Source organism: Gymnoscopelus microlampas (genome assembly GCF_963454915.1).
Source record: "Gymnoscopelus microlampas genome assembly, chromosome: 1".
Taxonomy (NCBI): Eukaryota; Metazoa; Chordata; class Actinopteri; order Myctophiformes; family Myctophidae; genus Gymnoscopelus; species Gymnoscopelus microlampas.
Window position 1 is genome coordinate 23,286,649 of NC_139962.1, and position 265,000 is coordinate 23,551,648.

General features: G+C 42.0%; 7 protein-coding genes across 7 annotated transcripts in view; 3 read left to right on the forward strand and 4 right to left on the reverse strand.

Moving 5' to 3' along the window:
• LOC311043229 (receptor-interacting serine/threonine-protein kinase 3-like) overlaps positions 1 to 8,127 on the forward strand; it is a gene marked incomplete at its 3' end in the record, with an annotated part of 12,639 nt that extends 4,512 nt beyond the window's left edge. Inside the window, exons 3-13 of the mRNA XM_084054405.1 lie at positions 26 to 191; positions 554 to 709; positions 2,340 to 2,482; positions 2,812 to 2,861; positions 3,282 to 3,437; positions 3,745 to 3,830; positions 3,988 to 4,021; positions 4,196 to 4,260; positions 6,560 to 6,596; positions 7,180 to 7,366; positions 7,935 to 8,127. Of these exons, the coding sequence (XP_083910531.1) occupies positions 26 to 191; positions 554 to 709; positions 2,340 to 2,482; positions 2,812 to 2,861; positions 3,282 to 3,437; positions 3,745 to 3,830; positions 3,988 to 4,021; positions 4,196 to 4,260; positions 6,560 to 6,596; positions 7,180 to 7,366; positions 7,935 to 8,127 (1,273 nt within the window). The remainder of the gene's footprint in view (positions 1 to 25; positions 192 to 553; positions 710 to 2,339; positions 2,483 to 2,811; positions 2,862 to 3,281; positions 3,438 to 3,744; positions 3,831 to 3,987; positions 4,022 to 4,195; positions 4,261 to 6,559; positions 6,597 to 7,179; positions 7,367 to 7,934) is intronic.
• Positions 8,128 to 12,630: 4,503 nt separating this feature from the next.
• On the reverse strand, positions 12,631 to 21,646 carry LOC311043240 (mixed lineage kinase domain-like protein). The gene is made up of 11 exons (XM_084054416.1): positions 20,775 to 21,646; positions 19,258 to 19,311; positions 18,536 to 18,701; positions 18,213 to 18,313; positions 17,929 to 18,021; positions 17,511 to 17,583; positions 17,016 to 17,100; positions 16,619 to 16,767; positions 16,132 to 16,181; positions 15,884 to 16,027; positions 12,631 to 14,057 (listed from the first exon to the last, which is right to left on the reverse strand). The coding sequence occupies exons 1-11, from the start codon at positions 21,061 to 21,063 to the stop codon at positions 13,972 to 13,974; spliced, it is 1,290 nt and encodes a 429-aa protein (XP_083910542.1). The 5' UTR covers positions 21,064 to 21,646; the 3' UTR covers positions 12,631 to 13,971.
• Positions 21,647 to 67,587: 45,941 nt separating this feature from the next.
• Positions 67,588 to 78,928, forward strand: ctsh (cathepsin H). The gene is made up of 12 exons (XM_084052773.1): positions 67,588 to 67,716; positions 69,321 to 69,352; positions 73,024 to 73,132; positions 73,474 to 73,544; positions 73,643 to 73,747; positions 75,734 to 75,820; positions 75,950 to 76,005; positions 76,178 to 76,259; positions 76,344 to 76,412; positions 76,916 to 77,022; positions 77,628 to 77,756; positions 78,426 to 78,928. The coding sequence occupies exons 1-12, from the start codon at positions 67,644 to 67,646 to the stop codon at positions 78,499 to 78,501; spliced, it is 996 nt and encodes a 331-aa protein (XP_083908899.1). The 5' UTR covers positions 67,588 to 67,643; the 3' UTR covers positions 78,502 to 78,928.
• A 12,935-nt stretch (positions 78,929 to 91,863) lies between these two features.
• On the reverse strand, positions 91,864 to 222,653 carry LOC311047362 (FERM domain-containing protein 5-like; the record flags this gene model as incomplete). The annotated part of the gene is made up of 14 exons (XM_084060053.1): positions 91,864 to 92,441; positions 98,013 to 98,119; positions 99,292 to 99,360; positions 100,800 to 100,874; positions 101,490 to 101,581; positions 102,417 to 102,480; positions 104,523 to 104,611; positions 105,396 to 105,483; positions 110,205 to 110,328; positions 114,647 to 114,744; positions 118,924 to 119,002; positions 119,673 to 119,715; positions 137,271 to 137,375; positions 222,552 to 222,653. 14 exons carry the CDS (start codon positions 222,651 to 222,653, stop codon positions 91,864 to 91,866), a joined length of 1,713 nt encoding a protein of 570 aa, XP_083916179.1.
• On the forward strand, positions 124,961 to 132,538 carry LOC311052582 (uncharacterized protein). Its single transcript, XM_084067591.1, has 13 exons — positions 124,961 to 125,154; positions 126,769 to 126,925; positions 127,031 to 127,166; positions 127,783 to 127,896; positions 128,004 to 128,096; positions 128,613 to 128,691; positions 129,012 to 129,086; positions 129,279 to 129,326; positions 129,466 to 129,562; positions 129,702 to 129,830; positions 130,137 to 130,228; positions 130,455 to 130,655; positions 131,816 to 132,538. Exons 6-11 carry the CDS (start codon positions 128,617 to 128,619, stop codon positions 130,184 to 130,186), a joined length of 474 nt encoding a protein of 157 aa, XP_083923717.1. The 5' UTR covers positions 124,961 to 125,154; positions 126,769 to 126,925; positions 127,031 to 127,166; positions 127,783 to 127,896; positions 128,004 to 128,096; positions 128,613 to 128,616; the 3' UTR covers positions 130,187 to 130,228; positions 130,455 to 130,655; positions 131,816 to 132,538.
• A 5,901-nt stretch (positions 222,654 to 228,554) lies between the features above and the next one.
• Positions 228,555 to 240,524, reverse strand: wdr76 (WD repeat domain 76). The gene is made up of 14 exons (XM_084056287.1): positions 240,431 to 240,524; positions 240,211 to 240,288; positions 239,991 to 240,083; positions 239,547 to 239,608; positions 239,233 to 239,353; positions 238,972 to 239,079; positions 238,226 to 238,266; positions 237,867 to 238,020; positions 235,303 to 235,464; positions 234,012 to 234,127; positions 232,942 to 233,040; positions 232,321 to 232,473; positions 231,898 to 231,951; positions 228,555 to 228,873 (listed from the first exon to the last, which is right to left on the reverse strand). Exons 1-14 carry the CDS (start codon positions 240,437 to 240,439, stop codon positions 228,618 to 228,620), a joined length of 1,506 nt encoding a protein of 501 aa, XP_083912413.1. The 5' UTR covers positions 240,440 to 240,524; the 3' UTR covers positions 228,555 to 228,617.
• Positions 240,525 to 250,140: 9,616 nt separating this feature from the next.
• LOC311059507 (ras-specific guanine nucleotide-releasing factor 1-like) overlaps positions 250,141 to 265,000 on the reverse strand; it is a gene marked incomplete at both ends in the record, with an annotated part of 41,757 nt that continues 26,897 nt past the window's right edge. Inside the window, 14 exons of the mRNA XM_084077513.1 lie at positions 250,141 to 250,233; positions 250,967 to 251,035; positions 251,232 to 251,349; positions 252,084 to 252,163; positions 252,556 to 252,753; positions 253,074 to 253,158; positions 253,277 to 253,383; positions 255,269 to 255,329; positions 256,775 to 256,887; positions 257,308 to 257,414; positions 258,300 to 258,509; positions 262,396 to 262,512; positions 263,862 to 264,008; positions 264,186 to 264,412. Coding sequence (XP_083933639.1) covers positions 250,141 to 250,233; positions 250,967 to 251,035; positions 251,232 to 251,349; positions 252,084 to 252,163; positions 252,556 to 252,753; positions 253,074 to 253,158; positions 253,277 to 253,383; positions 255,269 to 255,329; positions 256,775 to 256,887; positions 257,308 to 257,414; positions 258,300 to 258,509; positions 262,396 to 262,512; positions 263,862 to 264,008; positions 264,186 to 264,412 — 1,732 coding nt within the window. The remainder of the gene's footprint in view (positions 250,234 to 250,966; positions 251,036 to 251,231; positions 251,350 to 252,083; positions 252,164 to 252,555; positions 252,754 to 253,073; positions 253,159 to 253,276; positions 253,384 to 255,268; positions 255,330 to 256,774; positions 256,888 to 257,307; positions 257,415 to 258,299; positions 258,510 to 262,395; positions 262,513 to 263,861; positions 264,009 to 264,185; positions 264,413 to 265,000) is intronic.

Here is a 265,000-nt window from a genome sequence, read left to right on the forward strand (position 1 = left end):
TAGATATTTTCTCTATGAACTTCAGATCTAGCAAGCTTTTGCTTCATGAGGCTGAACTAATGAGAAAAGGAGGGAGCAACTTTGTCATCCGGGTCCAGGGGGTGTTCAGCGGCCTTGTACCCAAGGTCTCTTCCATACAGGATGGCCTGGTCATGGAGTTTATGGAGAGAGGATCACTTGCCTCCTTGCAGGTCATTTAACTGATTTCACTGATTTACTGATTTATTCAATGATGTGTCCTTGTCTGTCCTCATACATGTAATTATTTGACAGCTTTAGTTACTGATGAAGTTATGCTGTATTATTATATGTTAATTTACCCAGTAGCACATAAAGTAATTAAAATCAGCCCTACCTTTACCTGCGACAACATTAAAATGATGAACACATTAATGCATCACTAATTCTGCATAATGAGTACTTTCACGTTTGCCACCCTCCACAAGTACAGTAGGGATAAGGCTAAAGGGGGAGAATTGGAATTAGCCCTTTATTTGTATTTGTGTCTCTTATTCTGAATTAAACATTTCCATTTTACCCCAACCTTCACCAGGAAGCTCTAGACGTTCCGCCCCAAAAGCCCCTGGTCTTTCGGATGGCTCACCAAGTGGCTCTGGGCATGAACTACCTTCACAGTCTCACCCCTCCCCTCCTGCATCTGGACCTGAAGCCAGGCAACGTACTGCTGGACAAAGACCTAAATGTCAAGGTGAGTTGCCAGGCAAATGTTTGGATGATTACCATCAGTGATGGACAGTGGTGGACAGTAACTATAAGTACATTTGTCTGGGTTTACAGGTGTAAAGAAGTGAGTGAAATTTGTGCAAGCTCCTTCATTTTTGTTGTTTCAGAAAGGAATAAGAAAACAAGTAAGAGTAAATAAGAAAAAAGGGAGCAGCAACAGGTTGTTGTGATCTTGTAGATCTGCAACACTGATGCCTAGGATTAATGGTGCACCTTAGCGTCTATAAGTATATCATGCACAGTATACATACATTGCTGCTATGCTCAGGCACCTTAGTTTGTTTCTTATCTCAGGTACTTTGTAAATATGTAGATAACTTGTTTTTGGCCTTCTATTGTTCTCTTGTTCAATCTCCTTCCCACTTGCCCCCTACCCCTCTTCTTCTTCTCTCTCCCCACTCTTCTTTCTACGGAATTTAACGTTGCGATGGGAATGATGTACAAAAACGAATTTCACCCACTTTTTTACCTTGTAAACCTGTGATGTGACAATAAACCTGATTCTGATTCTGATTCTGAATGGTGCTTGTTGCGTGTCTGGGAGGTGGGTTAATAATGATGAGAATAAAAGTATAGCCTATATTTTCAGCTCCTGGTCAGTCCATAAATGTACTATTCAGAATAATGTTAAGGGGAAAAACATATTATTATCATGCTATTATTATTATTATTATTATTATTATGCTATTATTATTATTACATTAATGTTAATGTTCCGTCACAGCTCACTGTTGTGCGCACGTTGATTTTAAGGGGCAGTGATCACGTAGCCTACTCCGAGACGCTCACAGTCTTGTTGTCCGTGTGACACGTTGTTAGCTTGTAGATCAGCTATTCTCAAATTGCCAAAGTTTAAATAGGGCTGAAGTGGTTTTGAAATGATAATCAGAATCTACAAAGTAACTAGTAACTAAAGTTTTCAAATAGCTGTTGTGGAGTAAAAGTACAATATTTGCCTCTGAGATGTAGTGAAGTAGAAGTAAAAGTATTGCAAGTTGGAAATACTCCAGCAAAGTAGATGTACAGTACCTCAAAATTGTACTTAAGTACAGTACTTGAGTACATGTACTTGGTTACTTTCCACCACTGGTTGGCATTTGTGTTGAAAATATATCCACTGTGCGATTAAATAGGCCTGATCTAAAATCACAAAGGATTCCCTTCAATAGTGACAACAGCAAACCTCAAGACTGAGGCTTATTAAATGTATATTTGAAACTTAGTGTTGATATGTAAACATCCTCTGAGATGACATGCATTAGTGTAACTGCTTCGAGACTTAAGTACAATCATTTTTACCTTAATAGTGGTAAAGTGATCAGTGATCAAGTGAAAGAGAGGAGGCGGGGGCGTTGGTGCTGCTGTCCGTGGTGCTGAAATGCTCTCTGGATTGTTTCCATGTTTATCGTTTATTTAAAAGGAGATATATACGTACTGACAATTGTTTTACTGTGATATAAATACTGCAATATATATTTCAACATCATTCATTCTCTGCTTCTCCTCTCTCTATTCCTTCTTCCACTTCTCTGCGTCTCTCCTTCCTCTCTGTGTTTACTTTATTTTATCTTCATTCCCTTCTCTTATTCATCCAGATCACTGACTTTGGCCTCTCCAAGATTTACAGCAGCATGACGTCCGTGAGAAGTGGTGGCCAGCCGGGGACCATTAAATACATGCCACCAGAGGCCTTAACCAACATATCATACAAAGCCAAGGATGCCTATGATGTCTATAGGTATTCATAATTCAGTTGTTTTGTTCTGTGTACCTGTCTGAATATGCCCACTTCTTCTCCCCATGATCAACCAAGCTGTCTGTCACTGTGAACTCCTGTGTATGTCCTATAAATGTGTGAAATCTCTGCATGCATGCCTGTGAGTTAAACTGTCCTTTGTGTATCTCGAGAACCGTCCACCGATCAACTTCAAACTTGTGTCGCCGACGACCCGAAGGAGTACGTACGGTGCCCAGCATAAAGTCAATCGGATAGGACGTTGACATCGGTTGATATCTGTATATGTACCGCAGGTTATTTATTGATGGTTGTCTCTCTTTTTATTTCAGTTATGGGATACTTTTGTGGTCCATTGTGAGGTGGAAAGAACCATATGAAAGTGAGTGATTGATTGATTGATTGAAAACTTTATTTACAGTTTGCAAAGACAAGCACAGGGAAGTATAATTCTGTTAAGAGGATTTTAAACCCCAAAAGCACTACGGCTTGTTTCTATTGTGGTCCTTTGTACTCAATTCATCCCTCTCTCCTTTCTTTTTTCTTGCTTTTCCCTTTGTTGTCTTCAGTTATCTCGCCACCCTTCTCTCCCTCCTCAAATCAGCCTCACAGATGGCACTCTTTGACTTCATTTTACTCATTTTACAACAATAAGAATAGTGATTAAAAAATACATTATTTGGCAAGAATCAATTCATGCTAGATATCTCTTCTCTTCTCTTCTCTTCTCTTCTCTTCTCTTCTCTCCCCTTCCCTTCCTTTCTTCCACTCCCATCATCTATATTCCTCTCCGGTCTCTCAGATGTCATCCCCGCCCGCATAGAGTTACTGATCCCCATGAACCAAAGGCCATCCCTGGAAGAGATGAACCCGGAGCAGGACCCAGGACTGGAGAAACTGAAAGAACTCATGCAGAAGTGCTGGGACCAAGAACCCAAACAAAGACCCCCATTCCGAGGTGAGAAGGCTGCCATGCAACACCCATCACTTGGATGGAAAATGTAATAGTTTTAGACTTCTGTCCTGTAGTAGAGGTAGACTTGCTGACACTGGTGAGATGATCACCAATGGGGGGAAATGAAATTGCACTGAACATACTGTAACACAACAGAATAGATTAGAATAGAGCAGGGAGAGTACTTCAAATGTATAGCAGAACAGATCATAACTAAAAATAAAATGAAAAAAAAGAACAGTGTTCCAGCCATGGGTCTAAACATCAACTGCAGTCTCTCCGATGAACTCAACTTTCTGTCCGTTCCCAGAATGCATTGCTGTGACCGAAGGCCTGTGTAAGGACTGCAAGGAGCATAAGATTACCGATGCCGTCCACCAAGTACAAAAGGAGCTGGTAATGAATGAATGAATACATGTACCAACACTTAAAAATGTCACTGTTACCCTTTTCTACATTTTTAAACAGTTTAATGACGAGAAGCCTGCCTGTCTGTCTGTCTGTCTGTCTGTCTGTCTGTCTGTCTGTCTGTCAATCTATTCATTCTTTCCAGGCCCAACAGGAAGATGAAATAACTCAGCCATCAGGTCTGTGCTTATTCCTATGATGTCCCTTCTAATTACTGTTTTGGTCTCCCTCAAAAGCATGAATCACAAACGGTTATGTTGCATGAATATCTATGACTATTGTATGTATAGTCACTGTCATTTATTTTTCTTCTATTTCTCATTTAGTTATTAAGTTATATTTCATAATTTCAGCGAGTTCCAATGGCAAATCCTTGAGAGCATCCAGCCGCATGTTGGCAGGACCTCCAGTCATCCAGGTAAGAGTTTATTGTCACAGTGAAGCTGTCCAGCATTGTGTGGTCAGAGAGACACACAGGATGTTTGTGCATCAAAGACCCAGGGGTCCTTGAGGGATTTCCAGGAGGTCCATCATTAGTGTGGTTGCCCTAACAGGGCACAGTGCCCTAACAGGGCAACCAGACTATAGTACTCTTCCCACTTTATTCCACTTAAAGTGGGAAGAGTACTATAGATAAGATAAACTTTATTTCAAACCGCTACTCCTCAGTTTCTCAGAAACTGTAAGGGCTAGAGTTACAAGACTTGGAGGGGAGATTCATAATTTAGTGCAAAATGATTTTAAAAAAGAATTACACCAGTCGGCCTCATGGTGGCGCTATAAAAGCCCCCTTTACGTTGTGGCCTATAACTCTTGAACCGTAGGTCGTAAAATAAAAATATTTTTTCCCTAGATTCCTTAGCCTGGTAAACCCTCCCTCCAGAAATCTCATTTCCATTTGATTTCTGGAGTGAGTCTGGCCTGATCCGCCTTTCTGCAATATTGGCTGTGGGCTGGAGTTGGGCGGGAGTAATACCGTTGACTGACAACCCCTTCAACCAATGATCGTTTTTCCCCTTCAGCCAATCAGCAGTTCATTTTTACCACCTCCAGACTATGTGACGCAACGGGACTTGCCCAAAATAGGTTGCCTTATTGGGATACATGCGTGTCACTCCCCGCCCCTGCCGGTTCTCTAAATTTATATTTTTAAATAGGCTCTGTCATGATTAATTGACCACATATATGAAGTTAAACAACTAAATTCTATCCAAACGATATCTTAATAGTAAATTCCGTGCCTCAAAAAAGAAGTTTGAGACCGTTTTAAAAACGAAAGTAAACAGTGAAGGCACTCGGACAACAACAATGGCTGCCGTTCGTCTTTTGTCGGAGGCACTCAGGCTGCACTCGGCTTCATTCGGGCTCACTAGAACTCGCCACCTGATTGGCCAACTGTCGCTGTCAATCACAGAACGATGAGCGACGACGCTGATAGGCTCGTCCCTTTGGCGTACAGAGCCAATATTGCAGAAAGGCGGATCAGGCCAGACTCACTCCAGAAATCAAATGGAAATGAGATTTCTGGAGGGAGGGTTTACCAGGCTATAGATTCCTTGGGTCAAGACGCAAATGCACAAAACGTAACCGTTGCAAAAACATGATTTTTGGGGGGAACAATCCTCTCAAAGTGTAATAAAAGCGATATCAAGAGTGACGTGACAATATGATTGGCCCGTTACATTTGTGGGAGGGGCCTGTTTATTTAGTGGGAGGGGCCTATTTCCTAAAATCAAAACGGCACGTATCACGAAGGCAGGATCCGATCGGCACCCGATTTGAATGGCACGTCGCACGGCCTCTGACGGTATTCCTCCCGGCGTATCCCTCGAGTCCCGGCGGCCGAGACCCGCGACCGGCGTCGGCGCAACCACACTTTGCAATTTCCCAGAATTGCGACGCGTCTAGTTGGTATTCAAAGTGTGTGTTCAGGGACCCCCAGGGGTCACACACACACACACACACACACACAAAAATTGCCGATCTACAAGCTCACAACGAGTTGCTCTGTGAAACCTTGTGAGCTTGGAGATCGGCTATTCCATCTCTCCTCTCATAGGCCAGACGTCCCACTGGTTATCAAAGAGGGGTCCCCCCTCTGTCTTCCTATTGGCTGCATGGGCTTTAAACAGCTATAACTCCAGTTGGCAACATGGTACCAAGTCCAAATTTGGTATGTGGACTTAGACCACCAATAGGGTCGAGCTGTAATTGCTGAAGCCCTGCCCTCTCTGTCTTCCTATTGGCTGGGCTTTAAACAGCCATAACTCTAGTTCGCAGCCTGCTACCAAGTACAACTTTGGTATGTGGACTTAGACCACCAATAGGGACGAGCTGTAATTGCTTACGCCCCGCCCCCTCTGTCTTCCTATTGGCTGGGCTTTAAGCAGCCATAACTCCAGTTAACAGCATGCTACCAAGTCCAAGTTCAAATAGTTCAAATATGATTATTTTGGGAGGTCCCAAGTTCAAATATGATTATTTTGGGGGTCCCCAGTTCAAATATGATTGTGCGACCTGAACATTTTGGGAACCTTTGCTCTACAGCACAAGGTGACCTGAAACACAGGTGACAAGACACATTGATTCAACGCCATATGATTGACATTAGGAGTGTTTCCTGTGTTTATGAACTGACTGAGCAACACGGATTGTTGTGAACAGTTGTGATCATTGTACTAATGTATTGATCTCTACTGGTCTATTTCTCTCTCCAGAGCTCCCAGTCTCCCTCCAGTTCCACTGGATCTGCAGGTGAGATGAATATTTTAATGTTTTATTGTTCAGTCATCATGGTAAACAATGGGTTGGGAAAGGCATAGAACACTTGCTTTGCCAAAGGAATATTTGAAATAGAATAGGCTGGCTGGTGGCAGGTACACAGGTCGACTGCGAGAGTGGTAAAACAGAAGAATTGAATACACTGTTTAATTTATTCACAGGACTAAAAAAGTATCATTGTCATTATTAACTGATAATTGGAATTAATCTGGTCTCATGCAGATGAATAAGAAAACAAGTAAATAATGTCAACAGCATTGATCCTGCAGTTAGCAGATTAACAGCTAGTGTGTAGTTCAGGGTGGGAGTATAACAGTTCAAAATAACATTTGTACTTAGAGCCCCCTAGGGGTCCCAGACCCCCTGTTGAAGACCCCTGCTCTAGACTCATAATAAGGAATAAGGAAAGGAAAACAAAACAACACATCGGTAACATTGATGTACCCATACTTTACCAGTGTTTAAATATGCTTCAATATTGAACCTAATCTATTCTACATTGTAAATGAGTTGAAGTCATTTTTCAGTATTGTGTCGTGATGTTTCTGATTTCCAGTGTCTGCAGTTGGTCTTTCAAGAGAGCCTCAGACCAGAGAGGAGTTTTTGCAGTGTGAGTACATGTTGATCATGCTTGGCGCGCACGCACGCACGCACGCACGCACGCACGCACACACACACACACACACACACACACACACACACACACACACACACACACACACACACACACACACACACACACACACACACACACACACACACACACACACACACACACACACACACACACACACACACACACACACACGTAAGTGGAAAGTACTTCTACTTTACTGGAGTATGCCCAAATTGCAATACTTTTACTTCTACTCCACTCCAATATTGTACTTTTTATTTGAAAACTTTAGTTACTAGTTACTTTGTAAATTTTGATTATCATTACAAAATATACATTTACCACCAACACAGCCTTATTTAAACTTTGGCTATTTGAAAATAGCCAAAATAGCGACACGTTGTGAGCTTATAGATCGGCTATTTTCAAAATATTTTAATGAATTTTAGACATTTGATAACTTATATGGAGTACTTTTACTTTTGGTCCTTTAAGAATATTTTGATGGCAATACTTTTTGTACTTTTGCTCAAGAACATTTTGATTGCCGGACTTTTACTTAAAACAGTGTTTCTGCATGGCAGTATTGATACTTTATAAAGTATGAAGTTCTGGGGTTTAATTTGCTCCGATGGAGGCTTTGCATTGAAACACAAGAAAGTTGAGAGTACAGTGTGCGGGCCTCGCTCCTCTAGAGTAGTGGGGGTGTACCTGGATCACAGTGCAGGTACTCTGTCCTTCTACAGTGTTTCTGACATCATGATGAGCCTCATCCATAGGGTTCAGACCTTGTTCACACAAGCTCTCCATCCAGGGATAGGGCCTTATAGTGTTGGATCTACAGGAGAGCTGTGTGACATGTCGCTGTCCAGCGGGCACAAGAAGTAGGCCTATGCAGCTTTTTTTAATCAACAACTCTTAAATCAACGCTATTGAACACCCAATTTTCTACACAGACGTAAAGTCTGTGTAAAAAATATATATATTTGAACCAATGAAAAGTATTAAAAAAGCGCTTCTGACAAAACCTCCCAACTCCATTGGATCCTCAAACTCCTCAAAATCAACGCTATTGAACACCCAATTTTTTACACAGACGTAAAGTCTGAACCAATGAAAAGTATTAAAAAGCGCTTCTGACAAAAAAAATGACGCAGGGTTTCCCCCCCTTAGTCTGTTAAAACTATGCAGTGTACCTGTTTATCAAACTTAGCACTGACGCTAATGTTATAAAAACAAGGGCCTGTTCCTCAAAAGGTGAATAAACTAAGCCTGGACTTAAGCCAAATCCAGACTTGACAAAGTCGGGTCCATATAAGCCTCGTTTATTCCGTTCCTCGAAGCAAAGCCAAAAGGAGCGACTTTGTCGAGCTAGGCCTTGTCAAGCCAGGCTATGTCCAGCCAGGATAATGAAGCCAGGCTTCACGTATTTCTATAAAAGACCATGAAAGTCGATAGCAGAATCCTTGAACTTGACCAATCATGGAGTCCAAAACCAGAGCGGCGTTCCTCTCTGTGGCTGAACAGCAGCATTGCAGCAGCTCATGAAATCATACAAGTAAGTAAAATGTATTATAAGCGAGAAAGGAAACGCGACCGCAATAAATAGATCCAGGGAGAAAGCGTGGCAAAGTATTGCAAGCACACACAGAGTGTGTGTGTGTGTGTGTGTGTGTGTGTGTGTGTGTGTGTGTGTGTGTGCGCGCGCGCGCGCGCGCGACGGGACGGCAACGGGACGCACGGGACGGGACGGTTTCCTGTCCTTTCCTGTCCTCCTCTGACAGGGAGACCCAGTTGTGCACTGTGTTCAGGTCCAGTGAGAGTCGCCGGGCATCTGTGAGAAGAACACGTGACAAAAAAAAAATTATGATCAGAACAAATGAAAACCTTATAAACCTTAGAGTGTGTGTGGTGCGTTAGGGCTGTCACGATTATGACATTTTACATGACAAATAACTGTGAAATCATACAAGTAAGTAAAATGTATTATAAGCGAGAAAGGAAACGCGACCGCAATAAATAGATCCAGGGAGAAAGCGTGGCAAAGTATTGCAAGCACACACAGAGTGTGTGTGTGTGTGTGTGTGTGTGTGTGTGTGTGTGTGTGTGTGTGTGTGTGTGCGCGCGCGCGCGCGCGCGACGGGACGGCAACGGGACGCACGGGACGGGACGGAGGGGTTGACCGCGACTGGGGGCCGCGACGGATAAGCGGGGGACGGGGGGGACGGGGCGGGACACGCAATAACCCCACATTTGCAAGACCACTTTGGTAGAGGTTTGGGTTGTGTATTACCTTGCCATCATGATGTAACTCCAAAGGTGGACAAGAAATAAAAAATAATTTCTCCATTGACTAGAAATTGATCATTTAAAATATGCTCCTCATTGATTTACATTCAGTGAAGAAGCTCTTTTAAACCCGTAACTAATCATTTATATAAATATATACATATATATATATATATATATACATATATATATATATATATATATATATATACATATATATATATACATATATATATATACACATTTATATATATATATATAGACATTTTTTATAATATTAAAAAAAAATCTGTTATATATTATCAAACATCTAACAACAATATGAACTATAGTGTTAACAGAGTGACAATGACATCACATGAGTCATTGTGAAACAATTATGATTCATGGTCACACACTATTTCAGTAATATAATTAATTTGATTATATCTGATTGTATTTATTTCATTTTATTTGAATGCAAGGTCATTAAAATGAGTCCATATTCAAACACATTTGTTGAATTAACTGTGGAAAAACTTGAAGAACAAGGCACTGGATTAAGTAAGCTTGGCTGTTATCCTGCTCCTGACCAGGCTAACTTCACAGCTAAATTGCCATGGTAACTAAGGTAGGCTTGCTTCAATTCTCTTTTGAGGAATCGGGTCATGGCTAAACTTAGCCAGGGTGAACTGGCTTAACTAATCTTCAAGCTAATTCAGCTTTTGAGGAACCGATTCAGCCCTAATCCTGGCTAAATTAAGCCAGGATAGGTGTTAAAGCCAGGCTTAAGCTCTAATTCCCTTTTGAGGAACAGGCCCCTGGTCATTCTATTTCTAAAATCTATGAAGTGTTTTCTGAGGAGATCAACGTGACAAGAAATTAGTTCATAGCATTTCTCTCGCTAGTTGTACTGAAACTCCGTGAAACCCTCTTTGCAGAAGTTATTGTATTATTTAAAGTCCTCTTTATTATTGTAGGCCAATATAATAAGTGTCATGAAGCATCAGGGCATTAATTCACATGATGTGATGCATTGTGAGTTTGGAGATCCATTTGGAATTTATCCCCATTTGGAATCTCTCCCTCCGCGCGATTGGAGCTATTGTCAGATGTTCTGACCGACACAACTCCTAACTCCACTTGAGCTGGATTTCTGTTCGGACAAAACTCCTAACTCCACTTGAGCTGGATTTGGGTAAAGTGGTGATAATATAATGACACATGCAAGTATCTGATAATATACAAAGTCACTATACCAACTGCGATGAGGCAGTATTGCTTTGTTTTAAAAATATACGGTTTTCTTCATTTCCTGAAAAACGTATATTTTGTTTTTTCATTTCCTGAAAAATTTGCATTTTGGAGTTAGCTGGTTGTTGCTGGACAGCAGAGATATGATAGTTATGGCTAAATTCAGCTTATGCTGGTGTTTACCACTAGGCGCCAGTGGCCGAGTGGTTAAGGCGCATACAGCACTCTAATGCAACCTGACAACAAGTCGTGGGTTCGGTTCCCAAACCCAATGGCCTTTGCTCTGTGTGCTCATGTGGCCTATAATAGCCACTTATTTTGGGATTGACAAAGTTTATATATTTGTATGCCAAATTGAACATGTGTGTGCTGTTTTGTATGTTCAAGGTTTCTTTATTATTACATCAAAGCAAAACAAATTGTAAGTTACCAAAAATAAATCGGTGAAACTGAGGTACCGTCTCTGTCCTTTTTTTTTCTTTTTAAAGTTATTTGGTGAGCGCTGTCATAAATGTTTGGATATTGTGTTTTTAGAAGTATATTGGGTTTAGCACCAAAGTTTTACTCTGGGAAGGTGAAATCAGACTCCTCCATTCATTGCACGGACCCAAGTTTATATATTTGTAGGCCAAAGATGTTTTGTAATGTTCAGTTTCTTTATTACATCTTGTGTACATGAGTAAATATTTTGTTCTGGTTCCTCATACTGTACAGTGTAGCAGCAATACAAATATAGCGCACACACACACACTAACCCGTGGGGCAGAAAACCCCCTTAGAGGTCTGAAATTGTGAGAGCACAGATCATGTAAACGCAGTTTAGAGAAAATGCCCGCCGATCAGATTAAAATGCTTTTTATTGAACTATACGGAATATACACTTGGACCACCTGATTCGGATGCTATCAATGCATAGAATGGGAGATTATCACGTTCTATCAGACCATTGAATGGGCGAAGTAGGCGACCTACCGTCTACCCCGCGATTTATCAGACCATTCAGTGGGCGTAATCAGGAGCTACTGACCTACCGACGGAGATGACTTAAATACTTTAGTTTCGGTTTTGGTTTTGGTTGTTTCGGTTTCGGACCATGACGGAGGCGCGCAGTCTCAGGCGAGGTGGAGCCCCGCGACGGGCCACCGAAGGAGCTAAGGCGACTGAGTTGCCGTCCGGAGCGGTGCGACCCTCGCCTGTGCCTACTCAGCGCCGTTCGAGTTATGTACCGATATGGACAGAATCGTAAATATTGTTGTGGGGACTGCTCCGCCTCCGTCGGTAGGTCAGTAGCTCCTGATTACGCCCAATGAATGGTCTGACAAATCGCGGGGTAGACGGTAGCTCGCCTACTTCGCCCATTCAATGGTCTGATAAAACGTGATAATCTCCCATTCAATGCATTGATAGCATTCGAAGCCGGTGCTTGGACCCACCCATTTCAAATTGTAACATCCGTGGCCATGGGGTAAGCACTTTATATTTGAAATCTGAACATTTATGTATATGTACGGGTTGTAAATGGAGAAAGTGCCAAAACCAGGTTGAAGTTCTGCTATCGACGATTGTGACAGACGAGCGTCATATGAACCGTGGCTATATTCTACTAGTGTTGTGAAAACGGGTTGTTTGTAACTGAGGCTTATTGGACCCTTTTAGTTTTAATGTGTGCGTGTGTCATTGACCGTCTAGCTGCTGTGATTTGCATAATACACAGGCTCTTTTATTTCCAATACAAGTAACTGTAAAATCCAACACACTGTTGGTGAAATAGAACAATGTCTTTGTAGTATGTGTGTGTGTGTGTGGGGGGCAGTCTTACCATTAGGCAAGGTTAAGGTTAGGCGGCCGCTTGGGGCCTCAACAGGGCCTCATGAGATGTCCTCAAATTATAATTTCTTGAGTAAACAGCTTTTCATTTCATTTGAGGCCCCTCAAAAAACATACATCCAGGCTGCAGTGGACTATTCCATTATGCCACTGGCCAATTGTAAGCCAAGGTGCCGAGAACGTCACGTCACATTCCAGGAACTAAAGACTAAAAACATTTTTGACACTTACCGACGGCACTCACGACACAGAGATGCCGGTCTGATCGATTTTGAAAAAGAAAAGACACTTTGAAGGCGGCGCACATGGAAGGAGGAAAAATAATGAGTTCATAAATAAACTTCAAAACTAACTAACTTCCCTTTCAATTACGCTGCCGCACCTGATGTTATGGTTGTTGTTACAGCATTGCAACAACAACAACAACCAGCGTTGTGCTGCCTGCTACAGACATTAGTGCTTGTAGTACTAGTGATGTTAACATTAACCTAGGACTAGTAGCTGACGATGATGACGATGATGACAGAAATGGTGATGATCAGCAATTCCTGTCACAGAACCAAGCATCCAAGATGGCAGTGCCACAGCCACAATCTATATTTATTTATTCATTGACTTAAATCAGTGGTTCCCATAACTTCCTATATATTTTTCATATCAAGGACCCCCAAATTGAAAAATGTTTCGGCACACAGCAAGGCATTACGACGCCATCAAGACCTGCCAAAATACATTTTAGTCTATGACTAAAATCATATGATATTTAGTCAACTAAAACTAGACTAAAACTAAAACATTTCAGATGACTAAAATGTGACTAAAACTAAATAGAATGTTATTCAAAAGACCATGACTAAACACTGGTGCCATGTCTCTCTTCCTGTGGATAGAATCTCACACTGGAGGAGCCAGTCCATGCAGACACTTGTAAACAAAGCAGAGACTTTTAAAGGCCTTAAAATAATCAAAACTTTTTTTTTAAAAGTGATGCTTTTAAAAAAATGCTAGTGATGGTATGAGCTTGGTTTCTTGTTCAAGACCTTGATAGATCTCTTGAAAAGTTGTTCAATTGCAGGACTGTGGCACCAGCAAACGACCAGTTTGTGAAAGAATATTCAATGTGGGATAAAATCAAACAGTGTAGATATGACATTATGCCTTAAGGATGTTTAAACTAAAATAGTATACACTGTATACTATTTTAGTTTCAAAAATACTTAGGGACAATTAGCCTGTATACTAAATACAAGCTAACTGTTGGACATGGCATCCTCATTGGTCTCTCAGCAATGAGACTTCTAAATCCTGAACCAGGAGACGCATACTGTACATGTATATCCATGCATGGTGATCCTTCTTCTGAGAACATCAGTGTGCCACTTGCTAGTCCATCTGATCCACCTCCATCTGTTCCACCATCAGCTCCATCTCCATCACCTCCACCACCATGAGTAGCTTATCCACCAGCTCTGTCGAATAGAGACAAATATCACTTTGTGGAATATTTATAGCTACACAGAAAGGGGTGCACTGCAATGGTGACCAAAGGGGTAAGGTGCTAGCCTGATTATCAGACTGAAGCTGGGTGGAGCTTCAGTCTGACATTGGCTCCCTAAACCAATTAGAATTGGTTTAGAATTTCCCTAATTACAAGGGACCCCCACCTCCGACTCTCATTGGACGGTCCTATACCTGCCACATGATTTTGAGAAACAAAACCAAAAGTGACCATTTATTTATATAGCTGCTCTGACGCCACCCTCTCTGTTCCTGTATCTGTCTCCTCCTTGCCATGGAGCTTGTTGTGTAAACAGCATATAAATGGCAATTCTCTAGCCGCTCTTGCTTTGCATAAATTATGTCAGTCAGGTTAATAGGTAAGGTAATAAAACTTTAGTCCAAAATTCTCCTTTAAGAGGAGAGCCAAACTGAGCTTTCCTTTAAGCACCACAACTGCTGCAGCTGCACCCATCATGTTTAGAATATGCATCAAAGCCCTAATGATAAAAACTGAGACTTTATTTTGTAGATAGATGTTTTTAATAACAGAGAACACTCCATAGGCTACAGCAGCCGATAACTAACAAGGCCTACGTTTGACAAAATTAGGAAGAATGATGTCAGACTCAGCTCTCCTTCCCGATGCCAAATAATAATAGTAACAACACAACACGTTCAACAATATGTAGCTATATGGTCTGGATATAAACTTTTATAACATGTTACGGAGCGCTCCGGACCGGTTACCTCAGCGAATACACGAATGCTCTCCCAAAAACACGGTCGCCCCGGATCAAATCCGGCGACCTGGGAACGGTCGCCACCAGGTACTACTAAATGTAACCTCAGTAAAAAATGGGGGTGAGTGTGTTTTGGGGCGATCGTTCCGGTTACCGGGACGTTCTCGCTCTCGTCGTGCTGTCATTGTTTGATGACAGGGCACGGTGTATTCTGGAAATGCCATCAGCTCACGGAAGGCTTTCCCCTCAACAACGCTAATTGTAGGCATAATATCTTCGGCTATCATCTTGGCTGTCAAATCAGTGATCTTTTCTGGCCGCCAGTTATCATGGCGAGGTTTCACTGTGAAGTCTGCCATTGTACTTTCTTGGGTGAGGGGCAGGCTTTGGGACGGGGTGTCTCATTTGATGTGATTTGACATCACTGATGTTGACGACGAGTGATACGCATACTTTGCGCTGCACAATTTGCAATGCACTGTTTTATCGTCAATCTTGACTAAATCATCCCACACCGCACTCTTATGTGAAGCTGCCATTTCCAAGCGGGCTTTCAAGAAGGACGTACACATAACTAGTCAGCGCGCACACGACCAGATATAATGTTTTACATTTTGAACTGGCTATTTTGGAACACGCCATTTAAAAGAAAATATATATATATGTATTAAAAATAATTTGAGACGAAAAGTTGACATAAAGGTTGCTTTTTCTTCCGTATGTTCAACGGCAAACCTGTCTCATATGCTCCTAAGAAGTGACTGTTGTAAAGAAATTCAACATCACATGACACAATAGGATGTCGCACAGATGGGGGACGCAGGAGTATGCAGAACGCAGATGTTAAAAGAGCTTGAAGCAATGCTGAAAATACAACAATCCGTGTGCACCAGAAGTCGGGAGACTCATGATCATCGGCAAGATCAGCCTCAAACAAGCATAGACCCAATATGAATTGATTCTTATCACACCCAGGTTCAATCCTTCCTTTCACATTTTCTTATCTGCCTTCTCTGGGGTCACACTCAACACCAGAACAAGCCAAACAGAATTACCTCCAGCTGTTGGCCTGCGGAAACCGTCATATGCACGACAGGCATTGATCAGTTCTCTCAGCTGTTCAGGGCAGTCCTCAGTAAGTGGCTCAACTTGTTTGTCCTCACACACTCTCTTATGGATCTCTTTATATGTGGAACAATCTGTTATGAGAGAAGTGGTTATAATACATGAAACAATGCGGTTCAGGCAATTGTGTAAATTGTTAAGTGTGCAAAAACATTACAGTCTGAATCAGGTCACGCACCATCAAAGGGTTTCTTACGGGTGGCAATTTCCCACAGGACAATTCCGAGACTGGAAGAAATTAAAGAAATACACTTTGGGATGGTTCATTCACTCACTCATTACAGTTATTGCTATTACAGTTATTACTACAGTGCCAATTATAGACAATTTGGTATTTAGCAGACGCTCTTAACCAGAGCGACTTACAATAAGCAAGGTAAACACATACAGAACATTAAAGGCAGAGCGACAGTGTACTGTAGTGCCTCAGTAAACTATCACAGATAAACGAAGAACCTAGCATCAGTTTAAACAATGTAGTGTCAAAATAATAAGCTGTACATTGAACTATAGGATACCAAGTAAACAATGAACCTAGCATCTGTCTAAATAACATATTATTAAAATAGCAGTTGATTATCCCATTATTCTTATGCATTTTTTTTAGTACAGACTTTGTTATGAAGGTGCTATGTAAAACATATTTTGTTATTAACTGTTGTTACCTATACATCTCATGTGCCTTGCAGTATGGCTCATTGACATTCCCCAGCTGCTCAGGTGATTGGTATTTCAAGGAGATATTTCTTTGGTCCTCACGATTTTCTGTCCTTCCCAAGGATGTCGCTGTTTTTGACAACTCAAAGCCACCCAGCTATAGTCACAAAACATACAATCAATGAAGGATATCATTACAAAATATAATATAATATCTACCAAATACAATTTGTACCTGTAGGTAAGCAATGATTGCTGAATAGAAAACAAACGTATTATCCCAAAATGTGACATTTAAAACATCAATTTCAAAAGTACCACAAACTAAATATTAATGTAAGAAAATACAACAAATATCTTCACATCAACATATATGAAATATGCTTTATATTTGACCCCTCATACCTTAACTCTGTACCCTCCATCTACCAGGAACTTGTAGCTGTTGAGATTCCCATGAACTTTAGATTTGTCTTCTGTTTGATGTAATCTAGGAGGAAATAATAGGCGTCATTGTAAGTTATCAGAACCAAAGTGAGAGTTAAAAGGTGTGGATTAAACCTGTCTGGACACTTAAGCCTAATTTATGCTCTGTTGCACCAAAAATACCAGACCTACAAGCTCACAACGCGTTATGACCTTGTAGGTCAGTTATTTTGACACTGTCATGCGACAAAGTATAAATTGGGACACCCTCATAGAGACAGTGTGCAGTGTACAGTATCACTACCAAATTGGTTATTAGGTCCCTTTTTGGTATCTCTGATCTCTGAATTATTATTATTATTATTATTATCTTGGCTGTATTTATTTCTGAACATAACATGCAACCTACCCTGTCAACCCACCAAGTGAGATTCTTATTCATACAACTTATTCTGAAACAACTTGTTTTGTTACCTGTAGAGGCCTTGTGCAGCATCCAAACACATGCGAGCTTTCCTGCCCCAAGGTAGCCTGGTTCCAGACGAATCTGCCTTTGCAAAATTGCATGCACTTTAGCCCTCGGCAGATTAGGTCTGGCCCCCCTCCATAGAGATTTAAATTCTCTCCCTCCGCAGTTGTGCGGAGCCAACCAGGGCCCAGTATCCAAATGTGGGCGGGCTTATCACCTTATTTGGAGCAATGACGTACAAGGAAGCACTGCTCTGATTGGTTCGTTCAAGGAAGCACTGCTCTGATTGGTTTAGGTCTAACCAATAGAGTCCGTTTGGATCTTTTTGTAACCGCCCCTTGGAAGAAAATCTACCGTTGATAGGGACCAGACTAATATCCACGCAGTGTGTCGTGTGATATTGTCTGGCTACGCGAGGCTAGCCCCAAGGTAGCTCTTCACGCGGTGTGTCCAACACTTGTCTGAGACTTCCCTTCTCACAGTACTCCATAACTATGAGGTAGTCTGAGTTGGGTCCTACAGGTAGGCAGAAGGACATGACATTGGGGACAAGATACTGTGATCCTGGGCTAGGTTTGACTAAAGCAATTAGAACACCAACCCGTTTTGTTCTAGTGCAAAGTACAAAAATGAAGCAGCAGTGACATGGTTTCAATAATTATGGAGCCTAGTACTTCTTAACAAATACAATGATAACGCTTACTCACCGTTCTCACTCGGGACACAGATGCCAAACATTCGCAGTATGGTTGGTGCTTCAAAGCGCTCCATGGTTTGAATCTCCCTGTTGAATGTTTTCCTCACCTGACTTTTAAGGAGATGATAGAGATGCCTGGCTGTTAACACTAATGCATTCCTTGTTGTTCAGCTCACAGGCTAATAAGAACTCAAAAATGTAATTTGGGTGATGTATATATATATTTTATTGTTGCCTTTGGTATCCAACCTCGGGAAATGATGAATGCTGGGTGATATATCATACTGTATATTATAGTATAAGCATCTTATCAATTAAAAGTGTGCCACAAACCTTGGATCAGTGGTCATTGAAGATTTGTATCTTTTGATGGCCACAGTCGTTTTATTGTATTTTCCCCTGTAGATTTCTGAGGTGGGAGTGTCCTTGAAGAGCTTTCTATCACTCAACTCCTCAGGTTTAATCTCTCGGATTTGAGGAAAGGCGCTGGGCTTTTGTACTGTCGATGGCAACCGAAGGAGCACAGGAAGTATTACATAACTTTGTGTGGCAGGTGTCATCAAAAACACAGTGGTGTATTCCGAAAATACTCTCACACATATAAATCTATAAATCCTCTTGCAAAAACTCATTTATCTACTTTGATATTTTGGGGGGGTTCAAAAACCTATATACAGCTAAAGCATTTTGACCTCAATGTCTACCAAAATAATTGTAGTACTAACTGGTCCACTGAAGGCAATGTGACTCGCTTGTAAATCAGGTATTTTTGCTACTTTTTTTGCGAGAGTTTCACGGGACCACGCCCGCTTGCCTCTCCGCCCTCAACTTCTCCGCGCGTCCAAAATAATCGCCCGTCTCTCATTGAAAATGAATTACTAAGGCGCGTCACTCGCTCCCTGTCTGAAGCGGCCTCTACACTTTCCACCTGACAGCGACGATATTTAAAGTGTTACAGTTGTATAGTTTAATTTGTTATAGTGTATATTAGACAAACCATAACATGCATTATATTGAATGAGATGTGGCAACTGACATTAAAGTTGTTTACTTACTATTTTCAATCATTTGTTTGATGACATCCTGGTTCTCCAATATATGTTGAAGCACTGTGAAACATCCGATATTAAAGCCAATCACACAATACTAACTTCATAAAGTCTATACAGCCTCAATTTTATCATTAGACAATGGACCTGATGTATACTCTTACATATTACATTACATTACATTACATTACAGTCATTTAGCAGACGCTTTTATCCAAAGCGACTTACAATAAGTGTATTCAACATAGGTAGGGAACGAAACTACTAATCACCAGAGGTCTTAAGTGTATTTCCTGTAAAAACAAGCAACCAAGAGTATACCTAGCGCTAAGGTAAAAGTGCAATATATCAGCTATCTACTTTCAAGCACATGAGATAAAATAGCCAAATCAAATGAGCACGAGCTAATCAATCCAATACAACAATAGTTCCTAAACTAGTTAACAACAAGTAGGCCAGGCAAAGAGGAAGGGTAGTGTTTCCTGAAGAGGTGGGTTTTCAGCCTGCGGCGAAAGATGGGCAGTGACTCTGCTGTCCTGACATCAGTGGGAAGTTCATTCCACCACTGTGGGGCCAGAACAGAAAAAAGTCGTGACCGTGTCGATCGACCAGAAGGACCGTTGAGTGGCGGGGGAGTCAGTCGCCCCTTGGTGGCCGACCGGAGTGGTCGGGAAGGGTTGTGGGCATTGACCAATACCCGGAGGTAAGAGGGAGCTGTTCCTTTCACTGCCCTATAGGCTAGCACCAGGGTTTTAAACTGAATGCGAGCCGCTACGGGGAGCCAGTGCAGGGAACGGAGAAGGATAGTTGTGTGAGAGAACTTGGGGCGGTTGAACACCAGACGAGCCGCAGCTTTCTGAACAAGCTCCAGGGGTCTGATGGCAGATGCCGGAGCGCCAGCCAGGAGGGAGTTGCAGTAGTCCAGGCGGGAGATGACAAGAGCCTGGATGAGCACCTGGGCTGCCTTCTCCGTGAGGAAGGGCCGAATTCTCCTGATGTTGTAGAGGAGGAATCTGCAGGACCGTGTCACTGATGCGATGTTAGCCGAGAACGACAGTTGATCGTCCAGGGTCACACCCAGATTCTTCGCAGTCCGAGTTGACGTCACCACAGCGTTCTCAATGGTGATGGCCATGTCTCGGTGAGGACAGCCCTTCCCCGGGATGAACATCAGCTCGGTCTTGTCCAGGTTGAGCTTCAGGTGGTTCGTCGACATCCACTCCGAGATCCACTCCGAGATGTTACATAGGAGATCAAATCTGTACACTCTGTAGAATAATCCAACCACTTCCTACCAGTGAACCCTGCTGATTTAGTCATGCTCTACGAGGTCTATAATGCATGCAAAATCAGGAATGTTATATAAAAATGGTGGATTTCAGGCATGGAGTTTGACATGACACGCTCTCTCATTCAATGTGAAAAAGAAAGGCCTGTAAACATTGGGCTTAAGGTACGATTATAGAGTTCTTGCTAAACATTTGATACGTAAAAGATCACAAGGACCCCCACTCTCTTCTCACTTTTCTGCAGCTCTTCATGATCCTTCTTCCTGTCTTCTTCATCCTGTTCCCGCCGAGAAGCTGCTTCGAACAGCTTGGCCACTTTATGATTGTGGTCCACCTGCAGAGCCACCTTCAGCACCTTGAATGCGTCGTTGAGACGCTCGTTCATAATCCCAAACTCATCCCCCTTCATGACCTGCAGCAATGAACTAAATAGAGATACTATCATTGACATTGTATGTATAATTGACATTGTATATTTGACATTGTGTCTTCTTGTTATCTGACTTAGTTCTCCTTGTTTCATTCTTTATTCTCTACCCTTACGACCTCTTCTTTTTTTAACTGCAAAATGCAAAATGAGCTGGGAGACAAATGTTTCACTCACGCTTTTATACGTGTAAACGTGCGACGTGTTTTTTTCCAAAAGCTTTGCAGCATTCTCCAGTATGGTTTTGAGGTTCTTGAGGACCTTCTTCACAGTCTTATCATCTCCCATTTGCTCGGTTTCCAGCACCAGTTCGTTGAGCCCATCCACGCGGTCGACCAGACGCTTGCACTGTCTCTTGTTGGATTGGACCTCCTTATAAAGAGTGTGGAGTGCTGATACCAGTAATCCTATGGGCTTGATGAGGCCTATGTATTCCATGACTGAAGACTGAAGACACATGAGAGAATGGAGAAAGGAGGACAGATAGGTTGAAATGTGACACACAGAATCAAAATTAAGTAATTCCAGCTGAAATGCACCTTGTTGAACTGAACTGAATTGCATTTTACTGGACTGGGCTTGCCTTGAATGGAACGGAAGGAATTTGATTGGATTTAGTTGGAGCGGTGCAAACTAGGGAAGTGTAAAAATGTAAAGAATCAGCTGATCGTACACTCAGGTTTCTCCACTGTTGTGTATGTTACGTTTACCACCATTTCAGCAAGAGCTGTCTAGAAAGCTAAAAAGGTTAATTAATATAAATAAATAAAAACAACAGAGGAAAAAGCATGAGTGTGTTACTTTATGATTATTTTTGATAAGCCAGTGGAAAATACTTCTCATGAAACAACCTACAATATGAGAATGTCTCTGTTATTGAAGCTTTATCATGTAAAAACACCACAACAAGAACCCCCCTGTATAATTCATGTAGAGATCACATACTAGATTACTAGCAACACCTATTGGTTACATTCTACATACACAGAGTTTTCTTCACCACATAATGCATGAGTATGAAAGGAAATGGGCTCCTATTGTCTCCCTGATCCCTATATCAAACTGTTAGCAGAAGATTTCGAAATTGACTGAGAATTTAGGTTTATTTAGAAGTCTTCAATGTTTTTAAGATCAAGTACACATATAGCTGATCTACAAGCTCACAACGTGGCACAGCGACAGCGTGAGGAGTTGTGACTTGTGTAAGCTTGTAAATATGCTATTTTTGACGAATGTTCCACCCAGAATATAGGGATGATAGGGTTCAAGTGGTTAATCTTGAGCTAAATCCTGAGCCAAGCGTCTGATAGACGCTTGACTCAGGTGTCCCTATACTTATTGTCTTTGATGTATTTGGCCATTAGTGTGTTAATTCAATAGGTAAAAAAATAAACGTTACATTGTCAATATCAATATCAACATATCATTTAAAACAGCTCAGCAACAGATTTAACAAACTGGCAAAACATGCTTGGTTTTGGTGTAGGCTATCACATGAGTACAACTTCATAGAAAAACACAGTTAATATCTCTAAATTAAATCTATGCTAGTTTAACATAGAGGATTTTGCTGTGATTATTTGCATAGCCCTGGAAAAAAGTTGAACAGTGGACATAATTTACTACACGTTTCCTGACACAGCTTAGATATGAAACTATATGACAAGAGTCATATTGGGTGAGTACACTACAAGTTAAGAATGCAGCATGACGACTCCCACCCCAGCCAGGGCCTACCCAGCAGGGCATGGGTGTGATCTATGGCTGTGTAAACAGTGGTTGACAACAGCCTGGTAAACCTCTCCCTCCGGAAGGGAGGGGGGGGGGTTACCAGGCTAGGTCTCCACTAGCCCTGAAACATGACTGTCATACCATGACAGTAATGGTGCCGAGTCCCCCTGGTTTATAGCGGTGTTCGATTTTTTTACATTGCCAACTCTCACATGTACATAAACGTTCAGATTTCAAATATTAAGTGCTTACCCCCAAGCCACAGATGTTACAAGGCGACCCGGACCGCGATAAGTACCCGTATCTCCCGTATTGTTCAATAAAAAGCATTTTAATCCCATCGCCGGCCATTTTCTTTTTTGTTTGTTTGCAATGTATCAGAGTGCAATACACCTCCCAACCATTAGTGTCGCATAGTTGAAAGTATCGGAGAAAATTTTGAGAAATTGGCCGGCGATCGGATTAAAATGCTTTTTATTGAACAATACGGGAGATACGGATACTTATCGCGAACCGGGTCGCCTTGTAACATCCGTGGCTCGCGGGTAAGCACTTTATATTTGAAATTTGAACGTTTATGTACATTTGAGTTTGAGAGTTGGTAATGTAAAAATCGAACACCACTAATAAACCAGGGGGACTCGGCGCGTCATGTGAACCATGGCTAGGTCTCCACTATAAAGCGTAAAAACATAGACGCCGCTTTATGCTCGTGCTCACGGGGTACTAAAACCCAATCCAGCGGTTTCCTGCTGAAATAATTTTAACGCCGAATAAATATTGCAGAATGTTTTAAAAGACATACACAAACAGCACAATCAGAACGGTAAAATACCGTTGTGGGGAGATGGGGGAGAAGTATAAAGCTGCTGCTTCTCTCCGACCCTGCCCACACATGAGGTAGCACCGTCTCTCTCAAGACAAGTAGGAAGAAAGGTACTACTAACTTTGTAACCTTGTTAATGTTGTCATCTTGAATTAACCAAACTAGAATCCAGAATCCACACATGTTAGAGGATGTTAGTTCATGGACCAGAGCTAAGAGGGTGTAACATTAGTACTGTACGTTAACCAGCGCTAGTTAAGAGCCTTTATGCGCAGCACAAAATAATTAACACCAGCTGTAAACGCTTCTGTCTTTGATGAGATAAGAGGAAATGAATGTGTAACTTTCAATGCAAACACGTGACATCAGAGGACGTAAAGGAGATCATTTACCTTGTAGTGAATGCTGTTGCAGACTCCTAGTTTTTCAAGTCACGCTGTGTTACTACAATGAATCTAGAGCCTGCCTGTTGTGACTTGTGTGTGTGTGTGTGTGTGTCTCGCGTCTCTCTAGCTAAAATGGAACTGAAAGTGACTTCTCCCAAAAGGAATCAATGGCAGGCCTAGTATAATAAATGCATTTGGCTATGTGCAACAACTGCAGACATATTGCTTTTTGTTTGGCTATTCAATAGTTGTTTACATTTTTTTTAATTCATATTTATTTAATTTACAATAATTCAACTATATGGCATGCTAATGTTTTGAGACATATTGTCTTCTATCACTACACAATAGTAAATAAATAATTCTTCACAATAAATCAAATGTATTATATGTTTTAAATAACTGATATATGGACCCATATTGATTATAAGTTTTGCCATAATCATGTAGCTCTACAACAGAGCTGCAATGACAGCAATCTACAACATGACAGCATATACACACACACACACACACACACACACACACACACACACACACACACACACACACACACACACACACACACACACATATATACGGCCATTCTGTATTTGGTTTTCGGCCAAGTGACCAAAACACCTGTAAAATGCAACCAAATCAACAAAAAAAGAAAGTCATGTATCTTTTTCTTTTTTCTTTTAAACATTAACGTTTATGTAAGCTGCAGTTCCTGACTTAGTAAGGAAATTCACTCCAAATGTGTAGTTTGCGTACATATATCAAGTTAAGAGTTTAAAAACTGTCCACCATTGTGTAAATCTAATACATGCATGTAATCACAGTCATTTTAGGCAATGCAGGGCAAGTTTACTTCAACAACAAGGCACTTCAATGTGCTTTACATTAAGGGCCAATATGCAGACAGTACATATTACTGTTCTGCAGTCAGTAACTGACAACTATGTGGACAGAATGAACAGGCAGTGGTGGAAAGTAACTAATTACATATACTCAAGTACTGTACTTAAGTTAATTTACTGGATTATTTTAAAGTAATCAGGACTTTTACTTCTACTCCACTACATCTCAGGCAAATATTGTACTTTTTACTCTACTACAATTATTTGAAAACTTTAGTTAGGCTACTTGTTACTTTGTAGATTTTTATTATTATTACAAAACATGCATTAACCACTTTATCCCTATATACTTCGGCTATTTGAAAATAGCAGATCTACAAGCTTGCGACGCGTTGTGAACTTGTAGATCTGCTATTTTCAAAAGATTTGTATACATTTTTAACACTTGAAATAGGACATTCTGTGCTTAGTACTTTTACTCAAGTAAATTTTGAATTCCGAAGTTTTACTTGTAACAGAATATTTCTATATTGCAGTATTGATACTTTTACTTAAGTAAGAAATGTGAGTACTTTTTCCACCACTGTGAACAGGAAATAGGAAGAGGACATTAGCATATAACTTTCAATGAAAACACATCAGAGGACGTAAGGAGATAATTACCTTGTAGTGAATGCTGTTACCAGACTCCTATTTCACGCTGTGTTACTACAATGAATGTAGAGCCTGACTGTGCGTGTGCGTGTGCGTGTGTGTGTGTGCTGCTCCTCCTACAGAAGTGGAGGAGGAGTCATCTTTCATTCTAGATGTCCACCTCCTTCTTGATGTCTTGGCTGCCTTTGCTCTCCTGAACAAGATGAGGTACAAGATAAATAAATAGGGATAGGCCTAACTAAAGAGTGAGGTCTCAAAAGCACTTGTAGATGTGGGTAAGGAGGACAGGACAGGTCATAATGTCACAAGTCACCAACCTTGTTTATGTTGCATCATGTGTTTTTTCCTCCCTGAGCTCGGATTTCCCTGCAGAAACATGCCATGTCTCTCTATCAGTCCCACACACACACACACACACACACACACCCCCCCCCTCTCCCTCTGTTGTGTTGTATTGCATTTTCAAATGTAATTTACCTACGTGCAGACTACATATACAGTATGTGTACCCCAACCTGAAAATGTAGTTATTTTCTGTTTAATATAGAGAGCTGCAGAGACCTTTGTTACTGAACAAACACTATAACAGGGCGTTGCCCCATTGCACATTATTGTGTGTGTGTGTGTGTGTGTGTGTGTGTGTGCGTGTGCGTGAGTCATCAGCAAAGAATGTGCACACAAAAAGCACAGTACAGTTAAAATATAGTACCATACTATTAAAAGGTGTGTGTGCTAAAGTTGGGTGCAAATGCAAAAGCTGTGTAAGTCATACTGTGTATTCATACTGTCCATGCAGGAAGGTGGGTGCATATTATAGAGGTTAGTTAGAAGATTATGAAGTAAAGCAAATGTGTTGCCTTAGCAAGGTCTTCGTCCGTGCTTGTCTCTCCCTCAGCCACTCTTCCAAAACCTCCCCCCCATGTTACAGAGTCAACCTTACCTGATACAGGAAGAAGGGTGTAACAAGTAGATACAGCTACAGATGATAAATCGGTTACAGATGGAATAGAATAATCCAACAACATATTAATGCATATTAATAATTCAATATTTGCCATTGTTGCGGTATAGCGTATGCAAATGTGTTCTCATAGTAACATAGTAAGGCATATTAGCTGCGTACTTTCACTTTCAGTTATGGAGGATCATTTCTGGGAAATGGCCTGATTTGCTGTAAACATGTTTGTACCCCTGGTAGACGCTCCTCACCAGGTTATAAATACTAAATACTTTCACTTTCAAGTTGTTTTTTTGGAGATCCATTTCTGGGAAATGGGTTGAGTGACTGAAGCTTTTCAAAAGAGAATGTGTATCCTGTCTAAAATGGAAGCAGGTATAACTGCTCCTAAACTGTCTTTTTCTGAGGCAGAGTAAACCACGCTCCAACTGATGTTCACAAGGGCTTTTTATTTTCACCCAATGTAGACAACGTGAAAAACTGTGAATGAAATGACATAAAACAAATAATATTTTTTAACCACAATGAATTAAACATTAATTATGAATGTCCTTGTTGACAGCCATGCTGTCTTCTTCTTAAATGTCCACAATATCAATGAAATGTCCATCTTTAGTTGCATAAACACACACAACAAAACAACAATAACAATGACTGAACAGACCAACAAAATAAACAAGTGACATACCGTGTGCGCCTTCTGCCCAGATATGCTCAGGAGTGTTAGTACTTTTTATCATTTTATATATTTTCTTCTTGACACAGAGCTCCTCACAGCTCTGAAACCCTGTTTGTTCTGATTACCAGCACCCAAGCTCACACGGGTGAACCCAATGCTGCTATGATTGGTGTCACGTGATATCTGCTACAGCAGGCCACAATGCAGAGGAAAGTGAGAGACAGCGAGATCCAAATGTGGCGTTGGCGGGTGCCGCGGCGGTTGTGGCGCTCGCCGCGGCGGTTGTGGCGTTCGCCGCGAGCGCCGCGGCGGTTGTGGCGGACGCCGCGAGCGCCGCGGCGGTTGTGGCGCTTCTCACAGCTCTGAAACCCTGTTTGTTCTGATTACCAGCACCCAAGCTCACACGGGTGAACCCAATGCTGCCATGATTGGTGTCACGTGATATCTGCTACAGCAGGCCACAATTCTCGGAAAGTGAGAGACAGCGAGATCCAAATGTGGCGTTGGCGGGCGCCGCGGCGGTTGTGGCGCTCGCCGCGAGCGCCACAACCGCCACGAGCGCCGCGGCGGTTGTGGCGAACGCCACGACCGCCGTGAAAACCGCCCCAAGCGCCGCGAGCGCCACGTAGGGTCCGCCATCCGATCCATCGACCATATCTGCGCTCTTCTGGCGCAGCCCCCCCCCCCCCCCACATGTCCCCGCCCCGGGACCCCCCCCCGGGACGCCCCCCCGCCCAAGGGGTGGATAGTAATAATTGTATATTTTGCGCATTTGATCCAGAGCAGTTGAGATTTGATTTTCATGTGGTATCAGGCATGAATTTATTTTAATTTATTTTATTATTTTATTTCATTTATTTACATGCGCGCAATTGCACGCATCTAACTATTGGACTCAGCTCTGGGGACACGGTGCGGCTGCAGAGTTCACCTTGAAATTTGTCATTACAATTTTACTGTAGCCTAATCCACAAAAGTGTGACTGACTGTTAATTCCTTGAGTCAATACATTGTGTTTTTATCACCGGTGCCAGTATTATTATTATTATTGTTAATAGACCTTGCAACATAGAGCAACTTAAGTGCTTGCAGAACTTAATAATATAAGCACACTTATTCTCCAGGCAGACAGACAGAAACAGTCTGTCTGTCTGTCTGTCTGTCTGTCTGTCTGTCTGTCTGTCTGTCTGTCGGTATATATACGTGCATAAATTAAGCTTGGGTCATTGGTCAATGAACCTGGTGTGTCGGTCAGAAAATAACTGATCTATAAACTCACAACTCATCGCATCCTCATTCATTTCACTGGTCAAATGCAACAGACAGACAGCCAGCCAGACAGACAGACAGACAGACAGACAGACAGACAGACAGACAGACAGACAGACCGATCCAGGCCGTGACACCAAAAATAGCCGATCAACAAGCTGCAGCGCGATAGATAGATAGATAGATAGATAGATAGATAGATAGATAGATAGATAATATAAATATATTATACTGTAGGCTACACGGTTATAACCAAAGATAATTATGATAGGCTATATTATTATATTAGGCTATTAACATTATGCAAGCTAATTATATTTACCATGGTTACGTCAATAAGAAGACAGACAGATCTGTCTGTCTGTCTGTCTGTCTGTCTGTCTGTCTGTCTGTCTGTCTGTCTGTCTGGACGGACGGACGGACTTACGGACAGATTGATAAGTAGACTTGATTATAGCCAATATATTATTTTATTTTCATTTACACATGCGCCTTTTCATCCAAATTGTGTGTTATATTATTTACTTGTAGCATGGTTAATTAATAGTCCCTGTTTGCATAGCCCCCAAATCGGGCTCCCCAAGTTTTGCTCGCTGTGTGAACTGTTCAAAGACGCAACAACAAGCTCCATACTAGCACTCGGTGGTACTGGTGCGTCTCTGACCGTGTCTGTCTGTCTGTCTGTCTGTCTGTCTGTCTGTCTGTCTGTCTGTCTGTCTGGCTGTCTGTCTGTTGCATTTGACCAGTGAAATGAATGAGGATGCGATGAGTTGTGAGTTTATAGATCAGTTATTTTCTGACCGACACACCAGGTTCATTGACCAATGACCCAAGCTTAATTTATGCACGTATATATACCGACAGACAGACAGACAGACAGACAGACAGACAGACAGACAGACAGACAGACAGACAGACTGTTTCTGTCTGTCTGCCTGGAGAATAAGTGTGCTTAAGTTCTGCAAGCACTTAAGTTGCTCTATGTTGCAAGGTCTATTAACAATAATAATAATAATAATACTGGCACCGGTGATAAAAACACAATGTATTGACTCAAGGAATTAACAGTCAGTCACACTTTTGTGGATTAGGCTACAGTAAAATTGTAATGACAAATTTCAAGGTGAACTCTGCAGCCGCACCGTGTCCCCAGAGCTGAGTCCAATAGTTAGATGCGTGTGTAATTGCGCGCATGTAAATAAATGAAATAAAATAATAAAATAAATTAAAATAAATTCATGCCTGATACCACATGAAAATATAAAATTTACGGATCATATGAACATTAAAATTATAATAATTCAAGTAAAATTCAGAAAGATCTGGGCGGATGAAATCTCAAATGCTTTGTTTATTAGGTGGGGGGGGGGAAATGTGGGGGGGGGGGCTGCGCCAGAAGAGTGCAGATATGGTCGATGGATCGGATGGCGGACCCTACGTGGCGCTCGCGGCGCTTGGGGCGGTTTTCACGGCGGTCGTGGCGTTCGCCACAACCGCCGCGGCGCTCGCGGCGAGCGCCACAACCGCCGCGGCGCCCGCCAACGCCACATTTTGGAAGATCTGGCGGACGCGGCGGTTATGGCTGAAAATCTGACGGACGCGGCGCCGGCGGCGGAGGCGGCGGTTATGGCGGAAGATCTGGCGGACGCGGCGGTTATGGCGGAGGATCTGGCGGACGCGGCGGTTGCCACGGCGGTTGTGGCGGCCGCCACGACGGCCGCCACACGCCGTGGCGGTCGTGACGGCGGTTGTGGCGGCCGCCACGACGGCCGCCACCCGCCACCCGCCGTGGCGGTCGTGGCGGACGCGGCGGCCGCCGCGGCGCACGCCACTGCCACATTTGGATCTCGCCCCTCCTGGAGAAAGTAGAAGGCACTATATGTCTATATCACCATACTCCATACACATACAATACAGTATATTACCCCAAATAAACAATATTCACTTTTCATATTTTCAGGAAAATAATAAAATCAAATACCACAAAATTCAACCACTCTCTGGAACAGCTACAGCAGGACTCACAGGGAATGTCTTACAGTTCATGGATAACTGTAACAATATTAAACTGATCAGACATTAGGTTATTGATTATAGTTATTACAAGACCCATTTTAATTGCAGCTTTAATACTGATTAAATAGTTTCATTATACAAAAAACACATGAGCTACCCAAACAAACAGACTGTTCATAGTGTCAGAGCTCTTTTAGAGGCGCAGCAAGGAATGTCACTGTATGAATGAAGCACACACAGCAATAAGACGACTTACAAGAGTTGAAAAAGATTACTTTTACAATTACATAATTGATTTGCAGAATATGAAATTATAAAAATCTGTCATTACAAAGATATCCCAAGAAATATAACCTACTGGGTTATTATGACAAAAATCTAAGGATTAAGAATTTCCTTTTGCAATTTCTGGTGGATTGGAGTACTGAACCCTTTATGTGCACATGCAGACTTTGCACCACTTGGTTAGAACAATTTGAAATTGTGTTGAAAATACATGCCCTGTAAACTATACTTACAACTAACGTAATAACTTCTGAATATAGTGATTACGAAAGGTGGTGGAATGAGAAGAGTGGGATTAATGTGTGTTGGTCGGAGCCCTTTTTTGCACAGCCCTGAACAATTTAATGCTGGGGCCCTTTAATTTGTATGTATTTAATAGACTGACTGATCAGCTGGTTGATGTGCTTTCACTTCAAATTTGTATATATATAACAATAACAAATAGGGGGGCCGCTGTAATTTAATTTCCCAGGCTGATTTGTTTCTAGTCCTCCCCTGCACTCAATAATACGTTTTTCCTCTCTGTAGTGTATAATCCCTTTGCTCAGCCATAATTCAAGATAATGATACAAAAGGGCATTTCTGTACAGTAGGGTACTGATAAAGTCCAGAGTACAAGTTCAGAGTTCCAGGGGAAATTGTGTGTGTGTCAATATGTCATACTCACTACTGGTCAGGCAGTGTGTGAGTGATTCAAGAGAAGGGATAAGATATGGAGACAAGAAGAAAATGTGAAGGTAAAAGCAAAAAGCAAAAGGTGTACTCTTAAATCTGCAACTGTCTCCTGTTCAGCGTCAGCTTGTCTTTAGATGTGCAGCAAGGAATATCACTGTTGTGTGAGCACACACAACAATAAGACTCAAGTCTCAAGACTTAAAGTTTCCATGAATATGGCCAGACTTTTGAATACTTAAGTAGTTTAAAAGTTAGTATTTGAAATTTGACAAAGCAACTTTCAGTTGTAGTGCAGTTGAGTAGCTAATATTTGACCAGGAGTAGGCTATCAATAGACCAGATCAGAATTAGTAAACAAACAAAGGTATTTTTTAATAGAAAGTCTGTGGATGTTTTCACAATATAAAATAAAGTGTCGAGAACATTATCTGTCTAGTTTGTCAACCTGTGGATATTTAGAACAAAGTCATATACTTCTATACTCAATGACAATATCAAACATGTCCTGTTCTTACAGAAATAAGGTTAATGAATAATACTTCTCCAATGTTACCTTTTTTATCTACCCAGAAAATCATTTTTGGCTGTGGGTGATGTCATGATTATTCAGTCTATACTGTGACTTAAGTACTGGGGTTGAGTACTTTGTCCACCACTGGTTGCATGCCTCGATGCATTCCATGCCAATTATCTGCAGCTGCGGGAAGCCCCTTCATACAACTACATGAGAGGATCTTTCTGCAAGTCAGCATAGATTTCAGCGTGATATATTCCTATATCAGAAGCAGTCAAATACTAACTCCTTTTTTATTTATAAAGTGCTTTACGTGATATAACCGTGTGTGTATATTCACTCTTCTTCAGACAAACACAAACACAAAGAAAACAGAGGTCATAACCTATAATATCCACCAAGAACATGAGCTGGCGGCTCAACAGGCACAGAACACTCCCTCAAACATACAATCATCCTGCCTGGTGCACAACAAGAGACACGTCAATAAATATTGAGTGTACAGATTTATTTGGTGTAATTAAGAGATTCGATAGGGAATATATGTTTTATACACAGATTAAATAGTAAAAGAGAAAATCATGAAAAGCTTATTTTCTGGTTTTGGTTTGGTGTGCTGGGGAATGACAGGCACACACACACACACACACACACACACACACACACACACACACACACACACACACACACACTATGAGTGTCCGTCTCAGTTTTCACTTCTCCATGTGTTCCTAGCAGATACAGAGATCTGGGTTGCACAATAGTGTACTGCTCAAATATGGGACACACCATCCCCCAATGCCGGGAGTGGTAAAAGTGGAAAAAGTGAACTCAACAGAAACAGCCCATTGCGACTTTTTTGAATGAAAGTGTAAAGTCAAAACTTTAACATGTAGTTCAGAAAGTTGAACACTACTCTGTGAAGGAGGAGTTTGTGGTAGTAGGCTGAACTCCCTGTTGCAGAGGGAAATGTACTAGGAAGTTGTATTTCCAGTGCGTGTTTGTAGAGGCGAGAAGCAAGTACAAAAAGCGGACCAGTCTCTATTTCACTTTTGCTTTTGACTACTGGTACTTTGTTGGAAACTATAACAAAATAAAATAATCAAAAAGGTGAGCTGACAGAATTATTGTTTTTTTTACATCGACAATTGCTTTTGAGGAAGACCGTTTTTGGATCAAACTTTTATATTATGTCCGCAGTCCAGTGCTGGATGTGGATATGTCTGTTATCCTTATTGTGTCTGATGGTTTATGATTGTACTTTTTTTGTACATTTTCACATTCTGTTGTATTCATAATCAGTGTTATAATTACTTATTTGGGTCCAATAGCTGTAGCTACGTAGGCTATGTATGGAATTATGCAATTGAAACACTGCAGACCTGACTCAATGTACAGTAGATTTGAATGCTGGGATTGAATCTGTCAAATGTACACAAATGACAATATAGTATACAAACAAACGAGGGGGAAAGCCACTGTGTAATGCAAAATTACAAGCAATCATTTAATGTCTTCAAATTTTCTAGGCTTTTGAATGGGTTGACAAACATGCAGGCTACTTTGGCATTTTGAGTGTCAAACTCCTTAACATGGAGATCAGAATCAGAAGACTTTATTGCCATGACATGTAGACATGTTAGGAATTTGGTTTGATGCAGTGGACCGCAGTTTACAACAGGACTGGTGCAAGACAGGACAAGACAGTGCAAACCACATCATAGTGCAACAACAAGTAATAAATAAAAATAAATATGATAAGTGCCAAAGTGCCAAAAAGTTCAAGTGTGCAGTAGGACAGTCCATATAGCTCTCTGAGGTTAGGTCAGGTCAGGGGGAAGGGGGGGGGGGGCCAGCGGTATTCAGTAGCCGGATGGCCGTGGGGAAAAAGCTGTTTGAGTGTCTTGCCTTTACAGTCTTTAGTGACCGCAACCTCCTGCCTGAGGGGAGCGGGGCAAAGAACAGATACCCTACGTTCCTTCATGAACTTTTTCCCCCCTCACACATGAGATGGTGAAACAGTTCTTATTATTACCAGTTTCTTTCTTAACTATGTGTAACCGGGCCGTGGCCCCGGTTTGGTTTAAAAGTTTTAACTTATACAGACACTTTAAATACTCAAAACTGAACAGATTCTTAATACACATGTGACAATAAATGGGACTGCGACAAGGATTTTCCCCCAAGATTACAATAGTTTTTATTCAACAATTCATCGATAATTAATTAAGTACTTTATTGTATAGAATGGTTTAAAGATCATATAAAAATAGACGCTATATACTCTTGATACACTACTAAAAACTGCAATAAGAAAAGGGAAAGGGAGTACCACAGGATGGTAGGCTGTAGCCACAAGGAAGGGAGGGGAATTATGGCCTAGCACGACTAGGTGTCCTACACATACCCTAAGAGGAAAAGCTAAGGCATTCAATACATTAAAGCAAAAGCATGCAAAGAAGGTTGAGTGCAAAATACCAATGAGTAAGGGGTGGGGGGGGGGGGGGGGGGGGGGCACCGCTGTGAGCCTAGCCACCCAACCCGTCCAGAGGGCCACTTGCGCCACCAATCCTGTAGCACTCGGAAACAAGGAGAGAAGAAAAGGTTATTATTCACCGTAATTGAGTATAAAACAGTATAAGAGGAGCTTCAATAGTTCTTGGGGGAAATAGTAAAATAACTGAAATAAATATAAAACAAAACCCAAACATAACAAAACAGCAGTGGCAGTCATAGTCTCTGTCTGACTATTGAACACAACCCATGTGGAAGGCACAACACAGGAGAGCAGAGTCACTATGGAGCAGGGCCCGGGGCATTGCACCAAGCAGAGGCAACCTGCTACAACAGGGATCGAAGAGAGAGAAGCCCCTGCTCAGTGTGGCTTTTATAGTGAACCAAACAATTTGGAAAACAGGAAGTGGGAGGGGCTGTGGCATGTCTATCCCCACAGTAGCTTAGGAGGGACATTTCCTGACTGGCCACATATGTTACAATCCTATAGTCTAGGCTAGGGGAATAAAGGATTTTCACATGCAGGTTGGAAAGTGAAGTCTGGTTTTAAACATGATTTTAAACATTAAGTAGAAAATAGCACCTGGCACAAACCAATAAACAAATAAACTAACTTAAACCTAACCTTGCATTTAAACCAGCCGGGGTGGGCAGCATTTATTTCCAGGGGGCCATACTGACTTCGATAAAGTGAGTGAAGGGACAAACATAGTATAATTGAATTGACTTGAAAAACAGTGCTGAATTATGTTCAAACTGCATTAATTTAGTAAACATGCCAGACTAATTTACAATAAGGTCCTTGCTTTCAAGATTTTTATTTTTATTTGTTTTACAACTGTACTGTATCACTCTGGTGTACTCTGGCATTACAATAAAAAGAATATTGAGCCTATAAATGTATACAGGATCTTATCTGATATGCACCACTCTATAGGTCACTGATAAAACACATTGCATTATGTTATAAATATGGACTCAAGGTTGACTGTTTCACTGTTACATTATAAACATAAAACATTTGACTCACATAGGTCAATGCTTTGCTTTAATCCTTAATGTATTGTATTATTACTCTATTTTGTTATTATACCCTGTTTGTAACTTGTTTTAAATCTTGTATATATTGTGTTCCAATGTACAGCACTTTGTAAATGTGTTTCGAAAGGTGCTTTATAAATAAAATGTACTTACTTATGTTATTGCTGTCCTTTTCCCCTTTCTTTAGTGAAGAATGGCACTCCCCAGCAATTCAGAATGGATTGATGGGTCCAGTCTGAAGGACTGGCAGTGGAAAGCCAAAGGTGGATTTGGTCACATCTATAAGGCCAGACATATTAAGTGGGGATGGGATGTGGCTATTAAAGTATTACAACAATATGAAGGCCAAGGGTAAGTGCAAAACACACTTCAGTCGGGATAACTCATGAATGGAATTGAATATAAAATGAGCAATACATTGATTTTGGTTTGGCAATGAACAGGGGTGCAATGCTCACTGGATGGCCTTGCACGCCGTGCTAGAACTTATTTGACCAGGAGCACACGCAGGCACACGCATAGATTTAAAACTACTTTAAATTCGCACCTCAACAAAGTTTTCAAAGGCTCCCGACTCACACCTAGCGAATTAACATAGGAATAAGCCTAGATGCATATCAATTGTCCATTGTGTGACTTGCAGTGTAGGTGTTAAGCGACGTGTGCGTCACGTCATTGAAATAGAGTGCAAGAACATATCAAATGAGCATTGCATGCCTGGCAATGAATAAATATGCTTTTAGGTACTCTGAGGGAGCACACTATGTCCCCTATCAATAGGTTCCTTCCAAATCCCCCCATAGTACACAAAATAAAATCCAAAACAGGTGGTAACTGGGGTGGTGGAGAGTGAGCAGCAGCAGCACAGACAGTAGACAGCAGTAAGCAGCAAAAAAAAACAAGCAAGGAATGAGCTTTTAAATAAGGTGCTCTATCAATGAAGTGACTCAGTGAGTAAGTGATTGGTTGAGAAGAAGAGCGTGGAGCTGAGACCGACCAATGGTCGGCCACCAGCAACTGCATTGAGTTAACTGACTGAACGCAACGTGCACGCACGCACACACTCTCTCTCTCTCTCTCTCTCTCTCTCTCTCTCTCTCTCTCTCTCTATGTAAAAAAAAACGTAATACATATTTTCTCTATGAACTTCAGATCTAGCAAGCTTTTGCTTCGTGAGGCTGAACTAATGAGAAAAGGAGGGAGCAACTTTGTCATCCGGGTCCAGGGGGTGTTCAGGGGCCTTGTACCCGGTGTCTCTTCCATACAGGATGGCCTGGTCATGGAGTTTATGGAGAGAGGATCCCTTGCCTCCTTGCAGGTCTTTTCACTGATTTCATTGATTCACTGATTTATTCAATGATGTGTCCTTATCTGTCCTCATACATGTAATTATTTGACAGCTTTAGTTACTGATGAAGTTATGATGTATTATTATATGTTAATTTACCCAGTAGCAATAAATAGCAGTAGCAGTAAATATAGCAGTAAAATTAGCCGTACTTTACCTACCTATTACCTACCTATTAAAATGATGAACACATTAATGCATCACTAATTCTGCATAATGAGTATACTTTCACGTTTGCCACCCTCCACAAGTACAGTAGGGATAAGGCTAAAGGGGGAGAATTGGAATTAGCCCTTTATTTGTATTTGTGTCTCTTAATCTGAATTAAACATTTCCATTTTACCCCAACCTTCACCAGGAAGCTCTAGACGTTCCGCCCCAAAAGCCCCTGGTCTTTCGGATGGCTCACCAAGTGGCTCTGGGCATGAACTACCTTCACAGTCTCACCCCTCCCCTCCTGCATCTGGACCTGAAGCCAGGCAACGTACTGCTGGACAAAGACCTAAATGTCAAGGTGAGTTGCCAGGCAAATGTTTGGATTATTACCATCAGTGATGGGCAGTGGTGGACAGTAACTATAAATTCAATAGCCTTGGAAACCCATGCCTTTTTTTTTGTTACAAAAGAAAAAAGTCTAGGGGAACCATGCAGGAACGGTGGTTTCGGAGTGGGAGTGAACCTTGTTATCTCCTAACCAATCAGAGTGCAGAGGGGCGTCGCTCTAAATTTGGTGACCTCAGCGTGTTCCGTGCACAGGCAGGGGGAGGGGAGGGGAGGCAGGGACATAGATTGGTGAAGCAATAGGAAGCGGCGCTGGAATCCAACCGCCTGTGTTTTGGATCCGCCCTTCAAGACCATCGATAGGGCTCGCTCTTGCTGGCTATAAGTACAATGGTCTGGGCTTACAGGTGTAAAGAAGTGAGTGATTTTTTTGCGCATGCTCCTTCATTTTCGTTGTTTCAGAAAGGAATAAGAAAACATTTGGTCACAAAGAAATTAAGGAATAAGAACAAAGGGAGAACAAGAAAAATCAAAAGATGTACGTACATGAGGTGAAACATAATGTGCAAAAGTGGTAACACATTGGATGGTCCACATATCAGCAGGTACATGAGATTAGAAGGTGCAAAAAAACAAAACAACACACATTGGCAGGGCCACATACATAGAATGGTAGTGCACATAGGGCAGAAACCTCACTGGTAAACATCCACATAGCAGGTCCACAGGGAAAGACCAGGAAGAAGAGACTGACCTTCATGAGATGAATTGATTGCAATAGCCCCAGAAAGGCTAAATAACAACGCAAGGCTTCAGTTTCAAAATTAAAGAACACATTTATTAATCAGACAACTTGAATAAATCAATATGTGACGGTGGCCAGGTTGTCACATGTAACTTGCCACTTCTTTTTAGAATGCTGACACTCTTTACTTTGTCTCAATAATAAATAAATAACAATACACATTAAACTCACAACAATAAAATATCAGTTGCACGGTAAAGTGCGGGGTGCGTAATTACTGTGAGAATAATACTGTTTGTTAGGTACTGCAAGACTACGCCACCTTTTTATTTAAGAGGTAGGGTCCTCTGTAACACTCTTTCTTAGGCTATTCACAGGTTCGAGTTTACCCAGGTAAGTACAATACTTTTAAATGAGAACAACACTTCAACACATATCCCTTGGAGAAAGCTGGACGGAAACAGGTTTGTATAAAAAGGTAATCTATTTTATTAAGCTAATACAGTGGCGTCTATAAGCCATAAAATATTGAAAAGCATAAACAAAATATAACACTAATTCTAAAACCTCAACCTCCTAATGCGCCCACTAACTAACTAAAATACAGGAATACAGACAATCACCAAACACTAAAAACAGCATCACGGTTCAATGCAAAAGGTGGGAATGTCCTTATATGGGGTTTAACTGGAGCGGGGGTTTAGGCCAGGAATCACTGTCTCTTCTTGTCTTCGTGCGTATTGCCTGCAATCATAGAAACTAGAACCAGTTCATCTGTTCAGGTATATTTCACATATGAGGTTTAGGACCGTGGGTTTATAAAGGTAACGTTGCATAGAAGGACACTTACTCGCCCGCCAGACTGTACGTCTGGCTTTGAGGGTGTGAAGCGCGCAACGTTATCGCCACTGGACCTCTCCTCCGTTCCTTGGTTCGTCTGTCTGTCCTCCCCGTCTCTGCTGCTACTGCGCCGTCTGCTCACCGTCCGCTGCTGGTGGCTTGGTACGTGCCGCGATCACTGTATTCCCCACCTCTGCTCCGTGGTATGTCTGCTCCTCCTGTGCACAACCGTCCCTTCTGGCTGTCACTTCCACACTGCCCTGTATGCCTGTCTCTCTGCTGTCCAAGTGGCTCGCGCTCACTTTTGAATAAGGTGGGCCACACCCTACTCCGCCCTCATTCGCTCTGCCACCAGCGTGACCTGGGGACATTGGCCGTCCGCTGTCACAAGGCCAATGTCACACAGCCTATAGGGGAGTCCAATGTCAAGTGGCTCGGGGACCGGGGGGAAATACATTGTCAACCATAAAACATGCAGTGCAGAAATATAGTTAAGAGAATGATGTTTTTAAGTGCGTAATACAGGTTTTTCATCATCAATAAAAAATGTTACAATTTGGTTTCACCCCCCTGCTTTGACCCTGTCACATCCCCCCCCACTTTTCCGTTGCCAGTCCCTGCAACTGTCCCTAATCATGTCCATACCTCTGGGGTGGCTGGCCTATATTTGCTCTTCCCGAGCGCCGTGGCTCATCTGGTGCTCTCGGGACGGAGAGAAACCCATAATACTGCGGCGTTGTTGCTTCTACCTGCTCGGGCTGCACTACAGCTGGGGGGTCCTCGTGGGGCGACCTGGGGGCTACACACACTTTCAACGCATTTCTATGTATGGTCTTTTCTCGCCCCCCCTTCTCGGGTCTGACTCGGTACACCAACCCCGTAGCTCCCACCTGTTCCATCACTGCGTAAGGCTCGGGGTCCCACCACGTACTCAATTTCCCCTGGCCATCTCTCTTCCTATTTCGAATCCACACTCTCTCTCCTGGTAATAGGGGTGTAATACCGGCCCTACGGTCATAAACCTGCTTTCTCCTCTTGGCCGTTTCTCCCATCCTCTCCCCTGCGGTCCTATAAGCTGTCGCCATTCTCTGTTGGTGGTCCTGTACCCAGCCACCCACTCCCATGCGCTCTTGCGCTGACTGCACTCCTAACTGGACATCTATAGGGCGCCTCAAATGTCGGCCAAACATTAAGTAGGCGGGGGCATAACCCGTAGCACTATGGATCGTGTTGTTATAAGCATGAACTAACTCGGGTAAGTGCTCATTCCATCTTCCTTGTTTATCAGTGTCTAGTGATCGCAACATGTTCAGTAATGTCTGATTAAATCGTTCCACTCCACCGTTCCCAGCCGGGTGGTACGGAGTGGTGCGACTTTTTGCAATACCATAAGTCTGACATAAATGGTGCATTAACTCGGACTCGAAGTTGGGGCCTCGATCTGAGTGGAACCGGGCCGGACAGCCGAACGGCTGGATAATATGCGTCCATAACGCACGGACAGTGGTGTGCGCAGTCTGGTCTCGGGTGGCAATAGCCCAACTATAACGGGTGAATAAGTCAGTAGCTACCAGAATGTTTTGCCACGCATCAGCAGGCCTACCTAATGTGAGGAAATCAATGGCTATTACTTCTAGTGGATATGAGACTTCAAAGGGTTGTAAGGGGGCCCGAGGCTCTGACCTGTTCCTCTGCAGGCTGCAGGCGACACAACCCTGTTGTAACTGACGCACCGCTCCCTCCATGCCTGGCCAATAGAACCGACGTCGCAGCTGGGCCAAGGTCCTCTCCAACCCAGCATGCGCCGCGGCCGTGTGGATTCCTCTCCATACCTCCTCTCTGCGTGAACCTGGACAAATGATCTGTGAGTATTGTTCTTTGGTATAAGGATCGGTCACCTTCCTATATAACACATGATTTCGTATAATCAGTTTGTTCCACTGGCGTAACAGTTGCCGCGCTCCCCGAGTCCAATTCTTCCTCTCCACCATATTAGGGGCTCTCCCCCGTTCCACGCACCTCTTCACCACCTGCACATCTGGATCCCGATCCTGCGTCTCTCTCCACTCATCCTCCCGGGCTGCTGGCGTCGATTGTACAGCCGCCACATCTACAGGCTGCACTGGGAACCGCGATAGGGCATCAGCGTTGGCGTTGTTTTTGCCCGGTCGATACTTGATGTCGAAAGTAAACGACGCAAGTTGAGCAGCCCACCGTTGTTCCACAGCTCCCAATCTAGCCGTTTGGAGATGCGCAACAGGGTTATTGTCCGTGAATATTGTGAATCGAGCGCCAGTGAGATAATCTTTAAACTTCTCGGTCACGGCCCATTTAAGGGCCAAAAGCTCCAATTTGAACGAGCTATAATTTGCGTCATTCTGCTCGGTCGGGTGGAGACTGCGGCTTGCATAAGCTATTACACGTTCGTGACCGTCTTGGACCTGGGCTAGAACCGCTCCCAACCCACGGCCACTCGCATCAGTGTAAACCACAAAAGGCTGTGTATAATCCGCATACGCTAACACCGGGGCTTGTGTGAGGGCACTCTTTAACGCATCAAACGCCCGCTGGCACTCCGAAGTCCACTCGACTTTACACTGGTGGGATTTTACGTCATTTGGGATTCCTATCAATAAGTTGTTTAAGGGTCGTGCTATAGCAGCAAAAGAGGACACGAAACGCCTATAGTAACCCGCTAGACCTAGAAACGCGCGGACCTCGCGGACCGTTGAGGGTGGTGTCCAGTCCCGCACTGCCAACACTTTCTCCGGATCGGGCCGCACTCCCTCTTTGTCCACGACATGGCCCAGAAATTGCACTTCCCTCCGCAGAAGTTTGCATTTGTCTAACCGCAGCTTCAGTCCATGTCTCCACAGGCGTTGGAAGACGAGCTCGAGGTGCTGTAGATGAGAGGAGAAGTCAGGTGAATATACTATAATGTCATCAAGATATACCAGCAAGGATTCTGTCACCTGACCACTCAGACACTGCTGCATCAGCCTCTGGAACGTCGCGGGCGCATTACAAAGCCCGAACGGCATGCGTTGAAACTCGAACAGGCCCAGCGGGGTCGTAAAGGCGGTCTTCTCCCGGTCCCGGGGATCCATTCCTACTTGCCAATACCCGCTGGCCAGGTCTAACGTGGAGAACCATTGCGCCTTCGTCAGGCTGGTGAGCGTCTCTTCTATCCTGGGTAGGGGGAAGGCGTCCTTGTGCGTCACGGCGTTAAGTTTCCTGTAGTCGACGCAGAACCTCCAGCTGCCATCTTTCTTCTTGACCAGTACGATAGGTGCCGCCCACGGACTGCAACTCTCCTTGATGACTCCCTTCTCCAGCATCTCATTCAGGAGGGTCTTCATCTCCCGGTACATGGAGGGCGGCAACGGCCGGTGTCGCTCTCGTATGGGTGCCGCGTCTCCGGTCGGTATCTGGTGTTGCACGACGTCCGTCCGTCCGAAATCCTCGTCATGGATGGCGAACACCTTCTTCCACCGACACAACATCTCGTGTAACTCTCTCTTCTGCGCCTCCGGCAGGTCATCACGCTCCGTCAACACTTCCATCTCTTCGGGCAGGGTCTTCAGTGGTCCATCATCTTCCACACTGATTACGGCCACTTCCACCTCTCCGTCGGTCCCCAGGGACAGGCTCAGGTCCCTGCCGCCTCGGACATCCGCTTCTTCCACCGGGTACAGCCTCCCCAGCTTCTGGTGGCGGTCCAGGACCAGACTATATGCGTGTGGGTTGCACACTCGTATGGGAACACGTCCGTGGCGCACCGTGACGAGGGCACGGGCCACTCCCAAATCTTTTCCATCCGGCAAGGCTTCCATCAAGGCCTCGTAGTCCGCTCCATTTGGTCCTCTCCAAGCGCGGCCCCAGATCATCACTTCACTCTGCGCGGGGATTCGAATCTTCCGCCGGCCGACCGGCCACACATAACCGATGGACCCATCTTCGTTCGTCACTGCCTCCACCCTCCTACAGGTGGCGAATGCGTCCTTCCACAGCGTCCTTCCCTGCTGACATGGAAACACAGGCCTCCCAGGCCATTTAAAGAGGGCATGCCATACAGCGTTCACGACATTCATCCCAATAATCAGCGGTTGAGTACAATGTTCATCTTTCACGATTACAACTCCTCTCCCTGGGATCTTCATTCCCTCCAGCTCTAGGTCCAATATGGCATAGCCAGTGTACGGTAAGTCAAGACCATTAGCGGCGCGTAATTTAAAAACAAGGGGCCCATTTCCCAACGTTAGGTGTGAGAATTTTTCCTCAAATAAGCTTTGCTGCATTAATGTGACTTGTGACCCAGTATCCAGTAACCCCCTTAAGTGGACTCCTCCCATAGTGATCCCAATAGTCGGACAGTCCCCAATAAACACTTCATTAGCCCTTGATCTGGCGAGTGCGCGCTGCACCCCTGTCTCCCGGACCTCGGCGACAGGGCGTACTAGTTTAAATGATTGGGGTCAGATTTACAAAAGCGAGCAATGTGCCCAGACTGCCTACAGCTCCTACAGATCGGCCTACCTCCCTCATCCCACTCGTTGCGTTGGTACGGCTCCCGGCGTCGTTCAGATGGAGGCGAACCGCGAGGTCGTGTATCGGTGGTGTTGGGTCGAAGGAGCGGTCTGATCTCTTTCATGAGCTCCTGCGTAAACCCCTGCATTTGCGATTTGACGTCTTCCATAATCTCCTGTTTCAGTTTCTCTCTCCATTCAGATTCCTGTGAGGGTGTTGGGATAGAGACAGGTTTAACAGCATGGCACAAGATTTCGGCAGTCCCTTCTCTTCTATGTTCAGTGTCTAGTAGGAAGGCCTCATTTTTTAGGGCGGCGAAGTCTTCTGTGGGGTTTCGACGGGCATATATTCTTAAGGCTTGACCCAGAGGGCCTTCAGACAGTCCTACAAGTAACTGCTCTCGCAGAATGGCATCGGAGGGAGCGGTGTCTGGGTCGAGCCGCCGCAGCCCGCAGAACAACTCTCTAAGCCTCAAAATATAAGCCTGCACACTTTCGCCTGCGCGTTGCGCACAGCCATAGAACAAGGCACGAGCTTGGGAAGCAGAAACAGATGTTTTATACAACGTGTCTAAACATTTAAAGACTTTGGCCACTGTATTGCGATCTTCCTTGTCAATTACACTAATTTGTCGCTTAGCTTCCTCAGTAAGGGTCTGTACTACAAAAGCAACTTTTTTCTCCTCTGTTAAATCCTGAGTGCCCAATAATCCTTTAATCTGTTCTCTCCGTTCCCTGTATTTCTCCTCACCTTCTATGCCCGAAAACTTAGGTAGCCACGGTGCCCCTGGATACACTGGCATCATCATCATTACTTTCTTGATTCAACCAAACAAAACAAAACAAAAAGCAGCAAAACAGCAAAATTTCAATACAGTTTCTCTTAGGGATTTTGTGTTGTTCTCTACCCAGTCCTGCCGCGCTACGCCAAATATGTGACGGTGGCCAGGTTGTCACATGTAACTTGCCACTTCTTTTTAGAATGCTGACACTCTTTACTTTGTCTCAATAATAAATAAATAACAATACACATTAAACTCACAACAATAAAATATCAGTTGCACGGTAAAGTGCGGGGTGCGTAATTACTGTGAGAATAATACTGTTTGTTAGGTACTGCAAGACTACGCCACCTTTTTATTTAAGAGGTAGGGTCCTCTGTAACACTCTTTCTTAGGCTATTCACAGGTTCGAGTTTACCCAGGTAAGTACAATACTTTTAAATGAGAACAACACTTCAACACATATCCCTTGGAGAAAGCTGGACGGAAACAGGTTTGTATAAAAAGGTAATCTATTTTATTAAGCTAATACAGTGGCGTCTATAAGCCATAAAATATTGAAAAGCATAAACAAAATATAACACTAATTCTAAAACCTCAACCTCCTAATGCGCCCACTAACTAACTAAAATACAGGAATACAGACAATCACCAAACACTAAAAACAGACAGGGCTTGTGCAAACTATAGCAAATAAATAATGAATTTAGCGTTAAAGTGCCAACTATTACTGAAGCAGTAAAGTGCCAAGTGCCAATTCAATTGCTATATGTCATATACTCATCACGGTTCAATGCAAAAGGTGGGAATGTCCTTATATGGGGTTTAACTGGAGCGGGGGTTTAGGCCAGGAATCACTGTCTCTTCTTGTCTTCGTGCGTATTGCCTGCAATCATAGAAACTAGAACCAGTTCATCTGTTCAGGTATATTTCACATATGAGGTTTAGGACCGTGGGTTTATAAAGGTAACGTTGCATAGAAGGACACTTACTCGCCCGCCAGACTGTACGTCTGGCTTTGAGGGTGTGAAGCGCGCAACGTTATCGCCACTGGACCTCTCCTCCGTTCCTTGGTTCGTCTGTCTGTCCTCCCCGTCTCTGCTGCTACTGCGCCGTCTGCTCACCGTCCGCTGCTGGTGGCTTGGTACGTGCCGCGATCACTGTATTCCCCACCTCTGCTCCGTGGTATGTCTGCTCCTCCTGTGCACAACCGTCCCTTCTGGCTGTCACTTCCACACTGCCCTGTATGCCTGTCTCTCTGCTGTCCAAGTGGCTCGCGCTCACTTTTGAATAAGGTGGGCCACACCCTACTCCGCCCTCATTCGCTCTGCCACCAGCGTGACCTGGGGACATTGGCCGTCCGCTGTCACAAGGCCAATGTCACACAGCCTATAGGGGAGTCCAATGTCAAGTGGCTCGGGGACCGGGGGGAAATACATTGTCAACCATAAAACATGCAGTGCAGAAATATAGTTAAGAGAATGATGTTTTTAAGTGCGTAATACAGGTTTTTCATCATCAATAAAAAATGTTACAATTTGGTTTCACCCCCCTGCTTTGACCCTGTCACATATACATTTTTACTATATGTCCAAATCATCTCTCTCTCTCTCTCTCTATCTATCTCTCTCTCTCTCTCTGCTCTCTGTTTCTGTGCATTTCTTTATAATGCACATAGCCGTTTAACATGACAAACAGCTACCCAAGATAGGCTACTGTGTGCATATACTGTAGTCCTCTGTAACTTTACCAAAAAAGTTCAAATCCTGTACACCAATACAAGAGAGGCATCTCTATATAGGACTGCTGCACTGAAAGTGCCTGCAAGGAAACAGCACCTTCTTGAAATTGAAGGCTTTGAAGTAGTCGGATGAAAAGGAATGTCTGTTTACTGAAAATGGTTTGGGATACATACACTGGCAAATGTCCTTTAATTAGAGTTTTATTTATTTATTTTTTCATTTCATCCTTTTCCCTACATTACCCGCCACCTCTGCATTTGTGCATGCAAAGACGTGTTTTTTATGTTGGTACTATAAATAGATAGATCATATTCCGCCGTCTTCCACCCCATGTTAGAGCGTCTCAAACCCTGCCTGTGTTTAAATCACTTTTGAAAACTCACTTGTACTCCTTGATGTTCGAAAAGTCAGACTGAGAGTTGCTGTTTCCACTAGGCATTGTGTCTATATGTTTATTGTGGATTGTTTTGCTCTTGTATATTTTAGTATGTTTTTGTTACTGAGTGTACAGCACTTTGGTTCAACACTGTTGTTTTAAATGTGCTCTATAAATAAAGTGGATTGGATTGGATTGGAAATGTAAATCTACACATTATGAGAAATTATGAGAAAGGGACATCTACGTACTGACAATTGTTTTCCTGAGATATAAATACTGCAATATATTTCAACATTCATTCTTGCTCTCTCTGCTTCTCCTCTCTCTATTCCTTCTTCCACTTCTCTGCATCTCTCCTCCCTCTCTGTGTTTACTTTATTTTATCTTCATTCCCTTCTCTTATTCATCCAGATCACTGACTTTGGCCTCTCCAAGATTTGCAGCAGCATGACGTCCATGAGAAGTGGTGTCCAGCCGGGGACCATTAAATACATGCCACCAGAGGCCTTAACCAACATATCATACAAAGCCAAGGATGCCTATGATGTCTATAGGTATTCATAATTCAGTTGTTTTGTTCTGTGTACCTGTCTGAATATGCCCACTTCTCCTCGCCATGATCAACCAAGCTGTCTGTCACTGTGAACTCCTGTGTATGTCCTACTATAATCTGAGTTCCCAGAAGTTTTCGCCAGCTCTGGCGAGGAACTTCTGGGCCAAAACCCCTATATTTGTGGGCGGGATGTAAATTACGCTCAGAATCTGAGCGGACACGCCTCTTACTGGTCTAGAGCTGTGCAACTCGTCTAAAAGGTCCGACGAGAGGCAAACAGCAGTACACAACAATGGCGGGGGCAATTTCTCAAGGGGAAATTGCTTCCCGTCGATTCTACTTAGATGCAACACCCACTGCATGTGGATCCCGCCCCCTTTTCTTCATTGGCTGTTGATTTGAATCACAACACAGTGGCCGCGCCCCTGCTGACCAAGCTCCGACGCAATGCCTCCCAGACTAGTCCTACTATAAATGTGTGAAATCTCTGCATGCATGTGTCAGTCGGCAGAACTATTATTATTATGATTTTGCTGTGTTTTGATTATGATTTACTTTGCTGTGATATCATTTATTTTGGTTTGTTGTGATTTCGATTATACTTACTTTGCTGTGATTTTGTTTATTACTTCTTGCTGCATGTTGAGTTATTTGAGTTGATTTATTTGTGTTGTGTGTATTAATGATTTTGTTCTGCCACTGACTGAACTGAGCCTGTCAATCACTGGAATTAGCGAAACGCCTACAGCTGGGCACAGACGCACAGACACGGTCCGCCAACCAGAGCACGCGCTGGAAACCCACGGAGCCAGTTGGCACACAGGGGGTGTGTACAACAGAGAACGGGGAAATGTTTGAAAGGGAAAGGGAAAAGAGACAGAGGGGAGAGACACACGAGAGAGACACACGAGAGCGACAACACCGTGGAGGGAGAGGAACAGTTACGGACAGTGGAGAGTGGGGAGAGCGACGGCCAGCACAACATAAGAGCAGAGAGACGAGCAGACGGCGTGGATCACCTCAGAGACGGAGAGAGAATACTGAACAGTGCGACACGCAACTACCGCAGCGGCAGAGCAATAGCTCTGCCTTGTCGGTGAGTACTGGAATCGGCCCGCACTGTCGAAGATTAACCACATTTGGCTACGCCATTACCTGAGAAACTGAGTTGTGTAAACTGTTGAAATTCGAGTGATCTGCCGCTGCGCTCTCTGTCCCTCTAGGAGCTGTGGACGGCGCCGCGTCAGAAGACTCCCACACTTCCTCAAACAGAACTGTCCCCACTCCAATCCATTCCCAGTCACGGTCACTTTAATTTACAATTTTAGCTTAGTGTGTTTTCATTTAGTTTTAGTGGTCTCATAGTTTTATTTGTGGTATCTGAATATTTTAAAGTGTTTAATTAAAGTTGTATGTTTTATTCTTTAGAATATTGTAAAGGGCTTTTTATAATAAAAAAGGTATTTACCTTTTTAAACCAGTTAACCTTGCCTGCTTCAAATATTTCTTTGCCAAAGCTTTTTAAATTATTGGTCGAACCTGTGTTGCCTATGTCACTTGTTAAGTGACTGATATTTCAGAGGACCAAATACCTCTTCTAAAAAAGGTGGCGTAGTCGGTATTATTCTTTTAAGGTTCAGACACAGCACATTTTGCACTTTATAACTTAGCAGACCTGTGTCTGGCCGGGTAGCCACATTTGGCGTATGTCGGCAGGACCAATATAAAGTGAAGGCAAAGAAATTTGAAGCAAGGTGTTTTTGTTTAAAATTAAGTTCTTTTTCATTTCAATTTAAACATGATGATGCCAATTTTTCCCGGTGCCCCGTGGCTGCCGAAGTTTAATGGAACAGCAAATGATATTAAATACATAGAGTGGAAAGAACAAATTAGAGGGATATTGGGAGCACAAGCATTAGAGGAAGCTACAGGGGTGGCTATCATTATTGGGGCCTTAGCTGGAGAAGCTAAACGACAGGTGAATGTACTAGAAGCTGCGGAAAAGAATACTGTGGCAAAAGTCTTCACATATTTAGACTCCCTTTATCATGAGACGACCCCCCATGCAGTACTACGCTCACAGTTTTTTAGTTGTGTTCAACGCCCCAGTGAGTCAATGCCATCTTTCTTGCTAAGGTTGCGTGAACTTCATAGTAGGCTGCGGCAACATGACCCTGACGGCCCTCCCTCCGCAGCTAACCTGCGGGATCAATTGCTACTGGGCCTACGAGAGAGCCCTCTGTCTCAGGCTATCAAGGTCTATGCACGCCGCAACCCCGACAAGGATTTCACTGCATTACGCCAGGAGGCGCTGTTGCTAGAAGGAGAGTATGGACGGCCACAAGCTGAGGTAACTTGCTCTGCAGTTGACAATTCATATGTCCGCCCTCGTGTTCCCACTCCACAGGAAGCCGACTGGAAAGAGGCCATGAAACGGGAGATAATGGAGGATGTAAAATCCCAGATGAAGGGACTCGCCCAGGACTTGATGAAGGAGATCCGACCGCTCCTCCAATCTACAACGCCACCGCCCCTCCACTCACCCAGAGACAGGCCACCTCCTGTACAGACCAGAAGAGACTCCCCACAGCCCTCTTACGCCAACGACTGGGACGAACAGGGTAGGCCCATTTGTCGCCATTGTGGAAGAGCAGGCCATATTGCTAGGAATTGTAGGAGCAGGCCACAGTTAAACTAGAGTTCCCTGCTGCTGAGGCCCGAGGGGCAGGGGTTGATAACCGGTTGGGAGAGTTGAGGGCCACTGAAGCATTTGTTGGACGATGTCCAAACCTAGAAGTAACTATTGAAGGGGTAAAACTCCAAGGCATTTTAGATTCCGGCTCACAAGTCACTTTAATGAGCCAGAGTTTATTTGAGGAACATTTTACACAAGCAAAGCTTGGTAGAGCCCCCTTAATTCTAAAATTGAGAGCCGCCAATAATCTTGCGATCCCTTACACCAGCTATGCTGTATTAGGCTTTGAGATAGACGGGATTAAGATATCGGGGCGGGGGGTTCTAATTGTAAAAGATGAGGACACCACTAAACCCCTGCTTATTGGCATGAACGTGGTTGAAGCGTGCTGGGATGCACTCTTTAAGTGGCCCGGAAGGTCTGACCTCTCTCCCCGCCAGCTCAAGAACCCAAAGATCTGGAGAGAAGCCTTTGCAACCTGCCGTCGTGTGGAAGCCACCGTGGAGGAGGATGGATCCCTAGGATATGTGCGGCCGGCTGGCCGTGGCACCATAAAGGTACCCCCCAGGAGTGAAATGCTAGTGTGGGGACGAACTCGAATGGGCCCCAATAGAGAAGACTACTATGCCATGGTAGAAGCACTACAGGAGACCAGCAATGTTGGTGTTGCCAGAACATTGGCGGTAGTAAGACGAGGGAGAGTCCCCATCCGTGTATGTAACCCCCACCCTTACAGTATGTCTATAGGCCGCTTCCAGAGACTAGGGAAATTGTACCGTGTGGATGAAGCTAATGTACATGGTTCCCATGATTTAGATCTGTCCCTGGGTGAAGACTGTGTTGTTGATGTGGGACTGGTGGATGTTACCTGTGACCAGGAGAGCCGAGGCCTACCAAAAGAGGTGATCGAAATGACTAACAAATCTAATCTGTCTGCAGAGCAGAAGGAGGAATTGCATGCCCTGTTCCTTAAATGGGAGCGAGTAGTTGCCAGAGACGAAGAGGACTTTGGACGGACCGACCTGGTGCAACACCGCATCCATACCGGCGACGCAGCACCCATCAAAGAGAGGTACCGCCCCCTTCCTCCTCTCATGTATAAGGAAGTCAAAACTATGCTTGCAGAAATGTTGACAAAAGGAGTGATCAAGGAAAGTTGCAGCCCATGGGCAGCACCTATAGTGCTAGTTAAAAAGAAAGACAACAGTTGGAGATTTTGTGTGGATTATAGAAAATTAAATGCTGTAACCCATAAAGACGCTTTCCCCCTGCCTCGAATCGAGGAGACCCTGACCAACTTGACCCGAGCTGAGTGGTTCTCTACTCTTGACTTGGCCAGCGGTTACTGGCAGGTTGAGATGGACCCCCAAGACAGAGAAAAGACAGCTTTCACCACTCCCCTGGGCCTGTTTGAGTTTGAGCGCATGCCCTTCGGACTCTGCAACGCCCCGGCCACATTTCAGCGCTTGATGCAACAGTGCCTAAGCGGACAGGTGACAGATTCCTTATTAGTATATTTAGATGACATCATAATTTATTCCCCTGACTTTGCTTCCCACTTACAACACCTAGACAAAGTGTTTGAGCGCCTCCAGCAGCACGGGCTGAAGGTGAGGATGGACAAATGCAGGCTCCTCCAAAAAGAAGTTAAATTCTTGGGCCATGTAGTAGATCGTGATGGGGTAAGACCAGACCCAGGCAAAATCTCAGCAGTCTCAAATTGGCCAGTCCCTGGTACTGTAGGTCAGGTTCGAGCATACCTAGGCCTAGCTGGTTATTATAGACGTTTTGTGTCTGGGTTTGCTAAGGTCGCCCGCCCCCTCAATGCGTTACTGACAGGAATTCCAGTCGATCGGGCCACCAAGTCCTGGAAAGTAAAGTGGTCCCCAGAATGTCAGAAAGCCTTTGAAGCATTGAAAACTGCACTGACAACTGCCCCTGTCTTAGCCTATGCTGACTATAACCTTCCCTTCATTGTGTATACAGATGCCAGCAACCTGGGCCTTGGCGCGGTCCTGGCCCAAGTCCAAGAAGGGCAAGAGAGAGTAGTAGCTTATGCAAGCCGGAGCCTGCATCCAACCGAGCGGAACGACGCCAATTATAGTTCATTCAAATTGGAACTTCTAGGTCTAAAGTGGGCGGTAACCGAAAAATTTAAAGATTACCTGACCGGGGCGCACTTCACCATCTATACGGACAACAACCCAGTCGCCCACCTACAAACAGCCCGCCTAGGTGCGGTAGAACAGCGTTGGGTAGCCCAGCTGGCCTCCTTCGATTACGACATAAAGTATCGCTCCGGTAAGAGTAATGTCAATGCAGATGCACTGTCTAGGTGCCCAGCCCCTGCTGAGCCCCCCGAGCCCCCTGGACCAATTGCCAGCGTGGCTGCTGTTGAGCTGACCCCTAGTGGAGGAGAGGAATGGGTCAGCAGTGAATGGGAAGACGCACAGCTGGGTGACCCGGACATTCAAACCATCAGGAGGTATGTGGAGAAGCAAACATGTCCCAGCAACCCAGAACGTTTGGCAATGTCTCGTAGAGCCCAGAGTCTGCTCCAACAGTGGAAAAAGTTGCAAGTCAGAAATAACATCTTGTGTCGAAAAGTAATTGACTCTCATACACTCGAAGAACACTTCCAGGTTGTGTGCCCAAGTTCCAGGTGTCAAGAGGTCTGGAGAGAGTCCCACGAGGCTGCCGCACATGCTGGTGTGGACCGTACCTTAGGCTGGATCCGCCAGCGGTTCTACTGGCCGGGCATGGAGGGAGAGGTACGCCAGTTCCACCAGGGTTGTGTTGCCTGCAGCCTACAGAGGGAGAGAGTTGAGCCTAGAGCCCCGCTAAACCCTATCACTGTTTCCTACCCTCTAGAAGTCATAGGGTTAGACTTTTTATCATTAGGCAGACCTGCAGATACTTACCAGAACATCCTTGTTGCTACTGATTTGTTTACACGTTACTCCTGGGCAATCCATACCCGTGATCAGACAGCGCAGACTACAGTAAGGGCTTTATGGACTCATGTAATCCAACCTTTTGGCTGCCCGGCCCGTTTTCATTCGGACCGTGGTGCTAATTTTGAGTCCACGTTAATGAAGCAGCTCTGTGACACATATGGTATAGCTAAGAGTCGAACCACGCCCTACCACCCGCAAGGGAATGGCAGTGCTGAACGTTTTAATCAAACCCTGTTGAATATGCTCCGCTCCCTAGAGACAGATAAGCAGCATCATTGGCCCGAATATATGCAAGAGCTAGTACATGCTTATAACAATATCCCACATACTGTAACTAACTATGCCCCCTCCTTCCTCATGTTTGGGCGTCATCTGCGACTCCCTGTAGACGTTGGGTTAGGTGTGGGCCCCCAACAGCCAAGGTTCGACTTGGATAGCTGGGTGACAGGGCACCAACACAGATTGTCCACAGCCTATGATCTGACTAGACAGAGAACGGGTCATGCAGCCTCCCAAAACAAGCAGCGTTATGACAAGAGAGCCAAAGCTTTACCTTTGTTGCCTGGGGAACGTGTGTGGGTCAGAGATAGGAACAGGCAAGGAAGAGGAAAGTTGTGCCCTTGGTGGAATCCTGAACCCTATGTGGTCCTACGCTCAGTGGGTGATACTAGGTTGGTGTACCAAGTGCAACCAGAGAAGGGCGGGCGAGAACAGACTATTCACAGAAATAATTTGAAGGTGTGTATAGCTCCCCCACTGGAAGCCCCTCTGCCAGTAACAGAAACCCAGGAGCCCCCAGTACCTGTATTTTATTGTTTCCCACCAGTAGTGGCAGCTAGACTTCCCCCAGTAGAACCAGATGGACATCTCCGGCGTTCCACCAGAACAAACTTTGGCCAGCCGCCCAATCGATACAGAGACTGAGTTGTGGCAGGGGACTGCCAACAGAAAAGTGTGGGGGGATGTCAGTCGGCAGAACTATTATTATTATGATTTTGCTGTGTTTTGATTATGATTTACTTTGCTGTGATATCATTTATTTTGGTTTGTTGTGATTTCGATTATACTTACTTTGCTGTGATTTTGTTTATTACTTCTTGCTGCATGTTGAGTTATTTGAGTTGATTTATTTGTGTTGTGTGTATTAATGATTTTGTTCTGCCACTGACTGAACTGAGCCTGTCAATCACTGGAATTAGCGAAACGCCTACAGCTGGGCACAGACGCACAGACACGGTCCGCCAACCAGAGCACGCGCTGGAAACCCACGGAGCCAGTTGGCACACAGGGGGTGTGTACAACAGAGAACGGGGAAATGTTTGAAAGGGAAAGGGAAAAGAGACAGAGGGGAGAGACACACGAGAGAGACACACGAGAGCGACAACACCGTGGAGGGAGAGGAACAGTTACGGACAGTGGAGAGTGGGGAGAGCGACGGCCAGCACAACATAAGAGCAGAGAGACGAGCAGACGGCGTGGATCACCTCAGAGACGGAGAGAGAATACTGAACAGTGCGACACGCAACTACCGCAGCGGCAGAGCAATAGCTCTGCCTTGTCGGTGAGTACTGGAATCGGCCCGCACTGTCGAAGATTAACCACATTTGGCTACGCCATTACCTGAGAAACTGAGTTGTGTAAACTGTTGAAATTCGAGTGATCTGCCGCTGCGCTCTCTGTCCCTCTAGGAGCTGTGGACGGCGCCGCGTCAGAAGACTCCCACACTTCCTCAAACAGAACTGTCCCCACTCCAATCCATTCCCAGTCACGGTCACTTTAATTTACAATTTTAGCTTAGTGTGTTTTCATTTAGTTTTAGTGGTCTCATAGTTTTATTTGTGGTATCTGAATATTTTAAAGTGTTTAATTAAAGTTGTATGTTTTATTCTTTAGAATATTGTAAAGGGCTTTTTATAATAAAAAAGGTATTTACCTTTTTAAACCAGTTAACCTTGCCTGCTTCAAATATTTCTTTGCCAAAGCTTTTTAAATTATTGGTCGAACCTGTGTTGCCTATGTCACTTGTTAAGTGACTGATATTTCAGAGGACCAAATACCTCTTCTAAAAAAGGTGGCGTAGTCGGTATTATTCTTTTAAGGTTCAGACACAGCACATTTTGCACTTTATAACTTAGCAGACCTGTGTCTGGCCGGGTAGCCACACATGCATGCCTGTGAGTTAAACTGTCCTTTGTGTATCTTGAGAACCGTCGACCGATCAACTACAAACTTGTGTCGCCGATGACCCGAAGGAGTACGTACGGTACCCAGCGTGAAGTCAATCAGATAGGCGGTTGACATTGGTTGATATCTGGATATGTTCCACAAGTTATTGATTGATGGATGTCTCTCTTTTTATTTCAGTTATGGGATACTGTTGTGGTCCATTGTGATGTGGAAAGAACCATATGAAAGTGAGTGATTGATTGAATACTTTATTAACAGTTTGCAAAGACAAGCACAGGGAAGTACAGTTCAATACAAGGTCTGTTAAGAGGATTTTAAAGAAAGCACTATGGCTTGTTTCCATTGGGGTCCTTTGTATTCAATTCATCTCCCTCTCCTTTCTTTTTTCTTGCTTTTTCCTTTTTTTGTCTCAGTTATCTCTCCACCGTTCTCTCCCTCCTCAAATCACTCATTGTGTCAGCCTCACAGATGGCACTCTTTGACTTCATTTTACTTCAACAATAAGAATAATGATTAAAAAATACATTATTTGGCAAGAACCAATTAATGCTAGATATCTCTTCTCTTCTCTTCTCTTCTCTTCTCTTCTCTTCTCTCCCATTCCCGTTCCTTCCCAACCCTAACCAACCCTCCCCTTCACTCCCCTTCCCTTCCCTTCCTTTCTTCCACTCCCATCATCTATATTCCTCTCCGGTCTCTCAGATGCCATCCCCGCCCGCATAGAGTTACTGATCCCCATGAACCAAAGGCCATCCCTGGAAGAGATGAACCCGGAGAAGGACCCAGGACTGGACAAACTGAAAGAACTCATGCAGAAGTGCTGGGACCAAGAACCCAAACAAAGACCCCCATTCCGAGGTGAGAAGGCTGCCATGCAACATCCATCATCAAAATGTAATAGTTTTAGACTTCTGTCCTGTAGTAGAGGTAGACTTGCTGACACTGGTGAGATGATCACCAAATGGGGGGAAATTAAATTGCACTGAACATACTGTAACACAACAGAATAGAATAGAATAGAGCAGGGAGAGTAGGCTAATACAAGTAAGACGCGCGAACGCTGGAAGCGAACGCACCTCGAAAATATTGTGTATTTACGGACTTTGTGTGTGTGTGTTTGTGTGTGTTTGTGTGTTTGTGTTTTGACTGTAGCTGCACTCTGGCGCACTCTGTCGGCCGCACCCAGGCAGTGCACTGCACACAGACAGACAGACACACACACAAGCCGAGCAGACTTTTATATAAAAGTGTAGCAGAACAGATCAGATCAGAACTGAAAATAGAAATAAGAGAATAGAACAGTGTTCTAGCCATGGGTCTAGACATCAACTGCAGTCTTTCTGATGAACTCAATCAACTTTATGTCTGTGCTGTTCCCAGAATGCATTGCTGTGACAGAAGACCTGTGTAAGGTCTACAAGGAGCATGAGATTACCGATGCCGTCCACCAAGTGCAAAAGGAGCTGGTAATGAATGAATGAATACATGTACCAACACTTCAAAATGTCACTGTTACCCTTTACTACATTTTCATTAGCGATGCCAGCCGCTCTACATTTGACCGTGTGTGTTTGTGTTTAAAGCTGCAGCTGATTGCAACACAAAGATGCAAACAATTACACTATAATTGAACACAAACAGGACACAGTGCAGCACATGCGCCACTTAAAGACATGCACACACACACAGGCTGGCGCGCACGTGTACACACACACACAGGCTGGCGCGCACTTGTACACACACACACACACACACACACACACACACACACACACACACACACACACACACACTAAAACGACCGATAAAGTAAATAAAGCGAGTAAAAATATTTAAAAGTAAATACATTGAGTAAAAATACTTAAAAGTACTTGCATTGAGTAAAAATACTTAAAAGTACTTAAAATGAGTAATAATACTTAAAAGTTGATCAAAAGAGTAAAAATACTTAAAAGTTGTTAAAATTAGTAAAAAAATACTTTAAAGTAAATATAGTGAGTAAAAATACTTTAAAGTAAATAAAGGGAGTACAAATACTTAAGAATACTTCAAATGAGTAAAAATACTTAAACGTAGTTAAAATGAATAACAATACTTAAAAGTTGTTAGAATTAATAAAATTACGTTAAAGTAAATAAATTGAGTAAAAATATTTAAAAGTTATTTTAAAGAGTACAAAAATAAGTAATTTAAGTAACAGTACTGTACTTAAAAGTCACTAAACTGAGTACAAATATCTAAAAGTAACAAACTTAGTATGAAGACATTTAATTGACTATATGGAGTAAACATAATAAGTAATTAAAGCAAATAAAAAGTAACAAATGTAAGTATAACTACTTAAAAGTGCATAAAATAATTAAAAATACTTCAACGTAACTAAATAAACCTAAATTGCACACATACTGTACAGCAGTTAAATGGGCATAACTCAGTGACCATTGCTCTAATCAGCGCAAATGCAGTAGTACCGCCTCAAGCACCCACACATCAAATATAGTACCGTCTGAATACCAGCGCCCACACATCAAATACAGTAGTGCCTCCTCAATACTAGCACGCACACATCAAATAGATTAGTACCGACTGAATGACAGTACACACTAGCGATGCACGGGTCGGGTTTTTTCATGACTCGGCCCGCCCCGCCCCGCGACGGAACCCAACCCGCCTCAACCTGCCCCGCGAACCCATATATAAATCTATGGCTCAACCCGCCCCGCGACCTGCGATTTTTTTTTCTTTCTGTAAAATCATGGTTAGAAAATAATCCCCACGTGTATTCAAACTGTTTTATTGTTATTATTCTTATTCTTATTAGGAATAAAGACAAAACAAGAGCATGTTATTTTTTGATTTTTTTTTGCGTGTGAGAGCGCGTGACCCGCTCACCCGCAGCCCGCATAATTGCCTCCGAAATTCTGACTCGACCCACCCGCGCCGCGGGTTACGGGTCAACCCGCGCATCACTAGTACACACTCATCAAACAGAGTAGGCACCGCTTACTCACACTGGGTGTGATTTTTAAACAGTTTAATGACGAGAAACCTGTCTGTCTGTCTGTCTGTCTGTGTGTCTGTCTGTCTGTGTGTCTGTGTGTCTGTCTGTCTGTCTGTCTGTCTGTCTGTCTGTCTGTCTGTCTGACTATCTATCGATCTATTCCTTCTTTCCAGGCCCAACAGGAAGATGAAATAACTCAGCCATCAGGTGTGTGCTTATTCCTAGTAATGTCTTTGTAAATACATTCTATACTATGATGTCCCTTCTAATTACTGTTTTGGTCTCCCTCAAAAGCATGAATCACAAACGGTTGTGTTGCATGAATATCTAAATATCTATGACTATTCTATGTATAGTCACTGTAATTTATTTTTCTTCCATTTCTCATTTAGTTATTGAGTTATATTTCACAATTTCAGAGAGTTCCAATGGCAAATCCATGAGAGCATCCAGCCGCATGTTGACAGAACCTCCAGTCATCCAGGTAAGAGTTTATTGTCACAGTGAAGCTGTCCAGCATTGTGTGGTCAGAGAGACACACAGGTGACTCACAGGAATGTCCATAGATTAGATGCAGTATGTTGTAGTATATGTATGTACCTATCTCAGGTGTTGGGTTTCATGTTAAAAAACACTACTGTAGCCAATACCAAACCATACTTCATGTTGTTCAATAGAGCTCAGGCATAATGATATGAAACTAGACGCGTCGCAATTCTGGGAAATTGCAAAGTGTTGTTGCGCCGACGCCGGTCGCGGGTCGCCGCCGCCGGGACACGAGGGATACGCCTGGAGGAATACCGTCGGAGGCCGTGCGACGTGCCATTCGGTGCCAATCGGATCCCGCATTCGTGACACGTGCCATTTTTATTTTTTACACTAAAGAAATAGGCCCCTCCCATAAATGTAATGGGACAATTACGTTGTCACTTCACTCCTGAGATCACTCGCGTTTCATTTTGAGAGGATTGATCCCCCCAAAAATCATGTTTTTGCATTGAACGGTTACGTTTTGCGCATTTGTGGCGCCCCCTATGGATCAAAGTGGAAATGCTTTTGGGGATTTGTTGAGTAAACAACCCTCGACATGTGATTCAAATTTGGGATTGATTAGACGTTCTGTTCGTGATTTTTGGCGTTTTTGGTAAAACAGGCCCCTCCCACAAACTTTGGAAGCCAATTACGGACGAACGGTAAGGACTATCAAAATGCCGTTTGGATAGGTTTATCGCATGGGTCCATAGATCACGTGTACCGATTTCTGTGAGATTTGGAAAAAATCTGTAGGAAAAGGTGCAAAAAGTGTGTTTTGAAGAAAATTCAAAATGGCGGAAAATCTATCTTGACGCAAATGGGCGTGGCCTATATGGGGAGATGTGTCGTGACCCAAGAATCAGAATCAGAAGACTTTATTGCCATGACATGTGAACATGTTAGGAATTAGATTTGGTACAGCGGAGCACAGTTTACAACAGAAACAACACTCCCCAACACCACAGCAGCCATTTGCGGCGCTATCTTGGGCCCTCTCGTAGTAAGAATTGGGGGGGGGGGGGTTGGGGGGGGGGTGGGGATAGGATGGGCAAAAAAGCACTACTCTTACGCCCTGCCTCAGGGGGGGGCAGTGCGTGAGGGGAGCGAAAAAAAAGGAGCCCAGGGAATCCAGGGAAAAATATTTTTTGATTTTACGACCTACGGTTCAAGAGTTATAGGCCAAAACGTAAAGTGAGATTTTATAGCGCCACCATGTGGCCGAATGATACATTTAAAAAAAAAAAAATCGCACTAAATTATGAACCTCCCCTCCAAGTCTTGTAACTCTAGCCCTTACGGTTTCTGAGAACAAAATACTTGAATTTTAGTTTTTTCATTTTCCCATTAAAGTGGATGGGGAAATTTATTGCACTAATAAATCAATATCAATTAAACTATGTAACCAATGTCTTAGCGAAGCCTGGGATTCCCGATGAAGCCGGTCATTTTGATATATGGCATGAAATTGGGGAAAAAAACTGTCGGAGGAGTAGCGCGACAAAATAAAGTTTATCTAGAAGAAGAATAAACATACTAGGTAGAGTACTGTTAGGGCAACCACACTAATAATATGACTGTGTTCAACAGGATGTTGTTGACGGCTTGACTTCAACTGAAATGGATGCAGGAAAAGGTAAGATTTGTCCGTCCTTCCTTGTTACAGTTCAACGCTTGAGGCTGGTGCTGCCTATTTAGTATTATTCTTCGACACCTTTTATTTGCCATGGTGTACATCCTCAATATTGTATTCCAAAACGGTATATTTCTGTCAAGGAAAAAAATAGGAAAAAAAGCAATTCAAAATCTCTTTATTTAGGCCATTTTCTGAGTTTTTTATTTATTTTCTTCATTCTTACATTTCTTTGCTTTTTGTTAGATTTCATAGTTTCAGTGAGTCCCAACGGTGAATCCAAGAAAGCATCCAGCCGTGGACATGACTGTGTTCAACAGGATGCTATTGGCTTGACAAATGAAGAAAAAGGTGAGCTCTTTCTGTTCTTGGTACCGTTCAATGCTTGAGGTTTGCCATGGTGTACATCCTCAATATCTTATATAAATGTACAGTATCAGTTGTTATTTATTTAGGGATGTAGACATGCAAGAGCTTGAATTTATGTGATGTTATTATCTCAACCGCTCTCTTTTTCTCTTGCAAACAGCGGCCTTTGTGATCCAGCACAAGGCAACATTGATTCAAAAGGTTCCCAAAGTCATGGCTATCGTAGAGAGTCTAGGACCCATGGTCCATAGAGAGACCTCTGCTGAAATTGAAGCACAGAACACATCCATGGAGCAAATGAGGATTCTATATAGACAGGTGCTAGAACCATTGGGAACAGCCAGCAGAGCAGCATTTTATGATGCCCTTGAAAAACACCAACCCAGACTGTTGCAAGATCTTGGTAAGATTGGATGTATTACTAAATTACTTTTATTATTAGATTCCGTTTTTTTTTTAATCAATTTCAATTTGATGTACTACATTTGAAAAGTGTTTTTCTTTATCTCATTTAGCCCAGTTGTTTTTCATAATATGTGTTTGTAGAGATGTGGGATGTCATTGTGTGTGTGTGTGTGTGTGTGTGTGTGTGTGTGTGTGTGTGTGTGTGTGTGTGTGTGTGTGTGTGTGTGTGTGCGTGTGTGTGATAAGTAACACTACCCTGCAGAATAGTAAATGATGTGAATGTTTATATTCGTCCATGCTTTATTGTCAACAAAAAGTCTTAAAGAAAAACACCCAGCACTCCCAAACAATCTTGATATACTTTATAGCAGCTGTCCCATAGAGTAGACGTGTTTCAGCCAAGATTTCAGCTACCATCAGGTTCATTACCGTCTATACACACCTGCTATCAATAGGGAGAAATGTGATGTAATCCATTATGTCAATAATAAACAACATACGTACATAACTGTATACATATCCCAAACTGTGAAGTATAATGTATTTCACAGTTTTAAATCAGTTCCTCATTAACCATATGAATCATATCATCCATATCTGGGCATGTGATATTAGGCGAACATTCTGCAAAAATAGGGGGACTACAAGCTTACAATGCATCGCAATGCAATGCATTGTGAGCTTTTAGATCTAAAAGCTACATTCGCTATCCTATCTAACTATATAAATGGCGACCAACTTCCGCACCCTCGGTGTCCACACCCCACAGCTCTGTTATCGACTAAACAACGCACCGCCAGACCACATGTCGCCAACTGACTCGCCACGCCGGCCGCGCTGAATTTACGCCTCGCGTAGGGGACATCTCACTGCTCAATACACCTTTTCCACCGCGCAACATAATTAATTCTACTCACCAAATGTCGGACAAAACGGAAGGGGAGGCAGCTTCGTACCGTTTACCGTGCGCACGACCTCATCACCACAACAGCACGCAGCCGCTGCGGGGTTTTTTCCCTTTTTTTCCAAACTTTTTTTTTGGTCACCATTTTCTCCAGGCACCATTTCTGGTGTAACGTCGGGTGTTTCTTTTCACCAGCCAATCACCTTTCACGTTGCCACGTCCGTTGCCACGTCGCGCTGACGTACGCTAAACAAGCGCTGCCGTGCGCACAATGCAAACGAGCCCAAAGGCGCGCCAAAATCAGCCGACCATTGCTTAGACAAAAAGTCAGACCTGGCAACGCAGCCTACGCCAATCATGTGTGAGAGATCTACAAGCTATGGGGCAGAGACGCCACCGTATCTTAGCAACAACTCCAGCGCTCACTCTCATTGGTCGTGTCACGCTAAGAGCAGTCTCCAGACAATGGCATCGCAGACAGCTTGCTGTTACTGCTGTAGCCATCACAGGCAGTTGCAGCACGACGGACAGGGCGCTGTGATAGCTGCCATGTCGCTAACGCTAACCTGGTTGTCATGCCTGCAGCGGCTGTGCAATCACTTTGTCAACAATGCACGTTCGTGTGGTGAATGTCTAGATTGCTGCTCAGTTCGTCCATTGTAGATGGTGTATGTTTGTGTGTGTCTTCTGGAGAACTATGTCGCTCCACAGCAACTACAGTAACTAACGTAATGGCAGGACCGCCCCGTGCAACAGATGTTAGGCTGCATTATGGTCATGTAGTAATTTCAGATAATTTCGCTCCGATTACAGCAGTGTTTATCAACCCTTTCACGCCCCCCCCCCCCCCCCCCCCCCCCCCCAAATACACGTACTTCATCTGGGACCCCCCCCTTCTGTTTGACTCCGTTCCACAAGTAAATATTGTGAAAATAGCCGATCTACAAGCTCGAAACGCCTCACGTTCAGAGGCTTTGTAAGCTTGCAGATCGGCTATTTTCTACATGATTGCCTCTTTCTTACATTCTTTGCCAATGTGGCCCATGTTTTCATAGCATAGTTTATTGACTACTTCTGTTGCAGAAATGGCCATTTCCTTTACTTTCGGTTTTTTATTGTCTCCGCCAGGCCGAAAGGCATGGCACAACACTATGTTTCACCCCCTGTCCGTCCGTCTGTGATAGCTAATCTCTCACATCGTTGACTTGATCGCAGCAAAATAACAGCCCGATGTGGAGAGTCAGTGAGAGCTGGATAAACGACGTAAAATGTGTCAAAAGGAGTCTGTACGGCTGTCGATAAATGAACACATGACGTTGGTGGGAGAGCAGATATTGTGTCTTTTGGACAAACAGCAGCGTGGTGCTGTTTGTCAGAGTGTTTGTGTTGGAGCGCCTCAGTGCGGCTGCAGAGTTCATGTGCAACCTCTTCCACAGAGACACAGAGACACTAGAAACTCTGCTGGGGAAAAAAAACACTGCTGGCCATTGACTTTCCTATGGACATTGATCTACACACTGCAGGTATATCTGCTACACACACAACATCAAACTACACACTGCAGGTATGATGCAGCGTTTGCATTACAGCCAGCATGCCAGCGTAGTTCCCATATGGTTTCAAGGTGGGCTAAACCATATGGACCCCATGTCAGCAATGTCAGCCGCATCCACTTCAGTCCCAACTGCGATGCCCATGCAGGCTATAAGTAGCTTCTACCTGGCCCTTAGGTGGGCCCCAACTAGCCATGTTTATGTGGGACCAAGGCGGGTCCTAACTGGGTTTGCCCATGCAGGCTTTAACTGGGTTCTACCTGGGCCCTAGGTGTACCCTAACCAACCACAGTGCAGTGCCCATCGCTCCAATTGTTGTGACGTCAGGGCTCTCAATACTGCACATTGGTGGAGGAGGAGGGGCCGCAGGGCGACCGCACACATCGCTGAACCAATGGTAGCCCACGGATGTTTCCTCTGTGGATTTACAATCTGCCCCTCTATGCCACATATCATCCGCACTACAGGGTCTTCACTGACCGAGCCACGGCCCCACTGACCCTCATGACGCTACGCCACTTAAACGTGCGGCAGCATGCGCTGGGTTGCCAGGTTTGCACAGCCTGCGCCAGAAACAAGCAACCACCTTCATGAAAAAAAAAAAAACACCGAAATGGTCCGCAATGTTCCAGGGGTGTCCCCGCGCGTCCCAACACTCCACAGGGGGTCAGTGGACCATCAGGGGGTCCGCGGACCCCCTGTGGACCCCCTGAAACATAACAAATATTATTTCTTCAAATTTTTTCCTTTTTCAAATTTTTTTTTCCACAGTTTCACTCCGGCGATTTGGGTCCCCCAATATACACACGGCTGGGCCCCGTGCGCGGCTGGGGTTGAGGGGGGCGTAGCCCCCCGAAACTCTAGTTTAACATATAGGCCTAATCAAGTAAATTGAGTTTTTGACCCAATGTTCTCAAATAAAAACAGGCCTGGCCTGACATGAAATGTAATTTACAGCTTGGCTACCAATATAAAGAAAACAAGTGCATCTGTGTCTGTCACAGGGTTTCAGACGATAGAAGCATGCGCAGCAGCGTTTTAAATGCGTCTTGCAATCCCAGATTCGACCACCAGGCTCTGGGGCCTTGGTTTAAAGTATGGGAAGCCATTGGCGATCCCTCATTGGCTGGTCTTTAGCCAATAGGGAGAAAAGGGAGAAAGTGAAAAAATGAGAAAGTGATAGTTGCAGTGTATGTTTATTGACAGCTTGTTCGTTGCCAAGCTGTAAAAAAAATACATAAATAGAAACCTCATTCAGATGTCGGTTCCTGTCCCACTGATGAGTTTGAGCGCTGAAGAATGGCGTCTTGGCTGAAACGTGTCCACTCTAAAGGCCAGTCCACACCAACGCAAGTCCTTGCAACCGTTGCATCCGTCTGGACTGACCAGTTGCAGACCGGTGCCATTTGGGGATAATGGTTGCAAGCAGTTGCAAGGAGTTGCATTGGTGTGGACTGGCTTTAAGGGGCTGCTGCTGTAAATGATATTAAAGTTGTTGTGTGAGGTGGACTTTCATATCAGTGACTTTTGCACGACTTGTGTTTTGGACTGATCACTTTACTTTGCCACAGGGTTCTAACCGACTGAGTGACGGGACATGTTTTGTCATCAATACAGTGAAGAACAAAGGAAGTGCTGCAAGTCCAAGAATTATATTGTTTCTCTGATATCAACTTGCTCCTCTCTAAACATCTTGGGTTGATGTAAAAATGTGCGGCTGTTCTTCAAGCCACTGGTTATGTAGACACATTGACTTTTTCAGGGATTAAACACATTTAGTTTTAACCTCAGGACACAAGGATTTTAGAAATACCTTTAAAAGTTTAACATCAAAACATGAACTGAGCATGTCTGTTTTGATAAAATGGGCTCAACTTTTTATTTTTTAATTGTTGTTGTTGGAATGATTTTTTAAATAATTTTATACTTAACGTACCTGTTTACCTGTGGAAATGACAATTCATTGTTGGTTCTATTCCAGTTTCTTTCTTAAATTGTTCAGTTTTGACTGTTGATTTTATTGGGTGTTGTGGGTCTGTGGTTGAACTGGGAGGTGTGTGTGGAGTAAACAAGTCAGTCTGGTTCCTCTTCTACAATATTTTCCTACACACGTTTTTGATGTTTAAAAGAACCACTGTATGCCAAACCAATAAAGCTATTTTTGATTTAAATGGTAAAGTGCTTTACTTTATTTAATATCTTTGAAAATAACACCAGACAATAATTTATATAAATACTTATTCCTCAACCAACAAGAAAGCAATGAAGACTAGAATATTATGTTATTTATGCACTTCATAATGTATTGAATAGGCTATAGGCTTCAGAAGTCCAAAGCCACGCCTGTGGGTCATAGAGACATTCACATTGTAAAATTACTTCAGAGGAGTGGTGTATGGAGTGATCCTACGCAGTAGAAAAGTACAAAACACAACAGATGGAAGTCCAGTCCAAAAATCCAGTTTTAGGTGCATTTATTGTAGTTGCAGTTTGTTGTGAACATACCATTGAATATTGCAGGGTAATTTCTGTAGTCTTTGTATTGTGGTCCTGTCTGTCTGTTAGTGTTTTCCCTTGCTGCTGGTAGAAACGGTGTGGCTCCTCACCTTATTTTTAACTCTATGCTCCTCACTAACCTGTGTCCTCTGTACTGACTAATCAGTGCACCTGTGACCCCTTAAGTAACACCCAGTGCTGTTCAAACTAGAACCCGCCACCCAGTGTCGAAAAGTAATAATGCCAACTAACAAATAAGATACTACCATCAAAATGGTAGTATACTAGTACAGTATGAGTTCATCATTAATTAAGAGGTAACATTATGTGTATGAATTTGCCCCTTCAGGTAAGTGTTACCGTCTTAATCTGTCCTGCAGCTGCCAACTTGAGATGTCACTTTTCCATTAATCCAGTGGCTTTTTTTGTATTTATTTCAAGGGTCCATTTGGAACTCCCTCAACTATTGATAAAACAGAGGAGACATGACACCACCTTGTGGTTTAACTGGGGAACTTAATTATAGCAGCAAACACATCCTGCTAAATATTCCCTCAAGGCTCAATAGCCTACTAGTGTATTTTCTGTTTTCTGTTATTGTGGGGAACGCTTTAGCTGAAAATAGCCGATCGACAAGCTCACAATGCAACGTAATAATGTCTAATGTTGGTGTAATAAATATATATTAATTTGTAATCCCAATTGTCCTTTTCTATTTTATGTTGCTTCCACTAACCTTCGAGTAGGGGTTGTAACACTGCTGGACTGTTTCAATTTCACCCAGCATGTACGGGCCCCGACTCATGACAGAGGCCACACATTGTATCTGGTCTGTTCCATTGGCACACCTCCCTCCAACCTGGAGTGCCTGGAACTGGGCTTCTCGGACCTTCATGCCATAGTGTTCACAATACCTACCTTTATACCCAAACAGCACCCTAACCTTCAGAAACATCAAGAGAGTGAGTGCACCAGCCCTATCTGCTCAGATAGCCACTCGTATGGTTACGGTTCCTTCCAACACCATGGTGGATGGCCTGGTAACCCACTTCAATGCTGCCGTATCCGTCAGCCTTGACTCCCTTGGGCCCCTCATAACTCGGACTGTCTTCTTCAACCGTCCTGCCCCCTGGTACACTCCTGAACGCCGCAACTTGAAGGCCACTGGTCTGCGGCCGGAGAGGCTCTAAAAACAAACGGGCCTCATTGTCCATGCTCTGGCCTACAAAGACCATGTGGATGCCTAGAAGGATGCCCTCTCCCGGACCAAGACCCAATATTATTCCACTCTTATTGACTCTCAGCAGAACAACCCCAGAATGTTGTTCTCTACCATTAATCGTCTACAACGCCCCCCTCAGTATCTTCAGGTGCCCCCGACCTCTCCTCCAGGTTCTTGGACTTCTTCCAAGCTAAAGTGGACTCCATCCACCAGCAGCTCCTGGCATCTGCCTCCCCCACGCCACACACACCTCGGCCTCAGGACTCAGGAGTCGCTGCCTGCCGTCCACCGCTGTGGATGATCCTATGGTCACTGAGTTGGTCATCAAGGCTAACTCATCCACCTGTTCTCTGGACCCCATGCCCACAGCACTAGTGAAGACGTGCCTACCCACCCTCTGCCCTTCCATCATGGACATCATCAACTCCTCCTCATTGCAAGCTGGCACAGGAGCTGCAGCCTCAAAATCGCTCAATCACCCCGATTCTCAAGAAGCCTGGTTTGGACCCTGAGGATCTGAGCAACTAGTGGATATTTCGACCTATCCCTTCCTCAGCAAAATCTTGGAAAATTCAAGCTAATATTATTATTATTATTATTATTATTATTAAGTATATTATGATGCCAATACATTTATACATTTACACAAGTAATATTTTGAATGAATTCATTGTGTTATAGCCTACTTTTAGCCTACTTAAAAAAAGAAAAAGTAGGCCGACTTGTTCCACCACTGACTATCCTACTGACTACCACTACACTGAACAATCAAATGCAACAGGACTGAAGGACTCACTGGCATTACCCTTAGTTATGACATTACCACGTGACTGAATTTGTCACGTGACCAACATAGAAGAAGTGATTTCAGTCCACAGCTGATCCACAGCAACTTTGGTCCACAGCCGTCAGGAAGAATGGTGCTGTGTGGGCTTTTAGTTATAACCTTTCTACACACAGTTAACTTATCACCACTCACTTCATTTAAAGGTAAGCTTTTAGTTAGGAACCTTTCTACACACACTTAATTTAACACCACGCATGTTATTTAAAGGTAGGTTAAGTGATTTGCGTTGGTTAAAATAAGTGTTAAATAGCTCTATATTCTGATAGTACTTATTGCTATAGAGTGTTTGTTCAGTATTAGGAGTTGTCTCTCCAGCTCTTTATTAAACAGAAAATGCATTTTCGTTTGAGTTTCAGTTTCATTTCCAATGTTATCCAACCAGGACAGAGAACTCAATCAGGATACAGATTAAACAAGTGAAATTGGAAGTAATGACACTAAGAAATGAGCAGACAAAATTGGAACTGGAACACTATACAAATTAAGCTTAAAAATGGGTACTTTCTCCTGATTGGCTGAGATTTTGACACCTACCGAAAAATGTATTTTCTGTTTATTAAAGAGCTGGAGAGACGGGGAGACTCCTGTTACTGAACAAACACTCTATAGCAAGGATTACTATCAGAATATAGTATTTTAACCTTTTAACAAAATATTTTTTGTTTTAACCAAAAAATATCACTTACCCCACCTTTTAAAGGATAAAGTCAAGCTGATTATTGCAGTGTTACTGTTACTATAGCTCCGACGGAACCTCTCCCTCCGCTGTATAGCTCCGAGATGAGGTTCCTCGTTTCTCGGTGCCGTTTTAGCAGGACATTGTCGCACATTACTTTACATGTTTCTTACCCCTTTCTGCACATCGTATCCAAAAAGTAAAGGTTTTCTGCCATGCTCTCAGATGTTTTAAGTTCTAGTGCACAATAAAAGCTATCTAACGAGTTGAAAAAAGTATTTCATTCGCCTCTGTCCTTTATTATGGAACCGGCCTCTGGCAATTCAACATTTGACCAGTAGGGGAATCAGTAATGTTATCTCTACGGGCGCAACTCTTGCGCAATGTCTTAAAAACATGCAACCGGATGAGGACAGAGGCGAATTAAATACTTTTTTCAACTCGTTGGATAGCTTTTATTGTGCGCTAGAACTTAAATCATCTGAGAGCATGGTAGAAAACCTTTACTTTTTGGATACGATGTGCAGAAAGGGGTAAGAAACATGTAAAGTGGAAAATGTGCGACAATGTCCTGCTAAAACGGCACCGAGAAACGAGGAACCTCATGTCGGAGCAATACAGCGGAGGGAGAGGTTCCGTAGGGGCTACTGGTACAGTTTCTGTTGCACTTGCTTTAATATGAAACCAATGTAAGATTACTTTGTAGAACTATATGAACCAGATGAACCTGTTTATTGTCACATGATCACATCTTGTTTTGAAGAAACAGGAACTGTTTTTCTTTCATTGACACACCACCTCCAGAATAACTTCCTTAAAAAAGTGTTAACGGTGATAGAAAGCACTTTAAATGTTGCTTTTGTACATGTTTGGAGAAATACGGACTTTACGGGTGGATGGGGGGGGGGGGGGGGGGGGGGTGTAAAGCCCAAGACGATCATAGATATGCAAATGTGAAAATCGATAAAATACATCTTTGCCAGATCTAAGGCTATAGCCTAGGCTACTATACAATATTGTAAATACTGTTAGTAATGAGAAAACTATAACTTTTTCCTTCTGTCCTATTAGAGGAGTACCATTTCAGCGAATGGATATCACAGGTATGTACATATTACACAATAATTACTAGAAAGTTTCACTTTGAATCTTTAAAAGTAATTAAAAACGCCAAAATGGGTAAAATCACGTGGTTTCCATTGTGGTCAATTTTAAACTTTCAACAATCACAATGATTTGTTTTTAATTATTGGTGCATTACACTGAAGCAACAATTACAGTATAGAAATGTTAACTATTATTTAAAGATATTTACTCAAAATATAAAGATAAGCGAAAAATAAGTTAGAAATTATATAGGCCTGTAGGATATATTCCACATACAATGTGCACAAGGCTGGTATAACAGCATAGGCATTAGCTACCACACAGTGTACACAACACAGCGTGTCAGTTTGTACATCACATGGCAGTGCATATTGTACAGTATATTTATATTGCACTGACCTAGAGGCACGGGGGTGGGTGGGGGAGTGTAATACCAGGCTGTGAAGTGCATTGAGCCATTCCACTTATCCGCGATATTATGTATACATATGCTGTATGTATTATGTTCCCTTGTACTGTATATTATCTACATTATCATCAGTGGTTTAAGACTCCCAAAAGGATATGTATTTGGTCTCAGACCATTTGAGAAGATTTTGTGCCAGGGAGTCCCATAAGAGAAGATTTTAGTTGTTAAATAATTTGAAGAGTATTCAAACTTTTTTATAATGTTTCTAGACTCTAGATGTTTCTAGCTTAACGTTTTTGAAAATCGCAGATCTGCAAGCTCACAGCGCGTTGACGTGTCAAAAGCTTGTAGATCTGCTTTTTTTGACTAGCAAAAGTATAGCAGATGTAAGGGTGGGTGTGCATCAGGGATCAGTACTTAGTCCATTACTGTTCGCTATTGTGATGGATGTGGTATCGAGGGAAGTGAGGGGTGGACTACCATGGGAGCTGCTCTATGCGGATGACCTGGTACTGATGGCTCACTCAAGGGAAGACCTAGCAAAGAGACTAGCAGCCTGGAGGACATGCTTGGAAGTGAAAGGGATGAAGGTGAATGCGGCAAAGTCAAAGGTCATGATTGGTGGTGCAGGCCTGGGAGTGATACAGCAGTCAGGAGCATGGCCATGTGGAGTTTGTGGGAAGGGAGTACAAGCTAACTCTCTCCAGTGCAAGGGCTGCCAAAAATGGGTCCACAGGAGATGCAGTGGAGTAAAAGGTAGCCTGCAAGTCGCCAGCGAAACATTCCAGTGCAAGCGGTGCAGGGGAGAAGTCGCACAGGCAGATGCAGCCGAGCAAGAGGGGCTTGTAGTAGACGGGGAAACATATGAGGTGGTGGACAGTTTCTGCTACCTGGGAGACATGCTTAACGCTGATGGGGGGGTGGACCTAGCGGTGACCACAAGGGTGAGAAGTGGATGGAAGAAGTTCAGGGAACTTATGCCCTTCCTAACATCCAAGGCCCCATCCCTGAAGATGAAAGGGCAAGTGTACTCAGCCTGCGTCAGAAGTGGCATGACATATGGAAGTGAGACATGGGCCCTGAGGGCGGAGCATGAAGAGAAGCTGAACAGAGCAGAGATGAGGATGATCAGATGGATGTGCGGTGTATCACTGAGGGAGAGAAAGACCAGTGCACAGCTGAGACAGAAGATGGGAGTGGAGGCCATAGTGGATGTGGTGAGGAGAGGCAGACTGCGATGGTACGGACACGTTGTAAGGAAGGAGGAGAATGATTGGGTGAAGAAAGTAATGTCGATCAACTTGGAGGGGACAAGACCCAGTGGCCGGCCTAAGAAGACCTGGCAGATGACCGTGCTAGCTGACATGAAAGCACTCGGCATCAATCACGAGATGGCCATGGACCGTTCCCGGTGGAAGAAAGCCATAGCGAGAACCCAGTCCAACCCAGCGGAGCCTGGAAAGCGGACTTTAAACAGATGATGATGATGATGATGATGCTATGTTGACTCATTTTGTTGGGGGCCACTTGGGCTGGAACCCCCTCAAGAATCCCTGTCCCCTGGACCCTAGTTTTTTGAGAGCCCCTTGGTCCGGCTAGGGGCCAGTGAGTGGGAGGTGGTCCTCCTAATCCCACAGGTGTGTCAGTAGGGGGGTAGTGGGCTTGTTTGTGAGACTCACTGCCGAGCGGGAATGACTTCCCCTGTATGTGATGTTAACAGATGTTAACGGACTGATACCCGATTCTTTTTTAAGAGGTGGTGACCAGGGTGAGAGGAGTCACCGGTAAAGGCTCTCATCTCTGTCCTGTCATGTCTATCCAGAACTTAAAATAATAGATCAAATACAAATAAAAGTGTAGACAACACGGGGTACTCCAGCACGTCGGACTGGCAGCCTTGTAGCTGGACATACTGTAATATTGTGGCCTACGGGTGAGATAGTTTGTGATCCAAGCCACCATGTTGTGGTCTATCTGCATGGCTGTGTGCTTCTCAGCAAGCAGGGGGCGCTGGATGGTATTGAACGCACTGGAGAAGTCGAAGAACATGATCCTCACAGTGCTCCCATTCTCGTCCATGTGTGAATAAGCCCTCTGCAGCATGTAGATGATGGCATCCACCACTCCAACTTTGGCTCGGTAAGCGAACTGTAGAGGGTCCAGGGAGTCACTCACCAGAGGCCGTAGGTGCTGCAGATCTCTCAAAGGTCTTCATGACGTGTGAGGTCAGTACCACTGGCCTGTAATCATTGAGAGTACTAGGATGCACACCTTTGGGCACTGGGTCTATGCAGGAAGTCTTCCACCACTCGGGCAGCCTCTTCAGTCTCAATTAGAGGTTGAAGAGATGCTTGAACAGTGCTGCCAGCTGTTCTGCACACGTCTTCAGCACCCTTGGACTGATGCCATCAGGCCCTGCAGATTTGCCCTGGTGTAGCCTCCCTCCCTCCCTGATGCTAGTGATTGATCAATATTTGGCTACCATGCAGGCATTTCTGGGTCACCCGCTCTCATGTTTTTGTTACTTAGGTTTGTTTTCTTGAACACAATGTTAAGAATGTAATTTAGATAGCATGTTATTTAAACAGATGCTAGGTCAATTGTTTACGTGATATCCTATAATTTCAGTGTACAGATTGTTATTTCGATAGTATATTGTTTATGATACTAGGTTCTTGGTTTACCTGGGATCCTAGTTTATTGAGGCACTACACTGTCTCTCTGCATTCTACATGTAGGTGATTATCTGGAAAAGAGCATCTGCTAAATGCCTGCATTGTCATTGTAAATTGTGGGGGTCCTGGAGAGATGACAGGTTGCAACCGATGACCCCTTTAGCTGACTGAACAATCTGCATCTGTCTATTTAATAGACAGTTCAGTAGCAATAAACTGTGTTACTATTACTACTACTAGAATAATGCTTCAGAGTAGGCTATAGGTTCTGCACTATGTTGCACCAGCTAAGTAAGTTCAAATGCACTTTACACCAGTGTAACTAAAATGAATCTTACATCTGTGGTTCAACCAAACAAACAACCAATATCAAATCAAGTTTAAACGTATCATTTACAGAAGACTTTGCACCCTGAGGGAACTTGATCACTGCTGTTGAAACAGGCTGCATGGACACTAAAAACAGTGCATTGTTTATACAGCATTTACCCATTCAAAACTATTCCATTATTTTTCTTGTCAGCACCATTTAGGCTACTATAATATTCTGAATTAACTCTCTGTTTCACTGTTTGATATGCAGCACAACAAAGTGTATGACTTTGAGGAGGAGTACTACCATCGTCTGCACATATTCACAGAGAATAAGAAGACAATCGATCATCATAATGCCAGGAACCACTCCTATACAAGTACATAGAATATATAGAATCCATAGGACCACTCCTATACAAGTACATGTAAACATGTAGTTATCTACTTGTTCTGTCTGCTAATGTGCATTAACAACTAATGCATTGTTTCAGATACAGTTAAGTGCAAATATATGGCAGATTATGGCACTCCGCCTCTACATGATTTACAGTGTTGCTCCACTGTTATAAGTATTATAAAGTACTGAGACATGAGGAAACTAAACTGATCTCTCTCACAGAAAAATTATTCTACACTGAAAATGCTACTTATTTTCTAACTTTCTTTTGCATAACTATGTAATATTGTAACAGTTTTCTTTTTTCTTTTACTTTCTTAGTGGGGCTGAATCAGTTTTCTGACATGTCCTTCGAAGAATTCAGGAAATCCTTCCTCTTGAGAGAGCCACAGGTACATAATTCTTAAATTTAGCACTGGTTTATTGAGACGAATGCTGTTTTAATCGCTAATTGAAGTTGATGACGTTAAAATTCTGTTGTTTTCCACAGAACTGCTCGGCCACCAAAGGGAATCACATGAGCAGCAGTGGGCCTTACCCCGAGGCTGTGGATTGGAGGAAGAAGGGCAACTTTGTGTCTCCAGTGAAGTATCAGGTACCTGATCGCCGCTGTCGGACAGAAATCGTGTATCTCTGTATTTCAACTTTTAACGTTTGTTTGTTTTTTCCATAAATTAATGGCTTACTTGTGAGGTTATAGATCTGCTATTTCTGCTATTTGTGAGTAGTGTGAAAATGCTCAGATTTTGTGTTCTCAATTGTGGTACTGTGAATATCCAAGCATAATTTAGAGAATAAAACTGTGCACACAGTGATTTAAGTAGCTGAAGTTTGAGCACAATCTGCACTTCAATAACATTTGATGCCAATAGTGCACTGGTTGTCAAAGTGGGGTCCAGGGACCCTCAGGGTTCCTTGAGGCGGGTTCCAAATGGACCCTTACAGGTCTGTAAAAAAAAGAGTGTGCAGATTTGTACACTCTCAGAGCTATTATATCTCAGAGTGAAATAGGGGAAGTTCTCTATAAGCCTCTAGGCTTCTAAGTGTCTCCTGCACAATATGGTTATATGTCTTTTTTTCCTTCTGTTTTTAACTCTTTATGTGCTAATAAATAAAACTGAGAGTTATGGGGTCCATTAGAAAATTAAAACAAGTTTGAGAACCACTGCAATTGTGGATAAACTCATACAGTAGCCTAACTAGTATTGGTGACTACTGCCACCTGCTGGTATAGAGAGTTATATCCTCTCACTCTGTGTGCTCCAGGGGACATGACCCGAAGCAACTGTTCAGTGACCGTTGTCACAGTTAGATCTCACAGGCCAACTTGGTGTGCAAGCAAAAAAAAAAAAACTAGGAAAAGTGCTCCTTGGAGCACAAGTCTCCGCCAGCAGACTTGTGTTGGGAATGTTGGGAATGTTCTAATTCTTATGTTCTAATTCTTACAAAAAATAGAACATGTTACTGTGTCATAGTAACATGACACAAGTGTCCTATCCGTCTGTATAACTGTCCTATCCGTCCTGTCTGTATAAGTGTCCTATCCGTCCTATCTATGTAAGTGTCCTATCCGTCCTGTCTGTCTAAGTGTCCTATCTGTCCTGTCTGTGTAAGTGTCCTATCCAATTGTTACAGTATCCGCCATTTCTCAGCCATTTCGTGATTATTCCTGTCTTACCTCACTTTGAAAGAGACTAAGACTCTTTCAAAGTGACACATGTATTTATAGGCCGCTATACGTCACTAGCCAATCAGATCACACTATATCACCGTATTGTCACGTGAGGCTTGACCAATGTTAGCTTGGCCGAGGGGGGGGGGACGGAAAGTGAAAACAATGTCTCCTGGCGGAGACAATTAACTCCCACCTGGACAAACTGGTTAAACTCACAACTCACTTTTTATTGCTCTTTATATATAAATATATTCATTAGCCACATTTTTCAGAAACATTGCTAATAAAGATATGGTGAAGAAAATGGGAATGTCCGCACATGATAGAGCAGTTTATCGTGTGCGGACCTTCCCCTTTTCTTCACTTGATTATTTTTGGGTCCAGCACCGTGTTTAAAGAAACTGTGGGGATATGCATATCCTTTGAGCATTAAAGCTAAAAGGAACATTAAAATGAGTTGTAAGCCTTCCATTTCTAAATGACTTGTCATGACATTCATACCAGAATATGCACACTTAAAAATCCCTAATGGTATACCAGAATAGCAGTAAGAATACATTGCTGCAGGCTTGCTGTTTGTTTACTACACTGTGGGACAACACACAGCTGTGGGAGCTGTGTTTTGAGTTCTACTTATGTTTAGTTCTGTGTGTTGAGTTCTACTTATGTTTAGTTCTGTGTGTTGAGTTCTACTTATGTTTCGTTTTGTGTGTTGACTACTAGTCGTGTTTGGTTCTGTGTGTTGACTTTGAGTACAACTTATGTTTTATTCTGTGTGTTGAGTACTACTTATGTTTCATTCTGTGTGTTGGGTACTAGTTGTGTTTGGTTCTGTTTGTTGAGTACTAGTTGTATTTGGTTCTGTGAGTTGAGTACTACTGTAGTTGTGTTTCTGTGGTTCTTCAGGGTAACTGTGGGAGCTGTTGGACCTTCTCCACTACCGGCTGTCTGGAGTCCGTCACTGCCATCGCTACCGGGAAGCTGTTACTTCTGGTGAGAGCTGCGTAAATGTACAATGTCAATGTTTTTATTTGGCGATCAAACCCAGCGATGACAATCGAATGGGCTACACCCATACAGTATGTTTGTTAAAGTAAAGGCATTTACTTTTTATTGTTTCAGTCTGAGCAGCAGTTGGTAGACTGTGCACAAGACTTCAACAACCATGGATGCATGGGGTTAGTAACAATAATGAAATCACATTAACATCATAATCACCATGCATGCTATCAACCAATTTAACAATATAAAATCACAAGTATAATAGTCTTTAATAAAAATGTGACCACAATTATGTATGTATGTAATATATAATGTAATGAGGGTACTGTTTTTTTTTTTTTTTTATAGCGGACTGCCCAGCCAGGCATTTGAATACATCAAGTACAACAGAGGACTTATGGCTGAACATGACTATCCATACACAGGCCATGTATGTTTTTTTAGGGTGACAAATTCTGCACTTGCCTGTTCTATTTCTATTCCTTGATTAAGGACTTTTGTCACTCTATTTTAGGATGGCATTTGTAGTTTCAAGCCTAAGCTGGCAGCTGCTTTTGTCAAAGAAGTTGTCAACATAACAATGGTGAGTACATAGCAATATGTAACAGCCACGAACATTCTGAAAACATCCAGTAAATAGCTTTGTATTAATGATTAACTTATTAACTTTTTTTAAATCATCAATATGAATTGAATTTTATATATAACAGTAGAGAGGCCTCCAGAGCACAATTATTTAAATATTTTACCTCGATTGCGATTAATGAAGGATTATAAAAAATGAAAGGTTAAAATAGCAGATCTGCAAGCTCACAGCGGGTCGCAATGTGGCCCATTGTGAGCTTGTAGAGTGGCTATTTTTGTACGGCAGTATACAGTATTACAGGGCTTAAGTAGTTAATCAGGTTAACTGATTTAGTCAATTATTTAAAAAAAACTATTTTTTGTCTTTTCGTGTTGATTTGTTGATTATTCTTTGAACCTACATGAGCAATATTAAATTGGTTAGGTTAATTGGCCTAGTGTTACCTCTCAATATTTCTGAGCCATTAATTGAATGACATTTGTGTATTCCTGAAAGGACAGTATGATGAAATGGAGATGGTTGATGCTGTGGCCAGACTCAACCCTGTAAGTTTTGGCTACCAGGTCACGGGTGATTTCATGCACTACAAGGAGGGTGTCTATAGCAGGTGAGTGAAGAGCCTCTTGTTATTGCACTTTTCTTTTTCCAATTATTTGTCATTTAGGTTTGATCACAACTAGACATTGGTCAGAGCACAGATAGAAAAGTACAGATATGTATATAAAAGTATATAATCTGCTCCTCTGCCCTTTGCATAGCTTGCACTGGTTCAGTGGTTCTCAAACATTTTCATGTCAAGGACCCCCAAATATATATGTATTTGGCTGCAGATCCCCATCTGAAAATAATTTCTGCCAGGGACCCCCATAAAAAAAGATTTGTTAAATGCTTTTTGAATTATTCCACATTTCTCAAAATGTTCACAATATCTAGCGATGAGATGCATTGTGAACTTGTAGATCGTCTGTTTTCTAAGAATAGACAAAGTATAAAACAGGGTGTCGTATGACGAATTATAGAAGAGGGCTTAATCGGTCAATCAGATTAATCGATTCAGTAGATTATTTAAGAAATCGTCAATACGTTGATATATTTAAAAAACAACGAGTCTCTCAAGTATTCGATTAATCAAAAAAGTAATCGATAGAATAATTGCTAAGAAAATAGTTGATAGTTGCAGACCTAACCATCAGCATTGTCCTCTTTTTGTAGCACCCAGTGTAAGAACGACACGCAGTCAGTGAACCATGCGGTTCTGGCTGTGGGTTACGCCACTGATGACAGCGCTACGCCATACTGGATAGTGAAGAACTCCTGGGGCACAAGCTGGGGAATGGATGGGTAAATACGCAACTCATAACTCTGTCTGTCTGTCTGTCTGTCTGTCTGTCTGTGTGTGTGTGTGGTTACTATACTTGTGAAGGCGAAATGTCACCACAAGTAGTAAGTAGAATTTGAGAAATAGACAGCGTGAGCACAATGTTTGAGTTAGCCTTACAATTAGGAAAAGATTCAGGTTAGGATTGGGCATTTTTAGAGGTAAGGTTCCCTAATCCTAAGGGGTTGGATTGATTGATTGAATACTTGATTAACAGTTTGCACAGTGGTACGATTTTTTAATTATGCTAAAAGGATAACGCAAAAAGCCCTGAGGGCTTGTTTCCATTGTGGTCCTATGTAATCTCTGTGTGTGTGTGTGTGTGTGTGTGTGTGTGTGTGAGAGTGAGGGATGGCCAACCGATAACCGCCGTTAAATCGCCAACCGATTAATACTAACGATTAAAATTAATCGTAAAAAAAAACCCGGTAATCGGTTAATAAAATGTCTCCATTTGGCCATCCCTAGTGTGTGTGTGGTTTTTGATTGTACTTGTATTGTTTATGCCCCTTTTAGCTGAATAAGTGAATCAGCCATGTTATGTGTAGGTGTGGGGAAAGATAAAATGAATGCGCTGAAATATTGCTTCTCCTTGTCGTGATTTTAGTGTTTGCTTTGTTTTCTTCACTCAGATACTTTCTGATGGAGCGAGGGAAGAACATGTGTGGCCTGGCGGCGTGTTCCTCCTACCCTCTGCCTCTGGTTTGAGCTACAACACAACCAAACAAGAAGAAGACAGAACCTCAGGATGACTTCACCCACAGACAACGTGATCTATAATCTAATGTGTGAAAAAAAGCTGATCTGCAAGCAATATTTGCCACTTTGGCACTGTTACATGATTATTGTTTTACATTTAAAAGGTTTTATCATAATCATTCATCAATCATTTATATCATTTTAATAGTTTTTATGTGCACCACCCATGATTTAAGGTTTGATTTAATCACCTACATACTGTAATTCTTAAGCTGCTTTCTGGAATATCTTTTTTTAAAAACAATGTTTAAATGATTATTCTGATGTTACAGAGTTTTATAAGAACATACTGTATACTGTACATGTACAGAGACATCGAAGAAATAAATATAAGGGGAATAAATTAATTGAAATACAATTTCCAGGGTTGTTTTCATATCAGTGTTGTATTTTCTATAGTATGGTATACCATACTTGAATGGTAGTTTGAATGTACTATAATCCCTTTAATGTATTCAGAAAAAAATAAAATACAGATTTTTATTTTATGGGATTAAATGTTGTATAGACACATTTCGTACACGACACGTTGATCTGCAAACACAGGACATCTGTCTGAACATTCCCTACGGCAGTGGTTCTCAAAGTGGGACCCGGGACCCCCAGGGGTCCTTGATGGGGTTCAAGTGGGTCCCCAGCAAAACATTTTAATATCAGTGCAGGAACAAACCCTCAAAAAGAGCCTTAGTTTTTGAGATACCCCTCCCCGGAGTAGAACAAAACGGGACATAGTTTTTTCATATCTTTAGGATGTCCCCTTCATGAAATGGATTGTCCCAAGTTTTACTTTTACTGCAAAAGTCATGAAATCGATCCATGAAGTGACTCACCACATCAGCATAGGGCACAAAAACGCCCTATGCTGAAAGTGGGAGCTCCAAGTAAATCCTCTGTCATTTTCTACCTGCTGGTTGTTTTTAGATCATACTTGCACAGATGGTCTACATGTAGTGTCCCTACATCCCAAAACAATCAGAATGCCAATATGTGGTTCTATTGTGAATCAGTAGCCTTTTATATGAGGCCTTAAATAGGCGGAAATAGCTAAAAGTGGACTTTTCTTAGAAATATTCACATGGAATACTGGTCCTACTCTTCTGTCAGGGGTACAACAAAACTTCACCTTGTTTTTCCATAACTTTGACTTGTCCTCTTCATGAAATGGATGGTCAATGCAAATGCGTGGATTCTTGGAAAACATCTGCAAGACCATGAATCCACGCATTTGCATTGACAAAGCATTGGCAGATTCTGCCCCAGAGGTAAAATAAAAGTGCGGTGGGAGCGCGCCCTAACCATCCATTTCATGAAGAGGACAAGTCAAAGTTATGGAAAAACAAGGTGAAGTTTTGTTGTACCCCTGACAGAAGAGTAGGACCAGTATTCCATGTGAATATTTCTAAGAAAAGTCCACTTTTAGCTATTTCCGCCTATAATAAGGCCTCGTATAAAAGGCTGCCGATTCACAATAGAACCTCATTTTGGCATTCTGATTGCTTTAGGATGTAGGGACACTACCTGTAGACCATCTGTGCAAGTATGATGTAAAACAAAAAAGCATCAGGTAGAAAATGAGAAAGGATTGACTTCGAACTCCCTTTTTCAGGGTAGGCGTGTTTTGGCAGTGGTGAGTCACTTTGTGGATGAATTTCATGACTTTTGCAGTAAAAGTAAAACTTCTGACCATCCATTTCAGGAAGAGGACATCTTAAAGACATGAAAAAACAATGTCACATCTAGTTTTACCCCTGATAAAGAGCTGGACCAAAGTTACAAGTAAATATTGCTCAGAAGACCAAAGTTACAAGTAAATATTGCTCAGAAAAGTCACCTTTTTGCTATTTCCGCCTATTTAAGGCCTTATATAAAAGGCTACTGATTCACAATAGAACCACATATTGGCATTCTGATTGTTTTGGGATGTAGGGACACTACATGTAGACCATCTGTGCAAGTATGATCTAAAAACAACCAGCAGGTAGAAAATGACAGAGGATTTACTTGGAGCTCCCACTTTCAGCATAGGGCGTTTTTTTTGCCTATGTGGTGAGTCACTTCATGGATCAATTTCATGACTTTTGCAGTAAAAGTAAAACTTGGGACAATCCATTTCATGAAGGGGACATCCTAAAGATATGAAAAAACTATGTCCCGTTTTGTTCTACTCCGGGGAGGGGTATCTCAAAACTAAGGCTCTTTTTGAGGGTTTGTTCCTGCACTATATAGCATCAAATCAGTTTGACCTGGCACTTAGGCCCAGAAACAGAATACCAGACTACGCCCTGGGAGTTTCACCCAGAGAACACCCCATAAATTCAGTACCAGTGTTGTCCACACAGGAGGAAAGCATTGAGTGAGGGAAGTTAGGGAGGAAGCTAAAGTTTCACTGTCACCAGAAAGCGCGCGCACGCGCGCGCACACACACACACACACACACACACACACACACACACACACACACACACACACACAGTCTGTATGAAGCACATTAATATTGTAAAAAATCACACAAGACAGTATTCTTCAGTCAGAAGAATGTATTATTATTGTTGCAGCAAACAATTCTAGGCTACTCCATTTCACGCAGCAGCTCAATAGGTGGCGGTAATGCACAACAGGAGATGGTAGTGGTAACAAAGTACATTTACTCAAGTACTGTACTGTTTGATTGTGTCGTTAGGTTGCAGCTGCACTGATTGGTTGATGCCTTGTGGTTCAGTTCCTCTCAACTCATCACTATTCATTATCAACTACAAATGTATTAATTTATTAAGCACTAATCATTTATATTCAGCACCGCCACCGACGTGACAGCAGAACTTCTACAGACAAAGAATTGCCTGGTGAGTTTATAGAAGCTGCGAAAATGTCTGATCATGTTTATGCAACAAGTTGTTGAATAACGATGTTGCAGTGCAGTGAGTGTTGCAATGTTTACTACTAAGCAATGCAAGATGTGACAATATGAAGCATTTTCAATAGTGGATATGAAATGTGTCATAGTGATTGATTTATAAACAGTGGTGTAAAGTAGCAATACAGAACATTTACTCAAGTACTGTACTTCTTCAGCAATATATTTCGGCCATTTGAAAACCTACAAATGTGAGTACTTTTTCCACCTCTGCAATAAGCATATTCAATAGTGGATATTAATGAATGCGTCACATTTGAGTGATGTTGATTTATAAATCCATTCGACCTTTTTTCACAACTGAAATCCACCACCTACTGCACCAGAGATCACATCACCCCTGTTTTTCAAAACCTCCACTGGTTACCTTTTCCACAAAGAATCATTTTCAGTGAACTACTCCTCACAACCTACAAAGCTCTCCATCACCTGGTTTCCTGTTCCACAAGAATCCAGTTCAAAATGCTCCTCAACAACCTACAAAGCTCTCCATCACCGGTCTCCATCCTACCTCACTGACCTCCTTCACAGAAACACTGAGCCTGGAGATGACGGGTCCTTCTCCTTCTATATCAAGCACTGTAAGATCCATCACTTAACCTGGAGGTGAAAGGACCTTCTCTCTCTTAAGATCCCTCACTGAATCTAGAAGTGACAGGACCTTCTAGACCCATCATTCAACCACATTCACTAACATCTTAACAGAGGTGAATCCTCTTGCAGGAGACAAGCTGACACGACCTTCTCCCTCTAAGATCCATCACTGAACCTAATGGTGACAGGACCTTCTCCCTTTGAAACCCTCCACCCAAACACTCACCTCTTGCAAGAGATCCTTAAAGTACACCTTTCATTCTAACATCTGATTCTCTTATATCCATATTTTATGTTTATGCTTTGTTTTATAGACATTTTACTGTAATTTTATGTAAAGCATCTTTGAGCAAAGTGAAAAGCCCTATGCAAATACAAATTCTGTACTGACATTGCCTATTTTTTTCTTTTAAAAGGCGACTGAAGATCTGAAACGGTCAACACGACCAAAACCATCACAGAGGAATCTCACAAGGTATAGTCTGCTGGGATGTTTGCTATACTTCCATTGGACAGAATTACAACACCATACAGTACATTCTAACGACTGCATGTGCTTGATAAAAGGTAACACATCATTTTGTATTTGAAAACCACACAGCTCTTTTGAGGTAAACTCAAACAAAGTACGTGCAGAGAAAGACGAGCTTCCTCCTCGCAAGTCCCTGCAACTCCAAAAGAAAGCTCTTGACGACGTGACTCTTCCTCCCTACCCACTGTATTATAGAAATGTAACCAAATGTTTTAATTTCTTTATCGGTTATAGTCATGATTTATATTATATTATGTTGTATTTGATTCTATTCAGCCTATCATCTAAATGTAGCAAGGCACGTGTAAAGTAATGACTACGCCACCCACACATATAGGAGTGAGGGATCCTTTAAACACATTAACCATATACTGTATATATATATAGATATATAGGACTGAACAAGGTAAGGTTCCCCAGGAAGATACGGGTTCAGAATTAACAGAACCAGAGGCTGATGTATCAAAAATGTGTCAAGTTTATTCAACAGTTGGTATAAAAATAGTCAGGTTAAAATACATAAAGGAAAAAAGCAGTTAGTATTAGAGTTCTGCAAAAGGGACTAAACTCAAGAGGCGAAGGGGCAATAAGGGTAAGGGCTTCGGGGCCTCTAAACTAAATATACAGAAATTAAACAAATCAAATCCAAATAATGCATAACCGAAAGAAAATAAAGTAAATAAGTAATCAAAAGCAAATCAGCAAATAAGCAAATCAAAACAAACTACAAATAAGCAAAACCAAAATCAAAATCATGCAATGCTACTTAATGGCCCAGTATAGCTCTGTCCTCAGTCAACCCTATTGCACTCATTCTAAATAGTATATATATATATATATATGGCACGGTGGGAAAAACAGTGATGTTAGTTCAGCTCCTACAAAAATCAAATAATAAAGCATTAGACCAACCCTCCAACAATTCATCCCAATTCATCAACTCATTAGGCTCTTATAGCAAGATGACAAAATACAGCAAAATAACAAACATACCCAAATAGTCAATATATGATCATGGCTCCAATTGACAAAGGCCTGCACAGCCACAGGGTACTGCTGCTCAAAGGACCTGGAGGCTTCTGGAAGTACAGATATATATTAGTATAATTAACAACAGGCCTAATATTGTCAGCCTATCTAAACTCTTATATATATACTATTGTTACAATGAGTTATAAAAACCTTGTCATTTGTTTCAGATTGTCTTACCGAGAATTAGTCTGTACCCCTCATACCTCCAGGTCTCTCTCACAAACACTCAAACCAGGCTTCTGGCTAGACAGGAGGCCACAAACCTGGCCACCCCTCTTTATGCACTTTCCTTAAAGGGCCAGTGCTACATAAACAATAACAACGTGTGGAGTTATGAGGCCTGTTTTCACCGTATATTGTTTTGCATATTTGTGTCACTTAATTTATTACTAAGGGGCTGCCTTTGAGTGTGTCCTTTCTCTCATTCTTTGTCTCTCTCAAACATGTTGTGTTTCTTCTCTTCGCACAGGAGTCGGGTCGCTATAAGCCAAAGAATCCTCCTGGTCCTCTGTCCATGGATCTACCTCCTGAGCTTCTCAAGCTCTGCTCTGAGGTGGGAATCATGTTTTCTTTCAATTTTGCAAAGATGTCAAAGTTCACTTTCCCATCTCTCTGGATTGTTGACATTGTGTCACTGTAGTGTCTGTAGTGTGTTGCTGGTCATTAGTAAACAGAATATAGTAAATTTTCAGGTAGGTGACAAAATTTAAGCCAATCAGGAGAGGGCCCTGAAAATGCATTTTCTGTTTAATAAAGAGCTGGAGAGACATGGAGACTCCTTTTACTGAACAAACACTCTATAGCAATGAGTACTATCAGAATATAGGGCTATTTAACACTTATTTTAACCAAAGTAAATCACTTTCCCTACTTAAGTGATTCCACCTTGCTGTTCTGTATAAAAGGAACGATCACGCAACATAATTACAGAGTTGAATTGATGTCTGTATAAAGGACAGCTAGGGCAGGACAGGGTTGTCACATATAATGCCGGCCTTTCACCAAACTACTATTAAATGATTTCACTGTTGCTGACAAATTTCCCAATGTTGTAGTAAAATCATAATTAGTCACAGCGTGCTCCCGTCATTCGATCGTTTGGTGTAAGGTGATGTCTGAGCTGTCTTGGTTCTGGTCAAATCTGTCTGATATATCTAAAAAACATGGCAATGCAGCTTTCTGCTTTTATGAGCGGCTTGGACATAAGACAGGCAACGACCATAAATTAATTTAAAAACCAGCTCAAGATCCACTTTTTCACTCTTGCTTTTAGTTGATTCACCCTTTGTTTTGTTCTTCCTATTTTTCGTGTTTTAACTTGATCTTGTTACCTTTTGCATTGTTCTTGATCTTTTTTTTTTTTGGGTTTTATGTTGTGTTAATTTTTCTCTTGTTCAACAAAGGGTAGAGCCCGCACAACATAGCAGGTGCAACAACTTATTTATTTAACTGACTTGATTGTCAGCTAAATAAAGACGTTTTTGTACCTGCTATGGAGTGCGGCTCTACCCTTTTAAGAGTCTTGCTCAGGGACACACATCAACACAATGCTAGCCTGGCCTGGAATCGTACCTGAGACAACCAGGGGCTCTGGCTCCCCAGGCGGGAACTAAACACTCCGCTGCTATGGCCGGCCCTATGGGGTGCCATATATAGGCTCTTATGCAGGTACATATATCTTCAAAAATACTATTTTCACTAAAGATTTATCACATCTCAGGAACCACAATGCCTGCTACTTAGTTCCCTATTTAGAAGCAGCTTCTAGTTTTCAGTTTCCTATTTAGAAGCAGCTTCTAGTTTTCAGTTTTATTCATTGGCACAAAGAGTTAAAAACAGAAGAAAAAAATGCATAACCCTATTGTGCAGGCGAAGTTTAGAAGCTTTATAGACAACGTCCCCTATTTTGTAGAATCAAAGCAGTACATCAAAAGTATAAAAAAGTATACATATTTTTTTAAATACCTAGTGCTGCTGAACCAGCTCTTTAAGGAGGACTTAAAAGTGACATATGAGCCAATAGACTTTAGATAAGCTGGTAGACTATTCAACAGTAGCACAGCAGAATATTTGAATGTATTAAACCTGCAAGACACTAATTCGGTGGGGCTCCCTCTGGTGGCGTGACTGTGAACAAAAAGAGAGAGAGAGAGAGAGAGAGGGGGGACAACATGTTGTATCGGCAGATTAGTGTGTGAGCAACATGTTTGTGATCAGAAATGCGTTACAATTTGTTGCTTGCGATCATTGGGCAAGTTGAATCATATCCTCAGCATGCGCCTACCTGCAACGGGGTAATTCAGATTGCTGCAACCTTTCTCTGCAGCAGTTTTGTTGCATCTGAAATCATTGTTGTGGACCTCTAGACTTCACACTCCTGTCCCACCCTGCTGGCTGTCCCTTTTACACAGATGCTGATTCAGCTCTGTGATGGCTGAACAACCACAAACAGCAAGGCGGGATAACATTCCCACCTTGAACAGGCTGTGTAAAAGAGGCTAAAGATTATCATGTATTTATTTGTAGGGCTGTAATGTCTGTAACACCAACTACATTGTTTGAGTGGTGTGATTTATGTTTTTAATGCATGTAAGCAAACAGTCTGTACAATACCTATTTTTGATCAGACATAATTAACCTGAAGAACGGCCTGGACGCGAGCAAGCTGGCAGCAGTATGGGACCCTAAACAAGAGGAATGCTTTGTGGTGGGGAGCATGGACAGATCTTGTAGAGTTCAGGAGTACCATGAGAGTGGTCAGCTCCTGCACTCCTTCAGAGACGCAGACCGCCTGACCACCAGCACGGTGGTCAGGTTTGTCACTGCCTTCCACCCCAGCAGGAATGCACTGCTGGGGGGCAACTCCTCAGGACGCCTATGTCTTCACCCACTGAGATGAACATAATGACATGGCAGTACACGTTTACGTATACAGTACGGTACATGATGACACAACATGTCCACTTACCATACTGTACTGGTTTTCATTGTCGGGTATGGAGAGCACCAGCGGATATTTTGAATTTAATTTGGTCTGGACACAGGGTCTTCTGTAGATGGCAGTATTGTAACATTGTCAGTGACTTAACTCTACTGTACATAGATAGAACCTTTAAATCTGAGGCTCAGGCATTGGTCACTGGGGATCAAACAGAAATATGTTTTGTGCCAAACTAATTAAAAATCCCAGTCAGAATTTAAGAATATATTATTTTTTATTGACAATTTACTACACCAGTCTTCAGTTTGTGAATGGAAATAATCAGTCTTGTTTAGAGGTAACAAAATGCAGAACACATGCTTACTGAGACATACAGTATCCATACACATGACCAGGTACAGTACAACCACAGCCCAGCTCATTATTCCAGTTTCCATCTTATAGAAATGAACAGTTCATATTCTTAACATCTTATAGAAATGAACAGTTCATATTCTTAACATCTTATAGAAATGAACAGCTCATATTCTTAACACTTTATAGAAATGAACAGTTCATATTCTTAACATTTTATAGAAATGAACAGCTCATATTCTTAACATTTTATAGAAATGAACAGTTCATATTCTTAACATTTTATAGAAATGAACAGCTCATATTCTTAACATTTTATAGAAATGAACAGCTCATATTCTTAACATTTTATAGAAATGAACAGCCCATGTTCTAACACAGGGGTCTTCAACATTTTTCAGGCCAATGACCCCTTTAATAGCTGAGAGAGCGATGAAACGGGGACCCCCCCACTACGTATTCATATTAAATGCGTGTTTACAGACATTTAACCACTTAAACCCTCAATACTTTGTAACCTTGACCTTTGGCTCAGTACTTGGTCTGCTCTTTTTCCCCCTGTACACCAAACCTCGTAGCCGATCTACAAGCTCATAACGCGGCACAGACGCGTTGTGAGCTTGTAGATACAGTATGCTATTTTCGGCTAATGTTCCCCCCAGAATAGGGATGTGAGGGTCCAAGTGGTTAATGTAAAAATAAAAAAATGAAGTCCCTATCAGATTTGGCGGCCCCCCTGCAGTATCTCTGAGGACCCCCTAGGGGTCCTGGACCCCCTGTTGAAGACCACTGTTCTAACATTTTAGAAACAGACGGCTCATATTCCTGTGTACATTTTATAGAACTGAACAGCTCATATTCCTGTGTACATTTTATAGAACTGAACAGCTCATATTCCTGTGTACATTTTATAGAACTGAACAGCTCATATTCCGTGTACATTTTATAGAAATTAACATTTTTCCAGTGTGAGCTTGCAGGTCTGCTATTTCCGAATAGCCTAAGTATAAAATAGGGTTAAAGTGGTTAAACTGATCATGATGCTATATTAACACATCATGCTGCGGACTCCCAGGAGCCCCCCCAAGGACCCCTGGAGGTCCCCAGACCCCACTTTGAGAATCACTGCTGTAGGTCATCTGTCCGTCCTCCCCCCAAATGCTTAATTTATATTCCGTCGCTATAGCTTGTAGAACAGCTATTTTCGTTGAGTGACACCGCTAGGCACAACGGTGTCTAGCGGAAAGATGGAGAACAATATCGCGTCATTTATACTTCATATTCAGAATTTATTTGGGTAGTTATTGCTCTATGTATGCTGTATTTTACATGTTAAGTGACTGAACAGGTACGTAATACTGTTGGAGGTATACTAATGTCAGTTTTACGCCTTGACTGGCCAATTCCACACTTTCACAGCACAATCACATTGTTTTTGTATTTTGTTTAGTTTCTCCCTTTTTTTGTCATTTGAAAGCCACCTAGCACCATCTGAAAAATGCATCGAAGCGTATACATGTTTATCAAATCTAAAATGCAACCATAAAATATGTGGGATGCATAATAACCTAGTTATATCAAACCTTTGGGACTGCCCATTCTCAACTAGACAACTGAAACAATAACAGTAAATTGCATTTTACAGTGTACTGACAGACAATTCACTATTGTTCATATGTTAAAGCTGCAATCTGAAAAAATCTTGGTGAATAAATCATTATTTTAGACCGATCTGTAATATACAGTAAGTAGGTCAGAGATCTACTCATACAGATCGGTCAAAATGATGATTACATGAAGCTCAAAAGGAAATGTCTTCTGTCCAAACAGGCTTTCTGTATTAGCTCAGCATTCATGCTCGGGGGACCCAGACTCAAATCCTGGGTGGGTTAGTACATGAAAGTTAGAGAAAGCAGCTTTAAAACGTGTCTAATAACATTTTGGCTTCAGTTATTCTTTTAACTCTCCCAAATACCCAGAAACACACCAACATGAATCTAAGGGATTAAAGAACGGCCATTTTAAACTTGAGGAATATAAATGTAGTTTACTATTCAGGAGGACAGTGTTTTATTGCCAAACCTCCAACAAATCACCTATACTCTCTCTTGTTGTGTTTAGAAGATCCACCTTTCTCATGAACAAAATGCAAAATGTCTACAAATGCCTGGTGGTGTCCATGTGTCATAGCGGTTGACACACCTATTGAAATGTCACACAGTAAAATCCTCAGTGTTCACTTATCCAATTGTAACAGTGCGATAGTGTACACACATGCCAATTGTAACAGTGCAACAGTGTACACACATGTAATCCAACCCAGTGTACACAACTACACATGTAACAGTTGTACTTTCTTAGCTAAATTAGCACTGAGAGGTGTTACAGACAATACCATATTAAAGCATCCACTTAAAGGAACACGTCACCCATTTTCAACCTTATAACTGGTCCTCACTAATGTTCAATATAAGATTGCATCATTTCTGTCTCTCACTCTGTGTCTCAGAGGAGGGCTGTGGACAGTTCAGAAGCCTGCCTACCAATGACATCATCTGCTGGAATTGCAAAGCTAATAGAAATTTCAACTCCACTTGTCTTCCTGGAAAGTTAGTATGCTGAAACAGAACCAAAGTTGTTGCATCCATATTTAAGTTTCAAATCTTGATTTAAACGGCCACCGATGATGTCATCAGTGCCATCGCATAGTAAGCATTAGTGACGACTCATATATGGAGATAATGTTGAAAAAGGTGAAATGTTCCTTTAACTGATTGTACTGTAACTTCGGTGAGTGGCGAAATGACACACAGTAAGGCTAGAAATTAGAATGGTACCTGTCTATGTAAGGTTCCATCTTCTGCCCCGAAGCGAATGTCATAATACAACAGAGGTTTTCTTTGGTAGACGTGACGATGTCATATTAACAGAACACATCTGGACGTAAACATGATTTATCTCTACTTCGCTTCTTTGTCATGAGCAAGTGCTGCTATAACCTGACCCAACAGAGCTAAAAACTACATATCCACTGTTAAAAATAACATTTCAATTCCATTGAAATAGGTTATAAGGAAACTTCTCAACATAGAAACACTAATTTGTACAAAATAGTTCAGTAAGTTTTCAATATATTCAACAACAGATAGTTTAGATATTCGTTTAACTGAGCTACACGCAACATGGGACTTAAAGCAAGAAAATTAACTCTTGTATGTGTAATGCTAAGGAAATCAGTTTGGAGTGCAGCACTTCATAATGGCAAACAACAATGTACCATTATGAAAAGGATCATGATTTTGAATATTAAACAATATTGCACATCAACGTTAAGATCCTTCTACTGTCTAAATTGTGGGATTTTAAGAGCTCACGGACACGTCTGCAGCACTACCGTCCCATTACCTTTACATCTAGCTTTGTAAGATTGTAAAATAACAACAGAAAACACACATGCGCACACACACACGCTTGCACGTGTGCGCGCGCGCACGCGCACACACACACACACACACACACACACACACACACACACACACACACACACACACAGTTGATTGCAAATATTCGTTTTTTTGTACTGCCATTTTGCACAGCAGCCTTCACATTAATCCTCACTAAAGCTTAACTTCTTGGACGACACAAGATGGTGTTGTTTGGTGCTTCAGACAAAAATAGTGACATGGTCATCACACTGCTGATGGAAGTGTAACCGCATCAACCCTAGCGCCCCCATTCTCGGCATGTCATAATAGGCGAACATTCGGCGAAAATAGCCAACGACAAGATCGGATATTTCCAGCAAAGTGACTTCGAGTAGAATTGGGGAAAACAGGAGGACAAGTACAGAACCCTGGGGGACACCCAGTCAACAAAGAATATAGGGTTTAAGTTGTTAATGCCTTACAATGAACCAGTCACAGTCATTAGAAAAATAATCTTTCAGAACCATCTTTAAAGACAGTCTACATTCAAAAAAGTGTCTCTTAATTTCTCACGTCACTTTCCTCTCCCCACAACGGATACAGTTTCAACTCCATGAACCTCACAACAGCAGCAGCAGCAGCATCGTAATGGCTCTTTTCAACTGCAAAGGGTCAACCCAGAACCTTCCATAACCTGAAACTTTCCAGAACCTATGACGTTTTGTGATTTTTTTTTATTTTTTCCATTACAACCAGAACCAGGAAGGTAAAAAAAAAGGTGAAACGAGCAGATCTACAAGCTCACAGCTGTGAGCTTCTCGATCAGCTATTTTCACTATTTTAGAAATCATCTGAAAGTTCTGGGTTCCCAGAACTCAGGGTTAGTACTACGACCTCCTAAGCAGGGCCAAAATTAGGTTCTGAGAACCATATCTGAATCTGAGCAGCAGCGTAAGGAAACAAATCCAGAACCTGTGAAATATGTTACACGGCACAGTTCACTTAGTTCTTGTAGTGGAAAAGAGCCAATGGACTGACTGTTGAAATAAGGGAATGGCATCATGGATTATCACCCTGACCAGCCTCTCCAAACCTTCAATCAACCCTTCATCTACAGTCACACCACGCAACCAACGCTCCAACATATCTCCCATCCACCTTTTTCTGGTATTAATGTTACAACATACAAATTAATAAAAAATAAAGGCAACTGTTATCTGTGGCTGAACAAATTGTCATGACCCTTTTTAGGTGTTTAATTGAAAACCCTGTTGCCTTTTATGTGTAAAAAATAAAGTACCTCATAATGACCTGAATTTCCAAAGTAAAACGTGATTGTTGAATAATGTCCTCGCAGTGATGGTCACGAAAAGAAACAAACCAACAAATAAACCAGGGGAGGGAAGGCCCTTCAGGGGCCAGTCCGTGGCTTGAGTCAGGACCCCTGTCCCCTCCACTCCCCCCACTCCCTGTCCTGTGTCCAGCCCCCCTCCCCCACACAGAGGAGTCCTGCGTCCTTTCATTTATTGACGAGGAAACTCCCCATCCAGCGGAACTTACAGGCGAACCAGCGCCGCAGCGGGCAGAAGTACTCCACGTGGAACTGTTGGAACTCAGGCGTCTTGCGGATGTCCCTCAGGAAGGTGATGTCCAGCTCCGACTCCGTCAGCATGATGAGAAGCAGCAGCAGCGTGAACAACAGTCCCACGGTGACCAGGAGGAGGCGCAACACGCTCAAGATGAACTTGTTCACCTCCTCCACGTCACCGGGGGGCGACGATTTGCTCCTTCCTCCCAGTCGCAGCGCTTTCCTGCCGCCGGGCCCCTCTGCCGGCGTTCTGGCCTCCGAACCCTTCTCGTCCTCGATGCTACAGGGGGCGCCGTTGAGGTGGCGCGCCACAGCCAGCTCCATGCCATGCTCGGCCACCGGGGTGGGTAGCACGCTGTCCGAGGGGCAGTAGGACTCGTCGGAAATGACGGCCGACGCGGCCGCTTCGCCTCGGTCCACCGTCTGCCCGCGGGAACGAGGCATGAAGTCGCCATGGGAAACGGATCGGACAGGCGTGGAGTGAGCGCTGTCTCTGAGGGACTCCAGACCTGAGAACAGAGAGACAGAAAAACCTGTGTCAGTAGTTCTCAAACATTTTAATGTCAAGGACCCCTAAATTGATTGTTTGGCCGCGGACCCCCATCTGACAAGATATGTGCCTAGGAGTTATTCAAACTTTTAAGCCTGAGAACAGAGACAGAAATACCTACCAGTTCAGTTCCCATACAACGAATAACGAAAATAGCCGAACAAGCTCTGCGAGCTCTTTGTACGCTTGTTGAGCGTGTTGTCCTTTGAATGCAAGTGTGTGTACATCGAGTGTATTGTGTTTGTTTGTTTGTTTGTTTTTTTGGGGTAGTAGAGACATACTGTACAGACAAATAAAATGTATAAATACATTCATGCATGCATTTCAATGTACCAGACAAGTACAATGGCAAAGAACAACATGGTTAACTAACATAATTATGGTTATAATTAGATCCAGCTGCTATGCAGCTCTTTAACATGCCCTGCATGGGATGAGGAGAGTGTGGAAATCAGACATGGGAGATGACCTCAAGAGGTGGCTGTTTGTAGCTACAGTGAAGTCAGTACTGCTGTATGGGGCTGAGACATGAACCCTCACAGCACAATAGGAAAGGGCCCTGGATGAAGTCTACACAAGAATGTGGTGTCACATGGACGGACCACATCAGAAATGTCAGAGAGAGAAGGATGAGGCTGGCAGGGCACTGCGTCAGGCACCCGGAACTAGAGGCAAACAAACTGACACTGTGGGAGCCAACCCAGGGCAAAGCCAGGAAAGGCAAGAAGCACACCACCTACGTAGATCATTGAGGTATAATATAACTAATATAACCCCAGCTATTCATTTCAATGAAATTGCTCAGTGGCTTTTGAAGCACCCGGAAGTAAGAAATATTGGTTCCATATTGGTTCCTTGGCCCATTCCATTGGTTCCATGGGTCGTGATGCGTCGTGAGCATGCGCACAGTAGCATTTTAAGTGCATTCTCAGATTTGACCACCAGGCTTGGCCGCTTCACTGTTCTACCCTGGTTCTGGGGGCTTGACGTAGATGCACTGCGGCGCGACAGTCAATTAGCTAACAACACAGTAGAGCTCAAGACCCTGATGCTCGATAGGAGAGTGTGAAGGGCAGCATTCATCAGTCCCGAGTTGTTGAAGGCTAGACCGCACTCTCGCATCGTATCGCATTACGTTAACAATGGAGCTGATCATCTTAAAGCTTGTAGGTACTGTAACCCATTCCTTCCACATAACTGTACCACTTTAGTACCACTTAAGCATAATTTGTCTGCGTTCAGGGTCATGTGACTGTCGACGGAATGCGGACGTTCTATAAGCCATGTTGATTTCAAATGTGAAAAAGAAGCAGGCCCCGTGAGGCACTACTGTTATTCTGTTTACTTTTGCGCAAGTGCTGATTATTATTATTTATTTTTTTACCATTGAGCAAAATAGAGCCTGCCTGCTTGCTCGGGGGATAAAGTGAATCTTGACCATCAGGTCAAAATTTGTGTCAGATCCTGTGTCTGTGAGACATGACATTTGACACAATATAAATGTCTCAATAGAAGAGCAGGGAGACAAAATACAACCACATTGTATAAGTTATATTGTATTAACAACTCTACCATACAGATTGGACAAAATTACATTTATTCATAAAGAAAAAGTTACACAGTGCCACTTTAAAATAAAACTGTATATCTGAATGAAAAATCCCTAAAATACACACAATATGAAATCCATTGTTAACTTTTATCCAGTATTCTTATTTCATATGTTGATCGATCAGATATTGATTCTGGTGAACTGCATTAAAAGAAATAATTTGGATTCATTGTCATCATACAGTGTTAGTGAAATAAAGGTCTGTTGTCTCAACTTTGGAGTCACATAATATCCAAAGTAGTACATCATTAAATATGTCATTTACCATTTACCAATAGGTAAATGGTAATATTATAACAAGTAAGCCACCGTTCAAGTTGAATAAAAAACAGCTCATGCTTTCTATTTCAAAAGCTTTCCATGCTGCCATTTCAGAACTGTTCACGTCTACCATCTATTTAAACGGTCACCATCAAAGTTGAGTCAATAATCCTGCATTATTAAACAGAAATCCCTCAAGCTTCCATACCTGGTTGGCTGTAGCCATTCCCAGCACCATAGACGTGGGTTGGGACAGCAAGCCTGGACGAGGCCCCGGAGGTGTCCCCTGACCCTGAGGCTCCAGGGAGAGAGGGGAAGAGAGGCAGGACCCCCAGAGCCTTTCCCAGGAGCCGGGGCCCCAGGCAGAGCACACGCACCTTCACATCGCGGTAGCAGTGGTTGATCATGTGCAGGTGCACATTCACCTTGGTTGTGATCCGGATCAGACACTTCACCATGGTGGCTCAAGGAGAACGAACAACCTTGAGTCCGACTTCTACTGTCTTGTCTTCTACAGGCACGCAGTCTCTCCCTCTCTCACCCTGTTTTTATTTCACAAACTCTTCTCTTTTTCCCCCCTCTTTCTGTCTCTCAAAGTGTCTCTCAACGGTGTGTCCTTGTCCCTGTCTGTGGCAGTGAGACCCCCTAGGCAGGCAGCCGGAAAGACAGGCAGTCTTCCAGGGGGGTGAGAGACAAGGCGCTGGTATGTGGTCCTCCCACCATGAAGACACACATGACCCTGATACTGTAGGCTATTTTCAGGGTAGTGATATTATTACCAGTGGAAATACCAGCGCACAAAGAACACACAGGGGACTTGTTTCACTGTTGCTACAGTGCAGTGTAATACCACAACCTGAACTCTTAAGGGCTTGTTCATACTTAGTCCCCCACACTAGCGCTCTGTTTCATAAACAATTGGCACAACATGTTAAAATGATTTGTTCTAAACAATTTCTATTGTTCTACATATAGGGTCAGCCAGTCGAAGAAATCACATATTGAGGCTTTAACTGCTGCTTTTATGAAATGGAAGATGCTTCTGAACATGTATTCTATTGCTAGTTTGACCAATTCAAATACTATTTAACCATACAATATAACAGGAATTATTAGTCTAGTCTAGGGCTTGACTTTACCAACCAGCCCCGTGGTGCATAGCAGCAGCATAAAATTACGAGCCAATAGAAAGACATGGTGCCTGAAAACTTTCATCCATCATACTAGCAGTACGCCGAAAATAGCAGATGTACAACCTCACAAGTTGCATCGCTGCATGTTGAGCTTTACATCGCAAATTGTCGGTGCATGACACTGCCAGACAACAGAGTATAGATTAGACATTTGGCTATGACAGAAGATGTGCAGGGTAGGTTTAAGAAGGCCACTGTGATGAATATGGAAATGAATGAAGTGAGACGATCGCCTGATATAAATTAATGAAAACCTTTTTTTAATCAAGCTGGTTTGTCCATGGGCTAAGGGTGATACTATTATATGTATGGACTTACTTATATGGAAATTAAGTGACTTTTAAATGGGCATAAAACCCTAGGCTAGCAAGCAACACAGCTGCAGCTAATACAATTAATAATTGTTGTGTTATAATTTTTATTTTATTTTTTACTTTTGCTGTTGTACCCTACTGGCTCACCTGCTAGTGAGGGGCCCCCACCGGGAGGACGTTGCACCTCCGTCCTACTCCTCCCGCCCAACACTCCCCGCTGACAGGTGCTGCCCCAGCCCGTATTATTACGTGCAGTGACAAATATCACTCTCCCCGTCAGGACTCCCACCCCCGAACACAGGCCAATTGTGTTCGTATAGACTCTCGGCGAAGTCGGATGCACCGATGCATAGACAGTTATCAACAGTACTGTTAATGCTCGCACATTGGCACCTAAATCTAACACACCCATTATTAATTTGATTAGCTGCAGCTGCATTGCGTACATCACGGTGTACTATAAGGTCATCCTTGTTTTTCTTTTGCCTTATGTCGTTTTTAACCTGAACCAGAAGTCAAACTGCAAAACCAGCCTAGGGTTTGATGTTCCTTTAAGGGCAGGGTGACATTTCCTTGTGAAAACGTTTCCTCTGCAAATGGCACTCAGCACACAGCACAAATGATGAATGAGAGGAATGGAAACAGAGCCCTCTGAATGTGTGCATAGGGTTATGTTTATGCATGTCAGAGAGAGAGGGAGGGAGAGGTTTGTAAATGGGGGGAGTGACTGACACACACAAGTGTGACATGTTTGTCATGGAAGGTATATGTGTGCGTGCGTGCGTGCGTGCGTGTCTGGGTGTGGGTGTGTGCGTGTGCGTGTGTGTGTGTGTGTGTGTGCGTGTGTGTGCGTGCACATGTGTGCGTGTGTATGTGCGTGCACGTGTGTGTGTGTGTGCGTGTGTGTGTGCATGCGTACGTACGTCCAGTACGTGTGAGAGGGAAAGAGAGCTTAAAGGAGTGAGAACAGCTGAATTGTAGATCTCTAATCCATAGACACAAAGCATGATGCCACACATACTGGATGACAATCAACGTACAGAAATAGACCTCTGTGCTGTGACCAATCACTGACCCTCACAGCTGTGCTGTGACCAATCAGTGAACCTCACTGCCTCTTCACTGTGACCAATCAGTGAACCTTGCTGCCAATCCAAATACTCTCTTTGAAGCGACATGGGAACACCACACTGAGAAATCCACTCTTACACTACAGTGAAGCACAAACAATTATGAGAACATTACCACTGGGGTGGCAGTGGCTCACGAGGTAGAGGGGCCGCTTGGGAACCATGAAGGTTCCCAGTTCGATCCCGGGCTCCCCCAGAGTTAGCGCCGAAGTGTCCTTGAGCAAGACACTGAACCCCCAATTGCTCCTGACGAGCAGGTTGGTGCCTTGCATGGTTTCCTCCGCCATCGGTGTGTGAATGTGTGAGTGCGCGTGTGTGAGTGATTCAACCAAGCAAGTTGACTACACACTGGTAGAATCGTTACTTCAAAAAGTGTAGATCATTTTTTTTTGTTGAAAATTCCACAAGAGGGCACTCTAACACAGCTTAGGAATGATCCCTCAGCTCATGTGACATCGTCCCAAAAAACGTCCCGTCCGTCCGCTTCAACGTCAATTTAAGGCAATCAACGCTGGCACGGGGATAAAAAACGTTGTTTTAATCTCAGGCAGTCAATGTGTTAACGATTTTTTTCTCCCCAATTCCTCCCACTGCTTGCCGCTACTGGCTCATCTGCCTGTGAGGAACCCCCATCGGGAGGACATAGCAAACACATTCCTACTCCTCCAGGTCAACATTCCCTGCTTACAGGTGCCTCCATAGCCTGTAGGAGTATGTGCAGTGACAAATACCCACCCCCCCCAAGCTCTTGTCAATAGTTTTCATTGGTTAAATAAATAAAAAAAAGACCACAGACAAAAATAGCAAATATAGCAGATCTAAAAGCTCACCACAGGTCACGATTCGATGCATTGTGAGCTTGTAGTACTACAAGTCTACTTTTGTGAGGCACTCTTGTACACCGAAGTAGGGTATTAATTTACGGGGGCGGGGGGTTCAAGTTGAAATATGGAGATACAACACAGTGACACTTGATGTGATTTGACACTATAAAATAAAGATTGATTAATTGATTCTTACCCTCCATGATAGAGATGTGTACAGCTCTCCGTCTCGTCCTAGGCACGCTGGTTAGTCTGGGACCATGAGTGATGGACGGACAGCTCCTACTGGGCACCAGGCCAGCTCTGAACACACACGCACGCACGCACGAGCACACACACACACACACACACACACACACACACACACACACACACACACACACACACACACACACACACACACACACACACACACACACACACACACACACACACACACACACACACACACACACACACACACACACACTCAGTTATATACACACATTGTATCTGTCTGAAACACATATAACTAGAAAAAATGCTCCTGTGAGCACAGGTCTCCAGGCCAGGTAGGTTAGTGTGGGCCAGCAATGTTCGGAAACTTTAGATGTCAATTTTAGCCAATCAGGATGGAATATGAAAAATCTAAATCAAACAGATCCGTCTTGATCACATGACTATAGAGATCATGTGTACTGATTAGCGTAAAATTTGGATAAAATCTGAAGGAGTAATATCCAAAAAATGTATATAAGTCGGCCTCCTGGTGGCGCTATAAAAGGCAGATGTGAAAAATGCGGAGCAAAGGTTTTTCCTTGGCCTCTAGGGAGTGCACATACAAAGTTTTACACAGATCGGTGCAGTTAAAGGTAATAACACGAATGGGCCTGTTATAGATCCACCATGAGGTTGATTTGAACATTTTCAACTGGCATTTCTTCCTCTGCCTAATGAGAATGTGCGAGCCAAATTTCACGGAAATTGCATGCTGGGTTCATGATTTGAGGCATTTTGTTCAAAACGGAGCACTCCTGCAAATTTTGGAAGCCATTCTTAGCCAATCAGGATGGAATATGAAAAATCTGAAAGACCCGCTTCGTTTAATGACTATAGAGATACTGTGTACCGATTGGCGTGATGTTTGGACAAAATCTGTAGGAGTACTGTCAAAATATGTGTTGTGCAAAAAGCGGCCTCTTGGTGGTGCTATAACAGCCCATGTGAAACATTTGGGGAAGAGGTTCTGAATTGGCATCCAGGGAGTGTGTGTGCACAGTTTCGCTGCGATCAAGCAAACATTGCCGGAGATTAGCTGTCCACGGACGGACGGACCGACGGACGGAAGGACGGACACACGGACGGACGGACGGACGGACACGGACGGACGGACGGAAGACGGACAGGGTGCAAAACATAGTCTCGGCCATGCCTTTCGACCAGGCGGAGACAATTACATGTACACAGTTGAAAGGTGGTTGAATAGGGGGTCTCACCTGTGAATCTCGGGGGGGTCACGTTTAATTTTGGCACTTTGCTCCATGACCTCTTTTGCAACCCTGCCACTGGACGAACAAAAACAAACACCCGAAAAATAACATATCAGGAAAAAAAATAAGCTATTTCATTTCAAAACCTTTATTGATCACGCGGGGGCAATTCAGTCGCCAAAGGCAGCACATCAGTACTGTAGATACAGCAGGGTAAAACATCACACACAAAAGAAACACTATCAACTAGAAAAACTCCTCGGACCACAGCTCACCACCAGGTCAGGTAGGTTAGTGTGGGCCAGCCATGTTTCGGAATTCACCAATCAGGCTGAAATGTGAAAAATCGGACGGATCCGTCTTGATCACTTGACTAAAGAGATAATATGTACCAATTTGTGTGATGTTTGGACAACATGGAGTAATATAAAACAAATTGTTTTGAAAAAATTGGCCTCCTGGTGGTGCTATAATAGGGCAATGTTGAAAGGGTGGCATTTGTTCCTCAACGTAGTGCGAATCTGCATGCAAAGTTTCACCGCAATCGGACACTACGTTCATGATTTGCGGCATTTTGTTTAAAACGGGCCACTCCTACAAACTTTAGATCAGGATGGAATATGAAAAATCAAACAGATCCGTCTTGATCACATGACTATAGACATCATGTGTACCGATTTGTGTGAAATTTGGATAAAACTGAAAGAGTAATATCCAAAAATTTGTTTTATATAAGTCTGCCTCCTGGTGGCGCTATAAAAAGACGTTCGAGCATAGCAACGGTTGATATCTTTTTTTGCAGCCGTCAATAAATGATCCTTGCATTTAGAAAGAAGCACTCTGGACATGATATCCAAAGCACTGTGGATACTGACGTTCAGTCACTCCTTGTTTCTTTTCACATAGAAAATAAATAAAAATACAAACTCAAAACATATGTCACATCACGTAGACTACAGATCGGCTATTTTGTTATCATTGAAATGGGACATAAGTTTTTAAAGTGTCAGTTGAACACGCCCGTAGTTGACAGCACACTGTAGGAGCCAATGTGGGTGCTTTTGAATATTATTTGTATTTTTGGGGTTATTGCAGTTGGTCATGTTGGTGGAGGGTCACGTCACCTAATCATTGATTAAACGAACACACGTGTGGCTCTACGGTGTCACTCCCGATGTGTTTGGACGCGACTGTTCTTACCGTGAGCACACAAGCTTATAGAAACACAGAGGAAAATGAAGTTAAATAATGAAATAATAGGCACATGGGTGACATTCACATTATTATTGGTACTATTGTACAAAAACAATTGCTGCTGGATGCCAAGGAACCAGGCTGGTGTGTGTGAGCGTGTCAAGAAAGACCTTTGGTGAGTCCAAACGCCACAGTGAAAACTGAACGTGGTATTGGGCCAAATTTAATTAGTCACAACAACACATACAATGAGACAACCGATGCATGAATTTTCAACTCTTTCAACAAAACATTTTTTTCATTTAAAATTTCATCCATACCTGAATCTAAAGCGACTGCCCTTGAAGAAGAGGTTACTGCTGGACACAGTACGGACCTGGCTGGACTTCTCCAACCTGAGAGAGAACAAACAGATATATACTGTACATGCTGTACAAAAACAATCACGTGACACAATACATAGAATAAATACTGTACAAAAACAACCATGTGACACAATGCATAGAATAAATACTGTACAAAAACAACCACATGACACTATGTACAGAATAATACTGTACAACAACAACCACATGACACCATGCCAGAATGAGTACAGAATAAAGGTCCTGGCATGAGGACTTCCACATAGAATGTGAATATTATGCTGATAAAGCATAATTATCTTTTGAAACAAGGTTGATTTTTCTCCACGAATATTACAGCACCAACTTGTATGAATGAGGCATCACCAGATTAATAGTTTGATGTGCAATATTCACAGACGCATTTTTGGATTTCAGATTGGGTTTATTCGTGTGTGTAAGGACCATATTCTGGATACATAGTGAAATCATTAGTGTTCATTTAACTCTGAATGTACAAATGTAACCAAATGGACCCGTAAGGGTCTGTAACTCTTCGTATATAGTTACAGAGCCATCATTTAGCTGGGGAACCCCTGGCAACCCCCCCAAGGACCGCTGAGGATCCTTGGACCCCCATGGGGTGTTTGAGAACTAGTGACTTACTTGAAGAAGGACTGGTTCTCAACTCCGCACTTCCATAGGTGTTTACAGGCCTCAGGTGTCGGTGCAAAGTACGTCAGTATGATCTTCTTGTCCTGTAATGTGTTCATCGTATGACAGTGACTCAACCTATATTCTCTTTTGTTACATTTAATTTCAGAAGGCTGTAGTCTCTATTAGTTTGGAATCCCCATTGATGGTGTAGTTGAGCAGTAGTGAGGATCAATTGCATGACGATTTGTTTGAAAATGGGTGAAGTGTACCTTTAAAGGGTGCATGTTTAATGACGTAGGAGATGCACTCAGTCTGTTTCATGAAGAGCAGAGGTCTCTAGTACTTTGTATATTCAGGATATACAGTGTAGCATAGTGATGAATAATCTCTACTCTTACAGTCATCTCACTATAGATTTAATTTGCATATACCTTTCTACACCGTGGCTCTGCAGGAGTCTAGCAGTCTGTCTGTCTGTCTGTCTGTCTGTCTGTCTGTCTGTCTGTGCACGTGTCCGGAGCACGTCATTGGCCACAACTGCTGACTAGGGACTAACCATCACAAGTCACAACGCGTAACGATGTGACACATTGTGAGCTTGTAGATCTGCTATTTACAAAATAAAAATGTTTGCACTTATTCTTTTGGTACTGAAAGTATATTTTGATGCCAGTATACTTTTGTACCTTTTATAGATTTTATATTGTGGTTTTGCTACTTTGACTTAAAATCAGAGTACTTCTTCCACCACTGCTGACTTGGGACTAAGTGAATTTGTTTCTGAAAACCAGGGTTCTAACACACATCTTTGTACAGCTGTTGCACATTTGCGTCTGTGTTAAGGATGTATTACATCGTCTCCCCAGTGTCAGCTCCCCCATGCATAAAACAAGGCTGCACGCATTTCACTGCAGACAGGAACCCACAGTCACCCACCTCGCTCTGATTTGCATATATATGGAATGTCTTTGCTTCAAACTTCAGTTTGGTCACCTCTTCCCTGAGAGAGAGAGAGAGAGAGAGAGAGAGAGAGAGAGAGAGAGAGAGAGAGAGAGAGAGAGCGAGAGAGAGAAAGAGAGACGGGGGACAGGGGACAGGGGACAGGGGACGGGGGATGAAAAGGGTAGTTAGAATTTACAATTCTTTGGTGTCCGGTGGAAAGTCCAAAACCGTTCCTTTTTCATTTTTTATTATTTATTTTAAATGAACCCATTAAGACCGGGAAAGCCTATACGTTGTTATACCTTTAAAATGCGTCGACACATTTGTAGATCTGCTATTTTCACTACTTTTGTGTCACACTCTTGTATGACGAAGGAGGAAATTTATCAGACGCTCTCATCCAGAGTGAATCATCCAAGTGCAAGATCAGAATAAATGTCATAAAATATACAACGAAAACAATTAAGTACCTCAAAGTAACTATCGGTATGATACCAGGTAAACATCAATTCTAGCATCTGTTGGATTTTTTAATTTATTTTTATTTGTACTAATACTGTAGGTGAAGACGAGTACATAATGATGGCAAATGAGACAGATGGGTAGGGAGAGAAGTGCTGGTGAGATTGTCGGAAGGGGGGAGTGGTGCAAGTGGGTTAAAAGTGGGTCTGGTTCTATATCTTAAAAAAAAAGTCAAAGTGAGTATTTTTTAATGAGCTGTTGGATGTGTCCACAGAAATACATTATTTTAGCCCTTTTAAAAAAAAAAGATTTTTGGAAGAAAATAAATTGGGAAATATAACAGTAATACCCAATGCTCATTATCTAGGAGGAAATAGGCCTGTGGCACGCCAACTTTAAATATTCATTGGGACCCTAGACAGATTATTACACCAGCTGTTCATGTTGGGATGTCAAGACAAACTGATTTCACACTCAACTAGAGTGTTCTCCTCGGAGCGCAGGTCTCCATCAGGCTGGGTTGCCTTAGCCTGGTAAACCCTCCTTCCGGAAATCTCATTTCCATTTGATTCCAGGAGTGAGTCTGGCATGAAGGCTTGTATGGGCGTTTCTAGCGCATCGCATTACCAAAAAACCGAGCCTATCAGCGTCGTCGCTCATCGTTCTGTGATTGACAGCGACAGTTGGCCAATCAGGTGGCAAGTTTGAGTGAGCCTGAATGAAGCCGAGTGCAGCCTGAGTGCAGCCGACAAAAGACGAACGGCAGCCATTGTTGTTTGTGCGAGTGCCTTCACTTCTTATTTTCGGCTTTAAAACGCTCTCAAACTTCTTTTTTGAGGCACGGAATTTACTTTTAAGATATTGTTTGGATAGAATTGAGTTGTTTAACTTCATATATGTGGTCAATTAATCATGACAGAGCCTATTTAAAAATAAAAATTCAGAGAACCGGCAGGGGTGGGCAGTGATACGCATGTATCCGAATAAGGCAACCTATTTTTATCTCAAAAGTCCCGTTGCGTCATATTAGATCTGGAGGTGGTAAAAATGCACTGCAATTGGCTGAAGGGGAACAACGATCATTGGCTGAAGGGGTTGTCAGTCAACGGTATTACTCCCGCCCAACTCCAGCCCACAGCCAATATAGCAGAATGGGCGATCATGCCAGACTCACACCTGGAATCAAATGGAAATGAGGGTTTACCAGGCTAGGGTTGCCTACCCTGGGCCTGCAAACTTTGAAAGCCAATCATAGCCAGTCTGAATGGAATCTGAAAGATCTGACAGCTACATCTTGATCACGGGACCACAGAGATAATTTGTACCGATTTGCTTGAGCATTCGACATAATCTGTACGAGTAGTAGCAAAATGCGAAATGGAGGAAAGTCGTGTCTGGCAGAAATGGCCTATATGGGGAGTTGAGCCAAGGAATCCAGAAAAGAAATGTAATTGTACCACCTACGGTTCAAGAGCTATAGCCCAAAACGTGAAGGGCCCTGTTATAACACCACCATGAGGCGAATTTGAAAGATTTGGGGCAGAGGTTCTTCCTTGGCATACTTGGAGTGTGCATGCAAAGTTTCATGCAGATCGGCCCAGTCGAGCCCAGTTGGGTTTCAACCAAATGTGTGCTCACCATTTGAGGAAATGGACCCTTCTGTTTCCCTGGAGCACCGTGAAACCAAACGGAGTAAACGCCAGGAAGGCAGGATTGCCAGACACATCCTGAAACACACACGCACGCACGCGCGTGCGCACACACACACACACACACACACACACACACACACACACACACACACACACACACACACACACACACACACACACACACACACACACACACACACACACACACACACACAGTTTTGCAGAACAAGTAAGCAACCCACAATCAATTCACAGGTGAATATTTAAAGCTATAATCCATAACTTTTATTTCGTGCCCTGGAGACACCAAAATCCTGCCGCTCAGGTAAGACAGCAACCAGTCCAGGGGAGATATGAGTTTCAACTGAGTGCATGTTCATTTGAATCTTGAGGTCACCATCATCATCTTGTAATAATAGTAATAATCTTTATGATTCAAAAAGTTATAGTAGGGCCTATCATACTTTTATTTAAAATGTCAAAGTAGTAAAATATGCTGTGAATATAAGAGTGAGAACGAAGTAACAGTGCAAATAGCAGTGTCGTGCATGAGAAAAATCTGCTTTGTGGTGTCCTGAGCCCATCATGTGTCAGTATCATAATTGTCTCTCTCTCTCTCTCTCTCTCTCTCTCTCTCTCTCTCTCTCTCTCTCTCTCTCTCTCTCTCTCTCTCTCTCTCTCTCTCTCTCTCTCTCTCTCTCTCTCTCTCTCTCTCTCTCTCTCTCTCTCTCTCTCTCTCTCTCTCTCTCTCACACACACAGTGTTAAGACCCTCTGAGCCACTCAGAGATGGCAAACACTGATATAATCATTAGCACAGAGGGTAGCACTGTGTTTGTATTCAGAAAGCATCCTCTGACCTTGCATGGATGAGGGTCCACTCCATAGGTCTCCAGCATCTGGGCCTTCTGCAGGAAGTTGAGCTCTGACGTGTCAGGAGACTGTCCTCTGCAAGGAACCACGGCAGCTCAGTCACACAACCACTGGTGGAAAGTAGCTAAGTATATATTTTTTGTTTTGTTAAAACATGCATTAAAAAGCCCTATTTTATACTTTGGCTAGATGTGCTATTTTCCACTTGGCCAGGGCAGATATTGGGTTATGAGCTTCAGGCAGGCCACTTGTCAACCAGCAGGTGTTCTACCTGACACCATGATCTAAATCATTGGTTCTCAAAGTGGGGTCCGGGGACCCCCAGGAGTACTTGGGGGGGTACCAGGGGGTCCCCAGCAAAATGTGTTAATATAGCATCAAAATAATTTTAACCTTTTATGCTTTGGCTATTCAAAAATAGCAGATCTACGCGCTATGAGCTTGTAGGTCTGCTATTTTTGAAAAATTGTGAAAATTTGTGCAAATCTTTGAATATATATATTTTTATGCGAACATTTTTAACTCAAATCTTTGCTTCTGGGGGGGGGGGGGGGTCCCTGGAACAACATAGTTGAGATGGGGGTCCGCGGCCAAATACATATCATTTTGGGGGTCCTTGGCATGAAAAAGTTTGAGAACCACTGATCTAAATGTCTCCATGGAAGATCTAGTAGTTATATTTTACTCTACCATACAGATGTAAGTTAGTAAGCCTTGCCGAGCCATGTGGCCCATAGGTCAGGAGCCTCTCTCCTGTTTCTGTAGCGTGAGGCGGCTTGATGTACAAGTACATCCTCCAGCCATGATGTACAAGTACATCCCCTAGACATGAGCTAGTATGTCACAGGGACTTACCCCCAGGCCAACCCTTGATGCTGAGTGCCAAGCAGGGAGGCATTGGGTATCATTTTTATAGTCTTTGGTATTACCCAGCTGGGGATTGAAGCCTGACCTCCCAATCTCAAGGCGGACACCCTAACCACAAGTCGTTACCCGAGTATACTGTATTAACTGTACTAGTTATACTGTATTAACACACTCTACCATACAGATGTACTAGTTATACTGTATTAACACACTCTACCATACAGATGTACTAGTTATACTGTACTCTACCATATATATTCTGGTATGGCAGTACGGCAAACTGTGATTGGTTGTGATTTTTCCATTAGAAAGAAGATACCTACAGTAGGTCTGCATTATACAAACATCATGGCAGGGATGGCCACTAGAGGGCAGAAGGTGATAGACTATATAACAAGCACCTGTAAAGTACAAGCATTTGGCTATTTGTGAGCGTGTGCGTGCGTGCGTGCGTTCGTGCATCCGTTCGTGCATGCGTGCGTGCGTGCGTACATGCGAGCGAGAGAGACACTCTTTTGACAGGCAGGGATGACCTCAGGTTAATCACAAACTAACGTCACAGCAGTACCAAGACAAATCACACACACACACACACACACACACACACACACACACACACACACACACACACACACACACACACACACACACACACACACACACACACACACACCATGTAATACAGCAAGCCAAAGTCCAGGAAGAGATGGACGAACATCTAGGAATAGAGCGAGTACTCAGCATATAAAGTGAAGCTATGAAATTACATATGCGTGTCCTTGCATATCTCATCACAATATCTACTTTCAGTCTCAATATGATCTTTCCTTAAGGAGCACAATGTTCATGACCTTGGTGGTAAAAAAAAAAGAGAAAAAAAACAAAATTGCTGAATTAATACTGAGTCATCCTTTGGAAGGGCAGTCTCAGCTTTTGACCGGTCAGACAATGTTAAAGCTAAACCCTGGGACTTGTTTTAATGAATAAAACATTATTTTAACCAAACTGTATGGTACAGTATGTTAATACAATATAACTAGGACATCTGTATTGTACAGTATGTTAATACCATATAACTAGCACATGTACAGTGGTTGGATGTAGTTTCCCTACTCTTCCATTGACACATTTAGACCCCTGGTGTCGTGTAGGACACCTACTGATTGATAAGTACTGCCTGAAGCTCATAAGCACAATATCTCCCCTGGCCAAGAGTGAATGGTGTCTTGGATGAGCGGTATTGTTTTGGTCGGAGATGGATTTAAGACAGATGTCATTCTTATTCCTCAGGCTCAGACCCACTAAAATCTCTCAGCAGTTTGCACTCAGTTGTCATGTGATAAAATGTCATTTTCTATTCTCCATTATGTGACACTTCAAAGGTATATAAGGCATGCATGGTTTTCAGTGTGAAATGAATTGTGATACAGCCCTTATTGGTGCTATAATGCCCTTCCCCGCTTCTTTGGATATAATATAATGTGCCAGATTCAACCGTGAGGTTGAGTCTGAGAAACCTGAGAATGTCCTTATTTTCTAAACCCAATATACTTAGTTGACCGTGGTCACTGGTCGCCCAGGGCTCTATACTTGGTCCAGTAGTATTTCCCTTTTCACCAAATCTCTTCACCAAAGCTCACAACGCGTCGCTATTTTTGCCGAATATTTGCCCCCAAATAGGGATGCTAGGGTTCAAGCGGTTGATTTCAGACGGAGAAAAAAAGCAAATCAGTTGACTGCCATCTCTGTTTGTACAATGACAAGAGGGGTTTTACTTTTCTTTCCTAGAGAAGGTGTAATCACAGCTGCTTTCACAGCTCATGTCACAGTGACACTAATGACAAGACGCTGCTACACACAGCGTTCAATGTGTCATGCACAACCTACTCCACACAATCATTCACACATCGCACTGATGAGTGAAACCCTAGAAGCAGTGGTGGAACCACATGAGATATGCATGTTTTAGGTAGAACACAGGAAGGTAAGGATAGACACATCATCAACACAACACAGCTCTCCAGCTAGGAATCTAATGGAAGCTGTGGTTACATGGTTGCCGCTCTTATAGTCTCGCGTAGCCAGACGATTGCAGGTGTCTGCCTATGGAAACATCTGGTGACTCAGAATTCAATGTAGGGGCTAAAACTGGATGGAACCGATTCAGAGATGTTAAAATAACAGCATCACAGAACCAAAGCACAGACTTTAGGGTGGTCCTTCATACTGGGACGGTATCAGGATTGGTCTTCAAAGCAGTGGGCATAGGTTTGTTAGCGCTGGTTTTCCCCATTGTTCTTGACCCTTCATTGAATTCAGATTTCCCCAGACGTGGCGGTAGATGGAGAGCTCCGATCACCCATTCTAGCTAATGCGAGACTACCGTTCTTATGGGGCAATAGCAGTGGTTCCACAAATCGAAAGTCCATACATTTTTCCCATGGAGATTTCCGAAAATATTCATATTCATTATTTTAAGCCTGGAACCAAGCCATCCAGGCTCCTGGTGAATCTTGACCATAAAGCATTTGATTCTGTGAAGAAGTCTCTATGGGAAAAATGTATGGGCTTTCGATTTGTGGAACCACAAAATGGCCGCCACTGCTATGCCCTATAATCTCTTGTTACTCATTCCTGGTTCAATAACGATTACGATTAGGATCTATCTATCTGACGTCTGGGGCACAGCTATTGAAAAGTGGTTAAGGACTGCCACCAAGACAAAAATAATAATGAAATAAACGCATGACAGACAGAATTGACCAACCACAGAGGCACAGACCTCCTTAAGGCAGCTCTACACCGTACAGATTTTGGGCCGACTTAGCGCTGGAAAGCATTATGGTTCCGTCGGGTAGAGGTCCGTCAGGAGGTCCGTCGGGACCTTATCGACGCAACGACGAAAAGATTGAGCATGTTCGGTTGGTCCTGACTAGACTAGAGCCCGTCGTTAGCCCTGGGCTGGTGGCAGAATGCTATCTGGCAAAGCTCCGCTGTTGCCAGATTCTGTGAGAGAAACAAGCGACGAGGTCTATGAAAACAAGCCCAAAAGAAGCGATCAGTTTCACCACTTGAGCCCTATTGCATCAACTATTTTCAAAAAGAATCTTGAAAGCAAGCCCAAATAAGCAACTACACTTCAGAAACAAGCCCAAACAAAAGCAAACAGCAACTGAATATAATAAGCAGACCTGGCAATGTTGGCAGGCCAGCCGATGTGCACATTGTTGTGCAAATGCGCAACTGAAACGCATTTGCACAACAGTGTGCACATCGGCCAACTGCTTCTGATGAACTAAATGCCAACTTTTGCCAACTACCAGTCTGTTGCAGTCTGTTGTAGTCTGAAGTAGTCTGGTCACCAGACCAACCACGGACAAACCACAAACTTCAATTACAGGCCAGCCAATAAGAGGATTTCCTGACCTTTTCTCTGGAAAAACCCGGATATGTTAACCACTTAAACTAAATATACTGTATGCTTAGTTGACCGGAGTCCCCTATACTAGGCCCCCACTGTTTTTGAGCTACTCTAAATAAATTAACAGAAAATAGCCATCGGCTATATTCGCTGATTGTTCGCCCCAGAATAGGGAGGCTAGGGGCTTAATGTAATCTCTCAAGACTAATTCTGCTAAAGAAAATACATATTTTTTCCTTTATCTTTACTGAATGGGTTCCCAGATGGCTGAATGTGGTTAAGGCCGCTTTTGTCGCTGGAATTGATGACGTACGACGATGGGTGTGACCACACGTACTAAGATGTATCATGACCAGGCCTATATACCAGTTGAAATTACACATTATGTATCCCTGCCCAGTGCCCACTGCACACATACTGTAGGAGACAGGACAACTATATAGTATGTGGACGGTCAGGTGTGTCTATAGTAGGTAAGGGACCATGAACAGGACAGGTGTCAGCTTACATCAGCTCAGTCTTGTGGATGTCAGCGATCCGTCGCTCCAGCCTCTCAGAGTGCTTTGGAAAGAACTGGAACTTGGAGCTGTAGCCCTCCGGATGTTTCCCAGGGTCATAGTCACCGATCTCAGCTGACAAAAAGAACATTAAAAAAGACGACTTAGAGAGTTCTGGAGGACACATTTATTTAGTATGCAAAGAATTTAGTTTACTCTGTAACTTACTAAAATGGACAATTAACTAAAACATGACAACAACTATTTAACATTACATTCTATTAAATATAAATTTATTTCAGTTCAAATTCAGTCAATAATTTTCTGTTAATTAAGGCAAATGTCACAGTTAAACGGTCATAGAAACATTTAATCTGATCATGTCTCTTTCTATAAATCTGCATTAAAATACAAAAAATCAAATAAACACTCCATTTTCACTCAGTAATGAACTCAGAGATGAGTTTCCAAAAACAAAGCTGTACATGTGGGCATTTTACACCTGACAGCATCCCATCCGAAAGCAACAGACAGTATGTCCCTTTCAAAACGATGGCCACACCTTTGTGACAGATGTTTTTGTAATCAAAAGGCATGACGCCACATGATGACGAAAATGTTGGTTGGCAAAGAAAATTAACAAACCTTTGAGCTCTTGCTTTTAGTCTGACAGCAGTGAAGTAAACGTTCGAGAATGGCCTTTGGTGAAATGTAATTAACTCCACTGAGCTAAATGAGATATATCAATCTATGTCAGAGAACCAATAGGAAATGTATGAATATATAAATGTTAACTATGGAAGACTTGCACCGTCTGGCCTTTGCTTCCTCATTGAAAATGAGAACGCCACAAAGTCTTTCTTTAAACAAAGATTAGCAATCACCTGAAACCATTTAAAAGTCACACGGTCTGGTCCTGACCTCTTGAGCAGTTGTGAGTGAATATCAGTGAGTCAGGTGAGTGAATGAGCAGGTTTGTTATGGTTGCTGTCAAGAAACCTTGTATTTCCAGATGTAAAATGTTTATGTTTTTGCGTAAATTAATGCCCTACTTTGTGCAATGCAAAAGTTGCAAAAGTAGCCGATGTAGAAGCTCACAAATTGTGAGCCTGTAGATCTGCAATTTTTGTTACTTTGGAAACATTTTGAAGCGAAAGTGGTCAAATCTGTCTGAGGATTTTATATATATTGAACCAATGAAAAGTATTGATACAATATAAAGTGACTAAATAATAAGTACACTGGATCCATTGGAACACAGGTTATTTTTTTCCATTTCCTGAGAAGCAACGGCTTTGGACATACAGTACAAGATTTCCGTCCGGCAGCGACGTTATGCTCTTTGTCCTCATACATGTCCCCATAAGTCAACTCAGCACATCAGCTGGCCATCATTTACACTCACAGTTGTTTAAGGGAATAAAGTCGTGACTAGAAACTAATCTCCATATTAAGGAATGGAATTAAATTAAATGGCATTTAAAGAAGAGACAGGGATCTGTGGGAGGCAGGAACACACATGGGAGGCATGCCTCTGAGAGGATGTCTGTCTGTCTGTCTGTCTGTCTGTCTGTCTGTCTGTCTGTCTGTCTGTCTGACTGACTTGCTGCCTAACTGGCTAACTGACTGGCTGGCAGGCTGGCAGGCTGGCAGGCTGGCAGGCTGGCTGCATGGCTGGCTGGATGGCTGGCAGGCTGGCTGGCTGGCTGGCTGGCTGGCTGGCTGGCTGGCTGGCTGCATGGCAGGCTGGCAGGCACTCACTCTAGCGGTTTGGCTGACAGACTAGCAGGTTGGCTGGCAGAGTGTAGAACAGCCAGGGGAGCGGCTGCTTAATGCAACAGCACCACCTGAATGCCAATGAAGCTGACAGCCAAAGGAACGTGGCCATCAGGAGGAAACCTTGTGTTTCCGGCAAAGCACAGAATGATCGGGATGTGAATCCAACCATGTCATGATGCAATTAAATGGGTTTCAATGACGATGGGATAGAGAAAATGATCTTCTAATATTTTCTAGGAGAGAGAGACTGACAAACAGACAGACAGACAGACAGACAGGCAGACAGGCAGACAGGCAGACAGGCAGACAGGCAGACAGACAGACAGACAGACAGACAGACAGACAGAATCATGAATAGAAAATGGCGAGTTCCAAGGTTTTCATGTGAAGGGCATGATTGCTGCTGCAAGCTGGGAATTCAAACTTGAATACATCAAGGCTTGTTAACACACACACACACACACACACACACACACACACACACACACACACACACACACACACACACACACACACACACACATTATGCGCACGCACACACTCACATGCATAATATGCATGTGTGTGCGTGCGTGTGCGTGTGTGTGTGTGTGTGTATGTGTATATTTTACTCATACAGTAAACAACATACACCCACCCACCAACCCACCCACCCACCCACCAGCACGCAAGGCACGCACGCACGCGCACACGCGCACGCACACACACACACACACACACACACACACACACACACACACACACACACACACACACACACACACACACACACACACTAAAACAAGTGGAACAGATACCTCAGGGTATTATTATGAGAGTATTTTGCCATCAGTCAAGGTCATATGCATCATAAGGTCTGCAGAGAGCTACTGTATTTCTATTTATAGAATTCTCATGAGGATTTGTGCATTTGTGCATTATATACACATGTACGTACTATATTTAAAATTCTTGAAAAAACATTTGGTCCACAGTTGGTCAGTTTCATAGAAAAACACATGATATTAAGAGATAGTCACCGCAAGGTTCAATATTGGGTCCTAAACTATTTATATTATATATAAATGACATACTGTATGTAAGGTTTAGTGTATTCTGAAATATATTGTTTTTGCCGATGACACAAACATATTTTGCGCTGGGTAGAACTGGGTAAACTGAAATTGTGGTTTGACACAAACACATTATCACTTAATCTGAAAAAAATACATTTGAATACACAGGTTGAGTTAAAGATTGATAATGTAAAATTGGAAAGAGTAAACAAGATAAGTGATAATAGACCACAAATTCTGTTGGAAACCCCATCTATCATGTTTGGTCTAAAGTGGCAAGGAGTATTGGTTTCCTGGGCAAAACAAGACATGTTTTAAATAATAAGTCACTGTTTACTCTGTACAGTAGTAATATTACCATGTGTGGAGGTGTGAGGAAGTACGTATAGAAGCAACCTTCAGCCATTATCCATAATGCAAAAAAGAGCAATACGAATAGTACATGATCACAAATTAACTGTTTTACGGCCATACACATTGAAGTTCTTAGATTTCATCTAATTTAAAACGGCTTAATAATTTATAAAGCAAGAAATAACTTACTTCCTGGTAACATTCAGAAAATGTTCATGGATAGGGAGGGGGGCTATGAGTTGAGAGGGAAACTGAATGTATAACAACCCAGTGTTCGTACCACTCTGAAGAGTAAGTGCATTTCTGTCTGTGGTGTGAAGTTATGGAATGGCACGTCTGAGGATATTAAACACAGCAATAATAGCACACAATACAAATATATATATATATATTTTGGCAAAATACAGACTTGATTGACTGAGGAACTGTCTGTCTGTCTGTCTGTCTGTCTGTCTGTCTGTCTGTCTGTCTGTCTGTCTGTCTGTCTGTCTGTCTGTCTGTCTGTGTGTGTCTGTGTGTGTGTGTGTGTGTGTGTGTGTGTGTGTGTGTTCACTTTTTGGACTAAAACTGTAGGTCGTACAGTAAAATACAATTTTAATAAATCCCAGGATTCCTTGGCTCCTGATGTAACTCTCCATAATACGTAGGCCACGCCCATTTCTGTCTGACCAAAGTTTCCACTTTTTCCTACTACAAGAGAGTTTGTCCAAAACTCACGCAAATCGGAACACATTATCTCTGTAGTCATGTGATCAAGATGTATCTGTCATAATTCTCAGATTCCATTCCGATTGGCGACAACTGGCTTTCAAAGTTTGCAGGAGGGGCCCGTTTTGCACAAAATGCCACAAATCATGTACAGCATGAAGTTTCAGCATGAAACTTTGCACCTACTGTACAAAGTAAGAACCACCACCGCAAAGTTTTCAAATCAGCCTCTATGGGGCCTCTATAAGCGGTTGCTTCACATTTTGGAATTCAACTCTTGAACCGTAGATTGCCCCTGGGTTCCTTGGATCATGATACAACTCTTCATATAGGCCCCACCCATTTGTGCCAGACTAGATGTTCAGTTTTTCTTCTAAACACACTTTTTGCTACTACTCCTACTCACACAATTTGTACCGATTTGTGTGAGTTTTGGACATGTGGACCATAATAATGTGTACCACATTATCTCTGGAGTCATGTGATCAAGATGTAGAATTTAGCCAACCCAGCTTTGAGAAGATCTGCGCTCGGAGCAGCACAGTTTTCTAGTGTACCTTGCAGTATGTATGCGGCCAGCAGAGCAGCATCAGACGTCTTGCACAGGAGACGTCCGTGGTACAGATCCCTCTTGATCTGCAGGAAGACTAGATATCTGTGGAGAGAAACACACATTATGGCCATTAGCAGATGGATGTGTTCTTTCTCCTGACAACTGACAACACATTTACACAAACTCACATGTCCGTCCTGTCAGTATAGTCAGACTCGTTCCGAGCTATGTGTGTTGTTTGCAAATCATCGGCGTAGGGCGAAACCTTGTATGTTAAAAACCGTAACTTTTCAGGAAATGAAGAAAGCAAGATTCTCGTGTGGTGTTTTCAATGGTTTTACGATAGAAGGCTCTCTTCTGCATCCTGTAAATGATCCCAGGATCATCCAATAAGAGTACACCCAGAAATCAAAATGAAGCTGGTTTCGTTTAATATTATAGGATTTATAAAAATAAAAATTTCTCTGCTTTCTGTTGCTTTTTGGCGAAAACAAGCCACATTCAACTGCCCATAACTATGGAAGGAATCATCGTGACGGCACGCGTTTCCCCCCGATTCTCCAAGACTCCCCTACGTCTTTTGAGGCGATCACCGGGTGGATCGTAGTGAAGAATAATATTCTATGACTTTTCAAAAGTTAGTAAAAACGCTCAAAATCGCTGGCAAGGGCAGGTATAGACAATGTTTTAACTCTGGCAGTTAAATAGTAGAAAGACGGCCTGCCATTCTTAAGAATTCACGCACAGCCTCAAAGCCTGAGGCTGTGTGTGTGTGTATGTGTGTGTGTGTGTGTGTGTGTGTGTGTGTGTGTGTGTGTGTGTCACTGTGTGTGTGTGTGTGTGTGTGTGTGTGTGTGTGTGTGTGTGTGTGTGTGTGCGTGCGTGGGCGTGTTTATGCATGCGTGTCTGTGTGCGTGTTCGTGCAAGCGATGTGTCTATGTGTGTTCATCCCTTCCTCAAGGAGCGACGTGCAAACAAATCACAAGCCTGCACACAATCACAAATACAGATAGGTAGACTTAAGCGGGCCTTGTCCGCTCGTCTTAATTGGGACAATCCCTGCTTCCAGCAGCAGTAATGAATCCATCCTGTTCCAACCAGCTAACCCAGACTCACCCAGACTCGTTGAGGTCACCTGAACTTTCTAAGCGCTCTGACTTCTCCTGTTGCACTTTAATGACGTGTTAACGGATGAGAACTCTATACTCCAGAGATTCCCAATCTGTGGGCCGCAGACCACTGGTGGGCTGTGAGGATATTCCAAATTATTACCAAAACACTACAATTTTAATGATAATATAACATTAATATTCAATGACAAAAGTTGTGTTTTTCTTTCAAACCTTGGACATTTTCTTTTTCTAATACTGATAAATAAAGTTCCATGATTCAGAAAATGTTGGGTAACCACTGCAGTGAACAGTGCTGTGCCAGGCTGCCATTTTGGTCGTCGAATGAATTCTTAATGAATGATCTCTGAATTTCTCACAGATCTGTGTCTCTGTGGCTCTCAAATTATGCCAAATGTTCTTACTGCACCTGTATTATCTTGCTGTAACAGATCAATCTACTTTAAAAATACACTTTGTAGAAGAAAACCATTCATTTTAAGAGAAGGCATATGAAAAAGGAGAATGTTTGGACAGATTCTGTATTCTCAAGTAAAGTACAGATACTCAAGTACATGTACATTACAGTCTACCACTGCATTATACACACCTCAGCTTTACTCCAAGCAGCAAAGCAATAAATAGTATTGCAGTATGAGTTTTATTAATGGCATGGAAGGTTTGTGCCTTGTGCCCTTTTTAATACATCGTTCCGAGCTATGTGTGTCGTTTGCAAATCATCGCTGTAGGGTGGAAACCTTACTTTTCAGGAGATGGAGATTTATTTTATTTGGCCTGCCTCTCTTAAGAATTCACACACAGCCTCAAAGCCTGAGGCTGTGTGTGTGTGTGTGTGTGTGTGTGTGTGTGTGTGTGTGTGTGTGTGTGTGTGTGTGTGTGTGTGTGTGTGTGTGTGTGTGTGTGTGTGTGTGTGTGTGTGTGTGTGTGTGTGTGTGCGTGCGCACGCGTGCGTGTGTGCGTGTGTCTGTTAATATGTATACAATTTGTGTGCGTGTGTACTTGAGTCTCGGAATGATGTGAATATCATGTCTCTACCCATTCAGCTTTTGTCATATGATAAAGTATATACAGGACATTCATTTATGAGAAAACAAAAAATAGATGCAATGTGGAGATACAAGGTTTCTGCCCGACAGTGAAGAGAAGTGTATGTGTGCGTGTATGCGTGCGTGTGTGGTTGTTGTCGCAGTCAGAGCAGATGGTGGAGGATGCTGAGATTCCCCCCTCGCAGGAGTACTGAGACACTGTGAGGTGATGGAGCGTGAAGAAGGAGAAGATTTTATTACAAGCTGACTGCTAGAGACACCAGGCTTAGTACTGTAGCTGCAACTACCTGCAATTCAAATAAGCGACACCCGGCCAGGCGTCCCTTATTTCTAAGAAAAATAAGGGCCGCCCTTGAACCACAGCATCCATATTCTTAGGGGAACATTAGCCAAAAATAACGCGCTGTGAGCTTGGAGATCGGCTATTTTTGGCAAAGAGATTTGGTGTAGATAGAAAAAGTCCAAGTACAGAGACAACTCAGATCCACTTTACAAAGTCTAGAGGGTTTAAGTGGTTATGTACGTAGCTGTATGAACTAGTAAAATGTGTGTAATTGATTGATCCCCAAAATAAGGAACAAAATGTGTCCCTCAATCAGTTTCAGTTATCAGTATTACTATTTTAAATTCCAAATAAGGGACGATTCCTTATTTCAATGGACAATTGGCAACCCTAGTAGGATGTGTGTGCTGACGCTGACGGCTAGAGACACCAGGTTTAGGAGGATGTACGGTATGTGCTGTGCCCGCCCCACGCTTTGTCTGGCCTCTCTGCGCAGCAGTTTGTTAGCTTGTCAGGAATGCCACATGCAGGACGGGACTGGTGCAGAGCGGCCTGACATTGCAGCTTTGAGAAAAGGGAATTCTCAAACACCTCCCCAGCAAATCACACTCAAGTTAGGTTGATAGTGGCAGTATGTAAATCAGCTGCTTCCTTTTTAGCTTGGCGCTCCACCATCCTCTGCCATTTCAACATAAACGGTTGCCAAACGATTAAACTGTGGTTTTGTTATCTCCGCCAGGCCGGAGCGGCCACGGGGTGGGAGATAATGTTTTCGCCCCCGTCCGTGTGAGTTTGTGTATGTTATGTGTCCGTTTGTGAGCAGTTAATCTCGGACACCGCTGGACCGATCGGCATGAAACTGTGCATCCAAAATCCTGGTAGGCACCCCAAATGTTTCAAATTGGGCTCATGATGGCGTTATAACAGGCTGCTTCACGTTTTGGCCAATAACTCTTGTACCGTCGTATAATAACAAATTCCTGGGAATTTCTTTAAAAAAGAAAGTTTGCCCAGAACTCCCATAAACATGCACAGATTCACTGTCTGTCGTACAAACTATTCCCCCTGCAGCTCCTCGCCCTGACTGCTGCACCCCACGACTGCCACAGCCCTGGGTAGGCAACCAGGCCTGGGAGGAATCAGATTTTCAAGGAGTGCAGATTTTTCAACAAGTGCAATGCTCGTTCTGGGCTTGGCTGCTGTTCAGAATGCATGCCTTTTTGGAGCAGGCTGGTTCTGAGGAACCGCTCATCCGATCGACTTCACATTCGACACTGCTCTCCCTTCGATCCTCAACAATAGACCCACCAAGGGTGGAATCGAACAGATGAAAGGTTCTCGAGCTATGCGAAGGACAGACTAGGGGCACCACTGGCCTAGTGGCTAAGGGCATACCACAAATGGGCCCTATTTTGCGCGTCCAGGTCTTATGACTTAACTTAAGACCTGGAGGCGTGGCCAACGCTGTTTGGCAAAACTTCAGTGTGGAAGATTAATTTCCAAGGGGCGGTTACAAACAGATTCAAATGTCACAGCAACAAAATGTCCCACTTTGAATAGTGGGCTCTGATTGGTCTCCCACAACTCTGGGGTGACCGAAATGTAATTCAAACCGAGGAGTGCCAGACCAATCTGACAGAGAAACAATTTGATTTTAGCAGTGAGGCAGATTTGTCTGGTTTTCAGGCTAGTTTCCTGTCTCTCTCTCTCTACTGCGTACTATCAATAAAGGCAGAAAAGTCCCAAAAATATATTTTTAAAAATAAAATAATAACCGGACAGACTATGACTAACGGGTGGGGTGTGTTTTCTAGTGTCTCACCTGGTGATCTCTTCTTTCAGTGCAGCGGGGTCAGGGGGGTAGAACTTGACACGCAGACACATGGTGAACGGAGGCTGGGCTGAAGAGACACAAGCACTGTCACTGTCGGTCACTAGTTATTATTGTCATGTAGCTTATTATTACATAAACGATTTGTGTGTTTTATAATAACCCATTAAGACCTGAGGACGATTCTACAAATGTCGTCTAAATCAGTAGTTCTCACACTTTCAAGATTTTTTTTTTCCAAAGTTCAAAAATAGCAGATGTACAAGCTTGCAGCGTGACACGAAGTGACGCGCTGTGAGCTTGTATATCTGCTATTTTTGAATAGCCAACGCTTAAATCTGAAATGACACAGATGCGTTCCCGGTTTTGATGGGATAATTACTTTATTGTCTATAACTCTTGTACCGTAGGTCGTACAATAACAAATTCCTGGATTCCATGGATTTTCTTCACGCTCATACAGTATAAGAATTTTTCTTAAGCATCTGGTGATGCAACGAACCAATTGATAACACTTAGTGCTTAGGCTAGGATACAGGACCACACACTGGTGCAACACTGAAACATTACAAAATGTATATTATCTGTGCGTGGGTGCATGTGTGTGTTGCACTGATAATATCACGATTTTCGGAGGGATAAGAGATTTATTTTTAAATGGTTTCTACGTTCAATGACAAAAAGAAGGTATATAAAATAGTGGTCATAAATTGGTTTGCCGTATTAAATCCAGTACTCACATTTCATTTGTTTGGCAATTGACTTTGTAAACTCCAACCAGTGCTATAGGAGAAGAGAGAGAAAGATACAATTATTAAGCTTCCCAAACAATGGCACACAACCGTTTTTATGGGTTGCGAGACAAATATATATTTTTACGTTTCAAAAATGTATTTTGTTTTTATTTTTATTTATTTAAAATAACAATCTAATGTCTTCAAAAGAATAACAGCAATCTTTATAAATAAAAAAAACATAACTTTATCAACGCTACTTTCTTTCTACGTTACTTTAAAATAGGGCTTAAGTGGTCAATTCATAATGTATTTTTGGAAGTTCGGGTCCTGGGGAGACACCTCATTCATCACGTGCTGAGAAGAACCTCTAGACCCACTTCCAGACAAGTGGACTGGCTGTTAAACTGACAGTGTGGCCTCTCCTGATTGCTCAGCAATTGAACATGATGACACGCAGCCTGGCAGGAACCCATTCTAGCCTCTTTCTCGCTCTTCCTCTTCCGTGTTTATTTGTTTTGTGAAGGTGAAACTGCTGAGGAGTCACTCTGTCTGTGGGTGACAATGCCACCGCGGGCACAGATGAAAGGAGCTCTGGTATGGGGGGGGTAATTGAGAGAAAGACTGTTGTCACTGTCAGCTTGTTAGGAGCAGAAACTGTCTGACAAAGGCCCGCTGTCTCCATTTGTTGACAGACGGTATTGGAGCTGTACAGCAGCTATCTATCAGCCGCGGAAGGTAACAAAGTACATTTACTCAAGTACTGTAGGCTACTTAAATACATTTCCAAGGTACTTATACTTTACTTGAGTGTTTTCATTTCTTGATACTTTATAGTTCTACTGCACTACATCTCAGAGGCAAATATTGTAATTTTTGCTCCATTACAATTATTTGAAAACTTTAGTTACCAATTACTCCAGATTTAGATTGTTATTACAAAACATACATTAACCAACCACTTAACCCCTATACTTTGGCTATTTGAAAATAGCTGATTTAAAGCTTACAAGGTGCCACGATGTGACGAGTGTGAGCTTGTAAATCTGCTATTTTCAAAAGGGTTTTTTGAAAAAAATGTATTAACATTTTGAAATTGGCAATTCATCACTAGCACTTTTACTTTAGTACTTTAAGTGTATGTTGATGCCAATACCGTAGTACTTTTACTCAAGTAAAATTTTTAATCCTGGACTTTTACTTGTAATAGTGTTTTTCTGCTAAATAATCACCATAGTTCTTCCACCTCCCCAGAGGAAAGCATAATCCAAGTTTGAGCTCTCATCTCTGGCTCATTTGTTTCTTAAGCCATAAATGAGATAAATGTGAGGCAAAAAGGAGATTTCAGCTTATGGCTCCTGTTTCTCATCGTTTTCTCCTGAGAAATAAACTCAGTATGTCTCAGATGGAACCTCTGATGAGCCATACAGGATATCTCAAAAATGGCTTAAATGTTGCTCAATGTAGCAGCATTGTTGCATCTCAAATGTATGTTTCTCATTGTTTTCTCCTGAGAAATAGACTCAGTATGTCTCAGATGGAGCTCTGTTGAGCTATACAGGAGATATCAAAAATGGCTTAAATGTTGCTCAGTATAGCAGAATTGTTGCTTCTCAAATATAGCTCAGAGTGAGAGCTCAACATAATCTCATTTAGAGCTCTTTAATACTGAGATCGATCAAATCCCATAAGACTCAGATAGGCACCAGACCTTAATTATCCATAACATATCAAAAGTCTACCAAAGTCTGACCACTAGAAATGACTCAAAAGACTCCTTAATTTATTATTCATCATAGACAAATCATTTTGGTGATCCAATTAGCACATATCAATTATATAATAGTTAAGTCATTATAAGCAGAGTTATTCATATTTATGGGTGGCAGTGGCTCAGGGGTAGAGTGGCTCACTGTGGCTGGATGGTAACCACAAGGTTGCCAGTTCAAACCCGGTTTCACTGAACCTCTACAGTATATTGCTCCTGATGTGCTGGTTGGTGCATTGCATGGTTTCCGCCGCCATCGGTGTGTGAATGGGTGAATTGATGCACAATCTATGTAAAGTGCCTTTGATAAAGGCGCTATATAAATGCACCATTTACCATTTATGTTCAAATCTAAAAAAGTCCAATGTAATTGGACATTTCTCCTTTTTCCACAAGACAAAATGTCCAGTATCAGTAATTTAATTTCAGTTATTATTAACAATTTGTTAAAGCCTTCAGGATATCTAATTTGACACCAATAAGGAATTAATTCATTATTTCTGGGACTTACTATGAAATACAAATACAACTAGAAAAAGTGCTCCTCGGAGCACAACTCTCCGCCAGAAGACTTGTGTTGGTTCGAAGGTCGCGAAGGTCTGTATAAGTGTCCTATCCGTCCTGTCTATGTAAGTGTCCTATCCGTCCTGTCTGTGTAAGTGTCCTATCCGTCCTGTCTGTGTAAGTGTCCGATCCGTCCTGTCTGTATAAGTGTCCTATCCGTCCTGTCTGTATAAGTGTCCTATCCGTCCTGTCTGTACACTGTCCGTCCTGTCTGTGTAAGTGTCATATCCCTCTTGTCTATATAAATGTCCTATCTGTCCTATCTGCCAATTATGTATCAGCCATGCAGCCATTTCATGGTTCCCGTCTTACCTCATTTTGACAGTGGCGGAGACACTGTCAAAATGATGCCATGTATATATAGGCATCATGTCGTCACTAGCCAATCAGATCACAGTATTTCACGTGTCACGTGAGGCTTGACCAATCGGTGTGTCATGTTTAGAAAGTGAAAACGCAGTGATAACAATACTCTCCTGGCGGAGAGTAACAAGACCAGGAGACCTGGTTCTGCCAGACCCAGAATAAATTCCCTTTTATGCCCATGTATGGACGAAAGGGGGACAGACTTTTACGCCCATGTATGGACGAAAGGGGGACAGACCGTGTTATGCCCGTAAGGACGAAAGGGACCGAGTTATGCCCATGTATGGACGAAAGGGGGACGGACAAAGCCTCATGTAGGCCGACCCCCTGGGTCTGGCAACAAAAACTGGGAAACCACGTGATAGATTATGAACGTTTGGGACAACGTTCATAATCCAAGAAATAGGTGACTAGTATCATAAACAATTAAAATGAATGCGATTCAACTTCCCTAGGCTCTACTAGGCCTAGGCCTTAAAGTTGGGGTGCCTGCAACCTTATACAGGGATTTTAATTCTGACCTCAATAGCTTCGACTACAGTACATACCTGGACAAGGAAAGTGGTGCTGTGAGGATATTATTTTTTGATTTTCGAAGCGCCTTTAACACCATACAGCCCCCCCCCCCCTTCTGAAAGACAAACTGAACAGCATGCATGTTGGCCCACACCTTGGCCCTCATTTATCAACGCGGTGCAGCCCAAATAATGGGCGTACGGCGAGATCACCGCACCTTTCGGCATTTATCAATATATCCTGACGTGGGCTTTATCCTACGGTAGGCTGAAATCTCACGTCTGGTCGAGACCAGTTGTTGACGTTGGCTGCACCCGTTTATTCCATCCTAGACCTGCGGAGCAAGCATTGTTTGACTGAGAGGCATCTGGACACATAATCCACTCATAAATGTATATCTACACTAATAAATAATCGCTGTGAAAATATATCATTTTATAAACTAATTTAAACAAACTTCTTTAACAGTCATTCGGTTAAGCTTGCAGATCTGTATGGCTGCATTGGCTATTTGAAAATAGCAGATCTACAAGCTCACAACAGGTCGCATCGCAACGCGTTGTGAGCTTGTAGATCTGCTATTTTCAGCGCAGCAGCGCTTCTACGAGAGAATTGGCTAGGGTCCAATGTCAAGTTAATACGTGCAATAAAGTGATATATCTCAATAACCATACATCTTTAGAATCCGCCTTTTGGATATGTTGTACAACTCGCTAAGGCGCACACGAGGATGTCTTGTTTGTCACGGTACGACACTCCTAAGTTGACCTTCTATACTTTTGGAAGGCTCATAGAGTCTTAAACCTTAAGACCATACCAAAGGACAAAGTCAAAAAAAAGTGCCGTAACGGGACAAACAAGACATCCATGCGTGCGTCTCAGCCAGTTCTACAACATATCCAAAAAGTGGACCCTAAGTCCTTATCGTATTCGAGATATTGAGCAAGATAGCGAAGCCGTAACCATAGCCAATTAAAGGATAATTAAATCATGATTTGATATCAGGGTTTGATCATCTCGACTTTTGGCATTATTTTACGTGTAGATTTAGGAAAAAAATATATCGGGGAAATCACGGGCCTGGAACACCCTAAAACCAACCAGGAAGTGGCCTTTTGAGGCACTTCCTGTTTTCCGAGAAAAATAAAACGTAAATATTTGGAATCAGTGTCATCATATTTGTCTAAAACCAGAGTCTCGAAGAAAAATATAATTTCTAAAATTTTAGCAAGAGTTGACCTTTGCAGTCTTTTCGCTGAACTTTGAGCTTTATCAGTGTCAAAAAAAATCAGGGCTGGTGCCAAAATATCCGGCTTACTCTCAATATGGATGGAGAGAAGTTTTAGATTTTTAAAAAATATATGGAGCGATTAGTTCCAGATTTTGTGCTAACTTTTGTGACAAAAGTCAACGTCCAATCTTTTTGGTGAGCTTTTGTATTTCCCTAGGTCCTAGAAAATCGAGTCCTATTCCATTCAATTCAGCGTCCTTTTCTGAGTCAGAAAAAGTGTTTTTAAATTTAAAAATAAAATATTTTTAAAAAATGTGAGAAAAGATAAACTTTGAACTATTTCAAAAATCTATAACTTCCCTATTAAACAATACTAGACTATTGTGTAACCTACCATTCGACTCAAAATGATCTAAATTTGAGGGTGGAAGGGTCAAAATAAAATAATAATAATAATAATATGTTTGTGAAAAAAGCTTCCAAGTTTATGAAATTTTAAGGCTTGTTTAAACCACTTTATAAGGGTCATACAAAATCGAGACCTAGCCTATTCGATTCAGCGTCCTCTTTTGAGTCTGAAAACATGTTTTTTAATTTAAAAAAAATATTTTTGAAAAATGTGAGAAAAGCTTAACTTTGAACTATTTCAAAAATCTATAACTTCTTATTGCAGATCAGCTATTTTCTTTTTTTTCTTCGACCATTTTTTTAATATAGTTTGTTGATTACTTTTGATGCAGTATTTTTTTTTTTTTTTAGGTATTAAAAGGGTTAGGCCTACTTAAATTGTCACTTCACTGTCACTGCCACCTACAGATCCCCCCCAATCAGGTGGGGATCCCCTGGGGGTCCCGACCCACAGGTTGAGAACCTGACCAGACCTACAGTGCGACATTACGTCATTACGTCACGCAGCTGTTCAAGGCGGAGCTTATCAGTTTTGAACCGGCCGGTCGGGTTCAGCCAGAGAAACTAACCGTCGGCTAAGAGAACATTTATTTACAAACCAGTTGCTTCCGTGCTTCTACTCTACTAGATAACAGGTAAGATGAATTACTTTATGGAATTAAAGTGTGTTATCCAACTTGTTAGTATCGTAAACGTCGTGCATTTGTCGTGTATTAGCTATGGATCACACGACGCTCGTCCGTCACGAGCGTCACGGCCGAACTTCAACCAGTTTTTTGCACTTTCTCCATTTACAACCTGTACATCTGCATAAACGTTCAGATTTTAAATATAAAGTGCTCAATCTATGGTCACGGATGTTACAAGTCTACTCGGGCACTCGGCAATACCCGTATCGTCTGTATTGTTCAATAAAAAGCATTTTAATTCGATCGATGGCCATTTTCTCCGTATTTCTGTACGCTTTCAACTACTTGACCCTATCGGTTGGGAGGAGTACTGCACTCTGTTACATTATAACTCTATGACAAAATGGCCACCGATCGGATTAAAATGCTTTTTTTTTAACAATCCGGAATATACGGGTACTTACACCGACCCGAAGTGGATTGTAACATCCGTGGCCATGGGGTAAGCACTTTATATTTGAAATCTGAACGTTAATGTAGATGTAGGGCATTACATGGAGAACGTGCAAACACCAGGTTGAAGTTTCGTCATGACTGTCATAATACAGGGGGTTACAGACTCACGCATGCCCAAACATCACTGATCTACAAGCTCACAGCGACGCATTGTGAGCTTTCAAATCAGTTTTTTTGGGGCGTGCAACACAGTCTTAGACATGGCATTAGCATATTAATTTCCATGTGGTGCATGATGTCATTGTTTATTTCAGGTATAAATCAGACCACATCAGTGAGAGCTAATGTTGGCCTCATTTGTTTTGACTGTAATTCATTATTATTATTATTATTATTATTATTATTATTATTACATCTATGAATTTTGTTTTGAACCTACAGTACAAAGTAAAATCATTTAATTTAGGGAAAGAGAGTACAAATGTACCAATGGAATGAATGGATCCTTAAGACCAGGGGTCTTCAACGTTTTCAGGCCATGGACCCCCTAGCTGAGAGAGAGATGAGGCAGGGACCCCCTCTATATTGTATAAAATTGTGTTTCAGATTCAACTTTTTTTGTTTACTTGGTGTGCTCTTTTTCCCTCTTTGCCAAAAATAGCTGATCTACAAGCTTGCAGCGTGAGGCGTTGTGAGCTTGTAGATCTGCTATTTTTGGCTAAAGTTCTCCTCACAAAAGGGATGCTAAGGTTCAATTGGTTAAGGTAAAATAAATAATCATATCACACAAAGATTTGGCGGACCCCCTGTAGTAATTCTGAGGACCCCCTTGGGGTCCCGGACCCCCTGTTGAAGACCCCTGCTTAAGACAGTTAAATTAACATATAATCATATCACACAAAGATTTGGTGGACCCCCTGTAGTAATTCTGACCCCTTGTAGTTATTCTGAGGACCCCCTGTTGAAGACCCCTGCTTAAGACAGTTAAATTAACACTGAGTTTAGTCTGCACACTTTTTACTGTTTTTTTCTAATCTGTTTTAAAGCATTGCAAATACGGAGACTATATGGAGGTCATGTTTTAGTTTAACAGTCTATTGTTATGTGGAAAGCAACAGACAAACACTGTTAACATGCAAACCATATATGTCAAATTATCTTTAGGTGAAGTTCTCACAGCTACACAATGGATGCTGAGCATTGAGGTCGGTCGTTGTGGCTCCACAGATCAACTTCCTGGCTGGAATGGCAGTTTTCCAGTTATTACAACTTTGGTGTACCAGGAGGAGCACGCCTGTTACACACTGGAATTCATTCAAAGGTAACTTTCTGCTTGAAGTAGAACCATCATGTGTAACTCAAAAGATGTGCTCTCTTGTAGAACAGCTGTGAGTGCACCTTTTCCATATGTGTTTTGTGATTTCAGATGTTTCGTTGGGATCAACCCATTGGCGCAATTTGGTGGTGGCACCAAACAACAAAGCTGCTCAGCCAGAAAAGTGGGTTTGTCCTCCTGTCTCCTCCCTCCTGAAGCAATTGATGGACTTCGATTGGCTTTGAGTGTAAGTTATGTGCAAAACATTTGGACCATTCTCTTCCCCACTATATGAATGACATTGTCATGGTCATATTTTAGTAGAGTTTTATTACTTAATTAGTTTTTTTTAGATCTCTATCTCAGGCTCTGATTTTAGGAGTTGTTCAGAAGTAAAGAAGTGGTCAGAACACTGTCTTAAGTTACATTTTATTTATCTATTTGTAAGAACGTTTCGATTAGCTGACCTTCATTAGGTAGTTAAGCAAATAAATCTTAAGTAATTGAATATGGTGTGCAGGACCACTTATTTTCTTCTCTACGTTGGCTGTCATCTCCTGTGTAACTGCATGTCCTTTGTAAGTAGGTGTGCAAAAGGACTTTACCTATTAGGTGTTGTTCAGAAAAGGGAAAGTCAACTAATGTAAGAAGAAAGGATCACAGGGCAGTTTCTGGATTGCCCCTCACCTCCCCAGACCTGCCATCTTCTAACTGTCCACACACCTTTCCTCATCACCTGTCTCACATGACAACTGTCCCCAATTCTCAGCCCTGTAGATACCTGACCTTCTCTGCTTGTCTTCCCACCTACACCTCATAATCAGCTTTCAATACTTATATTGTTCTTTTTTGTGCCCTTCCAGATTGTCATGTCACTGATTTCCAACCATGAGTTCCTCACCCCGGTGGATGCCTGCTGGTTTAGACATCCTGCCTGAATGGACTTTTGACATCTCCTTAACGGACTTGTTTGCCGTGTGAGTTTTATGCCTCAAGAGTTTTGGTTCCACGCCCTTTTTCTCTTTTTTTGTTTTGGTTTATTTTCAGATATTTTTTTCTAATGTTAGATTTCATGTCTCTCCAGCCTTCTGCTCAATGGTCTGCACCACAGCTAGCAAGCCCTAAGGCCATCACACCAGTCCATACCCAGGGCTTCTGTCCACAGATTCCTGACACGGTACAATGTTCTTTTCAATACTATGTAAGGTCTTTACTTAACCCATTTAGACCTGGGAACGATTCTACAAATGTCTTCTAAATCCTGACAGTTTTCTGAAAAAACCCTGTTTCTATGTCAGTCATTCTCAAACATTTTTATGTCAAGGACCCCCAAGATTATATGTAATTGGCCGCCGACCACCATCTGAAAATATGTTGTTCCAGGGACCCCCCTGAAGCAAAGATGTCAGTTAAAAACGCTCTGAAAAAATATATCCAAAGATATACATTTTACATTTACAAAGCACTACATTTTCACGTTTTTTCAAAAAGTGCCGGGCTATGAGATTGTAGATCTGCTATTTTTCAATAGCTAAAGTATAACATAATGCTTAAAACACCAAAAGGAGTCCCGTACAAAATGGGTTAAAGATAAAAATGTCGTAAGTGTTGGTTAGTTAATCTACAATTGGCTGTAGATTTTCAATTTGACAGACTACAAACTACCGCTAATGTTATTTTGCTATGTCTCCAGCTTTATGATCCGTTTTCAAGTGGGGCTAGCCCTTGGGCCACACCGGTCTTTCCCCAGGCTCTGCCCAGCTCTTGACACGGTAAAATGTTCCATTTAATGTCTACATTTAAGTTGTGACTTTGTAACATTTCAGATATACTGTAAGTGTTGGTTCACTAGTAGTAAGAGACCACACCTTCTGCTCAAATTTAACAGTATCGCAGGGCAAAGCTGTGGATGAGAAGGTTTGTTGGGGAGGAGGGGGGAATTCATTTGAGTCAACTGATCTCGGGTGTATTTATACTGTGGTGAATGTTATGTGATGAACACAACACTCCATTGAACACAACTTCATTTAGTAAATGTATTTGTACTGATCTTTGACAGACTACAAACTAATGTCATTTTTCTGTCTCTCAGCCTTATGACCCATTTAACTATGGTCTACAGCCATGCCCTTCGGCCTCTACACAGGCCTGTCGACCTGTTGAAGAGGTATGTTTTCTTTAGATTGAATTTATTTGTGACTTGTATTACATTCCACATTGCTTTTGATTGGTCTATCTAAAATCCACAATGCATTGCATAAAGGCATAGCTATTTTTTAAAGATCTTTGACAGACTACAAACTAAGGTTACTTTTCTATGTCTCTGCAACCTTGTGATACCTTTTACCCCGATCTACAGCCATACCCTCCAGCCTCTTCTACACAGGCCTGCCGACCTGTTGATGAGGTATGTCTTTCTTAACCCATTTAGACCTACAAGCTCGGAGCACAGCACTCGGTGCTGCGCTATGAGCTTGTATAGTAGCCTATAGTTTTGATGATTTTTGACCAAGTACAATTAAGGGCCTTTTCTCTTTTCTGCACAGCCGTATGCAGCTACATATATGGACTTGGATCAGTGGAACCAAGAAACACCCAGTGTACTGCAACCTCCATCTCCGTCCAGTGATGCTCCAGTAGAAGGTGTGGTTCCTCAGCTAAGTGTCAGCAGACTTGGCACTGTTGTCCTTCAAATTCAGGATTCATAGATGAGTTTTGCATTCTACTTTTTTTTTTTTTTTACTTTTCTTTACAGTTTTTGACGTGCTTTCAATCTTTCCAGGTCAACCAAATCCATCGGACCAGAGCATACCAGAGGGTCAAGGGTGGCAGCCTTGCGACTCTTGTCGGTTTGAGGTGGAGAAGCTCCAGCTCCAGTTGAGGAGGATAACCACTGTGCTCTCCAGTATCAGTAAGTTTTATTGCCTGTAATGTTACAGTTTTCAGTTGTCTGCTAATTTCTTTGTCTCACTTGAAACTTTACTTTATCCTGTACCTCTTTTGTGAGTTCTCTGACATGACTGGAAAACTTTGGTATCCCAAAATATCCCTACATTTTCTGTTTACTGAAGAGCAGGGGAGATCGACCCCTGCTACTGAACAAATACTCATCAATGACTGCTATCAGAATATACTGTAGAGCTATATAGAACAGTACTCAATCTTATTGTTTTACAAATACACTCAGTAGACTCAGATTTTTTTGTCTTTGTTCTAGGCTCTGAGCAACTAGACGCACTGAAGGGCTTTATCACCCTGGTGACCTAGAGTCTGGAGTGTCCAGTCTCGGGCAGCAGGAGCTATATCCAGGTATGGATGTTTACGTTTGCCATACATTTCACACTGAACCTGACGTTCTTGGTAGCGAGTGATCCGTGTTGTGAGCTGCAACTAGATAGTGAAGTTTTCAGAAGGTCACAGTTGTCTGTTTTCATGGTGCACTGAGCGCAGAAAGGGGTCAATGTAGCTGAGCCTTACAAGTGCAAAACTGATGTCTTAAAATGCAGTTGGTTAATTGCTCGCTCTCTATTCACAGGCTGTGGACAGTTGATTTCCTCTGTGCAGCTGGCAGCCATACACCAGCGTGCCAGGAAGGACTGCAAGAGGCTATTCCACGCGTTGTTCGAGGTGTTCTTCACCCATGAGGAGTGCCGCAATGCCGTCATATGCGGAAAGCATGGTGTCATCCCAGAGGGGAAGAACAAACTGGATGAGGCGAGGAGGGATGCACTGTTCAGTAAGTATTTGTCACACCACTAGTTCCTCAGAGTAGTGTTATAGATGGCCAGTCAGTGGAGTTGGTAACCACTTATAGATATCTTGGGACCATAATCGACAATCGTCTGAAATTCGATTCCAATACTGAAATTGTTTGCAAGAAAGGCCAGCAGTGCCTTTTCTGTTTAAGGAAGTTAGCCAGGTTTCAGGTAAACAAATCAATGATATAGAGCCTTCATTGAATCTGTCATATACTTTGCTGCTATTTGCTGGTATGATAATCTAGGTATTAGACAGAAAAATGCCCTTAAAGGAGAATTCCATACTAAAAGGCTTTCTTACCTTTCTTTGTAGTTGTTAAGTACACACCAAAGAGGTCCAGGTGTTATTTTGTGCAAAAGCTCCTTATTGGCCTTATTTCCCCTACCATGAGCCCTACATGAATTGCATTGAATGGGGCTATGGGGTGTTGTGCTAATTCGCTTATTTCTTTTGCTCAAAATTATTATTATTTTTGTATATATCCTCTTTCCATAATGTAAATAATATCCCAAGCGGCACACTTTACTACTTATTTCGATGGAAATAAGCGAATTAGCACAACACCCCATAGCCCCATTCAATTCCCATTCAATGCAATTCATTGAGGGCCTACGGTAGGGGAAATAGGCAATAAGGAGTTTTTGCACAAAATAAACACCTGGACCTCTTTGGTGGGGACGTAACAACTACAAAGAAAGGTAAGAAAGCATTCTAGCATGGAATTCTCCTTTTAAGGGGGCTAAGAAGATTGTTGGGGGTATCTTGTGACAATATACACATGTCTGTCTTACTGTATTGTGTTTTAGGGCGTTTATTATCTGCTGTGAAAGGCCCAGCTTGGGACATATAAATATACTTGATCCTTGACAAATCTTGGTTTTGTAAATTATATTCTCAATTTATGATGTCACCAATACATTATCATTGGGCAATTTGGCTGCCTTTGTGCAGTAAAAAAAATGCATGTTCCAACATGTTGCGCTGGTGGGACGTACAGTACACTCTGAACCAGGTTGGCCTCGTCTGTGGCTATGCTGTGCTCAGTCTGTAGAGTCATATAGTCTTTAAAATGTATATATTTAACCGGGGGAAACCCATGTTGACTGACTTGTGTCATGTCATCTTCTCTGTCTGCAGACTACGTCTTGCGGTGTTCCTCTCTGGCATCATGGACCAATGGTTTCAGTGAAGAGGGCTTGAAGAAAGCCATGACCAACAAGTGCCGAAGCCGTGCTGCAAAGGACTATGTACTCCCCAGTGTTTTTGGCAGCAGATTTTAGTTTTAGTCATTAGTCTCTTGAATAGTTTTCACTTAGTTTAGTCACCTGGAATGTTTTAGTGTTAGTCTAGTTTTAGTCAACTAAATGTCATAAGATTTTAGTCGACTAAATCTACAGTTGATTTAGTCGACTAAAAATGTATTTTGTCGGGCCTTGATGCCGTCGTAATGACTGTTTTTACACTTGCTGAAAATAGCCAATCTACAAGCTCACAACACGTTGCACCGCGACACGTGAGCTTGTAGATCTGCAATTTTCAGCATGCAACTAATTGTAAGATGACATATACTAGATCGCTTGTCCACTAGTCCCTTCCTAACATTTTAGTCTAGTTATTTGTTGACGAAATTGTCAGTATATTTAGTCATCATAGCTTTTATTTAGTTTCCATTTAGTTTGTCAGTGGAAAAAGGTAGAACATTTTTCGTCTTAGTTTTAGTCTCCCCACTCCCAGTATACCTAAGTTTCAACTTTTATGTAAATTGATGCCAATACATTTTTGTTTTTGTACATATAAATATATGTTAAAGCTGCCTGCTGTTTGTGGATACTTCAATAAATGTGTTTTTGCCACAATTAATGCTGTTTTTTAAATATTTATTAGCATGTTCACTCATTTATACCTCAATGAGAAATGGGAAATTAAATCTCAATTATTGCTAATGTATGTCTCAATGAGAAGCTAAAGAGACTTAACAAAGCCAATAGGGAGATCTCACCTATGCCTCATTTATCACTCAAATACAGCTCTTAATGTATCTCGCCTATGTCTCATGTATCTCTCAAATACAGCTTTTAATGTATCTCGCCCATGTCTCATTTATCTCCCAAATACAGCTCTTATTGTATCTTGTCTATTCCTCATCTATCTCTCAAATACAGCTCTAATGTATATACCGCTGTCTCCCCCTATGTCTCGCTTACGGATCCTAGTATTCAAGTTAGGAGCCATAAAATCCATAGGTGATCTTTAAGTGATCTTCAAATGAGAAATAAAAGCTGGTTGCTCAAGAGAAGCATCTGAGATTAAAATGAGAAGCAGATTTTTCCTCTGGGTCTGGCCATTGTCTCCATTGCTGACAGGCAGTACAGTAGCTATATACACAGGTACGCTTTCTTTTTAGACCACATTTATTCAGGAAAGGGGGTGCTGAGCCTGCAAACTATTTTTCAGCAAGATTCACCTTTACGTAACACAAACACGCACGTGCGCGCGCACACACACACACACACACACACACACACACACACACACACACACACACACACACACACACACACACACACACACACACACACACACACACACACACACACACACACACACACCGAAGCTATTTAGTGCAACACAGTTGTACTGTGGGCTAGTGGAACACTTACCTACACAGCGCAGCTATTTAGTACAAGATAGTTCTACTGTGTTTACCTACAGTACAGGGTGAGTCATTCATTATTCCAGCTAGTCTGGGGTTTGGAAGCAGTGATTTTTCCAGACACAATGAGAGCGTTTACATACTTTAGTTGACCTACAAGTCAGTCTCTAAAACATTTAGCTCAACCAGAGACTGAAGACAAAATCTGCAAGCCCACAACATGTCATGTCATGACAGATTGTGAGCTTGTAGATCCGTTATTTTCAGTATGTGACACTAACGTACAGTATAAATGGAACATAAATTAAGAATAATGATTAATTATGTCAGGACACGTTCAAATCAAATGTATTGCACATTTTCTCTGACATCGAGTTGATTCCAGCCAGATTAAAGAGATCTCTCCGACAAGTCAGACATCACTTCATTCGTTCATTCCAGATTCCTCTGGAAACGGTGAGCCAAAGTCTTTCTCCCCAGCTTCTCTCAAACAGGTAATAGAGTGCATTCTAATGATAATTTGGCATCGATTCCCGGAGAAAGCATAGTTTTATCAGTCGCAGAACACAGACTAGGAGATTGCAGCGTGCGCAGTCAAAATATTGGTGGTAATTTAACCGTCTGTATCTCAGAGAGTGTACAAATGTAACCAAATGTGACCCCATTTGGTTACATTTGTACCTTCAAGTTAAATGAACACTGAGGAGTTTACTGTGTACTGTGGAGCTGATGCAATGTTAAGAAATCATTATCTCTCCTCTCTGTAAACACATCCAGTACAGACTTTATGGCTTTCAGCGCCTGAGGGTCAGACTTTGACAGGGGTTACAATGAAGCCTGGGGTTAAGGGCTATAGGGTAAACAGAGCCCTGTCTGCTTGCTTGGTCTAATGAATCTCCCTGATCTACATCTATACCCATCAATTGTGTGAAACAATTTCTTCTTCTTTGTTTTACCCCTCTGATCTACTGACATCTAATATCGTTGCTGCCAGATGGAAACCTTGTATGTCCAAACCGTTTCTTTTTTATTATTATCTAAAACAAAAATTTAAACAGTGAAAATATTCAATATACAAGATCACAACGCTCACAATGCAATGCGTTGTGAGCTTGTAAATCGGTATTTTCTATACTTTTGTGTGACACTCCTGTACAATAATGATGAAGTAGATTAATTTATGGGGAAATAAACAAAAAGTTGAAATATGGAGATACAAGGTTTCTGCCTGACAGCAACGATATTCATCAGCAGTGAGAGTTCAGAATGCATAGCCGTACTCTGATGGTAATGGTAATCTCTAGTGTTTTTCAAGATTCAAGATTTATTTATATGACATACAAGTACAAACTGTAAGAGTGAACTTTCTTTTTGTTTTGGTTACTCTCACATTTGTGTTGCAATAACAACAGTAACAAAGACATAAGAACTAAGATAAACAGAAAAAGAAAAAGGAGAATAATAAGAATAGCAATAATCCTATGATGGCACTTGCATTTCCCCCCTTTGCGCTGGCTAAGTAATTTAGGACCTGGAACTTGAAACAAACCCTTTACATACAATAATAAATATATTGTTATAAAAGATAATAAATAAATATGTGTGTGGTATAATAGACATAGACATGGAATCAAATGTTACAGGTGCACACAGAAATTATTGTGTAATCATTTTGTGCAGGCCCCATCCTTGAATGTCACTTCGAGGAAATTTAGTTCAAAACATTTGAAAAGAACATTTTATCTGGAGACAGACAGTCTTACTCCTTTTCGAACAAGAGCTCTTTCAAGGTTCAAGGTCTCTTAGAACAGAGAGAAACAATGCAGAAGTTTTTCATCTGAAAGTCTCAAGAGGGAAGTTGACACTGAAAACATAACATTCAAAGAATGGAAATGGAAACTATTTGTTCATCCTACCTGATTTTATCAATGGAAAGCTATTGCTGCCCATATCCTACCTGGACTGTCAGTCAGCTATTGTAAATTATTTACAAAATAATTTGCTGGGCCAGATATTATCGCTGGCGGGCAATTTCTAACCCACTGTCCTAAATGGGGTGACTGCTCATAAGTCCGACATCCCACTACTTCGACAACGTGGCTTCCGCGTGCGGTTAGGGTTAGGGATAGGGTTAGTAATGTCGGAACAATGACATGTCGGAACAATGACATGTAACCCCTAAATGGAGTTGTATAGGCTGGTTGGTCACTGTGTTGTCTTTAGTAAAGTAATGACATTATTTTATACTGTAGTTAAGCTCTAAAGGGCCTTGTTAGGTTGATCACTGTGTTGTCTTTAGTAAAGGAGTGACATTACATGTTCAGGTCATCTCCTCCCTCACAGGTGAATTGCTGGCAGAACGAGAAACACTTTAAAACAGCACTGATACCACCATCTTTATCATAGAGAAACTGTATTCACTTTGAATATTTCTTATTTGTTTATTTCCTGGTATCTGTGCGATGATTTGGATCAGGAATAACCTGAAGATAAGGTGATTGTGAAACATTCCAAAAGCCCAAAACACACAATTTAAAAAATACTGCTACAGCTATATTATGGTACACAAATAAATGACTCCAATACAATTACTTGAACATTTTAGTTACTCATTTGTTACGCATTGTGATTCATTGTGAGCTTGTAGATCTGCTATTTTCAAAAACATTTGTGAAAGGGGCCAATCTTACTGTAAATGAGTACAGTGCTTTTACTTTGCTCCTTCAAGTATATTTTGATGCCAATACTTTTGGACTTTTAAGTAAAATTGTGAATTCAGGATTTGTACAAGTAACAGAGTATTTCTACATGGTAGTATTGCTACTTTTACTTACAGTAGGTAAAAAAAAATAGTACTTCTTCCATCCCTGCACCTAGAAATCAAAACGTGACGGAGGCTATTAGTGTTGTCTAATGTGGTGACGTGACAGCTGACAGCCACTGTAACTTCAGACAGCACAAAGCACGTCACAATATATATGTCATCATGATTTGTGTGCATGGGGATCTCATCTAAAACAAGCTCAGTGCTTAATGAGTCTTCCAGTTTAGTAGACCTTGTATTGTGAATTTGTACTTCCATGTACTGTTGTTCTCATGTCTTACTAAATAAAGTACATCAATCAATCAATCAAACAACCTGTCGAGTCTGTCTTTCCTACTGTATTCACTACTGTCTGAGAAAACACCAAGCACATCAATGTCCAGTGTATCTGGTTCCTACTTTGATTGATTGATTGATTGAATTTTTTATTAGGCAAAAGAATGTAAAACAACACAGTTACATTTATAATACTTTTGTCTAAAAGGTCCGACCAAAAAAGTCCTTGCGGACTTGTTTCCGTTGGGGTCCTTGAATTAATTTCATAGACAACTGTATGCACTACTGTCTAAGAAGCATTCACCATTCAAGCGTGAACAATGCCTCCCTTATATGACAGGTAAGGAAACACTTAAAAATTCATTTCAATGCAGTTGTAGCTTTTCTCAGTAACACATGCACACAGGCACATACATGTGTGTATGATACTTCAATGTTTGTAACTCTCAGAGTTAATATAGCTGTGTATCCACACAAGACACAGTCTTGTGTATATAGCCAGACGATCAGAGATCTTCACCCACTGATATACGTCTGGGGAAATCAAAATGGTTCAATGGGGTTGGATGGCAAACAAAACAGTGCAAACAAACCAACACCCACCGCTTTGAAAACTAATCCCGACACCGTCCCAATAAGGAGGACCGGCCTAAAGTCTACATTGAATGTAGATCTCTTTACTCAAGTCAAGACAGGTTGCTAAGGAACACAGTCAAACGAGGGTGAGCTATGGGAACAAAGTGAAATACAGAGAGAAGAGATGATAGTAGACTGTTCTTTTCTGGTCCAGCAAATCTAATTCATTTCTTATCTGAGCCAGTTGTGAAATGAAGACTCACCCTCTGCTTGTCTGGGTCAACATATCTGATGCCAAAGTAATCCTTCTCCAGCAGGTTGAGATGATGACAGATCAGGTCAAACAGGTACTGTCCCTTGGCGTCCCGCTACAGACAGACAGACAGACAGACAGACAGAGAAAATGATTTGTGTTGCACAATGCATTTCCCAATGTTTTAATTTCAACTGACCCCCCATAACTCTGAGAATGTAACGAAACTAAATGGAACTAAATAGAACTAAAGGGTTCATTTGGGTATACGTTTAGTTTCATTTGTACACTCTCTGAGTTGCAGACCTATAAGGATCCATTTGGTTCCATTTGTACACACTAAAGTTAACTCATTATCAGTCATATAGCGTGGGACCCACTGGGGGTCCCTGCTACTTTGAGAAACGCTGTCCTACAAAGTATAAGCATAACAACATTACAACCTGAGTGTATTTATGATGGAATCAAATTGTCTGGGTGGACCAGTGGGCATTGTCATAGACGGAGAAGTGAGAAAGTGACATTTCCATAACGGACACCAAAAAATGTTTTAATATTTCACCAGCCCTCGGGGAGATATCTGGAGGCTATCAAATATTCATACTTGGCATCAGCCATGTGTGTGTTCCTGGAGAAATCTGTGGTCCAATAAAATAATCAGTGAAATAGACTCAGAGGAATAGAGTCAGTGAGATAAAGTCAGTAAAATAGTCAGTGAAATAGAGTCAGTGAAATAATACTCAGTGAAGAAGAGTCAGTGAGATAGAAAAAAATAAAGGCTTACTGTAATATATTTTCGATACTTGTCCTGCAAGTATCATGTCATGTTTAATTCATCAAGTAGTTAAGTTCTCGTCAAGTTGGCTTTGCATGGCCTTTACAGATAGCTGTATGTCCTTACGAACATTTTCAATCCAGTGTTTATTCAGGGATCTGTAGCCTGCTGACTGGGGAACTCTTAGCTAATTAAAGGAGTAGTTGTTGTAGCACTGCATCAAATACACAGGTTGCTAGGAGTCAACTTGAAGGTGACCTTCTTGCTGTACTGAAACACAGTGCCTCTCTGCTGCACACTCTTTCAATACAGAGGTTAACCAAGGTTGTTTTGTTGGAGGGGATGTCATGTTTTCCTGGGTTTAGCACATGTCAAGCCTGTCACATCCAAAAGGTCAACTTTATAGGTTCCATTGCTACGCTTATCCCCCATCCCCCTTTTTTACAGCGTGGCACTGTTGGGACCGAGCCGTCTAGATGTGGATCTGTGTGCGTGCGTGCGTGCTTGCTTGGGAGCGTGCATGTGTGAGTGTTTGAGTACAGAGCTAATCTCCCAATCCATTGCACCAATCAGCAGATTCAGCACCAAATATGTTTAGCACAGCCAAAGTAAGTCCCAGAATATGTTTCACTAATGTTTTATTCTTTTTGAAATATTACACTTTTTTAAACTTAAACTCAATGCATCATTAGATCAAACCAATTCAAAAGCATGCTCTTTAATAGCTTCAAGTGATATGAATGCACATACACCATTGCCACACACGCTACCTAGGGCTACAGTTTCCCATCAAAGTGCTTCCTCTTGCCAGTCTTGAATTTACTAGTCCGGTTCCTGGGAGCATAACAGACAGCTGTGCTATGAGACAGCAGATTCGAAAATGACTGATTTTCGTTTAGCAGAGGGTAGCGTTTCAAACCCAGAGGCGCATTCAATCTTTTTCTGCTGCACATAACAGACACCAGGATTTCCTTACTGTACCATTTAGGACAGAGACAGAAAAAGCTGTCTTTACTCCCACGCATGTATTTAAAAAAATATCAGAAGAGGAATTCCTATAATAAACATGACTTTGCAACATGGAGGATTTTGCTGAGTGGAGGACGATAGCTGTACTATGAGGCTGTTCTGAGGAGCAAACCTGAGCACAAAGCCCACAGCAATGCAGCACATAAAACCCTGTTATGTGGCTCTAACACTTAATAAGTTATATGACAGCCCTGGGATGACAGTCATTCTTGTTAGCGCTAGCCTAACAAACTGTGTGTGTGGCTGCAGAGAGTTCAATCTATGGACTGATTCAACCTGCATTTATCAAGGACCTATTGTATTTGTAACTCCAATGCTGCATTCACACTGCCAGCAAGAAAGCTACAAAACTGCCGAGCGTGGTCAGCTGCATTGCTGCAGAGTCACTGTTGAAGTTGCTCAAGCCACTGCACTGCATACATAAAAGAGTAGCATTAATATACTTGACCAGTGTGCCCCAGGGCTCTATTCACCTTGGCCCTTCTGCGGGCGGCGCCATTGCCCTTTTCTGCTGCTTCATTCAATATCTGTCCTCTTCCTCCCTAGTAGGCTACAGGTGTAATGCAGGTAATCAGTGTGTTGCCAGATTTTGCAAGAGAAACAAGCGGCCAGGTCTACGAAAACAAGCCCCCCAAAAAGACTAGGCTAAAACAAGTTTTACCATTTACATCAGCTACTGTATTTGAAAATAGCACATCTACAAGCTAACAGCACGTTACATCGCGACATGTTGTGAGCTTGTAGATCTGCTATTTTAAAAAAGTATTGGGGGAAGTTGGATTGTTTGAATATTTTTGAAACATTTTAACAGAAAACTTGTATGGTGGAAGTGTAGTTGCTTATTTTGGCTTGCTTCCTAATGTCTTTTAAACCAGTGGTTCCCATATTTTTTTCATGTCAAGGACCACCAGATTAATGGGCCACATTAGGTGCCAGAGGTTTATTAAAACAGGGTACATCTGGTGCCAGCATTCTTACCGTTTACGCCGCTCTGTTTATGGCTGTAGACTCCACAACAAGGACGCGGATGTGAACAAAAGCTGCGTGCACGTCGAGCTGAGGGTCCTGAGACTCCCGACTAACGCCTGGAACAATAATATTTCTAACCCTCCATTACAGAGCGATCGCCCATCGAAAACGGCTCGTTTCAACCACGTAAAAAGGAACTGGAGATATGAAGCTTTTTCTCAAGGAAATATAAGGGGTGCGGACGGGAGATCGTTTGTTTGGCAGGGATCCACTTCCGTCCTCTCCTTTTTTCAAGCTCCGTGAATCATTCCAAAGCTGCATTAGAGCGCCCCACGTGGAAAAATAAATAAATAAATCACTTCACGGGAAATCCCGGTTTCGGCACTCAATGCGACTATTTACAAAACCGGGAAATCCCGGTTTTGGCAGCCAATGTGTTAAGAATCATGCCCAAGGCTTATTATAAGCAGACATGGCAACACTGGTAAACAGGAAACCTCTTGATATGGGGCTCCCCCTACCTACCTACTTCCTGGGTGTAGCCAGGAATAAGGTGAATACTAAGCCCCCTCCTGTTTTCGATCTATATATTATAACTATATATACCCCCTGTTATAATTTATAAATGGTGCAAAATGCATTAAAACACATGAAGTGCGCACTTTTTGCACCTCATACCACACCGACCTTATACCACACCGTACCACATCTCCACCGGACCTGTGACGTAATTGGCTCCAATTGACTCTCTACCTGTCCTACAGCACATTAGCTCAAGAGCTAGTCTGATCAGTTCCTAGCTTCTTGAACTACTGGTCAATAACAGTGTGTCCTCGCTGGAATACGTTTTCTGTGAAACGTGCCAATTGTGTAAAAAGGAATAACGTGCCTCTGAAACTACAGTCCCATCTTCCTTTGCCTTTCTGTAATAAGTGAAGAGACACACTCAGACTATTGGAGAACCCCGTCTGAACCAAACGCAAACAGACAGACAGACAGACAGACAGACAGACAGACAGACAGACAGAACAGAACACACAACAGTCTAACAAAAGTGATTAATTAGAGTAGATGTTTGATGACCTTTGCTGAAGTTTGCAGTACAGACCATAACTATTATAGAACATTACTGTAAGTGTGTGTGCGTGTGCGTGCGCGCATGTGTGTGTGTGTGTGTGTGTGCGTGTGTGAGAGACAGAGAGAGAGAGAGAGGGAAAGAGAGAGAGAGAGAGGAGAGAAAGAGAGAGACAGAGAGAGATAGAGAGAGTGAGAGAGAGAGAGAGAGAGAGAGAGGGAGGGAGGGAGAGAGGGAGGGAGGGAGAGAGAGATGTTATTAATGAGCTACCTTCCACAGTGTACTTGCTAAACAACAACACAGAGTCACAATGATTTATCTGAGCCCAGGACTTTAACAATGAAATGAACTGGAATGAAATATCTCAGCAGAAGACGACATTATTTATGAATGCTGAACTGCAAACACACAAATGTGTTTTATAATGCACAATGCTCTCTGTAATCACTGTTAAAGACAAGGCTGCAAGACTGCTTGTTTTGCTTTTTTAATTACCTTTATACTTTATACCTATCCATATATTACCTTGTCACTTACATCCGATCCCCCAGCCCATCTACAAGCTCACAATGCGTCTTATTGTGAGTTTGTACATCTACTATAACGGCAGAGTCCACACCGCAACAATAATGAAGGCGATGGTGAACAATATAATTTAGTTATCGTTAAAGTTATAGTGCTTGTCTGATGTGGCTTTTTCAAATGGTAGTTTAGAAAACAAACATTCAGAAGTCAGCTCCCTGATGTCCTGTGAAATGCCTCAGTGCCGCCTCAGTGCCGCCTCGTTCTGCGCTGCAGCAGCATGCATTAATGAACCATACTACTGCTAATAGTGGTGGAACGTAACTAAGAACATTCTCAACTCAAATACTATGAAGCACAATTTTGAATACAGGACTTTTACTTGTAACACAGTATTTCTACATTGTGGTATTTTTCTACATTGGTATTTTACTCAAAGAATCAGAGTGCTTCTTCCACCACTGACTGCTGGTAGCAGCATGTGCTGCATACTGATGGGGTGCACTGACATCCATGGCCTCAGTGGAATGGACCGGCTCCGCAGCACAAAATAATCGATCTTAAATTAAGTGTTCTTCAACATCCTTATGGGGATTAAAGCCACCGCCAATCTGCAGTGCATGGTGGTTAGATAGAGAAAATACTTTACCAGTTAATGATATGTGTTTTTGTTCTTGAGTATGTTGGCCACTGTAAACATCACGTGAATTGAGGTTGCGTGGTTTTCGTGCGGTATTGCAATGTGACTGACTTTTTCACTCACACTTTTATAAGGCTGCATGAAACTACTGTGGAAATGACTGTCTACATGCTCCTGTTTGAGGGGATTATATTTCCTAAAATGAATGGCCATTTAAGAAAGCAGCATTACTTTTTATTTAGATAGACATTTCTTTTATAACGTACTGGAAGGACTGGGTTTCGAGGGTCCTTAAAGGACAGAGGTGTTAATCCAAAGGGTCACATGCATACACCCATGGTACAATGTGAACCTAACCATCTTCATCTCAGTGTGTGCATATCTTATTCCAGCTGTAGAGATTTCAATGAGAAAAATCTGATAGGGATGCTAGGTTTCCCCTGAAGATGCATGACTATAGTCTACGGTGCTATTTTTGAAGTCTCATCCCATCAAGCCTGTCCAACAGAAAAAGCTACATTTCACTCAATCCTCTAAAGCAGCTTCCAGGACTACTGCAATTAAACTCCACTTCATTCATCAAGTTTCCAGTCTCACTTTTAACCAACACTAAAACCATTCCTCACAGAAAACCGCACACTAATTAGGATCGTTAACAAATAGCTTCCTCTTTAGAAGGAGTCCAATAAAAAAGCCAAGTTACTTAGTTTCTATGCTGGAAGCTCAGCTCACTGCTGAGCAGAGGAGAGAGAGAGTGAGAGAGAATACGACCGTCGCACGTGTCCCGTGATTAAAGTGTCACCTTCCATTGCCTTCATGGAGACATCATTAAGCTATTTGATTTCACTCCCTGGTCTGCTTTGCTGTGGTAGAAACAAAAACACTTGTCCTGCAACGCCTGCTCAGCACATTTGACGTCATGCTTTGTGTGTGCGTGTGTGTGTATGTGTACAGTATGTGTATGCGTGTGTGTGTGTGTGTGTGTGTGTGTGTGTGTGTGTGTGTGTGTGTGTGTGTGTGTGTGTGTGTGTGTGTGTGTGTGTGTGTGTGTGTGTGTGTGTGTGTTGGGGGGTTACAGAGTGGTCAGCCTGTGACCCATGGGGATATGGGATTAATGTAGGCCTGCATGCCACTGGAGGGAAATGGTTATTTTTTTTTTTTAAAGCAGAGAGCTCTTAAAATGAGTTATGGAGAAGTGCACGCACGCACACACACGCACACACACACACACACACACACACACACACACACACACACACACACACACACACACACACACACACACACACACACACACACACACACACACACACACACACACACACACACACACACACACACACACACACACACACACACACATCTTTTTTTAAAGTACAGTGCTGTAAATGTGTTATGGAGGCACACGCTTCATCAGAGTAATAAAAATGATACAGTGTGAGGCAGCAAACGGCTCACTCTGGGGTCACGATCATGAACATTAGGGTCCTGGCAGTGGCTATTAAACATCTTCATGTCAAGGACCTCCAAATTGATATGGATTTGGCCACGGACCCCCATCTGAAAATATTTTGTGCCAGGGACTCTCATAAGAGGAGATTTATGTTAAAAAATATATATTAAAATATCTTTAAAAGTTTTTTTTTTGCACTTGTTTCAAAAATAACAGATCTACAAGCTCACATTGCCACATGTTGTGAGCTTTATATCTCCATTCAGATGAATTATTGAGATGGGTTTCATATCAGCCAGGGAAACACAACATCAATAAATGATGGTGGCATTTTAAGCTTTGGGATGGAAGTGACTACATCTGAGGAAAATGGCTGTGAAAGCGTGAACGCAAGCAGCCAACTGTAAGCCCAGGAGAATAGAGAGAGACTTGTACTGTAGTTCCATACTGTATGTTCTGGAATCCTGCACAGAGCTTACACAGTGAAATTCACAGTCTTCATTTTTACCCACCAGGGACAGGACGAATAATTGACACAAAAACAGTTGATGCCTCATTCATACCGGTTGATGCCTTTACTTGTGGTGATAAATCAACTTCCGTCCATCCATCCATCCATCCATCCATCCATCCATCCATCCGTCTTCTTCTGCGGAGTCGGGTGGCCAGGTAACAGTTCCAATAGAGTGCTTCAGACTTCCCTTTCCGGGGCAACATTACAGTAGCTAGCTACTTAACTGGGGTATCCTGAGTTGTTCCAAGGCCAGCGTGGAGATCTAATCCCCCATCTAGTCCTTGGTCTTCCCCCGGGGCTAATTAATTGCATTAATGAAATGCCCCCAATGTGCAAGGACCATTAGAGTTAAATTGGCACTCTGGTATTTAGCAGTTCATGAGCTCCAGGGTGCATTTATGTGGGAACTCTCAGTTAATATGGTGATATTAAACCACCGTTACTGTGAGGTTGACACTCAGTGCTGTCAGTCAGCATATCTCAGACCCTCCCCGAGCACGGACGCACACACACAAAAGTAACTACAGTGGGTAAAAAGTAATGAAAGTAGTAAAAATACTTAAAAGTAATTAAAGTAAGTAAAAAGTAATTCATTTATGTATAACTATTTAAAAGTTCATAAATCATTCAACATTTCAAATGGCCATAACTCGGTGACCATTGCTCTAATCAGCGTAAATAGAGTAGTACCGCCTGAATGCCAGCACCCACACATCAAATACAGCGGTACCGTCTGAATACCAGCACCCACACATCAAATACAGCGGTACTGTCTGAAAACCAGCGCCCACACATCAAATAGAGTAGTACCGCCTGACTACCGCTGGGTGACCTACCTTCAAGTGGCGCTGTTCAGCAGCCTTGAAATGAATAGGCAGGGATATATAGCTTAATGAAATTAACTCATCAAAGGCACTTCATCACTTCACACTGGGTGTGACTTTTCTGTACTTTGAGGGGTTGTCTCCAAGGCAGTTAAGAATCTAAAGAATGACCATTAAAATATGAGGTGATGATGTGTCCGTGCTTAGAAAGACATGCTCCTATCCACCTCCTATCCGAGCCACTAAAGTACTGTCAATCATTCATGTGCAGTCATTTGCCACTCTGCTGTCCTGCTGAGGTGGTCAAATATGTACCCGGGGGATGGTTGGCAGGAAGGAATAACAATAGGATATTGTAATACTGTATGTCCTGAACACTCAGCAAAGATGCTGCCAAAATGAGTTTGGGAGAGACAGAGATATCACAGTGCAGACGGTGAGCTAAACTCAGTGGTGGAAGAAGTACTGATTTTTTTTTTGTTAAGTAAAAGTAGCAATACCACAATATAAAAAAATACCCTGACACAAGTAAAAGGTCTGTAAAAAAAAAGGTCTTTAGTGAAAGTACAAAAGTATTGGCATCAAAATATAAGTACCAAAGTACTAATATTTTCCAAAATGTGTCAATCTACAAGCCCCCAATGTGTCGCATATACAAGTTGTTTTGAGCTTGTAGATCGTAAAAAGTATAAAATAGGGCTTAATTGGTTGATGTATGTTTTGGTAATAATAGTCTAAATTTACAAAGTAACTATTAACAAAAGCTGTCAAATAACTATAGTGGAGTAAAATTTGCAATATTTGCTTGAGAGATGTAGAGGTATAAAGCAAATGGAAGTAAAGGTACCTTGAAATTGTACTTAAGTACAGTACTTGAGTAAATGTACAGTAGTTATTTACACCACTGGAACAGAACACCGCAGAGTTCAGAGAGGGTGAGGTGAAGTGACTATGTGCAGAAGTGAAGCTATTATTGTACATGTTCAGATGAGTTGACAGTCAGATCAGTGATTCTCAACTTCTTTTAACCCATTAAGACCTGAGGCCGATTCTACAAAATGCCTTCTAAATCAGTGGTTCTCAAACTTCTTCGTGCCAAGGACCCCCAAAATAATGTGTATCTGGCCGCGGACCCCGCCCATCTGAAACAGTTTTGTGCCAGGGACACCCAGAAGAGACAATTTGTGGGAAAGAAATCGAAATTATTCAAAAACACTTTCAAAGTTTTCAAAAATGTTCAAAAACAGCAGATGTACAAGCTCGCAGTGCGGCACAAAGTGACGCGCTGTGAGCTTCTATGTCTGCTATTTTTGAAAACCACTGTTCTGAACCAGTGTTCTAAATCCTAAGAGTTTTCTGAAAAACGTATGTTTACTATATACTGTATATATCTAAAATCTAAATTGTCACGGTTTTATTGGGTTCATTTCAAGGACCCAGTTGGACATGCACCTGCTTCTCAGAAATGTTCAGTGCATTGACCTTGGAGATTGACATTTTGATCTTGTGTTATCTTAAAGGAAACCTAAAGGTAAAGTTCAGGTTTTTGATCAACTTAGTGATAAACACACTCACATAGGGCAGTGGTACTCAAAGGGTCTGGGAGTCTATCTTATCTATTTCAGTTTATGTGTTCATGTATGCTATGTAAGTACATGGCTGCACATGCATATCACTCATGTCGGGCAGAAACCTGGTACAGTATCTACATTTCTCTACTTTTTAAGTTTTTTCGTAAATGAATGTCCTATTTCATCATACAAGAGTGTCACACAAAAGTAGTGAAAATAGCAGATCTGCAAGCTCAAGCTTGTAGATCGGCAATTTTCACTTATTTCAAAATGTTTTAACAGCAACGATATGTTTTGTTTCATTGCGTACAGAATTTGGTCAATTCCAATTTAAATGTGCTATATAAATGCAGATTGAATCGATTTGATTTTGATATAGTCTGATCCAGACTACGGCAGAACTACTTTGCCACTGACCTGTGTGTCTAATGTAATTCTCCTCCCCATGATATAAGGTCTTTAAAACACAATCACCACCACCTTGAAAATAAGTGTCGCCAACTCCTATTGCCAGTTACATTTCTGATTGATCCAAAATTCCTCGATTATTTTAACTAAACACATAATATAAGCACTCCTCCAGACACACACACACACGCACACACACACACACACACACACACACACACACACACACACACACACACACACACACACACACACACACACACACACACACACACACACACACACACACACACACACACACACACACACACACACACACACACACACACACACACACACACACACACACACACACACAAAACAGTGCCAAACCAGAGCCAGCCCTCCAGACAACAAAATGCATTCACCGGGTCTGACATTACTGGAGTGTGTCTGCAATGGAACACGCCTTAATACGTTTCCATGCTGATGCGTAACCCTCTTTTGTCTGCCAGCAGTGGTGGAAGAAGTACTCTGATTTTTACTTACTTTAAAAGTAGCAATATCACAATTTAGAAATACTATGTTACAATTTAAAGTCCTGTATTCAACATTTGACTTGAGTATTGGCATCAAAATAAAATATACTTACAGTACCAAAGTAAAGCTACAAACCTTTTTCCAAATTTGTCAAAAAATAGCAGATCTACAAGCTGAACAACGCATCATATTGCGACACGTTGTGTGCTTGTACGGCTATTTTTGAATAGCCTAAGTATAAAATAGGGTAGTGAGATAAAAAAAAGTATCTAAATCTGCAATGTAACTAGTAACCAAAGCTGTCTAATAATTGTATTGAAGTAAAGAGTAAAATATTGTACAAATAAAATTGTACAGTACTTGAGTAAATGTACTTAGTTACTTTCCACAACTGCCTGCCAGCAGGAAATACAGCAATGCAACTTAAAAGGACTTTTGGCCTCATCAGGCTGACTGTCTGCAGTCTTATTGACCTTGAAGTGGCCCAGTGGGAGTGAGCTCTGCAGGGGGTGCGTTCACAAGCACTGGTGGGTTGCCGGGTAAAATCATCTCTCCAGTGGAGAGTGGGACACTGGCCCTGAATTGGGGGGGGGTCCATTATACCAATGTAACAGTAGGGGGGTGCAAGCACTGATCGCAGGGAAGCCGCCATCCTTGTCTTTGGGAGCACCAAGGGGGTGGGTCTATGAGTGAAAGATCTGTCTGTAGTGAGGTACCGTAATCGTAAGAGGAGAAGTAAAATGGGTCACGTTGGACCATGTGTATATTTGACCACCATTACATTACATTACATTACATTACAGTCATTTAGCAGACGCTTTTATCCAAAGCGACTTACAATAAGTGTATTCAACATAGGTAGGGAACGAAAACTACTAATCACCAGAAGTCTTAAGTGCATTTTCTGCAAAAACAAGCAACCAAGAGTATACCTAGCGCTAAGGTAAAAGTGCAATATATCAGCTACCTATTTCCTTAAACAGATGAGACAAAATAGCAAAATCAAATGAGCACGAGCTAAAACAAATAAGTGTATCGACTAAACAAGATCCAATAAACAATACAACAAAAGAAAACAAGCGTTCGTACAACTAGTTAACAACAAGTAGGCCAGGCAGAGAGGAAGGGTAGTGTTTCCTGAAGAGGTGGGTTTTCAGCCTGCGGCGAAATATGGGCAGTGACTCTGCTGTCCTAACATCAGTGGGAAGTTCATTCCACCACTGTGGGGCCAGAACAGAAAAGAGTCGTGACCGTGTGGATCGGCCAGAAGGACCCTTGAGTGACGAGGCAATCAGTCGCCCCGAGATGGCAGACCGAAGTGGTCGGGCAGGGGTGTAGGCATCGACCATAGCCCGGAGGTAAGAAGGAGCTGTTCCTTTCACTGCCCTATAGGCTAGCACCAGGGTTTTGAACTGGATGCCATCAAATACACATACTGTATGGAGTCAGACGCACAAATCAATTACTAGAGTCTAGAGTTGGTGATGTTAAATTGGGAATGTAACAGACCGAGAATAGAAGTGGCTTGCAGATCACATCCTCTCCTCTCCTCTCCTCTCCTCTCCTCTCCTCTCCTCTCCTCTCCTCTCCTCTGCTCTGCTCTGCTCTGCTCTGCTCTGCTCTGCTCTGCTCTGCTCTGCTCTCCTCTCCTCTCCTCTCCTCTCACCTCACCTCAGTGCCCCATCCATCAGTCTCTCTGCTGGTAAAGCAGGAATCGTTCTGAGTGCCCTTCCTGTCCGCCTCTTCCAGTAGCTGTGCTCCATCTATCTTATGGTAATTCTTCCTGGAAGTGTACAGTGAGGGCAGAGCTATCCAACTGTTAACGAGACCCGGAGGCCATCTTTAGGGGCAGACAGCTGATGGGTGCATCGACAGTTTTCCTCGGCACAGTGGCAAATTCTTTGCACCTGAACACAGGGGAAAGGGTCGTAGTGGATTTACACTGGAAGAAAATGCACAGGGCATCACCGAAAAATGTTTTATCCTCCAGGAAGCATGAAGGTCCACAGCAAACTCCATGTGATCCAGCCAGTATAGTTTCCGAGATATCTTATTCTCGTTCTTCCGTATGCCCTATTTATACTTGGTTGTACGCCATGTCACACACCAAAAATAGCAGATCTGATAGCTTACAATGATCGAGCCGTGCTGCGACGTGTTGTAAGCGATACTGAGTATAAATCACCCGTTCGAGCTCGGCCACTAGCGGGGCATATAAAGAGTTCTGCTGTGTAAACTGGACGGTATCGATATGTCTGTTGTTGTCATGGTGACAGGTGGAGTGGTATCTGACGTCTTAGTCTCGTCTGTCTCGTCAATTGTTTGAACCTAATTGTGTTTAGGTATAACTTGTACTGGAACTTCCAGGAGGATATTGGTGTGCGTGTGTGTGTGTGTGTGTGTGTTGCCATCAAAATATACTTATATATATACCATCAAAAGTACTCGCTTTTTTCAAAATGTAGATTTTTAAATTAGAAAAAAAAAGCAAATGTACAAGCTCATGTAAATTTAAAAAAATATTTTAAAAATTGCAAATTTACAAGCTCATTTACAACATGTTGTGACCTTGTAGATCAGCAATTTGTAATAGACAAAGTATAACATGGGGCTTAAGTGGTTAATACAGCATATGTTTTGTAATAATAATCTAAATCTAAAGTAATTAAGTTTTGAAATAATTGTAGAGGAGTAAAAAATACAATCTCTGACGTATAGTCTAGCAGCCTATAATAATAAAGTATCGAAAAATGTACTGTACACAACATTTTACTTAGGTACAGTACTTAGTAGTAAATGCACTTAGTTACTTTCCACCACTGGTGTAGAGTACACAATAGCAACGCATGACTCACCATATAAACACAAAGGTGCTAGCTGCAACAATCTGTGACCATGAAGTCTGAGAAAAATAAATCTATGACGCATATATGAGCATTCAAAGCAGGTTGTTGTGTAATACAAACCAACCAAGTGCGGAAGTGGCTCAGGAGGTAGAGCTTGGGAGTCCGAAGGTTCCCATTTCGATCCCATGCAGCTCCCTCTGGGTTAGTGTCGAAGTGTCCTTGAGCAAGACACTGAACCCCTAACTGCTTCTGATAAGCAGGCTGGTCTTGCATGGTTTTCTCTGCGTGAAAGGACGTAATTCTTTGGAGAAAGGCGCTATATAAATGCACCATTTACAGTGATACACTGCAGGGGTCATTAATAAGTCCGTACACAGACAATAAGTCTGTACGTATATATATATGTTGGTATTTTAACAAAAGCTGAGCTGATCTTCACCCATCCCAACATAACTTCCTGTACTGCGGGTTCAGGTTGAACCACAGTTGTATGTGGTTTCAGAGGCTCCACAACACATATAGCGCACAAACGAAGCTTGATACAGGCTATAGAATAGACAGAATAGAACAGGGACAAATCTACCAGGCTGATAAAGGAAATCGGGTGGATCACATTTCCTGGGCTTGTTTCTGTGTCAGTAGCCTACTGTACAGTCAGCAGGATTTGAGTGTTGCACTTTTTGGACTGAGATGCCTGCTACTCCTGATCTGCAGAACCGAGCAGACAAGCTAAACAAGGACACAACATGACAATGCTTATTTTATACTGCGTTGCATGCTGGTGTCGGGCGGTGGAAATAGCATATCTATAAGCTCACAATGTGTCCCACCGCAATGCATAGTGAGCTTGTGGATTAGCTATATTCAGCGCAGAGATTTGGGGAAAGGGGGGGGGCCATAAGGGAACCAAGTATAATATAGACCCCTGGCGTACCCCAGTCAACAAAGTGTATACTGTAAGGTTTTAAGAGTAATGACACATTCTGCAGGAATGTTCCTCAGTATAGCTAATGTAATATTCCTATCATCTCTGTCGGGTGGAAACCTCATTTGTCCAAAACAGTTACTTTTCAGGATTAAAATTCAAAAATAGTAGCCGATCTACAAGCTCAAAACGTGTTGCTTTGCGCCACCTTTCGAGCTTGTAGATCTGCTACTTCTGATGCTTCTGTCTGACGCTGTAGTATGATCGAGTAGGGAATTACTTTACGGAAAAATACAAAAAGATAAAATATGGAGATAAGAGGTTTCTGCCCGACAGCAACGATATGACAGTTCAGTAGTGATTTCAGGGTCGTTACTTTACAACTGACATCGTTTGTAGTGTCTTTTCTCATTTTGTCCCATCTCTCTATATATACGTCTATGCAGTATGTACTGGATTATACTATATGTCAGAATACAGTCAGTGAGGCTGAACCCCCTGCTGTACTTAAACATGGCTTAGATAGATAAGCCAGATGATATCAGATGATAGATGATATCAGCAGATACACCAAGGGCAGAACATAGACTTTAATACATCAGAACTGCAATGACCAGAAAAAGAGTCCATCTAAGAGGGTTAGGGTTAGGGTCTGCACTGATAAGGCTGTCATGGAAATAAGCGTAGTTTCATGTGTATCATGTGTAGACATTTGAAAGTGTCAGGAGGAGCAGGGGTGGTTGGGTAATACACTGCTCCTGATGAGCAGGTTGGTGCCTTCCTTGCATATGGCTTTCCCCACCATCAAAATGTGCACGCGCTGCACGTGCGCGTGCGTGCGTGCGTGCGTGTGTGTGTGTGAATGGATGAATGATTGAATGAATAACTGAATGTGAAATACACTGTAAGGAGCTTTTGAGAAGGGCACTATACAGTATAAATGCAGTCCATTTACCATGTATGTATTATGCACTAATTACTATCGATCAAGGAAGAGCAGCACAGTTTAACCCATTCAATCCGGGAACGCATCTTTGTCATTTTAGATTTCTTTGGCTATTCAAAAATAGCAGATATACAAGCTCATAGCGCGGCACCGAGTGCCGCGCTATGAGCTTGTAGATCTGCTATCTTTGAATATATATATTTTAGCGAAAGAATATGTAACTTAAATCTTTGCTTCTGGGGGGTCCCTGGAACAAAACATTTGACAAATGTTCGCTTTAAAAAATATATATTTGCACAAAAAATCAAAAATAGCAGATCTACAAACTCATAGCATGCCCGACCCATCCTGTCTAACCCTCAAAGGTCACGCATCATGAAGGATATTATATACCGTAGTGAATGTACTGTAATGTAATATATACTGTAATGAATGTGAGATATTCATGGGAAACTTAATGTCAGTAGAGAAGGTAATGGAAACCAGCAGTCCATGTAATTGAATCAAGATCAATATGATGCCAATGACATGATGGGCACATTTAACAACTGAGAACAGAAACGGTTACAGTTCCATGTACGTTACTGACCAGATGTCAGGTTCACTTCACATCCATACAAATCCAATCATGTGGATCTCAGGATCCACATGGGAACGGTGTGGCTCCAATGTGGATCTCAGACTTCATGTGACCACCCTGCAGTGGTGTAAAGTAACTGAGTACATTTACTCAAGTACTGTACTTAAGTACAATTTTGAGGTACTTTTACTTTACCGGAGTATTTCCACTTGTCTATACTTTTACTTCTACTCCACTACATCTAAAAAAGAGGCAAATATTGTACTTTTACTCCACTACAATTATTTGAAAACTACAGTATATAGCAGATCTACAAGCTCAAAACGCGTCACGATGCGACGCGTTGTGAGCTTGTAGATCTGCTATTTTCAAACATTTTGGTACTTTTACTTTTTGTACTTTAAGTACATTTTGATACCAATACCTTTGTACCTTTACTCAAGCAAATTTTGAATTCCGGACCTTTACTTGTAACAGAGTACTTCTACATTGCAGTATTGATACTTTTACTTAAGTAAAACATTTGAGTACTTTTTCCACCACTGCCAGCCTGTGCCGTCAGTCACCTATGACATATCTATGACTGCATATTTGGCCAAGGTTTCAGTCTGATCAGAGTCCCACTTGACCTCCATTTTAACATTAAAATATATAAATATGTGGAAAAGAATTAGTGCAGGCACTTCTGTGGCCTACTGGCAGCGTGCACAAGACATCTGTTGCTGATCGGTTGCAAGGTTAGCACTGGACACACACACAGACAAACACACACACGCAAGCTTCTAAAGACACTCGCGCGCACACAGACTGACCCTCCTATAGACGGCTGGCCTCCTGCAGGGCAGAGCAGGTGACCTCAAGGTTGGAGTGACTTAACTTTTAATAGTCTCACATCACGTCCGACTATTACCCTGCTGAACTATTTAAAGGAATGAAAGGTCACACTAAATTGGATCCATTCAAAGACATTAAACTGTGACAAAAATGTGGAACATTGAGTCTAATCACAAGAGACTTTCTGCAAATAGGAACAGTGTCCTCTGAAACCTCAATTAGAACCGTTTAAGGTCCTTCTAGAATTATAATTAGGTTATACCACTTAGAACCCTATGGCATACTTCGTTGTACGAAGGTGTAAAATATCAGATCTATAGCCGAACGCAACGTGTCGACACGTGAGCTTGTGGATCTGCTATTTTTGCTACTATTATCATGTCCAAAATAGTGACGCCAGGTTGAAATGACTGAAGTGTGGGATGTTTTATGGGATAATGTTTAGTGTGATAAGGTTTTATATGATTTTACAAACAGACTGTGGCAGACATGTGTAGCATATATAATATTAAGTATAATACAAGTAATGTAATAAAAGTTATAATATAAGTAAGGTACTAAGTAGTAATATACTGTAGCAATACAGTTGAGAAAATGTTAGTAAGTGCAAATAATCAGCATTGATACCGTACAGTATACACAGATGTATAGTGACCATAGACTAAGATTTCGTTGCTGTCGGGCAGAATCCTTGTATCTCCATATTTCATCTTACATTTTTGTATTTAATGTCCTACTTCGTCACACAAAAGTAGCAAAAAAAAATGCCGATCTACAAGCTCACAACACGTCGCATCATGTTGTGAGCTTGTAGATTGGCTATTTTTTACTGGTTTAGATTTTGTTTTTGTGACAGTGAAAGTATGTCTGCAGGTTTTACAAATATTGAACCAGTGAACAGTATTAACAAGAGCTTCTTTCTTTCCATTTCCTGAAAATTAACTGTTTTGGACATACAGTACAGTACAAGGTTTCCACCTGACAGTGACAATATAATATATTCAGGACAAACAAATCCCTGGTGTAGCTGATGAAATGGCAGCACTTACAGTAAGGTCACCACACGGTTAATATCATTCAAAATCGGCAATTCACTACATCTTGGGAGTGCATACATTTGCATCTGATAAATGGTGCATACATTTGCACCATCCAGGCAGACATGGGATTGTATAATTGCAAAACAGGGACATTTTTGGAATCGCATGTCTCCTATGTCAGATCCCTGGAAACCCTGGAAAGGTTTTATAATTATTTTTTGCCAAACTGATTAACAATATATTTTTAGGAATTGACTTAGGATACAGTAGTGTTCATCACACTAAACACATTATTTCTCAACTATAAAGAAAAATGGGCCACTGACATTTGGCTCAAACCAAAACTTAGAACCAATAACCAGATCAAGAACCAGTACAGTCCAGAACCTTTAACACCCACAAACCACCTTCGACTTGAAAGTTAAGAAAACCAAGGAAATGTAATTTGATTTCAGGAAACATCTAGATGTACTCATTGGCACTTCAGCGATGCTTGGCTGTGCCTCGTTTCTGCATCCGCATCACTGTCGTGCCATTATGGTAAAGCACACAATCTTGTGTGATATATTGCTTAATTATTTTAATGCAACGTGTATTCCCTCATGAATGAATACTGTAGCATGAGGCTATTAGGTGTGCCTGCCTATATACAGTATAACTTACATAGTATAATGAAAATGAACAGGAGAATATTGATAGCAAAGTGAACCATGATGTAGTTACATGAATCAATCGGTCAATTAGCAGTGACATGGTTCAAAATGTCTGAATTCAAATGAGGGTTATTAAACTTATTACTGAAAATGTATTTTCTAACACTCATTATTATACAGTACGACATGGTATGGATTCTGGCTGCTGTCTAGAAGAGTTCCACAATGATGGGGCTTTAATAATAAAGGCTTTATGACATTTTGTTTCTAATACCGGACAGGACCCTGGATTAACTGCATAGAAGGCACTGCTGACCTCACATTCTGACTTGGATGAGATGGAATCTAAATGTCTGCCATGTAGATAGGAGACAGAACAAGTTGGGCCTTCAAAAGTAAGTAATAATTCACTGGGGACATGGTTCAGGATCTGCAAAAAACTGCGTCTTGATAATCATATACGAATATTGAAATGGGTGACATTTGACTCAGAGTTTAAACCATCCAATATGGATAAGCGATATAGACAATGGGCGGAAAATGGCGTAACAGCCTATTGTACATTATTCAGCAAAGGCATTTTTGCATCCTTCAGTCAAATGTCAGACACCTATAACCTTGGGAAAAATGACTTTTACAGATATCTCCAGGTCAGGGATTATGTCAATAAGGAAATTAAACAGGTAGAGGATACAGAACCCAATCTGGTTCATTTATTTATGAATGCGTACAAAAATAAGGATAGTAAACACCTCATATCACAAACCTATAACAGATTACAAACCTCTAAAATCCACTCGACTACTAAAGTCAGACAGAAATGGGAAAAAGAATCGGGCCTGGAGATATCTGAGGAGGATTGGAATGATATTTGGGAAGGTCAAACAAGGACAACTAACTCAAGGGCTTGGCGGGAATTCGCCTGGAAGAACACTATACGTTACTTTATCACCCCAAAATTGAAAAGCCATTTTCGGGGTTGTCAAGGACAGGGTCAATGTTGGAGGCATTGTGGTAAAGTGATGGCAGATCATTTCCACATTTTTTGGGACTGTCCTTTAATTCAACCCTTTTGGCAAGAGGTCATCAAAGAAATTAGAGACATTTTTGGAATAGAAATGGATTGTTCTTTTGTTACAGCTTATCTGGGGAAAATCCCTGCTGAACTCATGAGCCAGGACTTATATCTGTATAACATCATTTTGGTTGCCTGTAAGAAAGCCATCACCCGGAAATGGCTACAGGCCGCACCACCGACCAAGGAAGACTGGATTACAGTTGTCAATGAGATAGACTCTATGGAGAGTCTGACCTTCTCTCTTAGGCTGAGAGCGGAACAATATGCGAAAAAATGGAAGAAATGGACTTCTTACTGTTTGATGAGAAATGTAATTCATTGACTGATTGTTGTTAAAAATATATATATATATACTGTAATCCATAAATAGGTTAATCTTTGTATTATAACGCCCACCTCAACACAATTTTTTGTATGTTTTTACTTTATTTATTTTCATTTCATTTTATTTCTCTATGTGTCTATGTGTCAATCTTATACTTGTTTATTTGACTGTTGAATGTTCTAACTGGAAAACAATAAAAAATAAGTTACAAAAGTAAGTAATAATTATTGAACAGAAGTTAAATTTGGCTGGAGCCCAATTAAAGAACAGGAGTGATATTGAAAATCCAGGCAGCAGCCATGCAGCTGAAATCCAAAGAAAAAAAACATCCTGAAGACGGAGATCATCAGATAAAGGACATCTTATTACAACAACATAATTTTGAGCCGGTGTATAACCCCACATTTGATTGGAGGATTGGGGATCTGAGATTATGAATTCACTAAATGTGATCAATATTCACAACAAGAAAAACTATATTCAGAATTATGTAAAAACAATATTCAGGGATTTACTTCCTTGAACTACTGGCAGTCTGCAAGACTAACCGTACACACAGACAGACCCTCTTCTAGAGTCTAGACCACTGTTTCTCAACGTCAGGTCCAGGGACCACCAGGGGTCCAAATGGACCCTAATGGGTCCGTAAGTCTGAGAATGTAAATGGAACCAAATGGACATTGGTATTGAGTATGGTATCGGTATTGAGTATTTTACAGTGTAGATGGGGTCCTAGGGATAAAAAACTAAACAAAGAAATCATATAAAATGGGGGTCTGTCCGTGGCCTAATCTAATGCATCAAACTGGGGGTCCTCAAAATAAAATAAATTTTTTTTCTAGACAGCTTACCTCCTATAAGCCATGCGGTAAAAAGTCCTGATGCAAGTCACGTCAACACTTCTTTATGCTGAAAACTTTGACAAACAGACTCGCAAGTCGCAACAAAGTATTAATTCATCCTCCACCTGTTCCTTTTTTTTCCTGCGGTATCTGTAATGGAGTGGAATGAGTCTACCAGTGGTGGAAGAATAATTCAGAAACTTTTACTTACTGTAAGTAAAAGTAGCAATACGACAACGTAGAAATACAAATAAGAAAGAACACTGTCTAGAACTTTTCTATTTTTGGGAGAGTAAAAATGGCATCACCATGGGGTGCAGAATGCTGCATCTAGGATACCTACTGACCAGACCACACTATCTAACAAGTGTTTATTATTGATGCTCCAATACTGCCTGGCTGGGACATACAGTACTCCTGTCATGTATTATTAACATCGTAAGCCCTATTTTAGACTTCATTGTACAACGGTGTCGTGCAGTAAAAAATAGCCGATCCACAAGCCCACAACGTGTTGTGTTGCAACACGTTGTGAGCTTGCATATCTGCTATTTTCAAACAGACGAAGAATAAAATAGGTTGTTAAGGATCCATAATTATAGTCCAATAACATGATTCTGAAGTGGGCATTCTGCATAATGAGCACTTTTACTCTACTTACTTTTTACTTCTTGCAGCAGATCGTGTAGATCAGCTATTTCTAACATATTGAAAAATGTTAGTACTTTTAGTTGGTTCTGTCAGGACTTTTACTTGTAACAGAGTATTTCTACATTGTGGTACTGTTACTTTTACTTGAGTAAAAAAAATCACAGACCTTCATCCACCACTGGAACAGTACAATCAGCATTTTGTTTCCAAGTTAAGGGCTCTGCTGTTTTGTGAAGCATCTAAAGTCATGTAGTCCTATCTCCTATGGGACAATGACTTGGGAACAGTAACAGCAGACCAACTGAAATCAATAATGCAGCACCTCCATTTTGTCCCATGGTTAAATCTTCGGATGAAACTAAAAACATTACTAGAGAAAATGAAATAAAAAATCAATTTCAATAGCATTCAATATTAATAATACATGTAATGGTGGGGTCAATACGTCTGCACAATCTATCAATTATTCAACTACAGTGTGGATAAGCAAGGAGGTAGTGATACCGACCGTACAATATACTAGTTCACTGGCTCTCAAAGTGGGATCTGGGGACCCCTAGGGGTCCTTGAGGTCCCCAGCTAAATGAGTTAATATAGCATAATAATCACTGCCCTCTCGCTGTATATTGGTGTTTTCACTGTTTGTTTTGGCAGCCCCGAAATGTCCCTGTCTATCAAAAAGAAAAAAAAATGGATATGAACTGTCAATATAATTCAAAAGCTAAATATATATATATGTATGTGGTATAATTAATTATCTACAATCTCACAATGCGTTGTGAGCTTGTAGATGGGCCATTTTTGTACACTTTTGTATGAAGAAATAGGGCATTGATTTATGGACTATCTTTTTAGTTGAGCTTTTTATATGTTTCATTTTAATGTTGCTTTTAATAATAACTCATTTTGTGCCTCTAAAAGTGAGAGTATTTGTTTGCTCTTTTATATTTGTCTTTTGTATTTTTTTTTGGTCTGTACTCTTAAATCTTTTATCATTTGTATTAATGTGTGAAACACTTTGGATTGCCTCGGCATATTAAATGTTCTATACAAATAAAGCTGCCTTAATTGCCTTATCACAGTTACTGCAGATACAAGTGTGCTTTTAGAAATACACACACTAATTACACACACATTATGTACTGATTGTGATTATCTGAGCTTTTCTTGGTCTTCAAAGTTATTTTGTTTATACAGAGTGAAAAATAAATAGCAGCTGGATTATTGAGGCACAAAATGGCAAAATGTAATTTACCTCAACAATCACATTGTGTTCTGGGTTCTGTAATGAAACTCATATAAGAGATTAAGTGAAGGAAGGCCGCTAATAGCCGCTCATTACTTGGCTGAGTTCACCATCAAACGTTAGGTCATAATGATAGATTTGGGGTGATGGGGCAGAAGATGAAATAACTGATAATGGACCTTATTTATCACACATCAGCATAGCGGTGTGAAGATGTTTTGAGTAGGGGGTGTGGTGCAGTGCGGTGCGTTGTGGTAAGTCTATATAGTTGCAAACATGCATCAGCTATCAGCCTGTAATCACACTGTATAGATCCTCCACTTACAAACACAAGCACACACAAGGGAAGGCAAAGTCTTTTCAAGAACTCTGACTCAACGTTCTGCAAGGAAAGACCACCGACCCAACCCTTAAACCCCCTTCATGAGGACTAGAAGGTAGCAGCCAGATATCCCACCACTTCAACCCTCTAGACTTGAGTTGGCTCTCTACTTGGACCACTTGTTCCGTCTACACAAACTTAGCCGATCTACAAGCTCACAACGTGTTTGGGGATAATGTTACCCCCAGAATATGGATGCTGGGGTTCAAGTCTTATAACCCCCCCTCCATGGTAGCAGATATCCCACCGTACACCCCTCCATCAGGACTAGAAGGTCCCTGAGTTCTCTCTGTGACACCCAAGAATGCGTTCTCCTCTGCTGAAAAGTGCAAATATCCAATAATGTTGTCCTTACTGAGTATAGTCAGCAGGTCAAACATGTTACTGATCAGTGTGTGTGTGTGTGTGTGTGTGTGTGTGTGTGTGTGTGTGTGTGTGTGTGTGTGTGTGTGTGTGTGTGTGTGTGTGTGTGTGTGTGTGTGTGTGTGTGTGTGTGTGTGTGTGTGTGTGTGTGTGTGTGTGTGTGTGTGTGTGTGTGTGTGTGGTGTATCTGCTGTGCTTGCAGCCAGACAGGGAGTCAGAAGGACAAAGGCACGGTGCTCAGCCACTACAGCACATCCGACCTTAAGGCTCCGCTATCGCATCACTATGAGTTCTGCTCACAGATGCACACACACACACACACACACACACACACACACACACACACACACACACACACACACACACACACACACACACACACTTTCTCTCACTATCCGTTTCTTCCGCTTACCTTTGTTCACTTTACCACTTCAGCCCTATTGTATACTTTGTCATATGACTGTGTTGTGTGGAAATAGTCTATCTACAAGCTGTACAAGCTTATAGAGAGTAAATTGAATATATAATGGCATGTCCAAAACAGGGAGGCCAAGATGAAAGTGGAGAATGTATGGGGTATATGAATGTATGTACAGTGTGTGCTAATGCAGTGGTTCCCAAACTGGGGGTCGGCACCCCCCAGTGGGGTCCCCAAATGATTTTGGGGGGTCCCCAGATGATAGCTTAATGTTCAACATTGCTTTCTCACTCAACAGTAAACAAACCAACATAATAAGCTATCAGCACATTTCTAAAGTGACAATTTAAGGACTTTTAAGACCTTTTTAAATACCTCTAAAATGAAAGAAAATTAACTAATAATAAGACCATTACAACGTCAAAAGGAACCAGCAAACTATACTATAAAGAATTGTCAAACATTGGCCAAATGGTCAAATATTACCTAGGAAAGAGGTAAAAAAAAATAGAAAATAGCTCACAACACCTCGCACTATGAGCTTGTATTGTGAGCTTGTATTTTCACAATATTTATCTGTGGAACCCAGTCAAACTAAATGTAATGTCTCAACTCCTACAAGTGCATATCAGGGTGGGGGGTCCCCAGTTCAAGTATGATTATTTTAGCAGGTCACAGCCTGAAAAGGTTGAGAACCACTGTGCTAATATGTGCATTTTAACTGCCTCAATTTATTGATAATTTCCTTAAACTATGCCCTTTATGTACATACAGTATCTGTTATTACATCTGCTGCTATTTTAACTGCTTCATTCCACGGCCCTGGATGGCATCTACACAAGAATGCTAGGAATGGCACTTGATGTGACTTATTAGGACCACCTTCAGAAAGGTGGACCTCTATGGGGGCCCCCCGTGGATCACAGACAAGGTGAGAGAGAGAGAAGGATGAGGCTGACTGGGCACTGTGACAGGCAGTGTTGATTTCGTCGACTACAACACATTTTCACACCTGTAAACATGTGATGTGACAATACAGTTGAGTTGATTTGACGCATGCACTAACTAAACAGGTAATATTTCTTCACAGTACCCAGAATATCAGTACAGTTGATTAATTGGTCCATTTCCCCCAGGGGGGGGGGGGGCATCGATATGATGCCACAACACTCGGGATTGGGCCAAAAAGTTTAAAGTGATCCAGGTTCAGTGCCTAAGCAATTTGTCTCTTGTAGTGATCTGTTGATACAGACAGACGGACGGACATGGAACAGATGGATGCACGCAGGGAAACCAGAATAAAACTCTAAGACATGATATTAGCTGCTGTCCAGGTTGTGGTTCAAAACAGAACTTTAACAAGAAAACAGTGCTTTTATAATATGAAGACTCCAGTACTTCAATACGTACTGTACTGATTGAATTACTACACAGGCACCAAATATTTATTCTAGCCATTTTTCTGTGTACGTTTGTAGTCCACGTATCTCGAGAACCGTCCGACCGACTTCAAACTCGGTTCGAGTGTCGCCAAATACTCGAGGGAGTGCCGTTCTCAGCGTCATCGAGTCGTCGGATAGGCAGTTGTCCATCTCCATATATGGGCATAAATGGGACGGATATATAGAGGGTACTCTGACAACGTATACAATGGGTATTGCATAACTGGATGGGGCATGCATTTCCAACTTGCATCGTTCCCAAATAATAATAATAATGATTAGTTGTTTTTGCGGTATTTTACACATTTTGCACATACATTCAATGTGTCCTCTGCATGTACCCATCCTAATAGGAGCAGTGGGGAAGTACCATTAATACGAGAGCAGAGACATGCAAAGGCTGGGCCTTGTGCCATCAAGGAGAATATGGCCTGAACACTAACTGGCTGAGCCACCAAGCATGCTACCACCAAGTATATCTGAACCTAGTGTGTAAATATCAAAAATGTTTTAGTAACATTGTGAGGCTGTATGAGCAGAGATTGGAGTGGGCACAGAGCCAGGCCTTATCTATTAAGTCATGATGAGCCAGCTCCCTTGCAGTTAGGGTCAAACACCAGCGTGGGCGGAGATGATGAACAAGAGACTACTGGAGAAGACAGAAGCCTTCACATGCCAGAGATTGGAAGATTAGATATTTATTTTAAGAAAATAACTCTCTTGAACTTGGACTGTTCTCTGAGCAATGAGGTCAAATCTATGAAGCATGCTTGTTGCCAAGATGTATGGCCTGTGGCTTATCTGTGTGTGTGTGTGTGCGTGTGCGTGTGCGTGTGCGTGTGCGTGTGCGTGTGTGTGTGTGTGCGTGTGCGTGTGTGTGAATGAATTTCCATCTCTGAGACTGGGACCATAATCTACACTGTAAAATCCTGTGTTCATTTTACTCTGCAGACGTTCAAATAAGCTCCAATTGGTTACATTTGTACACTCTCACAGTTACAGACCTGTAAGGTTCCTAAATATCAATAATTTAGCTGGAGACCCTTGAGGTGTTTTACCCCTTTTAATTCCCATTAAATCCTCCCCACACACATCTGTGTGTTGTCACTGCTGTTTTATCCTACTGACTCTGGCAGTGAGGAGCCCCCACCACTGTTTTAACCCATTAAGACCTGGAACGCATCTTATCTCTGTCATTTTAGATTTTAGCTATAACCATTCATTTTATACTTTGGCTATTCAAAAATAGCAGATCTACAAGCTCATAGCGCGGCACCGAGTGATGCGCTACGAGCTTGTAGATCTGCTATTTTTGAAAAATCTTGAACATTTGTGTTGAATACATATATTTTTTTGAAACAACATTTTGATGGGGATCGAAAAATTAAGACATTTGTTGAGACATTTGACAGTTACAAATGTTCGCTTTAAAAAATATATATTCAAAGATTTGCAGAAAGTTTCACGATAAAAAAAAATAGCAGATCTACAGTACAAGTTCATAGCGCTATGAGCTTGTATATCTACTATTTTTTAATTGCCAAAGAAATCTTAAAATGACACAAATGTGTTCCCGGTCTTACTGGATTAAGTGCCTCCTAATACCCCTTATATTTTCAAAACATTACCTCCAACGGATCAGAATGAAGTACCTTGCATCTTGGATCGTTTCATATATTTTCTTGTCTACTTATCTTTTTGACATCCAAATGCCAGCCATGTGATCAATGGGTTTTATCTGCATAATTGCTTTGATCCTATTACCTACTACAGCACTGCAATCATTTACTGTTATCCACAGAGCAACACCCTTTCTGCTAGAACACCCCAACAGCATATTGTTGCTGTCGGGCAGAAACCTCTTATCTCCATATTTTAACTTTTTACGTTTTTTCGTAAATTAATGCCCTACGTGATCATACTACAGCGTCACACAAAAGCATCAAAAGTAGCAGATCTACAAGCTCGAAACGCGGTTTTGAGCTTGTAGATCTGCTACTTTTGATGCTTTTTCATTTGAATCCTGAATACTAGTAACAGTTTTGGACATATGATTTCCCCCTGACAGAGACGATGTATTAGTGATGGCAACCGCTGTCTGTTTGCTAATGGGTAATATCGCATTTTACAGTACCATACAACAGGAAAAAAAAAGAAATAATAATACAAGGAGATATTTTTCCTTGTGAATGAATCAGCCTCTCTCTCCACAGCTTTACTGTTTCAAGTTAAAGGCTTATTTTTCTCAGCCTCAACATTCCTTTTTCAAACCTGCAGCTTCGTATGGAAATTCACCTCTGTGTAACCAATACTCTGTGCACGATCCCACAGCACTGTACTGCACAAGTACAGTAGGGGTGCAACTATTAAGCAAACTAGCCGATTTAATCGATTTATTATAATTTCTCGATAATTTAAAAAAATCCATCCCTATTACATGTCAGGAGAAAAGTTGCAAAGAATATCAAAATTAGTGAAAATAGCCGATCTACAAGCTCATAATACGTCACAAAGCGATGCGTTGTGAGCTTGTAACAAAAACACACTTCTCAATTAATAAAAAAAGTTTTCGATAGAATAATCTCTAAGAAAATAATTGATTGACAGTCTACATTATAGAGATATGGAACTTTTGTATTACATTTATCTATGTCCCTTACCTCCATATAAGTCCCATTTACTGCCACTCACATTCACCAGTCGCTTCAGTGGTTTCTGTGTGGAGAATGAAGAATGTTTTTACCCAAAAACATACTTTTGACTACAATAACTTTTGAAAATCTCATTTACATTATCGTATATTATTATACCAGCATCAGCATGAAATCAGTTTAAACTGTTTTGAAACTGATAACAATGTAAATAAAACACTCAAACGTTCAAAAAGCAATTGAACCTGCTTCATATTTTAGTTGGAAGTATGTTTTTCATATGCGGTTTGCAGAACAAATGGAAGTGAAAGGATCCTCCACACAGCGACCACAGACGTTACTGGTTAAAGTAATTTGACTGGGTATCAACTTGTACCGTACACATACTGTATACAGCTGTACTGTACTACGCATGTACAAACTTACGATAGGCCTACACACAAAACTGGGCCCCGACCCATTGTTTGGGAACCACTGCTATAAGCTGCCAGCAGAGCCACAGTTCTCCCCTGTTTTCATCTCAGCCTCATCACCTCTGCCCATGAACAGTAATACCCACCCACACAGGCCCTCTCCCACTGCATAGGCACACATCTGAGGCAAAGCACTGCTCATAAATGTGTCATGCAATATCTGTGACTGAGATCTAGGATGCTGAGTGCTGAAATAACTCTTCTGTGGGCTATTATACAAACAGTATATAACCTCTTCCATCTAGGAGTTTCTACATTTTGTACAGATGGGGCTAAAAGCGTGCTGTTGCCAACGCCTGCACCTCTGATGGAAAGTGAACTGAACTGAACTGAACTGAACTGAACTGAACTGGTGTCTTCTTATAAATACCTATACTGTACTGGAGGAGTGTGCCGCTAAATAGGAACTTATAAGTGGGAATTTATACTACGTTAGTTTTATTGATCCAAGCCAAAACATAATCGATTGATTGATCATTAAAACCATCTGACGGTTTCGAGATTTTCAAGTGGGCCCTGATGCAGGAAAGGTTGGGAACCTCTGCAATACACATTGGCAAGCTTGTGAAACATTCCTAACAATTCCTATGTGTTGAGCTGGTACTTCAGGCTACAGACAGTCTAGCATCAGTCTTTTATCTCAAATGCTAAATCCCTTACACACATCATTGTCATCTGCGTGAGAGGGCAGGCCTGACTTCATTATCCCAGCGCAGACAGCTTCATTGGCACATTTTCATTTATAATAATTTATTGACGGCACATTTCCATTCATAATGCCATAATTGGGTAACTGCTTGGCTATTTAAATTGCCTTTTTAATTAGATAAACAACTTCCTATAACCACTGCTGCCAGAACCCGACACTTTTTAGCTTCCCTCATCCATCCATAGAATTTAGGATGATGGCTTTTAGTTTTTTATGCACCATGGTCCTGGACTCATCTCCAGAAAGACATCAAAGTGGAGTCCTTAATCACTACGGATGATTTTAAAAGTTTACTTCAGCCGCTTTACTTGAGATCGAATAAATGTGTAAGTTGTATTTTTGCTTTTGTTTTGTGTTGTTATTTACGTTGTATTCTCTGCTTGTTGGAATATAAGATTTAAACCACTACTCATGTACACTTCCAGCGTAACGCCTTTCTGCTCCACCTCATGCTCTCATTTCTCAAGTGTCCTGAGGCCTGAGGGTCAACACTCAACTTTCTTTCTCATCTGCACTTAGAATACTTTTGTCCACTGGTCTATATATAAAGACCCCCTCCACTCAAAAACTGTTTTGTTTTTTTCCCTACACTTGACCCCTCTTGGAGGCATGACTGTGACTATTACAGATCATTAGATGCGAGCAGAACTTGACACAAGAGCGTTCTTTTCACGTTATTCCACTGTGGCTTCTCTGTTTTTAATCAAAACCTGAGCCGGCTGTGCGATGTCACCAGCGAACTTATCATGGTCCAATATGCAAATTGGCCACTTGCTGAAACCTGAAACCACTTTGCTTTGAGCTGCGGTGGTGGGAAGCTATCTTTATTTGCATATTTGAATATTCATAGATCTATAATTTCTCAATGAGGGCGAAAGAGTAGATATGCTTATTTTTCTTATAGTGGGAAAACCATGTTATAATATGTGTTATTTTCTTACACAACGTATCCTTTGTGTTTCGGTGTCATCATGCCGAGTAGAGTCAGTGTAAAGCAGTGGTTTTCAACCAGTGGTCCTTGAGGGAGTACCAGGGGGTCCCCAGCAAAATGTGTTTACGTAGCGTCACAATCATTTTTAACCACTTAGCTTTGGCTATTCAAAAATAGCAGATCTACAAGCTCATAGCGCGGCACCGAGTGCCGCGCTATGAGCTTGTAGATCTGCTATTTTTGAAAAACCTTGAAAAAGTGTGCATAATCTTTGAATATTTATATTATTTAAAGCGAAAATTAACTGATATCTTTGCTTCTGGGGGTTCCTGGCACGAAACATTTTCAAATGGGGGTCCGCGGCCAAATGTATATCAATTTAGGCATGAAAACGGTTGAAAACCACTGGTGTAAAGAACTATTATCTATTGTAAAGCTGGAGTCTTCCCATTTACATCCAAAAGAGACACATAAAAGCAAGTCGTGGGCGAAAGGAAAAATGACACGCAGAGGAAAGCGTTGGACAGAGTGTGAAAAGCCCTGCAGCATCCTGCAGTATGTCTGGGGAATCTGAGTGATGACAGGGCAGTGCACGGGGGTGAGTGCACATAAAAGCAAGTGCAGTGCTCCTGCTTGGCCTGCTCTAAAGCAGAGGTTCTCAAAGTGGGGGGTCCGGGGAACCCCCAGGGGGTCCTTGAGGACGTTCCAGGGGGTCCCCAGCGAAATGTGTTAATATAGCATCAAAGCATCTGTTCAACCAATTTCACGCAGATATACCGTACATCGGCTGTTTGAAAATAGTAGATCTACAAGCTCACAACGCGTCGATGCGCCGCGCTGTGAGCTTGTAGATCTGCTATTTTCCAAAAAAAAATCCTGAAAATCAGTTTTTAAAACATTTTTGACGACAACAAACTTGCATGGGGGTCCCTGGCACAAATCATTTTCAGGTGGGGGTCTGCGTCCAAAGACATATCAATTTTGGGGGGACCTTGACATGAAAATGTTTGAGAACCATGCACCGCTCTAAAGAAAAGCTGCTTGGAAAGGCACTTTATTTACTTCAGAAGAAGAGGCATTAGCATGGTTTTCCTCTGAACCATCCCAGCAGGAGACATAATCATCATCATCCCTTTTATCCAGCACCTCTGGGATGCAATTACTTCCTCTGAGCGATACCAGACACATTTCCCACAAAGCCTGGTAAAAGAGTCACTTCAACCCTGTTTTTCAGCTGCCTCTATACGCTGGCAGACAACACAGAGGCAGTTCATTTGCTAAGTGTAGCAATACAATACAATGCAGTAAATCCACCGCATAATTCTGTCTTTGTTCTGGCATGAGATGATGACTTTAACTGCCTCTTTTTTCTTATTATTCTTTTTGCCACTAGGCACTGTCCCATCATCCACACAGCATCAGTGGCAAATACCCACCACGATGACAAGACTTACAGCAAACCTGGAAGAAGTACTGTACTCCGATGTACTACAAAGTAGAAATACTCCGTTACAAGTAAAAGTCAAGTTTTTCTTTTTTTCAAAAATAGTAGATAAACAAGCTCTGCTATTTTCATTTATTAATTCATTTTAAGTATACAATAGGGCTTAAATGCAAAAAGAATAACATGTTTTGTTTTGTTTTAATAATCTATATCTACAAAGTAACTTGTAGCTACATTTTTCAGGGTTGGAGTAAAAAGTACAATATTACCCTCAGAGATGTAGTGGAGTAGAAGTATAAAGTATTGAAAAAATGAAATACTCAAGTAAGGTAAAAGTACCTCAAAGCTATTCTTAAGTACTGTACTTGAGTAAACTTGGTTACTTTTCACCACTGGCACTGTCACATCCCATCCACAGCATCAGTGCCAAATATCTACCATGATGGCAAGACCTCCTGCAAACCGACGCATGTACATGAAAGTCTGGCTGAATCATGTCAATAAAACGCAGTCTGCTGAATCGCATTAGTGAAGCCGGCTGTGATGAGTGCTCGCTAGGCCTGCGGTGAATGAAGCAGGAATTAGCATCATTTCAGCAGCCCCCAAAAACCTTTCTGAAAAGCTGCTGTGGGGTGGGCTGCAGTCACATGAAAACACAAACTGATGCAGAGATATCCCTGAGGTTGTTCCAGGACACAGATGCTCAACTTCATTTAACCACTTAAACCATACACTTCGTTGACCGGGGTTCCAGAGGGTTATATACTGTACTAGGCCCCCTCCTTTCTTCCCTCTACACCAAATCTCTTCGGCAAAAAACAGCCGATCTACAAGCTCACAATGTGTCGCCCCGAGAATAGTAACGCTGGGGTTCAAGTGTTCAAAAAAAACATAACAAAAAAACGGAATCACTTCAAAACTGAACATTTGATAAATGTTGATAAATGTCCAGTATGTATTATGTGTTAATTAATGCAGGAGGAAGTCCAGACACAGATTGATATTTTCATATGCAACAGTAGAACATCAAGGGCCTTATCCACCCTGAGCCATCCCACCCTAGCATAATGAGCAGGGGTTAGGTGAGTTCTGGGTGTATGGCCTAGTAGTAACCTGACCAGTTTGTTTTGAGAGGTCTGCAGTTTTGTCTTGAATGCCTTTGAAGTGCTAAAGTACCACGAGGTGCATGCATAGTCGAAAGGACATTGGATGAGCGCTCCAGCTAGTGTCCTCAATGTGGTTTTCTATTCAGGATCTCCTCCAACGAGGAGATCGTGAATAGAAAACTTGTTCTTTGGTTGACTTTTCTGATTACTTTTGTTGCCATTTTTTCACTTGAGACGTTGTCCTCTAAGATACAACCCAGGTAGGTAATTTCATCTTTCCTTGTGATGACATTGTCGCCCACTTTGACCGTGAAGCACGTAGATCAGATATTTTTTGGGCACAAGGGGGGGCAAAATGAAAGTGCTGCGTGGAGAGAGAGAGAGAGAGAGAGAGAGAGAGAGAGAGAGAGAGAGAGAGAAAACACTCCATGACTGCACTTCTACAGGCAAGAGGACAGCAGAAAGTTTTATTTCATAGGATTAATGAAGGAATAAGTCTTCCATGAGTCTTCCAGATCAGATGGATTACACGGGTTGAGCATGCATACGCAATGTGTGCCCGACATTTCCATTTCCAGGCACGCTCTTCTAAAAAAACTAACAGATAAGGCATAAGGGGACGTCTGAGGTCCCGCTATACGTTTTCTGTTATGCGCGTGGGCACAATAAAACGATTTTACGGATAGCGCAAAGCCCACGATGAGACGCACCTCCAGGCACAAACAAGGCAGTCGGTATAACGTTTAATGGGTAAGGCTGCAGCATGATATAATGTAGGGGCAATGGCAACTGCCTTGTGCGTAATGAAGGCATAGCACATAGTGCATAGGCATAGCGTGACGCAAACGATAGGGCCCCAAGTGTGAGTTTTAGATGTATGGTTTCAGCTTTTATTAGAAAAAATAATCTTTGCACGGCCCTAGGCTGTACAGATGTAGCCATTGTAGACAACCTGAATTATACAACACACACCTGCTCCAAAGTAAAACTGTTCAGAAAGATCTACACTTTAGTTCTCCATGTAGCTGTTTAAAGTAAGAGTTTGAGTTTGGAGAACGATCTGCTTGATCTGCTAGTTTTTATGTTACTGAAAAGATCAAAGTAGTGCACACTCATAGCTTACGTGCCAAAAACTTTTATCAAAGACGAGAGAAAAAGATAAAAACTGAAACCAACGTTTCGACAGCCAAACTGCGATACATTGATATAAGATATAGTTAGAAAAACGTCAAGTGGGCGGCAGATTCCTCACCACAACAATAACAAAGACTATGGTGAATGATAGTTATGTAATAGAAATGTTAGATTGCCAATCTATTCAAAATCATTTCTGTTCTATTTCATTGTATTTGAACCCACGGACTGCGACTTCTACACTACTCTCTGTGATACTATACATGGTCGTCCTTAACTTAACCAGTCAGCATTATTATAATATAATAACGCTTTTTATACTAAGTGACAGTACAATATATTATATTGTACTGTCAGTGTCACTTAGTATAGCCTGTTTATATTTATCTCCATTTAGGGAGAGCATCTCTATGTATAAGAGGTGTTCAAGACGACACTTCAGGAGGCTTTTGCCATGCCAGGGCCCGAGGTCTGGCCAGGAGGCCAGAGCTCTGATGCTGTAAATACTGTTTCTCTGCTCGAATATTCTTCAATAAATTGTCAACACTTCACCCTGACTGGATAGTCTATAATAGTTATAGTTACTAGACCATACCCGGTCGGCGCAGCGCAGCCGTGGGGGGATATGCGCACATGATCTGGCAACCCGGGAGGCAGTTCGTCCCATAGCTGGGCAGCCCCGTAACCATGGCGACAGTGTTTGACACAAAAACGCTAATAAGAAGCTGAGATTTGATGAAATTGAAAAACGGGCTTCACAGTTGTGTTCAGATGGTAATGGTCAATGGCTGTGTGCAAAATCAGAGCAATTGGTCCAGCCAGTGGGGAGAACCGGGTAGCTTCACCACCACTGCACCACCACTACAAACGCACAGAGGTTACTAGAATTATAGTAGGATAGAGCTTGGTATGAACGGCCTTAAGGCAAATGTATACTACTTAATTGTAACATTACCGGTTTGATTCCAGTTGGAGACATGTGTTTTGCATGTCGTTCCCCCTCTCTGCCCTCACTCAACATTCTCTCCAGTCTCTACACCACCAGGGTTTCTCAAAGGGGGTGCCGTGCCACGACAGCAGTCCACGGTTACCGCGGAATACTGAAAATAATTGGAATTGACCAATATCACTTATAAAACTATTTTATGAGTTTAAACGTTTTCCAATGTCAATTATGAAATTATTTTACATGAATTCAAATGTCAAGTACTGTAGCTATAACGTTATTGTTCTAGGCAAAGAACAATATTCTCTCAAGTTAAAAAATAGACTATACTATATACTATATCCCTCTACATACACCGGCAAATGCATGCTTCCTAACATTACATGTCAGCAGATGTCGGAGGCTAGATGAAAGGGAAACATGGATATTATTTTTTAAGAGAACAAATAACGTTACATGAGCAGCAAAACAGCCAAAAGTGAGGCTTTAAAGGTCGTAACACACGGCAAGCGGTTCACGCGGGCGTTACCGCTCGGATCATCGGTGATCGCGCCGCGATCATTGTTGTTTTGTCCTCCTGCGCGGTGCGGTGAAAACAAAAAGCTCACCAGTGTCACCACAATCCAGCTCTTGCCGCCCGCGTGTGCACAAACGAGCACGCGCGCAAAAGTTTCACGGGACCACGCCCGCTCGCCTCACCGCCCCTCAACTTCTCCGCGCGTCCCAAATAATCGCCCGCCTCTCATTGAAAATGAATTACATAGGCGCGTTGGCCGCTTGCCGTGTGAAAGGACCTTAAGACTTATAAGTGATTGCCCCAGTATGGCTTCAGTTGGAGTGGTGCTGCTAACTGACCCACACCGATATGCCGGTAACACTCATAGTGTACCCATAATCAACGCTTAATGTATGATTACTTAATACATTATTTAAGTGTTAATTAAGCACTAATTAATCATGAATTCATCATGAATTTCTTGTAATTCATCATTAATTCATGTACTAAGTAACTTTGCTAATGATACTTACTAATGATTAACTAATGTTGTTAATTAATGATGAATTACAAGAAATTAATGATAAATGAATGCTTAAATAATGCTGAATGCTTAAATAATGTATTAAGTAATCATAAATTAAGCGTTAATTACGGGTACCTTATGAGCAAGTGTTACCGATATGCCTGATCTGCAGGGAACAGTTGGCAAATGTCCAAAATATGGTGGTGCTATGGATGAAAATTTAAGACGTTTAGAGGTGCCCTGAGCCCCAAAACGTTGGAGAACCACGGTCCACTGCTCTACACTATCCTGTCTGAATAAAACAAGACATAGAGTGCAATAACAGCATGGCCTTATACGTCCAATGTTGAATGAATGGGTCGATTGTGCAACAAAGTACAGTATAAATTAAGCCTGTCATTCTTTAGCAGGGTTGATAACAATGTAGCTGCTGCTGTGCTCCCCTCTCACATTAATCTCCTCTAGCAAACCTCCAACAGGGGCTGTACTAAACATACACAGGCCCAGTGGTGGAAGAAGTACTCAATTGTTTTTACTCAATGCCATAATGTAGCACAACACAAATCTTCTCTTCTGGGGGTCCCTGGCACAAAACATTTTCAGGGGGGGGGGGTCTAAATCTGCAAGTAACTAAAGCTGTCAAATAACTGTAGTGGAGTAAAAGAAAAGTAGAATGTTTGCCTCTGAGATGTAGTGGAGTAGAAGTATCAAACAATGGAAATACTCAAGTTAAGTCCAGTGGTTACTTTCCCTTTCCACCACCGCTCAGTGCTCAGGGCTCTCCATAGTGTCTGACAGGGGCAGCTCAGTGGGGAAGGGGGGGGGGGGGGTACCCCACTAGAGACTGTGTAAACAAGCACTTCAAAGACATTCTGTCCTCCCAGTACAGTAGACATCCAGTCAGAAGAAAACTGCACTGTCAAGGGGGATGCCAAACAAGCCGGAAAATGCAAAACAAGCTGGGAAAAAAATGTTTTTTGGTGAGTCATTGAAATGCGAATCAATGGAAGAATAGCTAGTGTGTGTCAGAAAATGAACGTTGACACATTTGCGATGGCAGACTGCAGGCTCCAGGCAATGCAATCACAAATGAAGAATAGCCAAAATGGTACTGTCAATTCACCACTTGACAATATTTTAGGCTTAAAGAAGAGGAACGAGCTTATTGCTACTTACAATAATTACATAATTGTGTCAGAGTAATAAAATATATAAGTGGTGGACGAGTACATTTTATTTTCCTACACATTGTACCCCAAATCTACATTTACAAAACTGTATCCATTCAATAACATGAGCGAACAAGTGGAACCAGCAACCACCTTCTCTTAAATAGCCACAAGGTCATACAATACCTAGAAATAAAATACAAATACTTAAATAGAAAGAAATAAAAGCCCCATGAGAATGTTGTGGTGCCTGTGGTGCGTGCCTGTGGTGCGTGCCTGTGGTGCTTGCGCAAATGCTTGAAAGTCCCATAGCCCTAAGGAGAACTCCTTCTAGGCTATGGATCAGAGCTACAATGGACTATAAGTAGGTCCCTAGTGGAATGACCTGGCGTTATGATGAGGCCCCTTGGGAATGGCTGAAACATGTGATACAGTATAATCCATGGCATCTATACTGTATAATGAGAGCTGAACTCACACACCTGCAGGAACCTACACTTACTCATGCTCATTACATACCATATGTACTGTATACATAAACAACCGCACACGCACAAGCACTCAAGCGATGACACACATGCATGCATACACACACACACACTCTTGCATTGCTATCCACATGGGGATGTCAAAAGTAATATTTTATTAAAAATGCAATTTTCTTTTTGTTATTACCCTAACCCCAACCCCATTTCCTGACCCTAAACCTAACCCCTAAATGCTTAATTCTAACTGTGAACCCAGGCTGAATCCTTTTCTATTTGTAATCATAGCCCTAAAAACGTTTCTTAGCCATGCAAAGGACCATTTTCGTCAAGGGGACCTGAAAAGTGTCCTCATAAGTCACCTTTGTCTGGTTTTACCATCTTTGAGAGGATATATTGTGTCCCTATGTGGATGTTGTCCCTATAGTAACACACGCACGCACGCACGCACACACACACACACACACACACACACACACACACACACACACACACACACACACACACACACACACACACACACACACACACACACACACACACACACACACACACACACACACACACACACACACACACACACACACACACACACACACACACACACACACTCTCTCTCTAGCATTTATCCAGCAGACAGACAGACAGACAGACAGACAGACAGACAGACAGACAGACAGACAGACAGACAGACAGACAGACAGACAGACAGACAGACAGACAGGAGGACACAGACAGGAGGACACAGACAGACAGACAGACAGACAGACAGACAGGAGGACACAGACAGGAGGACACAGACAGACAGACAGGGCTGCAAACTGGGCAGTCACATGGTCCCTGCAGTGTTCCTGAGTAGGAAGCCAGCAGTGCTTCTTCTTATTCCTGTCACACAGCATGACGCGTGACAGAGCACCAAACACCTCCAGACTGGAGAAGCCTTATACACTATCTACTGTACCTGGACACTTTGTCAAACAGACAGGTCAAGGTGGGATACTACACAGTAACTCACTCTGCAAGTCTCCTATTGGAGAGTCCACCGGTCATCAAATTATTGTCTTAGGAATGCAACAAAAACAGAGAAAATCTCCATGAATTCAAGGCTTCATGGGGTGTGTAATTGCTTAAATCAGCTTATTTATATAGCTCGAAAAAAAAATATCTCGTATATATGTGTCGTGTAGGACCTCAGGGAAGTCACTGCAGTATTATTGTCACACGAGAGCCACCATAGTGTTGTGAAAGTAGCCTTTACTGAAATCCCGTTTTAAATCTCGTCTCACAAGACTTCCAGAAGAGCCGGGGGAGACGCTCTTCCGGAAGTCTCGTCGTGAGACGAGATTTCAACCGTGATTTCAGCAAAAATGGACAACATCCCTCGTATAAATTACATTACATTTTTTTGTTGATGAATCAGATTGTCTGTCTGTCTGTCTGTCTGTCTGTCTGTCTGTCTGTCTGTCTGTCTGTCTGTCTGTCTGTCTGTCTGTCTGTCTGTCTGTCTGTCTGTCTGTCTGTCTGTCTTTTGGTCTGTCCTTCTGCTAGCTTACATCAGTGGTTCTTCTGAAGCATTTTCTGCTCAAGGCCCCCATTTCAAAGGATTTAGATCCAGGGACCAGTGGTGGAAAAAGTACTCAAATTCTTTACTTAAGTAAAAGTACCAATACTGCAAAATAAAAATACTCTGTTACAAGTAAAAGTCCAGAATTCAAAATGTACTTGAGTAAAAGTACAAACGTATTGGCATCAAAATGTACTTAAAGTACTTAAAGTAAAAGTACTAAATATTTGAAAATAGCAGATCTACAAGCTCACAACGCGTCGCGATGCGACGCGTTGTGAGCTTGTAGATCGGCTATTTTCAAATAGCCTAGGTATAAAATAGGTTTAAAGTGGTTAATGTATGTTTCATTATATCATAATTTATGTTTGAGAAGTAACTAGTAACTAAAGTTTTCAAATAAATGTATCGGAGTAAAAGTACAATATTTGCCTCTGAGATGTAGTGGAGTAGAAGTAAAAGTATTGGAAATTGGAAATACTCAAGTAAAGTACAAATACCTCAGAATTGCACTTAAGTACAGTACTTAAGTAAATGTACTTAGTTACTTTCCACCACTGCCAGGGACCCATATAAGAGAAGATTAGATTAGATTTAGTACAAAATCCTACAACTGTCTATCTATACTGTAAGTGGAGAGAAAAAGCAACCTAGCAACATAGCTATATCTGAATAGTCATTATTATGCATTCTCTCATTAAAAGTGAAATTAAACTGTTCCTCGTTTAGCTGGGGACCCCCTGGAACCCCCGCAAGGACCCCTGGGGGTTAGCTGACCCAGTTTTGAAAAACCACTGTGAATCTACCGTACTTGCTACTGACAGCCAAACTAAAGGGATGTGAGCATTCACACTGAAGAACCATAACGTTCAATAGATAGACATGATGAAAGTGAAATCCTGTAAATCCTGTTTACGTGACATCTGCAGTTATCGTTCTAGCCATAGGCTACCGTAGATGGGCCTTAAGCACTTCACCCATTTTCAACCTCATTAGCTCATTATAAGATGGCACCCTTCCTGTCTAGTCTGTGTGTCTCATTGATGGAGTGTGGACGGTTCAGAAACCTGCCTACCAATGATACCGTCCATGGGGATTCCAAGCTAATAGAAACTTACAGCCTTCCTCTACCTGGAAAATTGGCAAGTTAAAACTTTTTTTTTTTTTTAAGTTTGAAATCTTGTTGAGATTACCAAACCTGCCTACAGATGATGTTACTGTACTTGTAGGCAGGTTTCTGAACTGTCCACGGCCTTCCTCTGAGACGCAGAGTGAGTAGAGAGAAATGGTGGCATTTTATAATGAGAATTAGTGAGGACCAGTTATAAAAAGATAAATGGGTGAAGTGCTCCTTTATGCATGGCAAAAAGTCTCAAAGTCTCAAAGTCAGAGTGGAGTTCAAATCCAATGATGCAAGGAGCCTGGGGCCAGTTGTGAATCTACTATAATAATTAAGCGTGAATCTGTTTGACTTTGACCACTGTCTGAAGATACACGCGTCGCGTTCACCCACAGGGTCCAACTGGCCCAGTTTGTACTGTTTGTGCTGTACCTGCTCTCTCCCCGCCATGTGCAATGTGACCGTGTCCTCTTCTCTACGGGGACCAAGTGACACACCGTCACACTGTGTCCTCTGCTCTACAGGGACAGACACATCGCCACACTTCACCTTCTGGTAAGTAAAACAGGACACCTGAATGGCAGAGAATCTGTGCCAGAACAGACCAGTCTGTCTCCAACAAGGTGGAGGAATTACTCAAATGTTTCACCTGAGTAAAAGTAGCAATTCCACAAAGTTACAAGTAAAAGTCCTACATCAAAATTTTACTTGAGTAAAAGCACAAATGTATTGGCGTAACAATAATATAGGCCTACTTACAGTACCAAAGTAAAAGTTGGATTTTCAAATATTGCCAAAAATAAGAAGGAAAACAAGCTCACATCAGGTCGCATTACAAGGTTGTAGATCTTCTACTTTTGAATAGCTGCAGTATAAAATAGGGCTTGTGCGTGTGTGCGTGCGTGCGTGCTAAAGTACCAATGCCTTAAGCTATAATACAGCTTGGTTATAAATGTAAACTGCTTGTGTTCATAATTTGGAAGCCTCGGTAATGTTCATAAATGAGTTGTTGGAGGCCTGCAGATTGCAGGAATGTCCAAGCCGAGAGCTAAGGCATTGCCTAGATTCTGTTCAGTGTCTGTGATAATTGGCAGTCGCCACATATGGAGGAGACGATGCTTCCTGTATCCGTGAAATACTTGTTGTTGAGTTTCCCAAGTTTGTGCATCTTCTATTGTTGGTGTTCAAGAATTTCTTGTTAAATGTGAATGCAAATAAATATGTTAAATGTGTGTTTTGTATTAATAATCTAAATCTTCAAAGCAACTTGTAGAGTTGCTAAAGTTGTTGCTAAAGTTTTCAAATAATTATAGTGGAGTAAAAAGTATATACAGTATATGTCCGGCATAAACCAGCTAACTCCATTTTGACGCTTTTGCATTTCTTTCCATAAATCAGGGCCATTGAACACCCTTTACGTCTGTGTGTTGGTAAAACCAACGAAAAGCATTAAAAAGCGCTTCTGATTACTCCTAGGGTAGTTAATACCCTCACAAAAACATGTAGTAATCCTGGTCGCTATACCGCCTCACCGGGTGAAAAAAAAATGGGTTACAAAAATCGCGGGATAAAAATGTAGTTAAAAAAAAAAAAAAGTGCTTCTGACAAAACCAGCTAACTCCATAGACGGATTTCCGCGCGACGTCATCACAGAGCAGAATGCGCAATCTGCGCATGCTCGGGGGAAACGAATTGTTGCGCCGTTCACTCTGTTGTTATGTTCGGGAGTTAGATAGCCATAATTCTGCTATTATAGGCATACTAGGCATAATGCTGCTATTATATACAAACAGATCCAACTTCCGACAAATCATTTTTATTGAGTAAACAAGGTATTACAAACTGCATAATTTAATCTACTTTCATTAAACCCGGTGAAGATCATTTCTTTTTTGAATGGACATTTGACCAGAGCTGCTGCGGGTAATGGCGCCCTCTATAGGCTTCCCCCTCCTCTGCGCGGTCATATCCTCTCATGTTTACTAACAGGAAACCTGTCTATTGGATCCTCAAATTTTCTGCAAAACCAGCAAAGTCCACTGGAGTTAGCTGGTTTTGCTGACTCCACCCCCTTTTGACCAACCTCATTGTGAGCTTGGAGGTCCCTTCAGCTGTTCTTATCAATGATGAACAAAACCTCCTAACTCCACTTTTTGTCATTTCAACATTTTGGAGTTAGCTGGTTCCTGCCCAAAGAACAGAGATTTCCTCTTTATTCAGACAGAAGGAACATTGAGTAGAATATAGACTAATCTGCAATGATTCTCATCTTTTTAATTTCAAGAACCCCCACTTTGATATGCATTAGGCCACGGACCCACATTTGATACCATTTTTGTGGACCCCAAACTGCACTGTAAAAAATCCTCAGGTTTATCCTTTTATCCTCTGTTTATTTAACCCTGAGAGTGTACAAATGGAACCATATGTACCCGTAATTTAGATATTTGATCATCCTTTTATCAGACAAGCCCCCATCCTATTTAAAGTCATTGTAACTTCAAACTCACCAAACTTTAACCTTTTTAGTTTCATTCTGACTGATATTGTCCATCTAATGCGTGAAGGGGCAGTGACAGTGTTTTTTTCGTTGCTGTCCAGCAGAAACCAGCTAACTCCATTTTTCCACTTTTGCATTTTTTTTCCATAAATCAGTGCTATTGAACAACCTTTATGTCTGTGTGTTGATTAAAAAAATATTGAACCAATGAAAAGTATTAAAAAGAGCTTCTGACAAAACCAGCTAACTCCATTGGATCCTCAAACTTTCTGCTAAACCAGCTAATAGGGGGGTGGAGTTAGCTGGTTTTGATGACTCCAGGCTCCACCCCCTTTTGACCTCCAACCTCATTGCTCAGCTGTTCATATCAATGATGAACAAAACCTCCTAACTCCACTTTTTGTTTTGTTTTTGTCATTTCCTAAAAAATGAACATTTGGAGTTAGCTTTCGATTATTCATTGTATTTATTTTGTTTATTTATTGTATACAAAGTGCATCTCAATCCATTACAGACATGTAGGCCCGTTTTTTTGTTTGTTTGTTTTTTGGTCTGCAACTATACATTCATTAACCTGGCGTCCCTATTTTGGGCATGTCATTACAGGCAAACGTTTTCAAAAACGCCAATCTACAAGCTCACTTTAAATATGGCTTAAGTGGACACTTTTTTTGCCACCCTCTTCTTTTCTGAAATTACGCCTCTGCAGTGGTCTGAATTGAACTGCAGGTGCCTGTGGAGAGTTCAGGTATCAAACACAGATAGAATGTCAGCGAGTAATCACGCTCACCTAAGCAGTGTCCTCGGGCACCAGCTACATTTCACCCATAAGCACTTTCATGGTCATTGGGCCTCACGAGAACAAATCAATTATCCGACCCATAATGTAGGCACAGTCTGAACCAGAGGGGGTGAACCCACTTTGCATTGTCAGCTAGACGGGACAAGTGGTGGAAAGTTACTAAGTACATTTACTCAAGTACTGTACTTAAGTAAAGATTTTGAGGTACTCTTACTTTACTTGAGTTTTTTCCAATACTTTATACTTCTACTACACTTCATCTGCGAGGCAGGTATATTATTGTCTACTACAATTATTGAAAACTTTAGTACTTTCACTTTGGAACACAATTTGGAAATGTCTAGATTTTTGCACGTTAACTCAAGTAAAATTCTGAATACAGTCTTTTTTATATTGTGGTATTGATACTTTTACTTACAGTAAGTACATAATAGGAGTACTTCTTCCACCACTGCACTTTGCAGTGTCAGCTGGACGCGACTACTTGGCACGAGGCACTGAACTCCTGGTTGTGAGCTCGCCTCACTGACTAATTAATTAGGGCTCTGGTGGTGCTGAAACCTTATTTATACACTGAGATTAATGTTTAGAAAAAGATTAAGTGCTTTAGAACAATAACTTACGTCAAGCCATAACATCAAGCTAACAGACACATTATAAATTAAATACAGCTGGCAGACAATCCTAAGAACAGGTTATATTCTTCCATTCCCTGAAAAGTGACAGTTTTGGACATACAAGTTTTCCACCCGACAGCGACGATATATTGTTTAGCTCCAGGGCGCAGGGCACTACTGCTCATTTTATGGACTGCATGACACTAGCCTGAATGCACATGTACGGATGACAAATTAAAGGAAAAAACAACACAAAGTGCCACCAGACCACGGTACACCATTCCAACTAAAACATATTCCCACATTTAGTGCTTTGATGTTGGTGGTAGAGAATGTTGTATAACAAACACGTCAGTCCTAAATCATCTACAGGTGTTCAATCGGGATGAGATTTGGTGACTGTGTTTCATGTAATTTTCTTTTCTTTCTTTTTTTTTACCCATTTACCCAGGGTTGGTATGCTGAGCACGAATGCTCTTTTTCAGCAACGCCCTGCTTCAGCAGTTGGAAGTTCAAGGGCACTGCTCAAGGGCACTTCAACGGTGTTGGGGGAGGGGTGAGTGTTGGTCATTCACTTCCCCAACCAGATTTTTCCTTCTGGTCCGGGGGATCGACCAGAAAACCTTCGGCCACAAGCACGATCCTCTAAGCTTTAGACCATTGGTTCTCAAAGTGAGGTCCGGGGACCCCCAGGGGTACTTGAGGGGGTTCCAGGGGGTCCCCAGCTAAATGATTGATAGGAACCAAATGGACCCTTATGGGTCTGTAACTCTGAGAGTGTACAAATGGAACCAAATGGACCCTAACGGGTCCATTTGGTTCCATTTGTACACTCTCAGAGTTAAGATAACATTGATTTTACAACATGAATTGGGGTCCCAGAGATAGAAATGCCATTAAATGGGGGTCCGTAGCCCTAATGCATGTCAAACTCGGGGTCCTTGACATGAAAAAGTTTGAGAACCACTGCTTTAGACCACCGCTTCTGCAATACCAATCAAACCATCTCATGCCCTAAGGATGGTGGCATTGTCATGAACCCTCCCATCAGGATAGAAATGTTTCAACAAAGGATAAAGGTGAAGGTCGCTCACTTGCAGTGACCCTTCCTTCTAAGTTGACGAATGGGCCCAAACCATGCTAGGCAAATGCCCCCCCCCCACCACCACATAACGGAGTCACCGGACCCCCTTATTGAAGGGGTCAAGCCTTTACCATTCTCATGGTGCACGTACTGTAGATTACTCGCCCACTTGTGCAGAACATGGTGAAGGAAGATTCAGGTGACTATGTAACGTTTTTCCACATCTCTGTTTTTTGAACCACTGAACTCTGACATTGTGACCTACTAGAACAGTGATTCCACTGATCCCGAAAGTGTTCACAGCACACTCATCTGACCACTTAACGACCACTTAAGAACCACTTAACGATCACTTAAGTGGTCAAATGGGTCAGATGTTTAAAATAAACATGCATTTTCATTTTTCGTTTATTTTAATGATCGATCAAAATCGATTGTGTTCCGGCTTGGATCAATGGAACTAACATAGCCTACTGTAGTATACGTTAAGTTCCTATTTATCAGTATCACAATGAAAACACATTTTTCAAGGTTTTAAAGAAACAATAGCACATAATTTTTTTAAACTTTTTTTTGTATATTATTGTTATATTATAATATAGTTAAAATCTTAAGGTCCTTACACACCGGGCGACACCGGCGAAAATAGCGAATATACGCAAAATTCGGACTCGTTCCGAATAATTGAAAGACGCTTTTTCGCTTCGCTTTTTCGCTTTTTCGCTCCATGTACGGAGCCATTGACTTTATAAGGTTTTAAAAAAACCCGCATTATTCGCACGAAAAAATCGCCCCGGTGTGTAACAACCTTATGTGTTGTGCCAATTATTCGTTGATGGACTGGTCTTACTAACAGTCTGATCACGTCTAGTCACCCGAGGAGGAGTTGGTCTCTGTTTTTCTTTACGTATCACACTAATGGACAAGCATCATGGTCGGTCATTGAATGTTCACATTGAATGTTTACAACCCTATTTAATGATGTCTTTCCCATAGACGGAAATGCAGTTGACACTTAAGTTAGTGTTCTATGGAAACACTAGCCAGATGAGTAGTCGTGAAGCTCCTGCGATCCGTGAGCCAATAATGAACCCTCTCACAGCCTTAACCCCTAGTTACGCCACATTTAAGTATTTTACATTATTAAACATAAACCGCTGCTGTTAATGTTGTACGTTGAACAGAGAAAGACGAAGAAAACCCAGAAGGGTGGGTTGGGTTCACCAAATTCTTCAAAGATGAGAGGTCACGGACGGTACTGTACATATTTTCTATTAGCAATAAACAGTATCAATCTCTCTCTCTCTCTCTTCCCCCACCCCCCGAGCGCTCCTCATTCCGTGAAGCTGAAGTGTGCGTGCATTCGTGAACCCACCTATAAAAGGTGAATCTTATTATTTAATGAGCTCTTAAAATAGCAGGGACTGAACCGGACTTAACACCAGGTTTTAGCTGGTCTAAAGCACAATTCACTTTCTGACTATTCTCACTCCCCCTAAGACAGTGGTTCTCAAAAATGTTCATGCCAAGGACCCCCAAATTGATATGTGTTGGGCAGTGGACCCCATCTGAAAGGATTCTGTGCCAGGGGCACAAAAGGGACCCCTTCAAGGACCCCTGGAGGTCCCCGGACCTCATTTTGAACCAGTGCCCTGAGATGGCAATTTACACAGATGGTCGCAATTGTTTGGCAGTGGTGGAAAGTAACTAAGTACATTTAACTCAAGAACTGCACTTAAGTACAGGTTTGAGGTGCTTCTACTTTACTTGAGTATAAGTAAGCCATGCCAAGCCATGTGGCCCATAGGGTAGGAGCAATCATTTGAGTATGTCCATTTTTTGAATACTTTATAATTATTATTATTAATTAATAATGAATAATTTAGAAAAATCACCACATTTTACACCAGTTACAATTAGCCTACTTCAGTACTTTTACTCAAATGTAATTTTGAATCCAGGACTTTTACCTGTAACAGATAGAGTACTTTTACATTGTGGTATTGATACCTTTGCTTAAGGAAAGAAATCTGACTACATCTTCCACCATGTGAACTGTGCTGTTTTGAACTAGGAGTAAGATAGGGCCCTATCTGCGTCGTAATGTATGTCAACTGAAGTGTTAGGTCATTTGTATGTAGAAATTAAACTGGTTATTACAGAAGACATCTAGTGTCCTAGGATTTAATAGCATATCATGGTTGGGTTATGGTTCATTAGAGCTGAAGCCCAAGGTAATTGCAACACCCCCTCATTAAAGTAAAACCAAGACCTTCTTATTGGGGATTACACATCACGTAACAACATTCCATTAACAGCATCATTATTGAGACAGGGAGCTACTACGCTACCTTGTCTTTTAACGTTGATTCCCCAACAGTATAATGTGGGTTTCACATCAAAAGATCAGAAAAAGACCAAACAAAAGAAGCTCGCGTCAGACTATGTGTAATTGACCTCCATGTTGAATAATTTTCAAACAATACACATCCAAAAAAGGACAGCTTTAGCTCACTATTCCAGTAAATGCTAATGGTCTGGCTCTGGTCTTGTTAATGTGCAGACCATTTTAATTCCCATCTACAATACAGAGTCTAAGCTTACTCTAGTCTGTTCCTATCTTTAAATCCATCATTTACCGTATCTACTGTACTATCTATAGAGCCTCTTTCCCACTTGGAATCCACAGCATTGCTGGATAACAAATATGTGTTAAATGCAGATGCTTGTCATTCACACACTGGCCTCTTGTATGGAGAATATTTGAGGTTCATGTCCAGCTAGCATTTAATTATATGTTCAATGCCAAAAACACAATTAAATCATTAATCTCTCTCTCACGCACGCACACACGCACGCACGCACGCATGCACGCACGCACGCATGCACGCACAAACGAACACACACACACTACAGTATCCCTTTATCACTCTCCAGTGTGAATTGAGAGGCTAATAAAAAGGCTGACCTTTGTTTCCTCTATTATTGATTTCTCCTCAATGTTGGCTGCTGGAGAACGGCTCTGCTTATTAAAATTAATGTTTGCCAATGATATTACAACATGGCTGTCAGCAAATCTACAAGCTCACAATGCATCGCAATGTGCCTATATGTGCCTATGCCAAAAATAGGGACACCAGGTTGAAAGTGGTTAAAAATCAGGACATATCGGCTGCATATTGTAAGTGCCGACACTGACGTTGTCAAAAACATAAAATAATGGCCAATATTTCGGCCAAACCGATATATCGTCGGGCTCTCGGTTAGCCAGAAGGTCCGGGTTTGAACTTAAAACAAAAGCCCAAAGAGTAGAAAAAGGTTATGAATAAAATAATCTGCTTTTCTCAGACACTCACAGAACCCAGAGAGAGGGCTGTACGTGTGCGTGCCTGAGATGAGAACTGACCTCCCATTCTGCTGCATTATCCTTCTACTTCAGACAATTTATACATTTTTAATCCAGCCCACCATCACCACCACTGCCGCCACCATGTCTTTACTGCAGCTGTGTATGCTGGCAGCACTGCTCTGTTTTTAGATTTACGCTAAACATAAATATGTGAGTTATGTGAGAAGAGGATGAGCAGGCAAGAAGAGCGACTGGTGAATCAGACGATATAGGATGGCATGCTGACACCCAATCTGGGAACCCATTCGGTCAAAAAAAGAAAGAAAAAAAATATGCTCCGTCTTGAGAGATTAGTTGACACCAGACACCACAGCTTCACGTGACCATGAGCTATTCATTAAACAAACCATGAGCTCAACCTCTTTCAACCTGCCTATTTGGCCATGTCATTATTTCCTTTTTCTTTTTTTTTATTGCTAAAATCGCTGATCAACAAGCTCACGACCATTTCATAACTGTTTCCTCTATTCATTGTACGTCAAACAGGGGTGTAATAGAGGGGGAGCAGCGCTACCCCACTTCTAAAATTAGGATTTGGGTTTTGGTCAATTGATTTAGTTTGTTTTCATATAACATTGACACAATGCTCTCACCGCAACCTGCAGCGGACGTGGCCAGGCAGAGCCCGTCCATCAATTGGTCGTGATATCGCCCTGACAACCAACAACAACAAATAAAACCTACGGCATAACGAACACACTCACTGTGTCCCTTTGGGCTATAGGATCTAAACTACGCTCTCCTGGAGATAGGATCCTAAAACTTGAGTCAGACAACAAAACTGTGTGCTTGCATTTCAGTTATGAAAAACATCTTGTTGAGAGCAAAACATTTACGGTCCAAGGTAAGGATAATGCTTTACAAAGTTGTAATATAAGAGGAATCCCCTCATCTGACGATCTTGTCAGCGGTCTGATAGCCTAGTGAAAGTAAATGAAAATGTAATGTTTTCATATTGGTGAAGGCGCGCTGCCACAATGTTTTCATATTATGACTTATGTGAATGCGCGTATACGTGCATTACAGGACAGCTCCCCCACTTCTAAAAGTACCACTACACCACTGATGTCAAAGTATAAGGCTTAAATGGCTAAAGTGATGGACCTTCTTTTACCATGTGCGTTTTCATTAAGAAAAGAGAGGTGATTGGCGAGAGAGTAAGACAGAGAGACAGAGAGAGAATGACAGAGAGACACACACGCACGCACGCATGCCACGCACGCCACGCACACACACACACACACACACACACACACACACACACACACACACACACACACACACACAGATAGAGACATAGAGGTTATACTTTATTGCTGAAACGTATGTCCTCACTAAAACCTTTGCTACCTCCACCAGTAAGCTTGCCAACCACAAAATAATGGTTCAATTCCCAGAAAGGGAACACTGTGTTTCATGTCATCTCGTTTCTGCCCTGCTCTCCATGTCTCATCACTGAATAAAAAATCTAATTTTTCTATGATAAATCACTACCGCCATGAACTGCCGGTAGCTGACCAGATAATGCATCACCCACATTATCACAATGTCCACAGTTTGATTCCAGATTTGACCCTGGTGTAAGGTAGGACACCTACTGGTTGGTATTCCATGAAACTCAAAAGGAAATAACTTGCCTTCCCAAACATACTCTACCTTATAGCTCAACAGTAAGCGTTTTGGGAATCGCGCTGAGGACGCATGTTCAATGTGGTCTTTAAGTGGTTAATGCTTCATAGCCAAGGACACTGGTTCTCAAAGTGGGGACCCCCAGGAATCCTTGGGGGGGGGGGGGGGGGGGGGTCCAGGGGGTCTCCAGCTAAATGATTGGCAGTTAAGAACCAATTGGACCGGGTACATGTTTGTGCTTGAGTTAAATTAACAGTGAGGATTGCATTGCATAGATTATGGTCCCAGTCTCAGAATTGAAAATCGTATGAAATAGGGGGTCTGTGGCCTAGCGCATATCAAACTGGGTGTCCTTGAAATGAAAACGTTTGAGAAAGACTGGCCAAGGAGACATGATGAGAACAGAGTGAGTTCATTCAAGCAGCAAGGTCATTGTGACCTCTAGGTGAGGCAGGAAGAACAAGAGGCCTTCTGGGAAACGGTGTCCTGTCTGTGGCGGAGGAGGAGGATTGATGAATGACAGGGCACAGGAACATTGTGGACTTTAAAACCTTCTTGATCTTGAACCCATGCCTGGAAGTGACACACATTCAGAAACAGGAAGCAACTGCAGTGGCGTTAGGTGAATGACAGAGAGCTGTGGAAGGTTTTTTCAAACTACCTGATCTTAGCCATTTGGACCTTAGCGTCCCTACTCTGGGGGCAAACATTCTGCAAAAATGGCCAATCTACAAGCTCACAAAGCATCTCAAGAAGAGATTTGGTGTTGGGGAAAACAGGAGGGGACCTATAGACTTCTGGGGGACTCCGGTCAACTAGGTTTTAAGTGCTATACTTAAACCCTCTATACACTCTCCCCCTCCCCCCTCTTCGCCGAAAATAGCTAATCTAAAAGCTCACAGCTCACAAGCCGTTGTATAGATTGGCTATTTTCAGCTAATGTTCCCCCATAATAGTGATGCTTAGGGTTCAAGAGGAACAGCTTGGTTATGAAGGACAGTATTATCAAACCATAAAAAAAGAAGAACAAAAAAGAAGGGAAACATCTCGGCCTGCCGAAGGAGAAGTGCTACCTCTCTCCTGAACGCATCCATCACACAGGCCTTCAGGGAGCTCACCCGCTAGAAATATGGGCTAAAGACAGAATGTTAACCCCATTAAAACACTACTAAACATTTAAAGGACTAAGCTTCCCCCAGGCAAATGGCAAACTGGAGTAAAGGAGGCTAGAGTGGAGCACAGGATATGGAAGTCTCAGCAAAGCTGTCATACTCAACCCACTGTTCTGTGCCAGTGGACAACATAATGCTACACTGTGCCCATTGGTCAATTAGTTCAATGAAATCTGTACTGTTCATTAACATGAATTATAGTCTGTCTGTCTGTCTGTCTGTCTGTCTATTAATTGATTGAATACTTTATTAGTCAGAAATGTAAACAGCACGTGGTACAATAAGACAATAAAGCGAAAAGGATGACACAAAAAAGTCCTGGGAATTTGTTTCCATTGTGGTCCTATGAATTCAATCAACATAGCATACAAACACTATATGTACAAAAGAGATATGGGAAAATTACCCCTTTTGGTCTCCTGATTTCAGGTATTCACAGTATAAGACTGTGGTTGTAGTGGTCAGCTCCCAGGTTTTATCGTGTGTGTCTGTGTGCAGGGTGTGGCTGAAAATAAGCACCCTAGCTTAGCTATACCTCCCCAGTTAAAAAACAAAAACAAAAAAAAAAACATGGAAGCCACAGCATTATTATTGCTTATCTTGTCCTGTCCTTCTTGAGTGGGATAGAGAGGAGGAGAAGGAAAGGGAGGGAGGGAGGGAGCATATTTCACTTACGTCTAACATATTTCTGAGAATTGTGCATCAGTTAAATAATTTGAGTGCGGGTGTAAATTCAGCTTTTTTTCCCAACTCAAAGTGGGAAAAGGGGGCGCAGTGGTAAACTTCACTGCCCACCAACCGGCTTTGTCGAGCGTCTACACAAACACAATTGGCCCGTGTTCGGGGGAGGGAAGCCGGACGGGGAGGGTGATAATGGTCATTGCATGTACTCCTACGGGCTGGGGCGGCATCTGTCAGCAGGGAGTGTTGGGCGGGAGGAGTAGTACTAAAGCTCTACATCCTCCCGGTGGGGGCTCCTCAATGGCAGGTGTCGGGTCGGATACAACAGCAGCAAATACGACAAAGATGTTTCATGACCTTCATAGTCCACAGCTGATCCAATCAGTGAACTGATGCTAAGGCTTTCTAAAATAAGCGGGACATTCCAAATCATTAAATCATTTTATGTTATTGTTGTCATTGTCATTATATGTTTTCATCCAGGTTTAATGTTTTGAACCCTTAATAGTCAAAACAAAAACAATCCTTATCATCTCACTGATGTGTTACAACACTGGTTCTCAAAGTCAGGTCGGAGGATCACGGGGGGTCCAAATGGACCCTTACGGGTCTGTTACTCAGAGAGTGTACAAAGTGAGTTAAATGAACACTGAGGATTTTACATTGTAGACTGGGGTCCCGGAGATTTAAAAAAAAAGTATGGACACTCAAAGAATGTACTTAAAGTACAGTAGTCAAGTAAATATACTTTGTTACTGGCCCCATTGCCGCACATCATCCCTGCATTAATGTCACATTCTGCATTTTACACAGCTATGGGTAGTACTGTAGCTAGGCCACCCAGCCTGGCGAAGATAAGCACTCCACGGTGCACCGCTCTCTCATCGTGATCTCTACACACCTGTAAAGTTCCATGACGGCATCTTACACCGTTGTGATGCTTTCACACTGACAACATGTGTCCACAGACAGAGAGGAAGGAAGACAAACAGACAGACAGACAGACAGACAGACAGACAGACAGACAGACAGACATATAAACAAACACCTGATAAAGTACTTTAAACCACTACTGTGGTAGTTCCCACAAAAAATGTGTCTCTATATGAGCAGTGAGCACATTAAGGTCTCACACACACACACACACACACACACACACACACACACACACACACACACACACACACACACACACACACACACACACACACACACACGCGGTGAAAAGAATACGAGCCACTCTGTCACGGCTGGTAACAAATCCAGCAAACGTAGCCGACTGTGCAAGGCCTGAGGTGTGTGTATGGTACTGTGCGCTGGCACGTGTAGCTGTGTGTGTGTGTGTGTGTGTGTGTGTGTGTGTGTGTGTGTGTGTGTGTGTGTGTGTGTGTGTGTGTGTGTGTGTGTGTGTGTGTGTGTGTGTGTGTGCATGCCTTGCGACTGCTGGGCGTCTGCAGAGCCTAGGCAAACACCAGCTTGATGAGGCAGCTGGAGCGTGGTGATGCAATAAGCTTGTTGCCATGGAGACTCATGGTTTCCCTATAGCGTCACTAAAAGTCCAAGGACGGTGGAATGTCACCGTCACCGTCACCGGCTGGGCTGGGCCGGGCCGGGCTGGGCCGGGCAGCGTTACCGTGACAAAATAAACAATCACTAACAAGCACAAAGGTCATCTCTAGTTGTCTCATAGAGCTTATTTCTAACAAATCTGTGCAGAACAAAGTTATGGGCCCCTTCCTGTGTCGCATCAAACACTATTTCTTCAGGTACATTAACAACCCAATAGACTAGGGCAGGGGTCTGGGACCCCTAGGGGGTCCCCTCAGAGTACAGGTGGGTGACAAATCTTTGTGTGATAGGAACCTTTTTTCTTTCTTTTTTCACATTAACCACTTAAACCCTAATAGCATCCCTGCTCTGAGGGGAACATTAGCCGAAAATAGCAGATCTACAAGCTCACAATGTGCGCTTGTAGATCGGCTATTTTCGGCAAAGAGGTTGGGGAAAAAACAGCAGACCACCAAGTACAGAGTGAAAGGTCAAGTTTACTAAGTATTACACATTAAAATGAATTCAACTTACAGTACACTGATGAGAGTGTTGTAAAACACATCTATGAAGCTATCTATGAAATCAATGAAAAGGTTTAATGTGCAACACAATTTAATACAACACGTAGTGGGGGTCCCTGCTTCATCACTGTCTCAGCTAAGGGGACTATAGGACTAGGTAAGTGGAGCACCCCCATCTGTTGGGAAACAAACATTATTCTGTGGGCCCTATTTTCGCCAGTGCCTTCCTTACCCATTATCCCTAAACTACTTTGCCATTTTTTACTATTTTTAAAAACATTTTCAAATAGTTCAAATAGCCAATCTACAAGCTCACAACATGTCGATGTAGAACTATTTGAAAATGTCTTTAAAATAGTAAAAAATGGCAAAGACGTTTAGGGATAATGGGCAAGGCGAAAACAAGTGTCATACACACAATTAATTTGCACCGAGCATTTGAATCATCAAAGTATTTCTTTACGTGACTTCTGACAAATCCAATCCTGTATTTGTGAATGGGCTGTGAACCACATAGAGTTGGCCCACTAAAGCGAACACCAAAGACGTTTGTACGATGGCAAGTGACGCCAATTGCAACGCCTTATAAGCCAGAGGACATGACCTTGATCTTTCGCTACTCCCTCAATATGTGCTGGCTGGGATTAGTCAAATCCTCAGCCAGCGATGGAGTCACTGAACAAATGTTCAATCAAACTGCTTCTCAGAGCTCCTTTGAGCCAGATTTATATGTACTGTAGCAGCGCGCTGGTGTGCTGGTAGGCTACATCGAGTGCAACAGTGATTTAGAATCTAACATTGCACCGCGACACGGCGCAGATAGAGCGGTATTTTTCGCTGCACGGCACGTAAAACGAGTATAAAAGCAGGCATTAGAGCAGTGGGGTTGTGCAGAGAATGAGCTCTTGCATTTCAAACAAAGCTCGGCCGTATTTCATCACGCTGTAGCCACGCGGAGCCAATGTAAATGGAAGACAAGTTTTCACGGTTAAGCCGGCGAAGCAGCCTGTCCATTATGAGCGTTTATGAGCTGCCACTTATCCCTAATTGAGCCAAAGCAGTGTATTCACACGTTTCATACAAAGCTGATTTGGGAGCAACAGTACAGTAGATGAGAGATGGAGAGAGAAAACTGAGAAGAAAGAGAGTCTAAGAAGAGGGGGTGGGAGAGAAAGAGAACAGAGTTGGGGAATCAAGAGAGGAGAAACAGGCTCAGAGGAGACGAGAAGAACCTTGCATCTCATCATTAACACATCAAAACCGGGAAGGCATCTGTGTAACCACTTAAACCATTATTTTATACTTCGGCTATTCAAAAATAGCAAGCTGCACCGAGTGCTGCGCAATGAGCTTGTAGATCTACTATTTTCGAAAAATCTTGAATATTTGTGCAAATCTTTGAATATATGTATTTTTAAAGCGAATATTTTTGACTCAAATCTTATTTTCTGGGGATTCTACATGTCTTCTAAATACTAACAGTTTTTTTTTAAAACCTATGTTGCTATATCAGTGGTTCTCAAACCTTTTGCATGTCAAGGACCACCCAAATTGATATAAATTTGTCCGCGGACCCCCCCATCTCAAAATATTTTGTTCCAGGGACCCCCAGAAGCAAGGATTTGAGTTAAAAGTGTATATATATATATATATATATATATATATATATATATATATATATTCAAAGATTTTCATGCATTTTCACAATTCCTCTTTCAAAAATAGCAGATCTACAAGCTCATAGTGCGGCACTCAGTGCCGCACTATGAGCTTTTATATCTGCTATTTTTAAATAGCCAAAGAAATCTAAAATGACACAGATGCATTCCCGGAACGAATGGGTTAACGTGCTGCTGCTTGAACAAAATGAACGATGGAGTCACCTCACCGCAGGAGGCCCACTAACAGACCTGTGAGGACTAATTAATGTGTTTAAATTGGAAATAAATGGTGGGCGAGGCCTTTTCACAGCACACAACTAAACTAATTTTACACCGCCGGGTACGGTTAGGGAGGTTTACTTCATGTACTTCAGTGATTCTCAAACTTTTCAATTTCATGGACCCCTAGTTAGGCCATGGACCCAAATTTGATTAAAAAAAAGAAGAAAAAAAGAAAGAAATAATTACCATGTTTCAAGCTTGATCATTTTGATGTACAGTATACAGTATAATTTCGATGATTATGACCCTTGTATTGATGATGATAGCCCTATTATATATATTACATGAAATTGTGACTAAAAGAAGAGCTCAAATGCACGTATTCATCAGTGTATAGTTTTGATTGATTGATTGATTGATTGATTGAATACTTTATTAACAGTTTGCACACTACTTTTATAGTCACTACACTACTTTAACTAAGACATGAAATATGGAAAACATCCACTATGAATCAGTTGTGCTCAGCAGCTGGAAAGTGTGATGTCAGTGTGAGGTATGAATATAATAATAATAATAATAATAATACATTTTATTTATAACGCACTTTACATTCTCACGAATCTCAGAGTGCTACAGATTAAAAGCAGAGCATAAAAGCAGCAAAGGCAACAAAACAATTTTAAAAGACCCAACCAGGCTAAACTAAGAGGGCCAACATTTAGAATTTAAAACTCATACGAAAAACAATCAAGTCAGTGAAAAGTTAGAAAAATGCTTTTTTAAAAAGGTAGGTTTTCAGTCCATTTTTAAAAGCATCAGTGGACTGTGGCGCTCTCAGGTGGTCTGGGAGGGCATTCCACAGACATGGGGCTGTGTGGCAGAAGGCCCGGTCGCCCATGGTGCGGAGGTTGGTGTCAGGCACAACGAGAAGGTTGGTGTTGTTGGAGCGGAGGCTTCGTGTGGCAGGTTTTGGGGTGAGGAGTTCTTTGAGGTAGGGGGGGGCGTTGCCGTAAATGCACTGATGGGTGAGAAGGGAAATCTTGTATTCGGTCCTGAAGGAGATGGGGAGCCAGTGAAGTGAGCGGAGGATGGGTGTGATATGGTCATATTTTCGCACTCTCATCAGGACCCTAGCAGCGCTGTTTTGGATGTATTGGAGCCTTTGGAGGCTCTTGCTAGGGATCCCGATGAGTAGTGCATTGCAGTAATCCAGCCTGGAGGAGATAAAGGCGTGGAATATCAGAATAGATGGCGACAACGCACAGCTACATATTTTGAAAACTACAACAATGGCTTGAAGAGGTTCAAGCATCAAGCTGTTGTAGACTGGAGTTCATTGGAAAATGAACACGGTTTCCTCTCTTCTCCTGGCTTGGTTCTGCTGGTTCTACATCACAAAGGTTCTTGGTTCGTGGTTCTTCTCACTGGTCAAATGCTCATCCAATCACCTGCAAAGTCGTTTTGGTCTATGCCCATTGACGATGCCCAGAACCCAAGCGAATGCCCATTGAGCTATTTTGCTTCGCTCATTTGGGTATGAGCGAAGCAAAATTTGTAGATTGCCTTTCTGAGGCCGAGTAGTTAAGAGGCTGTAGAAAAAGCGATTGCAGCTACAGTATGCACAACTAGGCTGTTTTTAAGCCTCAAATAGCCTTGCAGTCTACAAGGATGAGACGAGTGCTCGGTGGGAAGCCGGCTGTCAAATGCTTTTGGTTGGTTTCCAAAGCTCTCCTCAAAAGCTGCAGCCAAGATCTAAAAGAAAAGCATGGAAAAAAGCCACTGCAGCTCCAATAACAACAAACATTACTGCACAGGGGCTGAGTGCCACAAGAACTAATTAGATTGTCAGTGGACGTCCAAATCTACATAATTATCAAACACAGCATGATTCATGAAAATCATGTCTGGGTTAGTTTTGTTGTCAATCACACTGCTAATGACGTACGTGTGTGTGTGTGTGTGTGTGTGTGTGTGTGTGTGTGTGTGTGTGTGTGTGTGTGTGTGTGTGTGTGTGTGTGTGTGTGTGTGTGTGCGTGCGTGCGTGCGTGCGTGCGTGCGTGCGTGCGTGCGTGCGTGCGTGCGTGCGTGCGTGCGTGCGTGCGTGCGTGCGTTAGTTGTAAATATCGGTTTCGTTATATTTTCCGTTAGTTGCCCCAGCCCTATTCAAACCTATTATTTCCAATAAGCACTGACCAGCATAATTCACCAGCTTTGTGCATGACAGATGCACAGGATCTATTAACCTGGCGTCACCAGGCTTTCCACACAGATGACAGCCTGCTATTCATTCCGAACTAACCAGTGTGATCCGGTCTAGGCAACGCCTACTCAAAAACTGGCCGAGGGGGATCATTTTGGAGGTTTTTGGTTTCCACCATGGTTTCCGGCACCTGCCCAAAGTTATATCCGCTTTAGACCGGATCAGAAAACTGTCTACAGGCCTTAGGCTGCAGCGTGGTGGTCCAGGCACCCTACAGTAGGCTGCAATGCCAACCTAACAGCGTGTGGTGGGTTCGAATCCCGTTCCCGACGACCTTTGCTGCGTGTCACTACCCAGCATCTGTCTCCCCATTTCCTATCAGTCTACTGTCCTGTCTATCTAAACTGCTCAAAAAAAGTTCGGAAACTTAACTTCGGTCAATTATATCTCCACTTTAATAATACCAATTGGTATTGTGTTTTATATCATTTTTATCGTTGATTGGTCACCTTTACAACGAGGTACAGCTTGTAAGGATCGGGCATTCGTGGAATGAGCAACACAGCTAAACGTGTGGGTAGCGCCTCCAAAACATTTGCCAAAATCACCCAATATGCTTCTCTTGGTAATCGCTCTTGTTTTGAGCAACCTGCCAGCACACACCTGCTAAGTGGTGTGTGCCAGTAGTCACAGGTGTGTGACTGCCTCACAGGTGAGTGACTGGCACCTGAACATGGGTTCTGCAACTTTGTTGAGTTGGAGTGTGTATGCTCCAAGCAGCAACACTGCCCCCATGGAAAGATGCCATGTTTGTCCCTTCAGGATGAGGCCTGTGCAATAGGGCAAGTGAAGCTGGTGTTCGGTTATGCAGAGTGACAGCATTATTTGGTGTCAGCCCAGGTACCATTTGTAAACTTAGAACGAAATTTTGTGAGACTGGTGAAGTCAACAAGGAAGACAACAACCCAAGACCCCTTGCTTCACTGAGGAACCATAGATTTACAGGCCAGATTTGCACAACGGAACCGAAGACAGATGTCAAAGTTGCAGGGCCCATGCTCAGGTGCCAGTCACACCTGTGACGGCACACACCTCCCTGCAAATGGTACCAGGGCTGACATCAAATAATGCGTAATCTGTGTAACGGAACACCAACTTCACTTGCCCTATTGCACAGGCCTTATCCTGAAGGGACAAACGTGGCATCTTTCCATGGGGGCAGTGTTGCTGCTTGGAGCATACACACTCCAACTCAACAAAGTTGCAGAACCCATGTTCAGGTGCCAGTCACTCACCTGTGAGGGAGTCACACACCTGTGACTACTGGCACACACCTTTCAGCAGGTGTGTGCTGGCAGGTTGCTCGAAACAAGAGCGATTACCAACAGAAGCATATTAGGTGATTTTGGCAAATATTTTGGAGGCGCTACCCACACATTTAGCTGTGTTGCTCATTCTACGAATACCCGATCCTTACAAGCTGTACCTCGTTGGAAAGGTGACTAATCAACGATAAAAATGATATAAAACACAATACCAATTGGTATTATTAAAGTGGAGATATAATTGACCGAAGTTAAGTTTCCGAACTTTTTTTGAGCAGTTTATAAAGGCATAAAATCCCCCCCCCCCCCCCCCCCAAAAAAAAAGGAAAACTGACTACAAAAGGAGTTCATCCCAATCTAGGATCAATACGGTTATAGCCTGCTTGGTGAATAAGTGAGATGATTCACCTCGGAGCGTTTGCGGTGTTGTATTACAGGACGTCATCACGCCAACATGCAAGAGAACACGTATGTGTGAGAGAGAGAGAGAGAGAGAGAGAGAGAGAGAGAGAGAGAGAGAGAGAGAGAGAGAGAGAGAGAGGTCTGAGTCACTCTGCTGATGTTCAGCTCTCTAAGAGAGAAGACACACAGTTATCACACATGTCAGGAAGACTCACACTGACTCTTGACACCTCTAAACACTAAACATCCCCCTTGGGTTAATATAGCATCCATCCATCCATGCATAGTACACACACACACATAAAGAATAGGAGCCACACAAAACTCAAATGCACAAGCGCAGGCTCAGGAATGCACCCACCCACAATCGAACCAGCACACACACAGCTGAGGATTTTACGGTGTGTGTTTAGGTACCCTGACACCCACCGGGACGTGTTGGGAGTACAAAGTAGACCTCTGCCCAGTCTGCTTACTCACCATCCTGCTTACCATGCAAGAGCTGCAGGCACCCTTCACTTAGGATTTATACAGTTGAGAGAGAGAGAGACATAGACACAGAGAGAGAGAGAGAGAGAGAGAGAGAGAGAGAGAGAGGGCCAAGAGAGGCAGAGAGACTGTGTGCGTAAGTGCTTGTATGTCTGAATGTGTGTATTTATGCGTGTGCGTGTATGTGTAAACAGAGGCGTGTGTGTGTGTGTGTGTGTGTGTGTGTGTGTGTGTGTGTGTGTGTGTGTGTGTGTGTGTGTGTGTGTGTGTGTGTGTGTGTGTGTGTGTGTGTGTGTGTGTGTGTGTGCGCGTGTGCGTGTGCGTGTGTGCGTGTGAGAGTGATAACAGCAGAGCTTAAGCCAACCCTTTACTGGAATGTAAGTTGATGTGTCGCATTGAACTGAGCCGATGATGATGATTATGAGGATGATGATGATGATGATGATGATGCTGGGAGTTACATACCAGGGGATTAGGAGTGGGGTGGAGGGTGCTTGGTATTAATATTCCACACATGCACAGTTGTTCTGCTTTACATAGCAAGAGGGTAAAAAAAAAAGACCACAGTGTACTATTGGACGGAATATGTAAATCTCACAGGGTCCATTTTAACCACTTGTGCCATATATACTCGGTGGTACAATGGAGTATATAGGGCGATTGCGATTTTGAAAATGTTTTAAAAATGTTTGACTGAAATCGTGGTAGGCGTCCACAGACAAACTCATGTACGTGAATCACTGCCTTAACCCATTCAATACGGGGACGCATCTGTGTCATTTTTTATTTCTTCGCGCTATTCAAAAATAGCAGATATACAAGCTTATAGCGTGGCACAGAGTGCCGCGCTATGAGCTTATAGATCTGCTATTTTCGAAAGATCGTGAAAATGTGCGCAAATCTTTGAATATTTTTTAAAGCGAACATTTTTTACTCAAATCTTTGCTTCTGGGGGGAAACAAAATATTTTACAAATGTTCGCTTAAAAAATATGTATATTAAAAGATTTGCACAAAATGAATGGTCATGCTTTTTCAAAAGAAATAGCAGATCTACAAGCTCATAGCGCGGCTTGTATAGAGCTTGTAATGCGTTCCCGGATTGAATGGGTTAAATGTGTATAAATTGCCCACTTGATACAGGTACAGTCATTCTTGTATTAGTCATATTCAGCTCCCTCGACCAGAACCAACTGATATTCAGTAAAAGTGGGAGATCAGCGATGCTCTCTTAATGGCCGATTCGCATATTGTGTCTGATTTCATGAGGCAGAAAATTGGAAAAGTTTTCTGTATCTGCATGGTGCAGAGGACCGTGCAGTTCAGCTATCTGCTAGACTGAGGATAATCATATTATTTTACATCTGTGTGTGCCGAGCAGGGAGTTTTAATATTGATTCAAAGTAAAGATTTTTACTGAAAATGTGGAAGGTTTTGAATTATCTGACTGATACAACTCCTTGAACACCTTGTTAATAGAATCTCCTGACACCTACCCTACTTTCTCTGTCAATATACCTTATGATTCTACGTAGCTTTATTCCATGATGTTTTGTAGTATATTTTGCATTGTATTGTACTAGAGGTTACTGATTAATTAAGTACAGAGGACCATAATGGAAACAAGCCCCTTATGCTTTTAGCATAACCTTTGACAGTACTACCTATACTGTTAATAAGCATGTTAATGGATTATTCAATCATTGAAAATATATATTTATATTATATATATATTTAAAATGGTATGGGATGATTTTATTCATTTAACATCATGTATTGTTTGAAGAATATTTACTGGAATATTTACCTGTTTGACACTGAACTAGTTAACCAGTTAAACTCTATACTCTGCCCCCCTCATGTTTTCGCTCAACACAAAATATCTTTGCCGAAAATAGTCGATCTATATAAGCTCACAATGAGACGCTTTGGCAAAAATAGCATACTAGATTGAGCTGTGGACGCGCATGGGCATTTTCTGGTCGAGAACGTAATCTTCTGTGCTACACTACATTATCTGTTTAAATACATAGATTAGTATGTATTCACTTAAGTGATATATGGTGAAAATAGCCGGTTCTGCAAAGTGTTGAAAACGTTGTTTGATAATTTCTGGGAACTTAATATGTAATTATTTGCCCATAATGACATGCCCAAAGCAGGAATGCGCAGAGTTAATGTGAATAACTAATTTATTTTTGGAAAAGGTTTCAGCCGGATCAGGGCCCCTTTGACATCCATTATAAAATGAAAATTAAACAATAAACATATAATATATTATAAGTACAAACATATGGGGGGGAAAATTGGTCCAGCGGTTTGTGAGATTAGTTCCAGACAGACACACAGACACACAGACAGACTTTCTTATAGACGACTAGACTCCTGCAGAGCAATGCCATGAAAACGCACCTACGGTACCAGAACTGTGTCTGAAACCACTAGTGAAATGCCTGTGGTTCCACTGTTGGCATGTCACTATGAAAGTAAATGCAAAATACCATCAGCGGTAATAACAATTATACAGTAAGTATGCTGTATAATTTCAGTGAAATGAACACCAGCTATTAGATACAATCTTTGCAATACATGAACTCACCTTGTCAAACTAATATTAGCGAGACACTGTTACGGTGTATTACACTCTGCCTACATTGTTCTCTTCAAAACCAAAATGCACTCAAAAAAGCCAAGCCTGACAGAGTTTCAGAATCATTTTCCTTTAAACCACATGGGACTAGACAAGGCTATTAAATGAAACTAAAGCTAATGTTTCTCCTGTGAAACCTTGCTGTGAATTTAAACACTGTAGGCCAAAAGGCATTTTGTCTCAGTGCTGACTGAAAATACACTCTTACTCTTCCTAACTTAATTTAGATCTCAAATTGAAATCTCCATCCTGTCGGCCACAGAGCTGAAGAGGTTTGCTATATTCCCGTTTATGAATGGGAAATGATCCAACCGCCAAAATACACAATCCTTAACACTCAGATCAAGTATAGGTAATCCAGCGAATTATGCGAATTATGCATTAGGCCTAGTATTATTATCATTATTATATATTTTTGGTTCAACATTAATGTATACAATTTCATGTTCCTGTGGCACACGATGACAACTCTAAACTTTTATCTATTGTACTCACTATGATGAAAACGAATAGATATACTGTAGGAAATGCCCAGATAACTAACTATGATGTCACCTAAGCTGAAACCTTTAAAACAGCAGACCTACAAGCACAGCCCATCACATGTGCTTCCAGATCTGCTATTTTTGATGTGTGACACCGCCATACGAAAAAAACGTATTGTGAAATTGTGTCGTGAATCGCAACAGATCGTGAGTTCAGTGAATCATAGGTCCTATAATGATGAGAAGCTAAAATGAGATGAGGTCACTTACAATTCACCAAACCATAGCAGAAATCACCAGATTTCAAATACACCAAAACAGTTGCAACTGCATTATGTTGTAAGTCGAACCTTCAAAAAGTTTGTTATAGACTTTATGCACATCCCCCTTTCTTTGGTGCCGAGCCAAAAATACAGGAGTTCAATTCATGAAGGAGGGTTCACAACTATTTATTTAAATATTTAACATGTTTAAAGGTTTTTAACATGACAAAGTTCTGATTGGGATCAAAAGGTACTAAGTAAACCCTTCATCACCAAAATGGGGCCAAGTGAGCTGCAATGTAATTACAGAGACATGCTGCAGGGTCTTGCTGGTAGTCCCTCTAATCAGTTTGTTTACTATGCTGTATCTCCATAAAAAAGCACTGATTCGTTAAAACATAACTGCATTATTCCTTAGGAGAAACATCTGCTGATGTGATTTCTGTAGCTTATTTGTCAGGCGATGATTTAATAGAAGAAAGCTGTATTTTGGTAATCTGTTTGGCAACATTCTGTGCAGTTTTTTCCTATTAATGACAAGCACAAGCAAGGAAATATTTTTAAAACTATAGCTAATAAGAAGAATTATGCCTCCATGGGAGCTGCATGCAACTCTCATTCCTCAATTTATTTTTCATTTAACTGAGGCAATATTCTAGACAGTTTTTTGTTTGTTTGGTTGTTTATTTGTTTAAACTCTTATTTAAGTCCAGTTGACTAAGCTCTAATTCTTTGATTAACAGTGTATTTTGCAGTGTACAGTAGTTGCAGAAGGAGGCAGTGTGAGGCGATGCGACAGGCCGGTTGACAAGCAATGCTTTCCTCAAACACACAGCTGGACATGTGGTTCCACGATTTATAGTGAGGCTATTTTGAAAAGATTTAGAGCCCCCTTACGTAACCCTGAGGGTCCCTGGACCCCACTTTCAGAACCACTGCATTGAACAGTCCAGCTTTGGAAATGTGCATTCAAACGTAGTTTCAAAACATCTAAGTTCATTTCTAAAAAAATAAATTCATAAAAGGACATTAGCCTGACTCCAAAAATCAGCACTATGACTAGGACAGTACAATAGAATAAAATAGAATATATGCTGAATATGAGTTTGTAAAAACAACAAGCACATCGATTTTTGCCATAAGGGACTACCGGTATATTTCTCTTCTGTGTGTGTGTGTGTGTGTGTGTGTGTGTGTGTGTGTGTGTGTGTGTGTGTGTGTGTGTGTGTGTGTGTGTGCGCGTGTGCGAGAGAGAGAAAGAGAGAGAGAGAGAGAGAGAGAGAGAGAGAGAGAGAGAGAGAGAGAGAGAGAGAGAGAGGGAGAGAGGGAGAGAGGGAGAGAGGGGGTGGGGGGGGGGGCAGGTGAAGACCACTAAAAGGTTGCTGATGTTAGCGGAACAGCTCTCATTGGGGGAGAGGGACTCACCAGTGACTTTGCGAATACGATATCAATACTTAGAAAGGTTCACTCCGTAGGGAGAAAATGGGGTGGGGGTGGGGGGGGGGGGGGGGGGGGGTGTTATGAAGTAGTGATTCTCAACCTTTTTCACATCAAGGACGCCCAGTCACTGATTATTCAGTTACGGTTTGTGTAATCCATGTACTGTATTTGTTGTGCAAAGTATTGCACAGTACATGAGAGTCTAATGGTCCACTGTACCATGTGGGTCTGTCACAGTATGAATACTGGTGTTGTAACAGTGCTAGTGGGCACACAGAGTGTTCCAAACACAAGACCAGAACCTTTGACATGCTATTTGCGTTGCGAGGCAGTTATAATGAATGATGAGCTTTTTAGCCTCTAGTCTTTGCATCAAGATGGACTTGATTGGGTGATTATGCTGCGCTGCTTAAAAATCCATTTTGTGAATGTGAACATCCTGGCGTCAGCCGCCATTATAGTAATAACAGTCAAACATCCCCAAGAGACAACAACCACATGCAGTACAAGGTGACAGCACAGAAATGTACTGTATGTGTGACACACACACACGCACGCACGCACGCACGCACGCACGCGCACACACACACACACACACACACACACACACACACACACACACACACACACACACACACACACACACACACACACACACACACACACACACACACACACACACACACACACACACAAACAAATACTTTATTTTACCTTTCCATGTGAGTTACAACTGTACACACCAATTTATTTTTTTAACAAATAATATTGTTGTAGAAGAGGATCTCCTCAAATGGGAATTCCCCTAAAAAGGAAGTTTGGGAGTTTATGACCAGATTTTTCAATAGTTTTTTTATATATATTTTTTTATCTTGGCCTCAACTTACTTCAATTCATGTACGTATTTTCATCGTTTTTTGATTCTTCAGTCACCGTAAAGAAATGTTACAAATGAAAGTTCTCCTTGTATTCAAATCATCATGTGATGAGTAAATGATAGAAAAAAAGAATGTTTGGGTGAAGTACTCCTTTAGCCACTTTCACTTTCAAAATGTTTCAAAAAAGCTAATGAAAATAGCAATATTTCTGCACGACAGCAACGATATGATACAACTGTCACCCACACATAAGTAGAAAAAAAAACACTTAACCCACCCACCCCTGCAATCTGAGGTCTTGTCGGTCACAAGGACCCCCTCGAAAACAAGATCTCAAAGGGTTTATCCTTTCAATAAAGGTACATAATATCGGTCAGAGGTGTGCTACCTGCCATTATTAGCAGAGTCAGTGTGTCCCAGTGAGAGTCATGGAGAGACAGACAGTCATTACAGTGACACATCCTGTTCCCTCATGCTCACCACCATTAGCCCTGGGAGAGCCAACCTAATTAGCACAATGCTGCTTCACTTGTCATGCAGAGAACTGACATCACTTTTGGAGGGAATGTACACTACACAAAGCCTCTACAATCACATGAACGTGTCAGCTCTCTACTAACCTATCGATATCGATAGAACAATCTACTGTATCTATCCAGTTCAGAAAACATCTTATAGATTTAGCGGAGATAAGAATCTATCTTGGCAGGTTCATCTACCAAAAATGGGAGGTGCCACATGCCTGCTGTCCACACATACAAGAAAATACGAAAATACACTAGTGGACAGTCACATGTGAACGCATTATGACACACACTTGAACAGAATATTCCCAAATACATATCGAGATCCAGTTCTGTGCCCAAATCACAAGAAAGTGCACAGCCGCAGACACAGTCACCAGCCTACATAGATTCACGTACTGTAGTCAGTGTAATGTAATGTACATCCCAGCAGCTTCTCAAACAAACCGTGCCTCAGTTTTCATCGGGGACCAACAGCAGTCCAAATGGACCCTTAGAGGCTGAAAATGTGTGTATTATAAGGGCAACGTTTTTAGGAATCAATTACATTATGCGCAATTCCCGCAATGCCGCACCAAAATCCAGGCCCTTAGGTGTAGGTGGTTATAGTTCATGAGATGTGTTGGTGTGTGTGTTACACAGTGGTAAAGATGAATCTGTCTGAATGATAGGAGTATGGCTGCTACTGCTGACAGAATTAATTAATTAATGGGGTGTTAAATAATAATTGATGGCAGGATGGATCTGTGGCTGGATGAGGAATGAAACACACCAAACATCCAATAATGAACCTTGCATTAATAATAGAACATTCAAATACAGAGAAAAGTGCAAAAACTGCAACATTGACTAACCTTCATTTTTCTCATTTCTTTCTCATTTCTTTCTCATTTCCAAATATTTCCCAGGCCTGCCGTTGTAGGACTATAATCTAATCTCTGAGATATAACTGCCCACCTACACGCAAGGAAGCTGCTTTAGGTGCATAAAACCAGCAAAGTTGGATCGTTATGCTAATGCTGTTTTAATTGCACTGAGGAAACTAAACTTTACGTGAACCCAATGTACAGTTTCCACTTCCTTATAGTTTGCTTGGTACAGAAGGCTGAATTCAGAATCCAGAATTCAGCTCAACACTGGTGTCACCCTAACCCTAACAAAACGGTGAATCCTAGTGGCTGAGCTAGTTAATGCAGTTAATTAACAATACCCAACTCCCCATCAATTCCCAACTCCAGGACCTGTAAGGGGCTGTGTCCACAGAAAGCGTTTTTCAAGCTGCCAGCACCTTTCTGCCATGATGGAGCACTCCTCTTCCAAGTGCCTCATGTTTCAGTGCTCTCTGCATCCAGCATTTTCTACCGGAGTGCTCTGCACACGTCAAGGCAGATGAAAATATTTCAACTGTTAGAGAGGAGTGCCGCTCATCAATGTTTGATCCAGTGTCAACCCGGTCATTTTCACCAGACAGTGATGAATCTTTACCATAATCCATGTTTGGACAAAATCTGTAGGAAAATTTGTTTTGCAAAAATCAGCCTCCTGGTGGCGCTATAGGCCAATGTGAAAAGGGCGGCATTTTTTCCTTGGCTTAGTGGGAATGTGTGAGCAAAGTTTCACGGCAATCGGACGCTGCTTTCATGATTTGAGGCAAGACAATCTTGGCCAATCAAGATGGAATATGACAGATCCGTGTTGATCACATGACTATACAGATCCTGTCTACCGATTTGCTTTATGTTTGGACAAAATCGTAGGAGTAATATAAAGAAAAAAGTTTAGCCTCTTGGTGGCGCTATAACAAGCCATGGTGAAATGAAAACTTTGGGGCAGAGGTTCTGCTCTGGCTTCCAGGGAGTGTAGGCACAGTTTCGCGTCGATCGGGCCAACGGTGCCGGAGATTAGCTGTACATTACATTACATTACATTACATTACATTATGGTCATTTAGCAGACGCTTTTATCCAAAGCGACTTACAATAAGTGCATTCTTAAGTGCATTTCCTGCAAAAACAAGCAACCAAGAGTATACCTAGCGCTAAGGTAAAAGTGCAATATATCAGCTACCTACTTTCTTAAACAGATGAGACAAAATAGCAAAATCAAATGAGCACGAGCTAATACAAAAAGTGTATAGACTAAACAAGATCCAATAAAACAGTACAACAATAACACAAGAGTTCGTACAACTAGTTAACAACAAGTAAGCCAGACAAAGAGGAAGGGTAGTGTTTCCTGAAGATGTGGGTTTTCAGCCTGCGGCGAAAGATGGGCAGTGACTCTGCTGTCCTGACATCAGTGGGAAGTTCATTCCACCACTGTGGGGCCAGAACAGAAAAAAGTCGTGACCGGGTCGATCGACCAGAAGGACCCGGCCTTGAGTACGAGGCAATCAGTCGCCCCGAGGTGGCAGACCGAAGTCCGTCTGTGTACACAGACGGACGGACGGACACACACAGGCAGACAATAAACACACAGAGTATACTATAGAATATCACTACAAAGATAGATTCTGTACTTTTTGGAAATGATGATGGGTTGCTCAAGTAAACAAAGTCTGTACAGTCTGTTCTGTTCCCACAGTGCCGTTAAAAAGAGAATATAGCTGTCTGGAACAACGCAGATGCCAGGCAAACACTGAAAGTGTGAGAAAGTGACCAAGGCCTTCTTTTGTGGTGCAAATCAACTCCGGCAATGAGCCACAAACACAAATATACCGGTCTTATGCTGTTGATATAACCACTCTTTACTGATTGTTTGTGAGTGGACTATGCATAGACAGTGTATTAACAGCCTTAGGGGATTTGATCGGTTAATGCCTATAGCTGCCAATGGACAGTCTCCACTCTCCAGTGACTGGACTGCAGCGTCATACTGTATAGTATGTCTGTCCCTGCCGGTCTGCCGGTGTCAGGTTCTCTCAGGGCAAGCTCGTTAATCTGCTGAACTGCAGCACTGCAGTGTGGCTGTGTGTGTGTGTGTGTGTGTGTGTGTGTGTGTGTGTGTGTGTGTGTGTGTGTGTGTGTGTGTGTGTGTGTGTGTGTGTGTGTGTGTGTGTGTGTGTGTGTGTGTGTGTGTGTGTGTGTGTGTGTGTGTGTGTGTGCGCGTGTGTGTGTGAGTGCTTGCGTGCGTGCGTGCGTGCGTGCGTGTGTGCGTGGGTGGGTGCGTGTGTGTGTGTGTGTGTGTGTGTGTGAGTGTGAGACAGCAAAAAAGTGATTGAGAAGACACAAGAAACAAAGGGAAGGGTTCGGACTTGAGCTACAAGCCAAGACAGGATAGAGAAAGAGGGGAAGGGGGGGGGGGCGGGGACCTTACAGCAGGAACCTTCACTACTTAATAGTGCTGCGATGGTATCTCAATGACATCACTATGGTTCTATCAGGATGGCTGCTGCCAAAGCCAGCTGGCAGACTGTCCCATTGCAGCTACTGCTGCATCACACACACTACAGTGCAGTTGTTCAGTACAGTACAGCAGCACTACAGCAGTGGTTCTCAAAGTGGGGTACAGGGACCCCCAGGGTTCCTAGAGGGGTTTCCAAATGAACATTTAACGGTCTGTTATGGGGGTCCTTGAAATTAAGTTTGAGAACCACTACAGTACAGTACAGTACAGTACAGTACAGTACAGTACACCCTCCTGAGTAAATATCAACATTGATGTTGGTCACCAATGTGGCAATTTGACAGCACTCAAAGGTAACACCCCAAGTACACATTTTCCTTATTCACACATTCTTCATTGCCCCCACACACATTTGAGTACTTAAGAAAGCGCTATATAAAGCTATATAGCTATTATTATTATTATTATTGTCACCGCCAGGCCGAAAGGCATTGGCCGAGACTATGTTTTGCGGCTTTCCGACATGTCGCCTTTCCGACGGTTACTAACCCTAACCCTAACCGCGCGCAGAAGCCACGTAGTCGGAGTAGTGGGATGTCGGAATGGAAGGCGGTTACAATGTTTTGCACCCTGTCCGTCCGCCCGTCCGCCCGTCCGTGTGTCCGTCTGTCTGTGAGCAGCTAATCTCCGGCACTGTTGGCCCGGTCGCTGCGAAACTGTGCACACACACTCCCTGGATGCCAAAGCCGAACGTCTGTCCCAAATTCTTCAGATTGGCCTGTTATAGTGCCACCAGGAGGCCGATGTTTGCAAAATGTTTTGATGTTACTCCTACAGATTTTGTCCAAACATCGCGCAAATCGGTACACAGTATCTCTCATGCGATCAACACGGACCTGTCCGATTTTTCATATTCCATCCTGGCTGGCTAAGATTGGCTTCCAAAGTTTGCAGGATTGGTTAGTTTTTGAACAAAATGCCTGAAATCATTAACGCAGCATATGCCGTGAAATTTTGCACGCACATTCCCACTAGGCCGAGGAAGAAATGCCACTTGAAAATGTTCAAATCAGCCTCATGATGGCGCTATAACAGGCTGATTCGCGTTCCTACCTATAACTGGACCGATCTGCGTGAAATTTTGCACGCACACTCCCTAGAGGCCAAGGAAAAACCTTTGCCCTGCATTTTTCACATCTGCCTTTTAGAGCCTCACCAGGAGGCTGACCTTTGTAAAACATTTTTTATTGCTATTACTCCTTCAGATTCTGTCCAAAGATCACGCACATCGGTAAACAGTATCTCTGTAGTCATGTGACCAAAACGGATGTGTCCGATATTTCATATTCCATCCTAATAGGCTAACATTCCAGAATTTGCAGGATAGGTCCGTTTTGAACAAAATGCCTCAAATTATGAACGCAGCATGCGATTTCCGTGAAAATGTTCACGCACATTCCCACTAGGCCGAGGAAGAAATGCCACCCTTTTCACATTGCCCTGTTAAAGCGCCACCAGCAGGTCTAATTTAGCAAACACATTTTTGGAACAAAATGCCTCAAATCATGAATGCAGTGTCGGATTGCCGTGAAAGGCCTAAGAGCAAATGGCACCCTTTTCACATTGGCCTATTATAGCGCCACAGGAGGTCACAATAAGGTACCTGACCTGGCGAAGACTTGTGCTCCGAGCAGTACTTTTTCTAAATTATCATTATGCAAATGCATTCATTTAACTACTCAAACCTGAAACACAACATTTCATCGTCTATACAGGTTTCATGAGTGTTTTACTGAATAGAGTGGAGTAAGAGAGTTTTCTATCTGTCTAGAATCAGAATAAGAGCTCTTTATATTGCCAGGTATGTTTGCACATTGAGGGACTTGTCTCGCGAGGTTGGTGCATTACATAAATAACAAATAACAAACATTATAGAAACATTTTCAACTAGAATTTCAACAAAAGCCACAGGCATATGCCAATACATTAAGTAGGGGTTGGACCAAAAATGTACCAATGTACCTACATTGAAATGTTAAGGAATTTGTTTATGATTTTATCATGACATTTCCAGCACCAAGCTATTCCAGAAGTCTGAGGAAGAGCTGTGTGCTTGAAGCTTGTTGTTGTGTTTGTTTGTGTTTTTCTATTTGAACAGAATGGGCTCCTAAATAAAACAGCAGCAACTCTATACAGTATTTATATTACCACCCCTATACATAAACTTCTAGAATAAAAAGAAAGTTACTAAACCAGCTAACTCCACCAAAGGAGGGTGGAGTTAGCTGGTTTTGCTGACTCCAGCTTTGAGGTCCATTTAGCTGTTCTTATCCACCTGTTTCCTAGGCTTTTCACTGTGTTCCACTTCCTGTCTTTTGATCCAATGAAATCCAATTAAACCGGTCAGATGACTAATGATATCCAATGAAATCCGACAGGATGTGGAAAACACACAGCCAAGAAACAGGTGAATAAATGATGAACAAAACCTCCTAACGAAGAGATATATATATACAGTATACAGTATACAGTGTATATATATATATATATATATATACATATATATATATATATATATATATATATATATATATATATGTATGTATTGCCTCACAGGCAATGGGATCTGTAGTCGTGGATGCAGACCCATTAGCCCGGATAGATGGTGGGTGCTAATGCCGGGTATGGACTAGTTAGTAATTCATATTCATTAGCTGGCTAAATTGCCAGAAAGCCTGGGAACAAGGTTAATCAACAATCCGTAATGTCTAGAAATCAATACTGAAGCTAACGTTTGCTAAATAGCTGATAGTAGTACACACATCTGTGCACACATCTGTTGCCACAAAAAAGACATTGTTCTCCACACACACACACACACACACACACACACACACACACACACACACACACACACACACACACACACACACACACACACACACACACACACACACACACACACACACACACACACACACACACACACACACACACTGTCCTTTACCCCGATGTTAATCAAATAAATATATCTAACACTTTCTTAATGATTACATGCTTGCAGCACAGTCCTATCATTAGAATGGATCATCTTTTGACACAACTCCAGCATTATTGTACAGTTCCTGGTTTTCTATGTGCAATCTCATGTGAAATGTCCCGTGCAGCATGCCGTCTATGTGGACATACAGTAGGAGAGGATGAGGAAAATGACCATCAATCCATCCATTTATCATAGTCCTCCCCTTTGTGAGGCTGAGAGGTTAATGGTTGGCAGCCACAAACAATACATTATTTTTGAACATTTCTGGAAAATATCAAAACTGTAGAATATTCTTGCATTTTTTAACAAATATCTTCTCTTTTGGGGGTTCCTGGCACAAAACATTTTCAGGTGGGTGTCCGTGGCCAAATACACATCAATTTGGGGGTACTACTGCTCTAATTTACTGGTCATTATGTTTATTGTCTTGTGGATACACGATAGAGCTGATAGCAACATGGCACACAGTCCATTTCTTGTACTCAACAACAGTGTGATCATACTCGACATGTACTGTAGCTCCAATTTGACCTTCAACTTCAGTTCTGACTTGCTCTGGCGCCGCTAAACCACAATTCTATTAGCCTCATTCGTGGGCAGCTTGATCAGCCTGTATCAGCATTGAAATGGGATGAAATTCTGAATAGCTTGTAAAGCAGCGTAAAATATTTCATATTTTCAGCTGTGATTAACTGCTTACCCTATATACTTTGACTGGGGTCCCACAAGTCTCTATACTTGGTCCGTTCCCTTGTTTCCCTCTACACCAAATCTCTTTGCCAAAAATAGCCAATCTTACAAGCTCACAACAACACGTTGTGTGTGTGCAGAGCGGCTATTTTCCCCAAACGTTCACCCCGGAATGGGAAAGCTACTGTATGTTTGGACGGTGCCACCCACAAAACATGCCACACTGTGGTGTTGAACAGTCACGTAGAGCAGTTTGTGATTCATCTGACCAGTATAGTATGGTCCCAGCTGTTGGTCTTTCCTGCCTCACGTCTCTGTCTGTAGGCAAGGAGGAGTAGATCAAGGCGTAATCCATTCGATTTGCTGAAGAGAGAGCAAGGCCTTATACCCTTCTCTGAACCGTTTCTTGTTCTACTCACCCTGGGTAGTTCGTGTGCTGATAGAATCTCTGCAAGACTTTCTTAAGATTAGTGTGATTGAAATGGCTATCAATCAGTCTCATGCCTGTTGATAAGCCCATACTCAATTCCATTGCATTAAAATGATACAATTAAAAGGTGTCTTTTATTTGTATTGGGAATTTATATCAGATGTGATACAGCCTTTCTAGACCAATAGCGCTAACAAAGCAAAGCATTTGGGTTTAGACGCAGGAATAATTGTAGACGTTCTTTTCAGTTATTACAGAGTAACATAAATAAATAAAAGGAAGCCACTTTAATTGACGACTATAATCTCAGATCATCGAATCTGGTTGTGTTGAATCAAATAACCAATGTAAGGAGCTCATTTGAGGCACTGCCGCATCATAGATATTACTGTCATGAGTCATGACCGCCAAACGCGTGCCCTAATCTGATAGCCCACCAAAGCCTTGAAGAGTTATCTCACCACTTCTACGCATTATGGATTAACACGTTATTTTGACATTATGGATTAACATGTTATTTTGACTTCACGGATTAACACGTTAGTTTGAAGGGTGTCTTCGAAATCAGGAAGACACAGTAGATACAGTAGCTTACAGTAACGCTGATAAGCAGGGGCCATGTGCATAAAGTACATCACATCCCACTTATATTCTGTATTAAGCCTTAAGCAGCTGGAAATACATCTACTTATTGTTAAGCACTTGTCTAAAAGCACTCCCTGTAATTGGGAGACACAAGGCTACGCATTATGCAGTTATGTCCATCCCGTTGTCACATAGCGGTGTCGTTTTGACTGCAAACATTCATAGAAATCATCACAGACACAAAATAAGAAGGCTGTCCTCATGCTTATTATCAACAAACCTCTGATTTGACCCTTTTCTGTTTTTCAAAGATGACATCTATCTGTAGAAAGTGTCTTCTGAAGCTGTTGGCAGTCGATGGTCAAGTCATTAAAACATTCTTCTTCTTGGCCTATGAAATACCTACAGATAGGCATAGACATTTGGGGCGATAATAGCTTAGTGGGTACTAGGTAGAGAGGCCGTCTGGTAATCAGAAGGTCACCCATGTCTTCATGTTGAATTGCCCCTGAGCAAGACATTTAACCCCCAACTGCTGCCTCCCGAGCGCTCATGGTAACCATCTAAGTAGCCACCAGCTGGGTGAAGCTGAAATTGAATTTACTAATAAGGTCACACCTTAGTAATGATAGTGCTGCAGAAAGGTTGACGTTCAGTGAACGAACGATTTTGTTCATGTTCACGGTAATGATCCGTTCAAATGATTCGTTCACGTTCACCGTTCAGTATTCAGCTATTGTCTAGTGAAAAACAACTCGCAACCGAAATAACTACAGTAGTTATTTTGAACGGATCGATCACGAACGACCCATCACTACTGTCTGCCACTACTGTGGGCTGGCCAATAGCTGAAATGTTAGTTCATGTCCAAACTACTTATCACTCATCAACAAGCATCCAAGTTCACCATCCAGCAATGAAGGTGGCAAATGATGCTCATTTGATAGCTTACAGGTACATTGATGATCATTCAAGTTGAACATGTCAAATGCACATCAAAGCTAGGAACAGAGCAAACCATAACCAACACTGTCACAGCATTCAAGGGAGGATTTTCAGCTTTGGGAAATGAAGATTGAGGCTGGCAATATTCTATTTCCATTGATGAGGGTTAGGGTTAGGGTTAGATACTATTGTTCAGACGGAGTTCGAACATTGAAGTTCGAGTGGTTCTGTGAGGAATCATTTTGCACTCCGTCAAAAACTACATTTCAAAATATACAACTAACCCTCCAGAGACCAGTGGTTCTCAAAGTGGGGATACCAGGGATCCTTGAGGGGGTTCCATGGGGTTCCCATGCAGCAAAAGTAGTTAACAAACATTTTCAGATGGGAGTCCACAGCCAAATACATTTTGGGTGTCCTTGACTTGAAAAGGTTTGAGAACCACTGCAATAGACAGCCGGTGGCCAAGTTCTGGTTGCACAAGAGACTGCCCAGCCTTTACAAGACAAACAATGAGAGGTATTGTGCCACTGGGCTCCTCATAGTTATGCACAATGCTGGATTCTCCATGCTGTCTGTCCTGAAGATGAATTACATATCAAAGCTGGAGTTGGAGAACAACCCAAGTCTTGACATTTCCAAGATCACACCTGAAATCAACAGACTCTATTCAGGGACACAGACACACCCAGTGGCGTAACGTAGTAACAGCGGGCCTGGTGCATGCTGTTTAGGATGTTCCCCATTCAACACACATTCCCTATACAGTAGGTCAACCACCCTTTACATTTATCCAGTAAATTCAACACTGTGTGTGTGTGTGTGTGTGTGTGTGTGTGTGTGTGTGTGTGTGTGTGTGTGTGTGTGTGTGTGTGTGTGTGTGTGTGTGTGTGTGTGTGTGTGTGTGTGTGTGTCATCATAATCGAGGGAAAAGTTTGAAATAATCGGGATATTGATTTGAAGTCATATCGCCCGGCCCTAGATGGGGTTAAGCAGATTTTGAAGACCCAGTTCTGAGACAGGTTTTTGAAACAAACAAACCTGACAAGAGCTCAGGGACTGGAGTCTGAAGTCTGTCAGCTTAGAGCCAGCAGTGTGTGCACATTCTGTATCGGTTGGTAGTGTTATGTCACAATGAAACCTTTATGCTCCCCAAATTATCAATAATGCTGTCGATATAATTATCAAAAATATGCTGCTTTAAAAAACTAAATGATAACATTCTCACATCTTCATTCATCAACTTCATTCATTCATGACTATCTTCATCACGTACAGAATCTGTACTAGTAGATTCATTATACATTATACTAATCTTTAATGATTAATGATTACTAATGGGGTAGCTAGCAGAGCATCAAATCACACACCAGCCGTCTCGGTAACATTTTCTTTCCACAGGCAGTCAGGTTGCTGAACAACTGAAGCACCCATATGCACACCACACGTTGTTGTTGTTGTTGTGTTGTTGTATCCTACTCAGGAATGATGCAAGTCGGGGAACAATGCAAGTTGGGAATGCATGCCCCACCTGGTTATGCAATAACCACTGTACCCATGGGCGTAAATCTGGCGTGAGGCTGGGGGGGGGGTCGGCCACGCGTGAAGCGTGAAAAATTGCGGTTAGGTTAGGTTTTAGGGTCAGGTTTAGGGTTAGGTTAGGGTTATGTTATTTAATCCTTATTTTTGCCTAATTTTACTGATTTAATATTAAAAAAATATATTATTTTAACATTTATTTGTATTATTCTAAATGACTTGGGGGGTGAGTAGCCCTGATCGCCTCAAGGCAAAACACAGGCCGAGGCACAGCCAAGTAGGAGTAAAACTTTATTTTACCTGCTGGCTGTTTCAAATAATGAGCAGAGCAGAGGAATTGAGCATCAATCATCAACGATTATCAATAGCTGTAATGTATAACGAATAGAAGGTTTGGCACAGAGGCTTGTGAGTTTTGTTCAGAACATGAAGTTTGCTTTATATTAACTTAGTAAACTTACTCATCACCAGGCAGCCGCACTTGGAGTTGGTTTGTTTCAGAGGATAGACAGACACTAATAACAAATATAATGCAGTTGAGAAACTTTGGTCAACTTCATTATGTACTTGCATAATACATGGTCTTTTGGTCGCAAAAAAATAGTCTACTTTGGATATGATGGATAGGGTTCTGTGCAGACTGCAGTCCATTTGGAAACACTGGACCCTACCTGGTCGTAGTGTCACTGTTGCCTGGGCTGTTCCAGGTCCATTGCATTGCTCCTAACATTATCAAAATGGCAGCTGCTAAATCCTTTGATCTCTGATGACCGTAACATTCTCTGTGTCCTCCTCATCACTTCGGTTTTGGTCAAACTACCTATAATTATTCTTCACAACAGATCTTTGGATTTGATAACTCCCGTCAGTCCCGTGGTCGTTAGTTTGAGTCAGCGGGGGTCTATCACTTTCTGTTTCTTTTTCCTCGGTAGCTTTCACTGTTTTAAAATACTTATGCTTAAATATGCACACTTTGCAGCTACTGTAGCACAGATAGCTCTTGTATCCTCTCATTATGTTGTTGAGCTCCTGATTATTTTCTTTCCCCAAATTCGACTTGTAAACAAGCCGGTGAAACCACATGTTGCTGCGTGGTCGGGATAGAATACAAGATACAACGCTCGTCCCAAAACACACTCCCCCCGGGTATATCCGGCGGCCTCGGTCGGAACGAGGAGGAAGGCGGTGCTGCGGACCAAACAGTTTTGAGATTTACACGGAGGGGGGGGGCAAATAAATCCTTTAAAATACATTGTGTTAATGAGTGCATGATTTCAAAAGTGGGTTCAGATTCTATTAAATAAAATAAGTATTTATTATTCTAAATTACTTGGGGGGGTCTGGGGGGATCCAATCTGACTTGGGGGGGTCCAATCTGAAGCTAGGGGGAGACGAAACCCCCCCATCCTCCCCGGGATTGACGCGCATGTACCCATTGTCAGAGTACCCGTTTTACCTGTCTGTCTGTGTCCTTTTTATGCCCATAGCTGGAATATCATACAGTATGTATACAGTATACTGCATTGTGTACACACTGTGGGTCTGTAGTGTTAGTGTTGTTGTTTTGGGATGGTGTGTTCTTTGTGTTAAGGCAGAGAGAGCCAGAGCATAGATACAGTATGAGTTGAACTTAGAAGGTGAACTTAAACTGGCTAATGTTAGCTATTTGAAGACGGAGACGATGAATTCATATTTGAATACTTTCTCTCTATGAAAACACTACATTTTCCAAACCCCCTTCCAATTTCAATAATATGAACCAAATAATAAACAATAACGGAAGAGAGAGAGACAGAGAGCACTCAGGGAGACGACAGCAGCCTATTTCAATAATGCATTCACAATACAAACCACATGAAGCTGCTTCCAACTTCCTCATCTGTCTCATAGTGAAGGTTGTAATTTCATTAGTGTGCTACAGAGAGGATGCCGCCCTGTGCCAGATGAATGAAGCACTCACTCACTGTGATGTCTCTCTGGGACAATGGCATTCTATCACTCACCTTGCATCCGTTCTCTGATCTATATCCTGTTGGCTCACGCTGTGAATTTTAATGCAAGGCGAACGGTTGCACCATGTTAATGAGTAGGGATGCAAAAAAATAAAATAAAATACAAATCATAATCGTTTATCAAAACTCATTACTGATTAATTAATTATTAATCAGTGAGAAAATGCACTATTTACAATTCAATGGACGAATGCCTGCTCTTCTGTGTGACCCATAAAAATAATAGCAATACAACAATGTTTGTTTTCTGTAAGAAAGGAGGTTTATTTTTATATGTGCAATAGCAGCATAAACCAGAGGATTCACACATCGTAGGCTATATATAGGCTACCCTGCAGTGCTGTACACAGAATAAAATAAACAAGAGGCCCACATGAAAATACCATTTAAATCTATGTTTAGCTAATAGTAGCCCAACTTTATAATCTAAATGAATAAAGACAAAATAAAAAGATTATGTTATTGTTTAACTGATAGTATTAATCAAATACAACTCCTAGTATCAATTAAATGACTTACTCAAAAAATTACTTGTTTTCTATCAATTACACACCCCATGATTTCATGGATTTGTTTTTGTGGCATTCCTAAGACAATAATTTGATGACCGGATACATTAGCCGGTAGGAGACGGGAATCAAATTATTAGCTTAGGAATGCGACAAAAACAAAAAATAATCCATGGATTCAAGGCTTCATAGGGTGTGCAATTGATAGAAAATAAGTCATTTTTTGGGTGAACTCCTCCTTTAAACAGCTAAACATCCCTATTACTGAGCACATTCGGTCTTCAACGACAGTGATTATTGTCTGTTGGGATGCAAAATGATTGATGAGGAAAATAGTTGTCATTGATGCTGTCTACATCTTACAGCTCATGTGATATGTCCAGTGTAGGTCAATGCACGTCTTTGAACCACATGAATCCTAGTGTCCCTATACTGGGGTGAAAATATTTTGTGTGGAGCAAAAACAGGAGGGGGCCTAGTATAGAGCCCTGTGGGACTCCGGGCAACTACGTACTGTTTCCCAAACAGTTGGTCGGGACTAATTTGGGTCACAAGTAATTATCCCCTTTTTTTTGTTTTCCTACATTAAAAGAAAATGTTCACTTGTCTGGGTCCCAGGCAAACGTCTAATTTCTCTTTTGGGTCTTGAGCTAAAACGTTTGGGAAACAGTGAACTACAGTATGGTTTAATGGGTTAATGAACATGTTCACATGTATATACTGTATGCACTGTACCTGAAAGGAGACTGTGATAAGAAGTGTTGGTCCTTGGTTATTAAACATTACATCACAAGGTCCTCCAGGGCCTGACTGTCAACCAAACGGAATGCTTTGAACAGTCATTCCATTTAATCTATATATTCTGTATCATGTCCATAGAACAGAGACATGCTGTGATTATACTCACTAGTATCCTATACAGTAGGCCTATATAGAATACAATAGAAACTGTATCGTCAATGTGGAAATGTGTCTTTGGCCTCACAGTAATCAGTTAAATATAGACAATATACGTCACAAATATACACACATACAGTACACATTAATTGACCTACGCTATCTCTGACCCTTTCTAAATCATACTTCAAAACAATGACAAAATATAAGATCATCGGTTAAAATATCCTTGTGTCTAATAAAGCCATTCTGTCTCATTTAATCTCTGATGTTTGCTTTTTCTTTCCGGTTGACAAATGAAGGACAGAGAGGCGAGGTTGAGATGGTTTGCAAAGGAGGGATGAGGGGTTAATTAGGAGAAGCTCCGAGAAGGATGGTGAAGATGGAGCTACAAGGCAAGAGGAGAAGAGCCAGGCTAAAGAGGAGGTTTATGGATGCGGTGAGAGAGGACATGCAGGTGGCTGGAGTGACCGAGGAAGACGCAGAAAACAGAGCCAGAAGGAAACAGATGATCCGCTGTGGCGACCCCGATAGAAATTAGCCGAAAGAAGAAGAATTGTGCATTTATATAGCGCCTTTATCCAAAACATTTTACAATGTGTATTATATTCACCCATTCACACACACACGCGCACACACACACACACACACACACACACACACACACACACACACACACACACACACACACACACACACACACACACACACACACACACACACACACACACACACACACACACACACACACACACACCATTCTTAAAGTCTTTGGTATGGCTCGGCCAGGAATATAACCCTGACCTCCCAATGTCAGGTTGGACACTGTTCAGTATCTTATTATTATATTCGACCCTGGGGGGCTAAATTCATCTTTTAGCCTGCCCACAGGGCATTCTAAGTGATAATGACTTGATGGGTTTCAACATTTTAAAGCAATAAACTGTATTGTGTTTTATGGTTTAAATATACTTGCTTATTCAGAAATGATTTGAGCAATTAATTATGCACAGTTAATTATTCATGAGAAATGATATTCTATCTGTCATTGGAAAACACAAATTAATGCTAACAGTGGGGGGCGGTACTGTAGGCGTGAATGCATCCATACAGTTATTCATCTTCTCTCCAGATGGATGGAGCTAGCAAGCAGCAACCACATGTAGGCTAATGGAGCTAAATGATACGTATGACCCCTGTCCAGCCCCACGAGGAGACAGCATTCTGGGCCACGTCTCCAAGGTGAGCAGTTAAAAAAGAACAGCCCTTTCCTCTCATTCGCTAGGCACAAGTGTAACCACTTTCAACCTGGCATCCCTATTTTAGGCATGTCATTATAGGTGAAGAATCTAGCAAAAACAGCAGATCTACACGCTCACAAGTAACATGTGACACGTTGTGAGCTTTCGCTGTACACAAATATGTTAGCTGAATATAGCCCATCTACAAGCTCACTCACAACATTCAACCTTCTATATGGTTAACATTCGATGTTGGCATGAATACAATCCGGTCAGGCTCCAGTACCTGTCATATGTTATAGAAGATGACTTAACTGCCCTACAGTGTTTAAGCTAATAGCTGCATGTATGGCTATGTACAGTATGGATTTCTTATGAATGTGTGACCGTAGAATAAGCTTAATCTACAAACAACAGCCCCAATACTTGATTGGTCCCTTTTCTGAGATGTGTGCCTCATCAAACCGACATTTGGTCCCTACATGTTATTAACTATGTGGGAGTGGAATACAAAATCCCTAATTACGTTGCTAGACAACAGTTAACAACATGTAGGGGCATATAGAATACAGTCCTTATCGTCAGTATATCACAATTAATTTGACTGTAGAATTAATTGCATTACCTGTGACACCTGTTAAGAAACAAAAACACCAATTGCTGGTCTCACAGGGGAAGACCAGATGTAGAAGGGGAAAAAAAGCAATTTTCATCTGTCCCCAGAGAACTGACACTTAAAGTTGATAGTGTGCCTTTTAATGGCTTCCTTCTCCTTTGCTGTCAGATGTTAGAACTAAGCAGATGGAGATGTTCTTTGTGATGCCAGTTCTAATGCACAGCCAGAGAACAACGGCTTGTGAAGTATGAGCTCACAACGCAACTCAAACAACCACGGTGGTTGGATGGCACTCACACTGAAGAACATAAAAGACACAGACTTGCACACAGTACACACATGAATTAATGCGGGCAGGCACACACACACACACACACACACACACACACACACACACACACACACACACACACACACACACACACACACACACACACACACACACACACACACACACACACACACACACACACACACACACCAAAGTTATTCACAGATACAGTATATCGGTTTATACAGTATGTTGTCCGATATGTACAGATTTAAATTTGGGCTTTGGGCTTTTTGTTGACTATATTTTACTATACTTGTTGACGATAGACTATCGGATTCAGAATCTTTTACTCCGGCCACAAAAATCTTTTTTTCAAAAAGGGTTTCAATTATAAGCTAAGCCACAGTAACGCACATCTCTCTACATCTCTAGTCTGGTCATGTCTCTCCATCACCCATGTCAATATAATGATTGATTTTTTTAGATAACCCAAACAACAAGACAGGAAGACAAAGGATTCTGAACAGAGAGAAATAGGAAGAAAGTGATTGAGACGTGAGATAATCAATGAGCAGCTAATCGACTGACTGACTGACTGACTGACTGACTGACTGACTGACTGACTGACTGACTGACTTAGTCAAGCAATGCCAATTATGTCCAATGCCACTGGCGAGGCCATACAACACGGCAATGCCAATGTATGTCCAATGACACTAGCAAGGCCATACAACACAGCAATGACAATATGCCCAATACCAATAGCAAGGCCATACACTGTACGTAAGTAAGTAAGTAAGTTGGAGTGAGTTTGTGGTCCCGACCCACTGTTTGGCAACATCAGCTCCCAGTACTTCCTGCATGTCTTAGGCCGTGGTACTCATACGCTGACTTGCCGATGCCCAGATCGAACCCAGAACCTTGTGGTCCAAAGGCGAGAGTGCTACCGAGTCCGACTGAGCTACTCGGACACAAGCAAGCCCAATGCCACTAGCAGGGCCATACAGCACAGATATGACAATATCCCCAAGCACCGGATGAATATGCACTTCACACCATCCTCACAGCTACAACATTGTATCATGAAGACAATCACTTATAATGCTTGAGTTACAGCTACTCCATCGTCAACGCTGTCGCACGCCGCAAAATAGCCAATCTACAAGCTCACGGTGGAGCTTGTAGATCGCCTAGTTTCGGTGCACAGCATCAATTATGACGACAAAGTATGGATCAGGCTTAAGACATCTAAATGACCAACTAATAGCCTATGAAGTGAATAGCTCTACTCAGTACTCAGTATGTGTGTGTAAGAGGAACGGTGCTAGTGATTCAGCAGGTCACCAAGCTCTGGAAACCTCAAGTGTGGATCGATAGGTTTTTGCTCAGGTCTGTGATTAGAACAGTCTGGATCAATAGAGCTTTGCACTGGCATGCCGACACATAAAAAACAAACAAACAATAAACTTGAATCTTCAAATAGTTAACTATTTTTTTAAATGCCAGAAAAGCTAGTTTCGTTTTTATAGACAACCTCCCATTTCTGTAAATTTGTATGACACAATTGGAATCATGTGGATCTCGGCCAGCAGTTTTGAAATCAGCCTTTTATGTTCAGGAATCCAAAATAATATTCCAATGTTTTAATATAGAGTTATTATTGTATGCTGTCGCTGTAGGCTACATCAGCTGTTACTAATTTGTCATTTACATTAGTATTGAACATGTAAGCTGCTTTAAATATTTATTCACAATAAAGCACTATGTATATCATCTACCATATTGATTTAAGATTTTGTACAAATAAAGATGAATGATTATTAATTGTATTAGTAGTATCATTATTAATATTGATACTAACAACTATTAGTTACCTTTAGTCCCTGACTGAGTCACCTCTAGTGCAGTGTTACTAGGTTTCGTGAGAGAAACAAGCAACCAGTCTATGAAAACGAGCCCAAGAGAAGCGAGCCCTTCGCCCTTTAAAAATATACATTGGCTATTTGAAAGTTGTGAGCTTGTAGATCTGCTATTATTTTTTATTTTTTTAAGAATCTTGAAGAATCTTTAACAACCCAAATCTTGTATGGGGTCCCGGGTCCCTGGCATAAAACATTTTCAGAAGGGGGTCTGCAGACAAATACATATTAATTTGGGGGTCCTTGTATATAATATTAGAAGGCTAGTAGTATTAGTAGCAGCCTGTCACATGTAGAAGGATATATGCCTATGATGTCATTGTGATCAGAAATATTCGTCATCATTGACCACTTTGCTACGCAATGCAGGTGTAAGCTCCACAGCCACATCCATCCATTCTCCTGTGATGATGTCCTCCAAGGTAGTAATATGATGAATTTGACTCAATGATCCCAGCATAAACACATCAAACACACAGCAACATCATCCAAAAGACCAGTGGAGGAACAACGAGGAAAAATAAAAAAATGTCTCATTCATGCTGAGACCTGATGACGAGTTTAGAACATATTATGAACATTATGAGTTATACTGTAGGCATCATTTTATACAAACGGTCCGTTGAAAACAGGTTAAGCCTAATTTATTTATTTTTCTAATAGCCTAAGGGTGTTGCTTCGCTTGCCAACAAAAATAACTGATTTACACACTAACAATGTTTGTAGATCAGCTTTCTTCCCCTTCTCCTTCCTCTTTTTTTGTTAAATGACACCCTCACGCGACGGAGCATTATAAATTAAGCGTTTATACCTCCGTAGTTTAGTTTTTTGGATCAGCACTGACCTGGATGGTACAGGTGTAGTTCAGAACATAATATGAACAGAGGGAGTTAAGACATCTTTTTATACAAACGGTCCGTTGAAAACAGGTTAAGTCTAATTTATACTCTCTATAATAGCCTATACAATGGTGTCACTTGCCCAGAAAATAACTGATCATTTTTTATTTATTTTTTCTATTTTGTTTAACAACACCCTCCTATAAATTAAGCGTTTATACCTCCGTAGTTTTCTCTGTAGTTTTTTTTTTTTGCCCTTCTAAAATCAGCACTGACCTGGATGGTACAGGTGTACTCCGAGTCGTCCAGCAGTCTCACCGTGCACTCGCATTCCCTGTCCAGGCTCCGGATGCTGCCGGACATCAACCGGCTCAGCATCTTCTCACACAGCAGGACCACAAGCACACAACAACAACATCAAGAGGATCAGGAGGGCGAAAAGAAGTTCTGACGCGAGGTCTACCGACGTCCTGGCTGTTCTGATGAGGTCCGATGATAACACCTGTGTAGCGGCAGTGACAGCAGCAGCGGTGGTGTGGGGGACGGCAGAATGCTGGAGGAGTGCATCGTTTAGTACCAGTAAACAGTGTAGCTGTGAAATGCGGTGCTGATGCTGAGGCTTTACGAGATGATGATGATGCTGCTGATGATGAGTCGATTGTGGACCTGGTCCATTATCGCATACCTTTAGTCCCTGACTGAGCCGCCTGCCGCCGCCGCCGCTGCTGGTGCTGCTGGGCGGGGCGTAGCTCTGGTCCGTAGCGTTAGAAGGAGTTCTCATTAACGCTCACTTTTCAGCCGTTGCCCGCACACCCGCGGTAGCGCAGCCTCTCGTCTGTAGTCAAAATAAAAAATACGCTTTCGCTACTCGCCAAAACAAAGACGGTTTTAATGTTTTGAAATCCTACTTTCTTTAGTGGGAGCACTCGGAGCCCCCCACCTCCCGTCTAAAATACACTTTTTGGACAGAAAAGAAAATATTCCACCGGATGGGGAAATATTTGAGTTACTCCACTGCGCCCCCTACAAATCTTGTCAGTAGAAAAATCCCATTGACCAAATCTGTAGGGGGCGCAGTGGAATAACTATGTTATTTCCCCATCCGGTGGAATATTTATTTTTCTGGCCAAAAAGTGTATTTTAGACGTGAGGGCGAAATTAGGCTTTCAACTTAAACCCGTCTTTGTTTTGGTGTGTAGCGAAAGTGCATTTTTTATTTTTTACTACAGACGAGAGGCTGCGCTACCGGGGGTGTGCGGGCAACGGCTGAAAAGTGACATAGCGTTAAGGAGAACTCCTTCAAGAGCGACTGACGCGTGCACCTGCCAATGGGGAGCGAGAACCGTGAGATTCCATCGTTGCATGTTAGGAGGACTATGGATCCCATAGCCCCTAGGGACAGTCGGTCGGTTCCCATCGGTCGTGCTGTGATTGGTTAATTGGTTGCCAGGCTGTGGATGTGTAAGTGTTATTTATGAGGGGTTGTGTGGGAGTCTAATGTGAATAGAGTGTGAACGTGTGGATACAATTACCAAAGGTACGAGCTGTATCCGTTTATGACCTTGACAGAGGACATCAGTGGTGTGTGGTGAAAAGGAGTTCTGTTCAATTTGTTGGTTGCCCGGGCGACCGTACCTCTAGACTATGGGATATGAACCATACAGGAATGAATCAAATGATGTGGGTGCTTACCTGTGAGTAAGAAATGTGAGTACTTTTTCCACCACTGAAGAATCATTAAAAAATCCCTGGAACATTAGTAGCTAATGCATCAGCAGCATTAGCAGCTGTTAGATATGCTTTCCTAAACATGAATGCATCAAAGGATATTTGCATGCATCTATTTTATTATTACACTAAACAGTGTCACAACACTGATCAGTGCTAAAAGACAGTCTTTTCTTTCTGTCTCCTGGTGGATGGAGTTTTGATGAGTTTTGGTCCAAATTTAAGTGAACATTACCAGTGGTGGAAAAAGTACTATACTTTACTTTACATTGCAGTATTGAACAGTATCAATACTGCAATGTAGAAATACTCTGTTACAAGTAAAAGTATGGAATTCAAAATGTACTTGATTAAAAGTACAAAAGTATTGGTAACAAAAATGTACTTAAAGTACCAAGAGTTGAAAGTACTCATTTTGCTCATTAAGTTTTCATATAAAATGCATACAAATATTTTGAAAATAGCAGATGCTCACTGTAGATTGGCAAATGGCCGAAATGTACATACTAGGGCTGAAGTGGTTAATGTATGTTTTGTGATAATAATCCAAATCTACAAAGTATCTATAACTAAACTTTCCTAATGATTGAAGTGGCGAGTAAAAGTAAAAGTATAACAAATTGGAAATACTCCAGTAAATTAAAAGTACCTCAAAAGTGTAATTAAGTACTTAAGTAAATGTATTTAGTTACTTTCCACTACTGGACATTACAGACATCTATTCTTATAATACAGCCCCATCTAGTGGCGATTAGAACTCATAGGATGTAACATTGACAATTTAGTTTTCTGTCGAATTGGATTCACCACAGTTTGGTGAATCTGGGAAACCATTCAGTATAAAATATATTATCTAATAATATATTGTAGGATCTATCTTGAGGAGATTACAGTTTGATTGAAATGAAAGAAACAACTAATGTATTCTGTTGTCAGTGGTGGAAAAAGTACTCAAAGTTTTTACTTCATCAATACCGCAATGTAGAAATACTCTGTAAATTCTGTCCGGAATTAAAAGTGTACTTGAGTAAAAGTACAAAGTATTGGTATCAAAATGTAAAAAGTAGAAGTATACTCATGTTTTCAAATGTATAATATGTATACAAAGCCTATTTTCAAATGGCCTAAATGTATGTAGGACTTAAGAGGTTAATATGTTTTGTTGTTTTGTTGTTAACTAGTTGTACGAACGCTTGTTTTCTATTGTTGTATTGTTTAGTCGATACAATTATTTGCTTTAGCTCATGCTCATTTGATTTTGCTATTTTGTCTCACCTGTTTAAGGAAATAGGTAGCTGATATATTGCACTTTTACCTTAGCGCTAGGTATACTCTTGGTTGCTTGTTTTTGCAGAAAATGCACTTAAGACTTCTGGTGATTAGTAGTTTTCGTTCCCTACCTATGTTGAATACACTTATTGTAAGTCGCTTTTGATAAAAGCGTCTGCTAAATGACTGTAATGTCTCTCTAGGTCGTCCTCAGACGAGCCCTCCATCGTTGCTTCCAGTCATCCTGATTCTCCATACATCTGGCCAACTCATTGGTGCTATGGGCTCCTGCATCCTTCTTGAGCGTGTCCACGTATGTTAGTGTGGGGCGTCCTCTTGACCGGTGCCCATGTGTTGGTTCCCACAGCACCAGTTTGCTGGCTGGCAGCTCTCGGTGCCTTTGGCAGTGTCCTGCTAGTCTCATTCTCCTTACAGCAATCTTCTCGCTCACCCTTGGTATTCCCTCATACAGGATTCTGTTGGTAACATGCGCACTCTTGCTGATGTTAAGCACTGCACGCAGCATCCTGGTGTAGCACCCGTCCAGGGACTTCTCGAGGGCTGGTTTCAGGGTCCAGCATTCACTGCCATAGAGAAGAACGGACTCTACTGTCGCGTAGAAGAAGCTGAGTTTGATTTGGCGGGGGAGATTGGAGTTCCAAACACTGGTCATGCCATTCAGGGCCCTCCATGCAATTGCCTTCCTCACTTTAAGATCTTGCTCAGTTGAGTTGACCCATGCGCCCAGGTATTTGAAGTCCTCGACTTCTTTCAGCACAGTGCCTCTGTTGTAGTCAGAGGTTGATGTTCTGGTGGAACGTTGTAGGTGAGGACCTCAGTTTTCTTGGCGTTTAGCCTGAGGCCGACCTTGGCGCACTCTAGCTCTACCCTGTTCAGTAGTTCTTGTGCTTGTTCCACGTTGTCAGAGAGCAAACTGATGTCATCCGCATAGTCAAGGTCTGTGAGGACCACTGCGGGGTGTCGCCTCGACTTCCTTGGCGTTAGTGTGAAGCCAAGTTCCTGCTCTCGCCCACTGATTGCTTTCCTGAGCGCATAATCGAGGACTATAATGAAGAGAAAGGGGGCTAGTGTATCCCCTTGCATAACCCCAGCCAGGATGTCAAACTCCTCGCTGCTGCCGTCTGGGGTCACCACCTTGGCCCTTGTTCCTGCGTACATGGACTCTATTGCTCGGAGTAGGTTGGGAGGAATCCGGTATGCCTTCAGGATCTTCACCATCATGCCTCGGTGGATCGAGTCGAATGCCTTTTTGAAGTCTATAAAGCATAGGACTGCAGTCAGGTTGTCCCTCTTTACCTCCTCAATCATTCTCCTAAGTGCCAAGATCTGAGCTGTTGTAGTTCGCCCCTCTCGGAAGCCGTTCTGATTCTCCCTCAGGTGAGGGTCAATTGCTTGCCGGACCCTGTTTAGGATCATGCGGTTGTAAACTTTAGCAATGATGCATGTCAGACTGATGCCTCGGTAGTTGTCCGGCTTTGAGAGGTCCCCGGATTTGGGCACTGGGATGATGTTTGACAGAGACCACATGTCAGGCAACCGATGCAACAGAGCAAGGTTACAGAACTCTAGAATGATGTCGTGTAATGTAATGTAATGTTTTGTACTAATAGTAATCAAAATCTACAAATTAACTAGTGACTAAAGTTTTCAAATAATTGTAGTTAAGTAAAAGTATATTTGCCTCTGAAATGTAGTGGCGTAGAAGTACTGACAATTGGAAATCTCCAGTTAAGTAAAACAACGCCTCAAAATTGCACTTAAGTAGCCTACAGTACATGAGTAAATGTACTTAGTCACTTTACACTACTGTCTGTTGTGCATCGATTAAGTCAGGTGTGCAGTCACACCTAGCTCTGAGTCCAGGCCAGCAGGTGTGACTGCTTCAATCCCCATGTTCATTCAGGCCAAGGGAGAGACAGAACCTCTGGCATCATTGTTTCTGTTTTATCTTGTCTACCTTACGAATGACAACTTACTAAGGCATGGCAAGTAGCATGGCTACCTGGAAAACTGTTAACTATGTGCTCACATCGCATCATAAACTAAACTAAAACCACTGGCTGCCATCTGTCCTTCATTGAGCCTAACTGTCACATTCCCCCACACGCAGATTTATATAAAACGTACAGTAAATGAGCTGTTCTTTTCTATAAAATGTACACAGCAATATGAGCTATTCTTTTCTATTAAAAAAACAGGAATAATGAGCTGGGCTGTGGTTGCACTGTACCAGGGTCATGTGTATGGGGGAGCCTCTATTTATAGTCTCAGTTAGCATTTTGTTACTTCTAAACAAGACTGATTATTTCCATTCACAAACAACTGAAAACTGGTGTAGTAATTTGTCACTAATGATAATATATTCTGACTGGGCTCTTTACTTTCATGTTCGGCATAAAAACTATTTCTGTTCAACCCCCCGTGACCACTGACCAATAGTCGAACCTCAGTTTACAAGGATCTTTGTAAGAAACTGGAGAAATGTGTTGTTACAATACTGCCATCTACAGTAGACAGTGTCACGTCCTTGGCAAACAAACTGAACATTTTCAAATAAAATCCAGTATCTCAGAGCACATTTTTACTTTATTTTATATAAATTCTTAAAGTCTTACAATTTAAATCTGAACTATTTCTGTTCACAGAGCATCACAAAACAATAGTAGGTTTAACAGTAAAAAAAAGACATGTAACAAAAATTGCTTAAATGGAATCAAAACATAAACATAAACAAGTCAAGACAAACTTACTTCAAACAATTAATAAAATATCATTAATATACTGCAACATGTTGAACTGAACCATGTATCTTATATTTGACTGCAACATACTGTGTAGACAGACAGGTTGGTCTGAACTATTGATACAACATCACAGTGCCAGTGGCAGTGTAGTTGTTCAGCTCCTAGCAGGTGATAAGGTGCACTGAGTTGTGTTGAACCTGTATTAAGAATGACAACTGCATGATAAGTGGACATGTCCTGGGATGGACCCTTACGGGTCTGTAACTCTGGACCCTTTACAGCAAAAACTGGTTCCAACGTTGCAAGACGTGGTACCTTAGAACTGCACAGACGTGCTAACATGTTTATCACGAGTCAAACAAGCATTGTGCTGTTCTGACATGGTAGAGGTAGAGTGAAGACCTAGCGCGTAATCGTTTTGACTGACAGGCCATAGCAACTAGCAGCAGCACCACTATGAGTAAGCAGCTGCATTGTGTCTCAATCATTTATACGGATTGAGTACTAACTAGGTAAGATATCACTGGGGGCATGAAAGAATCCATTTGGCTTTTTGTGTCATCATGGCTTTATGTTCATCTCAGTGGGTGAAGACATGCATGCGTCCTGAGGAGTTGCCCCCCAGCAGTGCATTCCTGCTGGGGTGGAAGGCAGTGACAGACAGCACGGTGGTCAGGTGGTCCTCGTCTCTGAAGGAGTGCAGGAGCTGCCCACTCTCATGGTACACCTGAACTCTACGAGGTCTGTCCATGCTCCCCACCACAAAGCAGTCCTCTTGTTTAGGGTCCCATACTGCTGCTAGCTTGCTCAGCCACCGGCCGGTTTGCATGAAATGTCTGGTCATAAAATAGGGATTGTACAGATTGTTAGCTCACATACAATAAAAAGCTGAATCCACAACCACAGTATTCAGCGTGTGTTACAGAACTTGTTCAATGTGGGAATGTGGCCTCGCTGTTCTATTAAGGTACTGACACAGGGGGTTCATCAATGTTCTGTATAAAAGGTACAGAATGTGTGTTGGGGGGGGGGGGGGGGGGGGGGGGGTCACTCTGAAAGGAACATGCTTTGGTGACTGCGGTGTGCTGTGTCATCAGTCCATTTCGTGTCAGTGTTTTGTGAAATAAATGCTAGGGTTAAGATACAAACCTCTCCATCAAACAGGGACGGGTCCCTAGAGACTTAAAAAAAAGCAAGAGTGACCGCTCTGTACAAAAAAGGAAACCAATTAGACCCCGGCAACTACCGCCCTATTTCTATTCTTAGCTCCATCTTGAAAGTCATGGAAAAAATAGTTTATGAACAGGTTGAAAAAAAATCTAATTTACGAATTCCAATCTGGTTTCAGAACATCCCACTCACTGACACATGCCTCCTTTACCTGAACGACTATATCAAACAAGGAGTCGACAAGGGCAAATATTGCGGCATGGTCATGCACCGTTGATCACCCAATTATGATCGATAAGCTAAAAGCAATAGGTTTTGATGATACGTCAGCGAGCTGGATGAGAGCCTATCTGGAGGGGAGGGAAGAAGTGGTTGAAGTAAACGGAACCCAGTCGCCCCCCCCCTCTCAGTGACTTGTGGAGTTCCGCAAGGAAGCATACTAGGACCTTTACTGTTCCTGATATATGTGAACGATATGTCCTCAGCTTGCGACTGCAAACTGTTCCTGTTCGCAGATGACTCTGCTCTGCTATTCTCGGACAGGGACAGGCTGCAGGTTGAGAAAACTCTCAGCTCTGAACTCGACACGATCCGCATCTGGCTCGCTGACAACAAACTATCATTACACCTGGGTAAAACTGAATCCATTCTCTTTGGGTCCAGTGCTAACCTTAGCAAGGCTGATGATCAAAGCGGGTGATGATGTCATCTCAAGAAAGGATGAAATTGCCTACCTGGGTTCCATCTTGGAGGAAAACCTCTCTGGTGATAAAAATGGCCGAAAGAGTAATCAAAAAGGTCAACCAAAGAACACGCTATTTGTATAGGATTTTCCCCCATTGCCCTCATACAAGGTCATTTCGATTATGCATGCTCCTCATGGTATCACGACACCACCAAGGCCTTAAAAAACAAGACCAGGAGACCTGGTTCTGCCAGACCCAGAATAAATTCCCTTTTATGCCCATGTATGGACGAAAGGGGGACGAAATTCAGAGGTCCCTTTTATGCCATGTATGGACGAAAGGGGGACGAAAAAAAGACAGACTTTTATGCCCATGTATGGACGAAAGGGGGACAAAGCCTCATGTAGGCAGACCCCTTGGGTCTGGCAAAAATCACACCCAGTGTGAAGTGAGCGGTGTGGTCATCAGTGATGGAAGCTCACTTTTTAAAAAAAAGTGTTTTTTTTAAGTGCATAGTCCTATTTATAGGTTATTAATTTCATCATGTGTCTCGCTAGCCAATCACAGTGCTGAATAGAGTCAGCCAATAGAGTCAGCCAATCACAGTACAGCTAGGGGTGTACTCATGTAGAGGGCTGTGCTATTATGAGCCAATCACAGTACAGCGAAGGGTGTACTAATGAGGTGTCCCAACCCCACTTATAGGAGCGGCTACACCGCTCAATAAAGCTCCAAACATCCCAAAACAAACTAGTAAGGCTACTTTAAGCCTCAACCACACAACCCATCTAACCCCTGCTCACTTTGCTAGGGTTGGATGGCTCAGGGTTGAAGACAGAGTACAGCAACTTGCTATGGTCCTGGTCTACAAGATTCGACACGACATTGGCATCCCTCTGTATTTGTCAAAATACTTCCAAAACGTAAATGAATCCATCTACACCACGCTCATCAGGCCGTGTCTGGAGTATAGCTCAGTGCTCTTGGTGGGCTGCTCAAAAAAACAACAGGCAGAGCTAGAGCGAGTCCAGACTCGTGCCTGCAAAATCATCAGGAGGAGAGCTGGAAACTTCTCACAACCACTGCCATCACTTCAGACCAGGAGGGAGGTAGCGGCAGTGAAGCTGGTCAGGGACATGCATGACGAACAGCACCCTCTGCATGATCTGCTGCCTCAAACAAGAGAAATAGATACTACCAGGACACTGAGGAATAAACATGAGTTGTCAGAACCTAAACCCAAAGCCAAAACCAACAGGCTGAAAAACTCTACCCTGTACGCGGCAGTCAGGCTGTATAATAAATAGTGATCAGACTGTATAAATAACATGGCCACCAGAATTGTTTTAAATGTCCTCATCTTCTGCTTCTGCGAAATGAAATGTTTTTAAATGTTTTTAAATGTATTGAACCGTTCTTGTATGCATAAGCTTTTTATATTTACAACATATGTAAAGTTCTGCAGTTTTTCAGTGGGGCCTTGGCTCCACTGCAAGCATGAATTAATCAAATCAAATCAAATCAAATCAAGTCCACGATCATAACACCAGAGGCAGCTCCACGGATCATGTTCAACCCAGATTTGCCTCAACAAAGGGAATGAAAGGGAATACTCAACAAAAATGTGGAAAGCCCTACCAAAAGGAGTAAAGGAGTGTAAAACCCTACTCACTTTCAAAACTGCCCTAAAGATACACCTTCAGGAGGCTGCATTTCGATTTTTACTTTTCATACCAGTAACCTGTAAGATGATTGTATGACGTTCTGTATAGTAGTGTGTATATCTGTCTGTCTCTTATATGTCATCATGATTTGTGTGCGTGGGGATCTCATTTTAAACAAGCTTAGTGCTTTACGAGCCTTCCAGTTTAGTAGACCTTGTATTGTGAATGTGTACTTCCATGTACTGTTGTTCTCATGTCTTACTAAATAAAGATACATCAATGAAGATATAGATGTTGGAACACAAAACACACGAGGGACAGTCAGTGCATGTAGGCCTACCCTATGGAGGTCACCAAGGGAGCTTTGCCGATCAAAGCAGAGGTGTCGTAAATCCTGAAAGACACAAACGCATTTAATTAGATCTGTCATTGCTAAACATTTAGTAATTTACATGTTAAGGTTTTAACTGACTCTTAAGCGCCGTTCAGACCAAGCACGATAAGTTTAACGATAACTATAAATATGTTGTTTTAAAAAACGTTCTCACTAACAACGTCGTGAACGATATCGCTTGGATCACTTTCCGACAGCCAAAGTCAAAATCCATCAGGACACCTGGTATGCAACCGGTCTTGTTAGTGTAAGTCTCTGTAACCACTTGGTGGTAGAACAGTCTGATATACAACCTTGGTCCAGTTTTGTAATATTGCTCCAGTTTCTATTGAATACAACACATGTTCATGTGAATTCTGTCAGCCTCACCTGATCCTGTTGTCCAAACAGGAGGTGAGCACTCTGTTCCCAGTTGTAGAGGAGAAATAAGCACTAGAGATGCTTAAACTGTGGCCATGCAGCTGGCACACTGGCTTGCTGTTGGTCTTCTTCAGCGAGCGGCTGTCGTAAACGCTCACCATCCTGCAATGAAATAAAAGAAAGGCAACAACCCATTATATACTACTGTATATGTACCATGTACAGTATATCATCTATATACACAAACCTATAAACCTTCATGGATCAATACATCACACTTGCACACATGACCCTACTGAGCATTCATGTTATTGATCAGTATGACACGATCTAGACTACAGATTAAACTAGAAATTTAAGTGCATACTGTAAATCCTTGCATAAATCTTACGACCCAACTTTCACCATCTTCTTAACTTTCTCTTTCACTTCACTAGGAACCTCAGGCTTTCATGGTCAGATATGGAATTCTTTCTTTTCTCTTTCTCTAATGACAAAAGTCCCTGATATTCCAACAACCAACTTTTTTATATACTTTTAAAAGTTCCAGGACCAGTGGGAACTCTGTTTGAAGTATGATACATACTTGCTCTAGGTTAAAGTACACACAATATGAATATTGATACATACTTGTTCTCAGCAACCACAAAGTATTGCTTGTGCAGAGGATGGACGTTGACACATCGAATAACTTTAGTGTCCAGTGTGTTCACAGACTCATGGGAGTTTCTGCAAAGAAATTAAAACCCATCACATATTCACACTTTAGTAAAACTTCATTATCACATATTTACACCTTAGTAAAGATTCATTATACAAAACATGTCAGAAATCAATCTAAAATATCTGCTCCCTGGTGGATCAATCACACTCCCTGCCTACGGCACTATTCAATTTAATTACAATATAGGCATTTAGCGACTTACAATAAACAGGTTAAATAATCACATAAACAGAGTGCAGAGAGAAAAATGTAGTGCCTTCAGAAGCTAGTATACCAGGTAAACAATTAACCTAGCATCTGTCTACATAGCATGCCATCTAAATGACATGCTTAACATCTGTGTTCAAGAAAAACAAATCTAAGAAACTAAAGACATGAGAACGGGTGACTGCATATGTCTGCATAGTAGCCATATATCTTGGTCAGTTGCTAGCATCATTCAAGAGAGAAAGTGGCAAGAAAGGGATGGGTACAGGGAGGGAGAATGAAGTGCAGGGGGGTGAGGTGGACTCTGAAGAGGCGAGTCTTCATACTACGGCAGAAAATAGGGGGTGAGTCTGCAGTTCTGACTGCAATTGGGATTTGTTCCAGAGTTTGGAAGCAAGGAGGGAGAATAGTCTAGGACGTGTGGAGAGTTGTCTAGGGTGTTTTAGGGAAGGCTTGGACAGCCTTCCTCTGTTAACTGATGCGAGCAGGGAGGGTTGGATCATATCTGGATCATGCCTTTGGTTACCATGTAGGCCAACATCAATATTTTGTACTGGAAAACGTGAAAACTTTGGCTGGTTGAAGACCAGGCGTGCAGCGGCGTTCTGGATCACTTGGGGGGGCTTGAGTGACTATGCCGGGAAGCCAGAAACTAGGGAGTTACAGTAGTCAAGCTTTGAAATTACTACCATACTCCTTCTTGACTTCTAGACATGCTACTAGCAATAGCACTAATAGTTTAATAAAATAGCGGTACATTGAACATTACCCTGGAGTCCGCCTGTCAACAATGGCAACATCACCATGCCAGTCCCCGACCACTAGAGTGGAACAGTCATCTGATAGGAAGTCAAAGGTCTTCAGTCCGTCGTCAATGTCATACACCTGTTAGGACAACAAGACAATGTCATACACCTGGTAGGACAGCAAGACAGATCTGTAGCTATGGTGATCTGTAGCTATGGACAGCAAGTTAATTCCAACTGAAGGAGGTAGGATTTCTATAAGTTCAGTACTGCTTGAGGCTGAAGTGGGGCTAGCCTTCTCTCTCTTTCTGGCAATGGCAGTCATGAATGCAACTTTCTAGTCCTCACACAAAGACAATCCAAACATTAAACCTTGTACTGAAAGGTTGAATGTTCAATACACTCAAATAACAGCAACAAATGTTATAAGCCACTTTCAGACATGCAGTGTGTTATGGTAGTTTTACAGAGCTCAAACGGAGGGGCTGTATGTATGAACGAAACATTCCGGCTAAGTAGGATCGGACATGCAACAGATTTTATACAGGCAGGACCCTTGACTTAAGTCCGGGTAATGTCCGATTTGGCTCAAACCGCTCTATGTGTGAATAGACGCTGTGCTTGTCCGGAGAGAGTTTAATAATTCTGCTTTTTATTAGCGTTCGAGTTGGAAATATTCACCGATCGAACATTAACGTCTCTTTACTACTGCAGCAGCCACTTCCCTCCGCAGTGCGCACTTGGCTGTATATAGACCAATTTTCTCTGAAAAATATTGCATTTGATCCTTGCATCTCCCTCAGGCTGTGCCTGTAATATATTTACGTGGTTGCAGCTAATGCGTGCGTCTACTAGCCAGACCCCACCCCTCACCTTATCAAACGTTGCATTTACCTTAATGTGTGAACGCATCTGAAACAGACATTCTCCTGTTGCATGCTACATGTCTGAACGACAAACACCAGATAATGTCCTGAGCTGATTACCCAGACATTTTCCAGTGTTCATATTTGAAAGTGGCTATACATAAATGGATTAAAAGCTGATTGAAAGCACAGACAACGTGCAGCTAGCAATTCATTACATAGTATATCTGATGATATAATTGTATGAATGTTCTTATTGGAGATTATATTCTTCTGCATGTCTCTGCATTATACATGGCCATGCATATGCACGTTGTCAATAAAAACATCAATCAATCAATCTATTATAAACAATATCCAAAAAGAAAACAATATGCAGTTAGAGGTTCATGTGCGATGTGGGAATAGAAGTTGGGAATAGACAGTGAGATGTAGTGGTTTAACTTACATCATCAAAGATGGCCTTCTCCATGTCCATGCAGCGTAGAGATCCATCATAGCTCAGGCTCAGCAGGTGGGCAGAATTGGCCCTGGAAAACGCCAGGCAAGACACTGGACGAGTGTGGGGCTCAAACAACAACACGCCCCTATCATCACCCCAACCAGGACCCTGGACACCACAAAGACATGACATTAATTACATAAATCACATTTAAATCTATTAAAGAATTAAGACATTTACAATCAAAGGTTGGATTTATTGTTTGATGCTGTCTGACAGAATTAGCACTAGTAATTCTACAAAGATAAAACAAAATCAATCACAAACCCAGCTAGTTAATAGCTACTTTCATACAGAGATCCCGCTATAGTGACATAAAAAAGGGCAGTCATTAATGCCGCAAGGATTGAATCAAAAACTAAACTATTAAGGCCGTCCAAATCAGAAATTTGTGAAACTTCATGAAAGGAGTCCTTCACACTAGCACGGTTTCCTAAACAATTAGAAAAATATGTAGAAGTATGATGTTTAGGTATTATAATTCTAAACATATGTTCTTGCTGTTCTTCATGCATCCAACCAGTTGAAGAAATTGAAGATTTAGGCTTTAACTAACTTTAGGTTATATTGTATTCATACTCTACCATTATACATTTTACACAATTACATTTTATTCATTAAAAAAAAGTGATATAGTGACGCTTTAACCTTTGCCTTTATGAAATATCCGAGACGATTAAGGTTTTATGGAATATGCTTCTGAACATAGAACATGTATTCCATTGCTAGTTTGACCCACTCGAATACTCTTTAAACTTATGACTGCAATCAAACTGAGAACTTTAATCCATGATGCAGACTTTGCTTCTTTACACAGAATCCAACAATGCTGCCCCTTTGTGTGCTTTACTGCTTTTATATGGCATGTCAGCATTAAAATATCAGAGGTGTCAAAACAGCAGATGTCAAACAACAGTCAGTGCGGTCTCTCATGGCCAGACTGTTGCCTCCCACAATTTTCAAATGGTTCCGGTCATACAGTCTGGAGCACGGAAGCTCTGTTGATGAGTAAAGGGGAAAGCAGAAGCCCCGCCTCCCCTCCACTTCCGTTTCGTCTTTACTGTCGCGCAAATGTATCCTAATATAAATCGAAATCATCTTAGCATATATAGCTTGCTGCTTAGCAGAAATGGAAATTAAAAAAATAAATGGAAATGACGAACGGATGCCAGCTTCCTGCCTCGGATTTCGGGAGGTGTAGTTCCAGACTCTATAGCGTTCGTTTGGCTACGCGAGACTAGTGTCAGTGTCTAGTGTTACACTATGCTGTTTGACAGCTGTTGTCAGTTGATTGATTCTATACATTCACACCTGTAGCCTATGCATCTATTTCACAAAACACCAACACAAAATGGACTTACAACAACATAGCATACCCGTACATCACTAGTGTGCGTGCGTAAAAGACAGAGGGAGATGTTGACGATGCTTAATGTTATGTTGTTAAAATGGCGGATTTAAGCGAGCAATATATTTGTGCAATCATAAATGTATTGGAGTAGAAACTGAAGAGAAGAAGGGAGCGGTTCAAGACAGAAAGGTACTTGTAGTGTAAAGTCCTAATGCATACTGAAAGGATTTTAAAAGACTCAAGTCTGATACTATAAGACTTTGACTGTCTGGTCAAACTATAGACTTCATGTCTCACATCTAAAAGACAATTTTATCAGACTATAAGATTTAGCAAACACTGGGGATTTATCAAGGTAACAATTTACAAGAATTAAACAAGACTGCATTCAAAATCATACACTACATACTAATCAGTATGCCATTTATCATCATAATCTTAAATGTCATTTTGGACTAATGTGGTATTGAACCACACAGAACTTTTGTAAAGGGCCCCATCTTGTGACAAAGAAGAGGCACTACACATGTTGAGTTAACAAAAACAAGCACTCCTCTTCAACAGCAATACTTGGAAAACATTATTGTGGCTAACATTGTTGTTGTTGTTGTTGTTTGCTACATGCTACCTATCAAACTATTTGGTGCTGGACAGAGTGCACCTATTGGTTGTTGACATGGTTCACATCACATCACATTCACTTCACATGAGAATGTGCCAAGAGAATGACAATATTAAACATGTTTGATTTGATCAGAAACGTCAAGACAAGGAAAAGACTGACTTAAGACAGCTCAGACTGCCACCTTACATCGATAGTGACGGGAGTGTGCCGTAACTAGTTGTGATTTAATTCCAACATTGGGAAATTTGTAAGCAATAGTGAAATAATCTAATAGTTATTTAAGGCCGGTATTAGATGTCACAACCCTGTCCTGCCAGCTGTCCTTTTTACACAGACATCAATTCAGCTCTGTAATTATGTTGCTGGCTCAAAGGCGGCACAGCAATGACCCTCTGTTCCGTGATCATTCCTTTTATACAGAACAGTCAGCAAGGTAAAATAACTTAACATTCGGCCCTTGAAAAGGCTGTGTAAAAGAGGTTGATAATGCCCTTAGTAGTAGTAAAATAGTATGGTCTAAGTAAATTAACTCACAAAGTTCCAGAGTCCCACATGACCCAACTTGTCTCCTGCAGCCATGAGCAGGCTGCTAGTGCAGGGGTGGAAAGCTGCTGAGAAGATCCGACTCATCACCACCTTGGCAAATCCATCCTCGGTTATTTTCATGTTCTGAAGAGTAGAGCAGTACCTGCAACAAGGCAACAACAACTGTATCTGCAACAATCATTTCTGTCACTTTTTCTAATGCTTTACAATTCTGATTAATCTTGCTCTTAAAGTGCTTCCAATGATACATGGTATTGCATGTTGACATCTTTGGCAACTTTTTTTTTTCTTCAGTAAGAGGCAAATTGGGCAATTGGAGAATAGATTGGTTACTTTTGAAGACTTACTGCTTCAGATCAAGATCCACCTTTTCTTCCTTTGTGGAGACCTGCAGAGTGGAATGACGATGAGTAGGTTTGACTGAATGACCAGAAATAACACAGTGCATTGACACAGTGTAAAACAGTGGTTCTCAAAGTGGGTTCCGGGGACCACCAGGGGTCCTTGGGGGGTTCTAGGGGATCCCAGCTAAATAAATAAATAATACCACTTTAACCCTATATACATACATTGGGCCTCATTCACTAAGCTGTTGGTAAATTGTGTAAAGCATGGTGTATACTGTATATCCTAAGCAAAGTTTGTCGTGTGATTCATGAAAGGGGGGGCTTGATTTGTGCAGATCGCAGGTGGATCTCATGATGAATGAGAGCTGCGTGTATACTGTATCACAAGCGTGCTCCCCTGTAGATCCCCTGTAGGACCCAAGCTTAGTGAATGAGGCCCATTGACTATTTGAAAATAGCCACTTTACAAGCTCACAGCACATCGTATCACGACACGTTGGGAGCTTGTAGATCTGCTATTTCTTAATCTTGAAAAAAATGAATACCATTAGAACATTTTAACAACAGAAATCTTGTATGCTTGTCCCACCCGGCACAAAATATTTTCAGATGGAGGTCAGCGACCAAACGCATATTAATTTGGGGGTCCTTGACGCGAAAAGGTTTGAGAACCACTGGTGTAACAATCCAGCGGGAAAGTGAACTTTCACACCTCTGCATCACTGACATAAAAACATGATTCCCACCTCAGAGCAGAGCTGGAGAAGCTCAGGAGGTAGTCCACTGCCTTCCTCCATGTTCACTGGATCCATGGACAGAGGACCAGGAGGATTCTTTCGCCTAACATCAATTGACTAACATGTTTGGACAGAAAGAATGAATGAGAGAAAAGGACAAACTCACAGGCAGCTCTTAAGTAACGTTAATTAAGTATCACAAATCTTCAGTACACAGTCAATTCATTAAAAAAAGAGTATATTGTTGAGATAAAGAACTAGTTTCATTACATAGGTAGATAGTGCTGCTCTAGTGGTGCTGGGGATAAGAATCCCGTTGTCAGGAGTTATCGCTTGGAGCCGCAGGGACTTCCGAGGAGGAAGCTTTTCTTTCTCTGCAATCTTTGACCTGCTGCAAACAAAGTGTTCTTGTGTTAACACATTGACCTACACTGTTTGAGTTTAACTGAAAAGAGCTGCGTCGTTTACAAATACCAAATTATTTGTTGCATTGTGTACTGTACTTGTATCAAGCACATAGCTAGAATGTACGTGGGGTTTTAATTCTATCTAATAGAAGAAGCAAACATCCCAGCAGACTGTACCTTGTGAGTTTCCTCTTCTGTGATGGTTTTGGTCGTGTTGACTGTTTCAGATCTTCAGAAGCCTTTTGAGAGAGGAAAGTTAGCGAACGTCATATAAGAACCATTTTGTACTCAACACACAGTGATGATGAATACATGCAGGAGAGTGATGGTCAATGACGGGAAATGTTTTTTGAGATGGAAAAAAGTGTTATGTGGTTTAGGTGGGGTTCAAAAGACACTGCAGAGTCTAAGATGACACCAAGACAGTGGATGTGAGGGAATGTGAACACGATGGAGCGTCAATCTAATAATTTATGATGAAAACATAATTTATGTTTATGCCAAACCCCACACCTAAACATGTCTATAGAACTCAGATGTATTGTCGTGTGAAGGGTCCTGATTTAAATCAATAACCACTGTTACCTGGCAGTGCTGCTGAAGCTACAACAGAGTTTTTACCTGGTCTAGTTTGATGGAGGACAGGAAAACTTTGTTCTGTCTTATGTTCTCTAGACGTTCCAGCTCATATGCAGACAGTCTTTCATGTCCATCCTGAATTGAAAAAAAAAACTACATTATATTACATTACATTATGAACGAGTCATAATGAAAAAAAGGACTTTTGTTTTGTTAAATGGCAATGACAAATTGATGACACTATAAAACGTATATAACGTACTATATCACTGCGTTCAACGTCAGAATCCTCTTTTTTGGCCTTGGTCTTGTTTTGTCTCCTTTTAGCACTTGTACCATCCTTAAAAGTGACCCAACAGAGGCGATTAATTAGAAAATAGGTAACTCAAACAAGACATCCAAAACAAATGTAAAACAAAAATGTAAAAAGGCAGCTTAATTTCAGTATTAATATTGTTTCTAAGTCTCTCTTAGAGGCCCACCTTTTTCATTTCAACGTTTTCAGGCTGGTTTTCTGTCAGCTGTGTGACTGGTTTTCTCCTCTGTCGAGTTGAACGCCTGGGTGGATCATCAGGGTTGTTGTTATAAAACCCAGATGGCTTCATTTTCTGGAGAATGAATGAGGATGGTTCATTAAAATGTCAACTTTTGCAGCATCGCATAACTTTATCTAACTGTAATGTAATGAAGCTCTGTAACGGTACGGTACAACTATATCCAATTGTAATGTAGCCCTGAAACGGTATAACTTTATACCTTTACTTTTTTCTAACTGCAGTGTTAAGTTGCTTGTAAATATTGGTGGTTGCGGGTTGCAGTTGTAGTTGCTTATTTGAGATAGATTGGCTATTGCCTATGTGGCCCATATACTGTAGTTGCTTCTTTTGAGCTTTCTTTTTCTACACCTGGTGGTTGCTTATTTCTCTCACAAAATCTGGCAACACTGCGTGTGACACCTGCTGCTCAAGTCCTTACTAACTTTTTTGTATTCAAAAGTCTAGTTGTTTCTTTTGCACATAAGGCTTAATGCATAATGCATAATTCATTGTGCTTTACAGCACAATGAATTCCCTTGTTGTTGAAAGGTTCAGTACAAACTTGCCTTGCTATCAATATCAAGGATCATGTTAAGTATTTATAAATCAACATCACTCAAATAGTGACACATTAATTATCCATTTCAGAAGTTCAAAATCAATGCATCACAATCACATCGCAACTTATTGTGAGCTTGTAGATCTGCTATTTTCAAATGGCCGAAATGTACATAGGGCTGAAGTGATTACTGTATGTTTTATGATAATAATCAAAATCTACAAAGTAAAGTAAAAATATTGTGATGGAGTAAAAGTACAATATTTGCCTCTGAGATGTAGTGGAGCAGAGGTAAAAGTACTGAAAATTGGAAATACAACAGTAAAGTAAAAATACCTCAAATAGCACCTAAGTACAGTACTTGAGTAAATGTACATTACTTTACACCACTGACTACAACATTACATGACGTTATTCAACATCTTGTTGCATAAACATGAATCTTCTATAAACTCACCACAGCTTCTTTGCCTGTTAGAAGTTCTTCTGTTGTAAATCAGATGCTGAATATTTGATCAGTGGTCACTAAATTCATATATTTGTGGATAATAAAAAGTAACTGAGAGGAGCGTGCGGTAGCAGCGGTACTGATATAGGGGCTGGAACTACAGTTACCAGCTGCACAGTGACTGCACTGGATTGCACTGTTTGGAATTTATGTAAGCATCGGACTCTCTCTTTCCAAAGTGTTTCGCCCAGATGGGCGTGGTTTTGAGGTTAGGTAGGCAGTGGTTCTCAAACTTTTTTCATGTCAAGGACCCCCAGATTGACACTTATTAGCCTGCGCACCCCCACTTGAAAAGATATGCCAGGGACCCCATAAGAGAAGATTTTTACGGCTCTCTAGCAGTGACTCTCAACCATTTTCATTTCAAGGACCCCTAGTTTGACATGCATTAGGGCTACAGACCCCCATTTAATGGCATTTCTATCACTTGGACTGCAATTTATATTGTAAAATCTATGTCAATTTAACTCTGAGAGTGTACAAATGGACCAAATGGACCCTAACGGGTCCATTTGGTTCCATTTGTACACTCAGAGTTACAGACCCATAAGGGTCCATTTGGTGCCTAATCTATCATTTAGCTGGGGACCCCCTGGAACTCCCTCAAGGACCCCTGGGGCAGTGTTGTGTTCTACTTTTTTTTTGAAGGTATACTATGATTATTCCCTGCCTCCCACAAAATGTAAAAAAATTGCACGCGCCCCACAAAAATATTGAATGTGAAAATTTTCCGCGCGCTTCGCGCGCGTGTGTGGCCCACAAAAACATTGAATGTGAAAACAAGAGCAACGCTGGAATCGACAGGCTGGTTTTCCTTATTGAGTGTAGTGTCAGCAGATGAGAGCAGAGAGCGATTCTGTCCGGGACAGTGGTCGTGTCTCTGCCTCTGGTGCAGCAGACGGAGGCTGTTCTGGAGACGCATCAGATGGGGCACTCTAATCACTGCCTGATTAAAGTAGCCTACTTCATTAGTATTCGCGTCGTTGTTAATGTGTGAATTCCGTCGCAGCCATTACTTATCACCTCAAGAACAATAGCTTCACACTTGATAAGCCATCAACTCAGAGTTAGCCCACATTCTTGCTGCCCCCCCTGCCTTGGGCATTTAGCGTATCAGAGCGTATCACAGCGTATCAGATACGCTGTTTTGAACAGTTTTTGAAGGTATACGATGGCGACGAAAAATAATCTCAAAGTGTACGCCGTACACAGCATCTGACGGTAGAACACACCACTGCCCTGGGGGTCCCCGGACCCCACTTTGAGAACCAATGAGGTAGACAGTGGTTCCCAAACAGTGGGTCGGGACCCATAATCAGTATTAACCATAGAGTTAAAGGTATTAACATTGTTTCTAAGTCTCTTTTAGAGGCCCACCTTTTTCATTTCAACGTTTTCTGTCAGCTGAGTATTTATATTTACTCGCTGACTCGCAAGTAAATATCCCTTCTTTTTTTTTTTTTTTTTTTTACTTCTTATTAAATATATATATATATATATATATATATATATATATATATATATATATATATATATATATATATATATATATATATATATATATATATTTATTTTATTTTTCAAAAGATTAGTGAAAATATCAGCTGCGACGCGTTGTGAGCTTTTAGATCGGCTATTTTCACTAGGGTTAGGTTTAGGCATTTAATCACGCCCACCTGGGCGAAACACCAAAGAAAGAGGGAGTCCCACGTAAGCATGGTATATATAACACTGTTTACGGAAGTAAAACTTTGGCGCCACGAGGAGTCATCCAATCAGTGCAGATGTATCCTAACAGCTGACCGACCAAACAGCTGATTGTTTTTTCTTCTTTATGTCTTTTCTGACACATTCTCCTCTCCTGTGCATTACCGAGCTTTATCTACTGAGCTGGCGTGTGAAACAGAGGTTTACAAAATATTAATTACTGCAATGCTATTTAAAGGACAACTTTGTTTTTTTACAACCAAGGTTTATATTTTAGCTTGTAATTAAAGTAATTAAAAGATGAGTGTTACATTTTTTTAATTTACTGCTTTCTATAGTTTTAGCAATTTTCGCGATATTTTTTACAGTGTGTGTCTAGTGGGCGGGGGCATTCTGTCCGGTGGTTAAATATGTATTTTTTTACACAATAACCCAGCGTTTTCTTTATTAGTATTTACAGAAGCTTGTTTCTAGCCCCCAATAACTCACATCTGGCCATCAAAGACCACAGGACCTTTTTTATTGTGTAAAAAAGGCATATTTAGCCACCGGACAGAATGCCCCCGCCCACTGTAAAAAATATCGTGAAAATTGCTAAAACTATAGAAAGCAGTAAATGAAAAAAAAATAATACTCATCTTTTATTTACTTTAATTACAAGCTAAAATATAAACCTTGGTTGTAAAAAAACAAAGTTGTCCTTTAAGTCCTTAAATAAATATAAGCATAAATAAGTCAACATGCCAAATACTGAAATTCATAAATGAGGCAAAATACATTGAAGTTTAATTCAGTGTGTGTGTGTGTGTGTGTGTGTGTGTGTGTGTGTGTGTGTGTGTGTGTGTGTGTGTGTGTGTGTGTGTGTGTGTGTGTGTGTGTGTGTGTGAGTATCTTTAGTTCACGTGGCACCCCACCTTCAGTACATTAATTCAAAATATTATGTTGTATAATATTTAATGCAATAAATCTTTTGGCTATTTATGCTTTTATAATCCACTAAGTTGCTACACTTGAAAACACCTTGTCCCCCTGAGAAAGAATATATTTATTAACAAGAGGTAATCAGGAAAGAATACAATTTGTTTTTTATACAAAACTGGAAATACTTGTCAAGCTGTTGAAATAGACTGAAATATAATTCTCATACCACAGGCTAACATTTGATGTGTCTGTTTATAGCAATAGCACCGTTTCTCAACCTCAGGTTTGGGGACCACCAGGGGTCCAAATGGACCCTTACAGGACCTTTTGATTCCATTTGTACGCTCTCAGAGTTAAATGACTGAGGATTTTACATTCTACATTGAGGTTCTAGTGTAGTTTCCTTCAGTGATTCTCAAGATTTTCAAGGACCACCAGTTTCATAGGCATTACACCATTTGATACAGATTCTTATTTTCTATCTCTAGGACCCAATCTACACGGTAAAAAAAATCCTCAGTGTTCATTTAACTTTGAGAGTGTACAAATGGAACCATTTGTACACTGTCAGAGTTACAGGGTCCATTTGGACCGCTAGTGACCCCTGTGCCTGACCTTTAGAGAACCAGTGCTTTTTAGGGTAGCCTATACTCCTCTAAATTAATGTGCATTGGTGGGAGTTACAGTAAATACAGCACATACGTTCTAGATATAAGACATTTTCAACCATATCTTCATATGGTTGGTCCTCACTAAGAAACCTGCCTACCAGTGACATCATCAATGGGGATTCCAAGCTAATAGAAACCACAGCCTCTCTCTTCCTTGAAACCATTGTCAAAAAACACATTTTCAAAAAGTTTGAAATCTTGTTTGAAATGACCAAACCTGTCTACCGATGACGCCACTGGTAGATAGGTTTCTGACCTGTCCACCATCCTCCTCTGAGACACAGAGGTAGTGCAATCTTATAATGAGCATTAGTGAGGACCAATACACAGCAGCCATTTTGGAGAGACATTGGACCTCTTCTTACTACTTCCTTCACAGGTGTTACTAATTATACTAATCAAGGCTCTGTTCTATTCTGGTCAAACAGAGTCAGGGTGCTGATAGTGTGCATGTTGGCTCACTGGAAACACTCTCAAACTCTCTCAAATTGGGGTCCAGGGACCCTCATGGTTCCTTGAGAGGGTTCCAAATGGCCCCTTAAAAGGTGTGTAACTCTGAGAGCGTACAAATGGAACCAAATGGACGGGTCTATTTGGTTCCATTTGTACACTCTCGGTTATTAGTTATGGGGGTCCTTAAAATTAAAAAGGTTTGAGAACCACTGTGCTACATGAAATGGAACAAATAAGCCTTCATTCGTATCATTGGTAAAACCTGTGTAGGAAGTAAGTAAGACGCCCAATTTCTTTCCAAAATGGCTGCTGTGATGATAAGGTCATAAATTGGTGAAGTGGTCCTTTAAAGTTTAAACACGTGGAAGCACGTGGTACATGCCTGCCATTTAAGCCTCAGGTGCTTTTTTTCTATACAAAGCGTAGTAAAAAAAGACATATTAAAAGAATAAGCACAATATTACTGTAGTCCCGCTAAAACGTTTGAATAGGCAGGATACAGTATTATGTGTTACACTCATAAGTTGTGTTATAATTAATATCATACACAGAAAAAAAGGTATTACAGAGTTTATAACAAGCATAATAAGGATAACACATTTCATGTCAGCGCTGTCGGTTGGAATACCTTGTATGTCCAAAACTGTTACTTTTCAAGAAAACGGGAATAGGAACCTGTGTTCCAATGGAGGCAATGTAGTTATTATTTAGTCCAGGGGTCTTCAACAGGGGGTCCAGGGCCACTAGGGGGTCCTCAGAGTTACTACAGGGGGGCCTCCAAATGTTTTTGTGTTTGGAACTTTTTAACCACTTGAACCCTAGAATCCCTATTCTGAGGGGAACATTGGCCCAAAATAGTAGATTTAAAAGCACACAATGCCTGTGAGCTTGTAGATCTGCTATTTTTTGGCAAAGAGTTTTGGTGTGGAGGGAAATAAGAGCAGACCAAGTACAGAGCCAACGGTCAAATTGACTAAGTATTGAGTGTTTAAGTGGTTAAAGGTCTGAAAATACAAATTAACATCAATCCAACATACAGTTGTACTGTATAGAATAAGTCAACAAACCAAAAATAAATCAATTTACTCAACACTGATGATAGTGCTGTCAAACAAGTCTATGATGCTATCTATGAAATCTATGAAAAAGTGTAATCTGTAACACAATTTTATACAATATGAAGTGGGGGTCCCTGCATCATCACTCTCAGCCCGAAAAAACGTTGAAGACTCCTGATTTAGCTTTTTCTTTTTGTTCAATATTCATAAAACTCAGACAAACATTTTATTTTTTCAGAAATAGCCGATCTACAAGCTCACAAGGCGTCACAATGTAGCGCCTCGTGAGCTTGTATAGTTGGACTATTTTTGCTACTTTTGTGTGACACTGTATGAAGATTGACAAAGTAGGGCTTTAATTTAGGAGAGAAAAATTAAACAAAACAAACATCAAAACTTGAAATATGGAGATACAAGGTTTCTGCCCGACAGCAAGGATATGCTTTCTGAATATGTTACACATTAGGAAATGCATTGGGCTGCCTGTACACAATAACTGTACACAGCAAATATTTCTTTTTCCATTGGCAAAGTGTAGAACAAAATAGTTTACATAAATTTGTGACATAAATATGTGCTAATAAATTTCATGATTAAGGCATAAACCATAATGCACTGGCCAAAGAGGATAAAATCACACAACAAACCCAAGTGTTAATTTGTATTTGTAACTTAAATTAGCACTGAGGATTTTTCTGTGCATGAAAACAATTTAACTTCCTGAAGTGGTTGGATATTTATTGGTTACTTCTGCTACATACTGTACGTTGCCCACCAGCCCACCAGGAGGAGACAAAAGCAAAGCATCTAAACCCACAAGAGCTGACTGGAAAGGGACAAGTCTTGACTCATGTACAGATACTGTAGGCTCTGTGCATAACTGTAGCAAAGAGGTTCTGTAGTCCTGGGTTTCCAGAAGGTGGCATAGCTGTTTCCTATTCCAGTCCAGTCTCCCATCTCCCATTGGCTCAGCAGCAGATCAAGGCAAGCAGCTCAAGCCAATCGAGACAATCAAATGCTATGGAAAAGTAACTGGTACAGGAAATGGGTATGCCACCTTCTGGAAACCCGGGACTAACAGTTATGCACATCCTGAGTCGGTTTGGCTGGCAACGCATTCTTATCTCCCAGGGACTTGTCACGTGGCTACATGAAATATTATCACAATAAACCATACAAATAAAGCCAAGGTGCGTTCGGGATACTCTGAGAATCCGCTCAGAGTTCATGGCGCTCTGGTGCTAATGTCAAACAGTGCTCTGATATAAGTTAATTTAGAAATGGTCAGAGTAGATACTCATGAACTGGCCATTTTCATCTTTTAAAAATAATTAAATTCACCCCATGTATAAACATGATTATTACCTGTTTGGTACACATAATAATAATAATAAACTTTATTTATAAAGCACTTTTCTTAGCAAAGTTACAAAGTGCTTGTACAGATAAAAGAAACACATTAAAAGGTGTGCATTGAATACTGTCTAGAAACAAGCTGCAACCATCGCATTTTGCAACCATCGCATTACTTCCTCCTCCACTTTTCAGACGGCCAGGCTTTTCAGTCTTTTCAGTCGGGGTGTGTGCACTGACTGCTCCCAAAGCTCTGAAATTTCGAACGACCTGAGAGCACCCGGGGTTCACTCCAGTGCTCTCAGACTGTATTCCCGAAAGCACCCACAGTAGTCCCACATTACGCAGCATGTAGCGCATGCTGTGGTGTATTAGTAGGCCTAATATGTATCCACCCTTGAAAGGTGTTGTTTGAAACATAAACTTCTGGGACACTAGACAGCATTCAGCCACTAGATGTCACACCTCTCTTGCATAAGGTTTGCTTTTTCCTTGTCACCTCTATCATATAGTCTGCAAAATTGTGACCCGACTGCTGCCTTACAAGAATATATTTAGGGTAAAAGTACCTTATACAACAAAAACAGGCGGACGATGGCTACCGGCAAAACTATTAAGGTGATTATTTTGATAATCAATACTTTTTTTGTAGTAGTAGTAGTGCTGCAGCGATGTCACGTCATAGGCCTATACAATGGCTGCCTCCATACAGCTGTCTGCAGAATTACCGTGACTATAACATCTTAAGGATAATTTATATTTCGTCGCACAACATTTTTTACGGTGTGGCTCCTTAGTAGAACTAAAAATGTATAGTTAGTTAGTTACGATGGATACTATGTTAATATACTATCCTATAATAGCTGGTTGGGGGACAGATTTCATGTATGTACAAATGTACAGTGACAAAAAAAAGTACCCCAAAGGAGTGGGGACAACATTATTATTATTATTGGAAGTCAATAGAGGTTCGATAGGCTCTATGCACAGCAGCCATATTGGACAGAAATTGGGCCCCTTCCTTGCTTCCTTCACAGGTGTTACCAATGACACTAATGAAGGCTCTGTTCCATTTAGTGTAGCACAGTGGTTCTCAAACTTTTTAATTTCAAGGACCCCCATAACTCTGAGAGTGTACAAATGGAACCAAATGGACCCGGGAGGGTCCATTTGGTTCCATTTGTACACTCTCAGAGTTACACCCTCTCAAGGAACCATGAGGGTCCCTGGACCACACTTTGAGACCCACTAGTATTTCTAGTGGACCAACATGCACAATATCAGCACCCTGACTCTGTTTGACCAGAATGGAACAGAGCCTTCATTAGCATCATTGGTAACACCTGTGAAGGAAGTAAGAAGAGGCCCAATTTTTCTCCAAAATGGCTGCTGTGCATAGAGCCTATTGGACTGAAACTTTGCCTAAATTTGGAGATGATGAAGTACTGTCATCATAGATAACTGACGTAATATACTAGCCACATAACGTCCAAGGTCCACATGGAAACCACCATGTTATTAGGCCTACACCCCGTCTTGTTTGCTGTATTGTTTTCCCTAGGATGGTTGGGGGACAGGAGCGCTTGTTTTTGTTACCTCAACAAGGCAAGCGTGCCGACAGTGTGGGTTTGAGGCTTGTGAGTACAGGTGGCGAGCGGTCGATGGCCATGCGTGTCGTTGAGCGCGCCGTCCGAGTTGGCGAGCTGTGGTGAACGGAATCGTTTATCACATGAAGGAAAGCGTGCGCTCCCTCCCCCGTCTCAGCCAATCACAAGATGAGTCCTCCCCAGCCATCCTAGAGAAAACAATATGGCGTCTCGTTTGTGTATAGCAAAAAGTGTCGACCGACAAAGTATAAAGTATCCGCCAGTGTTGAATGTGACCGTGGGACCCTGGGACGATGCTCAGCATGTGCACTTGTGTGACTCTTAAGTCCCCTACCTACCGTAAAACTACACTCTTCTGTATATGAATAAATAAGTAATTTATACTCTGTTTAATCTGTGGTTGAAAATAACTTTCATCGTACACGATGACCTTTTAAAAGACAATAAATAACATATAAATACTCTGTAACTCTATAAATAAAAAACCTCTTTGGGCTTTCTTCTACTTAACCTCTAGCAACGATTATACACAACGAATCAGTTGGGTAAAGTACATACTGGAAGGGTACAACCTAATACATGGGACTAATACAAAGAATACTTTATATACACTATGATATATATATACACAGTGACAACCTCAGTGTTACATTATCCATTTGTAACCCTTGAGAGCGTAAAGATTTAACCAAATAGACCCTTATGGGTCCATTTGCTTACATGTGTACGCTCTCAGAGTTAAAGGGACACATAGGATTTTACTGTGTAGTATATGTACACTAGGTTGTAGGAAAGAGAGAGAGTGACTAGTCCTCTTCTTCACGATGAGGATTTGGGTTCGATTCTCAGAGAAGCTTCGTAAAGACTCTCCTCGTCCAGTACGTAACTGTTGTCCAGCAAATACTGTGCCGCCTGGACAGAGAGAGACACACACAGACAGATGTTACTGTCTATACATCAACGTGCATAGAGTTTAAGTGGTTAAATGGATATAGAACAGTGTTTCCCAATCAGCTATTTTCACCAGTTCGGGTCCCAGGGAGGGACACATCACATTTCTCTTTTAGCTAAAAAGTGTGGAAACCACTAGAATAGCATACTATTCTTTTCAAGATCTTTTTATTGGTTTTTAAGTGCAAGGCCCAAGGGCAAGCATACTGCACATATACATATCAAATAGACAATATCAAAGACAAACAGTACAATACCACATACCCCTATCCCACCCTCCCCCCACCCTCATTCCCCAGGACAGTTGTAGGCACAGTTGTGAGAAAATCAGAAATAAAAAGGAAAACAAAAAAGGCACAACATTAATCAGAGCAGATAGAATATGAAAAAGCAGATAAAGAATAAAAATAATAAATACGTTTTAGGTTTGCTGTGAGCTGCGGTCGCAACAGGCATACGCCACACTATGCAGCGTAGCAGCGAGTATTGTGGTAAAAAATCATGAAGCACACAGTATCACCAATAAAAGCGGCAAAATGGATCAAATCAAAAAAAGTATATCACAAAAATATATTTCCATTAAGCGACAAAAAAGGACATGGCAGCCAAAAGGACTCCTCAGCATAGTGGACACGTGTAGCTTTCATAAACTGTGCAAAAATGCAAAGAAACTGTTCATTAAAAAAAGACTCACCTTGGCCTGAACGTCAATCTTGTAAGCTGTTTGCTGAAACTGGCGTATCTCTCTGATGATGTGGGATATCTGGAGATGAATGAGATGAAAATGACATTAAAAAAAACCACAAACTTGTAGATAGAAGTTCATATACCGTTGAAAGTGATCGACATGCTGACTGACCTTCAGAGGTCTATAGCCTTCCTCTGCAGTGGGTTTTAGACAGTAGTGGACAGTAATGAAGTATATTTGAATGAGTAGGCCCACTGTACTTGGTCTTTACCATTCTCATCTTGGAGAAGTTGACCAGGCTGTCCTCTGTGTAGTTGGGCGTCCCCTCCTCGATGAAGGCCAGGTCAGTCAGGTACATTCCCAGGTAGGGGACACATGGAGGGTCACAGCTGGGCAACACGATACAGGAACACAATGAGGCTCAGACGAACATGAAGTTGAAGTTTGTACTCTGTCGTACAACTGTGTCGCTCTCTGAAAATAGCCAATGTACAAGCTCACAAAGCATCGCAATGCGTTGTGAGCTTGTACGTTGTGAGCTACGTCATACAACGAAATATAAATCAGGCTTATGAGATGTATTCCAGAGTTTTTGTTTAAGATATAAAAAGTTGTTTTTTAACAATCTTGCATTAAAACGGGGCCTTGAACCACTTCAAACCTTTGTTGCATGTCAAATCGCGCAAATAGCAAAGCAATGCGTCAACATGACGCATTGTGAGCTTGTCGTTTGCCAAATGTTCGCCTATTTTTGCTAAATATTTGCTAATTATGGCATGCCCAGAAGAGGGATGCTAGGATTCATGTGGTTAACACATTTGTTTTAAGATTATGACATTTGGGGCATTAAAACAAAAGAAAAAAAGTGACTTGAAAAGGGGAGGCATTGTTTTTTTCAGCATGACAATCATGGACTTCTGTGTCCCAATCAGAATTGAACCAGGTTCAGCATGGGGTCCAAAATATGAAACCAAAGAATGTCACTCTTTTGTACCAGTACTGTACTGTATATGAGATGTAAGGAATACAAAAAATCTTCCTTTGATACAAACTGTACAGCATATTACTGAGGGCTCCACCAGGGAGCGCTAGAGATGACTAGCTTTAAATAGTGATTACTTACTTCTTCAAAGCCTCCCTCAGGTTCTTGAATCTTCCATCAGATGACACAAGCTTTTGTAACTTGTCAATCAACGTCTTGGTCTGAACAAAGGGGATAAAAAAACACACTGTAAGCGACCAGATTGTTTAACAAGAGATCAGAAAGAAAAGCAAAGAAAAGATGCACAGCGTGAGCTCAAGTTACACATTACACTGACTCGTGTCTTATACTCACTTTAACATAGATTGGATTAGACCGGATTAGCGGATGAAGATGGACGGACGGACGGATGGACAGACAGACAGACAGACGAATGGACTGATGTACAGATGGATGGACGGACGGACAGATGGATGGATGGACTCATGTCCACAGGTGTTACAGGTGTAAACAGGTGGGTGAAATTCTTTTTTCGCTACAAAGCTCCATCATTTGTAGTTTTCAGAAGAGGGAAGACAGTCACATTGATGGATGCTGCTGCTGCTGGCGGTACCTGCTTGGAGACTTTGAGCCAGGTCTTCTTCAGACGGAAGATGGAGCTCCTGTTGAGCGAGGAGGTGATCTCCAGCACGGCGTTGTAGTTGTGGAGACAGCGGCAGATGTCCGCCACCGCCACCCACTTCTCCATCACCGTCACCCTCATGTTCACCTCGTCACAACGCAGGATCTCTGTGGCGATCAGGTTACTGATCTAAACACAGGCACGGGAAAACATGTTAATGTTGGTACAAAAGAAGGAAAAAATAAACACATTATGGCAGGGAATGTTTTTTCAAGGTATCTATGTATCTATGTATCTATGTATCTATGTATCTATGTATGTCTGTCTGTCTGTCTGTCTGTCTGTCTGTCTGTCTGTCTTTGTTTATCTATTTATGTAATGTATCAGTCAGTCAGTCGCTCCGTCCGTCAGTCCGTCCGTCGGTCCGTCCGTCGGTCCGTCGGTCCGTCGGTCCGTCCGTCCGTCTGTCCATCAGTCAGTCATTCAGCAGTAGTAGAATGCAGACGTACATCATTGAAATGTTTAGTAGTTTTCATGATGAAAGGAGTTCTCTCATTCTTGTCGTTCTTCATCCAGCCTTGACCAAAGAACTCCCTGGTGAAGATGGGGTTCAATTAAACACAAATAAACAAACACCAAAAAGTTTGCATTCATGCCTGTGTGTGTGTGTGCGTGCGTGCGTGCGTGCGTGCGTGCGTGCGTGTGCACTCACTCGTATGGAATAACTTTGAAGACCAGGTGGTCCAGCAGTGTGAGCTGCTCAGCGATCTCCAAGGCCGAGTGGTTCTCAAATGGCTCCGTCTTACTACCCTCCATGGCCTAACACACACACACACACACACACACACACACACACACACACATTTGAAATATTGATTTATGTCCACATAAACAGAAGTACAAGATGTACAAAGGACATAAACACTGCCAGCGCAGTCAGATAATGGGGAAACAGCCAGTTACAAAGTGCATGTAAGGCAGAGCATTGTTACATACAAAACAAAAGATGTACTTGTCGAACACAGCGGACAACAATCATGGGTAAAGGAAACAACGCCTCCTCCAAATTGAGCGGCTTCCTATAATAGCTGATATTGAGCAGTACTTGTTTAGCCCTCCTTTTGGAGAGGCCGGCCATTTGAAGGCCCCTCACAACCAACTTGTGCACGTGCCCTAGGCTTCCAAAGATAAAAACCAAAGGTTTACATCTGTAGCCTAGCTGAGAGATGGTCTGCTCTAGCAGATGATATTTTAGCACTTTGGTTAGGAAGGCTTCCTCTGTAAGCTGTAATCAAAAGTACAGCCGACCTCGAGAATGAACACCTCTCTATGGTTTTCATTAACAACAATGACATCAGGGGTGTTAGCTGAAATGTTAGAGAACACAGAATCATCATTACACAGGCTAAACATGCTCGGCTTCACAGTAGAATGCTTATACAGCATAATGGGCGCGCGCACACACACACGCACACGCGCGCGCGCACACACGCGCACGCACACACACACACACACACACACACACACACACACACACACACACACACACACACACACACACACACACACACACACACACACACACACACACACACACACACACACACACACACACACACACACACACACACACACACACACACACACACACACACACACACACACACACACACACACACACAGTGAGGCATTTAGCAAGTCACTCTTATCCAGAGCGACTTACAAGTGGGAGATGGAATAATAAGCTGAGTAAGCATAAACTCTAGTCAATTAACAAGGTAAATAGTCACAAAAATAGAGCGCAGAGAGAACATTGTAGTGCGAAAAAAAACTAGAGTATCAGGTTAACAATGGACGTAGCATCTGTCTAAACAATATACTATCTAAATAACATTCTTAGCATTTGTGTTCAAGGGAACACAATCAACATAACAAAAACATGAGAACAAGTGACCAAAATCTATCGGCATAGTAAACTAGCATCGATCAAAAAATGGTGACAAGAAAGGAGAGAGGACCGCTAGGGGTGAGGTGGAATCAGAAGAGGTGAATCTTCATATGGTTTGGACTGTATACCTCCTCGTTGGCGGAGGTATACAACCACCATAGGATTTATGTTTAAAATTGTTTATAAAACCTTCAGGTAACCAGTGATAAAGATCACAGCAGCTGAGGTGGATGTGTTCTCTTCTGTAGTAGGATAAAGTAGAATGTATGCCTCCACCAACCAGTTGACGTCGTCTCATACAAGATGTATGTTATGTAGTAAAGACTTTGAAGGAATTTAATAAAAGGTGTAGTTTTAGGTAAAATGTAAGTTATGACCATATTAACATGCATGAAATGAAATGAAATCACAGTGATGTGACCAAAACCTTCACTTCATCATTTTATCCTTGTAGACTAAATTTTAATTTCTAGAGGCATAAACATTTTATGAGGTCAAAGTGAACTTCAACTCTGACATTTGACCACCAACATATAATTAGTTTGAGTCCAATTTTAAGAAATTATATCTCAAGGCGTTCCTGAGTTACCACGTTCATGCGAATGGGACAGACATACAGTATGTACAGACGTACAGCCATACTGATGGACGGACGGGACAGACAGACAGACAGATGAGCGGACAGATGGACAGACAGAAGGACAACCTGAAAACATAATGCCTCCAGGCCACAGCTGTCACCAGTGGAGGTATTACCATCTGTGTGACGTCTTCCAGACTGATCTGACTGTCTCCTGGATCCTCCTGGGTCAACGTCCTGCACCAGCACACATACCAAACACATGAGAACATCTAATGTTTAAAGGTAGGGTAAGTGATGTTTTATGGTTAAAACAAAACATGTTTTGTTAAAAGGTTAAAGCACTATGTTCTGATAGTAATCATTGCTATAGAGTGTTTGTTCAGTAACCGAGGCCTCCCTGTCTCTCCAGCTCTTTTGTAAACACAAAATACATTTTCAGGTGGGCTGAAGAATTTTAGCCAATCAGGAAAGAGTACCCACTGCCTCCCCCTGGTCAGCCGGGGCGCCTGATGGAGGGGAGAGGAACTGGTTGGAATAACGTGTTCCTTCCACATGCTACGTCCAACCAGGGAAACTCCACCCTGTCAGGTGATAAGAAGGCTTGTATCTGTATTCTGTGCAAGTTCTCTCTCCTGATTGTATAAAACTAGATTGTCGTTCACTTGCAGACGCGTCGTTCACTTTGCAGTGCCACCTTACAGGCACCTCACAGTGTGAGAGAGAGTTTTGTGCTCTCCTAAATCCACGGCAGGCTTTGAAAGTACCCACTTCAGAAAGAGGTGACGTGCATCACCTCTCCAATGACCAAAACCCACTTTGTGATTACTCAGACCTGGTATGGCAGACCTGTGGGGAGTGTGCAGTGGTGTACAATGTGAAAAGATAGTTGAAATCGCAGGAGATGAAGTTAGCAGTTTATTTGTGTAAAGGGTCGTCGGCGTGGGTTGTGTTGAGGATGGAAGCCGTCGAACTGGTGCATCCTACCTATTTATAGGTAGGATGTGATGTCATGCTGTCGTGAGATTACGTCACAATGGCGTGTCTCATCGTGATGTCACGACCGTGATGTCATATGACGTCACACTGGCTACATACAACGTTACAACGTACATACTGACAACCGACATGGCGCAGGATTCAAATTGTATATATAGATAGATAGGTATCCCGACCAGAAAATGGATTTTCTTTTTAGTAAATAGCAGGGGGGAGCCTGTTACTGAACAAACACTCTATAGCAATGAGTACTATCAGAATATAGAGCTATTTAACGTGTATATGTTACAGCATGATTGAAAAAACAGTCAGATTGATAAAGAAATGCTTGTTTTCTTCGAGTTCACCTCCCGCGCTACCCCGCTGACTGGTTCTCCAATCATACTTGTGACATATACATAAAACATTTGCCGCTATGGTCCGTGCAAGCAGCGAGCAAAGTGGCAAGTAAATTAATATTACATCCGTCTTTGTTAATAGTGTTATCCTGGCTAACGCTGACTGGTAAGTTAGATACCAATGAAGTAGTGCTTTGTGATTTGTTGCAATCCTGGTTAACCCCAATTTAAAAACTGTGTGAATTTTCATTTAGCCTATTTAAATCACTGTAATCTTGAATGTTTGACAATGTGTGTCCTGTGTGAAGAATCTGCTAGGATTTGAAAGAGTATCAATGTGTGAACCTGATGATGTTGGCAGCTGCTTTCCTCTCCTGGGTTAAGAGTTCAGGGTCATGCATGACTTCCTCCAGGAAACTAATCACTCTCATCTTCAGCTCCGTGTTCATCTCAAAGTCCTGACAGAGAACACACACACACACACACACACACACACACACACACACACACACACACAACACAACATCAGCGGTCATCAGCGGTCAGGAGGAAGAGAGAGATTCCTTAACTCCTGGGTTAATAAAATTGTTATAATTATCAAACCTAAATATCAAACATTACAGTCTACATTTCCCAAATGAAAATGCATGTATTTAATTCAGTCTGACCAGAAGCAGTTATAAAACATATCCCCAACATCTCTCTCTCTCTCTCTCTCTCTCTCTCTCTCTCTCTCTCTCTCTCTCTCTCTCTCTCTCTCTCTCTCTCTCTCTCTCTCTCTCATCCACAGTGAACAAGCAAAGAGAGATGCAGAGCCTGAGAAGAAAAATAGAGAAAGATAAATTGACTGATGATAGTTGTGTGGTTTCCCTCCATACCTGTGAGTGTTTGGACACCCAGTGTCGCAGTACGTTGAGCACCCTGTTGGTGGCAGCCCTCCTTATGACAAACTCCTTATCCCCATTCCTCTGGTCTGTGGGGAAACCTGGGGACAATAGAACAGTGATTGTCAAGTTTTTTTTAATTTCAAGACCCATTTCATCACTCCCAGTTTGATATGCATTATCCTAGTTTCTCTGAGGCACTGCATTGTTCCCTCTGCACTCTACTTATATGACTATTTACCTTGTTGTTTATTGACTAGAGTCATAGGCGCATTATGAGACAATGGCCCCCTGGGGATAGAGTTGTAAAAGCCCCCCCCCCCCCCCCAAGTACACTGACTTGCAGTCAACACCACAATAAATATCTCTTCAACTGCAAGAGGATCTACAGCACACGTGCATAGGCTGCACAGAATGCCAACACCATATTAACACACATGCATTTCAACAGGATCTTAGAGCTTCCAATGATGTTTTGCACTTGCTTTTGCATGCCCCTCTTAGTGAATGTTGAGGCTATTCATTCCATTTCTTTTCAGTAGGACTTGAAGGGGGATCTGTTATTGGCCCCCCCTGAGCTCCTGGGTCCCTGGACCTGGGCCCAGTAGCCCTGTGTGGCAATCCACCCCTGACCAGTGGTGTAAAGTAACTACATTTACTTAAGTACTGTACTTACAGTAAGTGCACTTTTGAGGATTTTTTTTACTTTACTGGAGTATTTCCCATTTTCAATACGTTTACTTCTACTCCACTACATCTCGGAGGCCAATATTGTACTTTTACTCCACTACAATTATTTGACAGCTTTAGTTACTAGTTACTAGTTGGTACTTGAGTAAAATATTTGAGTACTTTTTCCACCACTGCCCCTGACTTGAGATCATGGTTACTCTGCTTTGATCTCACACTCTGTAAGTTGCTCTGGATAAGAGCGTCTGATAGATAAATGCCCATATGACTGACCAGCACCACCCTGTGTCACTGACCTGTGCCCGCTAGGGACATGCGTCGGTACTTCTCCTTGGTGGGCGTTCCCTCGTTGGCACCGGCGGTGGCGATGGCGAAGGCCGAGGCGGCAGACAGGGCGCTGCGGTTGTTGTCCAGCTCCCGACACGAGGACACCACCATGCGGTTGTTGTCCAGCTCCCGACAGGACGACACCACCATGCCGTTGTTGAAGGAGAACAGGGAGAACTCTGGAGGGAGGGAACATTAACAGTATGGGGATGATGCTCGGGTGGTGCAGGGGTCAAGTACCTGCCCACCACCATGGAGTCTACTCTAGGAGTTCAAACCCACCACAGTGCATCCGGCTTGGCCGGGCGTCTATGGTGATGGGGCTCATGACATTTCTAAGGTCCGGCCCGGGGGACAGTTGTGGTACGAGGGAAGATTTTATATGGCCCTTCCTAAAAATGCACTATTTATAGCCCGCCAGTATAGTTGTTAAGGCCATGTTATAGTTGTTGTGTTAGTCCACACAAACACAGTAAAGTGTTAAAGTATTATGAAATTCTAAACAATAAATGACTTGCTTTTCAATTTATGTGGAGAATTAAGTCTCGTCTTTCTTAACTTCAACCAGTAGAGGGAAGCAGAGAACCAGGGCAGGCAACACTTGCTCCTACATTGTGTATTAGGTTTTTATCAAGCTAGATCAGTGGTTCTCAAAGTGAGGTCCATGCAGGGAACCTTGAGGGAGGTTCCAAATGGACCCTTACATGTCTGTAACTCTGAAATTAAAACGTTTGAGAACCACTGCGCTAGCACATAACACCTCTGACCTTTCAGTTAGGCCACAACTAATCTCTCAGCAGCACCGCTGCCCTAAACATGTAGTGTTGTCCTTAGTAGGAATAAACACAGAAGCACCCAGTGGATAAAGAAAGTGCAGGGGCCAAACCGACAACTGTTTCTACACTAAAAAGGAGGTGGTGCTCCCAGAGGCAAAAACAAAGGAAAAGAAATATCTTATAAAATATAAATCTGGGAACAAATGGGTCCACGGCAATCAGATGAATGTCTCCCAGTCACCCCCCATGGAAATAAGCCCTCAAGCTTTTATGTGTTTCAATGTTCAATGATTTAGCTGGTGACCCGCTGGAACCTCCTCAAGGAACATTACACTACTTGTTACTTGGTATCAAGATCAATTAGTTACATTACAAGTTACTATACAGTATTCTTTTTGCTACCCAACCCCTTAAAAATAACAGATCTTCAAGCTAAGTGTGTTGTATCGCAACGTGTTGATAGCTTTCTCCAAAAAAAGTTTTTTTGAATGTGACCCCCTCCTGTTATGGCGTTAACTGGGCTCCTCTATGCAGCTGGACGGACAGTCGGACGGGAAGAGATAGCGCTTATGTTGGTCAAAAACAAATCACATTCATTTACGCAGTAACACAGCGTTATTGAACCAATGAAAAGTATTAAGAAGAGCTCGTGACTAAATAATATAAAATAAATAAATTGGATCCATTGGAACAACACAGGTTCTTTTTTTTCTTTTTCATTTCCTGAAAAGTAACCGTTTTGGACAAACAAGATTTCCACCCGCCATTATCCTATTGTATTACGGCGTAGCCTACATGTGTACGTCAGTGCCTGTACAACTGCTATACAAATCTCCCTCTGGTGTAATAAAGTATTCTTTGTCACGCAACAACAACAGCAGCAGGGACCGACTGCGTGTGTTCTACTGTGACTCCCCCTCCCTCCCTCCTTCCCTCCCTCCCTCCCCCCCCCCCCCCCCCCCTCTCTCTCTCTCTCTCAGGATGATGATGAACTCTTTCTGATCTAGGTTTTGAGGCTGGTTGTGTTTCTGTGTATTCCTTTATTTGTCTTTTGGTGTTTGCATATACGTAAGACAGGCATGTAGTTGAGGTCCTGGTTATGGTCTGTATTACCCGGTAGTGCATAATAAAGGACTTTTTGAAATAAAATAAAATAAATCTCTCTCTCTCTCAGTCTCTCTCTCTCTCTCTCTCTCTCTCTCTCTCTCTCTCTCTCTCTCTCTCTCTCTCTCTCTCTCTCTCTCTCTCTCTCTCTCTCCCTCCCCCTCTCTCTGCCCCCCTCTCTCTCCCTCTCTCTCTCTGTCCCTCCCCCATCTCTTTCTATCTCTCTCTCTCTCTCTGCCTTTCCTCCTCTCTCTCTCTCTCTCTCTCTCTCTCTCTCTCTCTCTCTCTCTCTCTCTCTCTCTATCCCTCCATCTCTCTCCCTCTCTCTCTCTCTCTGTTTCTTCCAGTGTTAATCCGTTCATCCGGGGGCGGATGGAGGAACACGCACATGGTTGCTAAGGTACAAGGGTTCCTTCCGCCTACACACACCAGGCTCTGGCATCCCTGCTATCCTGCATTGTGAGCAGAGCAGTGCTGGAAAGTAATTAGGTACAAGTACTGCACTGAGGTACAATTCGGAGGTACTTTTACTCTACTTACGCCTACACACACGAGGCGCTGGCATCCCTGGTATCCAGCATTGTGAGAAGAGAACACACTGTGGTGGAAGAAGTAGGCCTACTCAGATTTTGGACTTAAGTATCAATGCCAGAAGGTAAAAATACATTCTTACAAGTAAAAGGCCTGCATTCAAAATCTTGGTAAAAAGTTTAACTACTCATTATATAGAATGCCCATTTCAGAATCATATACATCATGTTATTGAATTATAAGTATTGATCATCAACCATGCACTTGAAACCCTATTTTATACTTCAGCTATTTTCAAAACATTTAGAACATCTTGGATTGAATGGATTCATTTGATTAATTATTAATAATCAAAATCTGCAAAGTAAGTAACTAAAGCTGTCAAATAAACGTAGTAGAGTGGAAAAAAAAGTGCCTCTCAAATGTAGTGGAGTATACAGTAAGTATAAAGTAAAATACTTGTACCTCAAAATTGCACAGTGCAGTACAGTAAATGTACCTAATTACCACTACTGAGAACATACTGGGGATGAAGTGTTCTCTCCACATCTTATAGACCAATTGCCTATGTAATCCTGGGTGCTACTCTCCCTCTGCAAGCCTAGGGAGAGCCTAGGCTTGGGCTCATGCCTCCTTCAATGCATGAGGAGCTAGTAAGCCGCTTCTTATCACCTGACAGAGGGGAGTTTCCCCAGTAGGTCGTAGCGCGGGGAAGGAACACGTTATTCCAACCAGTTCCTTTCCCCTCCATCAGGCGCCCCGTCTGACCAGGGGGAGGCAGTATAGAGACCAGGACTACCGCATGTTTTTGTGAGGGTACCTACCCTAGGGGACACGGGGAGAACATGCAAACTCCACACAGAATAGGCCCTTTTGCCACCCCCTCCTAGGGTATGGGCACTGATGACGCGGAGGAGAGGACACGCCCCCAACGCCCACAGTGTCCCCGGCGGGAATCGAACCCAGGAGCACCCTATGAGTACTTTTATATTTGTTATTTTGATGCCAATACTTTTGTTTTAAAATAAATTGAATGCAGGATTTTTACTTGGAGTATTTTAACGGTGTAAAATTCATGTTGAGCTGATGAAAGGTTCACCAGGTAGGGCCAATTGGTCTGGCCAATGACTGGCCAGGACTACGTAAGTGCTTTATGTCCCCCCATGTTCAACAGGGGGTCCGGGACCCCTAAAACCAGAGCTCTAATCGGCTCGGCTCTCCATAGCATTTTGGCCATTCCGAATCAGATTCGCGCTAAAGTATTTTTAACATGCTATAAAAGCCCTCGTATGAAAAGTTTAGTCTACACATTATGACATGCAACTAAAAGGATGGTTATAAATTATATATTCACGCACAAATAAAAGCTGATGTTATAAAAAATATACATTTTAGATTTTGGGGAAATGGCAGATCTACAAGCTCTCAACGCGTCGCATCATAACGCGTTCAGAGCTTGTAGATCGGCTATTTTAAATAGCTATATACTGTAGATTTAAAGTGGTTAAATCGCTTTTGATGCTATCATTAACTAATTTTTTCACCCCCTGGAACCCACGGACCACTTGGGGATCCACTGCTCTATGGAAACCCAGTTAGGACCTGCTGCGTGAATCCATAATAAATCCATAAATAAATAAAAACATGGCTGTACCAGAGTTTTTGGACTTGACATTCTTGGGTGTGCTCGGGGACTTGGGAGGAGACATGTCTGCCTCGGTGTCATCATTCTGACTGGGATCTTCATGGAACTCTTCTCTCACCGACATGTCTGGACAATGACATCAAAACAATTACACAGCTTCTTAGAGGGATACTATTTAACTTATTTTTTGTAAGTAAAATGTTATTTTGTCCAATCTATATGGTAGAGTATGTTAATACAATATAACGTATATAATATAATATAACTGGGGTGGTTGTATTTGGCCGCCCTGCTCCTCTATTGAGACATTTTGATCTTGTGTCGGTCGGTTGGACACAAATTTTAACCTGAAGGTCAAAATTCTATTCCTCCCCTGAGCAAGCAGGCAGGTTAGCTCTGTGGCAAAAATGTCAGCACTTGCGTAGGAGACCCGGGTTAAAATATTTTTTTGTGCAAACTCCATCATTTTTGTTATTTTCATAAAGAGAAAAGAAAAGAGAGGGGGTAGGGAGAGCAAGGAGAAAAATAAAGATATCTACATATATACACATAATATACGTATACATATATACGCATAATCCAGCTGGTACAGTACATGAGGGTAGACATAAGGTGCATGCACATAGCAGCAGGTACATACAGTAGCCTACATGGTATTGTACTATCAGGATCTGCATTTCTGTGTCTTATTTTGCCTTTTTTGTCTTTATGGTATTTTATTTTTTAGTAAGGTGCGAGAGTTTCCTGTGTTGATTGTCTTTGAGTTTCACCTGTGTCTAGTTAGTTCCCTGTGTGTGTGAGTGTGTATATGTGAGTGCGTGTGTATGTGTACAGTATGTGTATGTGTATGTGTATGTGTATGTGTGTGTGTGTGTGTGTGTGTGCGTGTGCGTGTGCGTGTGCGTGTGCGTGTGCGTGTGCGTGTGCGTGTGCGTGTGCGTGTGTGTGTATATGTTCCAGTATGATTGAATACCTGTCAGATTGAAAAAGGAGTTCTCGTTTTCTTTGAGTTCACCTCCCGCGCTCCCCCGTGGCGGGCCGGGCGGGCCGGGCGGGCGCCCCGGGCCCCCCCCCCCGTCAAAAAAAGAGATGACGTCTCTGAGGTACCGAGAATAGGGGGGACTATGACTTACGATTCTGTCCCTATCGGGACATAACTCGGACAGCGCTGAGTCGGCTGAAGGGGACTTTGCAACGCTCGGCATGGCGACTCTTGTGGCTCAAGTCCCCGTCAGCCGGCGCGCCTCTGTCAGTGAAAACGAGTGCATCTGACTGGTTTTCCAATCATATTAATGTGACATATATATTTGTTTTCATTTCAAGTTGGAGTCTTGAGTCTACCTGCATTTGGGTCAAGTTTTGGGGTTTTCCTGACATTAGACATTAAGGTGCAAATGTATTCTTCGTTGTATGTGAGTGTCACAACTAAACATAAATCTAGCTTAAATGTTGGTCTATCATGCTGCGGTCCTGACCTTGTTTGCTGAGGGCCGACTCTTCGGCCTTGCCTTCGGCCTTGGACTCCGTACCGTCGTCGGCCGTCTTGCCGGCCAAATTGGACACGTACAGCTTGTTGATGTCCAGGGTGGTCTTACTGAAGGGGGACATGGCAGAGTGCATGCCTGTAGGGGTACAACAGTTAATAACTAATTGATTTAATCTATTATTTAATCAAATAATTGATTAATAATCATATATATATATATATATAATACCTATTTTGAGCATGTTTTTGAGTATGGCAAAAAGTAAAAAGAAGTAAAAATAGTGAGAAAATCGCTAGTTGCAGCCCTACATGCCTGCATAGCCGTTGGGCGAGCAGCTGAGCGCGGCCAGGTCCAGCGCCTTGCCGCCGGTGATGATGGGGATGTTGAGGGACAGCTTGCGTCGGCGGTGCGGCGAGGAGGTCATGCCGATGGAGAGAGGCGGAGGGGAGGAGAACTTGCGGCTGGCGCGCGGCGACTTGGGCGGCTCGCCGTACAGGAGCTTGTTGTTCTGACTGCTGGCGAAGAACAACTCCAGAGACCTGGAGGGGAGTAGGAGGGGAAATAAGACGCTGGTTTACATTTTCGGGAGGACCACCGGTTCGATTCGATTCTTGTCTTTAACTCTGAGAGTGTACAAAAGCATTTGTACACTCTCAGAGTTACAGACTTGTAATGGTCCATTTGCTTCCTAACCATCCATTTAGCTTGGGACCCCCCCCTGAACCCCCTTAAGGACCCCTGGGGGTCCCTCCATTGAACCAGAGCCATAAGACTGCAACATCCACACACGGTCCAGCCTGAGAGAGACAAGACAGAGTGGTCATTAGTGTTCAACTTTATTGTCACATCACAGCTTTACACAGGTGTAAAGAAGTGGGTGCAATTATTTTTCATACAAGCTCCATCATTTGTGGTTTTCAGGAAAAGGAAGAAGAAAAGAGATAGAAAGAAAGAACTAGGAAAACAGGTCAGATATTCAACTACTCCTGATATGAGTTATGAGTAGAGTGAAATGTATTTACAAGCAGGTCCGACGTTGCAGACAATCCTGAAATTAGTGTTTTCGGGTGGAATCGTCACTTTGACCCAAAACGGACGGAGTGTGAAGTGTGGGGGGAGGCTGGGGG

What these genes read in the sequence shown, in the direction of transcription:
- LOC311043240 (XM_084054416.1), bottom strand. Translation starts at nt 21,063, where the DNA reads ATGAAACAAGGAGAACTAAGTCAGATAACAAGAAGACACAATGTCAAA. An exon ending in TCATGAAGAGCTGCAGAAAA is followed by an intron (nt 19,312 to 20,774) that starts GTGAGAAGAGAG and finishes GATGTTTCACAG; the next exon opens with TGCTTCAACATATATTGGAG. An exon ending in CCGCAGGCCAACAGCTGGAG is followed by an intron (nt 14,058 to 15,883) that starts GTAATTCTGTTT and finishes TCTATTCGACAG; the next exon opens with AGCTGGTGGATAAGCTACTC.
- ctsh (XM_084052773.1), top strand. Translation starts at nt 67,644, where the DNA reads ATGGTGCTGTGTGGGCTTTTAGTTATAACCTTTCTACACACAGTTAAC. An exon ending in CAGGAACCACTCCTATACAA is followed by an intron (nt 73,133 to 73,473) that starts GTACATAGAATA and finishes TTACTTTCTTAG; the next exon opens with TGGGGCTGAATCAGTTTTCT. An exon ending in CCGGGAAGCTGTTACTTCTG is followed by an intron (nt 75,821 to 75,949) that starts GTGAGAGCTGCG and finishes TTATTGTTTCAG; the next exon opens with TCTGAGCAGCAGTTGGTAGA.
- LOC311052582 (XM_084067591.1), top strand. Translation starts at nt 128,617, where the DNA reads ATGATCCGTTTTCAAGTGGGGCTAGCCCTTGGGCCACACCGGTCTTTC. An exon ending in CCTGTCGACCTGTTGAAGAG is followed by an intron (nt 129,087 to 129,278) that starts GTATGTTTTCTT and finishes CCCGATCTACAG; the next exon opens with CCATACCCTCCAGCCTCTTC. An exon ending in CAGTGATGCTCCAGTAGAAG is followed by an intron (nt 129,563 to 129,701) that starts GTGTGGTTCCTC and finishes CAATCTTTCCAG; the next exon opens with GTCAACCAAATCCATCGGAC.
- wdr76 (XM_084056287.1), bottom strand. An exon ending in CCTCCATCAAACTAGACCAG is followed by an intron (nt 239,609 to 239,990) that starts GTAAAAACTCTG and finishes CTCTCTCAAAAG; the next exon opens with GCTTCTGAAGATCTGAAACA. An exon ending in AGAAGGCCATCTTTGATGAT is followed by an intron (nt 234,128 to 235,302) that starts GTAAGTTAAACC and finishes TTGTCCTAACAG; the next exon opens with GTGTATGACATTGACGACGG.